This window comes from Eleutherodactylus coqui, chromosome 3, assembly GCF_035609145.1.
Source record: "Eleutherodactylus coqui strain aEleCoq1 chromosome 3, aEleCoq1.hap1, whole genome shotgun sequence".
Classification (NCBI taxonomy): Eukaryota; Metazoa; Chordata; class Amphibia; order Anura; family Eleutherodactylidae; genus Eleutherodactylus; species Eleutherodactylus coqui.
This window is the reverse complement of record NC_089839.1, coordinates 190,084,593-190,296,708: the sequence shown is the minus strand read 5'-3', so window position 1 is coordinate 190,296,708 and position 212,116 is coordinate 190,084,593. Positions and strand designations below refer to the sequence as shown.

At 44.3% G+C, this 212,116-nt stretch overlaps 1 protein-coding gene across 1 annotated transcript; it reads left to right on the top strand.

Annotated features, from left to right (window-relative positions):
- The first annotated feature begins 72,353 nt into the window (after positions 1–72,353).
- On the top strand, positions 72,354–200,650 carry TAFA4 (TAFA chemokine like family member 4). The gene is made up of 6 exons (XM_066594924.1): positions 72,354–72,536; positions 74,083–74,219; positions 79,096–79,211; positions 171,710–171,865; positions 190,435–190,559; positions 200,579–200,650. Exons 1-6 carry the CDS (start codon positions 72,354–72,356, stop codon positions 200,588–200,590), a joined length of 729 nt encoding a protein of 242 aa, XP_066451021.1. The 3' UTR covers positions 200,591–200,650.
- The last annotated feature ends 11,466 nt before the right edge of the window (positions 200,651–212,116 follow it).

Below are 212,116 nucleotides of genomic sequence, written 5' to 3'. Positions count from 1 at the left end.
CTCAGGATTATGAGTTCGATGTAGTTCAAGGTCCTTGAACCGAAATCACACTCGCCTGTGTAAATATACCCTAAGGCCTTATTCACACATTATTTACGCTGGTCTAGCCGCTTTAAAAAATCACTCAAAAATTGCGATCATCCGGAGAATTGGATTCTAATGCATTCATTCAGATGAACGATTTTTGAGCGCGTATAAAAATCGCGCCGGAAAAAAATAGCACATCGGAGACCGTTTCCCGTCACTGATTTAATACACTCTGTCAAAAAATAGCTCTTGCCCTATCTTTTGTTGAAATACACAGAAAGCTCCCATAGACTTCAATGGAAGGGGGAAAAAAGGGAGGGGGAGGGGGTTTACCTGCGTACAAAGCGGGAAAAAAACACAGTTTGCCTGATTTAATCATTATTAGTCATTCCTGGCATTTTACAGCGATCAATGGTTGTCCGTGCTTCTGCGCATTTGTTTTGCTGATACACAGCAGGGGCCCAAGTGAATGGTAGAAAATACATGGCTAAAGTTCAGGACTCGATCGCGGTAATTATTCATTAATGCAATTTTACGACGCGTACAGGTGAACGTAAAAACGCATACAGTCGTGTGAAAGAGCCCTAAGCTGGGCAATCTGGTAAGGAAAGCATTAAAGGGGTTGTCCAGTTGTAAATGATTGATAGCCCATTCCTAGGACAGGCCATTTACAGTAGATTGGTGGCAGTGTAGTGGCCCAGCACATCATCCTGGTCCCCTCCATAAATGTCATACATGTTTGTCCTATGTAGATGCACTGTGCAAAGCCTGTCATGTCATTTTCACTGTGTGTGTTGCACAGCTGCGGCACTTGAGAGGTTAACCTTAATAAAATCCAAGTCTGCATGTAAATGTATAGAGTCTGTCATGTCATGTGGTATGAGAGAGGGTGTAAATAGGAGTGCTTGAGAACAGGAAAGGGTCTGAGTTCCATCTTCTGGAGTAGAAGGTCTTCCATCTTGACTGCCACCTAACACAGAGCCACATGGAAGCACCTTTAGCTTCCTGGTGTCGAAGATGGAAGCGGAGGAGAGATTTCCCATAGTGTCTGAATTCTGGATGTGAGTGGAGTGAGTCCCAAATAGTGAGAGAGCATTTGTAAGTTATTCTCCAGACAAGGCTAGTGCAGAGGTACTAATCAGTTCTTTGACTGTCTAATTTTCCTACTCGGCCGTCCAGAACCAGGATCACCGTGTAGAGGTACACCCTTTAACTGTCACACCCACGCATCTCTGAGTTGGGGTGGAGGTACTGCAAGAAAATAGTCCTTATTATGTTTAAAAGTCATTTGCCTGCACTGTAAAAATCTCTGATTGAACTGCCTTGTGTAATCTGTTCAGGTTTATCAAGTAAAAGTTTATACTAGGCCCTAACCGTTCCTAGGGAACTGTGGTACACAAATACTGTTTCTGTCTGTGGTGTGTAGGAATGGTGGCGTCACCCGTGACAACTACAACCCCTGTTATCCTGTTAGAGGGCACTCCCTATCTTAGGGGTGTTCCTGTGGCCTGCAGTGATACTCTGGCCTTGGCTGAGTGTCTCACTTTGGTAAGTGCTGACGTGACAAGCCATCCCTTTACCCTACCAGCTCCCCATGTATTTCAGGTGTCCAGGGTCTCCCTATGGGACGCTGCAGCAGTCCGCTGCCCAGAACCCCCATTAATAAGCTGTTCTCTGGGCTGATGTGCTCATGCACTGAACACAGCTCTGTTCCCACTGCACTGGCCAAGCCTGGTATTGCAGTCAAAGTTCTCATTGAAGTGTGTGAAGACATGGCCTGCAATACCAAGTCTGACCACTGCAGTAAGAACGGAGCTATCTGTTTCATATATAAATCAGCTTAGTGAATGAACACAAAAGTCCAACAATCAGCTCATCAGTGGGGGTTCTGAGCAGCAGACTGCCACCAATCTAGAGGAGATGAGGGAGGGGGGGAAGTCAGCCACTGGTTTCCACTGCAGGGAATATGTAGTATTACACGACGGCAATTCACATGAAAGGTCATCCTGTAAGACAAGGATGGCTCAAAGGGGTGCCTGGATGGGAGCTGCTGTTACAGAGTGTCTCTCCTAAGCAGGGGCTGCATTCTATGATGTTCACATGCACTAATAGCACACATGAACAGGGCTTGTTAGGGAATATTTACTTATAACATCACTTCTTACATGGATCTAAGTAAAAATACAAAGGTATTAATAGGGGCAAGCTAGGAGCTGGCATAGATTCTAGTAAATATGAAAGGCTGCGTGCAGACATGTCCGCTAACACTAGGCCCTGCCCACCTTTTTAAAAAGTATTGGGGCCCGGGGCAAAACTTTTGTATGCCCCAAATCTGGCTTATAAAACATAAAGGGCTATTCCAGGACTTAAAGGGGTTCTACCAAGATTACAAGTTATTCCTCATCCACAGGACAGGAGATAATTTACTGATCGTTGGGGACCTTACAGCTGAGACCCCCACCGCTCCTGAGAATGTGGCTCCCGTGTTTGTCACTGGGGAATCGCTTCTCTCTCTGCAGTTACCCCATTGTGGATAGGATGCTGGTCGAGCCGCATGGTCAGCGCTACATACATATTAATGGGGTTGATGGAAATAGCCAAGTGGCACCCGCGTATGTATCCATTAAAAGTGAATGCTGCTCGAGGGCACTTGACCAACCAGCACTTTATTTAGTCTCCTCCTCACTGCGGGGGTGCAATAACCCCGCAGTGAGGAGGACGGGGACATGATATCCCCATTTTCAAGATTGGTGGGGGTCTTCTCTGCCAACGTGGTTCCAATTTACAAAAAAGGGAGCAAAAGTGAGCCTGGTAACTACAGGCCAGTAAGTCTCACTTCAGTAACGGGAAAAATTTTCGAGGGGATTCTGAGAGACGCCATCGATGAGTACCTCAAGGAGATTAAGGGAATAACTCCTCACCAGCATGGATTCATGAAGGGTCGCTCATGTCAGACAAATCTGATCAGTTTCTACGATGAAGTAAGCTCTAAGCTGGACCAGGGAGAATCTATTGATCTTGTATATCTGGACTTCTCTAAAGCCTTTGACACCGTGCCACATAATAGGCTAATATACAAAATGAGGCAGCTCGGACTGGGCGAAAATGTGTGTAAGTGGGTAAAAAATTGGCTCAACGATAGAAAGCAGAGGGTGGTAATAAATGGTTCGTACTCTGATTGGACCACAGTCGCTAGCGGGGTGCCACAGGGTTCAGTATTAGGCCCCACTCTGTTCAACATATTTATTAATGACCTGATAGAGGGGCTGCACAGCAAAATATCAATATTTGCAGATGACACAAAATTATACAATATAATTAATGCAACGGAGGACAATGTGCGGCTACAAACGGACCTGGATAAGCTGGGGGCTTGGGCAGAAAAATGGCAAATGAAGTTCAATGTTGAAAAATGTAAGACTATGCACATGGGCAAGAGGAACGGATGTCACAAATATTCACTTAATGGGGTACCACTAGGGAAAAGTGATATGGAAAAGGATCTGGGGGTATTAGTGGATAATAGACTAAACTGGAGTAACCAATGCCAGTCAGCCGCTGCAAAGGCAAATAAAGTCTTGGGGTGCATCAAAAGAGGTATAGGGGCGAAGGACGAGAACATTATCCTTCCATTATATAAGGCACTTGTCAGGCCTCACATGGAATACTGCGTACAATTCTGGACACCGGTGCTCAGGAAAGATGTCACAGTGCTTGAGGGGGTTCAAAGAAGAGCGACTAAACTAATACATGGAATGACGGGACTGGAATACGCAGAGAGGCTATCCAAATTGGGATTATTTACTCTAGAAAAAAGAAGGTTAAGAGGCGACCAAATAACCATGTATAAGTACATGAGGGGACAACACATGGATCTCTCCCGCGATCTGTTTACACCCAGGACCACGACGGTAACAAGAGGACATCCGCTACGATTAGAGGAAAGTAGGTTTCATCACCAACACAGAAAGGGGTTCTTTACTGTAAGAGCAGTTAGACTGTGGAACTCTCTACCGGAGGAAGTGGTGATGGCAAAATCCATAGAGGAGTTTAAAAGGGGACTTGATGTCTTTCTGGAGAAGGATATTACAGGATATAAATTTTAGGTTAAGTGTCAATCCTGGTATATAGGCAGGTAGGAACTATTAGGGGTTGATCCAGGGAACAGTCTGATTGCCATTAGGGAGTCGGGAAGGAATTTTTTCCCCAAAAGGGCTAATTGACTTCTGGCCTTGTGGTTTTTTGCCTTCCTCTGGATCAACACAGTAGGATAGACAGGCTGGACTAGATGGACAATGTCTTCATTCGGCCTTACATACTATGTTACTATGTTACTATGTTACTATGTTCTCAATTTGCAGTGGATGACGAAAGCTATGGAGTGGACCCGGGTTGTCTTCAGGTTTAGTTTGGGCGCTGACAACGACCATGTTCATGTCTGGAGACCTCGGGGTGAGCGCCTCAATCCTGGCATTGCATTGTGGAGCAAGACAATGCCCCCAGTGCTGGTGTGGTGATCTGCGGGGCATCACATAAGCCAATCAGTCCCCCTAGTAGTGGTACAAGAGACAATTACAGCTCAGCGATACATTCAGGACATCCTGCAGCCACATGTGTTCCTCTCATGGCGGCTTCCAAGAGGTATTTACCAGCATGATAATGCTCGGCCGCACACACAAGGGGGTCACGGGAATGTCCCCATCACATTGTCACACTTCCATCACCAACAGATCATGTATGGGACCATCTGGGATGCCAACTTCAACAGCCTACAAGTTTACACAATCTAGAGGTTCAGCTACAGCAAATGTGGAGCGATATACTGCAGGATACCATACAGAACCAGCATGCCCGCTCATATCACATCCTCTATCCAAGCTAGAGGCGGTACAACAGGGTACTAGAGCTTCCATGCCCGCTGGTATCACATCCTGTATCCAAGCTAGAGGCAGTACAACAGGGTACTAAAGCCTTCATGCGTATCACATCTTATCCAAGCTAGAGACGGTACAGAGGCAACAGGGTACTAGAGCCTCCATGCCCGCCCGTATCACATCTTATATTGAAGCTAGAGGTGGTAAAACAGTGGTACATCAAAATTTAGAGTGACCGCCCTTTATCTTAGCAACAGCATCAATTCTTCTAGGTACACTTGCACACAGTTTTTGAAGGAACTCAGAGAGAGTTTATTCCAAACATCTTGGAGAACTAAGGTTAGAGTCACACGGGCGTGTTTGTGCACACAATACGCAGAGGATAGAAGCCATTGATTTCAGTTGATTCATAGTCATCACTCATTTTCACATGCGCAAAAAAATTGCATGCTATTTTAGTGTGAATTTGAGCACCAAAGGCCTCATAGAAGTCGGTTCAATACCCAGACGATTGCACAATATGCTTCAATCATTGGACAAAGAACACGTCTGGAACTAATTAATAACCCTGTGTAAGTCCACCCTAAGCACAGATCTTCTGTAGAGTTCGGCTCGCTCCAATCCTTCTGTCTCTTCATGTAATCCCAGACAGACTGGATGATGATGAGATTAGGGTCTGTGGGGGCTATATCATCGCCTCCAGGACTTCTTGTTCTTCATTACACTGTATATAGTACTTAATGACATTGGCTGTATGTTTGGGGTCATTGTCCTGCTGCAATATAAATTAGGAGCCAATCAGATGCCTTTTAGTTTTGAAAGTATTCTTACTTTGCAGCATTTTTTCTACACCTGCCTAAAACTTTTGCGCACTACTGTATATCCTATTCTCCCTCTTGATATCCAGCACATGTGAGCTTGGCGACAGGACCTGGGCATTTATTTTCTGACTCACCTTCCGGCAAATTCATATTTGTCCTATTAAAATACAGTCCCTTGTTCAAACAGACTGACAAGTATGAAATCAGGCCGGGCCATTGGGGCTCTAGAGAGGCGGCCACAGAACCTGAGAGCTGTACAGCTGTCACTGCTGTAATTTCAGAGACACCCTTTGAAATCACCTTAGGCAATTCTTCAGCCTGTGGCTTTATTGATCCATGCTGGTGCATCACAAGCAAACACATATGCTATAAACTGCTGTTCCTAAATTGTCCACCAGAGGGAGCAAAGAGAAAAAAATATTTTTCTCCTATATTGTATTGATGATATATAGTAGGGACTTTAATTTACTGTATTTTTATATATTATAAATCACATATTAATTATTTTAGGGTAGAACTATGATCAGATTCTATAGTGATTTATACCGAGAATTAATTTGATATCACAAAGGCACATTTTGCATTAACCAGTTCATAAAAGCGGTTGTCCGATACTTTTTGGACTTTTTATATTGATGACCTATCTTCAGGAATGATCATCAGGAGATCTTCAGAGGGGGTCCATCGCATGAGGTCCCTGCTGATTGGCTTGATTACTGGTGCCGCCTTCAATAAAGTCAGCATGAAAAGCAGATAACGCTGTCAGCATTGCAGCCGTGCGGTTTAGTACTGCAGCCACGGATCCCATTGAATTCAATGTGAATGAGCCACTGCACTACGACTAGGACAATCTGCTTCCTTCACTGTCTGTAGTGACAGCGGGCCCAGGAATCAGATGATCGAAGGGATCTGGAATGGCAGACCCCACCAATTCTTTTGATAATTTAGCCTGAGGTCATCAATAAAAGAATTCAAAAAGTCCCAGAGCACGCCTTTAACCCCTTTGTATCCCAGGATGTATATGTATGTCCTGGGTGCGTGGGGATTGTGTGGGTTGGGATCAGAAGCATAGCCCACTCCTTACATGGCTGATGTAGGCTGTGCCTTTGACAGCTAACACCTGGCCGCAACAGCCGCTATCAAATCTGATCCTTAAGAGCCAGACACTTTTAAGGCTGGGTTTCCATTTCGCCACAGGTTTTGGAGCGGTTCGGCTGCCAGCATTCCAATGCGGCTTTCTCTCCCCATAGAGAGGAGTGAAGCCGCAACGGAAAAAAAAAACCCTGTGGCTGTCAATTCCGCGCCGCATCGCCAGTTCTGTCTGGCTTTGCGGCGATGCCACCCACCCCCCATGGACGAGATTTTTGCGAAATCTCGTCCACATGGCTGGATAATGGATTAGGAGCCGTAGGTGGGTTTGCCACGCAGAAATTCTGCACGGAATTTCCACGGCATATCCATCCCGTTCGAACCCAGCCTTAGGGATTTTACCCATGTAGCGGTTTTACTATCCTATTTTTTTTCCTTCAGCTACCAAAATTATTTTTGCTGCATTTTTTTTCCGTGACATATAGGTCTTTTATTTTATATTTTTTTCACAGATTCCCCCCCCCCCCGTGTTTTTTAGTTTTATTGAGGGTAAAAACCTAAAAAAAATAAAAATTATTAACATCTATAGTTGCATGTTTTAAATTAGTAAATTTACGGTAAAATAAAGTACGGGAATGCGTTCCTCATTTTGTTTCGGACGGTTTGGGTTGGCCTCGGCGGTGGGTCATTTTCTTTTTTATGTATATATTTTTATTTTATTTCGTAATTTTGTTTTACTTATTTCTGCCACTATTTTTTTACCATCTATGTCCCCCATGACATCATATAAGACCTCTAGGGGTCATTCACATGGTCTTTTCTACTGTAGCTGGGACATCCATTGGAGCAGCATCCATAGAAGCCCCAGTTAACAGGAGAAAACATCCCCCTGTAATGACATCAGTCACTAACTGAGCTGATCAGGGTCTGATAGGACCCTGCAGCTCTGCTGTGACAGGGAACTCCCAGTGGTCATGTGATCGCCAAGTCGCATAGTGGAAGAAACATTTCCACTTTCACTTCTTAGTACATAGCGCTCATTGAGCGGTTAAAAAACGATTCTCCTTCCGGTTCTCAGCTGAGACCCCGACCTGCTGCTGTTTGATTGCCAGAGCAGAGACTTTAATCCCGCGCTGTATTTTTGCTATTGGTGGAGATTAAAGCCCAGGACCAAGCGCCGTATATTTACAGCATCAACAAGCTGTACACAAGCGGAAGAAGAGGTCACTACAAAAACGGAGCCTCTGAGAGCCTTTTTATAGGCCAGGGGGGCAACCACTTTTAGGTCCTCAGATGGCAAGAGCATTCATCTAATCACACCACAACTCTAATCATTTGCATATCTGCCTGAGATGGAACTGCATGCCGAGTTCTTTACAAAGAGTGTAGATTCCTCAAGAACCTTCACCACTTTTTCTTATACTTCCATTTTATCTCTATCTCTTCCCACTCCAGTGACTTGTTACCTGACCAGATATTGACTAAAGTTATCATTTTTATTCCTAGCTATGGCCTCAGTTTGGATTTAGTAGCAAGTTAAAGTCGGGCCGACCATTATGCGCTCTTGTAAGATCTGTCTCAATGGTAAACTATATAAGCCGAAAACAAATTGACCTCTTAATATTGTATTTGTCTCTCCCAAGACTCACATGCTTGTGAAATATGTCTCTTGTATGCTGGACAATGATTTGGAGGCTTGACAGCTGTCAAACATATGTGACTACTTTAAGGCTAAAATGTTATAATTTTTTCCCCCAAAGGTATACACAGAAATCATGGGGCCAGATAGCATTATCTGCTACTGCTTTTAATAATCTCACATGTACCTGGGCTCCGTTGAGCTTTAAATCTTCGTCTTCTCTTCACACAATCATAGTAAAATCTTAGAATTCTGACTACCTGCAGCTACAACTAGGGGGAGCTCACTGCATATAGAGTTCTACAATTAGTAAAAGTCAATGAAAGCTATGAAAATCTCTATGCAAAGCACTCCCTCTAGTGGTGGCTAAAGGTAAAAGCTATAACCGTGTGACAAGAAGCAGAGGACAGCATAGTAGGCGCATGGTCTGCCTCTATAGTGGAATGCCACCTTTTACTCTAGTTTTATAAGATTAATTGTGTAACTTACTCAGTTCATGGGCATCTGATTTTCATACATTATACACTTAATGGTCACTTTATTAGAGACCCCCATCTCCAAGCACGTAGGACTTCCTTTGGCAGAAAACTGCAGGAATTTGTCATAGCATTAATCCAGAGGTATTAGAAGATCCGAGGGGTGTGCCAATAAAACCTTAATCTCACCATTACTCCACCTCCACCAGTGTTAAATGTTGATATTTGACAGGAAGCATTCATTGATTCATGTGTCTGTCCCTCCAATCAGCACGGTGCAACAGAAATCCGGATTCATCTGACCGAGTGATGTTTTTCCACTGCTCAGTGAACCCATTTTTGCACTATATTGCCCAATAGTGTCTCTCCTTTCTGTTTCTCTCTATTGTTATCGCCTAGTCCTGGTAAGGGATAATGAGTTATTTTCTTGGACATATTAGTTGGAGCACCATCGTTGTATTTAGCTACAGTTTGCCTGACTCTGTAGCACCTGTTCATCAAAATGATTTCTAACATCCTCCTCTGACCCCTTTTTGGCCATGATTTCTTTCCATCCACAGGATCCCCTTTCGCTGGATGTTTTCCTCCACCCCGCCATTCTCTATATACTTTCCACACTGCTGCACAAGCAAACCTCATGCAGTTGGCAGTGACATCCCGGCCCGGCTAGTCCAGCACTGATGACCAGACCTCGTTGGAAGTCACTCAGATTGCTGGATTTTCCCATCTGATCCACAGAAAACTTGTCATGTACTTTTATGCCGCACTCCGGGGTCACGGGTCTGCTTTCCATACAGGAAAGCTCCAATCATGAAAGGCACGGGGGCTCTAATAAAGGGGCCATTCAGTGTATATTTCATAGTTTATCTATAAGCTACCTTATAGACCAGCATGGACAGGAGCTCCTAAGGCATCTGTTATCCGCAGGATCATTCCCAAAAGCCTTCCCTGGCTTGTCTCTGCTGCCCGCACTGTATCTTTAAGCATCCTTATATTTCCTTAGACCTTTCTCAGCAGCTTCTTGGCACATGACGCAGGACCGTGCACTGTTCTAAGTGTGGGCTAGAGAACTATTTATGCAATGGAGAGAGTGTGCTAATCGAAGACCATCCTAACAGAGTGCTCTGTAGATACATTAATTTTAATGGCCTGTTTTAAGTCAAGGAGAATGAGGAAAAGATTTTACTAACTGGCTGAAGAATAGGATGTACTGATACAATCATCTTATTAGAATCAATTGCATCAATGCCAAGGGATTGTGAGAAAATGCGGTATTGATATTGTAAAATGAAAGACAATTACATTATGCTCTTACCAAGTAGCACTTAAAGGGGTACTAACTTTTCAGATAACTTCTGCTCACCTACTAGCTTGTGTTAGTCTCATCATTTCTGTAATATGCTTGCATTAACAATTTTGTTGCTTTACCACTGTAAATAACATTTCAAGTGGATGCCACTAGGAGTGTCCCTTGCAATTCTCTGCAATTCACTCCCTTTCGTTGGGTACAGAGCTTCCTTAGTAACAAAATCACAGGAATGTTTCAGTAACGATAAGGGGAAGATTTATCTTCATAGGTGTCTCCTTTGTACTCAGAGGCTGCAAGTTGACAGATCTGCAAACACTGTGTTAGGGATCTCCACAGTCTCTGTCTCTCCTGCTGTTACAGTGTGGACATATTATTTTGAGTTTACTAACCATTTGGCCAGAATGTCTCTGAATGCCTGAATAGTCCTGGGAAAGCAGAGGGGTGGGCATTCAGATACTGCCTACCCGCTGAGTGGATCAAAAACAGTGCAATGCAGCATGGAAAGTCAGGGCAAGGAAGTGCAGGGCAGTGAACTATTGGCAGAATGCTAGGCTTCCTACATGTCTCTCCCTGATAGTAAATTGTAAACAGCAGAAAAATGGGAAAGAGCACCAAAAATCAGAACTTACAGAAATGACAGAGGATGCAAACAACAGCAAATGAGTGGGTAAGGATAACCAGGTGTATTGTAGAAAAGTTGTTGAAAACTGAGGTACACATAGACTAACAGAATAAAAATGATACTATCTATCGTTCTCTCTATCTCTCTCATTTCTATCTATCTCATATCTATCTATCTATCTATCTATCTATCTATCTCATATCTATCTATCTATCTATCTATCTATCTATCTATCTATCTCTCATATCTATCTATCTATCTATCTCTCATATCTATCTATCTATCTATCTATCTCTCTCATATCTATCTATTAATCTCTCTCATATCTATCTATCTAGTATCTATTTTCATAAAAGTTTTCACATCCCATATTCTTTTAAATACAGAATCAATATTAAGTTAATTAATTGATACAAATCCTTCTATTCATCCCATCATTTTTTAAAAGTTCATGTAGTATATTGGACTAAGAAAGATTACACGGTTTAATATCAGGCCCATGAATTCTCTGCCAGTTAAGACGTACCATAGACTTAAGTTAGAATTACGCCATTTTGTGGCATATAGTAAATCTGTTAGGCCGTAGGAAGTACCGCCTCTCTCACTGAGCCACAGTGGGCTTATATAGTGACATCCGTCAGAGGCAGCTATTGGGGGTATATATCTGCAAGTCCTCCCAATGTATACCTGTGATAGTCACTGCAGAAACGCATCGTGAAAACACCGTCAGGACCCTTTTACACGGGCTGATCGCAGGAAGCTGAACAATTATCATTTAGTCTAAATGCATGCAATGACTGAACGATAATAATAATAATCTTTATTTGCATAGCGCCAACTTATTCCGCAGCGCTTTCAGGCATGGCTAAATGCAAAACAATACAACAATTACAATGTGAGGTACATTGGGTTAGACACAAATGGATTGGGGGTGGTACAGGAGGTGCAAGGGGTGGGGATGAAGAGTAATTCATTTGCTTATTGTTCGTCTTCAGTGTTTGCATGTATAAAAGAAAAACAATGTATCGTCTCGTGTAAAGAGGCAGTGCTTCATCTACGAACGACTGCCTGTTTACTATGAATATAGGTGGGTGGCCAGAACGATCCCAGTCAATTCACTGAATCACGATTGTTCCTGTATAAAAGCATAGAAACGATTATTGCTGAGACAACCAGGTGCGCATCTGCGCCTGATAGGTCGCCCCACGTAAAAGCACCCTAAGGCTCTGTTCACACAGTGGAATGTGCTGCAGATCTGATGTGGGATCTTTTAGGATTCTGTGGCAAATATGTATCAAATAAGCATCTCATTCATTCGAATGGGAATCTGCATTATATAGACCACTTGGAGTTGACAATCACATTGAAGAAGCAAAAAAAAGTGAGATGTCACTTTTTTGTATGCAAATTAGCTCCAATAGATGAGTGTAATCCACGTGTAGATCGGACGGCTGCTTGGATGCAAATCGGTGGAATTGTGCAGAATTCTGCTGCACCCTCCACCTACCATGTGCCATAAATACTTATTGGGCATTTTGGCACATAGGAGGATGATACTGATTTTCTAAGCTTTATATATATATATTAATTAATATTTTTGGTGTCTTCTTCTTTTGTTATACTGTATCAATCAGTGTCTTATAGCTAAAACCATTTGTCTTCTACAGCAGATCAGCTCTGTGGCCATGTGAAACATTAAGGACTTAGTATAATCTAGAGCAGTCAGATCTTTCCAGCGCCCTGCAGGCTGCCAGTGACAAGGTTACCCAAAAATCGTTGTCCGTCCTGCTGCTTTCACATGACAGCCGCGCTTATTGTGACTGGCACCTGATATGTCACGTCTCACACTCGGCATCCGTCTGGTCTCCTACAAGCTTCAATTATCATTGCCTTTTTCATCTACTTAAAAGTAATAAAGGAAATTGAGTTGTAAGTTTTTCTGAATATTTAGAACTTTTTATCTCTTATTAGTATGACTATGGGAATTATATATAGTAGTAGTAGAATTACGCGCCTGCGCATGGGTTTATTCTGCGTAACTGTGTGTGTGTTTAAAAATTGCGTTTGCTACTGATATGGGCCCAACGTAATAAACATAATAAAGTACAGTCCAGTCATAGCAAGTGCACAAAAGTTTAACGCTTTTGCCAGTGGTGTCCCAAATAGTTTTTAATCCTAGTGGCATTGCCTTTTTACGTCCTGGTTCTGTGGGTTTTAATCCTCAGGGACCTAAAAACACGCTCACCCTGAGGATTAAAACCATGGGGTCTGTGGACGGGACAGCTCCATGCTATCGGCTGCCAGAGTTAGCTGACACCCTGGAGCTGTCATGGGGCAGCCAATGGATAACGGCGATTGCATAAAAGCGTAAAAAAAGATAAATATATTTACAGATTCAGCTTCCCTCATGGATCGGATCCATGAGGGGAGCTGAAACTACTCACTTCTATCCTCCGCGATGTACCATGACGTTCTGGTCCTTCCAGGACCTTACGCCGCCTTTTGTGCAAGTGAGCCAGACGTAAACGGGAGCATGCACAGAAGGGCTCGCGGCCCAGGAGATTTAAACTTTCTCTGCTCCCCCCGATCACATGATCACCGTTATCTATTGGATAATGGTGATCATGTACAGTAAAAAAAAGTGTAAAAAAAAAAGTTTAAGTTTAATCTCCCCTCATGGATCATATCCGCGAAGGGAGATGAAATTACGAATCTAAGGCTGCTGGATTTATCCATGGACCTTACCCCGGCTTCTGCGCATGTGCCTATCGCCAAAATGGCGGACGCATGTGCAAAAGCAGTGGATTGCCAGGGTAATTAAAAATCTCCCTGCTCCTGACTACCAAGCATAGCCGAGAACCTGGAGATTTCATTGGGTGCTGCGGTACGCGGTCCCTGTTCACGTGATTGCCGCTATCCAATGGATATTGGCGATCACGTAAAAGTAAAGAAAAGATAAAATTTCCCCTGAGGGAAGTTGAAATGACTTACCTAAGGCCTCTGGTGATGTCTCCTGATGGGATCTTTATCCGAGGACCTATCCCCATCTTCAGTGCATGCGCCCGTCAGCAAAATGGCAGACGTAAGCGCAGAAGCTTGGGAGGGCCTGGGAAATTTAAAATCCCCTTGATCCTGGCTGCTAAAGGTAGCCAAGAGCCTGGAGCAGTGACCGAGGGCCGCGGTGAGCGGTCTTTGGTCACGTGATCTCCATTATCCAACGGATAAAGGCGATCACATAAAAATTTTTAAAAAGTTGAAGTTTAATGCTCCTTTCGGTTTGGGTCCCGTTGTGCATACGGACATAAGATTAGGGCCACAATGGGTATGTTTCTGAACACTGAACAAACAGGGGTATCCATTTTGGGGTGAAAATCTTCATTTGGATGTGTGCTGTACAAAAAAAACTGTTTTTAAAATGACATAATGGCCAAAAAAATGAAAATCATAATTTTTTCCTTCTGCTTTGCTTAGATTCATTCAAAAACTGTGGGGCTAAAATACGCAGTACACCCCTAGATGAATTTGTTAAGGGGTCTAGTTTTCAAAATGGGGTAATTTGTGGGAGTTCTCTAACGTTTTGGCCGGTCAAGAGCTCTACAAGTGGGAAATGGGGCCTAAAATGCCTTCAAGCAAAATGTCTGTTCTGAAAGCCACCGGCTGCCCCTTTCAGTTCGGGCCCCATTGTGCATACAGACATAAGATTAAGACAATCAGAGGTATCCATTTTGGGTTGCAAATGCTCATTTTCATGTGTACTATAGAAAAAAAACTGCCTTTAAAATTACATATTTGCAAAAATATGAAATTGTATTTTTTCTCCTCTAAATTGCATTAACTCCTGAAAACAAACTGTGGGGTCAAAATACTCGTGACCCCCCTCAGTGAATACATTAAGGGGTGTAGTTTTTGAAATAGGGTCATTTGTGGGGGTATCAATCATTCTGACACCTATGAGCCTTTGCAATCTTGGCTTGGTGTAGGAAAACAAAATGTTCCTCAAAATGTTATCAATGTTAAATTTGTACATCTCCTAAATGGTTTAAAAAACTAAAGTTTTTCAAATGTGCTTCCTGAATAAAGTAAGCCGATTGAAATATATATCTTATCAAAAATTTGCACAGTATGTTTGCACATACAGTATTTGACATATTGCAGTTGAAAATGTGAAAAAATGACAATTTTTTCAAAATGTTCCCAATTTTGGTGCTTTTAATAAATATACACAAATTCTAATGGTCTATTTTTGTTTTAAATTCTGTTTTTATTAAATTTACAGTAATATAACATAGATCAATGCATGTTAAAAACATTACCCTTAACTTTTTGCATATTATTAAATAAATGCTTGATTGCTCTTAGTGGAATAAATCACCAGAATGGCTTTATGCTTACAAATTAGCTGATTTGCAAATTTATGCTGGTGATGCAGCAGTCAAAAAGGTACTTTAATACATATTTGGTGGCACTGTCCAATCATAAAGCCCATTCTTGGAACAGATCGAAAAAAACATAATTAACATCAAATGACACCTTCAGATTCTCCCCAGAATATGTGATATTATTTAAACACTCTACAAATTATATACCCTCAAAATCTAACCACGTAACCCACTTAATCTCTGTTGTAAAATTCTTGATCCCTACCATGTGGAAGCAGACAGAAACACCTACATATAACCAATGGGTGGCTAAAGTAAATGCAATTAGGAGACTTGAAGAACTAACAAGTTGGGCTAATGGAACAGAATAGTGAGGGTGATCAATGAGTGGAACAGGTTACCACGGGAGGTGGTGAGTTCTCCTTCAATGGAAGTGTTCATCCCAGACCCATATCTGTCCAGCCTTTGTTTGATTTAGTGAATCCTGCACTGAGCAGGGAGTTGGACCCGATGACCCTGGATGTCCCTTCAAACTGTACCATTCTATGATTCTGTGATTCTAACGCATGAAAAATTACCTGGGACCCATGGTCTAAACTGATCTAATTCTGTATAATCTTTTAGAAGTAATAGAAAAATGCTTTCTTAGACTTTGTTAAACAATCTCTAAGTTTGTATATGTGCAGTCCTGCGTAAATTACACGTATTGATTTATCAAGGTGTGCCCCGTAGTAGGATTGCTTCCTATAGGTCTATTTTTACAGCCTAAAAGAAGTACAATCTGTGGCAAAAAAAACCAACTTCAGAATCACTTGGATATGCAAAACCTTTACGGAGTTATTCTATGTTAAAGTGACACATGACAGATTTCCAAAATTTGGCTTTGTCAGTAAGGCACAAACAGGCTTTATCATTAGGGGGTTAAGGGGTTGCCTGATTATTGGATAACCTCACTTCAATAAGTCCTCCTGTTTAAAATAATAAAGTGAACTACACTTACCCCTCAATGAATAGAGCAGGAAAGCTGAATCCCCTGTGTAAGTATGAAACCACCATTACATCAGCATTTTGCTGTCCATTTTTAACAAGTCCATTATTGTTTCATGAAACTAACAGCAAAACGGAATTAAAATGGAAGCAAACAAAACCCTAGTTTCTGCTTTTTTAATGGATCCAGTAGACAGAAATGTTGAAAAAAAAATGGACCATTTCTATCAGTTTGTTTCAGTTTCATTCCATTTACATCTATTTTAATGGATCCATTTTGCCTTTCTTCCCTTCTACCCATGCTCACCTAAAAATGGATGTGAAAGGAAACCTTTCCATTCACTTCTGTCACCCATTGACTATAATGTAAAAAAATGGAAAGGGTCCTTTCTGTTTGCTTTCTGCTTTCTTAGCAAAAACAACTGGAAACCTGGATTGACCCTTTAGAGGTCCCAGGACTATGTTATAGCTTATCTTCTACCTAACCACCCAAACAGAAGCTAACCCTCGACATTTAGTATACAAACATTAGAGAATTGATATGGATCCTTGACGACCCCTTCTTATATTCCCTTTGTTACCCCTTCCCAGTATTATATTTTTATGAATACAATGCTATATTAAAATTTATAGTACTTCTATCAGTAATAATTGAATGAAGAATGTTGTACTCCAGTATTATTTTTGTGGAAATTTTCAATAAAAAACGTTGAAACTAAAAAGAAGTGCAAAACAGATGGAAGGGAGCCAAACTGGGCATAATTTGAGCTCAGAAAATCCCACTGAAGACAAATGGGAAGCAAAATAGAGCCACTTTTTCCATATTGTTGCTCCTCTGACGTTACAGCAGAACGGGAAACAAAAACGCTGATGTCAACGAGCCATAAATGTTTTTGCTTTATCACTGTATACACTTCAGTTCTTTGCCAGTTTCAATATATCCATTTGCTGTCAGTGAAGGAAAACATTCTTGTTTGCAATCAGAGGCAGTATCTCTGTATACAATATGTTGAAAAAAGCATTGGCCCCCCACCGGTCCTGTGCAGTCAGGTTATGTGTGGGCATTAGGAATAGGGGCTCATTCAGACAGACATAGTTTTTGCGCTGCTAGCAGCATACAGAATGCACTTCTATAAATAACCAACAGGTTCAATTAATACCAGCCTCGCTTATAAGAGGGTGCCGGTCGATTACCCCTTTCCCACGCAGTACTTGGTGTCATGCATACTGCTAATTTGAGTTGCTTTTTCCCACCTTCCTCATCTCCCTTCCATTTTATCAGGTGCGCCCCAGACATCTGATATCCTGTATGTTGTCAGGTAGGTGATATGTGACATGTTCTTTTTACGTTAGGTTGGTGTCTGACTCTGTTTCCCCTTTCTCGGTGTTAGGACACTTGAACTGGCCCCTGTTTATCTATGCATGCATGAGATTCTGGGTGGGGTTTCCTTCTGTCTGTGAGGTGAGCAGACGTACAATGACTTGTTCAGTGTATGTCTGTAGGTGTGGACCACACTAAGTGTGGACTATGTCTTGTTCTGTATGGTGTTCCCTTTATGTTTCAGTCACTTGGTGTAAACAGGGTTGTGTTCACTGTGGATGTTGACTAGGTGAGGTGTGAACCGTCCTGTTCAGAGTGTATGTTGTATTTTCCTTATCTGGTGTTCCTGCCTGTTACTATCTAGGGCAAGCCAGGCCCTTAAGTTATAACGTGGGGCCATCCCTATTGGAGAACTGGCCCACTTGTATTAAGGGTTTCTTTTTTGTGGTTTTGATTGCCTTGTTCGAGGAGGACTCACAAGACAAAGAGGACCATTTGCAGCAAGCAGAACTCAGCGGGAGTAGCCCGAGTGGGTGTGCTGACTCTGACCTTGTCACCAGCCACCAGCCTAAAATGGTGGCTAATTAAATAGGTGGGATTGCAATAGGGTCCTTAGTGATAACTATTAGTAATTGGTGTAATGTTTGATGTGACGCCAGTGCCTTTGAATGAAGGTGTTGCGGTGATGAAATAAAGAGACGAGTCCATGAAAGCATCAGTAAAACCGAAGGCACACAGTTTACTGAAATTCAGAATACATCCAATAGTCACAACTCTTCAGAATTAAATACGATGTCCACACTCTTGTTGCAACAGGCAATAACTACATCAACAACTTTGTAGGCATAAAGAACAAAATGCATGGACTTTCTTAATCCCTTCATGGACGAGCAAGGTGGCAAAGCTAAATTAAGTGGAGCTGAACTAGGAGGTTGTTTGTGGAGAAATGGAGGGAGTAGAGCAGACTCTCCTGTGTAGATGCTGACTTCTTCTATTGAAGGGATAAGTTTAACTCACGGTTGCAGTGCCCGATCCTTTCCTCTGGATGACCTCCGGGACTAAACCTCCTCAGCTTTAGTCACATCGTTTTTCTGGACCTCTTCTCTGCACAACCTCCAGAACCAGGATTTCCCAGCCAAGCCTTGACTAGACTAGGCTGGGCTTGACTTAGCCTAGGCTTCCCTGCCCTAGGCTAGCCATGAATTGTCTCCTCCCTACATTCTATTTCACTCTCCCTAACTCCACCCACGCCCTGTCCTTTATACCTCATCTACCAACCAATACTGGGCTATGGGGAGCTTTCCTACCCAATCGCAGTCCTAGTCAGGGGTGATTGACAGTGGACAGAGCAGGTTAGGGTACATTCCGCACAGTCATGCAGGGTTAGTTTAAGGAGACACCAGACATGACTTCACAGTGACCCAGACAAGGCCAACACACATAACAAGACACCAATACACATGCAAACACATAAACACTCCACAGGAGGCAGCCATCAAAGTGCTGTGGGTACTACTCTGGGGTACTACACCTTGACGTGGGCTTGTGAGCTTATGTATTCTGGCCACGATACAAAGCAATACCTTGTACTTCTTATTCATATTTTGATCTGCCTGAGTTGTAATACATTTGATAAGTATTTTCGCGTCTGTTGTCTTTGTGGCTGTCTGTATGCATATTTGATTTATGTTTCTGTGTCCATTGCATATTCCTTTCATTTTCCCCACCAGCCCTTATTTTTGGGTTATATTCGTGTAGGTCATTGTTTCCGCAACCTGCAAGGGATGTAACAGGCGCAAGCCAGATAATACATACAGTATCTCCATTGCTAGTAGAAAGCTGTAGAACATTTTATTCATAGACCAATTAACCCCTTAACGCTACAGGATGTTTGTTAACTTCCTGGCTGGGGTGTACTTAACGCAAAACTTACTGAGAGCTGGCGTCCCACTGCAACAGCAGGGATTGATAAGAATAGCGATCCCCACTGTTAACCCCCTACATGCCGTGATCAATGTAATTACGGAGGGCTGATGGGTTGCCATAGCAAGCGGATGCCAGACACTGGTGTCTCGGCCGGCAATGGCCTATGATCGCTATTTTAAGTGATTGTAGGCCATGGTATTCAGTACAGAAATACTGCAATGCATTATCAAAGTGATCATAGTTTTTATGGTTCAAGTCCTCTACAGGGACATAAAAAATGAAAAAAAAAATAAAAATAATGTTAAAAAAAATAGTAAAAGATAACAAAAAAGCCCTTTTTTGCACCCTTATCCGTTTGTATAAAAAAATCCCACACATTTGGTATCATCGAATTCGTAATGACCTGTATAATAAATTGAACATACTATTAATGCTGCATTGCGAAAACCGTAAAACCCACAATCCCCTAAAAAATGGAGGCAAAATGCTTAATTTTGTGCATTTTGACTACCAAAAAAACGCAATGAAAGTGATCAAAAAAGCCCTATGTTAAAAATGGTACCAAAGAAACCTACAGCTCGTCACGCAAAAAGCAAGCCCTTACAGAGCTTCGTCCATGGAAAAATAAAAAAGGTGTGGGATTTTATTGTGCAAAAGTGGAAAAACCTAAAAAAAAAATAAATTTTGGTATCATTCAAATCGTACCGACCTGCAGAAAAAATGTATCATGTCATTTATACTGCACGATTAACGCTGTAAAGAAAAAAAAAACAATGGCAGAATTGATGTGTTTTTTTTATCCCTACCCTCCAAGAAAAATTAATAAAATTTTTACAATACTTTGTACCGAAAAATTGTACTAATAAAGCTACAATTTGACACGCAAAAACCAAGCCCTTATACAGCTCTGTCAACAGAAAAATATAAAAACATTAATAATAATTGTTGTGTCCTTTGGGCCAAAATAGGGGTTGTCTCAAAATAGGAGATAAGATGGGGTCAAACTATTGGGACCCCCTCTGATCATGAAAGGGGGTTCCATGCTCCCCCCACTGGTGCTTCATTCATTTCTATAGGACAGCTGGTTAGAAGCCAAGTGCAGCGCTCAGCAATCTTCGTTTGCCACATAGAGGTGAATTAAATGGCTGCACACAGACTCGACCGCTACTCTATTCACACTTTGGGGCATGGGCCCATTCTTTCGATCAATAGAGGTTCCAGCTGTGGATAGGAATGTGTAAAAACTGTGGGGCAACCACGTTAAGATTTAACTACATAAAGACTGTAAAACCCTTAAACCCCTTAGTGACCAGCCTAATTTGCACCTTAATGACCTGGCAATTTTTTTCATTTTTACATCATTACGTTCCAAGAGCCATAACCTTTTTATGTTTTTGTTGACCTAGCCATATAAGACCTAGTTTTTCGTGGTAAGAGTTGTATCTTCTAATGCTACCACTTTGGGGTCCTTTTAATGTATTGTTTAACTTTTATTATTTTTTTTTTGGAGACGATGGAAAATACCCCAGAAATTTTTAGTTTTTTTTTTTATTGCACACGTGTCAAACACAAGGTCCTCGGGCCGAATGCGATCCACTGCCTCATTTCATGTGGCTTGCTGGCCATGCAGCATTCTACACACCCAGCCTGCAGGTCCCGTCCAGCAGCAGCAGTGCAGTCTGACCGCTGACCTTCCCTACCCCCCACGGCGTTTGTATGCGCCGACCTGTTTACAATGCAGATGCCGAGGGGAGAGGTCAGCGATCACAGACTGCATTGCTGATGCCAGACCTGCAGGCTGGATGAGTGCAATGCCTGTAGGGATGCTGCCCAGCCCGAAGCCAATAGGGAAGTTGCTATTATCACTGACAATACTATTGTATAAGGCCGCCTGCACATGATCGGACTTGCATTGCCGAATCCGGGGCCAGCGTTCGCCCCCGGATTCCGCAGCAAATACTATTTTCATGCTATGCAAAAGCACTTTTTCCTGCCCACGAGCGGAAATCAATTGCGATTTTCCGCCCATGTAGGGGAATCACAACATGTTCTATTTTTGTGCGGGCTACACACAGGCAACTTCCATTGAAGTCAACGATAGATGCCTGTCTTGCGACCCATCCGCAATGAGCATTGCAAAATGGTTGCGGGATTCACGTCATTACCTAGTGATGGTGCAGGAGAATCTGTACTGCACATGTCCGACGGCTCGCCTTGCGGAACAACCGCAGTATAGAAGGCCGTCTGCACTGACAGGTATGCAGGGATTCCCGAAAGGGCACAGGGTTGGATCCCGCAGCCCGCCTTAGTGTATACAATACTTTACACTGCCTGCACTTGTAAGCATTACAAGTGTTGCAGGCAGAGTAAATATGCTAGATGAGTCTGACTACCACAAATTAAATATATGGCAATTAATATAAAAAAATTAACATAAAAAATTTATATAAAAATATCGGTGAAGTTATTCAAGACATACTGGGATAATAAAGCAGGAAGAAAACTATTTGTAATGCATGATTCAATTATATTTACTCTGCCTGCAACACTTGATTCATGTATTTCTTTATGAGTATTTGTTTTTATGACATTTTGAGGCATTTACACTGCGCCCGGCAGGTTTTTCAACTATTACTATTTAAACACAAATCATGTTTTACTATTTTTAATAATGGCCTTTTATATAATATTGATTCGCATCTATATATAACATTTTTTTCTTTTTTTTCCTTTCCTATTTTTTACTATTACATCATATCTTATCTATTTAATAACAAATATATTTTTATAGTGCGGGTTATTACAAACACAGCAATATGTAGTATCTTTATTTTTTCTATGATAAAGTGGGTTTGTAGGGGAAAAGTGTTTTTTCTTCTTTTTTTTGTAAACAAACTGTATTTTACTTTATTGGCCATTTTTTAAACACATTTTTTGACCCTCCACGGGTCTTAAAGATGTGATTGTTTGACCGCTGGTACGCTACACTACTTATATAGTAAAGTAGAGTGCATTTTTCACATATCAGCAAGCAAACCCAGCTGGAGGCCTGTATTGTGCAAAAAGCAGAATATCCACACTAGAACATCTCAGTGAATAAATACTGTACCAGAACCAAGTTGATACAATAAATACAGCACCAGAACTAAGCTCAGTATATAAATACAGCACCAGAATCAAGCTCATAGAAAATTCTGTTCCAGAACCAATATTAATACGGTAACAGAACTAAGCAATTGTGTTGTAGGGGTGTCGATGGGCTAACAGCGACACCTTATAACATTAGAGGGTAGGAGACAGAACCAGGAGGAGGAGAATTCATGTAGCTCCACAAGACACTCTCACACAGGGGAAGATCATCATCTGGCCTGGCGGACCTAAGCCGGGTGATCGCCTCCAGCCTAGATCCACCTGATGCTTCTCCTACAACCTGGTAGCTGGAGACAGACATCTTTTCTGCTCTCTTGTCAATCATGCTCTGTGTCCCGGAGTCTGCAGCCACAGTTAGCTCCTCCCACTTCGGGCACCAGCAAGTTCCTGAAGTAAGAGTAGGCCCTCTACTTTGTGCTACTTGAGTTACTTTGAGTTACTTGGTGGGAGTAAGTCAGAGAGAAGAGCATATAATGGGCGCCATCTTGGGTGGCCCCATTGGGATTAAAGTGGCAGTCCATTGATTTAATTAGGCGCAGCAGATTAGATCCCTGTGCCAAGTGACACCAGTAAAAACTAAATGGCTGCAACACCCCAGAGGGGTGACCCTGGGCACCTGCCTATTGTGAAGAGCTGGGAGGGTTAAATGCTGAGGTGTCACGGTGGCACTTACCATGCTCTGGTCCCGGAGGGATGATACTCAGCCAAGGCCAGTGTAGATTGCAAGCCAGGCTTTGACACTCCTTTGGCTAGGAGTGCCGATAAAGGGGATGAGGGGGGTTGTAGTAGATATCACTCATGATGCCACTGTTCCCACACACCGTTATTCTGTGCGGCGGAGTAATAATCACAGGGGAACGGTTAGGGCCCGGTATAATTTTTACTTGAAATAAACTTGAAGAATAGGTAATACAGGTACAATTCACTTTCAGTGGAAACCAGGCTACAACTCAGAGGTAGGGAGGATACACAGGATTAATACGGGCCGATAGTCCACATTATCTATATGTCACCGATCTTGGATTGGGAGCACTCTGGAGGAGGAAAGGGGGTAGGAGTCACTCCGCATTCACTCTGACAAGAACACTTATTCAAGAAGGCTTAGCCAATGAAGTACCTCTGTGCGGTGATCCTACTGACGGACGGCCGCACAGAAAAACGCCTGTATTGTGAATAGGTACCTGTTTTAGTAAACTGGGGTAGTGCGTTCTCTCTGTTTCTGGGACTCACTCCTCTCACATCCACTCTCCAGATGCTCCTCCATCTTCACCTACACGGAAGCTAAAGGTGCTTCCATGTGGCTCTGTGTTAGCTCTCTCTCTCCTGAAGATAGACCTTTTCCCACTCTCAATCTCTCTCATTTATACCTTCACTTGTACCACATGACACAGTAGAAAAGATAGATTTAGCAGACAGAGCTGACAGGCAATGATTTTATCACAGTTAACCCTTCAGACGCTGCAGCTGCGCAACACACATGCAGAAAATGACAAGACAGCTTTGCACAATGCATCCACATGAGACAATACATGTATGACATTTATAAAGGGGACCAGGATGGTGTTCTGGGCCACTACACCTATGGCTGGGCATTAAGAGGTTGCTATCAGTCACTGATAGGACTGTTGACTGGACTCCCAAGGTTAGAGTGAACAGAAATGTAAATGAATGAAAAACACAAGTTCTACTGAACCTTTCCCCATAAAATTATATATGAATCAGCTCAACTTCTCCTGTTCTGTAACATAATGTCTACAGTTTGGTCAGCATGACAGTTCCTCGTTGTTTGGGCTGCCAGAAGCCCTTCTATGCAATGCTAAAGCAGTTGTAGCTGGTGGCCGGGAGCTATTGGACATATGCTTCAGTGATCCCAACCACCCAACTGATCGTCTCACTCGGAGTTAGAAGTGCACAAGTGCCGGCCAAAGTGAAGGTGAGTGCTTTAGTTTTCTATTTGCAGTATATTGGAATGGGCTTTGAGAGATGGGAATACCCTTTAACTCTATGTCCATGCAGAGTTCAGTATCAGACAGTATATCGACATTATTCTGCTCTATGTACAGGAAATCCAGCTGCGCTATCACAACAAATGTACAAAACCCCTTTCCTGTGGTTCCTCCAAATACAGTAATTACACGGCTTCAGATCAGAGCTGGGAGTATTTATTTCAATGAGAATTTTTTTTCATTTTATTTCCTTTAGCAAAATTCTCAGCTATTTGATCATCTTCAAAGTAGAAATACGATACAACCCATATGTTAACGTTCTAAACCAAATACATCGGCGCCGCAGAAGAGACTCCAGGAAGAATTTATCTGGGTTCACACCGGCCCATCTGCTTAATTCCTCATGTTTATCACCACAGATAAATAGATTTAGGCCTCGCTGCTGCTTTTGTTTTCTATGTTTTTATAGTTTGTCTCATCCGACACATTGAGGCTTCATCTTGGTTTTGAAGACCTGGAGAGCATGGTACGACAATGGAGAGTAAAAGAGCCTCCCCTTCTGAAGGAAATATTTACAGCATCAGCACGTTAAAATCTACATAAAATGTTAAAGGGGTTGTCCCGCGAAAGCAAGTGGGGTTATACACTTCTGTATGGCCATATTAATGCACTTTGTAATATACATCGTGCATTAAATATGAGCCATACAGAAGTTATTCACTTACCTGCTCCGTTGCTAGCGTCCTCGTCTCCATGGTGCCGTCTAATTTCAGCGTCTAATCGCCTGATTAGACGCGCTTGCGCAGTCCGGTCTTCTCCCTGGTGAATGGGGCCGCTCGTGCCGGAGAGCTGGTCCTCGTAGCTCCGCCCCGACACGTGTGCCGATTCCAGCCAATCAGGAGGCTGGAATCGGCAATGGACCACACAGAGCCCACGGTGCACCATGGGAGAAGACCTGCGGTGCATCGTGGGTGAAGATCCCGGCGGCCATCTTGCTAAGGTAAGGAAGAAGTCGCTGCAGCGCGGGGATTCGGGTAAGTACTAAACGGTTTTTTTTTTTAACACATGCATTGGGTTTGTCTCGCGCCGAACGGGTGGCCTATTGAATAAAAAAAAAAACCCGTTTCGGCGCGGGACAACCCCTTTAAGTATTTTTGAAAAATACCTTGCTTTACTACGGTAGTCTTGCATTTTTTTTAAGTACTATTCTCCATTTGAATAAGTTCACATCTGACCTAAAGCAACATCTCAATGTAGTTTTCATGTCCTCTTTGTGTTTATTCGTGTTGTTGCTCATCTCGTCCAGAGCAGAATGGACAGGTCTGGTGCCTCAGTTGTTAGTGCTGTGTATTTGCAGTGCTGGAGTTGTAGGCTCAAATCTGACCAAGGGCAACATCTGGATGGAGTTTTTCAAAGTCCATATAGATGTTTTCCTCGATGGGATTTGAACCTAGGACCCCCGCACTGAAAGGTAAGAGTGTTAACAACTGAACAATTTTTGTAGTTTTTTTGTGCTAAAAATCAAGTCATGATGACCTCATCCAATTTTGCAAAAATCAGGTTGATTTTTATTGCCTGGCCAATCACGATGAGCTACACTATTTGTCATGGGAAGTAACAGCACTACTTCTCATTGTTTTATTACACTACTAGGACTACCTCTGTGTGCTGGGGCTGTGTATGAGGGCTAATTACCGCGCCCTGGTCATGTCTCGCCATCATCTTGGCCCATAGGAGTAGTGGCATGTTGCTTGAGTGAAGAGTGGGACTGGCAGCAAAGTCTGGACATAGAGAATGCAGATGTGAGAGGAATTGTGACATTGTATGTAGCCCAGCAGAGACTTGAACCGTGGGGCTGGTTATTGATTACAGTGCAACCCAAGCAGCACTGTCCCCAAGCTGTGGGGCACCACTGGCATCAGCATAAAGACCCCAAAGACCGAGGATGAGGGACTTAAAGTGCTCTGAGGACCAGATACTGAGCAGCTGCATTATGGCCCAAATGTAAAGGGAGTGGTTAGATCAAAGTGACATGGGCCAGTGAGGAACGTTTCACTCACCTGGAGGACATGGCTCAGCCTCAGTTCAGTGTGCACACCATGTGTCTTTAAGTTATGCGTAGGCCTGCGATAGGTGGGTCATGTTTATTAGCAAGAGTGTTTATTTAACATGTATGTATATGATACTGCATTACTTACTCAACTGCATTACTGAGAAAAAACAGGACTTAGTCGTGGATAGTCCTGTGTAGTGTTGTGATAGTTAATGTCTCCGATGTCTGTGTGTCTCGGTAGGAGAGACGCTGCCCCTACAGTGTGTTAAGGTCTAAGTTACATGTAAAGGAGTTAATTACAGCCCATGGCCACTGAAGGGAGCAGATGAATTGCTGCGGAGTGGTTCAAGTCAGAGTTGATGTACCAAGCACATTTAATGTTGATAAGTCGGTTATGCCGTATTATGGTTCCAGCAAAGATTTCTAATGCAGTTACACCAATCTCTGTTAATCAAAGTTCAAGAATTGCATACCCTCTAACGGAGTGAAAAACCAAGTGTTCTGGTTTTCTCAGCTCCCCCTCTGCTTTCTTGACAACGGGGTGGTGCTCAGCACATTAGACCTGCTGGCTTGTGTAAGAGAGGAAAGAGCAGGATAGTGCTTCCCTATTACAAAAGGGTTTTCCAAGACTCAGATAATAATGTGCTATACTTAGGATAAGCCATCAATATAAGATCAATGGGGTTTGGCTCATACCAGCAGTGCATATTAACTATTTGAATCCAATTTATCCATAGATGAATTGGACTCAACGCCTTGAATGCCCATTCAGTAACCCACGGCGCTCCTTAGATGGTGAGCATTGGAGAATCCCTTCTCACAGCTCTGAGGCCACAACAAAGTTTTTAAAGTGAGGACTTCTACAAACTGGACAGCTCTATAAATCATAGTATCTTGCGGAATTGCATCCCTGGGCAAATCAGACTTAGGCCTCCCTCACACAGGGCGTTTTTGTACAGCGTTTAGCGCTGCCTTTTCAGCACAGCGCTAAATGCTGTACAATGCTGCCATTCCTTTTAATGGGGCTGCTCACACAAGTGTCAAAATGCAGCGTCTTCAACGCTGTGCTTTGACAGCAACGCATAATCTATCTTTGGTCGTTTCTGGCCCTGTGTCGCCCATTGAAATGAATGGGCAGAGGTTTCAGCACAATATAAGCCCTAGCTACACTAGATGGAGAAAAAAAAGCCATACTCACCTAGCAGGTACTGTCAGGGTCTCTGCTGCTGATCTCTGGCGCAGCTCCAGGCTTCCTGTGCACAGACAGATCATCTGTTGCTGGTAGCGAGGTTAGAGAAACCTGCCTCCAGCAAGAGTTTTCTGTGATTGGTTCTTGGCGCTGGCTTGATGCACCAATCACAGCTATTCATTGACTGACTCAGCCAATCAGAGCTCACGGACTGATTAGCCCGAGATCAGCGGCATGGACATGGATCGCTCAATATTTTTCTCCAGCTTCCTTGGCTGCGTTTTCAGTTGTGCTGAAAACACAGCCAAATTTCAGGCATGACATATGCCAGCACTGCTGAAACCGGGCTGAAACCACAGTAAACATGGGGTTGAAAAACGCTCTCTTTCTGCAAACGTCTGTGTGAGGGAGGTCTGAGGCCTCATTGTCACAGGCAATGCGCTTTTACGCCAGCTGCATCGCAGCCAGAAATGGCAAAATGAAGAATAGCTGCGATCGAGGCCTGGATTAATTAGCATTTTCTCCTTCATTCACACGGGCGTATCGCGTGCAAAATACGCTGCAGCACAGAATCCCATCGTTCAGCAGAAATCCTTGGAATGACTTCTATACTTAAATAGAGCCAGCTGTCTTCTTTTCCAAGTGCCTGACGCAGCTAAACTCCCTCCCACACCCTTTTTTTCAGCTCCTTTAGGCCTAATGCCCATGGCCATGACGGGCTCCGCAAGCGGAACACTGCAGCGGAGCCCATCACGACCCCCCCCCCCCAGAGACCCCATACTTACCTCCGGATCTGCCGCCCGACATCCGGCATGACGCTCTGGCGTGCATGCGCAGTAGAGAGCATGACGCGCCGGCTGCGTCACATTACACAACCACCATGTCATATGACGCGGCCGGCGGGGAAGCGTTTTCACGCTATCAACCGCTGTGCTACACAGCAGAAGATAGCGTGACGGACGGCATCCATTAAGTGTTATGGAAGCCGTCCACGCGCACATCCGCGGCAAATAGAACATGCTGCGGGTGAGTACGGCAGAGCATTGTGCTATTAGGTTCAATAGAATCTAATAGCTGCGGGGTAACGCCGCGGATTTACGCCCAGTGATACACGGCGGAAATCTGCCCGTGGGAATTAGCCCTTAGGGTGACTACCCACTAGCGTTTTTTTTCTGCTGCGAGTTCGCTGCGTTTTTTTTCCAATTGTCAATGGGACTGTCTAATGTTAAAAACGCAACGCAACTTGCGTTTTTGGTGCATTGCATTTTTAACATTAGAAACTCCCATTGACAATTGTAAAAAAAAAATGCAGCGAATTCGCAACAGAAAAAAAAATGCTAGTGGGTAGTCACCCTTAGGAGTCTATGTGAGCCTGCAGCGTTTTTCATCAAAAGATTGGTCAAGACTCAAGACCTATGTTTTGATGCAGTGTGAAAAATCAGCGACCGAAAATGATTTGACTGTGCAATTTTTTTCACACACCTGAAAACCGCCCATGTGAATGAATGCATTGGAATCTGATGCTTCACATGGCTGCGATTTTCGGCCGATAAAAACGCTCATGTGAATATGGCCTAAGGCTGGATTCGCACGAACGTATATCGGCTCGGTTTTCACGCCGAGCCGATATACGTCGCCCTCATCTGCAGGGGGGGGGGGGGATGGAAGAGCCAGGAGCAGGAACTGAGCTCCTGCCCCCTCTCTGCCTCCTCTCCACCCCTCTGCACTATTTGCAATGAAAGGAGGCGGGACAGGGGCTAAATTAGCCCCGCCCCTCTCCCGCCTCTCCTCATTGCAAATAGTCCAGAGGGGTGGAGAGGAGGCAGAGAGGGGGCGGGAGCTCAGTTCCTGCTCCTTGCTCTTCCATCCCCCCCCCCCTGCAGATGAGGATGATGTATATCGGCTCGGCATGAAAACCGAGCCGATAAAATGTATGTGAAGCCCATGGTGTTCTATGGGTTCTTTCACATGAGCGAAGTTTTGTAGCCTGAAAGAACCCATTGGACACCATGGGCTTCACATACATGCGTTTTGTTGCGATGAATTCCCTGAAATAACCTGCTCATGTGCTATATCTTTCGCTCCGATATTTTTGCGTGACAAAAAATCGTTCATCTGAATGAATACATAGAAAAAAATTAGTTCAGTTGGTCGCCATTATATTGCACAGCTAAATTAGCCGCGTTATATCATTTGTGTGAATAAAGCCGTATTTAGACAGCCGAGTGCAAGTTGCGGTCAAAATTCTCGGGCGCACACCACATTGGACAGCACATGGACACAAGTCTGTCAGCTATTCGTTCCCTGTGGGCAATGAACATGGAATGTCCAACTCTTGTACATGAATCAGACAAGAATAGGTCTGTGTGGGAAAAATGCTCAGAGCCCAGTTGGCTATAATGGGTCCGAGTGCTGTGCGTAAAATATACGAACAGCACTCAGAATGGAAAATTGGCCATTTGAATAACAGTGTTGGTATTATTGGTTTCAAAAGTTTAATTTATCTGAAACACAGGCGCCCCTACCATGAGCCAATTTGAGCCTGCCACCTCAGGCAGCAGTCTACAGAACCTCAGAGCGGCAGCGCTAGGATTAATGGCCGATAAAAAACTGCCAGCTGATAGCTGACCAGGCAGCAACCCTACAAGCATTGCACTTACTGTCCGCAGCTTCAGTCATGCAGCCGGCATGTTGTAATCAGAGTGTGACCTCTGGCATCTGAGCTCCTACATACAGACAGCGGCCTGTACATGGTGCAGATGCCGGTGCCAGTCAGGGATTACAGCACGGTGGCTGCACAACCAGAGCTGCGGACAGAGGGAGCGCAATACTTGTGGGCTTGCTGCCCACAAGTATTACTACTGGGGCCACTATTAACCCTTTCCAATCCACTGTCTGACCTCTGAAGACATTATGATTTAAGGCTGTACAGCTCCAATGTTGGAAGACATCCGTCGGGGTTCTAATACTGCATATTGCCAGCCTCTCTGCTGTTGGAGCCTATCCAACGTGTCACCTCATGCAGTACTGGCTTAAGCCAGCAGATAGCACCGTTGTATAACAGCAGAAAAAGAGTAAGCCCCCTAGGAAAACCAGGATACAAATTGGATTGGAAAGGGTTAATACTGAGGCCACTAATGGGGTGACAATTACTACTGAGACCACTAAACGGGTCACTGTGGTGGACACTATTACTACTTGGAGCCACTAGCGGGGTCACTTACTACTGGGATGACTATGGTGGTCACTAATAATACTGGGGCCCCTAATGGGGCCTCTATTACTACTGCAGCTTCTAATGGTGTCACAATTACTACTTGGTTCACTTTAGGGGTCACTATTACTTGTGGGGCCATTAAAAGGGTCACTATCACTACTGGGGCCACTAAATCGGGCACTTAATATTGGGGTCATTGCTGGGGGACCTATTGCTATGTCACTTCAGGCAAGTCTCAATGCTACTAATTGCGCATTGGTGCTTTCAATGCCTGTAAAATGAATGTTTTTTGGGGGGGAGGGGGGGGGGATTGCACCATTTCACACTTCGCCTCAGGCAGCATAAAGGCTTGGCACACCCCTGATTCTAGAGATTAACTTGCCAAATGTGAAGGCTGAGCTGGCCATGACTATGAAGTCCGTATGGGAAATACTACAACAATGAACTCCAACTACCAGTGAATCAATTTGCCCCAATTTGAAGGATAGGCCGGGGTTTGAGCGGAGTGATGTTTTTTTTAATAGACATTTATGACATGCAATTAAGGGCTAATTCACACAGCCGTGATTTCGGCGTGGCATGCGCTGTGTGAAGTCAATGAAAGTACGTGGACTTTCATTGATTCATTCACATTAGTGTGTAAACACTGCGAGTAGATACGCTCATCAAAAAGATCGCAGCATTTTCTATTTCAAGCAACAAGAGCCCTATGCCTTTCTATAGGCAGTGTATGCAACGCTGTCCATATGCACTAAATTGTGTATAGGCGACGATACATACGCTATAGGGAATAAAAAAAAGACAAAAGTCTCACTGTGCATAACAGCATGCATGAGTTACTCTGTCATGTACAGTGCACTTGCTGCCATTCGCAGCGATAGACAGCTCACACAGACCGCTAAAATGTTGCGTGACCCATGCAGTGCTTTACACACACTTGCTCACATGACCGTGGTGAATGGCGTCAAGGAAAGTACATTGACACTGATCCATTCACACTTGCGTATATTATGCGCGTAAAAAAGAACGCAGCATATTCTATTCTGCGTATTACGTGTGTACAGCACTATTGTTCGTCTATGAGTGCGTTCGAAAAGCAGTGCATAAGCAATCACGTTGCGTATGTATGTCGTTTTTATGCATGTTGCTAGGAGACATGAGAAAAAAGTTTTAAAAATCAGTGCATGACAGCATGCGGAAAATACGCTGTACATGTATAAGTGAGCAAAAATGCGACATTACGTGGGAATACACGATTCCCTATACAAGTAAAATTACACAATTTTGCTCAGTGTTTTACAATTCGGTTGAGTGAGCCCGGCCTGAAAAGTCGCAAAATTTGTCACAATCTCACTCCAGCAGCTGGGTGGTGTACAAACTGACTCCACATCTTTAGGCCGGTCTTACACACTGATTTAAATTGTGGATTCTGAGATCGCTGTCCGCACGTATGATACACAGTAATACCCAGGCATTTAAATGCATTGACTTTCGGCTGTTTGCTCACACTTGCGGGTAGGAACTGCGGATTCCGTGATCGCAAGACAAATTGTAGCATGCTCTATTTTACCTCATTTTCCGCGCATATAGGCTCCATTGATCTCTATGGATGCTTCGATTTGCAGTGCATACGCAATTCAATTGCATTTTGGATGCAGATTTGTACACAAGTTGCTAGGAGATCAGATACAAATGGAATAAAGAAAGCAGGAATTTGTGGGCAGACAATGCAGGACAGAGTCTGGGGAGCAACACCGCATCCAGACTGCTGTCTGCAAGCTCTGCTTATTCTTCTGGGCTTTTCCTCCACAGGAAGTTTTTTTCTGAAAGTGGTTTATACTACTTCCAAAAAAGGTAGTATAAACCAGCCAAGCCTAGAGAGCAGCACCCCATCCTGAAGGTTGTCATAGCAGCTCTCACCAAGACAGCACAAGAGAATGTTGCCTGGGCAGTCGCTCGAGTAATAAAAAAGGTGTTTCCAAAGTGTTGGGCAACTTTTTGAGGTCATTCCATGCTTGCGTTCGTTCTTTTACGCGGATGATACACTGTCCCTAAATGTACATCTGCGTGGAAAACTGCGCATAACCATACACAAATTACTTGCATGATCATTCGCAGGTCTTCCGCTGAAGATATCTGCAAGCGGAATCTGACCCACTTGTGTGAACCTGGCCTTAGATGCAACTAATTTATCAACATTGTGCAATATTTGATAAATATGTTGCATCTTTAAATTGGAGATGGGCAGAAAAGCAGCCAGAAAAATGTTGTTAAAAATTCCCCTGATGATAAAAACCCAACAGTATGGTCACCAATGTAGGAAACCATAAAAGGGGTTGTCTGGGCATTTACTATTGATAACCTGTCATCAGGACAGGTCATCAATAGTTGATTCTCATGAGTCCACCTCTTGGGATCTCCCCCAATCAGCAGGTCCTCGATCTCGCTGTCAGTGCAGAGGGCTAGAAGTCCACTTTGGTGAACAGGACCAGAAATATAATAAAAGGTGTCACTCCATTTTAAATCAATAGGAGCAATGCCTTTTCTTATGCTGCCGAAAATGAGGAGACGGAAGTGTAATAGAAGGCATTGTTTCCTTTGATTTCAATGAGAGTGAAGCCCTCTATTACAGTTCCGGCCCTGACCACCGATGCAGACGTTTGGCCCTGCTGCGCGAAGATCAGGCTGGAGATTGGCGGGGATTCTGAGCGGTGGATCCTTGCTAACCAAATATTTATGATCTACCCTGAGGTTTGGTCATCAAGAGTGAATGCCTGGAATACTGCTTTAACCCTTTGCAATCCAATTTTGGATTCTGGGTTTACTAGGGGGGCTTTCTCTTACTCCCATTATACTATGGCGCCATCTGCTTGCTAGAGCTAGTACTGCAGTATGTGACATGCCGGAGAGGCCCCCGACAATAGAGTGGCCAGTAATCTACAGTAAGAATACTGTGCCGGACATCTTCTGACATCGGAGCTGTACAGCCTTCAATCAGAATGTCTTTACACGTCAGACAGTGGATTGGAAAGGGTTAAAGGAGTTGTGTCTTAAGAGACAACACCTCTTACTTTGGAACCCCTGCAGTGATTATTTTGCTGCGACCAGCCATGCATTTAAACGGCAGAAAATTACATTGCTTTGTGTTACTGCCATTGAAATGACTGGCTGTTCATGTGATACATGGGTGGCTACTGTCTTACAGAACAGCTCTCTCTTCTGGCTCATAGAAGAGGGTCCTGACAGAGGGACCACCCTTTATGATGTGCATATGCTCTTATATGGAACTGTGCAAATAGTCCTAACTAAAATTTTCCTCCTGGTTTGTGTATACAGCCTCTATGCAGATTTATATATCTCCATGGTAAGAGACTACCAACAAACAGAATCAGTGTAGTGTGATTCTACACTTATATGTTACCTTCTTCCATCTGTTCTCTTCTTGTTGTGCACTAGGTTCCCAGCGGACCTTCACAGAATATGCTTGTTAATTTGACAGTTCATTTGGTAGTAACTTTGCTTTAAACGTATTGTGCTCAGTGTGGATGGAGCAAGGAAAAAAAGTTACGATGAGTATATAAGTGTGCGTTAGGTTGAGCCAGGGGTGTGATGCTGAGAGATAAGAGATGTTGAATCAACAAAAGTGTGCAAGGAAAGTTTCCCTCTCAAGGCCCTCCCGAAAACATTGGCCCTCAGTAGGGTAACCAGGAGGCATTTCGACCAGCTTAGTAGTACAGTTGATGAAGTTAAGGTCTCATTGCATTTCTATGCCTGAAGCTCTACATTTAGAAGACAGCAAGTACTGAGTATATAGTGACCCAGTACATCATCCTGGTCCCCTCCATAAATGTCATACATGTATGTCTTATGTTGATGCACTGTACAAAGCTGTCTTATTTCCAGTATGTGTGTTGCACAGCTTCAGTGCTTGAGAGGCTAATGTCTGTAAAATCCAAAGACTACATGTAAATGAATCAATACTGTCATGTCATGTGGTATGAGAGAAGGTCATAAAAGTGAGTGCTTGAGAGCGGGAAAGAGTTTTTCATCTTGTCTGCTACTTGAGTTCCACCTAATACAGAGCCACATGGAGGCACCTGCAGACTTCCTATGGTGAAGATGGAAGAGAAGGAGAGATATCCCATGCCATGTATGATTGGATGTTAATGGAGTGAGCCCCCAGAGAGAGAGAAAGAGAGAGAGAGAGCATTTGTAAGTAACTACTTCTTATTAAGGCCAGTGCAGAGGTACTACCTCATTGTCTAATTTTCCTACGCGGCCATCTGGAGCCTGAATCACCGCGTAGAGGTACACCCTTTAATCCCTTGAGTGGCACGCCCGGAAAATTTCCGGGGACGAGCTCCACTGCTCATAGCAACATAGCCCGGAAGATTTCCGGGCTATGTATCACTATGGGAGCTGCAGAGCACAATGCCACAAGCTGTGACAGTGTGCTCTGCCTGCACAGACCCACATAGAGCAGTGCAAGGGCTTTGAAAAACCAGCAGAAGATATTGCAGATATGTCGGCAATCTCCTGCATTGGTTTGTTTACAGGTTGCCATAGAGACCATCGGCTTGTCAGAAGCAAGCCGATGGTCTCTGTGGCAGGGAGAGCTGGTTGTTAGCTGTCAGAGGACAGCTAGGTACTAGCTCTTACAGCAGAGATCAGAGAAAACCTCCGATCTCTGCTGTGTTAACCCTTTACATGCTGCAGTCTATGTGACTGCAGCATGTAAAGGGCTGTCACTGCAGCATGGAAAGGGCTGTCACCATCGGACCCCCGGAATGTGATCAGGGGTCCTGATGGGTCCCTGTGGAAGTCCCCTAAAGGGACAAAAAAAATAAAAATTAAAAAAAAATTTTTTAAAAAAAGGAAAAAAATTATTTAAAAAATTAAAAAAACACTTGTCTCCCTTTAATTTGTAAAAAATCAAAAATACAATCACACGTGGTATCCGTGCGTCGTAATGACCCAGAGAAGGAAGTTAATACATTATTTAACCCCTTAATGACATGGCCCCTTTTTTTATTTTTTCCCCATTTCTTTTTTTCCTCCCCCCTGTTTAAAAAATCACAACTTGTCCCGCAAAAAACAAGCCCTCATATGGCCATGTCAATGGAAAAATGAAAAAGTTATGGCTCTTGAGACGCAACTGCAAAACTAGTTGAAATTCAATGATTAGACCATTTTAAAAAACCTGCCCTGGTGGGCACGACAGGGTGGTAGGAAACCTGCCACTCAAGGGGTTAATTGTCTCACCCACGCATCTGCAAGACCAGGTAGAGGTACTGCAGGATAATAATTTCTGTTCACACACGTGCGTCTTTAAACTTGTGAGAGCCGTGTGGATGTTCTACGTTCTGAAGACTAGCCTTTTAGCTGCACTGTAAAGTCTGTAAGTGAACTGCCTTGTAATTATTGTTTCAAGTTTCCAAGTAAAGTTTGCCGGGCTCTAACCATTCCTAGGGACCCTTGGTACTAAAAACTAACTGTAGCTGCATTTATTCTCTGCTGAGGGTCATACCGGTGTATATAGAAACGGTGGCGGCACCCGTGACAACTATAACCCCTGTTATCCTGTTTAATGGGCATTTCCTATCCTAGGGCTGTCCCAGGTGGACTGCAGCGATACTCTGACCTTGGCTGCGTGTGACCCATCGGGAAGGAGCCTGGTAAGTGCCACCGTGACACATCAGCACTATACCCTTCCAGCTCCCCACGTATTTCCAGTTCTTCTTGAGAGAATTTTGCGGTAAGTTGATGGGTGAGTCTGTATGAGGCCTCTCCCGCTAGGGAAGCCCCTAAACTTGCATAGCTGGAGGCCACCCTCTTACTGTAGACAACTAGATAGGACAACCCTTTAAACCTTAGTGATTCTGTTCATGACTTTATAAAGAGCTCATAGTAATGTGATTCAGAGGCTGAATGGCTTCCAAAACGCTTATGCAGAATGCAGTTGAACGCCCGTCTGTGACAATTTTGTACACTGACAAAAATTGGAACAATTACAATAGTAACGCAGTAAGTGCACAGGTATAGCTGTCATTATACAGATCTAACAACTCCATCCCCGGCTCTGATCTCCTCATCTACACCACACAAGCTCTACTATACGGCGGACGCTATTGTACGGTATCATATTAAAACAATATCAGCCGGGAAATTGCAATTGGTATTAAAATTGGAATTTACCCAGTACATAATTGCTGTGCTCCAGGCGAACCAGGATGATGCTACTAATGAGCGTGTGTATTTTAAATGTCAGGACACTGTTCCCTTCAGGAACGTGATACAGAAAATAATGATATTTGTAATGACAAACAGAATACATAGATTATTTTGTGGGGTAGGGATGTGCATCAGGATGCGGTTTAACTAGTTCTATTAGTGCTGCATGGGTTAATATGACAGCCAACAACATGTTATCTACAATTGATCCCTTAGACACAAATCACTAGAAAGTGGAGACAATGAAAAGTGATGGCATTATTCATTTTAGAAGCTTTATATTGTGCTGTCCTCCATAATATGTATGTTTGATAGCAGCAATATTATGGCCGGATTAAGCGGTGTGTGACCCATGCAGTTACAGAGGGCATTAGCCATTAGTCTGTAGGGGCACCACCAGGTGAATGTAGGTTGGGTAATCAATGCCCTTAGGTCTGCCCAAGCAAATTATCTTCTTCCATGCAGCGGCGTCTTGTTGAGCTACATGAATCATCATCCTCCGAATCAAATTGATTAGTTCTGCTACTGTATTTATATCATCATGAGCTTGGTTCTGGTGCTGTATTTATATAATGACCATGGTCATGAGGCTGTTTTAATGGTATGAGCTTTATTCTGGTATTGAATCTGTGTAGTGAGGTTGGTTTGTGCTGTATGTATGTATGTATTCAGCTTGGTTCTGGTGCTATATTTATGTACTGTGATTAGTTCTGGTGCTGCATCTATAGTATTGTGGAGCTTGGTTCTGGTGCTCTTTATGTTAATAGCTTCATTCTGATATTGCATCTATGTACTGAGGTTGATTTTTGCAGTATTTGGATATGGAGATTGGCTCAAGTACTGTATTTGTTATGATTTGGTTCCGATACCGTATTTATGCAATAGCTTGGTGTTGGCATTGTATGTATGTACTGAGCTTGGTTCTGGTGCAATATTTATGTTATGAGCTTGGTTTAAGTGCTGTATTTATGTTATGAGCTTGATTCTGTTATTATATCTGTGTATTGAGGTAGGTTTGTGCTGCATTTATATTTTGAGGTTGGTTCTGATGCTGTATTTATGTACTGAGGTTGGTTCTGGGGCTGTATTTAAGTTATGGGCTTGGTTCTGGTACTGTATTTATCTTATGATTTCGTTTCTGGTACAGTATTTACTGATTAAGCTGTCCTAGTGAGGATATGCTGCTATCGTGCTGCTTTCTGTACGAGCAGAATACAGGCAGACAGTCTATTAATGCTCTATATATAGTAGTTTTATTTTTATGATATGACACTTAAAACAAATTCTACACAGGGTACCGTCTAACCTAGGCCCAGCACTGAGCAATACACCCATCAGTAGGGAAAAATGTCTAGCATGAATTTAGAATTGTGTATTATGGGACGTGTATGAATCTGTGTGCAGTGAGCTCCCCCTAGTGGTGGCTGCAGGTAGCTGGAATTTATGGTAGTGTGAAGAGAATCAGGGGGTTTGGAGCTCTGTGACAGAACAAAGCATATAAGAAGACTGTAATGATTGTATTATACCAAGTTATGTAACTTTCTACTGTGCTTAAGTTTCTCAATTTTTAGGATTGAAGCTTGCTGTTGGTGAAAGGAAGCATTGTTTACATTCAAAGACCTAAAACCTGTCCTGATCTAGCACCATTTACATAACTGAGAGTCTGTTGCAGGGTATCAGTATAGGTTAGGCTCTATGCAGACCACTTCCATGGTGCACAGTTGTTGTACAGTAAATGGCACCCAGAGACTTTAATAGAAAAACATATACAAAACTACGTAGTCAATTACAGATGTAGCGATTATTAAAAGAACGCTCATTACACCAAAAGTATCTGGAGCAACGACAATTCGTACACAATTTGTGGAGCACGGCCATGAATAGCCGGCCATGCTATGCATATGGCGTAAGTGCGATAGGAATGTTTGTGTGGTGTCTGCTACATCTGTTTCACTTATTACGCTTTTAAATTAATTTTTCCTCTTGGTAGATGTACGTAGCTTTAGAGCTTTTTACTGCGGCGTTTTGAATGTCACGTTATCCGTGCTAGAATGCCCCCATTGATTTCAATAGGGCCTCGCTGACCTGCGTTAGATAGCAGCATTTTCTAACAGCGCGTTTTTCGAGTGCTGTCTGCTCTATTTTGCCGCGTTTTTGCAATTTTCCACGCATCTCATCGCCCATCACAATGATCGTGTGCGTTAAAAAACGCTGTCGGAAATATTAACTTGCATTTGAAAACGGCGGTAAAATCGCTGCGTTTTGTCGACGCTGTGTGTGAGAGTGGCCTTATAGTTACACCTGTCTGGGCAGGTGTTCAGCGAGATTGTTTGAAACCAAATATGGTGAGCACCTCCTGTAGAGTACGAGCCTTTTTTTTTCTTGTGTCAGTCTGGAGCCCAGGACACAAGACAAATTTGAGCTGTTGACGTCTGTAGCTCCCAGATGATGACTGCCATCAGTGCTACTTCATAACACATCCTCATCTGTGTAAGCACAATTACGTTTTAACTCACTGCTAGAAAGAAGAGGTCTTAACAATGCTAAGGAATTGAAACACAAAGTACAGTGGTGCCTTGACATACGAGTTTAATCCGTTCTAAGACGGAGCACGTAAGTCAAAAAAATTGTATGTCAAAGCACTTTTCCCCATTGAAATGCATTGAAACGCCATAGTACGTTCCAATACATTTCAATAGGGAAACTAACTGCAAGAAAAAAAAAAATCAATACTCACCTACCACCAGTGTCCGACGGTGATCTGCGGCGTTGCTGCAGGCTGTCGCTCCCTCCTCCACGCCGACACAGAGCATCGCTTTCTGGAAGCGGGGCTTGAATGCCCCGCCTCCAGCAAGCTAATGCTCTGATTGGTTAACTCAGCGCCGTATCAGACAATGAAAGCCGGCGCTGGGTTAACCAATCACAGCCATTCAATGGCATCAAGCTCTGTGTCGGTGTGGAGGAGGGAGCGACAGCCTGCAACAGCGCCACAGACCATCGCAAGGACGAAACACCTACGACAGGTGAGTATAGATCAGAGCAAAAATTCAGAGGAGAGCCTGCTCGCAAGTCAAAAAACTCGCAAGCTGAGGCACTTACATCCCGAGGTACCACTGCATATTAGAAATCTGAAGAGCTTCTCATTATAAAGTGATACCTGTTAATTTACCTAAAATTAGACAACAGAATGTTTGTTATTTAAAGGGGTATTATGATTTGAGCAAACATATGTGTGCCTTCTTCCCTAGCTACAGCATGTGTGATCTGCCTTCCTTGATAATATGGATGTTTTCTCCTGCTCTCTATACTCAGATCTCCCCTGTACATCTTCTTATCTCTATTTGCTGCTATCTTTTATATAAGATGAAGGGAGGTGAATGAGCAGAGAGAGAGAGAGAGAGAACATAGCCAGGAGCAGGAGCCTTATTTTTAAAGGGGTTGTCTCGCGGCAGCAAGTGGGGTTATACACTTCTGTATGGCCATATTAATGCACTTTGTAATGTACATCGTGCATTAATTATGAGCCATACAGAAGTTATTCACTTACCTGCTCCGTGCTAGCGTCCCCGTCTCCATGGATCCGTCTAAATTCGCTGTCTTCTGGCGTTTTTAGACGCGCTTGCGCAGTCCGGTCTTCTGCCTGGTGAATGGGGCCGCTCGTGCCGGAGAGCTGGTCCCGCGTCGTCATCGTAGCTCTGCCCCGTCACGTGTGCCGATTCCAGCCAATCAGGAGGCTGGAATCGGCAATGGACCACACAGAGCCCACGGTGCACCATGGGAGAAGACCCGCGGTGCATCGTGGGTGAAGATGCCGGTGGCCATCTTGGAGAAGGAAGAAAGAAGTCGTCGCAGAGCGGGGATTCGGGTAAGTAATATATATTTTTTTTTTTTAACCCATCCCTTGGGTTTGTCTCGCGCCGAACGGGGGGCCTATTGAAAAAAACAAACCCGTTTCGGCGCGAGACAACCCCTTTAAGGAAGACTATATAGAAAATTGCTTAATTTTTCATTTAAAACACAAATTGAAGAGATTCCTACTTTGAACCTCAAAAGGGCTGTCTGGGACTTTGGACACTTTTTGATGACCTCTAAATAGGTCATCAATAGATGATCAGCAAGGGTCCACTGTTTAGGATTCACATGGATCAGCTGATTGCTGTTGCTGCTGTCAATGTGGTCAGCACAGGAAGCACATAGTGCAAACAACATTGTAGAAGTCTTATTTGGTACTACAGGCACAGCTCCCATTGAATTCAATGGGAGGTGTTCCTGCAATACCAACCTGGACTACTACATTACGGACGGCACAGTCTGCTTCCCTTTAAGGAGTTCTAAAATTCATATTTGTTTATTTATGACAACCTTCATTCTGGAAAATCTACATTGCTTTGAGCAATGTTCTTACGGGAATCTAGCTCTGGGTTAGAGGTATAGAGGTATAGTTATACTATAGAACGGTATATATTAAAAAATACAGCTAAAGTAAGTATTAACAGTCCCCTCCTCTTCAGCATCCTTTAAGCTGATTCAGCTATTGATAGTAAATCCACGTCTTCATTCCAAACCGGAATTAACAATTGATCAGCATTGTTAAAGCGGAGCGTGCCATGCTTATTCATTAAGGTGATTACATCTCACATCAAGTCAGCGATACCTCCTATAACGCCGCTGACAATCAAGGCGGCTAACTTATTCAAATGTTTAATTTGTCTATTACACAGATAAAATAATCTCCTCTGTTTAATACGCGCAATCTCTTTATCCATAAATAAATATCAATTCGAGGGAGGGGAGACAATTTGCAAACTCATTTCTCCATCTTTTTCATAATCTTTCAGCCTTTGCAGATTAACGAGGGAGGGGTTTCCATTCAATTGTAATCTAGCTAATTATGTTTGTTCCAGCACTAACCAAATGCATTCGCTCAACTCGGTTATCTGCCGTCAGGATTTTGTTTAATAATAGAAACCTTTTCTGTTGGGTTTAACCCATTAGATATCTGGGGGACTTAAAATCAAAAACTAATACAGCTGTGCAGCTAGATTGACTCGGTATAACGGGTTAAATGGTTGTAGGAAATGGCTTTTCGTAAGAAATGATGGACTACGTTTTAAGATTTATGCACTTAGTTGTACTACAGAGCCAAAATTCGGCAGCCATAGTCTATTGGGACCATACTAGATCTATGTATGTCTCTGATTTATTCAGACGTAATTCAACATGTATCTCACTGCGTTACCAGGAATACAAGCCCCTTACGGGAAAAATATACCAAATATACAAGGGTTCACAGAAAGGTGTGCTGTAACATAAATGAATATATAACTTCTACTGATCATATTAAAAAAAATCTAATTTCACTCTAAACTGTCCCTAACACTAGTCTATAGATGGAAAAATGGAGTAACCGCCCTGAAAAAGGTGACCATACACAGAAACCTAACCCTACCTCATCTTACGTTTCCCTTTTGAAATTTTGCATGCACAAATACACATACAAATACGCCTGTGAATGAGGGCCTTAAATAATTTAGTAGTTTTTTATTCTTTTTTTGTGTAAAGTCTGTTCCCCATGCAGTAAAATAGCTAACAGTTGTATACTCATCTCTCTCCGCTGTGTCACGCACCACCGTTTCGGGTCTACCCTCTGACATCATGTTTATAGGCTACCCAGCCTGTTTACAAGACGTCATCGGTGCTGCAACTGATGACAGAGCTCAGAAATCGATCGGTGAGCTCTGTTCTTGGCTGCAGCAGCCTGTGAAGTTCCATAAACAGGCGGGACTGCAGGGTGTATGCAAACACCAGAGAGGGTGAGCAAGTACTGGCACAGGACACAGTGGGGAGCAGTGAGTATATGACTGTTAGTTATTTTATTGCATATGAAACAAGTTTTTAAGAAGAAAAAAAACTACTTAAAACTCTTTTAAGAATGGTTTGTTGGGACTATAACTTTAAGAGGCAGTGGACACAGATGAGTTGAGCAAGGCAGGAAATGACCAGAAGTAGTGTGTGCAAGCGATGTGCTGGATGGGTATGGCAAGAGGAGTTTTTCCTGAACGGACGTTGGGTGAAAGCAATATTTGGACAGTGGTCCTACTGGAACAGCCCTGTAAGTCTAGACCAGTAATGACGATCCTTTTAGAGACCGAGTGCCCAAACTGCAACCCAAAACCCACTTATTCACTGCAAAGTGCCAACACGTCAGGGGTCAGGGCTTATCATGACGTATGATTTTACCCCGTCGTTATAAAAAGGACAGGGCTGTTTTAGAATAGACAGAGTGCAGATTTTGATTGCTTTTTGGATGCGGAATTTGCCAAGGAAATTTCCACTGAGGACATTTTGCTGCATTTCCGATATGTGTAAACATGCCCCAGTAGAAATAGTGACCCCCCCAGAGTGCCCCCAGCAGTAATAGTGACCAGCCAGAGCGGCCCCAGCAGTAATAGTGACCCCCCAGAGTGGTCCCAGTGGTAATAGTGACCCCCGAGAGTGGCACCAGCGGTAATAGTGATTGCCCAGAGTGGCCCCAGCAGTAATAATGACCCACCAGAGTGGCCCCAGCAATAATAGTGACCCCCACAGCAACTCCAGTAATAATAGTGACCCCCCACAGCGGCCCCAATGGTAATAGTGACTCTCTAGAGTGGCCCTAGTGGTAATACTGCCCCCCCCCCCCAGAGCATCCCCAGTGGTAATAGTGACCTCCAGAGTGGCCCCAGTAATAAAAGTGACTCCTCCCAGCAGCCCCAGTAATAATGGTGACCCCCCCAGAGCAGCCCGAATAATAATAGTAACCCCCACAGAGCGGCCCCAGTAACAATAGTGACCCCCCACAGCGGCCCCAGTAATAATAGTGATCCCCACAGCAGCCCCTGTAATAATAGTGACCCCCCCCCCCACAGCAGCCCCAGTAATAAGTGACCCCCAGACCGGCCCCTAGTGATAATAATGACCCCCAAAGGATCCCCACTGGAAATAGTGACCTCCCAGAGAGTGTCTCCAGTGGTAATAGTGACACCTCACAGCGGCCCCAGTAGTAATAGTGATACCGCACAGTGGCCCCAGTAGTAATAGTGACTCCCGACAGCGGCCCCAGTAGTAATAATGACACCCCTCGGTAGCCCCAGTAGTAATTATGCCCCCCTCAGCAGTCCCAGTGGTAATAGGTATAAGTTTGACAACGACCCCTAACGGGTCGAAACGACGCAGTAATGGAGGAATAAAGAAGGATTATATATATGCATCTGATATGCTGTCACTCTTTCCAGATATAGCAGTTTATGCGTATGAGTCACAGGCTCAGACTCTTTAGTGACGTGCATTTAGGATCTAAATGATCTAACGGTTGAAGTATATGCCAAAGGAGTGCTGCAGGCTAACCATGTTTGAATAACTCCCAGTGGTAATAGTGACACCCCATAGCAGCCCCAATAGTAATGCTATTACTACTGGGGCCAATATAGGGGACACTATTACTAATAGTATGCCCTATATTAGCCCCAGTAGTAATAGTGCCCCCCTGAGACCCATATACTTACACCCTCCTCCTTGTCGAAGCTCCACTGCTCCTCTGCTCGGCGCTGATTCCAGGTGCACACTGTGACGTCAGTGTGCTGCTGGAGTCTCCTCCCCCTTGCTCTCGCGGAACCAAGTAGGAGACGTCAGGGGAGGGGGGAGGAGGATCCTGGGTGCACACTGATGTCACAGTGTGGGCCTGAGATCAGCGGCCTAGCAGCGCTGCTGAGTGAATACCCGCAGGGATGCCATGGCACGCCTGGCAGTATTCACTACCGTGGTGAGCAGCCACTGGTGCGCGTGCCAGCAGGGAGGGCTCTGCATGCCACTTCTGGCACACATGCTATAGGTTCGCCATCACTGGTCTAGACTGTATAAATGGTGACTTTGGGCACTAAGTCGTTTCCTTCGCAGTGTAGCGGTTCCTCTGTGTCGAACCTCTGTGTAATTTCCCATGGGCCCATGGAACAAGCTATCCCGGATACCGGGTTAAGGACTCAGCTATATTATAGAGCTGTTTTTGATTTCCTGCGTCCCCTCCAAAAATGTTTTTTTAATTTTGTCTGTGATTCCATACATTCACCTTATGGGTAGAACGTTTCATGGGTGGTCTCCACCTTTCTTAGAAAATAAGTCGTCTCCATTCTATCCCTGCTACCAAATACCAGGTTCCTCACTTTTCCACTTCATCCTTTTTTCAATTTTTATATTCCATGTCTACCATGTAACTCAGCCTATTAGGCCCTGCGTCCTGCAGAGTCTAACAGGCTGCTGTCATAGGCTTAGTAGAATGCACTACATAAGTAATGCAGTGTACTATCCTAGAGATCGAACTATCACATCTTCAAGTCCCCTTGAGGGACTAAACAATAGTGTTAAAAAAGTTCAAGAAAGTTTAATTTAAGGAAAGAAAAAAATCCAGTTTAAAAAAATAAGAATTTTTCCCCCACAAAACCCTTCGTAATAACACGGACAATGAAAATATTTTCACATAGCTCTGATGCCAGAAAAACAAATATGCTACCGATCTTAGAATGTGGCGATGTAGATTCAATTGTTTTCCTTTAAAAATGTGATTCTATTATGTAAAAGTAGTAAGAAATAAAAAAATATATATCTCTAAACTTGCTATCGCAGTAATTGCGCTGATCCAGATTGTCATGTTATTTTTAGCTAATGGTGAACGTTGTGTAAACAAAACCCAGAAACATTAGTGGAATTCTAGAGGGGTTTTTCCATCTCTTGCCAAAAAAAAATAAATTAATAAGTTCTACAACACATTATATGAACCGCAGAGTGGTGCCATTTAAAAATACAACTTGTCCCCGCCCCCTAAAAATAATAATTTGGGCTATTTTTGCATACGTGAACAGCATAGTAACCAGGAATGGAACACAGATGTAAAAAGCACACACAGGCACCAAATACACACATTGAAAATGGTGCATTTTTCACAGGCCAAAACTGCATGTACCTGTGTGAATAAGCCTTAAAAGGGGGCTGTATTGCAGCACAGGCACAGCCTAACAGCAAGAGTAGCAGTGCTTCTGGCAGAAGTCAGCCATGTTTTTCTAACGTCATGCAACTCTTTCTATTTGTATCCCTTTAAATTTGCCCCTATTAGTACAATTTGCCCCCAACTATTACAAGAGATCATGCCTCCCAACTGTCCCGGATGCAACAGGACAATCCAAGATTTTGGGCGCTATAAGGGAAAGCCTGACGCATGTCTCAGTTTCAACTGCATGTGTATCCGTAGGGCTCATTCACATGAGCGACCTAATCGTGCAAAAAAATCGAGTGAATAGATGACTTTTCTGCGCTGAAGTACCAAGCTGTATCAGTGTTGAAACAACGCTGATGAGCGACGGAACAAATGTGCTGCTGTGTGGGAGTTCGGGGGCGAGAGAGAGATCGCAGCAGCAGCACCAAAATTCCTCTGAATGGCAAGTTTTCACTCTTTAAATGTCCCCTCATCTCCCCAGGGCTTCCTTACATCTGTCTGGGGGCTCCCTTCATCACAGGCATGAAGGGAACCCCTGGGGCTTCCCTTCATCTTCCTGTGGGGTCCCTTCATTGCGGGCATGAAGGGAACACCTGGGGTTTCACTTCCTCTCCCCGGAGGTTCCCTTCATCGTGGGAATGAAGGGAACCCCTGGGGCTTCCCTTCATCCCCATTGGGACACAGTGCTTCTTGGTTTAGGTTAATGCTGCTTATCTCCCTCGCCCCTCCTTTTTTTTCCAGCTCCCATAGCACCAAAGACAGGTCAAGACCTATATTTTCATGTAGCAGGGAATTTCAGTTGCTGATATCCTTTTTTTTTAGGTGCAATTTTTTTATTTGCGCACCTAAAATTCCTTTATCTGAACTTTTCCATAGGAAACTATTGGTTCTAAGAGTCGTGTTTTTTTGTGCGTGTATGTTAGCTGCCCAAATTCCTTCACGTAAACGAGCCCTCGGGACATAGATACAGTTTAATACAATGGCAGTGCTTGGAACCGCCAATTCCCTGTTCCACCGTTCATCTTATGACCCCCTATTTGCGGATTGCCCACAATGATGTCAGGGGCTGTGTTTGTCCCAGAGCCGTCAGAGATGGATAGAGAGGCGGCACCCAGCCCAGCATGCCTCTTGCCTCAGCTGCCCCCATACACCGCCATTCTAAATGTCCAGGGCCCTGAGCAGCACAGAGCAGAAAGGTGGACATGATGCAAGAGGAGGGGCAATTCTATAGGTTTTTCATCAGCGAGGGCGTCATGGTGCTTTTATCTTCAACAGCAGGAAGCAAAGTCAGTAACCCTTCATGCCTGGGATCTGGCCATGATAGGGCAGTAGGTTAGTAGGTATGCCATCTCTCTGTAATGGCTTGTTGGCAGGGTCAGCCACTGTAGATGTAGAGAGAAACCCGGACTTCGTGATGGTTGTCTACTTTATTAAACTCAGTAAACAGTAAGCAAACAGCGCCAAATAAGGCTGGCAAATGTACTTCAATGACCCCGTATATCATGAAGAAAGAGTTCAAAGCACGTCCCATCACAGTTAACAGAATAAGATGTAAGGCCTAACTGAGGCATTAACATTTCAAGAGGCCAACCAGTTCGGGTCACAATTGCTCTCTGAGTCGGAACGGTCAGGGTACATAGCCAACTCCAAATGTGCAGCAGAGAAATAAGTGAAGGTTTCACCTGTAGAATAAACTGGAAGAGTCATTTTCTTCTTTATGCCCATATCAACTTGGTATTAAACAGACTTTTTCAGAAGCATCTCCATACACACGCTATCCACCTCCCCTCTCTGCTCTGACTACTATTCTCCCGGAGGTCATGTGACTGCTTCCCAAACCTTCCTACCCAGCGGCACCCAAATAATGTAAACTAAAATGCCTATGCATTACGGTCATAACTTATTCAAACAATGAAATAAACAACGGTTCCCCTTTACATGTAGGACGCAAATAGGAGATTTTTACTGTGTGGGGCACTAAGTGGGCATCACTACTGTGACAGGAGACATGACTGCTGTGAAGAAGCACTAAGGAGACATTATCACATTATCCGTGTGGGGACAATATTACTGTGTGTTATAAAGAGGGCACTATGAAAGTGTGTGGGACACTATTACTATGTGGGGGCACTAAGGGGTGCCATCACTAAGGTGTCACACAAAAGGAGGGCACTATTACTGTGTAGGTGAATATAAAGGGCACTGGGTTTGGGCATGTATGGACAGGGATTGGGCAGAGGTAGGCATGTACCTGGATAAAGATTTGCGGAGGCACGCTCCATGTGACGCAGGTGTTGTCCTTCTTTCTATTCTTTGAAGGTTGGGTTTGTGCTGCCCTTGTTGAGCACTTTCTAACCACCCACCAAGGTCAAGGATCGATAAACAATCTATGTAACAAGACAAAAGTGAAGTTTTAGTTCATTATAAATGAGTTAATACTTTTTGGCAAAATAAATGAATTTAAAACTCCTTTCTCAGCACATTATGACAGCCATAAAGAAAAATCATGACATTTCCCAGTAAACAGCCATGGTAATCGGACTTGTCGCTTGGCCGGTCTGCTCATATTTTAATGAGGCCTCAGAGACAAGACGCATCCCTCAAGGTTTCCATCTGCGAGTTCTCGGCCCTGGTCTTAGTCTATGCTTGGCTATTTGTGTATGTACATCTCAATGTGTGCACTTCAAACAGAACCCTGTTGGGGGTTCACAAGCATTTATAAGACTGATCTCCTGCAAGTGACTGGATGATTTCATATCCGATCAGGAAGGATTAATAAATATCTTGTCTGCAATAATGTCAGAATTTTCCAATGTTATTGTACTACAAATTACAGTGCAAGCGGATTTAAAGGGTAAGCAGCAAATTCCACACAGATTTCATAAAAGCTGCCTTTGATTTGCAGGTCTGGTATTATAGCTAAGCCTCTTTCACGTTGTAAGCTGCAATACCAGACACAACCCATGTGCAAGAGTGGCACTGTTTCTCAAAAAAGTTAACTTTTGATCTTGAATCACCCCTTTAATAAGATATTTTACTAGTGGAGTTGCTTGACTGCAAGTATGATTTTACAGTATCTGTAGAAATCCTCCACAGATGTAAGGAGAACATACAGAGTCCATGCAGATGTTGCCATTGGTTGGATTTAAACCAAGGACTTTAGAGCTGCGATTGCACCATGCTACCCATGGTTATTAATGAGCTTGCATCATGACTGAAAGCTTTTCCTTATCCAAAGGATAAGGGATTACTTTCTAAACACCGGAGGGATCCGACTGCTAGGATCCCCACCATTCCTGAGAATGGGGTTCCTGAAGGTCCTCACATGAATGGAGCATTGGTCAAGCATGCTCACTTCGCTGCAGGGTCCCCAGGTCATTACTCACTGGAGTACTATCAATTATGCGGTTGCTGCACGAGACCAAGGCACAATACTTCAGGGTGTGAACAGAGGCATAAACAGGAGACTTAAGGCAGGAAGCATGACCTTCAGAATAGGAGTCTAGCAAGAGGTCAGGGCTGGTAGAACAGCTGCAATGCAATAAATAGTCCAAGTTGGGGCAGGCAGCTGGCAGAACAGTACATGCCATGGCAGGCAGCTGGCATAGAGAGTAGTCCAATAAACATAACTGAGGTCAGGGATAGAAAAGTCAGCAACAAGCAGGAGTCAGAAAGCCTGGAGAGGACACAAACTACTTCCTTAGACATCCATTTCGGGGGGTGGATAGGGTTGCCACCTTTGTCACAAAAAATACCAGCCATGGTAAAAAAGGGGCATGGCTTATCACAGCATTTTTTTCCTCCTTTATCTCCTGGATCCCATCCAGCGGCTGTGCGCATGCGTGGGATCCAGGCCAGCATGTTCTCGCGAGTAGATGATGTTTAGTGTGAATTGGACTAAACGTCATCTTTTCGCAAGAACATGCTACAGTCGCTTGCATCGCATACAATCTACACACAGGCGCGTGTGACATCCCCCAGAGTGACCTCAGCGTTTATAGTGACATCCCGCAGAGCAGCCCCAGTGGTGATAGTGACATCCCACAGAGCAGCTCCAGTGGTGATAGTGACATCCCACAGAGCAGCCCCAGTGGTAATAGTGACATTCCACAGAGTGGCCCCTGTAGTAATGGTGACATCCCACAGTGACCCCCGCGGGGATGAAGAACACATCTGCCACATGCGGCAGATGTTTTCTTCATCCCTACGGGGAATAAAGAATTCCCTACCGCAGCTGTCACAGATGACAGCTGCACTAGAAGATCCAGCTGCCGGCACCCTTTAATTATTTTTCAGGGAAGGGCTTTAAATATAAGCCCTTCCCAGAAAAACAACCCAAACTGGTGTAAAAAATAGAAAAAAAATCATGCTGTCCTTTCTTCAGCTGCCGGGGCTCAGCCGCATCCTTTCTCCACTGTCCCTGACTCTGCAATGAAGTTCTGCACTGAAATTCCTGCCTGCTGAAAGAGCTCTTGCCTGTCATTCATTGAATGGCCGAGAGCTGCCTGTGGTTGGCTGAGCTCCTCAGCCAATCAGAAGCAGCTCTTTCAGGAGGTGGGGATTTTAATTCCCCGCCTGCTGAAAGAACTTCAGTGCAGAGTCGTTGACAGTGGAGAAAGAATGCGTCTGAGCACCGGCAGCTGAAGAAAGGGGAGTATGATTTTTTTTACACCAGTTTGGGTTGTCATTCAGGAAAGGGCTTATATTTAAAGCCTTTCCCTGAAAAACAATTAAGGGGTGACAGCAGCTGGATCCCCTACTGCAGCTGTCATCTGTGACAGCTGTGGTAGGGAATTCTTTATTCCCCACAGGGATGAAGGAAACATCTGCCACATGTGGTAGATGTGTTCTTCATCCCCGTGGGAGACACGGCAGCCTGACCAAAATACCGGCCTGTAAAACGGGCCATTAAAAAAAAAAAATACCGGCACCGGTCAGGCCTGAAAAATACTGTCCAGCCTGTGAATTACCGGCCGGGTTGCAACCCTAGGGTTGGATGCCTAATATTGCCAGGGCTGACAGAGGATGGGCTGGTAAAAGATTAGCAGGATATATGTTGGTCCTTTAAGTATAGGGGTGGGCACAGTGACCAACTGCGGCAACAGGAGCAGGTGAGCCAGGATAGAGGCTTTGATAGTATGCCGTACGAAATTCTCAAGAGGTTTATGAGTTTCCCAGTTAATATCGCCTATGTTATCTGTAACTAGATATATTACAAAAGAACTGAAAGATCCAGTTAGTAGAACTCCTAGCAATTCCAAGAACGTGGCAGCTATGTGCTTGATGCGGATTCCTTATCTCCATAAACTATTCATGTGCCGTCACTTCTTTTTTGGTATGATACGTGATATATTGGCGCGTACATTGCTTTATACATTAATGAGAGTAAAGTGGAGTTCGCACTCCTGTTGCTAATTCTCTTAATAAGACTTGAATTGCAAAAGCGTCTGTCAGGTTCTGTCTGGCTTCCATCGCTCTGACTAAAAGAATAGCGCTGTATTCAGAAGTATTCGTTCCGTTAAATATGCCAAGACTTCTGACAGAGGCTCCGAACAGGACTGCGATAGCTTGGAACACAGCCTTAGAAATCCCCCCTTTTGACTTTTGGGTCACATAAGAACAAAAGACCATGAATATTTAGTCAGCTCCCAAGTACATCAGAGCAAAGTGGACCCCGAAACAGATGAAAGTGTTTGGCTGGCTGAACCCTTCCAAGATAGATTTTCTGGAATCTGAATCTCTTCACTCCTGACATTCTCCAACAGACAACACAGAGCTTCTGATTCCTGACACTGTCACATACTGTATGTCTGCTACTGGGGAAAGCAATAATAATCATGTCATAAGCAACAGCATCAACCGCTTCAAGAGATTTCATCACAAAGTGACACAAAGTGGCAGATAATGCCCTTTACAGGACTTGAGAGTGAGACTTCAGAGGAGAGAAGAACAAACACGTCTTTGGTCAAACAGTTTTCACCAACTGAATAAGCAGAATGTAAAAAGTCATCAATATGAAAAAGGAAGAAAACTAATTATCTATTTATCTCATCTATGTATCTATCTCATATCTATCTATCTATCTATCTATCTATCTATCTATCTATCTATCTATCTATCTATCTCATATCTATCTATCTATCTCATATCTATCTATCTATCTATCTCATATCTATCTATCTATCTATCTCCTATCTATCTATCTATCTATCTCATATCTATCTATCTATCTATCTCATATCTATCTATCTATCTATCTATCTATCTCATATCTATCTATCTATCTATCTATCTATCTATCTATCTATCTATCTATCTATCTATCTATCTATCTATCTCATATCTATCTCATATCTATCCATCTATCCATCTCCTCCATTAACTCTTCTGCTTTGCTTTGGGGTGCATATCCTGAGATTTGAAAGAACAGTTCCCAAGTGACCAGCACAGACAGTACACCGCTGCTATTATGGGTACTTTTAGACAAAACGATTATCATTAAAAAAAAATCGTTCCAATGCGCGAAAGTAATCATTCACTTTTTGCTCGTCATTAAAATCCTCGTTGGCTCGTTCACTTGTTTTGCTTAAACAGCGCTCGTTTAATCGTTCTCAGTCACTTATACAGCGAATGTGAATGACTGAGCGATTCTTGTTTGAATGAGCCAACGATGTGTCTGACTGTCTAAACAGGCTGCCCGAGAGCGAACAATGACATCATTTGCTTGTTCAAACAATAAATCAGCTCATCTTGAGGGGTCCTTATTCAAAGAAGGAGGACTCGGCCCCTGATGTTAATATCAATCATGGCTAGAATAGCTCTTTAACGCAGCTTCTGCTTGCAGATAGACAATGTGACTCCATTCTAGAACTCCCCAAGTAACTTGCTGTTAGGAGCGGAGCCGGAGGACCCTACTACAGAGAACAGCATGTGCGGAGCTTATAGGGGAAGAGCGGAATGGGGAGTGTGTATCACAAATAATAATTTGTAAACGCTTAAATTAATAATGATGTTGCAGCCATCAACATGACCGCCAGGGTGTTACATTAATAATGTAGCATCTACGTAGTTCAGCTCTGCTCATCACCTCACCATGGTGGTCATGTTGGCAGCTGCTATATGTGTAATTCCCCATCTGTCGGTCAGGGACCATGGGGCACATTCTAAAACCCCTGCACTGGGCACGTAGAGAGCACATCACATATCTGCAGTGGCAATGACCCCAGAGGTTTCAGGAGATACAGCAGGGCCAAATAAGTCCCAGTAGACGTATCTGAGCCATGTGTCCCTCAGGTTGGGGTCTGACAGACTTCACGGAAATCAGATTTTATGCAAATCCTGCAAAATTGGGACTTTCCACTGATACCCACTTACTGACTATGGCTAGGTCGTCACCTTGTAAGGTGGTAATGTTATTTTATGGAGAATGTTCCTTTAAATGTTATTTATTGTGATGCGGAGGTGGGTGAGTGTGTAGGACCCGGAACAGCAAGTGCCCAGCAACCGGCTCTGGAGGAAACCGGACAGCAAAACATATCGCCATCCTCTACCCCCTTCTTTGGCACTCCTATCTATGCTTGTAGCCCAAGACAGCGATGCCTGGGATTTCCCACGGCCTGCTACCCGGGGGCTTGAGCTGCCACAGGCGCGTGCAAATGTGATTTTGACTTCCCTACACCAAGATGGCGCTGATGTTATATACATCCACTTCCGCCGAGCCACTTGTGGTCACCTGACCTCTTGAAGAAACAAACATAACATAGATTAATAACAATAAATATAAATCAGGGGTATCACCCCTCTACATTGCAATTCTATAGCTATGTGGTTTAAGAAGGTGTAGCGGTCTGGCAGTACCGACTACAGCACCGGTAGGGTTGCCACCTGCCTGGTAACGTATGTAATCAAGTCCAAAGGCCGGTGCCAGTATTTATTTTTTACCAGCCATATTAATTTACTGCTCCTGTACACAGCGCAGACACCCAGAGGAGAGGTCAGGGTCACAGCTTTTGGTTATAACAGCTGAGACCGGACGGGAGCTGGACAGAATGACTGACATACTGGATGGTGCGGGTTGCTTCCTGGTCACAGATTCAGGGTGGGTAGGGCACAAGGAGGGGGCCATTACTCGGAACACTATTACTATTGGGAACACTGTTACCACTGGGGCACTGTCACTACTGGAAGCCTGCGTTACTCTTGGGGCCACTTCTGAGGGCAATATTACCACTATAGGGGGCTTCTGTAAGATTAATAGCATCACACAGATGCGGTTCAAAAGCTTTAAAGTGATTCTCTTAGATGAATGGCAAGCATTAACCTAACAAGGTCTGCAAGTGGTACTGGAACCACTACTGGGGCACTATTTCTATTAGAGCCACTACAGGGGGCACTACTACTATTGGAGCTGCTACTGGGGGCACTGTTACTATTAGAGCCCCAACTCGGGGCACTGTTACTATTGGGGTTGCTACTGGGGGCACCAATACTATTAGGGCCACTACTGGGGGCACCGATACTATTAGGGCCACTACTGGGGGCACTATTACTACCAGGGCACTGTTACTATTGTGCACACTGAGGGGTACACTATTACTTGCAATTTTGCAGCCACTAAAATAATGAAGGCAAAACCATACATCATGATAAGCCATGCCCTTAACTACACCCCCTCTTTTATTGTGCCCCGTATTTGTTCAGGGGCAACCTTAAGCACCAGTAAAGGCCAAGCCTCTACTAGGGATGGAAAATGCAGCCAGAGATGAGCCAGCTGCTAGTCTGTACCGAGAGTGCATGCAACCTGACCCACCAGTAAGTGGAATAAGTGAAACCCCTCCTGTGCCTATTCCTGCCCCGAGCGAAGGCACTATTGCCAACGGCTCTGCTTCAGCACTCATATCTATATGTGGTTAACCTCTCCAGATGACCCTTGATGCCTTTAGGTTATATGTGTTTGGTTCACCATTTCATATTACTCCTGAGCTGAGATAGTTGTTGGAGAGGTCTGGCCACTCGGAGTGCCCACCATCAGCTTTATCTATGGGGAATGGCCGTGTCAGCGCTTGTTTTTCTTCCACTGCCAGTATAGAGAAATGATTTCCGCATAGAGCAACCATTGGGATCCTGCTTAGTTTTAATGGCCACTCTGGGCAATAAAAGGGGTGGATCGGAGCAGGAGGTTGCCTCAACTGGCTGAGCATGTCTACAACTGTCTAAATGAGACAGCTCCTGTAAATTATGTCTACGTACAGCATGAAAGTATGATTTTGAGTGTATGTCATCCATCCAAATGCGTTGAGTGTTAATATTTGCAGAAGGAAGGATTTGGCTTATGCAGAAAGATGCCCCCTCAAAAGCTGGCAAAGCAGGGGATAGTGTCAGGTGCCAGACTGTGCATACTATGTCCCAGACAGCGCTCCTAGAAAATGTCACAGCTTCTGGGGTTATCCATCTTTGAATTTGCCAATGAGCTTTTGCTTGTGGAGACTTATTTAAACTAGGCGAGGATACAGAGCGCATACCTATAAGAGGTCCCTGCTGTTTTACAATGAATACTTAATGCCATCCTTGCAGATCTGGCATACATCTGAAGGAAGACGATCAAGTCAGAGATTACAGCAATGCCCTGTGAGTGTTCTTTACTACTCATAGGAAATTGTCCAATAGGGGTCACTGTTCTACTGTAGTTTGTTTGATTGGACCCCAGCTGACTCATTAAAGGGAGTGTCCAGTTATAAATTATTGATGTCCTATCCTTAGAATGGAATATTAATAACAGAATGGCAAGATCCACTGGCCAGGACGCCCACTAATCATCTGTTCGCTGGGTAAATTTGTTCACTGAGCGGATTTCTACAGGAAGCAGACAGCTTCATTCTCACTGTAGTGGCTAGACTTGGCATTACAGACAAAGTTCCCATTCATATCAATGCATGCAATGCCAAGCCTGGCCACTGCAGTGAGAACAGAGCTGTTTGCTTCTTGCAGAAATGAGCTCGGTGCACAGCACACTGGCTCAGTCAGCAGAGTACTATTGATAGGTCATCAATTGTATACAAATGGACAACCCCTTTAATCATATATATAGAAAACAGATGTACACTAAATTGCCACTTTATTAGAGCCTCCAGCCCTCTCACAATTACAGCTTTCCTGTGTGGAAATTAGAGCCGTGACCCCGGACTGCAGCATAAAATCACGTGACAAGTTTTTAATGGGGCAGTTTTAGTGTGAATCCACATTGGATAGGAAAATCCAGCAATTTGAGTGACTTCCAATGAGACCTGGTCATCGGTGCTAGACTAGCAAGGACCAGGAATTCAGTGCCAACCTCAAGGGGTATTCTCATGCAGCGGTTTGGAGAGTATATCAAAAATAGTATGATCCAGAAAACATATCTGGCGAAAGGGTATCCTGTGGACAGAAACAATTCAACGCTGAAAGGGGTCAGAGGAGGATGTCAAGAATCATTGTGATGAACAGGTGCAGCACATTCAAGAAAATTAAAGCTGAATACAACGCTGGTGCTCCAACTAACATGTCCGAACACACAACTCATTGATCCTTAGCACGGATGGGCAATAACAGCAGGCAACCAGTTCAGGAGCCATTATAAGAGGAACCGAAAAGTGAGACTCCAGGGGAAGAAGAGTGCAAAATTTGGATCACTGAAACATCGCCTGTCAGATTAATTCAGATTCCTGTTGCACCGTGCTCATGAGAGGTCAGAATTTGGAGTAAGAAGCATGAATCAATGACCCCTTCCTGTAAGGCTGGTGGAGTGCTAGTGCGGTGAAAATATATTCTTGGCACGCCGAGTCCTTTGATACCTGGAGATGGATGCCACAATGAATTACTGCAGTCCTGAAGGCCAAAGGAGGTCCAACGCACCACTAGATGGGGATCTCTAATAAAGTGGCCATTTTCACTGTAGTCTACTAAGACTATTGTTCTGTAATTTCTGCAGTTTACATGGAAGGATGCTGCAGTGCCATCTAGTGTTCAGAAGCAGTATAACAGTTTTCAATTTTCTTCAATTTCACCTTAATTTGTTACATCTTTAATCATACTGAGAAAAACTAATATTCAATGCTTCCATGTCTGCAATACAAGGACCCCAATGTGGACCTCTCTACCGAACTTGCTATAGAAACCCAGGAACCAAGTAAGGCGGGGTGTTGCCCTGATCTCCATATGTGCAATGAATATTTGATATATGTGGGTATAGATTTACTCAATACATCCTATATACACGCCATGAGCCACCCTTGACCTGGTTCTTCTCACCTGTTCCAATAAAGCTTGAAATGCATGTATTTCATCAACTTTAAAATTTCCTCTTGGCTGTGGCGAATATTTTCTTAGCTGGAAATTGTCTTTTTGTGCATTTGAAGTGGAAAGATATAGATGACATTTTTTTTGCATGGCAAAGTGTTAAGGTCACCCTGAGTAAATGAGGAATAATGAAAAGGATCCTGCAGAAATCTTGGTTTGCCGAAGGAAATGCAAAGTTTACTCTACTCAGTGTGTTGCTAGAACAAAGATATGAAGCTCCCCAGTGTAAACTCCCATCCGGTTCTGAAGTGCAAATATTTTAAAACTATATAAGATTTCACAGTCGACAAACCAATATAGTATTCAACTGCATCACACATGAGTGACTTGCAGATGGGGTTGGCAAGCTTTAAGGAGATTCTGTTAGATGAATGGAGAGCATTAACCCAACGAGGTCTGCAGGTGGCAGATGTCATTATTATAGACGCTCCTCAACCTACTTATTAGCACTGGAGTGTTACATGTTCCAGACAGGATCATTGGAGGATCTTATGTGTATGAAGTCTGGTAGATCCTTCGTTGGGGGTTGTCATCAGAAGGAACAAGGATGCATAGAGTCCTGGGTTTTGGCACTGGAGATAAATTGCACTAGAGGTGTCACTAATCTCTTCGTATATGTTTAGGTCTGTTCACATCTGTATTTGGGTTCTGAATCCTTCCAGAGAATGAATCCATCCTATGATCGAACAGAATGGCGTCGGATTGACCCCATTGATTATAAAGGGGTTCATCCGTCTTCCATCATGCCCTTCCCCGGCATTTTGCCATGACCTTCAGTCAAATCCATGCCGAAGCCCAAATGGAGTCTCCGATGTAGATGTGAAAAAGGGTTGCACCAAAATTTAGTTTAAACACCTATAAAAGTCTGCTCATAGGAGGTCTCATTGCTGAGGACCCCCACCAATCATGAGAGTCTCATGTCGCCCCCTCTCATCACTGCGGGCTCATGCCCACTGCACCCACTCCAGTGTCGTGGAGATTGAATGAAACAGTGGTTGCACATGTATGGCGCCGCTCCATTAATTTCAATATGGCTGACAGAAATAGCAAAGTACAAGCACTTGGCTATCTCAATCAGTCCCATTGAAGATGAATGGAGTTGAACAATGCATGCTTGATCACTGCTGCATTCAAGCATAGCCCATAGTAAAGAGCAGAGGGGACATGGAACCCTCATTCTTGGGATCAGTAGGGTCTCAGCGGTGAGACCCCCCATTGATCAGAGTTATGGATAGGTGATAAAACGCAATCTTGGTACAACCCCTTTGACCGTGGAACCAAGGCTGTCCATAAATGATCCAGTGACCAACAGTAATCTTATGTCTATGACCATTGGCCAGCTTAAAGGGAAGTACAATCAAAATGATCAGATAGTTTATAAATACATGTGGAAAGACTTGGAAATCAGTTGCATTCTGAGATTTCAGATTTCTGCAAACTTCCAGCTTTTATGGCTGTCAGAAGTTCATTTTGGCTGTATTTCCCCTTTTGGAGAGAGATGGAATATTCGTTATCATGTGAGTTTCACAGAAGTGTAACTGAAGGGTTCCAAATTATGGCTGCAGCCAAAGATTTTATGGTGATCTTACTTTTGTTCAGTAGACCTGCAGAGGGTCGAGTGTTGCCCCATACTATAGACCCAAAAATGTGAGCTTTTCTGACCTTCTTCTCAATCATTCCATTGAAAAAGACTGCAGTGAGCTATTCTCTAGCCTGAAATGGCTGACAACAGTGAACAAAAGAGTATTAATTGACAAGGCGGATGAACTCGTTGATATAAAATATTAAATTTAGACTACAGGCATATGAGCTGTGACTGCAAGTTGCATCGGGAAGGATTGGGCGCAACTCATATCAGACGGCACATAGCCACCAGTTCGTGTGCTGTCTGATTTACAAACACAGCACATTGACATGCATTGACATGTCCTATTTCTCGCCTGTGATACGATCAGGAATAGGACATGTGATGAGTCCATGTGAAGAAACATTAGTGTGTATATCTTCCTAGCCCTATAATGGGATTGTGTGCTGTCCATGGTTTAATACAAACAGCAAACAACCCCAAATATGCTAATATGCAGGGAACCTTACCATCAGTTTTATGGAAATTCATGGTGTAACACCAGAAGATTCCACTAGGTGGCACACTTGATACATTTACCAGACGCCAGGTTGGCAGGTAGAGCCTGCAGACTGCAAATTTATCTTCTGTCTACAAAATAGCAAACAATGGCTATAAATTCAAATAAAGATTCACAGAACAAAAACTATATTCTGCAGTTTTGCTTAGAATTTCTTTTACTATTTTTAGATGTTCTGTTCCAAAAAGAGAAATGCTGCAGTTATGTCTCCCCCGCCGCCCGCTCTGTCCTTTTTTGTTTTTTGCTTATCCATGAGGCACTAATTACATGTAACCGGTGGTGACACCTAAAGCCAGGCTGGGGACAATGGCTCTAATCCCAGTGTGAACTCCTCCTGCCCTTCAACTCATTAGCTTCACCAGAAATGGGATTTTAGCCGGACAATTCTGCATTGTAGAAGAAAACATAAAACTGCTGCCTATAGTGTATGTAGAGGATAGGGGTAGAAAGTTGATATAAAGTCATAAAGATATAACAATTCATATTCTTGTCCTTGGGGGGCGGTACTATGATGGTTGGTACAGAAAAGACACTGTATATTTTCTATCTATCTAATATCTATCTATATATCTAATATATCTATCTCATATCTATCTATATATCTAATATATATCTATCTCATATCTATCTATCTATCTATCTATGACTACAGCATGCAATTGTGTTGGTTGCTGTCCATTGGAGATAGAGAGATAGTACATGGTTAAAATCTATCTATCTATCTATCTATCTATCTATCTCTAATGAGATAGAAACCAACACAATTGCATGCTGTACTCATAGATAGATAGATAGATAGATAGATAGATAGATAGATAGATAGATAGATAGATAGATAGATAGATAGATAGATAGATAGGAGCTAGATAGATAAATACAGATATGAGATAGATAGATAGATAGATAGATAGATGGATGGATGGATAGATAGATAGATAGATAGATATGAGATAGATAGATAGATAGATATGAGATAGATAGGTACAGATATGAGATAGATAGATAGATAGATAAATAGATAGTATTTAGCCATAATTAATCTATCTATCTCATGTCTATCTATCTATCTTATATCTATCTATCTATCTCATATATATCTCTCTATCTATCTATCTATCTATCTATCTCAATGATGAGGTATGCTAAATTCTACTGTTGGCTGTGGCTGAAAGTGATTATAAAATCCCAGCAAAGCGCCACAATTGAAACTGTGAAGCTTTGCCGAACGCCCGTGTGAGGGAGGCCTTAGTCTACGAAGGAGGACTCAGTCTCTGATGTTAATATTAATCAGGGCTAGAATAGCTCTTTAACGTAGTTTCTGCTTGCAGATAGACAATGTGACTCCATTCTTGAACTCCCCAAGTAAAATGCTATTTACACGCAACGATTGTTGTTTGAACGAATGACTCAACAACGTTTGTGCTTTCAAATGCTGAGCGTTTACACGTAAAGAAAATCATTTGAAATCCTCGCCATTTCCCTCGTTAAACTAAGTTAACACTATATATATTGTTTGCTCAGGCGGGCGTGTGTTTATATGAACAATCTCTCGGCAGGAGGCTTTAAATTAGTGCAAAGAAAAAGACATTGTCTACTGGGGCATGAGTCATTGTGTTTAGCTGGGCAACCAATCACTCCTCCCCTCAAGTCCTTTGAAAGACTGAACAACTGAATGACTGCTGTTTCAACCTAACGACAAGTGAACGATCTAATGACTATTTTTATGCAGGCTGAAACCCGGCAATAAACGACAAGTGAACGAATAGTGCACAATGGCTTCGTGTCTACACGTAACGATTATAATTATCACTCACTTTCACTTGTTTGAACGACTTTTGGACAATAATTGTTGCGTGTAAATGGGCCTTTACTTGCTGTTAACCAAAACTTCTGTATTGATTTGTGAGGTTTGATCTGACACGTGACCTTTTTATTCATATGATACTGATTGGATTGTAATCTACAATTTTTATCTAGAACTATGCTTATCGACCAACATACAATATGCATTATACCTATTATATAGTATAGGACAAGCGGTGACAACCACTACCCTGTGAGTGATAGCCCCATCATATACTGGATGCTACAAGTCTTACACTATACACATGGGCTCTAATTACACCATGCCCATCCCTTATATGGGCGTCCGCAGAGGAGTAACATTAAGGGCTTACCCCATACATAGAGATGGAGGGCAATTACTTTGTTTGTACAATGGTAAACAAACATTTTCTTATCTTAATGTCACAGCGTGATGTCATTATCATTGGTTTGACTACTACAACAAAAAAATTGAAAGCTGGAGTCCAATTAAAATGTGGCCTAATTAACACTAAACGCTCCAGTGATGGTAATTGGTCCTTTAGAGATTTCTAGCTAAATAGCCATTAACTTGTTTTTTTGTTTAATAATGGCATAGGTCGGCCTACAAAGACTGCGAGTAGATAATTACGGAGGTTTCGGACGTCCAATTCAGTAGACCTAATTTTTTCTAAAAAAGCAATTGATTATTGAAATGTTCATATAAGGCTTAATTCCCATGAGTGCATATATGCCGTGCTTTCATGCCCGGGTGTATATACGCTACCCATGTGAAGCATTGGTTCGCAATGCATTTATTCACATGGGAGATTATAAGGCGCGGAAATACGACAGCACGGTGAAAGATGGAACATAAGCGTCCGAAATACGTCTGGCGTATATACGGTGGCCAAAAAGATAGTTCTGGAACTATGCTTTGGCCAGTATACGCCAGCGGGTCCCATAGACTCCTATGGGAGCAGGGAAAGAGAAGGGAGGGGGAGGCTTTTTTGCAGCATCCAATGCTGTGAAAAGCTTACGGGTGCCTTTATATAGGCATTGGAATGCATCTCTTGGTTTTTGGCAGAGCAAGGGGTTTTTGAGGTGCGGCGTATTTTTTTCGCTAAACAACATCACTCGTGGTCGTGTGAATGGTCAAGAAAACGCTGTCCGTGATCGTGGAAAAAAGCCCATTATGGCGCTTAAACGGATTAGGCGGGAAGAACATAAAAACACCGTCGCCGTATATTCGCTTAGAGAAAGAGCCCTAAAGCAGATGCTATCATGACGAGCACTGGAGATGGTCATCAATCAAACAGTAAAGACAATCAGGTGTTATCATGCATTTCAGTAGAGCACAAAATCATATCCTTAAAGGCGGTGTCTGGTTTGGGACACCGAATTTTAAATACCCAAACAGGGCATTGTAAGTTATTAGGAGGGTGCACCACACTCAGGACTTCCATCAATTAGCCAGAGTGAAGGCCAACTACAAACAGTGTTTGGAGGACCCAGAACATGCAATTCTTCATTTGTCCTGTGGTGGCACTGCAGGGAATTTGAACACATTATAATTTGGATGCAGATTATAGCTGATTGCTGGTGGTTCCAACAGTGGGACTAGTTGTGATCAGCTTATTGTCAGGGGTCACTTTTAAACAAAAAAAAAGAGTTTTCTAAATAAACAACTCCTTTAATGTTAAAGAGGTTATGTCAAAGTCTAAAGTTATCCCCAGTTCACAGGAATAAGGATAACCTTATAATCAGTGGAGTTTCACCGTTGAGACCTCTATCGATCCTGTATCCCCCTCTTCTTGTCAATGTAAGGATGGGGAGGGGTAAGTCTACAGTGTGGGGGAGGTGGAACACAGGACTCCCATTCTTAGGATACGTGGGCTTCTCAGTGGCGAGACCCCCATGATCATAAAGTTATTGTTACCATGCAGGGCGGCGCTGGGTCCCGCGGCCGGCGCGCGCCGCTTCGAGCTCGGCTTCGGCGTCCCGGAGCTGTGCTGTCAGGGATCTCCCGGCGGCGTGGAGCAGCCAGCGTGCAGCAGCGTGGAGCAGCCAGCGTGCTGCGGCGTGGGCATGTCCGCCCGTAGGGTGCCGCCCGCTCTCATCCACCTCCCTTATGCAACAGTGGGAGAGTCGGCTCCTCCCACTCTCCGCCCCGGGGCGGAGGCTTTTAGTTAAAAGACTGGCAGTGACCTGAACTCACTGCCAGTTATTGGTTCTGCTAGCCTCTAGTCAGGTCTATTCTAGTCTGTCCTAGTTGCTTGTCAGTATCCTTCGTTTGCCTGTGAGCTTCACCTCCAGCCTTGATTCACCTAGTAGTTTTGTTGGTCTGTTACACCTGCCTCTTCTGTCGGCACTCTGTCCCCTGTTAGTAGTTCCATCCAGGTAGTCGCCAGGTCCCTAGCCAGCGCAGGGACTGCCGCCCAGTTGTCCGCCTGGGATTAGCCAGGGCCGAGGCAAGTAGGCAGGGACAGTGGGGTGCAGGAGATCAGGGCACCCCAACTGGCGCTCGGGGGGCAGAGTGCCGTAACATAATAACTGGCCCTTTAAAACCGTTTTTGTCATGGAGGCGATCAGTTCCCTCGCGAACCAGCTGCAGGCCCTGGTGCCTGTGATCCAGGATTTATCCGCCCGCATGGTGGCCCAGGAGCAGCGGGGGGTGTCGCAGGGGTCGGACGCCTCAACCAGCCCCGAACCCAAGTGCCCTCTTCCCGAGGTGTTTTCTGGGGAGAGGAACAAGTTTTTTGTTTTCCGACAGGCGTGTCGCCTGTTTTTTCGCATGCGTCCCCGTTCTTCCGGGTCGGAGGCTCAGAGGGTCGGGCTGATAATGTCCCTGCTGCGGGGCTCGGCACAGACATGGGCTTTCTCCATCCCCGAGGGTTCCTCCTGCCTGCAGTCCGTGGACTCCTTTTTTCAGGAACTCGGGGGTATCTTCGACGAACCGGACCGAGCGGGGTTGGCGGTTTCACGGTTGTTGGCGCTGCGGCAGGGGTTGTCGTGTGTGGAGGATTATTGCTCCAACTTCAGACGCTATGCGGGGGATACGACATGGAACGATAGCGCGCTGAAGGACGTTTTTCTGCAGAGCCTCTCGGACGCAGTTAAAGACCTGTTAATTTCCCATCCCGTTCCCGGGTCCTTAAGGGAGGCTATGGAGCTAGCGGTGAGAGCAGATAGGAGGCTCAGGTCTAGGAAGCAGGACAGGCAGACCCGTAGAGTCAGGGAGGTCAGTGGCCCTGGTCCCTCCTCCTCCTTACCAGTCTCTGCGCCCGAGCCGATGGAGGTGGACCCGCTGGACCCCAAAGAGCGACGCCGGATCCGTTTGTTGCATCGTCTCTGCCTCTACTGCGGGAAAGCTGGACATCGGGTGATAACCTGCCCACTGAGGTCTCAACGCCCGCAGCCGGAACCGGCGGAAAACTCCGAGTCCTAGGCGATTGCAGGGAGGATCGCCTAGGACTTCAGGTACTTCCTAAACTTTTGGTACCGTGTCATGTTAGATTCTGGGATTTTTCCCGATCAGGGCGGGCGTTTATTGATTCCGGAGCAGCCGCTAACTTGATAAGTCTGGGTTTTGTCCATTCTCTGATGGCGGAATTTGTGGCGTTGAAGACGCCAATTCATTTTACCAGCATTGATGCCACCCCTCTCTCTACAGGCTTGGTACGATGGAGGACCCCAAGATTACAGTTCACGGTGGGGGTCCTCCACTCGGAAGAACTGTCTTTCTTGGTTATGGAAAAAATGTCGGTTGATGTGGTGCTTGGTATGCCCTGGTTGGCACTGCACAACCCCCAATTTGATTGGTCCACCCGGGAATTGACTCATTGGGGGTCATCGTGTCACAATCACCTGTCTACCATAGCTGTGTGCTCCGCAGATACGGTGCTCATTCCGGAGTATTTGTCAGACTTTCAGGATGTGTTCTCCAAACGACTGTCTAAGGCTCTGCCCCCTCATAGGGAGTGGGACTGTGGTATCGACCTGATTCCCGACGGTCCCATCCCTAAGGGAGCCATTTTCAATCTGTCCGGTCGTGAGCACGAAGCCCTCAAGTCCTATGTCTCGGAAGCTCTGGCCAACCGACATATCCGGCCGTCCAGGTCCCCTGCCGGGGCAGGTCTCTTCTTTGTAGAGAAGAAGGACGGGACACTAAGGCCTTGTGTGGATTATCGGGCCTTGAATAAAATCACTGTGAAGAACCAGTGCTCCTTGCCCCTAATTCCTGACTTGTTGAATCAGGTGGTAGGGGCTCACTGGTTCTCCAAACTGGACTTAAGGGGGGCTTACAATTTAATTCGCATCAGAGAGGGAGATGAATGGAAGACAGCGTTCAATACCCCGTTAGGACATTTTGAATGTCTGGTCATGCCTTTTGGACTCTGTAATGCCCCCGCTGTGTTTCAGGGTTTTATGAACGCAGTCTTCCACGACTTCCTGGGGGTATTTCTGGTCATTTATCTGGACGACATCCTGGTGTACTCACCTGACTGGGATTCACATGTGCGGCACCTGAGGTTAGTCCTGACCCGTTTGCGCGAGTATCAACTTTTTGTCAAATTAGAGAAATGTACATTTGGCTCTAAACAAGTATCCTTCCTTGGTTATGTAATTTCCCCCACAGAGGTTCAGATGGAGTCTGATAAAGTAGCAGCAATCTCCCAATGGGTCAGACCCGACAACCTCAAGGCTCTCCAGCGGTTCTTAGGTTTTGCAAATTTCTACCGCAAATTCATTAGAAATTACTCAGTTATTGCTCAACCTCTGACCGACTTGACTAAGAAGGGGGCTGACTTGGGTAAGTGGTCGCCTGCAGCCCTTGAGGCCTTTAGCCGTCTAAAAAAGGCATTCACGACTGCCCCGGTGCTAATACAGCCGGACGCACTACTACCCTTTTTTATTGAGGTAGACGCGTCGGAAGTGGGGACAGGAGCAGTATTGTCGCAGGAAGTCAGTGGGAGGTCTGGCTATAGCCCATGTGCGTTCTTTTCGCGAAAGTTCAATTCAGCAGAGCGCAACTACGACGTGGGTAACCGTGAATTGTTGGCTATCAAATGGGCTCTGGAAGAGTGGCGACACCATCTTGAGGGTGCTAGACACCCAATTACCGTATATACTGATCACAAGAATCTGGTATATCTCGCCAATGCGAAAAGACTCACTGCTCGTCAAGCCAGGTGGGCGTTGTTCTTCGCCAGGTTTAACTTCGTCGTGACATATATCCCCGGAGAGAAGAACGTGAAGGCGGACGCCCTGTCACGGAGTTTCGGGGTACCAGACAGTGGGACCATGACTCCAGAGAATATCTTAGCCCCCGGCGTGGTGGTGGCAGTGTTAGAGTCTAACTTCGTCCCTCAACTACAGGATGCTCAGCAGGACGCTCCGTCAGGAGTGCCGGAGGGCAGATGGTTTGTGCCAGAGACCCTACGCCCTAGAGTCATGGATGAGTCCCACTCGTCGGCTCTCGCCGGGCATCCAGGGTTCCAGGGGACCCTGGAGCTTTGCTCCCGATACTTCTGGTGGCCAGGCATGTCTCAGGAGATCCGCAACTTTGTGAGGGGTTGCTCGGTCTGTGCTCGCAATAAGAGTCGGCGGCGTCCTCCGGAGGGTCCCCTGAGACCACTACCGCTTCCTTCCAGTCCCTGGTCTCACCTATCAGTAGATTTCATCACTGACCTACCAGAATCCCAGAAGTGCACCACTATCTTAGTGGTGGTCGACCGGTTCTCAAAGATGGCACATTTTGTGGCGTTAAAAAAGCTACCCTCGGCAAAAGAATTTGCCACGATTTTCGTAAAGGAAATAATTCGCCTACATGGGGTTCCCCAAAATATTGTATCTGATCGTGGGGTTCAGTTTGTGTCGCAGTTTTGGCGTGCCTTCTGCAGAAACCTGGGAACGTCGCTTTCCTTCTCGTCAGCGTTCCACCCGCAGACTAATGGTCAGACTGAGCGGAAGAACCAAGACTTAGTGCAATATTTACGGTTGTTTGCCAGCGAAAAGGCTTACCAGTGGGCAGAGTTCCTGCCGTTGGCAGAGTTTGCACTAAACAACCGCCTTTGTTCTTCTACTGGGGTGTCTCCATTTTTTAGTGTATACGGTCAGCATCCTCGCTTCCTTACAGCAATCCCTACTCCGTCGCTCTGTCCGGCAGCGGATGACGCCACAGATACGCTTCGGGGAGTATGGAAAGAGGTGCAGAGAAACTTGGAGGCAGCGGGGGCCCGTATGCAGTTGCGCAGTGGGAAGAGTCTGTCTGTGTCTGAACCTTACAGGGTGGGACAGAAGGTATACCTGTCTTCTAAAAATCTCAAATTGCGGGTCCCGTCCTTGAAGCTGGCGCCACGTTACGTGGGGCCGTTTGCCATCACACGTGTGGTGAACCCACTCGCCTACGAGCTGGGGTTGCCAGCCACATGGAGGGTTCACAGGGTATTCCATAAGTCGCTGCTGAAACCTTTTGTCCCTTCGGTGATACCCACCTCCGGTCCCCCTCCGCCCACCCTGGTCCGGGATGAAGTCGAATACGAGGTTCAGGAGATACTGGACTCTCGTCGGTGTCGAGGAATCCTACAATACTTGGTGGCCTGGAAGGGTTTTCCACCAGAAGATCATTCCTGGGTGGCCGCATGTGATGTTCATGCTCCCGTGTTGGTACGGCGGTTCCACCGTCGTTTTCCAGATAAGCCTGGTCGAGTTTCCGGGGGCCCGGAGGTCCCCCGTCAGAGGGGGGGTAATGTTACCATGCAGGGCGGCGCTGGGTCCCGCGGCCGGCGCGCGCCGCTTCGAGCTCGGCTTCGGCGTCCCGGAGCTGTGCTGTCAGGGATCTCCCGGCGGCGTGGAGCAGCCAGCGTGCAGCAGCGTGGAGCAGCCAGCGTGCTGCGGCGTGGGCGTGTCCGCCCGTAGGGTGCCGCCCGCTCTCATCCACCTCCCTTATGCAACAGTGGGAGAGTCGGCTCCTCCCACTCTCCGCCCCGGGGCGGAGGCTTTTAGTTAAAAGACTGGCAGTGACCTGAGCTCACTGCCAGTTATTGGTTCTGCTAGCCTCTAGTCAGGTCTGTCTCAGTCTGCTCTAGTTGCTCGTCAGTATCCTGTCAGTTTGCCTGTGAGCTCCATCTCCAGCCTTACTCTGCTTTGTAAGTTTTGTTGGTCTGTTCCACCTGCCTCTTCTGTCGGCACTCTGTCCCCTGTTAGTAGTTCCATCCAGGTAGTCGCCAGGTCCCTAGCCAGCGCAGGGACTGCCGCCCAGTTGTCCGCCTGGGGTTAGCCAGGGCCGAGGCAAGTAGGCAGGGACAGTGGGGTGCAGGAGATCAGGGCACCCCAACTGGCGCTCGGGGGGCAGAGTGCCGTAACAGTTATCTCCATTTCTGTGTATAGGGATAACTTCTTTAATGGTTGTAACTTCTGTAACACTTGCTAATGACTTTCTTTACTTCATGTAGCCATAAAAGTGAAACATCCGAACCACACCATCTCATGATGTTCTATTTTTAAAAAAATGTAAAAAGTATGTCAGCATTTCTAAATTTGGTGCTAGTCACAATTTAACCCCAATTTTACAGCATGTGGGTTGTAAAGGTTTTGTAGCATTCTATTACCTATTGCACCAGAAAATTTTCTTACACATTTTGTGCCACATTTATTGTGTGTTTTATACCATTTCAGACATTCTCCACAATTTATCTGACAAAGGGGTGTGGCCTTGTGAATGTAGGTGTGACTTGAATGTGACACTACCATAAACAAGCCCAACTATTAGGTGATACAAAGTTAGACTAGCAGTCTAATGATACTCCAGCTTTATTATTCAACAATGTCAGCTAAGATAAGTTTGGTGCACTTAGTGCCCATTCACACTGGCATATTTTCTGTCTGTATTCAGTCCGTGTTTTTTACAGACTGAATGCAGACTGCACATGGACCCATAGGATTAAATTGATGTACCCAGATCTGTGTTTTGTACAGGGATTTATGATTCATGTAAAACAAATTGCAACACATCCAATTTAGGACTGTATTCTTGGATGCAAGATGTGATACAGGCAGGCATGGAGGCTCCAGTACCCTGTTGTATGACCTCTAGGTTGGATACAAGATGTGATACAAGTGGGCATGGAGGCTCTAGTACCCTGTTATATTGCCTCTAGCTTGGATACGAGATGTTATACAGTAGGGCATGGAGGCTCTAGTACCCTGTTGTACCACCTCTAGCTTGGATACAAGTTATGATACGGGTGGACATAGAGGCTCTAGTACCCCGTTGTACCACCGCTAGCTTGGATGCAGGATGTGATATGGGCAAGCGGGTACGGAGGCTCTAGTACCCTGTTGGACCATCTCTAGCTTGGATACAAGATGTAACAAAGTATGTTAGGCTGAAAGGAGGCAATGTCCATCTAGTTCAGCCTGTTTCCACCCACCTTGTTGATCCAAAAAGGCAACCCCCCCCCCTAATTTAGCCCATTTTGGGGGGAAAATTCCTTTCTGACTCCACTGGCAGGCATGGAGGCTCTAGTACCCTGTTGTAATGCACTAGCTTGGATACGAGATGTGATACAGTTGGGCATGGATGCTCTAGTACCCTATTGTAGCACCTCTAGCTTGGATACAAGATGTGATATGGGCGGGCATGGAGGCTCTAGTAGCCTATTGTACCACCTCTAGCTTGGATACAAGTTGTGATATGGGCAGACATGGATGCTCTACTACCCTGTTTTACCACCTCTAACTAGCATGTAAGTTGTGATACAGGCGGACATGGAGGCTCTACTACCCTGTTGAGTCTCCTCTAGATTGGATACTAGATGTGATACAAGTGAGCATGAAGACTCTAGTACCCTGTTGTACCAACTCTAGCTTGGTTACAAGATGTGATACTGGTGGGAATGGAGACTCTAGTACCCTGTTGGGTCACTTTTAGCTTGGATACAAGATGTGATACGGGAAGACATGGAGGCTCTAGGACCCTGTTATACCAACTTGAGCTTGGATGCAAGATGTGATATGGGCAGGAATGGAGGCTCTAGTACCCTGTTATACCAACTTGAGCTTGGATGCAAGATGTGATACGGCAGGCATGGAAGCCTGTTGTACCACCACTAGCTTGGATACAAGATGTGATATGGGGAGGCGGGTACGGAGGCTCTAGTACCCTGTTGGGCCTCCTCTAAATTGGATACAAGATGTGATACAAGTGGACATGGAGGCTCTAGTACCCTGTTGGGCCACCTCTGGCTTGGATACAAGATGTGATACAGGTGGGTATGGAGGCTCTAGTACCCTGTTGTACCACCTCTAGCTTGGATACAAGATGTGATACAAGTGGGCATGGAGGCTCTAGTACTCTGTTGTACTGCTTCTAGCTTATATACAAGATGTGATACCGGTGGGCATGGAGGCTATAGTACCCTGTTGTACTGCCTCTAGCAGGGATACAAGATGTGATACAGTTGGGCATGGAGGCTCTAGTTCCCCGCTATACCGCCTCTAGCTTAGATACAAGTTATGATACAGGCAGAAATGAAGGCTCTAGTACCTTGTTGGGCTTCCTCTAGCTTGGATAGAAGATGTGATACAGGTGGGCATAGAGGCTCTTGTATTCTGTTGGGCCTCCTCTAGCTTGGATACAAGATGTGATGTGGGTGGGCATGGAGGTGCAAATCTCTGAATACATCTGCCTCATCTGGTGGCACCTTTATGCTCCAGATAGAAACGTATACCAGCTATGAACTTGAGTAGGTTTCAAGTATAAAGTATGCCACTTTCTGTCATAATGTATACTGAATATGAGAGTGGCGGAACCTGGTGTAAATGACTGAGAAGTTGCAATTTTGATCATGCCAAATTGCAACCATTGTAGCCAGAAAACTTCCATACAGGGTATAATAGATATACCTCACCATTGCCAAAGAGGTATGAGCCACAGGGGAAATGTAGTATTACATGGTGGCTATTCAAATGAATGTAGAACATGGATGGCTCAACAGGACATGCTCCTGCGGAGTGTCTCTGGTCTGACTGGGGAAACCCCCTCTACGGCATCAGTATGCTCCAGTAGGGCATATAATAGGTGCTATCTTCATGAAGCAATATCTTTAAAGGGGTTGTCCCATGAAATGTCTCCCATTCCATTCATTCAGGAGTACACTCGGGATCTCCATTCTATTGATTGTTGGTCACCCCCTTGTTTGCATTCCCAGCAATCAGATACACTATCCTACCAAAAGTAATTGGACACCTGAGCAAGAATGAAGAGTAGTATTTACTTGCGTGTATCAATACTTAGTTGAGCCTCTAGTGGGCCTAATGACATTGGATACTCTCCGTGGCATACATTCTACCAACGTCTGATACACTTCAGCAGGTATTTCCCTACATTCATCCTGCAAATGTCTGGTGAGCTCTCTTACAGAAGATGCATTGGTCATTCTACAGTGGTACAGAGGGCTTTTTCATTGAATAGGTGAGCAATTGAAGAATGCTCTATGGAGTGATGAATCAGCTTCACATCTGATGGACATGAAGAGGAGGTGGAGGATGTGCCAACAGTTAAGTATAGCTAAGGTTCCGTTATGGTCTGGGGATGGTTTACGTGGCATGGTTTTGGTCTGTTGGTTGTAGAGACAAGAACCATGAACACGGAGGTGTACCCTCACTTTCTAGACATTAATGTGCTGCTGACAATGTGGCAATACTCTAGGAAATGGTCAGCCTTACTTCCAAAAAGACAATGCCTTTTGTCACAAATCCAATACTGTTTTATGTTGGTTTGATGATATGGCTGCACAGAGTCCCGACCTGAACACTACTGAACATCTTTCTGATGAAGTGAAACGTGAGGTCAGTAAATATGAACAGCATCCATCTTCTTTGAGAGAACTTGCCAGACGTTTGCAGGATGATTGGAGGGAAATACCAAGTGAAGAGTATCGTATGTTAGTAGAATGTATGCCACGAAAAGTATCCAATGTCATTAGGGCCAAAGGAGCCCCACTAAGTATTAACATATTGAAATCAAACTACTTTTCATTTGTGCTCAGGGATCCAATTGCTTTTGGTAGGATAGCGTACTGCTCTGATATTCGGCATATAGGGAATAAGTTCATTTCATGGGACAACCGCTTTAATTATACGTATGAGCTGTAGGTCATTGTCGCTGTCAGACACTTAATAACAGATGGTTTGTGTGACAACATATTCAAGTAGTTTGGATGGCTGTGCATTATCCATTATTAACTGCGTGGTCCGATCAATGACCGAGTTCATTTACATTCCCCATTTTCATAAGCAGTGATCACAACAGCGAAACTCTTAAAACCCACTTATCATGCTCTTATGCAGCAGTCTAATTGCAAAGAGTCTCTGGATCAGAAGGTCAGACTAGATGCAAATTATTATTAACCACATCTGACTGCTGAATGCACTTGTGTACTCCCTCTGTGGCCGGAGTGCATATGGGTACGTTTATCAGCCGCTTGGTTTAGAAATACGGAAGTCATAAGACGTTGGAGAGCGAGTTGTGAATTATTTAAAGTGACAAAACACTTTAAAGAAGCTCTAGATCTAAGACCCCATTCAAAAAGTGTATTTTTTTTTCCGGTCCGTGTGCTGTCCATACTTGTTATATGGTCTCAAATCACCTATGAAAGACTATGGCAGGATTAAAAAATGCAGTAAATACGAATGTTACATGCATGTGCCCTGCGTTTATTACATATGTCGCCAGCAAAAAAGTGACATTATTTGGGCCTTTTTGCCACGATGGTTGCCACAGTAGCCCTGGGCCTAGTGAGGGCTCCCAGGGCTGCCATATATTTAACCATATTAAGTCTTGCCACTGGCAGGGCTTAATATGTGATGCTTATGTTTGCTTTTTTTTCCATTTCACCCCACTTAAATTTTTTTTAAAGTTTTCAAAAATATTGGATGGTGAATTAAATGGTACCCCTAAAAAGTACAACTAGTTCTGTAAACAGAAGCCCTTCTACAGCTATGTCAATCAAAAAAGTATAAAAGTTATAGCTTTTGGAACTATACAAAAAAACTGAAAAAATGGCTGGTAGTTAAAGGGTCAATGGCTAATATAGCACTGTAAATGGTTTAAAAGGATAAAACCTGTATTCCTCTTCCCTTTATATTCACTATATAGTGGTTATCATGTTTCTTTGTAAAAGCATAACCCACCAGTTTACTTTAAGGAACAAATCTCTAAGATAGTCTATTGATCCCAATGGGCACCATGCAATACTTCTTCTTCCCTGCGGAGGTGCTACAGGAAAATTCCACTTGCTGTCCGATTTCCCTACAGATTGCAGCTAATTGGTGGGGGTCTGAAATAAAACTTCCAGGCCTAAATATAAGAGGGGGTGTTGAGTATGACGTGAGGCTGATCTACCGGCTTTAAACAAATCTAGAGAGTAAATCTAAACAATTATATTGAAAAGAACGCTTAGCAAACATCAGAATATAATCCTCTAATTGCCGTCTGTTCTGTTTTCTCCTGCAGGTCTCTTATGGGGGAAGACATTTTATGAAATGCAGAACTTGTTACCTGTGGTTGCAAATGGGATTTTGGAGCAAGTTTGAAGCAGATACAGAAATAATTGTGTTTGACTGGAATAAAATTCTTGCAAAGTCCCTAAGGTAAGATCATTCTGCCGCTGCAGATATGTTAAGGAAGGAGGAGGCCACGGTGGATACTCCTGAGTGACAGTGGGAGTGCCACAAATCTGATGTGATTTTAAGAAATTTCTTTATATTCACTGTAGGGTAACATTTGATATTACTGCGCTGCCGACTGTAAACCTCATAGCTGGTGAAATGTCTCCATAAAAATGGTTGTCAATCAAATCTATGTAAATGTCCTAAAAACCTCTTAAATGTACTGTAACTTCTAAAGGGCCCACAAAGGACATACAAACTCAGAGTCAATTATCTGAGTGCTATGCTGCATATTATAGCTGTAACGGGGGCAGAGTCCTCTGCCCAATGATGGGGTGACGGGTGTTGTAGTCTCTGGGGATGGACAGGAGCCTACCTGGATCTTGGGTTACAGAGTCCTCCAAGGGTGACCTGGTGTCCACGTCATCCGCCCAGCTCACAAACAGTTTCTCAGCCACCGTCTTGTCTTGCGCTCTAGGTAACCTGTTCTCTTTCCGGTTCTCATCACCGCGAGTAGAACCAGAGCTCACATCTATACTTCCTTTTATCAGAATTTATTGAGGTACTTGGTTTCTCTCTGGGTGCTTGGGTGGAATACAGTAGATAGCCCTCATCTCATTTACCCACTCGGCCTTAGTCTTGGCACACTCTGTAGACTCACTACTTCAGAAATGGCTCACCCTCTCTTTCTGTCAGAGGGTTGGAACCACCGTACAATTTATACCACCTTCTGGTTACCAGGGTAATGGTGAACTTTTGGCGTGTTGCGTCAGACATGGGTTACCCCACCCAGTGCCTAGAATGTACAGTCTTAAAGCAAAATGTTACTAACAAACAGCATTTAAAGTGACAGTACAAGCCATACACACATAAAATCCAAGGAATATGTTCCACCCTCTTACAGTTACGGCCAAATATATACCGGCTTTGGGTAGAACAATTGTTCCTCGAACATTAAGCGGACATTGCAGGTCTCTTAAAGTGGGAACTGACCTACTGCATTCTTGTCTTGACTGGGGAAGATTTAAGACTCTGTCAGTTGGGCCAACCACCACCTGTACCCATTCTTCACCCAACTAAATACATACTGACACGTTAACCTTTGGTTGAAAAGGCCGCAGCAGTAACTGTTTATTGGGGTGGGCGCATACATTGCTGATTTGCTGTAGATTTTGTCTTTTCAGTTGAGTTCAAATTAAGGGAGTGTGGTCTGTTGTAGATTTGCACCAAAATCTACAGCAAAACAGCAGCAATATTTGAACATGCCCTTAATATAGTGTCAAATAGCATGGCCAAACATTAATACCATATTAAAAAAAACAATTACACCCTTTAGTAAGAATCCTAAAATCCTATCTCCCCTGCTTACCCCCCCATATTCCACAGTGCTCCAACGACCACCTGACCCAACAACACCCATGTTAACAATGGCACTCCTGAGGCCCATAACTACCACCAGGAGACCCATGTCAGCTGTCCTCATGAACAGCTATTTTTAATCATTAGATACAGTGTAGCCATAATGCAGAATAAATTGCCCCCAAAATCTGTTACCTCGAAGGACCCTCTCCTGCCAGCAATACTCCCTTGATATCAATCAGAACACCCGTAAATCATAATATCCCAGTATTCTACCTGTAGCACGCCGGAGCGGGAGAAGCTAGTGCCATGGTGGCTACAGTCCATGATCCTGCTTCTGGTTGCACTGCAGTAAATGAAGGGGGGCTTAATGAATTGTGCTGGTCTCTGCTCCTGGGATGGTGTTGTGGGGGAGCATGGTGCAGGTCTCCGAGTGGAAAGGAGCTTCAGGAGTCACACTGGTTTCATACAGGCGATAAAATCGTGTGAGTTTTGCACGTTGTGAGAGTGAGTAAAAATGCAGAATTAGGAATGATTTTTATAGAGCTTCTTTAGAGTCTCTTTAAATGTTTCCACTGATGCGATGTTGCGAGCAAGAAAAATCACGGCATGCCCTATTCTCCTGAGATTTGCAATTTTTATTTTTTTATCTCCCATGTTGCCCTATGGAGCCTCCTTTTTATCGCATTGCAACGCACAAACATTTTCTTGCAATGCGTTTTTAACATTAGAAAGTCCTATTGACTTTCGTGCTAGAAAATTGTGTGAGAAAATCGCAAGCAGCATCGATGTTCTTGCGGGACAAAGCATTGCTGACGCTCAAAAACGGCAGGAACAAAGACACGATTTTACCACAATTTTCTTGCGGTGATATTGCGATCGCCCATGTGAAACTACTTTCAGGAAGGGATTAACAGCAAAACTTACATTTATTATAACATCTAGGGCAGGAGATGGTGACTGGAGATACCGTTGTTTGTAACAAAATTCCTGTACTGCTTACCCAGGTTTTTTACTGGGGCCCTGGGAAGAATCCTGCAATGTCATTTCCTTCTTCACACTCATGAATGGGGCTCGTCCGATAAATTATAGAACAGAAATCGCAGATCGCACCTATCTGCGATCTGCGATTCCTGTTCTCTTCTCTATATGCGCTCAATGGGGCCGGCGGCAGCAGCGCCGACCCCATTGAGAACATATAGAAGACAAATCCTTCTTCTCTGCCACAGCTGTAACAGCTGTGGCAGAGAAGAACGATGTTTGCCCATTGAATTCAATGGAGCCGGCAATACAGCCGCCTCCATTGAAAGCAATGGGCTGCCGGCGTGCGCGGGATGAATTGTCAGGAAGGGCTTAAATATATAAGCCCTTCCCTGCAATTCATCCAGAAATGTGTTAAAATAAAAAATATATATATACTCACCTGCTCCCGGCAGCCGGAGTTCCGTGCGGCCGGCCTGCAGTGGGTGTGAAGGGGGTGTGAGTCAGACCTGCCCCCTGATTGGCTCAGCGCTGAGCCAATCAGGGGGCAGGTCTGACTCACACCCCCTTCACACCCACTGCAGGCCAGCCGTGCGGAACTCCGGCTGCCGGGAGCAGGTAAGTATATATATATTTTTTATTTTAACACTTTTCTGGATGAATTGCAGGGAAGGGCTTATATATTTAAGCCCTTCCCGACAATTCATCCCACACTCGCCCGCAGCGCATTGCTTTCAATGGAGCGGGCTGTATTGCCGGCTCCATTGAATGCAATGCACTGGACAGCTCTGGCCCGTTTCTAATGAAACGCGGCTAGGAGCAGATTTTCGGGCGATTTTCGGGCACCTGTCACGCGATTTGCGGATGCGCATCCGTCATGCGATCCGCAAATCGCGCGAAAAAACGCCCGTCTGACTAAGGCCTAATACTGAATTACAGGCTGTTCTATCCTGCTGATCTAGCCTCTTTTGGCCTCCAGTCACCAACTCCAATGTAGACATCAATTCAGCCCACACAAAGACGATATTAAAAGATGTAAAATCATCACAACACATAAAACACTTAAAACCTGTATTTATCCTTTACTATTTACCTAGAAATGTATTTAACTTAGTAGTGACAAGTCAGGGTCACTACATACCCACAACACCAAATAAGGACGGACCGAGCTGCTCTTCTTGGACCCTAAAGCTACTAGTTCTCCTCCCCCCAGCTCCTAAAAACCCCCAAATCCCTCCTCACTAACATCACTATCACACCAACCCAGAAACCCTTTGCTCCGAATCTCTTGAAGGGAGGGGCAACTTGCTATTTGTATAGCGCCAACTTATTCCGCAGAGCTTTTATGTAAGCTGGGTACTCATTTAACCAACCTCGGAAGGATGGAAGGCTGAGTCAACCTTGAGCCGGCTACCTGAACCACTCGGGGATTGAACCTGCAACCTTCAGGTTGTGAGCGAGAGCTCAGGACTGCATACTGCTGCCTAAACACTCTGCACCACATATAATGCTTTATTCATAGTACTGGGATCCCTGTATGGAGAAGAGAGGCCTAATGGGCCCCTAAGGCTCCTGGGCCCGGGTGCAACCGCATCTACCTTTCTATTTCTCCTAGTCAGTAGTATGCTAGAATCGGTCATCTGCTGTCACAGTCCATCCATGCTAAGGAATGATGAGTTGTGTGTTCAGATACATTAGTTGGAGCACCAGCGTTGTATTCAACTGTAATTTGCTTGATTGTGTACCGAATAATTCCTGACATCCTCTTCTGACCCCTTCCATCGATGAGTTGTTTCCATTCACAGGATCTCATTTCACTGTTTTTCCTCCATTCTTGGTATACTCTCCACACTGCTGAATGAGAAGACTCTACAGGGTTGGCAATGAAATCCTAGTCTAGTGAAAAAGGTGGAGGGTGCATGATAGCACGGTGATGGCAGATCAAGACGGAGGTGGTACATTTTTATCAAAAAATATCTTTTACTTAACCAGAACCTGTGTGAAGGCAGCTCCTGAATGGTGACGTTGCTGCCAATATTATAGGAGATGGGGCCTCCTAGTGTTACACAGCGCTCAGCCTTCCTCTCCCCCTGCCCTGCGGGTCTCAGTGTAGTTGTAGCGGCTGCTCATCCAAACTTCTGGGAGCCGCTATAGTGTAGAAGGGAGAGCAGAGCAGCGCTCCCCCTCTACACTATGACCAGATCGGTGGATTTTCCCATCTAATGTGGATTCACACTGAAACTGATCCACGGAAAACTTGCCACCTGATTTTATGCTGCAGTCCGGGTTTTAATTTCCATATAGAGAAGCCACATGTGTGTATTTTTTATCAGTATGTATCTCATTATATTCCATGCATCTGCTATAGCATAGTTATGTACATACCGCCCCTTGATTACGGGTAACACCCCCTGCTCCAGTCTATAAGTGACCCTCTTGATAGTTATATGCCCCCATCATTTGCAGCTCTCATTGACTGTAACATAATCTTCTTTTTTCCCTCTCTTTCTACCTCTAGGATGAGATTCAATGCCAACTCAATGCTTCTGACTCACTGGCTCATCTTGGCCTACGTCTTAATGGTGTGCTGTAAAATGTTGTCAGCCTCAAGCCTTAATTCCCGAGGGCAAACAGGTACGAAACAATCCCTTCATTACTCGCTTCTGAGGCCAATTAATAACGCGTCCGGTCTTTAGCTGACGCTAATTCATGGTCTTGTTGACAATAATAACCCACATTTATAATCCGCCCTCCTGATACCTGGCCCCAAATGGAACGTTCCCTTAACTTCCCATAAATCCTGGATTTTTTTTTCTGGTCTGTGTGGGATCAACACTTTCCCGTTCATCATTTTGTTTTATGTATTTCATTTCTTTCTTTTTTTTTAACCCTGCTTTAGAGATGCAGAACCCACATTGTATTACCTTGTCAACCTTTACCAGTTTATATAGCTTTATTCTGAAGCAGCGACTCCACCGCTGTAGTAAAATGGAGCCCGGAGCTGAATTATTTAGTATAATTTTGTACACTGTAATGATCTCAGCTACATACTGTACTAGACTCTGCTCCCAGATGGGAAATGACTTAGCATAATGCATGTGAATCAGTGAGGACGATGGCAGTATTAAATTTAGCCCATTTCCCTCGCTAGGTTTTGCACAGCACAATGAGATGATGCAATGAAGACTCGCCTGCAAACCGCTGCGGAAAATAAGCTCAGCTAATCGTATCATTTACCATATAGTTTTATTACTGGGTTGTTTTCACACTAACTTTGTATATTGTTACTTGGGATCAGTCTCGGAGTCATTATAAATCCGTCTCCACCTTGACTAGACCCTAAAGTAGTCAACATGGAGTGCAAATACTGTGGATTTTCCGCAGTGGCGTTGTAATAAGGAAGAGCGATATCTCGCTCCCCTCTTACTACTGATGTGGCTCCCAGATGCTCTGATGAGCAGTCACATTGGCCACACTAGGCTCCGCTCCCTCTCCCCCCACCACCCGGTCAGGCAGAGAAGAGCTGAGACCGATTGAGGCACCACAAAGCTGTAGTGCTTGTCAGGGCTAAAGAATGAACCCCGCTCCGCGAGCTTTGACCATTGTTGTTGCAATAGGCACCTATGGAAAAGGATTTACTGCTGCGCCATAAGGGAGGAGAAAACCGGGACTGTGATATCAAGCAGAGGTGTGCTGGGGATAGGGTTGTGCAACAAGCTGCAGAAGAGACTGTAGAGAGGAGAGAAAGCAGAGGGAGTTGCATAGGGGATACTAAGAGCCACAGAGTTGAATGCCAGAGCCTATTTGGAGACATGACAGTTACATCAACAACCCAGTGGGATATCTTGACAGCGACAAGGATTCCTGGGAACCATGGTAGAGAAGAGCTCTTGGCCATGGACTCGCCTGAGTCAGTTGAAGTGAGTACTGTAAGTGAGGTCGGCCTCGGTAAAACCACTACCACTAGTGACCAAATAGATAGCCAACATGTCTGCTGAAACCCGGGACAAAGACAATTGTAAACAATAGAATCATTGCTACTGATTCTGTGTGGCACATTCAGGACTGGACTGTGACAGCTGCATTAGGTAGAGTTTTGCCTCGGCCTTTATTGACATATTTATTGGAGTTTTCTCAACCTGCATTCTTGAATTGCTATTTTATGGGAAGTGAAGCATTAACCCCTCTTCAGGACAAAATGTGTATCATGTTGCGTGAATTGCATCTTTGTTCTACGTGACTACTTCTTGGACAGTATAATTGATAATGTTTGATGATGATATTATATATGCATTGTGCATAATGTGTTAATAATCCTAGGATTTAGTGCAGCCAGCTATAAAATTCTGCTATAAACTGCTTGCTTGTTGTTATAACATTAATCATTTTCATTTCTTTGTTCCTAAATAAGTATTATATATTTTTGTAACTCCCTCTGCTGAATCGTATCTTGAATCTGCATCATGATACCATCCACCCACGACCGAATTGCATTTGGTAAATCAGCAGCATTTATAGTAGCAGCATGGTGAATGAGATTTTACTAAATATCATCTACACTGTGCTTAAAAAAATCCGAAGTGTAAATTGATCTGCGTTGTGACATTCAAAATTGCAGCATGTCAGTTTATACTGTGGATTAGCGTCACTGATTTCACCCTTTGCAATGCATAGAGTAAATCCACAGCTAAATCTGTGGCAATTCTGCATGCAACACATCCAGATTTTCCCACAGATTCACTATGAATCTTGCTGTGGAAAAGCTGAAAAATCCGTGGTGGATTTGCTGCAGCGAAAAATCCATCCATGTTCACACAAGGATGGAAACTCTACAGTATTTCAGCAGGTAAAACAATCTGTGGCTACTGTTGCGTATTTTCCTACAATATTATATGCATATTTTTTGTATGGAAAATCTGCTTTCCAAATCCACAACTACTGTTGTGGGTTTGCTGTGGATTTTGGCTTCTCTATTGAAGTTTATGGCATAAATCTGCAAGTTTTCTTTCCAGAATCTGCTACTAAAATTGCGGATATGTTCTGTGACTTGTGCAGGGAGGGGGAGGAGGTAAGTTGTGATCATCTCCTGTTATAAATGGAGGATCCTGTATTATCTATGTATAGGTGTTACCATCCCTTGTAATTCTCCCTGTGATGACAGTGAGATGATGGCTGAAACGTTTTCTCTACAGAACAGGAAGTGTAAGACCACTATTAGGCCTAGTGGTCAGAGTTTAAGATTAAAAAAAAAAAGATTGGGACATTGACAATTAAAAAAAAGTCTTAAAGAATGTTTAATATAAAATCTTTATTCATACAAAAGGTCATTTTCTGATGACACATTGCCTTTAAAAGGAAACAACCATAAAAATGGACACCTTTCTATAGGAACCTCTGCCAGATGCCACAATAAAAAGGGTTTTCCAGGCAATCCTCATAATCAGTCATCAATAGCTGATATGCTGGGGTCTGACACTCAGGGCCCTGACCAATCAGACGTTCGGGTGCTCGTTGTCATTTGCAAAACACATGAGGGAATGGTGCAGAAGCAGGTAGCTCTGACCCTTGTGTAGTGGCCAGTGCTGGTAACTGCAGGTACAGCTTTACCAGTGCCTGCCACTACAGAGGTTTTGGAGTGATCAGCTTCCACTCCATACCCTATGTGTTTTGCCGATCACAACATACGCCCAAACAGCTGATGAGTCAGGGACCCAGCAGCAGACCCCAGCCAATCAGCTATTGATGACATATCCTGATGTGAACATTCGCGTCAAGACGTGGCATGTCACTTCTTGATACGGAAATGTGATTTTCTGCATCAGAATTCCACATGCGGATTTTGTGCATTGACAGGGCTAAGCTCGCATGTCGATCTGTGGCAGAAAGACGTAGATTTTACCATGGTTTCTAGAAGCAGAACTCTAGCGTAAAATTCTGCGTCGAATTGCGCTGTCTGAGCATACCCTTACCGTAAGTGCAAGCTGTGACCGAGAGGCTGGGGGCAGTTGGCTTCGGACAACACACCTGTCCGTGTGCTGTCTGATCCGCACAGACACAGAAAAGAGACATGCATTAGCATGTCCTATTTCTCATCCATGATACAGACAGAAGTAGGGCATATGATTAGTTTTTTCGCACGAACCACCAATTCACATGAAAAAACGTTAATCTGCATAGTCCCATAGTCTATAATGGGGCCGCGTGCTGCCTGTGAATTAACATGGACTGCACACGGTCCAAATACGGTAGTATGCCAGAGGTCTAAGGCTGTATCCATTGCCTCCTTCCTTGCTACGGTGGGGTGGATGAGTTTATGTAGTTCCCCGTGGCTGATGCATCATTATCATATAGGTCACAGTCTGTTGATGCCACCCAAGTGAGAATTTAAGGGACAGCTGAGTGGGTAGTGCTTGCTGGTTTGTCTTAATAAACACATTTAATTAACAGCTTTCCTAATTTAAAGGTATCAGTCTCTGCTAGACTCCATGTAATGAAGTCTCTGTATTCCTGCACTATTCAGAATGTCCACTAGAGGGCTCTGCAAGGCCAAAAATAACATTTAAATGCCACTTTTTTTCCTGTTGTCATAATTCTGTTGTCCCTAATTAGAATCGTGAGTCATTTGTAATTTTATTAAGTACAGTCCTGTATATCTTATCACCGGGTGCTTTTACTTTCTTCTACATTCCTGTCATATATTATTTAAATCGTACTGACCGCACACTTTTAATGAGCGCGGCTACGTTGTGTCTAAGATGCTGTAAATAAGGAGGTAATCCACCTTGAGATGGCAGAATGTTTGGAGCACGCCTGTTCTAGCCCGAGTAAGAAACGGAGTCAAATGATGATGTTCTAAAACTGTAACGTAAAATAAATATTTACCGTATATTCGGCGTCCTGCCATTTATACACAGATGGCAGCACAATGAGACATAATCCTATCATAAGACAATGAGAGTGGACTGATACAAAGTAATGTCTTCCTATCTTTCATAGTGATTCATTTTGACTTCTAGGGCTCATTTACATGTGTTCTCTCAATAGGATATCCTGAAAACATGACCTGTTGGTGAATGTTGAGGGTTTGGGAAATACCAGTGCAACCCTTTGATATGTCAATGAGGAGCCAGAACCACAGAACTCTGCCCCAAGTACTTAAAACGAGAGACCCCTCAAGTATTCAGATAAGCCAAGACGGCCCTCTGATGCAGTTCTGCTCGGCGGGTGACAGAAGTCGCATTTCTAAAGCAGCTGTTTTGGCCTCAGACTCTGATGAGGCCCATAGTGAAAAGTGGTCGGATTCTGGACTGCTTCCCCTGCAGCCACCACTGGGGAGAGCTAACTGCATATAAAGTGATACTGCTCTTATTGAATACTAGGTTTAGAAATCGGTGAGCTCCCCCTAGTGGTGGCTGCATGCAGACAAAATTATATCATTTATCAAATCAGAAAAACAGATCTTCACTTTACAGATGTGTTATATTTAACATCAGATCATTTTGGAACTATTAACAGAATTGGGGCATTAACTTTAATAAAGTGGGGCTTCTGAGTTTTTTCCTATGAGGCTGTATGATTTCTCAGGGTGTTCCTGTGCACAAATTCCTCAATGCCAACACAACCTGTTCCCTACTCAGTTTTTCACTTTTGCTGTATTTGTGAATGAGTATGACTGAATGAGCGCTGTGTAAACTGAATGAGCCAACAATGATTTTTATACCTGCATAAAATGAATGACGATCAAAAAGCGAACAAATATTGTTTATCATTCGGTCACTGGAACGCGGTTATACTGAATGATTATTATTCACTTTCACGCATTTGAACTATCTTAGCCTTAATACAGTCCCCAGGATGTGATAAATTTCAGCTTCTTCTTGGGACACTAGGGAGTGTCAATAGTGTTAAAATCCTGTCTTTTCTAGGCATCTAGCTGTGCAACAGAGCTGTCAATAAATCCTGTCTTGTAATGATAATGAGATGACTCTTCTGATTATGTCTCAGTCTACACAGTCAGGGCTCTTTCACACGGCTGCATTCATTCTTAAGTTTTCTCGACTGCACCGTAAAATTGCATGTACGGCTGTTTTTCCACGCTCACGGCCAGCGTTTTCTCGCACATTCACATTTAGCGAAAAGATTGGATGCTGCTAAAATGCTTCCACCTCCCTTTTTTTTTCCAGCTCCCATAGGAGTCTATGGGAGCCACCGCTGTGTATCTGGCAAAAGATAGTTCCAAAACTATCTTTTTGCCAGTCGTATATGCGTCGGCGTGAATTTCAGTTGCGTATGTATCATTTTTCACGATGCAACGATTTTATGCGCCGTATATTTGCCCATGAGAACGAATGTATTGGAAACCAATGCCTCAGATGGGCGCATATATCGGCCGTAAAAACGTCGCCGTGTGAATGAAGCCTCAAGCTGAAATCAGCTGCAAAAACAGGAAAGATAACTCATTTTATGTGCTCTAGTGTCCAATATGAAAAGTGGAATATTTCAGGAGTTTTTTTTAATATATAGTCACATGTCATTGTGACGAGAATTGCTTCATCACTTTTATGAGACCATGATGATATGTATTTCTCCTCTAAAGAAATCTTTCATTGTGAATGAGTTGCCGCAACCTACACGAATGCCTCCCATACACCAATTGTGTAATCTGATTGTCATTAATTCCCATTTTGTAATGATAATGAGATGACTCTGCTGATTCTATCCCAGTCTACACAGCGAAGCTGAAAAGTGGGCTGCAGAAAAGAGGAAATGTTAGCTCACTGCGTGTCTTCTCGTGTTCAGTCTGAAAACTGGAATATTTCAGCACTGTTTAATACAAAGATATTTTTTTGACAAGGATCACTTTCATGTGACTATGATGATGTGTATTTCTCCTTTAATGAAATCGTTCATTGTGAATAATGAACCGCATCCTTGACAAATACCTCCCATAAATCCGTTGCATAATCTGATTGACTTTTAAAACATGGTAATAAATGAAGACATCATTCCGGATCCATCGCGGTGTCCCTTCATCTTGTATAAATAGTTGCCAAGGCCTTATTAATCTCCGTAGCATAATACTGAAAGCCACACACTCCAAAATAGCAAGGTGACCTCATGCCGAGACTGGAAGGAGTGAGTTGGAGTTAATACCATTTGGCTTTATTCATTCTAAATAGACATCATCGTTTGTTACCCAGAAGACATTTGCAGCATGAACACATTTGCTATTTTTCCTTTCTCCTTTTTCAATTCCCATTTGGACTTTTTTTATTTCAGCACTTTTACCGTCACCGGCATTGTATGCCTGACCTCTGCAATGCCACTGCGACCCTCGGGGACCTTGGGCATAGAGAAGGTCAGCTGCATGGTGTAAAATACAGGCTACTGTGGGGAATAGATATTGCAACCTTGCCTGCTCATTTTATACAGAGTAACATAAAGTAAATCCGGATCTTCACTATTCATTGCTGAAATCATTTATTATATGTACCTGCTAAACGTAAACCCAAGAAATGAGTTAATTTGGTATTTCATGAGGCTTTTTATTGACAAAAATAAGCTAGACCCCCAACGATCAGCTGTAATTTGCATAGGAATTCAATAGTAAGTGTGTAATTCCTCTACAGCACCATCACTGGGCAAATAAAGTATTACATGGTCTCCATGGTGGACTGGAGCAATCCATGTCCACGGTCATTAATTTTTAATATGGACGGTCATTAATTTTAAATGGACATCAAGTAATGCTACAAATCAAACATTTGTCAGTGGCGGGTAAGCTATTACATCGCTGACACTCTGTGTGCCAAAGAGGTAAACCTATGCCGACCATAAGCTGGTGTGGATTTGGTCTATAATTTACACCAGAGGTCATAGTTTAAAGTGAATTTTCTGGGCTGTGGTCAGCCCCTTTTTCTTAAACTTGCCCACATTTTAGAAAAGTGATGCGGATGGGTGAGAAAGGCCGAATATTAGCAATTTTTTTTTGTAAGTACAACTTCCGCCAGAATTTGAGCGGCTGGGGTCCACTTCTTGGTATCATGGCTGATCAGCTTCCGCTGTCAGTGCCACTACATATAGGGGTACAGAGTGGTTGCAGTTAGCTCCAACCCCTGTGTAGTGCAGCTGCAAGCATAGCTCTAATTAATATTAGTTGGTACTGTACTTGTAGTTACAAGCATTGGCCACTACACAGGGGTCAGAGCAGCAGCTTCCGTTCCAGTTCGTGTATTACAATGCCTGATCAGCTGATCGACAGGGGATCCCAAGCAGTGAACCCCAGCCAGTCAACTATTGATGACCTGTCCTGGACCAGGACTGTGTGCAGCTCCTTATGCCTCATACAAACACAGCGGGTGGGCTGCAGAGAGAAATGCCCTTACTCCCCCCAGGCTATTTCATTCATATCTGTGCTCATCTGCGCCTGTGCAGTGCAAACTTTGCAGGAAGTTAGAAAAATCACAGACGGTATTTTGTCCTGCTACTGATGGCGGCAAAAAAAAACATTTGTCGTTTACGGAGTATCTGTGAATTAAAGGATGGTTGTCAACCCTACTGACAGCTTATCCATCGGACAGGACATCAAAAGTGCATTGGTAGGAGTCCATTGCTCGAGAACCCATCAATCAATTGTTCACTGAGCCAGTGAGCTTGTATATTAAGCTGATTTCTGCAGAAAGCAGACAGCTCCATTTTCACTGCAGTGGCCAGGCTTGGTATTACAGGCCATTCACTTCAATGGGAACTTTGCCTGTAATACAAAAACTGGCCATTGCAGGGAGAACAGAGCTGTCTGCTTCCTGCCGAAATCAGCTCAGTGCATGAGTCTAATGGCCCAGAGAGTGGATCCCAGGCTACAGACTATTGACGGACCATGAATAGTTTATAGCTGGACAACCTCTTTAACAAGCCACTAACAAGGTGGGCTTTAATGCGAGGGAGTGTGGCTAACAAAGTTCTGCCAGATTTATTAATTCTGAAGCCAGAAAATGGCGAATTTTGGTCTATTTTAAAATCAAAAAGAGACTCGTGGATTTTAATAAGTTTGGCACATGTTACACCATTCTTAATTAATCTCCCCAGAATATATTAGATAGTTATGTGACTTTTCATTATACCATGGATATAACTCATACACTGGGGGAAATTTATAAAACATTTAATGCCAAAACATTGGTGACGTTTTGCCGGGTACACTGGCTCACACTATTTTCCTGAAATAGGGGTGTGGCTGGTGGGGAGGGGGCGTGGCTACCCGATCCTGCCACGTTTATGTGTAATTTATACCAAAAATCTATGCTAGATCATACATTTCTTCATATATTAGGAAGATCATGCGCCAATGAGGTAATATTAAAGGAGTCGTAACAGGATTATCCAGTCCACAGGATTGGTGCTCACCACGGAGATCCATGTCGATACTGAAAACGGGGTTCCCGTGTCAGTTGTGAAACCCCGAACGAGAGGTGATAAAAGTGAATCTTGGTACAGCCCCTTAAGACTGGCTTTTGAAGGGTCAGTCCTAATTTCCCCAACTGTGGAGGGGGGGGGGGGGGGGGCAGAGCATGACACAGTGAATCTCCCTCTGTTGTCATGCTCCACCCCCTTGACCACATACCAGGCATAATACAGTGCGCAGAACTGACTAGAACCAATTTGGCCCAGTGACATCATAGGACCCATTATACCCTGTCCTTCTTATAAGCTATCCCTGCATGTAGCCTTCACGGATGAGCCAACGCTACAGAGTAAAACGAGCCGGTGACACTGCGATCCGTCATTCTTCCTAATGGATTGTCTCTGACACTTGTCCCTTCCTGGAAGAAAAGACTCAAGTTTAATTCCTTTAGTAATGTGATAGCTGCTAATTAATATCTCCCGTCTAATTGATTACTCCTACGTAAGAGCAAATACAGTATTGATCAGGTATTAAGTGACCGGCAGAGAGATGTAACAGATGACAGCGCTGGCGAGGTCCCTGCAACGACATGATGAATCGCAGGACATTATTCTTGTTTGAAGTCTCACATTTACGATGATAAAGTTTGTTCTGAGACATTCATTCTGTAATAAAGTATGAAGAAGCGACGCAGAGAAAATACAAGATGGGCCACGGAAACGTAGGCCGTCACCACACTCTTACAAAATCTTTGTTGCTCTTAGCAATCAATCACAGCACAGCTTTCATTTTACCTCAGCAGTATAAGAAATGAAAGCTGCGCTGTGATTGGTTGTTATTGCTTAAAATGAAAATTGTGCTGTGATTGGGCAACAAAGTCAGATTTTCTTTCAGGCAGCTTTCATAAGAGTGTGATGGTGGCCTATTATTCCGTGCCCTCCCTGTTTATACAGTAGAAAAAAAATGCAAAATGCTCCATGGAGGAACATTTTTAGGGTCATAATAAAAGCAGCATTTTACAGTACAAGCAATGTGGATAGGATTGCCACCTTTGTCACAAAAAATACTGGCTAAGGTAAAAGGTGGTGTGGCTTATTACAACATATGTTTTTACGTCTGTTATTCTAGTGCCCCCAATAGTAACAGTGCCCCCAGTCATAGCCACAATAGTAATAGTGCCCACAGTCATGGCCACAATAGTAATAGTGCCCCCAGTAGTGGCCCCAATAGTAACAGTGCCCCCAGTCATAGCCACAATAGTAATAGTGCCCACAGTCATGGCCACAATAGTAATAGTGCCCCAGTAGTAATAGTGGCCCTAATAGTAACAGTGGCCCCAGTCATGGCCACAATAGTAATAATGCTCCAGTAGTAATAGTGCCCCAAGAAGTTGTCCCAGTAGTAATAATGCCCTCAGTCATGGCCACAATAGTAACAGTGCCCCCAGTCATTGCCACAATAGTAATAGCGCCCCAGTAGTAATAGTGCCCCCAGTATTGGCCCCAATAGTAACAGTGCCCCCAGTCATGGCCACAATAGTAATAGCGCCCCCAGTAGTGGCTCCAATAGTAATAGTGCCCTAGCAGTGGGTCCAGTAATAGGGTCCCCTCTTTGTGTCCACCTCATCCTTAACGTGAGGCAAGTATGTCACTCTCTAGCTCCCATCTGGCTGCACTGCTGGAATCAGAGGCTTTGAACCTTGACCTCTCCTCCTGGCATGAACGATGTGTACAGGACATTCAGAATGCAGTTGCTGGGCGAAGAGGTCAGGGGTCTCAGCCTCTGGTTCCAGCGGCGCGGCCAGATGGGAGCTAGTGAGTGACATACTTGATGCTCTGCGCTTGCTGCCTGCATTAATATGGCTGATGAAAAACAAATACCGGCACCGTCCTCTCCACTTAATCACCGGCTGGGTGGTAGCCTTACCTCTTCAAATGAAGGGGGTGAAATCCATGGTGAATCCACACCAAAATCCTTGTGGATCTGTTGTGGATTTTATCAGGACCCACTGCAGACAATATGCTCCATGTGGACGAATGCTAAAGGTATTCAAAAAGCCGGCAGATGTCAGCAGATCCAGATGTTCTTTTTATTGCCCAAAACAGAGTATAAAGAATAAAGAGCATGCTTGAAAATGGCAGCGGGTGGACCTCATTAATTCTAACCATGTGCAAACACCACTAGGGGCAGCTATCTATGGATGTAAAAAGGATTGAACTCAATAGGAGCTGTGCTCCCCTAAGTGGAGGCTGCAGGTAGCTGGAAGGAGATAAGCAGTTCATTGCCAGGATTCTTCCCTCCACAAGCCCCTACAGCATGTAGGGTCTATAGGGTGGATATTAGAGATGAGCGAGCATACTTGCTAAGGGAAATTGCTCGAGCAAGCATTGCCCTTAGCGAGTACCTGCCCGCTCGAGAGAAAAAGTTCGGGTGTCGGCGCGGGGGAGCGGTGAGTTGCGGCAGTCAGCAGGGGAGAGCGGGGGGAAAGAGGGAGAGAGAGATCTCCCCTCCGTTCCTTCCCGCTCTCCCCCACAGCTCCCTGCCCGCCGCCGGCACCCGAACCTTTTCTCTCGAGCGGGCAGGTACTCGCTAAGGGCAATGCTCGCTCGAGCAATTGCCCTCAGGGAGTATGCTCGCTCATCACTAGTGGATATGCCATAGAGGTTTTGCCTTAAGCAACCAGTCAGAAAGGTGATTTTAGTTGAAATCTGAACTCTGTCCCTACATTTTAAGTGAGTTTTATATAATTTCCTATGACCTCCAATAATCCAGATGAGAACGTCTGATAATTCCATTTCCTAGCGAGGCAGGATTAGAGGCATTTTATGATATAGTTAATGATTTTTCGTTATTTTCCTGTGCCGCAGTTCTCAGGTCCCCGCTCTCTTCTCTATCACTATACTTTCAGCAGTGATTTGATTTATTTCCCTTGTTGTATTGAAATTTGATTCTCCCATAAATACAGTAAATTTCGTTCGTCTGTAAGATTGAATTTTTCATACAATTTTCTAAACATGATCAATGACTGAGAAGTGCGGGACTATAAACAGCTTCTCGCACAACCTACTGCGGGTAGAAAATGAAATCCAACCCCAAAACAGAAAAACTCACCGCTAAATGTGTTTCCTACTAAGGCTGGTTTCACACGGGCATATACGTTTTGCGAGAGACTCAGTGCAACGTATTTGCACTATGAACTAGTCATTTTGTACGCATATCAACGCATTTTACTGTATGTTTTGCGCACACAGGGCATGTTCATTTATGAGCGGCAGACGAACACGGCCCAATTTAAATGGCTATTTATCCTATTGAGTTCTAGATGTCTTTTTTTCATGAGTCGCACAGTGCTTCACGTAACCCCTTATGTATTACGTGCGTATTTGCGCACCTCCCATAGACTTCTATGGAGACCGTTTCTGTGCAAATGTGCACAAAAATAAAGCAGGTTCTATTTTTTTTTTGCACATGTGAGAAATGTGCACACACACAAAAAATCTTCTTACTGCATCTTCTCCTTGCTGATCTTCTCCTGGCTCCTGCAGTCCCCCCAGCCACCTCACCTCAGCCGACTGGATCCTCTTCTTCCTGTTATGCAGCGTGGATTCTCTGCATTCTCCTTCCTGCAGGTCAGTGTAGGTTACGTCACTAGTTATGTAGCGTTCACTGCCTAGCAGGGAATACCGGGCTATTGCCATGACTGCGCATGCACTCTGTCTTGCAACAATAGTATATGAACACTCGCTGTGAGACAGTGCGCGTGTGCAGTTTCTGCAGTAGCTCAGCATTACCTGCTAGGCAGTGAATGTTACATCGCTAGTGACATAACCTACAATGACCTGCCGGAGGGAGACTGCTGAGAATGGATGCTACATAACAGGAAGAAGGACAGCTTGCAGTGAGGTGACCCGGGGAACTGCAGGAGCCAGGAGAAGATAGGTGAGTAGAATGTGTGGTAAGAAGACTGCCTGGGGAGGAATAGGTAAGTATTGATTTTTATTTTTAATAATGACAAACCCCTTTAAGAAATTATTGGTTTCTATGTGCACCAAATAGTTTCTTTACACAGTTTCAATAAATAAGACCTATTGTATAATCTATAGTAAAATAAGATGCTTTGTGATTTAGCGTGGTGAATAATTTAAATGTATGTTGCATATGGAGTGCCTCCGAAAAAAAATTAAATCTATTAGACAAGTCCAGGCGAAAGCAAAATTACTGCAAGCAAGTGACAAGTGAACAACTTGACCAACAACTAAAGAAGGAACAGGAAAGAGCCAGGACATCAAGGGCTGCAGAGACCTCAGAGCAGTATGAGGTGTGAATCCACAAAGAGAGCGAAAGAGCGAAGACATCAAGGGCTGCAGAGACCCCAAACAGCATCAAGAGTCTCAGAAACCATGAAACAGTGTATGGCCTGACTTTAAGTATTGTGGGAAAGAGGCACTACATAAAGGGCTGCAGAGACCCTGGAACAGCGCAAGGCCAGAATTAAAAAGACAGGGAAACGGTCAATACCTCAAGGGTTCTTTTACATGGCTTTATTTGAGCCATGTTTAGCCTTCATACAGGCCGTTTCAAAATGCATGATTGATGGACAATCATTCATGCCATTGTTCATCCTCCATACTGTTTCATTGCTGTTGGCACAGGGAGATGTGCTGCTGATAACAATGAGTTTTGGTGCCACATGAAAGATGAGCATTTGCTCATGCGTCAGGTGATAGGGCCATATGAAGGTGCCACCAATGTTTCTTTGAACCTTCTTGCGCCATCACTGGGCCTTATAAAAGAGTCCTTAGGAACACACTCTTGTGATAAGGGGACTGGTAACACCCAGCTGTCACTTTATTCATAGATTTCCAGGAGGAGTCATTAGTAACACTGAGTAAGGAAAGATGTTCCAGTCTTTTTATTTGAAGAATACAAGTATTTGTACAAGTACCATCAGAAATGTGGTGCTCGGATGCTCCTAGACGCTATCCCATACGTGGATTCCAAGGTTTCCAGACCGTTTACTTTGATTCCGGGCTCACAGGGATTGTAGGTGTGACGGCTGCTGGCTGTTCAGGTACAGTCATTCACACCAGGTGAGTTCCCTCACTCCTTCTCCCATCTTTTCACCTATTTGTTACCCATTTACCCTGAAGCGTTGTCCTATTTACTTTGTTCTTTCTCCAATGCCATAGATGAACTTTGTAGCTGTTTTGCACTCTGCTTAATAACTGAGGGTCCTGAATGGCAGAGCCCCCTCTCTAGTAGCTCAGAATTCCACTATTGGTTACTTCATTCTAGATTTTCTAACCCCTTTAAATCTCCCTTAATACAGGGCCTGTAAATTAAAGCTGCTTTTCCTATAAACTTGTGGTCATTTTAGAATATATCAGTTGTGGCGCCTCCTACATAAATCTGTAGTATGTGAGCAATTAATACGCGATCGCTATTGCTTATCTGAAATGTCGCTTCTGTCGTCATTTACGGCTTCCATCTAATAGCCTTTAGAAGAAAAAAAGTGACAGTGAGCGTCGGGCTTTGAATTGTAAACGGTGAGATTAAAGATGCCTTGTAAGTTCTCAGCCAGGCAATCTCTTCTCATCAGCCCAGCGATGATATATCAGTACAGCCATGTAAGCAACAATTCTCAATTTTTCCCATTTATGGCTGCAATCTTTACGAAAACTGACAGGTGGAAGAGAATTATTAGCCGGAAACTTCGGAATGTGGACTTTTTTATTGTTAAATATCTGAGATACTGCGGGGGTGTAAAGGATTGCTCACTATTCTGGGGCAAGATGGTTTCCCATTTATTAATATTGGTGCTACAGTGCGCAACAAATCGTTGCCAGTGAAATGGGAAGCATGGAAGTAGCAGAGCAGAGCATGTGAGATGACGCAGAGTTGAGTTTGTCAGATGTAATAAAGTCAAGTTAGTTGTATGGCTTTAACACCAATAAAGGTACCTTACAATGCAGGATCCTGTAGATCCGTTAGCTCTAAAGATCCTGAGAGGTACAGTATGGCCCAAGATGAAGAATGCAAAAATATTAGGTCCGATGGATTCCTCTAGTAAAGGTTAGCGATCAGCCATTCATTTATATAGGCTCCCATGGTTAAAAAAAAAACTTTAAGGGCTCATTTACACAGGTTTATGCAAGTTGCACTATAGATTCTTGAGTCCAATTTGCATCGGACATCACAGAGAGGCAGTTCCCTGTGTTATCTGAGCCTCATGGGCATTGAACATTACAGTAATATGTAACACAGACAAAATTAGGACATGCTGTGATTTATTATTGCATGGACCGTGCTGAAAAGCCCCCTTTACCCCCTAGTAATTGTCATCGTCGCATTGCAGGAGTCAACTTGTCATAGCCATATGAGGACTTGTTTTATTGCGACAAGTTGTATCTTTTAATGGCAGCACTCTGGGGTACATGGAATGTGCTGTAGAACTTTTATATATTTTTTTTCTTGGGGGGAGGATATAGAAAACCCCTCAGAAATTCCACCATTGTTTTGCGGTTCTGTTTTTACAGCGTTCACTATTTGGTAATAGGCAATGGAGCCAGTCATATGTTCTTTCTTCCGGCGGTGAGGAGAGTCATCCGCACCCGCAGTGCGGCCGTCTTATCGTGCAGTAACGCGGGCACCGATGCACCCGTGTGACTGAGCCCTAAAACTGGATTTTCTTCTTTAAATTAAAGTTTATTGAATTTTTTTGATGCAATTTTTTAGTCCCTCAAGGGGATCACTAGGATAGTACACTGCATTACTTATGTAGTGTATTCTTCTATGCCTATGACAGCAGCCTATTTGACTCTCTTGGAGCTAGGGTTTAGTAGGCTGAGCCACATGGCAGACACGGAGGCCTTTGTCAGACTTCTGGCTGCTATAGGAACCCATTAGTAGCTTGCAATTCCCCATATCTTGTAATCTGCTTAAATGCTGCCATTGCTATTAAATGTGGCATTTAAGGGGTTACACTGCCAGGATGTGAGGTTTCTCCGCTACTAGTGTCACATTTAACCAGGGCGTGCTGGATCTGTAACTTGAAATACTCATGCAAAGGCACACCAAACAGTGGTAAACAATACAGATAAGTGCAACAAGGAAAACACTGTCCCTAAATAACCTAACCCAGGAAAGGGACCTGAGAAGGGCGAACCTGACCACGTACCTAGGCCACTAGCTGACCCTATGTGGGATAGGAGAAAGCCACAACAAACAAGATAAAAAAGATAATAACTGTTATACTTAGCTTGAGGAGACTCAGGCAAACAGGACATTTGACTCCAAGTTCTGACTTCTACCAAAGCCAGAGAAAGACTGCAATTAAACAGCAATGAGCTAAGCGCAAGGCCAGGTTAAATAGTCCTGACAAATTACCCACAGGTGAGGCCAAGCATGTCTCACCTAATACCACTCCCACCAGAGCCAGAAGACAGAGAAACACACACAAAACCTGTACCAGATTACTTAGAAAGGAATCGATCTAAGAACCATCACAACAACTGGCAGTTAGAGCAGCAGCCTGGCTGTCAGTAGTCAACTAAGCCACTGCCTTAAAAAGATGTTTGTGCAGGTTAAAAGCCCATTAGTAAGGTCAGTAAACAGGCGTATTGGCCATAACTGGGGGATTAAAGTCAATGGGTCTGTTTACTGTTCTTGTGAAGCCCTTTGTACATGGACAAAATACATGGATGTGTGAGTAAGCCCAAAAATCTATAATTTTTTACTGAATGGTACGAGATTGCATCAATTTGGCATCCTAAGAAATTTGAGTTCTTAATCCCTTTCTGCTCAAGATGCATGTTATGGAAGGGAAGTAGTTAGTGCAAAATGTTGTACAAGTTGAGCATATAGTTTAAAAAAAATTGCTGGATGGTTCGCTTTTGAATGAATCGTTCCGCGTAAACACAACCAACAATCGAACAATGAACGAAAATTTGTTTGCTTGTTGCTCATCATTAATTTCATGCAAGCGTGAAAATCATTGTTGGCTTGTTCGCTAATTGTTTGGTTTAATTACCGGTCGTTCAGTCATTTTCATTCACTTGTACAATGAATGTGAATGACTGAGCGATTTATCGAGCAAATGATTTCACTGCCTGTGTAAGCAGGCTGCATAAGCGAATGAGTGCACTCTAATATCGTTTGCTCGTTCGAATGATAAATTGTCCTGCCTAAAGAGGTCTTTAGTTTACTCTGTGATATCATCGGCCCTCCACCATCTGAAGGCTCTTTTACACAGGACGATTAAAGCATCTAGAAACTGAATGACTGGACAAGAATCATCCAGTCGTTCAAGTTTAAGCATGCTTAAAATCCAAATGATCATCACTCGGTGTAAACAGCAGTCGTTTATTACTGAACGGCCGCTGTTTACAGTGAATGGAGAGGGGCAGGTGAGAGCGGGGAGAGAACTATCCTCCAGCCACCCACCTCCCTGCTGGGCGCTTTGAGAGCGAACCAGCGATACTCGCTCCTGTGTAACAGCACGGGAGTGAGCATACACGGGGACAAGTGTTGGGCACTGCTTGCCTGACACTCATTGCGTGTAAAATGGCCCCAATCCTGGAGGGCCAATAGGTAACTGGACACATAGCAAGGCCCCTGAGTCTTCCATGACTTGTAATCAAAAATATAAGAGATAATGCACATAAGATAAGAGATAATATAACAGTTAAGAGATAATGAGTGTTGATACATAGAATAACAAGGATGCAGGCTCGGGAGGTGAAAGGGAAGGGGGCGGGGACCGGAAAATACTGACAATGATAAAATAAATTCAACTTGTCTTTCGATGGGGAGCTTTATCCGGGAGTAAAAAACTACTGAACTGTAGGAAGGCACAGTTCCATCAGCTTAGAGATGCCCTTAACCTTATTGACTGGAACAATGTCCTCAAAAATAAGAGTACAGACAATAAATTGGAAATTTTTAAAACCATCTTAAATACTTACTGTGAGTTGTTCATACCTTACAGGAATGAGAGGATTAGGAATAGGAGAAAACCAATGTGGCTCAATAAAGATGTAAAGGAAGCATAACAGCAAGTAGAAAGCGCTTAAACTACTAAAACAAGAAGGCAGCGAAGAAGCACTAAAAACCTATAAAGGAAAAAATAAACTATGTAAACCACAAATAAAGGCAGCAAAGGTGGAGACAGAGACTTATTGCCAAGAAGAGTAAAACAAACCTTAAACTGTTTATTAACTATAAATATAGTAAAAAGACTAAAACAGAAAGTATTGGCCCTTTAAAAAGTAATAGGGGAAAAATAGTAGACGATGACGAGGAGAGGGAAATCTGTTCGATTTTTTTGCTAGTGTATTCATTCAGGAAAATTTAACGTCAGGTGAAATGCAGAGTTATAAAGTAAACTCTCTATTAAATGTCACTAGTGTAACCTTAGAAGAAGTACGGAGATGCCTTAAAGATTAAAATAAACAAATCACCAGATCTTGATGGCATGCACCCTGGGTTTTAGGTGAATTAAATAATGTAATTCAGAGACCGTTGTTTCTTATATTTAAGGACTCTATAGTGACAGGGTCTGTTCCACTGGATTGGTACTTAGCAAATGTGGTGTCGATATTCAGACAGGGATCAAAAGTGAACCTGGAAACTACAGGCCAGTAAATGTAAAATGAGCTGAGAGCTGCCCCTGATTGGTCCCTGCGCTGAGCCAATCAGAGGCAGCACTCAATCACCCATTCATGAATTCATGAATGGGTGAGTGAGAGCTGCCTCTGATGGGTGAGACTGTGACCAATCAGAGGTGGCTCATTTAGCAGGCGGGGATATTAAATCCCCGGCTGCTGAATACTACTCACAGCAGTTCAGGAGAACTGCCGGCCGGCCGCGGCTGAACTCTGTCTGCCGGGACAAGGTGAGTATATTTTTTTTTTTTAATTTTTACACAGTTTTGGATGATTTTCAGGGAAGGGCTTATATTTTTAAGCCTTTCCCGAAAATTCATCCTGAGATCGCTGGCAGCTGTATTGCCGGCTCCATTGAATTCAATGGTCAGTGCTCGTTTAATCGAGACGAGTACCGCATGGTGCTCATCTCGAGTAACGAGCATCTCGAGCACCCTAATACTCGAACGAGCATCAAGCTCGGACGAGTATGCTCGCTCATCTCTAGTTTTCACCCAATCCGAGCTGTCTCATTTTGTATATTAGCCTATTATGAGGCATGGTGTCAAATGCTTTAGAGAAGTCCAGATATACGAGATCAATAGATTCTCCCAGGTCCAGCCTAGAGCTTACTTCATTGTAGAAACTGATTAGATTTGTCTGGCATGAGCGACCCTTCATGAACCCATGCAGGTGAGGAGTTATTACCTTGTTCTTCTTGAGGTACTCATCGATGGCGTCTCTCAGAATCCCCTCGAAAATTGTTCCCGTTACTGAAGTGAGACTTAGTGGCCTGTAGTTACCAGGCTCACTTTTGGCCCCCTTTTTTTAAATTGGAACCATGTTGGCAATGCGCCAATCCAATGGTACAACTCCGGTCTTGATAGTTTCTAGAAATATTAGATATAGCGGCCTAGCTATCTCATTACTTAGTTCCCTTAGTATCCTTGGGTGTATTCCATTCTGACCCGGTTTGCTCTGACCTATTTGTCTGCCTCTGGATTCCTTGATAGTTCTTTGGTGGTTAATTGACTCTCTTAGTTCTGACTTGGATTTTTGTTAGTTTCTGTCTTCTAGTTAGTTGGTCTCTCCTGTCCCTGTCCTCGGGGTTCCTTCAGTGCAGAGTAGGGACCACCGCCCAGTTGTCGCCCTGGGGGTTAGCCTAGGGGGGCAAGTAGGTAGGGACAGGGGAGAGGGTTGGTTGTAGGGACTTCCAGTAATTGGTTCCTAACCAGCCCTGACAGGACTGTTCAGTCAAGGATCACTTGCACGTATTTATGTGTTTTAGGGAAACAGTGAGCGTTAAGTAGGAAGGCAAAATGTTGATAAAAATGTGGCAGCCAACCAGCATGCAGGGAGGTGTCTGCTTTCCACCGAAAAGTTGTTGGCTAGTCATTAAAAGACAATGTTTACCTGTTTATTCCAGATGATAATTAATCATCCAGCAACTATTTTTAAGTGAGCTGAAACAGAGTGATTAGTGAATGTAATCTCGCTCATCACCAGGTAGGTGCCCGTGTTTACACAGAACAACGTTTGCTTAGAGCCCTTTTACACAGGGCAACCTATCTGGCACAGAGTGCCCAACAGTCATCCCAGTGATAGTCATCGCTCAGAGAATGGAGGTAAAGTGGGATAGAAGAATGACTTCCTGTTTACACAGGGCGACCATCGTTCAGTTTTTATGCATGCATAAACTAAATTATGAACAATAAGCTAACAAATTATTATTCGTTATTCAGATTGGGCATTCATTTATACTGAGCAGTAATTATTCACAGTCTTGCTGGATTGTGGGAATCTGAATGATTGGCTTTTGTAAAAGGGCCTTTACATTTGCTCTATTGAGCGACTATTCGTACAATAGTTATCCCATGTAAAGACACTCTTAAGTCCCATCTTATGGCTAGCAGTTGCCTTACGTGTATGGTAAACTCGAGTAGAGATACGCCAAAAATACAATTATTAGTATATTTAGAGAGGGGCTACAATTACCTAAAACCAAAAAGTTCGCCCAAAGCATATGCTGACTAGAGATGAGCGAGCACCAAAATGCTCGGGTGCTCGTTACTCGGGACGAAATTTTCGCGATGCTCGAGGGTTCGTTTCGAGTAACGAACCCCATTGAAGTCAATGGGCGACCCGAGCATTTTTGTATTTCGCCGATGCTCGCTAAAGTTTTCATGTGTGAAAATCTGGGCAATTCAAGAAAGTGATGGGAACGACACAGCAACGGATAGGGCAGGCGAGGGGCTACATGTTGGGCTGCATCTCAAGTTCACAGGTCCCACTATTAAGCCACAATAGCGGCAAGAGTGGGCCCCCCCCCTCCCAACAACTTTTACTTCTGAAAAGCCCTCATTAGCAATGCATACCTTAGCTAAGCACCACACTACCTCCAACAAAGCACAATCACTGCCTGCATGACACTCCGCTGCCACTTCTCCTGGGTTACATGCTGCCCAACCCCCCCCCCCACAGCGCACACCAAAGTGTCCCTGCGCAGCCTTCAGCTGCCCTCATGCCACACCACCCTCATGTCTATTTATAAGTGCGTCTGCCATGAGGAGGAACCGCAGGCACACACTGCAGAGGGTTGGCACAGCTGGGCAGCGACCCTCTTTAAAAGGGGCGGGGCGATAGCCCACAATGCTGTACAGAAGCAATGAGAAATAGAATCCTGTGCCACCGCCATCAGGAGCTGCACACGTGGGCATAGCAATGGGGAACCTATGTGCCACACACTATTCATTCTGTCAAGGTGTCTGCATGCCCCAGTCAGACCGCGGTTTTTTATAAATAGTCACAGGCAGGTACAACTCCCTATTGTGAAGTCCCTGTGGACCCACAGCATGGGTGGCTCCCTGCAACCCACCGGCGGTACATAAAAATATCCCATTGCATTGCCCAACACAGCTGAGGTAGTAATGTCGTGCTTAATACAGGTGGGCTTCGGCCCACACTGCATGCCCCAGTCAGACTGGGGTTCTTTAGAAGTGGAAACAGATGCATTTATAATTCCCTGTGGACCCACAGCATGGGTGGGTGCCAGGAAGCCACCGGCGGTACATATAAATATCCCATTGCATTGCCCAACACAGCTGAGGTAGTAATGTCGTGCTTAATGCAGGTGGGCTTCGGCCCACACTGCATGCCCCAGTCAGACTGGGGTTCTTTAGAAGTGGAAACAGATGCATTTATAATTCCCTGTGGACCCACAGCATGGGTGGCTCCCTGGAACCCACCGGCGGTACATAAAAATATCCCATTGCATTGCCCAACACTGCTGAGGTAGTAATGTCGTGCTTAATGCAGGTGGGCTTCGGCCCACACTGCATGCCCCAGTCTGACTGGGGTTCTTTAGAAGTGGAAACAGATGCATTTATAATTCCCTGTGGACCCACAGCATGAGTGGCTCCCTGGAACCCATCGGCGGTACATAAAAATATCCCATTGCATTGCCCAACACAGCTGAGGTAGTAATGTCGTGCTTAATACAGGTGGGCTTCGGCCCACACTGCATGCCCCAGTCTGACTGGTAATATGTACCTTAACAGTAACCTCGTTGGTGGTAATGTGGTGGTGACTGCGGACCTGGTAGTGCGGTTTTATGTAGTTGGTTTTCGGAATGTGGCCAGGATTAAGTGGGCCGTGGCGGGGGGATGGTGGTGGTGCTCTCTTGTTGTGTCGTTAAAGGTGAAATTCTTGGACTGCCACCAGACGGACCAATGCAAAGGTATTTGCCAAGAATGTTTTCATTGTTGGAGGAGGAGGTGGATGTTTTGGAGGCACTATGTGTCCTCTACACGTGTCCGTGGTTATATGCACCTTAACAGTAACAGCGTTGGTGGGAAATGGCCTCGCCGCCATCATGTCTTTGTGAAGCCTCTGTTTCCACACCCCAGTGACATACCATTAGCAGCGGTATAGGCAGAGCCCACAATTATTAACATTTCAGCGGTAGTATTAGGGACAGGCCCCACTAACATATCACTAGCAGCAGTATAGGGGGAGCGCAGTCTTAGTTCCATTTCAGTAATAGTAGCACTCAAGACAGGCCCCAGTAACATTCCCATTACAGCAGTTTAGGGAGATAACAGTCTCTTTCACATTTCAGTAGTTGCAGTATAGACAAGGCCCCAGTTACATTTATGTAGCTAAAGTGTAGGCCAACCCCACACACCTTTCTGTACCATGAGTGCAGGCGAAGAACATAGAAATTACTATGATTACACTGTAGGTGAGGGCCCAAAAAAATTGGTGTACCAACAGTACTAATGTACCTCAGAAAAAATTGGCCATGCCCAACCAAGATGGCAGGTGAAACCCATTAATCGCTTTGGTTAATGTGGCTTAAGTGGTAACTAGGCCTGGAGGCAGCCCAGTTGAACGAAAAATTGGTTCAAGTTAAAGTTTCAACGCTTTTAAGAGCATTGAAACGTATAAAAATTGTTTAGAAAAATTATATGAGTGAGCCTTGTGGCCCTAAGAAAAATTGCCCGTTCGGCGTGATTACGTCAGGTTTCAGGAGGAGGAGCAGGAGGAGGAGGAGGAATATTATACACAGATTGATGAAGCAGAAATGTCCCCGTTTTGGATGGTGAGAGAGAACGATGCTTCCATCCGCGGGTGCAGCCTACGTATTGTTTAGGTATCGCTGCTGTCCGCTGGTGGAGAAGAAAAGTCTGGGGAAATCCAGGCTTTGTTCATCTTTATGAGTGTAAGCCTGTCGGCACTGTCGGTTGACAGGCGGGTACGCTTATCTGTGATGATTCCCCCAGCCGCACTAAACACCCTCTCTGACAAGACGCTAGCCGCAGGACAAGCAAGCACCTCCAGGGCATACAGCGCGAGTTCAGGCCACGTGTCCAGCTTCGACACTCAGTAGTTGTAGGTGGCAGAGGCATCAGGGAGGACGGTCGTGCGATCGGCTACGTACTCCCTCACCATCCTTTTACAGTGCTCCCGCCGACTCAGCCTTGACTGGGGAGCGGTGACACAGTCTTGCTGGGGAGCCATAAAGCTGTCCAGGGCCTTAAAGACTGTTGCACTGCCTGTGCTGTACATGCTGCTCGATCTCCGCACCTCCCCTGCTACCTGGCCCTCGGAACTGCGCCTTCTACCACTAGCGCTGTCGGATGGGAATTTTACCATCAGCTTGTCCGCCAGGGTCCTGTGGTATAGCAACACTCTCGAACCCCTTTCCTCTTCGGGTATGAGAGTGGAAAGGTTCTCCTTATACCGTGGGTCGAGCAGTGTGTACACCCAGTAATCCGTAGTGGCCAGAATGCGTGTAACGCGAGGGTCACGAGAAAGGAATCCTAACATGAAGTCAGCCATGTGTGCCAGGGTACCTGTACGCAACACATGGCTGTCTTCACTAGGAAGATCACTTTCAGGATCCTCCTCCTCCTCCTCCTCCTCCTCAGGCCATACACGCTGAAAGGATGACAGGCAAGCAGCATGGGTACCGTCAGCAGTGGGCCAAGGTGTCTCTTCCCCCTCCTCCTCATCCTCCTCATGCTCCTCCTCCTCCTGAACGCGCTGAGATATAGACAGGAGGGTGCTCTGACTATCCAGCGACATACTGTCTTCCCCCGGCTCTGTTTCCGAGCGCAAAGCGTCTGCCTTTATGCTTTGCAGGGAACTTCTCAAGATGCATAGCAGAGGAATGGTGACGCTAATGATTGCAGCATCACCGCTCACCACCTGGGTAGACTGCTCAAAGTTTCGAAGGACCTGGCAGATGTCTGCCAACCAGGCCCACTCTTCTGAAAATAATTGAGGAGGCTGACTCCCACTGCGCCGCCCATGTTGGAGTTGGTATTCCACAATAGCTCTACGCTGCTCATAGAGCCTGGCCAACATGTGGAGCGTAGAGTTCCACCGTGTGGGCACGTCGCACAGTAGTCGGTGCACTGGCAGAGTAAACCGATGTTGCAGGGTCCGCAGGGTGGCAGCGTCCGTGTGGGACTTGCGGAAATGTGCGCAGAGCCGGCGCACCTTTACGAGCAGGTCTGACAAGCGTGGGTAGCTTTTCAGAAAGCGCTGAACCACCAAATTAAAGACGTGGGCCAGGCATGGCACGTGCATTAGGCTGCCGAGCTGCAGAGCTGCCACCAGGTTACGGCCGTTGTCACACACGACCATGCCCGGTTGGAGGCTCAGCGGCGCAAGCCAGCGGTCGGTCTACTCTGTCAGACCCTGCAGCAGTTCGTGGGCCGTGTGCCTCTTATCTCCTAAGCTGAGTAGTTTCAGCACGGCCTGCTGACGCTTGCCCACCGCTGTGCTGCCACGACGCGCGACACCGACTGCTGGCGACGCGCTGCTGCTGCTGACACATCTTGATTGCGAGACAGAGGTTGCGTTGGAGGAGGAGGAGGAGGAGGGTGCTTTAGTGGAGGAAGCATACACCGCCGCAGATACCACCACCGAGCTGTGGCCCGCAATTCTGGGGGTGGATAGGACGTGAGCGGTCCCAGGCTCTGACTCTGTCCCAGCCTCCACTAAATTCACCCAATGTGCCGTCAGGGAGATGTAGTGGCCCTGCCCGCCTGTGCTTGTCCACGTGTCCGTTGTTAAGTGGACCTTGGCAGTAACCGCGTTGGTGAGGGCGCGTACAATGTTGCGGGAGACATGGTCGTGCAGGGCTGGGACGGCACATCGGGAAAAGTAGTGGCGACTGGGAACTAAGTAGCGCGGGGCCGCCGCCGCCATCATACTTTTGAAGGACTCCGTTTCCACAACCCTATACGGCAGCATCTCAAGGCTGATAAATTTGGCTATGTGGACGGTTAACGCTTGAGCGTGCGGGTGCGTGGCGGCGTACTTGCGCTTGTGCTCAAACACTTGCGCTAGCGACGGCTGGACGGTGCGGTGCGAGACATTGCTGGATTGGGCCGAGGACAGCGGAGGTGAGGGTGTGGGTGCAGGCCAGGAGACGGTAGTGCCTGTGTCCTCAGAGCGGGGTTGGATCTCAGTGGCAGGTTGGGGCACAGGGGGAGAGGCAGCGGTGCAAACCGGAGGCGGTGAACGGCCTTCGTCCCACCTTGTGGGGTGCTTGGCCAACATATGTCTGCGCATGCTGGTGGTGGTGAGGCTGTTGGTGGTGGCTCCCCGGCTGATCTTGGTGCGACAAAGGTTGCACACCACTGTTCGTCGGTCGTCAGGCGTCTCTGTGAAAAACTGCCAGACCTTAGAGCACCTTGGCCTCTGCAAGGTGGCATGGCGCGAGGGTGCGCTTTGGGAAACAGTTGGTGGATTATTCGGTCTGGCCCTGCCTCTACCCCTGGCCACCGCACTGCCTCTTGCAACCTGCCCTGCTGCTGCCCTTGCCTCCCCCTCTGAAGACCTGTCCTGAGTAGGCGTTGCAAACCAGGTGGGGTCAGTCACCTCATCGTCCTCCTGCTGCTCTTCCTCAGAATCCTCTGTGCGCTCCTCCCTCGGACTTACTGCCCTTACTACTACCTCACCGATAGACAACTGTGTCTCATCGTCATCGTCCTCCTCACCCACTGAAAGGTCTTGAGACAGTTGCCGGAAGTCCCCAGCCTCATCCCCCGGACCCCGGGAACTTTCCAATGGTTGGGCATCAGTGACGATAAACTCCTCTGGTGGGAGAGGAACCACTGCTGCCCAATCTGAGCAGGGGCCCGAGAACAGTTCCTGGGAGTCTTCCCGCTCCTGAGCATGTGTCATTTTCGTGGAGTGAGGAGGCTGGGAGGAAGGAGGAGCAGCAGACAGAGGATTCGGATTTGCAGCAGTGGACGGCGCAGAACTGTGGGTGGACGATAGGTTGCTCGAAGCACTTTCTGCCATCCACGACAGGACCTGCTCACACTGCTCATTTTCTAATAAAGGTCTCCCGCGTGGACCCATTAATTGTGCGATGAATGTGGGGACGCCGGAAACGTGCCTCTCTCGTAATCGTGCAGCAGTCGGCTGCGATACACCTGGATCAGGAGTTCGGCCTGTGCCCACACCCTCACTTGGCCCTCCGCGTCCTCGGCCGCGTCCACGTCCTCTAGGCCTACCCCTACCCCTCTGCATGCTGTATTACCAGTGATTTGATTTCCCAGGCAGGAAATAAATTGGCGCAAGCCTGCTGTTAAACGTAGCTGGCTGCGTATGATTTCTTTACGTTCTCCACCCACCACACACGTACCCAGAACGCTGAGGACTGTCTGAGGCAGGCCAAATAGAATGTTTCCCTTTTTTTTTTAAAGAAAAGGCCCACTGACTATATTCAATCAGATAAGAAATGTGTTCCACAGAACTGCAGTGTTATATGAAGTGCAGCAGAGCGGTGATTTTTCCCAGGCAGGAAATAAATTGGCGCAAGCCTGCTGTTAAACATAGCTGGCTGCGTATGATTTCTTTACGTTCTCCACCCACCACACACGTACCCAGAACGCTGAGGACTGTCAGAGGCAGGCCAAATAGAATGTTTCCCTTTTTTTTTTTTAAAGGGAAGGCCCACTGACTATATTCAATCAGATAAGATTAGAAATGTGTTCCACAGAACTGCAGTGTTATATGAAGTGCAGCAGAGCGGTGATTTTTCCCAGGCAGGAAATAAATTGGCGCAAGCCTGCTGTTAAACGTAGCTGGCTGCGTATGATTTCTTTACGTTCTCCACCCACCACACACGTACCCAGAACGCTGAGGACTGTCAGAGGCAGGCCAAATAGAATGTTTCCCTTTTTTTTTTAAAGGGAAGGCCCACTGACTATATTCAATCAGATAAGATTAGAAATGTGTTCCACAGAACTGCAGTGTTATATGAAGTGCAGCAGAGCGGTGATTTTTCCCAGGCAGGAAATAAATTGGCGCAAGCCTGCTGTTAAACGTAGCTGGCTGCGTATGATTTTTTTACGTTCTCCACCCACCACACACGTACCCAGAACGCTGAGGACTGTCTGAGGCAGGCCAAATAGAATGTTTCCCTTTTTTTTTAAAGAAAAGGCCCACTGACTATATTCAATCAGATAAGAAATGTGTTCCACAGAACTGCAGTTTTATATGAAGTGCAGCAGAGCGGTGATTTTTCCCAGGCAGGAAATAAATTGGCGCAAGCCTGCTGTTAAACGTAGCTGGCTGCGTATGATTTCTTTACGTTCTCCACCCACCACACATGTACCCAGAACGCTGAGGACTGTCAGAGGCAGGCCAAATAGAATGTTTCCCTTTTTTTTTAAAGAAAAGGCCCACTGACTATATTCAATCAATAATATATGTCTTCTGTCCCTGCCTACACAATTCTTTCCCTGTAGTATTACTGCAGGGCGCAATGCTCTGCACAGCCGATTTTGAAAAAAAAAAAAAAATGCAACACTGCTAACAGCAGCCTGCACAGTACTGCACACGGTTAAATGTGGCCCTAAGAAGGACCGTTGGGGTTCTTGAAGCCTACACTAACTCCTAACACTCTCCCTGCCTAACCACCACTTCTGTCCCTGTAGTATTACTGCAGGGCGCAATGCTCTGCACAGCCGATTTTGAAAAAAAAAAAAAAAAGGTGCAACACTCCTAACAGCACCCTCCACACTACTGCACATGGATAGATGTGGCCCTAAGAAGGACCGTTGGGGATCTTGAAGCCTACACTCACTACTAACACTCTCCCTACAGCAGCTCCAACACAACAGCACTTTCCCTCAGCTAACTCACAACGCATCTGAGGCGAGCCGCGGGAGGGGCCGATTTTTATACTCGGGTGACATCTGATCTCGCCAGCCACTCACAGCAGGGGGGTGGTATAGGGCTTGAACGTCACAGGGGGAAGTTGTAATGCCTTCCCTGTCTTTCAATTGGCCAGAAAAGCGCGCTAACGTCTCAGAGATGAAAGTGAAAGTAACCCGAACATCGCGTGGTGCTCGTTAAGAGTAACGAGCATCCCGAACACCCTAATATTCGCCCGAGCATCAAGCTCGGACGAGTACGTTCGCTCATCTCTAATGCTGACCAAATTAATTGTGATGCTGATATATACTAATAGGGATATTGACAAGCAACCAACTTCATGAACAGAAAGGATACTGATGTGTAACGAATAGGGAATGAGTAACTGAATCATCAATAGGAACATTAATATATTGTTAATAGAGATATTGAGAAGTCATCGATTCTGTGGTGTGAATACAGATAAGTAATGACAAGTCAGGTCAATACACGACCATATTGGAATTAAGTAGCTCATCAATATTAATAGCCACATGTTAGTGATAAGCAAGACAGTGTTTTTTCTCTACATGGGATGGACATTGAAAACACCTGTAATTAAAGTCAGAACTCTGGAGATCTAGGATTCCCTCTGATTCGTAGAACAAGCTGGTGCCAAGGTTGCCAGTTTTATAGGACGTACTACTTTGTCCACCACAGAATAGGAGATAACTTGCTGATTAGTAGGGACCCTCCTTGACCAAGGGAACTGAAGTCTGAAGCATCCCTGAAAGAACGAAGCAGTGGTTGCACATGTACGCCGCCGCTCGATTCATTTCAATGGGACTACCGGAGACAGCCAAGTGCTCGAACTGAAATTAAGGAGCTTTGGAGTGCAACTGCCCCACCATTTATTCAGCGATGCTCCAGACCCCAGTTCTAGGGATCTATGGGGGTCTCAGCGGTGGAACCCACAACAATCAGCAAGTTATCCCCTATGCTGTGCTTAGAGGATAACTTGTTTTTGTGGGACAACTCCTTTAAACCCTTAAGGATGAAAACTAGTTTGGTACTTAAGGGCACAATAATTTGGGGGATTTTCATCTCTACTTTTTAAGAGCCATACATTTTAAAATTTTTAATTGACCTAGTCACATGAGGACTTGTTCGTTGTAGGGCGAGCTGCAGTGTTTATTGGGTCCATTTTGGGGTACATATCATGTATTGTATAACTTTTATTAATTTTTAGGTGGGGACAGGGTGAAAAAAAACATCAGTTCTGCTATTTGTTTTCTGTGGTGTTCACTATGTGGTATAAATGACGCAATAACTTTTTTAAGGCAGGTTGATATGAGTACCGCAATACCAAAATTCTCAATTTCTTTAGGTTTTTGCTCTTTTGCATAGTAAAACACTCCTTTTTTTAATAGTGTGTTTTTGGCATTTCTGCATTGAAATACCTAGAACTTTTTTTGATTTTTCCATGGACGGAGTTCTATAAGAGCTTGTTTTTGTGTGATGAGCTGTAGTTTTTATTGATATTATTTTGGGGTTTATATGTCTTTTTTGATCACTGTCATTCTGTTTTTTTAGGAGACACAATGAACAAAAATATTTTGGCTCTGTTTTTTTTTTTCTTTTCTTTCAAAGTGTTTGTCATGCAGGAAAAAAGTGTGTTCAATCGATTGTACCTGTCATTGCAGATGCAGCAATACCAAACATGTATATATATTTTTTTTTTCTAAAGGAAAAATGGAAAAGTGCGCTAGGAAATGTTTTCTTTATTATTTTGACTATTTTTATTTTATTAACCTATTTGTATGTCCCTGTTAGGGACTTGAATCTGCAGTCCTATGATAGTTCAGATAATACACTGAAGTACTTCTATACTACATAGTATTGTAATATTGTGATAAAGGCTGAAAAAAAGACATACGTCCATCTAGTTGAACCTACCAGCCCCCAATGTTGATGCAGAGGAAGGCAAAAAACTCCAATGGAGTAGAAGACAATTTTCATATTTTAGAGAAAAAAATCCTTCCCAACTCCAATCTAGCAATCAGAATAATCCCTGGATCACTAACCCTTCTAAAGTAATCAGTGACTATAACATGTAATATTGTTACACTCAAGAAAGGCATCAAGGCCCCTCTTGTACTCTTTTAGTGAGTTCGCCATCACCAAGTCCTCCGACAGAGAGTTACAGACTCTCACTGCTCTTACAGTAAAGAACCCCCTTCTATGTTTGTGAAAAAAACTTTCTTTCCTCTAGATGTAGAGGATGCCCTCTTGTTACAGTCACAGTCCTAGGTATAAACAGATCATGGAAGAGATCTCCTTATTATCCCTGATATATTTGTAAATAGTTATTAGGACGCCCCTCAGCCATCTTTTTTCTAAAATAAATAATCCCAATTTTGATAACCTCTCTGGGTATTGTAGTCCGCCTATTCCATTTATTACTTTAGTTGCCCGCCTTTGTACCCGCTTAAGCTCTGATATATCCTTCTTGAGTACCGGTGCCCAAAACTGTCCACAATATTCCATGTTTAGTCTGACCAGTGACTTGTGAAGAGGAAGAACAATGTTCTCATCATGTGCCCCTAGACCTCTTTTGATGCACCCTAAGATCCTATTCACCTTGGCAGCAGCTGCCTGACACTGGTTGCTCCAGTTAAGTTTACCGTTAACTAAAATCCCCGTCCTTTTCCATGTCAGTGCTACTCAGTGGTTTCCCATTTAGTGTGTAATGGTGACATGTATCTCCCTCCCCATGTGCAGAACCTTACATTTATCATTGTTAAACCTCATCTGCTACTTTTCTGCCCAAGTTATCCAGATAGTCTTGCAGACGCCTTGCATCGTTTTTTGCGTTAAAGGGGTTATCCCGCGAAACAAAGTTGGGGTATACACTTCTGTATGGCCATATTAATGCACTTTGTAATGTACATTGTGCATTAATTATGAGCCATACAGAAGTTATTCACTTACCTGTTCCGTTGCTAGCGTCCTCGTCTCCATGGTGCCGTCTAATCTTCAGTGTCTAATCGCCCGATTAGACGCGCTTGCGCAGTCCGGTCTTCTCCCTTCTGAATGGGACCGCTCATGCCAGAGAGCTGCTCCTCGTAGCTCCGCCCCGTCACGTGTGCCGATTCCAGCCAATCAGGAGGCTGGAATCGGCAATGGACCGCACAGAAGACCTGCGGTCCACCGAGGGTGAAGATCCCGGCGGCTATCTTCGCAAGGTAAGTAAGAAGTCACCGGAGCGCGGGGATTTGGGTAAGTACTATCCGTTTTGTTTTTTTAAACCCCTGCATCGGGTTTGTCTCGCGCCGAACGGGGGGGCTATTGAAAAAAAAAAAACCCGTTTCGGTGCAGGACAACCCCTTTAATTACTTTACATAGTTTTGTATCATTTGCAAATATTGATATTTTACTGCACAATCATTCTACCAGGTCATTAATGAATATATTAAAAAGAATAGGGCACCAAACCAACCCCTGTGGTACCCCATTAGTGACCAAATCAGAGTGTGTACCATGTATAACCATCCTCTGCTTTCTATCACTCAGTCAGTTACTTACTAACTTACACACATTTTCACTCGGACCAAGCATTTGAAATTTGTATATATATATCCTTTTATGCGCCACAGTATCAAACACTTTGAAAAATTGAGATATACAAGATCCAATGACTCTCCCCGGTCTAGTGTAGAACTCACCTCCTCATAAAAGCTGATCAGATTGGTTTGACAGGAGCAATCTTTCATAAACGCATGCTGATACGGAGTTATACAGCTATAGTCCTTGAGGTCCTTCAGGATCACATCTCTTAAAAACCCTTTAAGCATTTTACCTAGAATGGAAGTTAGACTTTTTACTTTCACTTTCAATCAATTCCATGATGCATCAGCACAGCATTAGCCAAGGCTATGCCATGTTTGCCTGCTGGGGGCAGCTTAATTATCATTACATTGTAAATTTTCATGAATAAGCAACATCGTAAACGTATACAGGAGGATAAGCTGCGATCTCCTCTTTTATAACTGTGTGACAGAAGCTGTGTGATCATCATCAGTAGCTGTGACAGGAGTGTGCCCTTCTAAGCAGTTTCTGTGGTAGGGATAATGAAATGGCATCACAGAAACTGAGAATTTGACTACAAAATGAATATATAACCCCAAGTAGGTCTGAGCTGGTCAGAACTGAGATCGTATGACCATCTGAAGAAAAAGAGGCCAGGGATTTCAGATAGAAAAGAAAATACCTAACCAAGGTAACACTAGCTAACATATATACTAGAGGGATAGTTACATAATGATTTTTTTTTAAATTCAGAGTGATCCTTCAACTCATGTTTATTCAGCATTAGAGCGATGAAGACAAAAGTCCTTTACAATCAAAGTTTCCTAAATCCTATCCTGAAGGTGGTGACTGTAAGTGCTGCTGCCTGTCTATTTGCTCCATATTGCTGATGTGGATATTTTACCACGGCACCAGAAATCTTCAGCCTGCATTATGCAGCTTTTTTCCTCCAGAAGTTAGTTCCATAAATGGCTGTTAGGAACCGTGAGGATCTGACTCCCAAAGCAATTGTCTTAGACTACACTTTGCACTACACCTCTATCTGCTCTCTTCTAAATCTGTACTCTACTCTGATCTGAAACTTCTGGAACATTACAATAACTTATATAACTTTTGCTCCTCCCACTTGCCCAGTGCTGATTGGTGGGAGGATGTGTTACTGTTTTTTTTAATCTAAACTCTATTCTAGCCACCACTTTCAAGATAAGACCATTCACAAAATATTAAAAGCACATTTAAAGTCACATTTATAGAATTTCCCAGAACTATCAGTGCAATTATATAGTGACACTTCTGGGTCACTACAATTGTACCATAGGATCAGTCAAGCTTATATTGGCTCATAAATAAGGTTTGCTTGTCATACCCAGTGTTCTTATAGAATATATCTTCTATAGATGCCCTCAGAATATCATATAGATATCAATGCTAAATAGCAGATAAGTCTGTAATTTACATGTAGGCTGTATATGAAATATATGGGTATTTCTCTCCTGTGGACACTTCATTGAGCATATATCGTGCAGTTTTTATTTCCCTTTCAGTTTTAGTGGAAAGCCTAGACGGAGCGTAGTACACCAGGGTATAGAATGACAAATCAAGAGTGTCACAGCTGCCTTCACACTTTGTGGCCTTTTCAGCCCATAACAATAATGCTGTGAAATACTTAATAGAACCATAAAGCCAGCAAGTCCCTGTCCAATCTATTCTCCTCGTAACCCGCGGGATATAACGATAAAGTTACATGTCCAAAGTCAACTGGAGATCTTGAAATTAGATCTGCAGATTGTAAAGCTGGAACAGTAGAATGGGATTGACAGCAGTCCTTCTTAGGACACTAGAAGAAAATGATAACGGAATTCATGAACACAGTGGGAGTATTTTTCCTTATAGTCTAAAGTTTAAGGAAAAGTATAAGAATGCACTATGGAAAAGAAATGACACTTAAGAACACAAAAATAGGTGGAAATAACTTTTTTCTCTTAATGTGGTATGCTGAAGTCATAGAGCCATGACTCTACTGCTTGGATACCCAACAATCTGCTGTAATCTGTATGGGAACCTTGTAGCAAGAGTTCATTTCCCCTGCAGTGCCTCCACAGGGAAAATGTAGCATTACATAGAATATGGAGAACCCATAGAAGTCAATGAGCTCTCCATATAATGCACAGCATTGGGTCCTTCATAGTAGGATGTTCTTTGTAGCCATTCTATCTCTTTGGCTAATAGATAAGGGACCTGAATGGGGCAACCCCCATCTATATTAATGCAATATTCCTTGCCTAGGTATTTGGAAATTGTTTTTCTATACTAGACAATCTCTTTAAAAGAAGTCTGTGGGCAGACTTAATATAATAATACATCCGTAAACTGGTCAGATAGCCTGGAATGACAATTGCTAGCATACCATACCCCTCTTTTTCCTGATAATGCCTACATCCCAAACAAAGTGCTGTTTTTCTATAGCATGTTCCATATGCCAATTAGCATTAAGCCATCTGATGGGCATTTTTCTCGCTCAGACTGGGTTTCTGTACTAAGTCCTCTCCAACCGCTCCCCTGCCTGATGGTTGATGGCTACAGTTCTCTTCAGCTTCTTATGTTGCAAAAAATCAGTGAAGCTGATGCCCACAGCTGGAGAAGTCACTGCACATGCACCGAGTCTAACATGCACGGCGTATGTACAGGTGTGAACAGAGAGATGTACAGCCAGTCTATCTGGACAACCAATCGTAATTACAAGGGTTCGTTCCCATAAGACAATTCTCTGCCATTGTGAACTTCATTATTAGATAAATTGTTGGTTTTCTTTTTCTTAATGCCAAGAAAAAATAAAAAGTTCCAAGTGGGCAAATCAAAATTATTCAATTCTAAATGATTTCCATTAAATTCTGCAGCCCCAGTTTATTAGAATTGGTCAAAAGGCCACATAAAAAAATAACATTTTTCCATAGAGTACTTTCCATTTACAGACGATTAGACTCCACTAAAGTTATTTTATTATACCGTGTGACACAAGGCTGTTAGATGAAAGCTCCAATAGTAATGAATAGCATTTCAAGGTAATTTTCGCTGTAACCAAGAGGGTAAAAAAAAAATTTCCATTAAAAAACAAAACAAAAAACGTAAGTTCTAGAAATTCCAAATCATATCAATTTTCAGCATTTTCCTTAAAAGGGTTTTACGCAAAAAAGACGCCTAATCATTTGTGTTCAAAACTGATTTTGTGGTACAGAATGTATTTTTGTGTAATAGAATTAGGTTTAAAAGCTAGTGCACACTATTATTGATGAAAGGTTCAGAAATAAATGAGCTTCATGTATAAAAACCTTGTTGTGTGTAGTAATCGGAGTACAACTGTGAGCTTGGATTGGTTGTTGTGGGTAAAATGGCCTCTAACATGGTCAAAAAAGGGACTTCAGTGAGAGTAACGTAAAGCTTGTTCTGCTTTATTAAACATCTGAAGCAGAACTTTAGGGTAAGGTGTAGTCCCAATGTGTTTGGTTGTGCCATTGCTTTGCTTGATGACTGATGGCTACAATCCTCTTCCGCTTCTTATGTGACAAAGAGAGCAGTGCATTTGCAGAACGTCAATAAGGCTGATGTCCACAGCAGAATAAGCAACTGAGTCCATCTTGCATGGCATATACATAGGTATTGGAAACATGGTGAAAGAAGGTAAAAAAAAACTGTTGTCATTAATCATCAGGCAAGGGAAGAGGTTTAGGAAGACTTCACCGCCGATCTCTCCTTTACCCCCTACATCCAATCTCTGGCCCGAACATGTCAGCTGCACCTCAAAGAACACCGCAATAATCCGCTCTTTTCTCACTGTGGACACGCTAAAAACGCTCACTGTTGCCCTCATCCACTCTCGGCTCGATTATTGCAACTCGTTGCTGATCAGCTTCCCCCCCCCCCCCCGCGCCAGACTCTACCCTCTCCAATTCATCCTGAATGCAGCAGCTAAGCTCATCTTCCTGTCCAGCCGCTACTCGGACGCCTCTGTCCTGTGCCGGTCACTGCACTTGCTGCCCGTTAAATACAGAATTCAATTCAAACTCGCTACCTTCATCCACAAAGCCCTCCACAGTGCAGCGCCACCCTATATCGCCTCCCTTATCTCAATCCATCACCCAACCCGGGCTCTCTGCTCTGCTAACAAAACCAGACTGAGCACCCCTTTAATTTGAACCTCTCCAAGACTTCTCCAGAGCAGCACCAGTCCTCTGGAATGCACTACCAAAGGCTATGCGGGCAATCCATAACTCACAAAACTTCAGGCACGCTTTAAAAACGTACCTCTTCAGGGAGGCATACCATATCCCCTAAACCAAACCCCTCTATGCTCTGACTGATAACATGCTCCCTGACCTATTGACTGCAATCCCTGCTAGCCACCATCAACTGCCCCCTGCAGTCATACTGATTCTGCCTTCACAGAGCATAATGTCTGACCATTGTTTATGTGCATAGCATCCCTCACTATCCACCTCGCCATACCGTGCACATCTCCAGCCCCTTTACCTTCTGTTTCACCCCATGATGGGTATGTGTTGCTCAAATGCCTAGAGGTGATTATGGACTTGTCTACTACAGGGTTGTAGCAGGTGGAGTGGAACTGTTTGGTTCTCTTGCCCAGAGGGGTCTAGAGGACACCATTGAGAAGCTAAAGGTACTAGAAGAGAGACAGTTCTGGAGTGGTTTGAACAGAATTTTTTGCCCTGAGTGAAAGAACATCTAGTGGCATCTCTGGTCTTATGGTTCTTTTACATGGGCTTGAACATTCCTCCGAATGCATGTTCATCCAACAATCTGGCGATGTAAAAGGACCATCGATCAGCTGATGAACAAGTGAATGCTTGTTTATTGTTCAAATTCAGTAAACATAAAAATGCTTGCTGATTGGTCGTACATCTCCTGCTGTGAACAGGAAGATGTAAAGCTAGCCTATAGGAAGGACTGATCGCAATTACAATGGTTCGTCCCCAGAAGTTCGATTCTCTGCCCTTGTGAATTGTAGAAGAGTAGTGGGGACAGCGCCTTGGGTCAAAGAAAACATGCACAATAGACTGAGACAAATGATAAGAATGGTTCCGAGAGGGTCTTTCCAATCCACACGTGATCCACTCAGTGGAGAGCTGCAATAGTGGACAAAAATAAACCTCCCATCAAAAATTGATGGGGTCACACAATCAGAATATGAATAAGCCAAACTGCACTCCAAACATGTATAAAAAGGAGTGTACTCACTCGGGAGAGGGGAGAAAGACCCAGTGAATACTGGGTAATTATCTCCTCCCTCTGGGTCCAAGACAGCTTTGTTTGAATGTGGTATGGATCCTACGTCCTATCCCAGGTCCATCCGGATCCACAAATTTGAGCTCCAATTGACAAGCTTTTCAATCAGCACTCATAAGATTGGACCGAGAATTCTGCCAGAGGACCATTATTCTTTTTAAAAAAAACACCTCAGGTTGATAACTTTATCATAACTTTATTATTAGATTAATTGTTGGTTTTCTTTTTCTTAATGCCAAGAAGAAAGAAAGTTCTAAGTAGACAAATTGGAAAGATTCAATTCTAAATGATTTCCATTAAATTCTGCAGCCCCAGTTCATTAGAATTGGTCAAAAGGCGACATAAAAAAAATAACATTCTTGAAATATTATTACTGTCTTTCCAGAGAGTACTAAGTACTTTCCATTTACAGATGATTAGACCTCACTAACGGTATTTTATTATACCGTGTGACACAAGGCTCTTAGATGAAAGCTCCGCTAGTAATGAATAGCATTACAAGGTAATTTTCTTTGTAACCAAGGGGAAGAAAGTCTTCCATTATTAAAAAAAAAGAAAAAAAAAAGAAAGATAAATTCTAGAAATTTCAAATCATATCAATTTTTAGCATTTTCCTAAAAAGGGTTTTCCGGTTTTATGTAAATGACTCTTAATCACTTGTGTTTAAAATTGATTTTGTGGTACAGAATATACTTTTGTGTAATAGAATTAGGTTTAATAGCTAGTGTACACTGTAATTCATGAGAGGTTAAGAAATAAATGAGCTTCATGTATAAAAGTCGTATTACAGAAATGGTGTCCTTGTTGTCTATACCAAACCAGAGTTTGCTTGGATCGGTTGTTATGGGTAAAAACGGCCTTGGTCCAAAAAAGTAACTTCAATGAGAAAAACATAAGGCTTGTTCCTCTTTATTGAACATTTCAGGTAAAACTTCGGGGTGGGATGGTCTGTATCTGATGATAGGTCCATCAATCTGCACAGAAGTCCCAATATATTTGGTTGTGCCAGGTGGGCTGTAGACGCATGGGGCCAAACGTCACTTAGTACCAAACTTCTACCTCATGTCCTGTCCTAGATTATGATACAACCCAAGTTACCAGAATACACCAGAACCTCCATGGAGGATGCCACTGTACGCCTCATGCATGCCTATAGGTCCAAAATTGTAACAAGGTTGACAGCACTCTGTCCTCTGAGTGCTTGAGTAGGGTCCAACCCAATAGATATGTAGAGAACTCTACACATCGAGGCTTAGGTACTTCAAAGCTTTATTTTGTAGACAATTCAAATCAATATATGTGACATTTCAGTCCTAAAAAGGACCTTTCTAAAAACATAATTGCTGCTACACATAAGGAAAAAAAATCAAACTCAACGCTAGCAATATTGGCCTCAGCCATCTACAACTGTCCGTGAATCCTAGAGATTGCACCAATACTTTTTGTATCCAGACAGCACTTGGCTATAAGTTGGTAGCGTACTGCTCAATTTACTTGCCAACCAGGAGACAGTATAAGTGTATAGAAAGTTTACAGTCTGCACATAAATGTACACTCTATTCAAAAAGGGTATACCTCTGTAGGAGTGCCATGTATAATAATGTTCTGGTAGACAATTTCAACAGGATACAGATGTGGTTTCCTAGGAAATGGGACTGTTGCTCCTGGGAGGCCAGAGCACTGTGAGGGTTCTGTACGGCCACCAAAAGGACTGCAAAAACTAAACACAACAAAGGATTCAAAGAACACACAGGGGAACATGCCAAGGGAACAGAGGACACACCAGGTGAATATAACAGGACAACAGAGGACACACCAGGTGAACATAACAGAACAACAGAGGACACACCAGGTGAACATACCAAGGGAACAGAGGACACACCAGGTGAACATAACAGGACAACAGAGAACACACCAGATGAACATAACAGAACAACAGAGGACACACCAGGTGAACATACCAAGGGAACAGAGGACACACCAGGTGGACGTACCAAAGGGAACAGAGGACACACCAGGTGAACGTACCAAAGGGAACAGAGGACACACCAGGTGAACGTACCAAAGGGAACAGAGGACACACCAGGTGAACGTACCAAAGGGAACAGAGGACACACCAGGTGAACATAACAGGACAACAGAGGACAACATCAGGGAACATAACAGGGAAAGAGAGGCTACATTGGGTAAACATAACTAGAAAACAGAGGACATACCGAGAGAGCATAATGGGTAAACAGAGGACACATCAGGGAACACACCAAGGAAACAGATGACTCACCTGGTGAACATAATTGGAAAACAGAAGACACACCAGGGGAACATACAAAGGGAACAGAGGACACCCCAAGTTAACATAACTGGAAAACAGAAGACACACCAAGATAACATAATGGGAAAACAAAGGACACACCAAGGGAACATACCAGGGAAACAGAGAAATGGGGGAAAGGAGCGGAACATAACGAGAAAACAGAGGACACATGGGGGAAAATAAAACAGGTAAACAGAGGACACACAGGGGGAACATAACGGGGAAACATAATGGGGAAATAGAGGACACACATGGAAAAAAGAGGACAAACCAAGGGAATATAACAGGGTAATAGATGACACACCAGCGGAACATATCGAGAGAACAGAGGAGACAATGGGGGAACATACTGAAGGAGTACTACACGGATTAGACTGATGCATTAGGAAGTGACCAGGGAGCACAACACATGACATTTTTTGCTGGGCCTGTTTTGAGTTTTTGAGCTCTTATTGTAATTATAAGATGCAGCACTACTCAGGGATGCTAATTCTCCTGACTGTGCAGGTTCATAATCTTATCCATAGAGGGCAGTGTACATAGAGCATTATCCCTCAGGGGTGAGAATCTTTCACCCTAAGGAAAGTAAATATTAAACACATGACCAAAGTGACATTCACAATACAAAAAATTCTCTAAGTTAAAGCTGTTTTAAATATTACATTTACGATGTTTTACTGTACTATTGATGTAATATCAACAGTGAGAGGAGTATCCCTTGAAAAAGATTGCATGGGATAGGAAAAAAGGGTCTGCTTAATTCCCAGAAACAATGCCACTGTAGGTCAACTCTAGTACTGCAGCTCAGCCTTATTCCCTGCAATACCAGGCACAGTCCATGACAAGAGTGGCGCTGTTTCTGTGGAAAAAAAATTACACCCTTTATTCCAATCCCATACAACTTTGTGTATTTGCATATTGGCATTATATTACCCCATTTTGAGTAGAATAGTAATACTGCTAATAAATAACGTCAGTAAAAAAATACTCCCATCCTCAAACATATACTTGATAAATGGACTTTGATTTCCGACTTGTCACTGTTATATATATATAAAGAAATAACTTTAGCTCTTTGTATCTATAGATAATGTTTATGTATGAATAGCAGCGGTTGATGAATTGTCCCGGCTGATTCAGCGGCGCTTATAAATCAGGCTAATGACAAAGCATAACAGCCCGCTCTTACTTTTCACTGTGACGTTGTGAACATTTTAATTGGGCTCGTGTATGTGTGCAAGGTACGGAAAGCCAATAAAATTATGAAATGTGATACCGCTGCCCTCAGTGTGACAATTTTTCATGCGTTCACCTTTGTATAAAACGTACTTGAGACACATATTTTAAACATCTGTTTAATTAAAGATTGTGAACCTTTCTGGTGGAGGAGAAGAAAAAAATGGCCTGCGATTATAGATTGGGCTGTATTTTATAAGCAACTTTATATTTATTTTAGTACAAGGCAATTAACAAATTCAATATGACATGCAAGATGGGGCATAGCTAGAGATACGGTAGTGCAGAGGTAGCAGTTGGCACTGATCTCTAAGGGCAGCGGAAGACAAGAGAAACGGTGGGTGTTAGGTGCGCTGCAGCACAACTAAGAGACTGGAAGAGTCAGCGGCAACGCATTTCAGTACCGGACGGACACCATCATCTTGCCTTTACCTTTGAATCCAAAATATTGTCAACTTTATAGTCTTCTGTGTCACCCGTGGAGCACTCAGAATCATTGGAAAAAGTTAAATTTCACATTGCAGTATTACTTTATGGAGCGCCTTTTTGCTGGTATCTAAGGGGGTTTCAGGGATCTTCTCCTATAGAGGGGGCACCAATATTATAAATCGTAATATTATATATGGTAGGTGGGGGCTCTTTTGTGGCTTTTGCATTGAGGTCAAAGAGCTTCGAGTTCCTATTACAACTAGATTCAAATAGTAATTTTTTGAATGTATGTATTTTACGGACACAGCAGCTCCTGCCCGCTTTGTGTTGGACTCCGTCAAGAAAGGCAGCTGATTTAGAGTCAAGATCCGCAGACAACTGTGCTGCGGAATTTGCCGTGGAATATTCAGTTTCAAAAATTTAACATTCCCTTAAAGTAAATGGAGCTGCAATTCCAACCTGTGGACAGCTGTGGCGCTGCTTCAGGAAGTAAAGCAGCCATGTTTTTCTAAAACTGAACACCTTTAAATTTTCTCACTCAGAACAAGAATTTCTTGAAAGCCTTAATACGCACTATTTTACCTGGCTTATTGCAATATATCTTCCATGCTTACTCTGCACCACAGATCGTTATGTCCTCTCACTGACCGTTTTGACCTTGCAGTCTACAACTTTTTCCTGCTTCACACAATGATACATTTTTCCAAGGTGACTTTGGTTGACATAACAAGAATCTCAAGATTTCCAGCCTCTGTACTGACTCCGCAAGCACCTATTAATAATTACTGTCAGGAAACCTTGAAGCAAACTTCATATTTTATTTCTTCTGTGTTTGACTAGTATGTCCCTGTTAAAGAAACCCAGTTAATTTACAGCTGCAATGTGCCTCTGAACCGGCTGCTTCTGTGTCAAGAGACAGAACTGAATGTTTTAAGTAGTGAGCAACAGGAAGGGTCAAACTACTTTGAGGAAATATTCTCTTTCATCTACTCTGCCAACTTTTTTCTTCTTCTTAAATCGAATTAAGCCTGTGGTGGTGGTGTGTTAAAGAGGCATCAAAGAGGGCTGTCCATTGTTGGTCCACTGGGTACACAGATGCCTATGACACTGGGTAGAGTGCAATGTCAATAATTCAGCATGCTTGGTGCATTTCATTACAACACCAACCCAAGGAACACAACTTTCAAGATATTTTGAATATTCACTGCTACTGTTTGAACTCCGTCGTCTTCACTTGGTCTTTAAACTTCCATCCATAATTCAACATTGGGCACCTTCACAGCAACTATGGCTAGAGGCGTAGCTAAAGGCCCATGAGCTCTGGTGCAAAGTTTCAGCTCCCTCTTCCCACTGACTATCTGGCATGGGCTTCCTGGAACTTAGCACGTTATCTCTGGGTCTCTTAAGTGACCCATTGAAGCAGTGCTAGCAGCAAGGCACGTTTATGGGGTCTTAAAAGATTACGAGCACAAACTTTAAAACACATGCATTACCTCCCAAATAAAAATGAAATAAAATAAAATATATATAAAAAATCTTATAAACAACATATATAACATGTCTATAAGATAACTATTAAAAACACTGTAGGCTTAGATACAATAGTTGAGCTCTAGTGTACCCCTAAATAATGCAATCACTGTATAATAGTCAGATACCAGATCTACACAATGATAGTGATTACAGTGCAGTTACCTTCAGTCATCACAGCGGACATTTTCTCTGATTGGTAACACATGTTTTCGTTTCTCTCCTCCATCTGGGCCCAGACCACCATGATAAATTCTTCATGAACTTTCTCCCCGCCCTACCACTACCCCCTTTTCTCAGTGCTCCCTACACAGTAATGCAATACTCACATAGGTATAGTGGCCTTTCTGTTGACCTATACACAAGTATAGTGGCTCCTTTCTAAAGCAGCACACAGGTACAGTGGACCCTTCTGGAACCCTCATGAAGTGTAGTGGCCTCCTTTATTACCACCATCCAAGTATAGTGGCCCATTCTGTGACCCCCATGGATGTAAAGTGGCCCTCGCACAATTACTGTATAGTTGCCCCTCTGCAATTGTTAAATTGCCCGATTTGAAATGGTAGACCAGCCACATTAAAGGATGACACCATAATACTCAGGCAGGTCTAGTAGATACATATTGGCCAAGTCTGGTATAAGAATTGAATGGCTCTGTGTAAAGATTTTATATGATCTCTTCCTGAAAAGCCGCTGGCTGAGAACCGAAGTACATAATGGAAGATACTTTGCATTTAGCAAAGAGATAGCCAAAGTCAATGCTTGTGTGGGGTTCTTGGACCCACCTTCAACTGCTCCATCTATGATCAGGCATACAAGACCTGTCAAATCAAAACCCGAAGTTAGATGGTGGTGGTGGTGGTGGTGGTGGTGGTGGTGGTGGTGGGGTGATATTATCTGGTGCCCTGCATTTGTGTTGTTCTGCAGCAGATCTGTTGATTTCCAGGACCCTCTTTTGACTTCTAAAATGGCCACAGCAATTCTGACTTCCCAATGAACATTCAGTATCAGAGAAACTTCACGCTGCTTTCGGATTGTTCAGCAGTGCGAAGTGTCTCGTTACCAATGTACAGAGTGTATTGGGTAGTCAAAGAATGCTACTGCCATCTTAGAGGCTAGAAGAGGGTGCAAAATAGTACAAACCAGGTAACGCCTGATAGTCTGACTTCTAATTTTATCCTGGGATTGGAGGTTCCTTTTAACTTTTTGCTTGAGACCCAAGCTAAAATCGGATCCCTCAAAGATATTTCATATGAACCCAGCCCACTGGAGGGCTCCATGATGTGATGGTTTCCTCTCAGTATTCAAAAACCAATACCGAATATTTTATAGATTCAGATGCACAGGCAGATAAAAACGTGTAAAACTTAGGCATTTTTAATGTTTATGAAGAAGTGCTTGCATTTGGCTTTGTAAATGACTCTCGCTCCATGCTGCCTGGAACGACTACCAATTCGGTAAAGGGTATTCATATACTTCCTGTACAACAGAACCTTCAAAGAGAGTCTTTTTGTTTGAGGCATCCTGGCTCCGTCTCCTGTGTGCTTTCCAAAAGATTACTAAGAAATGTAAAAATGTCAAAAAATCACAAGACTTCCTTGGCTTTTGGGAGTTAGATGAATCCGCTCTCTTGCACTGAAGTCAGCTCGTATTTTTCATTCGACTGTGTCATTTTCTGCTCGCCTAATTAAAGCAAGGAACACACTGAGGTTCAGCAATGTGCACTTAAGGGACTTTAAAATACTGATTTAGAGCAAAAATTGGAAATTACATCAGTTGATTCAATAGACATTTTTTCTTAGTCATATGGGGAAAAAAGTTGCATATTTCAGAATTGATATATAACGTAGAAACACTGAGCGGAGAATATGGATAAAGTATAGTGGTAGACTGTGGAAAAAGTCGTTACCCAGATAGATAGATTCTAAAATCTATCCATCTATCTATCTCATATCTATCTATCTATCTATCTATCTATCTATCTATCTATCTATCTATCTATCTATCTATCTATCTATCTATCTATCTATCTATCTATCTATCTATCTATCTCATCTATCTCTCTCTCATCTATCTATCTATCTATCTATCTATCTCATATCTATCTCTCTCTCATATCTATCTCATATTTATCTATTTCTCTTATCTATCTATCTATCTATCTATCTATCTATCTATCTATCTATCTATCTGCTATGGCCACCAACCACGGCTAGCAGTTCCTCTCCTCAACTTTCACCCCCTTAAGTTGCAGCTGTCAGCATCCTCTGACTCTTTAGTGCAGCAGATTCCGCACGGCTCCCCAAGCTATCAGTTTTGCCTATAGGGGGCAAGAGCTTAGCCCGCCTTAAATGTTCAGCGCAAGAACCCAGTGTTGTCATCTCCAGCAAATTTTGATGCTTACAGGGTTATTTAAGCTTCCTCACACAATGGAAGGTGTGTCATCAATTAGGTTGCAAGTGAAGGTGTACCTATATCTGCCTGTCACTCTGTTTCACCCTCTGACTGTTTACCAAGCTGTCCCTATCTCTGTCTGTCCCAACCTAGGCCTGATTTGCTTAACCTTCTACCTGATCCTTCATGTTGCATGAACTCTGCATGTTCTGACCCTGGCCAAGTACTTGTCTGTACCTTTGGTACCAATAGTACCAGTGTGCCTGGTGGCGCAATGCGCCACTTACTAATATATAATGAAAGGGATTGCACTTGGTTACAGGTCCTAAACCAGCAGAGCCAGACAGCAGCTGTGTGCTTACAGGATCTGTGACGATGTCACTGTCATGTGATCAGTCACTGGGGGCTCTGAGCTCCATCCATGATCATATGATGGTAACATCATCACAGGTCCTGTAAGCACACGGTTGCTGTCAGGCTATGCATGTTTTAGGACCTGTGATGATGTCACCATCATGTGATCAGAGGCAGGGATCAGAGCCCTGGTGACTGATCACATGATGGTGACATCATCACATGTAACCCACACAGTTGCTCACTAGTGTGGGTTACATGTGATGATGTCACATGTATTAGTTGGTGGTCATTAGTATTAGATACTTCCTTGCCTTTTGGCCCATCTGAGTCTGCTGCCACTAAATTGAAACTATTCCCAGGGAAAGGGTGTTGGGATAAAGGGTGAAGGCTGGGGACCTGTTAGAGTTGCCCTCAGGAGTCCAAAGTCAAATCAGTCAGTAGCACAATTAGTCCATAAATTATCTCATATCTATCTTTTTATCTATCTATTTTATATCTTTCTATCTAATATCTATCTATCTATCTACCTCATATCCATCTATCTATCTATCTATCTATCTATCTACCTATCTATCTCATATCTATCTATCTATCTATTTATCTATGTATCTATCTATCTATCTATCTATCTATCTATCTATCTATCTATCTACCTCATATCTATCTATCTATCTACCTACCTATCTATTATCTATCTATCTATCTATCTATCTATCTATCTATCTCATATCTATCCTTTTATCTATCTATTTTATATCTTTCTATCTAATATCTATCGATCTACCTCATATCTATCTATCTATCTATCTATCTATCTATCTCATATCTATCTATCTATCTATCTACCTCATATCTATCTATCTATCTATCTATTATCTATCTATCTCATATCTATCTTTTTATCTATCTATTTTATATCTTTCTATCTAATATCTATCTATCTATCTATCTCATATCTATCTATCTATCTATCTATCTATCTATCTATCTATCTACCTTATATCTATCTTATATCTTTCTATCTCATATCTATCTATCTTACATCTTTCTATCTATCTACCTTATATCTATCTACCTTATATCTATCTATCTTATATCTTTCTATCTATCTATCTTACATCTATGTATCTATCTATCTATCTATCTATCTATCTACCTTATATCTATCTATCTTACATCTTTCTTTCTATCTATCTATCTACATCATATCTATCTATCTTATATCTTTCTATCTAATATCTATCTTACATCTGTATCTCATATTTTTCTTTCTTTCTATTTATCTATCTATTTATCATCAACTCTATAATTTCGTACAAGTGCCTAAAGTTTGCCAATAGTTAGTTTGCATACATAAGGTTTACAGCCCTTTAAAAAGTGACTCTGTCTGACACAATTATTATATTACAACCAGTCCCCACTAATTAGCCTCATCTTATCCTTATTCCAGCTGAAGGGAAAGTCTTAACTTCAAATCACGTACAACTTGTGACCTTGCTTGTGTTTACAGCAATAAAGCCAGTTTTCTAAAAGCCGTTAGTACATTAGTTACTTAAGGACGCCAAGTCAAAAAATAAGATCTTGACTTTTCTCCACCGCTTCACGCATTTGCCCCCAGTCACCCAATTATGTCACTTGCAAAGCTTGCGACTTTATACTTAATCACTGTAGCCAAAAGGCCTGTGTGCTTTGTGTAGAATTTCCACTTAAATTGGATTGTATCAGTCTCTTTACCGTGATTTGCTGACTGCACCAGTTTACCCAAGGCTCTTCAAAGGGCAAAGACACACCACTAACACTCATTCACGGGTTAAGGTTTGACTTTGTATGGTAAATGTGTATGGTAAATGTCCATTTTCATAATTTGCAGCGCATTATGTTACTATGTGCATGTGTAGTGTGACTCTTAAAGGGCAAGTATTATCTGTTATGTACTATATAAGTATGCATCAAGTCTTTTATTCTGTAAAATTGCGTGTCCACCATTTTACACTTAATATAAGAAATTAATCTGCAGTACGTCAAAAGTTAATCCTGAGGTTCAGATCACTGTATTAGGCTAACTGCACACGGGCGAGCACAATATCGGCCCATGAAACTCAGGTTGATATTGCACTCGTCAACGTGTGTTTTACCCGCGGATGCGAGGCAATTTGCAGGTAAAAAACTCCTTGCATCACACTAGCATGCACATCAAAAAGCATGCAAGAGCCACGCAATGTATTTAAGGTTCCATTGAAATGAATGGGCGATGCTTTCTGAGAAACGCAAAAAACAGAACACGGCATGATCTTTTTCCTCGCAGCATTGCTGTGAGTAAAAAAAACAAACTTTGCTCATGTGTATGACTCCATTCAACAGAATGGGGTTATTAGTCACACGACTTTGTGAGTCTCGCATCCATATCCTCAAACCAATGTAATACAGTATTAGATGTGTGACAAGGTGTGTTACCTTGTTGGAAGTATGGCTGACCATTCCCAGAGTATTGTCACATTGTCGGCAGCACATTATTGTCTAGAATGTCAGGGTACACCTCCGAGTTCATGGTGCTTGGCATTACAACCAACGGACCGAGACCATGCCACGTAAAACATCCCCAGACCATAACGGAACCTCCGCTGTACTTACCAGTTGGCACAGCACACTCAGGCTGAAGACATTCCCCAGCATCCTCCACACCCAGGTACCTCCATCTGATGTGAAGATGGAGCAATGTGATTCATCACTACATAGAACGTTTTTCCATTGCTCAACAGTCTAGTAACAACGCTCCTTGAATCACTGTAGGTAGGCTGATGCATCTTCTTTGAGAGAACTTGACAGACATTTGCAGGATGAATGGAGGGAAATTCCGCTGGAAGTTTATCAGATGTTGGTAGAAAGTATGCCATGGAGAGTATCCATTGTCAGTAAGGCCAAAGGAGCCCCACTAAGTATTAGCATATGTAAAAAAAAATACCTTTCTTTCAAGATAATGTTCTGGAATAAAAATTGTGTTCGTGGTGTGAAGGTATGTCTCGATCCCCGACGTTTGTGCCTGTGGCTGAAGATGCTGTGTTGGTTGATAGAACACCAACCAATAAACTCTATAACAGCCGCACAGAATGGTATTGTGGGCCACATGTAACCCTCCGGCTTTGGACTGTGCACCCCTGATCCAGGGAAACACAGTAGATAGAATCGTAGAGGAGGGAAGTGGGGAGATGCAGCTGCAGTATCTATTTCTTGGCTTGTGTGTAAGAATGTATGCTGTGAGAGGGGAGGGGGAAAATCAGGAGAGAGACATCCAAAAAGGTACATTTAGAGAAACCATCAGACGGAAGGCAAAAGAGACAAAACACGCAGGTTAGTCACATTTGGAGCACTAATAGACATCTAGTTACCTAAGGAGTGATTGTGATTTGTTTTTCGTAAGGCGATTTTCTTTATTTTTAATGTAGTAATGCCATATAAAAAATAGCAGGCATTCTCACAGAGCAGGGCGGGCAGATGTCTCTACATTTTCAAGTAATTGTACAGTGACCAGACCGCTGTGCCATCAGCTATGTCAGATTATACCCATCCAGCGTAATTGAGGACGGCATTGTAACGAGGCGGCATGGAGCTCGCTGGTGTGTCTGATGACACTATTTATGTCATTAAGTCTAGAAAACAGAATGTAGCAAAATGTTTATGTGGCTTTTGGGTCTAATGATACCAATTATGTTACTATGTTAAAGAGACCGTATAAGATCACTGTAAACAACCAGAGCACTACGGTATTTCGTGCTAATGTGATCATTTAACAGACTAACCCTGGATGTGCGCAAATTGCAAAGATTATGTGCTTTATCATTTCTCAATTTGCAAATATACAGCATACACTTGTATTTTTCCACAGAAGGACCTCAGTCAGACTCCCCTATTCTCTCTCCTAACATTGTCATAAGGAATTCTGTACATTTAAAGGGATTATCTACTTAGAAAAATGTCAATGTCTCTATAGTGTGTTGTCTGTAAAAATATTAGTAGCATTTTTCACATTGAAGTATGTATACATATTTTATGACACCCTGTATATTGGACTGATAGGCAGACTGCCTGTATTCTGTTTGTACAGAAAGCAGCAAGATATCAGTATACCCAAACCAGAACAGCTCATTGAATAAATACTGTAGCAGAACCAAACGGTTAAAATAAATAACCAAGCACAGTACATAAATACAGCACCAAAACCAAGCTCAGTACATCAATACGGCACCAAAACCAAGCTCAATACATCGATACAGAACCAGAACCAAGCTCAGTACATCAATACAGCACCAGAGCCAATCTCATAACATAAATACAGCAACAGAATCAATCTTAGAACATCAATACAACACCAGGACCAAACTCAGAACATAAATACAGCCAGAGAATCAAGTTCATGATCTAAATCCATTAGCAGAACTGATTGTGTTGCAGGGGTGGCGATGGGCTGACAGAGCTGCCTCAGAAGATCAGAGGGGAAGAAACAGAGGCAGGAGAACAGTGATTCATGTACTCAACAAGACATTACCAAATGAAAGAAGATTATCTGATTGGGCGGACTTAAGGGGGATGATTGCCCCCAGCCTACATCAGCCTGGTGCCTCCTTGCAAGTTGGTGGCCAGCGTCTTGTACGACTCCGCAGGTTGCATGTAACTAAAGCCGGCCATGCTGGAAGGCCCCCTCCCTTCTAGATGCACCACTGTACTTAAAGCATATGTAGAGCCTAATAGGTAAGAGATATATTCATAGTAGGCAGTCATTAGTAGTAGCTCAAGGTATAACAGATTCCTTGAAGCCAAGGAGCTTCAAATGCTGTAATCTATAGTGTTTCAGTGGTGCATTTTGCTTCCATGATAAAACAGCCTTACTGCTTATCCTCTACAGATAGATCCAAATGACCTGGAGTGGTCTCAGACCACCTGGACTCGGAGCAGTGATGCTTCTGAGCTGCAGCAATGACTTCCTCTAAAGGGAAAATGCAATAGAAAAAAGAATAGAGATGAGCGAGCACCAAAATGCTCGGGTGCTCGTTACTCGGGACGAAATTTTCGCAATGCTCGAGGGTTCGTTTCGAGTAACGAACCCCATTGAAGTCAATGGGCGACCCGAGCATTTTTGTATATCGCCGATGCTCGCTAAGGTTTTCATTTGTGAAAATCGGGGCAATTCAAGAAAGTGATGGGAACGACACAGCAACGGATAGGGCAGGCGAGGGGCTACATGTTGGGCTGCATCTCAAGTTCCCAGGTCCCACTATTAAGCCACAATAGCGGCAAGAGTGGCACCCCCCCCCCCCCGCACTGTCAGCGTAAAGATCGTTCTCCTCTGCCATAGCTGTAACAGCTGTGGCAGAGAAGAACGATGTTAGCCCATTGAATTCAATGGAGCCAGCAATACATCAGGTTCCACTGAAAGCAATGGGCTGCCGGCGATCGCAGGATGAATTGTCGGGAAGGGGTTAAATATATAAGCCCTTCCCTGCAATTCATCCAGAAATGTGTTACAATAAAAATATATACCGGCGTATAAGGCGACGGGGCGTATAAGACAACCCCCCAACTGTCACCTTATACGCCGGCAATACAGTGGAGCAAAGAATAAAAATCATTACTCACTTCTTCTGACGTTCTGTGGTGCTCCTGCAGGCTGTCGCTCCCTTCTGGTCCCCGGCAGAGCATTGCTTTCTGGACGCAGGGCTTGAAATCCCCGCCTCCAGAAACACACGTGCCTTCAGCCAATCACAGCCATTCAATAACATCATTGTCATTGGCTGTGATTGGCTGAAGGCACGTGTGTTTCTGGAGGCGGGGATTTAAAGCCCTTCATAGAGAAAGCAATGCTCTTCTGGGAACCAGGAGGGAGAGACAGCCTGCAGCAGCACCACAGAACGTCAGAAGAAGTGAGTAATGATTTTTATTCTTTGCTCCGCTGTATTCCCGGCGTATAAGGTGACAGTTGGGGGGTCGTCTTATACGCCCCGTCGCCTTATACGCCGGTATGTATTTTTATTGTAACACATTTCTGGATGAATTGCAGGGAAGGGCTTATATATTTAAGCCCTTCCCGACAATTCATCCTGCGATCGCCGGCAGCCCATTGCTTTCAATGGAGGCGGCTGTATTGCTGGCTCCATTGAATTCAATGGGCAAACATCGTTCTTCTCTGCCACAGCTGTTACAGCTATGGCAGAGAAGAATGATTTGTCTTCTATATGTTCTCAATGGGGTCGGCGCTGCTGCCGCCGGCCCCATTGAGCGCATATAGAGAAGAGAACAGAAATCGCAGATCGCACATAGGTGCGATCTGCGATTTCTATGGCCTTAAGAAGGACCGTTGGGGTTCTTGAAACCTAAAATACTCCTAACACTCTCCCTATAGCAGCTCCACCAAGATACCACTTTCCCTGAACTAATGTCAGAATGCATCTGTGGCGAGCCGCAGGAGGGGCAGATTTTAATACTCGGGTGACACCTAATCTCGCCAGCCACTCACTGCAGGGGGGGTGGTATAGGGCTTGAAGGTCGCAGGGGGAAGTTGTAATGCCTTCCCTGTCTTTCTATTGGCCAGAAAAGCGCGCTAACGTCTCAGAGATGAAAGTGAAAGTAACTCGAACATCACGTGGTACTCGTTACGAGTAACGAGCATCTCGAACACCCTAATACTCGAACGAGTATCAAGCTCGGACGAGTATGCTCGCTCATCTCTAAAAAAGAACTTCCCATAATAAGTAATTATTCCGGAGTCTTTAGGAATGAAATAGACCAGGAAATTCTGAACTTATCCAAATAGATGTTAAAAACACTTGTTATTCCATGTAGTTTAAAGATATATAAAAAGTGCAAACATCCCGGAGTATGCATGATACATGTTTCGAACCTCTTAGCTGGGCTTCTTAGTAATTTTTTTTCTATATATATGGACTACCTTCTGCATACCACTAATATACACTATCTGGACCAGAACTGCAATCAAGTTGAGCTGAATGTTACAACTTTTCCTGCATTGGTCCTTAGGAATACCATCCTCAAGTGTTACGTAGGTGGCGTTGACGATGGTGGTCCTGCATGGATCTTTTGAAGCAGCAGCATTTCTGTAGACTCATGTGATTGTCTCTTCACCTATTCAGTTACTTCAGATCCAAGATCCCCTTCCTTTCCCAAAGATTGAGGGAAAACTTTCTGGACAGAAGCTGATTCACCCTGCTTCCTGCATCAGCACTCCACAGCCCTTAATAAATTACCCCGTTAGCGGGTCATTTACAGATCACTACTGAGTTACAGATGTGAGCTGTATTCATCTGCTAAATGGGGCTGAAAATTGGCCGCTAATGATCATTTGCAAATATTGATAACCTTGTCAGGCGAGAGGTTTCTCATTTGGGAACTGCATAAAATCTTACACTCTGCAAAATTACATATGTGCATATTTCAGTATTAGCCAAACGTCTACTGCAGCCGTGCACAGGCCAACTGTCAGTAAAGCAACTGGTAGTCAGTAAGACCATAGTGCCACTTATTGACGTACAGTATGCTGCTGCTTTATTTCTATCCATGTTTTACATAGTTAGTTAGTATCAGAAAAAATGTACCCCTATGGACAACTCCTTTCTATATGCCCTATTACGTAGGACCCCGCTGAATATGGATGCGATGGAGCAGGTCCTATGCTAGGGGCCAACCTCTATTAGCTAGAATAGAGAGCTGCTGCAAATAATGACTTTTGCACTTGAAAACTTGGTGCAACCATGTATTACTGGTCACCCAGTCATTTGAATACGACGCACACGCATGCGTGGTGACGTCAGTGCTGCCGAGAAGCAGCCACTGCGTATGCGCCTGATGGCTCAGGATGGCGCACACACATTACGGTGGAAACATGCCGTCTCCAGCAGGTAGAGCTGGAAACGTCACTAAGGATAGAAAGGGGTGGTTTTTCGGACAATGGGTAGGGAGCTAGCCTAGATCAGACAGAGGTGGACGAATGAACCATCGACTGGTCTGCGATTAATTTGCATATGGCATGCAAATTAATCCCTGTCTGGGATGATTTAGCGAATCCTGCATTGAGCAGGGGGTTGGACCCGATGATTCTAAAAGTGCCTTCTTACTGTCCTCACAGTTGTGCCCTCTTAACCCCTCCACACATACTCCCTAATAGAGTGTATTTTGCAAGAAGTTGTCATAGTAAGACTAAGTCTTTAAGTTATTTTTCTTGTGTAGTAGAAACCAATATGGCTACCAGTTCCTACCCAGTTTTCCTCAGACCTCATCCTCTTAAAGGGGCTTTCCACGTTGTATGACCTCTCTCCTTGTAGCTGCGAATGGCAAATTATGGTTAGCCTTCTAGTGATAATTGAGCAAGATGGGTAAGTTTGCTTTCTATGAGTCTAAGAGAGAAGGGTGATGAGAGCCTATGCGAGCTGTAGTGGCAGCTACTCTACATTTTTTTGTTGCCTCCTTTAAAACAAAGAAAAAAATAGCAATTTCTGTATTCTTTGTTACATGGGAGAATCGCTCCTTAAATGCATATAGCTATGTATTTCCTGTGGTTTCCATCTTCGCTGAGTTCCATCACGATCTATTTGGACTTGGCGGTATAATCTTGAGGCAGTTGTATCTCATGCATTAGAGTCAAGTCCATAGTCTCATGTTTTATACATGTCAGGACGTAAGAAAATAGCTCTATTTTCTACAATATTTTACAGGAGAGCTCAATCCTCTATTCAGTTCTACTGCCATTCCTGATCAAAATGCATTACTGCTAAATTTCACCGTCCCAAACATTCTCTGAACATTCATCTCAATGTTTGGTGCTAGTTATAGCATTTCTAAAAATGTATTATTTACTACTAGTACATATATTCATGTTCTTATCAGAAATGTGCATTTGTTGTGCTTTGTATAGTGTACACTGTACATATCCTATTTATTGGATCCCCTCCGGCATACCTCACAACTTTTGAATATTTAAAAGAGGGTCAATTGCACGTAGCACATGTGCCAATTTTATTTTGAGGTTAGGCCACACTGCTTGTACACTGTTGGTGACAGTAAGGATACTCCTTACAGCAGGTACCCTTGCTCTGTTAAACCCATGTTGTCTTTTATCACTGATGGAACCTATGGTGTAAGGTGAGATCTTCTCTTGTGGTGTTGCTCTGTTTTGCTGCTATCCCTGCCTCTGTGTTATTATTCTGGTAGGTGGCCAGATTCCTCTTCTTGTCAGAACTCTGGTACTACTCCTAGAATACTGCAAGCGATGGTTGATAGCTGGATTACTCTTACCACACATGGGAAGCTCTTGCAGCAACTGCACTTGTCATCTCTGGAATCTCTCTTACTATACACCCTTTTCTGGCAAAACTGAAACTCCTGTCTTAGCTGTCTTGACTAGGACTCTGGTGCCCTCATTGTGGGAAACAGGGACCCGTGGGGCTGGAACTAGGCCATGAACCCCTTGTAGTATAGCTGTGGGTATATGTTTATAAAAGGACTATGACCACTCTAGTCATGGTCAGCCTAGCTCTACCCACTACAGAGACAAGTCAGCCCAGTGTTCTTAGGGCTGCTATTGAACTGGGTGAACTGATGACACTGAACTCCCTGTATGTGACCCCGCTTTTCTCCAGTGCCCTTTATAGAATTCTACCGTTATGGCCTCTTTACTCTATCGTATTTGTGCGTGTTTTTGCGCATGCAAAATATACGCGTGCAAAACACAGAGAATATAATCCATTGATTTCAATGGGTTCGTTCTCATGAATGCGTTTTGTGTCCGCAAAAAAAATAGAACCTGCTTTATCTCTCTGCGAATTACCCAGCAAAGGCCCTCATAGAAGTCAATGGGAGGTCCGCAAATACGCAAGGGGTTGCTTGAACCACTGCACAAAAAGAACACATCTCGCGTTGCACACAAATGTGAACTGGCTCTGTGTGCGCAAAAAGCACAGCACTATATAGCAAATCAACCTCATCACCTTGTTCATGCGCAAATAAATTGTGTTAAGCTGCCCCTTCTTTTCAATGGGGTCATACACATAAGTTGTTTTTTTTCCCCGCATCACACTGCAATGCATGAAACAAATCACAGCACGTCCTATCTTTGGGTGTACCCTCACATTGCCCATTGTTTTTAATGGGGCTGGCGTTAGCATCGCACCACATGCTAGGTGCACATGGTGTGATGCAAGGTTTCCCCATTGAAAACAATGGGAGAAACTGCGTGATCCTCCACCACAGCTGACCGCTACTTTCGCAACGTGATGTGAGGTGGTTTTGAGATAAAAACGCCTCGCATCCACAAGGAAATCAAATGTTGCCAGCGCGATATCTGGATGTATAAAGTTAGCCTTATTTACCATTGATTTGCATTGGAGTATTCAGACATGGGGCCTTAGGGCTCCTTCACAAAGGTGTATTTGTGCGCGTCTCCGACGCGTAAAATATACGCACGCAAAATGCAGACAATAGCACCCATCAATATCAGTGGGTTCATACACATGTTCCATTTTAGGATCTGATCTAGTTTGCATGCATTTGCACACCAAAGGTCCCCATAGAAGTCTATGGGAAGTGTGCAGCCGGTCCTTCTGCATTTGGACCTTGCAGGTCACATAAAATGACATGGCAGGCAAGATTTGACCCGTGGGCCTTGAGTTTGACATGTGTGTCCTACAGACTCCTTGTGAGGTGGATCTCCACAAGGAAAACCCTCTGAGTGGACCATTCTGATAACCCTTCTCTGTGTCAATGCTAAACATGGCTGGTTAGACAGTGATATACCCCCTGCATTCAGCAGCAAATGGTAGCCATATTGGAATTCTCTCTACCAGAACCCATAAATCTTTACAATGGACCTTATGTTGGATATTTTTCCTGCTCCACTAACATTTCTTCAAAACTTAGTCTGAACTTTTTTTTTCTTCTTGGCTATGCTTGTTGATCTTTCCCGCTTAGTCCAATATTACTGTGTTCGCCAACTGTACTGCAGAACTCACCCCAGATCAAATGAAAGGTGACAAGTGCTTTGAAATGGTATTAATTTCACCACCTTGATTCAGTGTAGTCAATTTCTTTTCAAAGATGGAAAAAAAATAAAATCTTGCATTTCTGAAACCAGGAAAAAATAATGTGAAGCGCTCGAGCTGGCAAAATGTTAAGGGACAATCAGCGCATTTGACATTTTATCATTTCTATGCTATTTGCCTTTAGATTCCTTTCATAACAGAGCATCAAATGTGATGCACACAAATCAGGAGGTGAAATAAAAAGCCCTATTTACTGCGATATAAAATGACTCGGATGTCAGGCTGTTATGGTCGGATACAAGTCTAGTGTACAGTATGTAAGATTACTCTCAGTGCACTCTATACATTACAAGGCTGGGCCTGGGTGGTCTTGTGCGTATGGTAGTTTTTAGAAAGGCCGTCTACTGTATTGACTTAAAGGGGTTATACTTTGGAACACCAAACACATACAATATAGCATTTGGACACTTGCTAATATGTGTAGCTACACTGGCACTCATGGGTGTACTGAGAAGCGATCTGTATCAAAATCAATATGTGCGCTACCCTCCTGGTTCTGGTTCACACACCCTTGCTTGCCGCAGTGATTACAAATATTTCTTTATACTTACTCCTACTGATATGTATGTTCCAATAAGATGATTGGTTGCTAGTTAGTCTATTCCCAGATCTTTCAAATCAACAACATGCCATAAATTGCCCTTATTATATGTGTCCCACTGCTTTTCTGCAGGTTCCTATGACCTTTTCCTCTCCAGTTGTCAATCACCTGCTGCATTTCCTGTATCGGGGGATCATGTTTCCAATTCATTAAATAGCCACCAGTATAGTCAACAGTAATTAATCACAGGCGACCTGTCCATGAAAAATAGGAAATTAGTGCCTGGTTATTGAATATGCAAGGAGAGGTTAGTCATTAAGCAGGGGATGGATTAATGATTAAGCAGGGGAGGGGACAAAATAGGGAGAAGAAGATCATGTAAGAATATAGCATGGTGTTAGAAGTTTTGCATAAATGGGCAAAGATTGCAACATTAACCCCTTTCATTCCCCAAGTGCCATTGTTCATCGGAGAGGACAGTGGCAAGGGTGGGAGCGGCGGCAGCCACCGCAGCCACAGGAGCAGAGGCGCCGTTGGCACCACAAGAAGAGGCGGCAGCAGCAGCGGCGGTGGGGGCAGGAGGAGAGGCAATGGCGGCTGTGGCGAGTGGATGAGAGCAGGCAGCAGGAGGAGACGTGGCGGCAGAGGCAGCACCTGGAGAATAGTAAGCAGCAGGAGAAAAGGCAACGCCAGGAGAAAGGCAGCGGCGGTAGCACACAGGCAGCAGCGGCAGCAAGAGACCCGGCACCAGGACACCCAGCAGTAGCAGGAGGCAGAAGGGTAACTTGAAGCTCCTGGGCCCCAATGCAAAAGCTGTAACAGGGCCCCCAACTATAATGCTTTATTCATAGTACTAGGCTCCCTATATGGAGAAGAGAGGCCTTATGGGCCCCCTTAAGCACCTAGGCCCGGGTGCAACCGCATCCCCTGCATCCTCTATAGTTACGCCCCTGGCAGGGGGAGACCCAGCGGCAGCGACGGACCAGGAGACCCGGAGGCAGCAGGAAAGCCCCAGGTCGTAGCAGCAGCATCAGTATGGATTTTTGCCTGGGCTGCAGGATTACGGTTAGGCTTACTTTTCCTGTTAGGTTTACATATAATGTAAGAACAGGAAAAATGACCCTAACCCTTTTGCCCAGACAAAAATCCATAAAGATTTCAGCCAATCGAGAGTTAGGGGCGTGACAGGGGCGTTCCTCTATGCAACCCCTGTCAAAACCCTAGCTTCCGGTGGCGTCAAGGTACACCAGTAGTCATGATACCTTTATTCCACATGTCAGTAAGATTATGACTATACCAAATTTATTTAGTTTTTTTTTTTTTTGCTATACTATCTTTAAAAAATAAAATATATTACAAAAAAAAACATATTTTCTGTCACTATTTTCTGACCACTATAATTTTTTTTATCCTTTTGTTGATGGTGTTGTGACAGGACTCTGCCTAATAGGCAGAAATACACAGCAGTCTTAGGGGCCTTCAGAAGGCCCTGGACTGCCATGGCAACTCAATGGCACCTCTCAATTTCATTGCGGGATGGCAGTTTGAGACCCCCGAACACAGATCAGGAGTCAGGAAGTTTAAGAATAATATAATCTATGAATTATATAATACTGGGAAAACTATGAGTGGGAATAAATGAGGTTTCCAATACATTTCTAAATATAATTGTAAGGTGGGTGTGGTGGTTGCTGTGCAAGTAGCGCCCGTTTTCTGTTTGTTTGCACATTTTCATATATAACAGAGTATTTTCTTAAGAACTTGTACCATAGGGTACAGCCCCCTTAAGAGCATCGCAAGATGTGCATTGGTGACACCAGATGACCACGTTAATATTGTCAGAGGTGCAGTTGGTACATATGGGAGAGTTTGTGGGCTTTGGCAGAGAGAAGGAAGTAGTGAGAGTGTGGTGCAGGCAGAAATGATTCTAAAGGAACTCTGTGGGTGTCCAGAAAATTTGCAGCTATACCATGTGTTGATAATTGCAGGAAGAAAACGCTGATACCCTGTCAGTTCAGCTACGCTGAGGAACAGTAGGTCTCTGAAACTTCTACATCAAGTGGTCATTGAGTGCTCATCTCTCCGCTCCTACCAACACACCAAAGCCTTGCTAAAGATCATTGTCCAATAAAAGTTCATTTGTTCTGGACCATTCAAACTGAAGTTATGTGGTCATGCCCTGTGTGTCCTATTACCACACCGCTATACTTCCCCTACATTAGAAAAGCTTCTGGTTGGATGTACCCACGGGCCACGAGAGCAGCCCTGGTTGTATCCCTGTCATGTGAACATCTAACCTCACTACCACCCTGTAAGGTCTGCTGCTCCTGTATGCCGCCCTATTGCGGTTTCGGGCAGCTGCAAGCATCGCTCTGCTCTCCTTGTATGTATTGATCCTATATGTCTGTTTTCTTCCACCACTGAGAGGGTAAACCAGTAATACCTATTAGCCCTACTCTCAGCTCACCTGTGGGGTTAATAGGTTTTACTCCTCTATTTAAGCTGGGTGGTGGCACTTCCTCTTTGCCTTAGAATTGATGTGTGTAAGGGCTTACGGCGGGCACATATAAAAACGCTTGCACTCATGGGAAAGAGCCCTTAGGTTCAGACACTCAGCTTTCTTAGGTGTTACTTCTGCATACTTAGTCTGCTCTGTGTCTTGTAGGTCTCCATCAGCCTCCCTGTGTAGGCTTCTTGTATATCTTTCCTTGTGTATGTTTGTTTTCTGTCAATTCCCATTCCTGTTTTATGGTTTGCTCCTGTCCTTTCCTGCATCTGCATGGACGTCTGTCTGCTGCCAGTCCCTGTGTTCGGTACCCCATCAGGGATAGTCAGACCCGAGGTTCATAATTATGGCGATCACCTTGCTTATAGGTGGGGGTCTTCCCATTCCCTTTGCAGCCAAGGGTCAGACTCTGATCTCTCATTCCCTGGTACCAGTCCCTCTTACTATAGGAGTCAGCTGCCCATTACATCAGGACTGGTCTTAGCGAGGCTGGCTGGTTGGTTCAGTGGGTCCACACTCCTAATCCGTAACTCACCCGCATCCAACAAGCCCATGCACTACTTAACATACTGATTCAGCAAGTGAAATCTGACTGCGATTACTTTCTTTGACAAGCTATTATATCTTAAACCATTAAAAAGCTATTGTTATCTCAGATCAACAAAAACCAATGAAAAAGCTATTGAAATGGTAAACAATTGAAGACACAGAAAGTTATCTTAATGCATTAAGTCTCAAATTAAACTTTCCTTTTGTAGTGGCCTGGAGGGTCCTACAGAATGGTCACTCTAACTTTGGTCCTCTCACACCTGTCTATGCGCTTCCCTTAAGCGTAGAAGGTGCCGTGCGTCAGATATACCCTGTTTCTCCCCTTCCTAAGCTGAGAGCTTATTGCTGGCAATAACTGGTTCCCTATTGGCTATATGTCCCACCTCCACTGATTGGTGGGTGGGTCCAGAGCGGGAAAACGCTAGCATGAGTTCCTATGCAGATTGGGTTGAGAGGAGAAAAAGAGAGAGGAGTCTGCAGTAAGTCATGGTTGGAAAAGGAGGTCTGTTAGCAGCTTAGCCGTGTGCGCAGTTTTCACTAAGCCAGCAAGGGTAGTGAGGTCCCTTTTCCTTCCTGCAGTGAGGAGATATAAGTTGGATGCCAGCGTTCAACAAAACAGTGAGTTAAACTACCCGGTGAATTCAAAGCCAGGATTAGGTCAGCGGCCATTTTCAACTTTCATCCAACACCTGCATCATACCCTTCCAGTAAGCCCACCAACTATCCAATACTGAGGGGAAATCATTACTGAGTAACCTCTAGGAGAGTAGAGAGAGAACGTTGAAGAAAAGTGTTGTTTAAAGTGTAAATCTACTACTTACAATGTGTTCAATTACTGCTTCATTTCCGGCTCTGCTACATCCTTAACGCTGCAAAGTCTAAGTGTGTTTCATTTGTGTTTACAAAAAGCTTCAGTAAATCTGCAGGCTCCCAGTTTACTAATACAAGCTACTGGACTCATCTCAAGTTATTTCGCCATCACTACACTTGGGAGTTCAAGTTGGAGTAGTGGCGTCACCCATGACAAAACAATTGTTTACTTCAAGCGTATCTTCACATGTTATTCTTGCCACTGTGCGACAGCTGAGCTTATTGCTACTGTAGGGAGGGATTACAGAGCCACCTGTGACCCCATCTTGCAATCCTCATGGTCTCACCCACTTTGGCGCGCTCAGCTCAGCCATTACACTACATCTTTACCTACCCTTTGTCAATTACAAAAGCGAAATTTGCCAGCAGCACTCACCAGAAAACCCACATAAGGCTGCGTGACATCCAATGCACACCAAATTTAAGGATCTGACCTGGATCCAGAAAACAGTCATAGTAAAACAAGTGTAGGCCACATTAATGGTGCAAAATTATCCCAAAGGACAAATCTTTATTCCTCAAAGGTCAATGATCAGCGACTTTTTGATTCCTACATGGAGTCTTTATCATGCTGTACTTACCCTTTAGTTAGCAATAATAGGACCTAATAGGAAACAAGGTTTATTATTACCCAATTCTTCCCTTTTTTTCTTTTGGTTGTTGTTGCCTATGTTACGACCTTCTTATTTAATTATGTATGCACAAATGTTGAAACAAATTTTGCAAGTCTTCTTGAATGGCCACTATGTAACACAACATGTGTGATTCACCCCTTGTAAAATAGGGTGTTTGCCGAGGAATGTTGTGAGCAGGACTAGTGGAAATCAGCTGATTGCTATAGTGGTTCCCATATGGAATGGTTTATCTGATGGTGAGACAACTCCTATAAGATTACTGTATATTGTCCACCCTGTAGCTTTTGTCTTACACATCCATAAAGGGCACTTATATATTTTGACCTTGGGTTACACAGATTCTAAAGTCACCTTAAGGCTAGGTGCACATTAGCCGTAAGTGTGACTTGTGCCTGAGAGACTTGGGTGCAACTCGCATCGGACCGCTCGCTCGAGCAATTGCCTTTAGCGAGTATACTCGCTCATCTATAGACACAACCCATTAACATGCGCTGGCATGTCCTTTTTCTTGTCCAGAAAGTGGACATGCCATAATTCTTTTTCATGCAGACCATTGGTCCTTTTGAAAAAACATCCATGTGTATAGCCTCACAGGCTATAATAGGTATAGTGTGCTGCCCATGAAATTGCATAGACAGGACATGGACCCAAAATATACTGGTGTGTCTAAAGGAGCTAAAATATTCTTGGGCTATCCTTAGAACAGGCAATCAATATAACCTTTTGTGGCGGTCCACTTACTGGCTCCCAATTGGCAAACTGAAGGGGTTGCAGTACTCCAGCAAATGCGGCCTCCTTTTTATTGTTCACCTGGGACATTGACGTATAATTGTTAGTGGCTTGCCTGTTACTGCAACTTAGTCCCATACATGTAGATTCTACCAAAGTTGGCATACATGCTACCAAATATACAATGCTGCGTATAATAGACCACCGAGATACCAGGTGTTGGCCCTAAGGATCATCAAAATTATGGTCCCAGAAAAGTCCTTGAATGTTCTAGGCTATCCAAAAGTATTTTTGTTTAATTACAGGTCTGTTAAGAATTAAAATTGGAGTCGACCATAGCCAGAAAGCTAATTATAAATTTATTTAAGCTTTGGCATTTCATTTTCTCTAAGATCTGGTCTGTATGGACACACATATGCCAGGTTTCTAGGGTAACACATAATTATGTTGATTGGCCTAATTAGAATGTTAATACCAAAGCTACTTACATGCAAATGATTTGCAGGACAGCACTGATCACTGCCTGTGGATGCACATTCCTGACTCCTCCATCCGGCAGTGGTGTGTGAAGGGTTTAACTCTCTGATAGCCTATGTATCTCAAACATCATGGTGTGTATTGACGGCCCCACTTATAAAAGCTAATAAAAATGGGCAATGCCAGATTTGTCTCTGATAAAGACTTCCTGGCTTCATTTCAACTACTGTCTCTTTCAGGTCTTACATATTCATGACCACTGCAGGCAATCTGTTGATCTGATACTGATCTGAGGAACAAGGAGAAAGTGAATCTCAAAAAGATTTTTGCTTATCATGCTTGGCCGTGTTTAGCCCTTGTCATGTCTCCAAAGTACTGACAGGGATTAGTTACACAGCATCCCACCCTTCTGCCTTACCAGCTGCACGTTTGTGGAAAGTTTTAATTGCATTTTGACAGATCAGATTTGAGGTATTAAGATAGGGATGTCCCCAAGCGGTGGAACTCATACTGTACGAAAGCTGTAAAAGTAGTGATTTGGTCTGTGGTGTAGCTAAGTGCTCATGAGCCCTGGTGTAAAAGTCGAGGTTGTGCTTACACACAAATTTGCTGTCCTTCTGCCCAAATGCACCTCTCAGTGCTGCCCCAGACAGCACTTTTTTACACTTTTGTGTCCCCAGACTCTAATAGTGCCTCCTTTTGCCCCCACACACTGTAATAGTGCCTGCCTGCGCCCTCACATTCTCTAACAGTGCCACTTGTGCACCCACAGTTGCAAGTGTCCCTTGTGCTCCCACATTTAGTAATAGTGCACCTTGTGCCCCCTTTCGCCCCCACACACTGTAATAGTGCCTGTCTGTGTCCTCATACTTTCTAACAATGCCACTTGTGCACCCACAGTTGTAAGTGTCCCTTGTGCAGCCACATTTTGTAATAGTGCCCCTTGTGCCCCACACACTGTAATAGTGCCTCCCTTCGATCCCCCTACATACAATCCCCAAACCTCCATGATGTAACTGTACGTCATGGAGAATTAAGGTCTTAAAGTAGCATCATTACACTATAGAACACAATTAAAGGTACACATTTTAAAGACACATACCCAAGCTATATTATCGTTATTAGAGATGAACGAGTATACTCGCTAAGGGCAATTGCTCGAGCGAGCATTGCCCTTAGCGAGTACCTGCCCGCTCGAGACAGAAGGTTCGGGTGCCGGCGCGGGGGAGTGGTGAGTAGCGGCAGTCAGCAGGGGGGAGCGGGGGGGGAGAGAGGGAGAGAGAGATCTCCCCTCCGTTCCTCCCTGCTCTGCCCCGCAGCTCCCTGCCAGCAGCTGGCACCCGAACCTTTTGTCTCGAGCGGGCAGGTATTCGCTAAAGGCAATGCTCGCTCGAGCAATTGCCCTTAGCAAGTATACTAGCTCATCTCTAATCATTATGTATGATTCATTCCCCTGCCAATCTAGCACCGCAGATCCCGTGATCTTCCCAGTCTTTGTTCACCAATTAGAGCCCGCAGTGGTCATGTGCTGTTTTCTGGAATCATGGCTCCCAGCATCTGAACGGTGATGTCAGAAGATCGGCACATGACCACTGAGGACTGAGAGGGTGTGGGAGCTGCGGTGCTGGATCGCTTTTATTGTTGCAGCTCATTTGAAGCCATTTTTAAAAAAACATCCAGACTGGGACAGCCCCTTTAAGTAAAACACAACATATGCTGCTGATTTTAGCATCATCAGGGTTAACAGTATAACAGCATAAGCTGCACCATAAATGGATTTGTCCAAACAGTATGAAATCGCTCTGGTGCCGACAAGAACGTAAATGGTGTGTATAGGGCAGGGAGAGCAATAATTCCAAGACGTTGCTGAGACTACCGCCAGGAGCAGAACTGATGTGCACAGTGTGTCATAAACCAATCAAATAATGTTTCATGATGTTTCAAGTATGTGCTCAGCGGTGAACGACATGGTGGTGATGGGGCTTCTAAGTACCGGCGTGAACCATAGTGGGAGAAAATAAATACAACATTCCATTTTTCACCCCATCTTCAGTGTGCAGATTGAATGAACTCCGTTATTTCCCGCTAAAGATTTCATTAGAGATATTAAGAACCCATTGTAGATGTTATAATAACATTTGGGCATATCACAGTCGTAAAGCTAATCCGCCAGCGTCATTTTTTCTGTATCCAAATGACATGTAAGTGAGTAATTTTCACCTGCCGTTGAGCTGACAGCGTGAAGGTTAAATGTGTCCCAGACTGTCTTCTCTCATTCAGAATTAGTCAGCTTGTGCTTAAATGACGACTTAGAGCCGTCGGAATATAATGTGGAAGCGTCAGGGAAGGTAAAAGGCACTTAAGGAGGATGATCGCTACATATAAGCAATATTCTCTGCCTTTATCGTAAGGGATAATGATCTTCTACAGTGAATGTCTATTAATCCAGCATCTGATAGTCCAGAAACTCTGCTAATTCTGTATTTGATTTGGGAATCTTCCAGAAACTAAAGTAATTGAATACAGTATTTTATGTCAATGTTCTATAGTGTAAGTTTACATTTTATATACTGTATTTTTTTAATGATAATCCGGATTTAACCCTTTCCAATCCAATTTATATCCTGGTTTTCCTAGGGGGATTACTCTTTTTCTGTCGTTATACAACAGCATTATATGCTGGCTAAAGCCAGTACTGCATGAGGTGACACGTTGGATAGGCTCTGATAGCAGAGAGGCTGGCAATATACAGCAAGAGAACCCCTACGGATGTCTTCCAAAATCAAAGCTGTACAGCCTTAAATCATAATGTCTTCAGAAGTCAGACAGTGGATTGGAAAGGGTTAAAGATGTAGGTCCACCTACAGAAGTTTGGGTAAAAGTGAAATGTACCCTTCATTCTTGGGATTAGTGGATTTATAAATGAGCTGATCAGCAGTGCAGGAGAGGAGAGAGCAGAGGGAAACTAAGTTTTGCCCCCACCCCTGAGGTGTCCATAACCCTTAAAGGGGTATTCTGGGCATTTAATACTGATGATCTATACTCAGGATAGCAATATTTGATTGGCGGGGATTTGCTGCTCGGGACACCGCATTAATTAGCTAATCCTCAGTACAATTGGGCTGGACATCATCATTGGTAGTCAGGGTTGAAAGTGTAATAAACGGCTTCACTCCTATTGAAATGAGTGGGAGTGATATCTTCTGTTACACTTCCGGCTTCTCATTGCAGTCAGAGCTGGAAGTTTAATAAAAGGCATCACTGCCACTGATTTCAAAAGAAGTGAAGCTTTCTATTACACTTCTGGCCCGAAGCTCAGCAGAATGGCAAGGATCCAGGGCAGGATAGGTCAGGAATATCCCTTTAAAGGAATATTCTGGGTATTTTTAACTGATGATCTATCCTCTGGATACTTTATCAGTAGTTAATTGATGGGGAGCCGCCGCTCAGGATCTCCATCCATCAGCTGATCAGCAAGCCTGCTGTCAGTATAGCGGGACAGATATCCTTATCAGTAGTCAGGGCAGGAACTGGAAGTGTCGACTTCACTTCCATTGAAGTGAATGTGAGTGCCGCACTTCTGTTTCACTTCCTGCTTCTCTTATGATCATGACTGGACGTCCTACCCTGATCATAAAGAGGGACAGGAAGTGTAATAGAAGCACAGCTCTCCCACACTTTATACCATGACCACTGATGAAGTCCGGCCCCACTGCACCGACAGCAGACTGGACGGGATTTCTGAGCGGCCGGCCTCCATCGATCAATTACTGATGACCTATCCTGAGCATAGGTCATCAGTAGAGTTGAGCGAACGTACTCTGCCGAGCTTGATGTTTGTTCGAGTTTTAGCGTACTCAATGGTGCTCGTTACTCGAACGAGCATCATGCTGTGTTTGCCCCGCCTCAGTTTTTGGCTCCTCACCGCTAAGACGTGCCTTTTCTGGCCCCTCCCTGCCGCGATGCATCAATGGCAAATTTTTTGTCAGGCAGGCGGAGGTGGGGTGGGGCAGAGAGAGAGACAGAGATCGATCGGGACCCGGCGTCCCACATACAAAAAGGCTCAAGTCTCCCATTGTAGTCAATGGGGTTCGTTACTCGAGTAGAGCTCCCGAATTTTACGAAAAGCTTGACTCGAATAAGGCGGACCCGAGCTTTTGGGTGCTCGCTCATCTCTAGTCATCAGTTGAAACAGCCCAGAATACCCCTTTAATTGATAAGTCTGCTGCCACTGGAGGGAGCAGCTCACTGCATATGAATTTATTATAGAGTTCAATGTGAGCTTTATATGTTACTATGCACTGAGCTCCCCCTAGTGGTGGCTGCAAACTGAATTTTATCATGTAACTGTGTATGGGAAACAGGGAAATTAGAGCTCACTTGTTGGAAATGCAACAGTTATGGAAAAGTGCATTAGCATACCCTAGGTATTCCATTATCTGCTGTACAATCCAGAATTTTTTGTATGTCTATATGGAAACCTTTAAATGCAAACAAATGTCTTAGAAACAAAGTTTTCTCATCACATTTGTAAAACTGTAGCGCTTCATTGTGATTTTGATCTGCTGGTGGCTTTTATTCACAGACCAATAACCTCAGGAGGCATCTCCAGCTCTGGAGAACAAAGGTCCACCTGAGTAAGCGATTGTTTTTTGCTGCAGAGGTTGATTGAGTGATCCCCCTGTGCCCGGGAACGCACCATTCTCTCACCTTCCTTTAATCTTAAGTGTATGCTTTCTTTTTCTCATTTGCAGGAACATTTTGCTGTCATTGTGTTTTGATTTATTGACCATCCATGTTTAATGCTTTATTCCACGATGAAGTCTTCCAGGTCTGGCCTGATCCTGGGTCACCTACACTACTTATTTCAGGAGAGTCTAATCTCCATATGGATGTGACCTCTGACTTGTACCAAAGGATATAGTGTATTACATGATTCCCTTCTGCAGAGCCAGCTCTCTTGTTCCACTGAGCATTGAAGGTCATAGATCTCTTTTATTTTGCTCTTTGAAATTCTCATTAATAGGCACCAACTGCTATTTCCCATCTAGTATGTCACCACGCGGAAAAGTCTTATCATTGGAATGCGTAGAGATAATTCCATCATGGAAATCACTCATTCCTAATTTCTAAATTAAAGGGCAAGTAAAAATATTGTTAATAATTAGCAGTGTCAGACTGGAGTTAAATGGCACTCTAAGAAAAAAATGAAGCATATTGCTATTTGCCTGTATTCTGCTTGTGCAGAAAGCAGCAAGATAACAACAGTTCAGTGAATAAATACTGTACCAGAACCAAGCTCATAATATAAATACAGCACCAGAGCCAAGTTTCTAACATAAATGCAGCACCATAACCAAGCTCATAACATAAATGCAGCACCAGAACCCAAGCTCACAACAAAAATATAGCCCCAGAACCAAGTTCAGTACATAAATTCATAACCAGAATCTAGCTCATAACAAATACAGTACCAGAACCAAGCTCAGTACATAAGTTTAGTACCAGAACTAAGATCAGTACATAAATACAACCCCAACATAAATTAACAGAACTAAGTAATTGTGGGCACTAATGGGCTGGCAGGTGCTTTGAAACATCAGAGGGGAGGAGACAGAGGCAGTAAAAAATATTTTTTGTGTGCACTTTCAGAAGATGCTGATGCACAGAGAAATAAGATCCTCTGGTCAGAGGAATCTAAGGGGGATGATTGTTTCCAGCCTGCATACGCTGGTGACCGACACCCTGTGCAATTGCACGAGTTACATGTAGCTAAGGCTGGCTATGATAGATATTAAACAAAATACAAAAATGTTGCTCTTTAGGAAAAAAAATGCCTTAAGAAGGATGTACAGGATTAGCTTGGTGTTTTTTGAATCCCTGTCATTCATTGTCCACCTCTGTCCAGCTCTAAGCATAACACAGTGAGGTTTTGCTTGGAGTGTTCCTTTAATATTGGCTCAATTGAAAAAAATAGCGACTACTACAGGATGTGCCAGATGCATATGAAGAGTTTGTCAAGGATTAGAAAAACTTGTCTGCCCTCTTCCAAAAAACAGTACCACAGCTGTCTGTGGGTTGTGTCTGCCTGCTATTGCAACTCAATTCTATTAAAGTGAAAGGGTCTGAGCTGTAACACCACACATATCCTATGGGCAGGTGTGGCGCTGCTTGAGGAAGAAAGCAGCCATATTTACTTAAAGGGGTTGTCTCATAACAGGTTTTACCTGTCAATCAGGCATCCCAGCAGCGACTAATCCTGAAGTGAGTGGTATCAGGGTGGCCACGTAGGCACACCATCGCTTCATACACTTCAGTAGGACTGCCGGGGACAGCGAACTTGGCTATCTCCAGTGGACCCATTGAAGTGTATGGAGCAGTGGTGAGCATGCATGGCCACCCTGATACCATTCACTTCAGGCTAAGCCATGGCTAGGCTGTCAGGATCACAGGTAAAGCCTGCTATGAAACAACCTCTTTAATCCTGTACAACCCCTTTAAATTTGAAAAGGACTTCTTAAATCTTGAGTCATGAGTCAAGCACAAATCTATTCATCCAATTATGAATAACAGCTACATCGGTTACAAATATACTATACTTCCCAATTTTCTCAGAAGCACTATTTTCTGCGGACCACACTGCACTACCACATCCCCAAGATGCATGTCATGCTGTCTCCACTGTGGATCTAATGTGTTTGGGAGCCACCCCTAAATAAATCATGCTTTTGTTCTTGATGGGGGTTTAAGACGTAACCGTCATCTGATAGAGCATCTTAAAGGTACACTACAGGAAAAACTAATGTTATGTCTAGTGCAGGGACTGAGGGGCTTTGCACTAAACTGAGATTTGAACAATCTTAAAGACAATTGCCTTCTGTAGGAGAGTAGTGTGTGCAGGCTTTCTCAAATGAGCATTAGTCTATGTACAGAGAGAGAAGGGAGGAGGAGCTGAATTGTCCTGAGAAGGAGGGAGGAGGAGCTGAGTTGTCCATTTATTGCAATGGCGTGAGTCAATGTTTGTGAACTTTCGTTGTAATTCTGCCCTCTGCCCCCACTGTACACAGCAAAAACTAAAAAGTGATAGTTGGTGTCAGCCAATTGTGAGAGCTTAGTTACCATTGTGCAAACTGCAAAGATGTAAAGGGGTTGTCCCCTGCATCCCTTTGTTCAATTGGTGGCTTGTGAAGTAACAAACCGGGTTTGGTGTTATGTATGAGGATGGTCTGACCTCTGCAGGCTAAATTATGTTACTACATTATAGGTTCCTGTAGGTATTTTGTGATTGGCTTCAGCTGGACACTTGGAGCGTGCAGACGGCTGGACCATGCACACTTGATAAAAGGTATGTCCGTGACGTCTGATGAGGAGAAGGAAGTGTATTTAGTGCCAGAAAGCTTGGGTGCCGGTTGGGTTGCTGTCTCAATACAGTGATACCTTGGGTTAAGAGAGCCTCAGATTACAAGCTTTTTGACTTGCCATCACAGATATAGAATTTAAAATTTCACTTTTATTTGGAATTAATATATAAAAAGGGTCAGGGCCTACTAACAAAACAAAACAAAAAACATATAACACAGGACAGACAGATCCACGCCAGTGGGGTCCCGGGAAATATAGGGGAAGGAGAGAGGATATCAACAACTCCCGTATATTATTTCCCAGAGAAGCACCAAGAGTCTTTATTTAAAAGACTATTATGTGTAAGAAGTTTAGATCAATGTCTTATGATGTATTACACTTTATTGAATGGTGCGTTACTTGTACTTTTTTTCACCATTTCTCTCATGAAAACTCTCCAAAACAATAAAATGAGAGTTTTATTGGTATAGCTCGTGTACAAGAAATTTCTGTTATTACATAAATATAGTTGTTGCTCGAAGGATGAGAGCTTTTATTTTATTGCTCAAATTCTCTCCCAAATTTTTGCTCTGATTTTGCCGCTGCTGCCGGTGGCCCCATTGAAAGCAATGGCCTGACGGCAAACCCTGCAAGTGATTTTCAAGAAAGGGCTTTAACTATAAGCCTTTCATTGAAAATCATCCCTAGCTGTAGTAAAAAATATACACTCACCTGACCGCTGGGGCTTAGGCGTGTCTAGCTGCTGCTTGTTCTCCCTGGATATTTAACCCTTTCCAATCCACTCTCTGACCTCTGAAGACATTATGATTTAAGGCTGTACAGCTCCGATGTTGGAAGACATCTGTCGGGGTTCTCTTACTGAATATTGCCAGCCTCTCTGCTGTCGCAGCCTATCCAATGTGTCACCTCATGCAGTACTGGCTTTAGCCAGCATATAGCGCTGTTGTATAACGGCAGAAAAAGAGCAAGCCCCCTAGGAAAACCAGGATACAAATTGGATTGGAAAAGGTTAATCCCCGCCTGTTGAAAAACTTTAGAGCAGTGCAGGAAGAACAAGTGGCGGCTAGACGCATCTGAGCCCCGGCAGACAGCTGAGTATATATATTTTTTATTTTTTACTACACCTAGGGATGATTTTCAGGGAAGGGCTTATATTTAAAGTCCTTCCCCCGAAAATCACTGCAGGGATGCCAGTGTCCTATTGCTTTCAATGGGGCAACGCCATCCCCATTGAAATAAGTGGAAGAGCTTCGTGATCCGGAACGGATTAATGGCTTTTCCATTCATTTCAATGAGGAAAATTGATTTGACTTACGAGTGTTTTGGGTTAAGAGCTCCATGACAGAACGAATTAAACTTAACCCAAGGCACCAGTGTATTTCAAAATGAACACCAAAATAAAAAAAAAGTTTTTAACAAAAACTTTACATAAACAATAGGCCATTTTCTGATGAAAGTTTCTTGTCTCAGTAAAATTGCAGAAAACAGGGGCTCTTCCAAAGGCTGGGGTTGGGAAATATTTGAAGGAACCTAAGTGTGTAGGGTCATTGTTTCCCATTGTGGAGAACACCACTGGAGTGGACACCATAGGTGTATAGGGAATCTTACATAGGCCATGCAATGCTTCCTGGGAAAAGCCATGCAAGTGAGTGATAGCATAATCCTTCACAGAGCCACCTATTGGAATGGTAGCCACCCTATCAATGTCTGACATTTTAACAGACCTTGACTAGGGATATAAGCCAAGCGAGAATATCCACATATTGACAGCTGTTTCAGGGTTATTGCCCCTCATCCGTAGCCATATTCCAAGGAAAAGTCAGATATTGACTCATATGGCAGCTGCCACTCCAATAGGTGGCGTAGTGGAGGATTATTCCATCACTCATTTGCTATGAGCCTAAGCAGATATGTTGCAGCATGACGCGTTTCGGTGCACTTCCTGAGTTTTTGTTTCCGATATTCAGTGCACACTTTGGTACCTGATCTCAGTTGACTTTCTATGATGCTCAGCATTCTGATCAATTCTCCTACCCAAGTAGGAAGTACAACATGACATGAGCTGAAACATCACATAAGAGGCTGCAGGTTCTCCAAATTTCACTTATGGGGATTTCTGTGCATTACGTTCAGACCTCTGTTTCTCACAGTGTTAATCCGCTTAGCTCGGAGGTAGTGATAATTCTAACAAACTCGCCAGTAACTCTCCCACATCATGCCTGGCTGCGTCTTGCTTAGTTTTGTCAAGCGTGATGTCAGGATCTCAGGCTACGCTTTTGAGTCTTCGCTGCACCAGAAATTTTTCTGCAGCTGCAAGGAAAGGCAGTTTAGTCTGTAGCAGCTGGATGAGGACAGCAATCTGTTAACATGTGCGGCAAAAGTCTTGGCATGTTTGTATTGATTTAGCATAAAAGCCGGATCGATGCAATGGTAAAGATCTATGTATTGTAAGTATACTAAAACTGGAGGAACTTATAAACTTTTGAATGGGGCTGAACTGCAATACCAGGCACACCCAATGAACAAGAGTGGTGCTATTTTTGGAAAGAAAGCCAATTTAATCTCATATAATATAATAAGAGGTTGTTTAAGCATGACAGTCCTTGTTCATATGTCCTACTTGGGACTCCACTCTACCATATTGGCTCCCACTCTGGCAGACTTGAGCCATCTATTTCTTCCATTATCATTTATCCATGGTCATGTAATACTACATTTACTCTTCAGGGAACCCGGTCTGGCTAGAGGTTGGGGTGTCCTACAAAATCATCTGCATTCTTGGTTCTAGACTCCATGTTGAATCTCCTTTGGCCTTCAGAACCACAGCATTTCATCTTGGCATCCATCCACAGGTGTCAGAGGACCCACAGTGTGCCAAGGAGACATTCCCCATACCATTACTCCACCTTCACCAGCCTGAACAGGAAGGGTTCATTGATTCATCATGCGCGCACCAAATTTTGACCTCCCATCAGTATGGTGCAACAAAAATCTGGGTTCATCTGACTAGGCGATGTTTTTCCACTGCTCATTGCAATTCCTGACATCCTCTACTCACCTTTTTTTATCAACTAGTTCTTTACATCCACAGGATCTCCTTTTACTGGATGTTTTTTCTTAATCTCACCATTCTATGCATATTCTCCACACTGTTGCATGAGAAAACCCCACACGGTCGGCAGTGGAATCCTGGCCCCTGCTAGTCTAGCACCGATGACTAGGCCTTGTTGGAAGTCGCTCCAATCGTTAGATTCTCCCATGTAATGTGGAATCACACTGAAAATGATCCACGGAAAACCTGTTACGTGATTTTATTCTGCACTCTGGTGTCACAAGAATAATTTCCATACAAGTAAGCTCCAATCATGAGAGGGCTTGGTGGTCTCATAAAGAGGCCATTCACTGTAGGTCTAGTCACTAGGAGAAGAGATTGCCGGAAATTCCAGAAGACCGGTTGAAGAAGTTTTGTGCCCAGTACTTCCAAGCAGGAGCGTAACTATAGAGGATGCAGGGGATGCAGTTGCACCCAGGCCCAGGAGCCTTAGGGGGCCCATAGGGTCTCTCTTCTCCATATAGGGAGCCCAGTACTATGAGTAAAGCATTTTAGTTGGGGGCCCCGTTACAGGTTTTGCATTGGGGCCCGGGAGCTTCAAGTTACGCCTCTGCTTCCAAGATATACCAAATCCCTTTGTAAGTGCAACATTAGTAGACAATGTCCTCAATCCTGATACTTCGTTTCATTCTATTTTATCACGTCCGATTGTATCTGCTCCAAGTTTTCAGTATTCAAAAATAATTAAGAAGAAGCTCACTTCAAAAACTCTCCCGATATACAATTTAGAGCTTAAATTACAGACAGGATCTATGTTCTTTGCTGCATTAATGCAGTTTTCGTCAGACACAGACCCCCTTGTGCTGCTTTATTCAAATCCATTGTGGGTTTTTTTTCCCTCAAAATAATTCATTTTCTTTCGTGTGCGAACACCAGGTCTGCGCTGATAATAATTCCCGCTGTTATTACAATGAGGAGCACATAGATAAACTTTCCGCTGCACTGAGTAATGTAACATAATTCTGCATTCTCATAACTAGAAGTGATTGCTTCTATATTGAGCTGGGTATTGGATACATTTTGCGAAATGACTTGGAGATGGCGTAAAAGGTGATTTTCTGTGTGTCTTAGTTCTCATTAAATTTTTTTTTTTATAACCGGGAGAGCAAAAAATAAAAACAAAATGAAAATGACAGATTTTATTTACGCATGAAAAGGCAAAAGCTGAAAATGACAATCTCTGCCGCAATGAAGCCGGGTTTTTGCTGCCGGATTGTCTGGGCCTTATGTTACTATATTAGGTTTAAACTTTTATTAAGGATAGAGTTTATACTGCGGTATTAAAGGGCAAGACGGAAGCAATATTTTTTATGTCATTCGGCATAAAATGACGAAAACGAAGCGCAACCTACAAAATGTTCCCCCCCAATCTGTTAAAAATACATACACTCGTCTGTGAATCTTTCTTGTTTGCTATGTAAGTAGGGTAACAACTAATAATGGAGACCATTGCCATGCCTGGGTGTACCCCTTCTGCAGACCCTCGATAACATGGAATGTGCTGAAATGGATACATGGAATTGTGGAAGGATTACATAGTATGGTTCTATTTGTTGTGATTCTCTTTTGCAGCATCCATGGTGAATACAACAGATCTGTTATGATATTTAGGATCCATTGCTCCAGCCCTTTCACAGCAGCATATGTAGATCTGCTGTTCTGTAAAGAGGGGCCCCTGGGTGATGCTCAAGCCCTCTATGAGGTGCGAGCATGGGGTTTTTCTCAAACTGCGCCTTTCCTGACTGTTGATGAGCACTGCCAATGATGCAAAGGGGCTCCAGGCATCAGGATCACACAAAGAATCTTGCCAAAAAGCCACTATAAATGATAACATAAATAACACTGCAAATATCAACATGGGGAGTACTATGGGTCTGTTGCTTCACAAACCCAGCTTTCTAACCATTCCCCTTAAACCCCCCCCCCCTTACTTTTAGATCGGTTGTCCTCAACAGCACATCACAATAACTAACAAGCTGCTTTGATTCCCGTTGCTGGTGTTGAGCCGTCACCAGTCAAATTCTTGTGAAGTGGTGGGCCTCATTAGCTGCTACTCTCCATAATCCTTCAGGGAAAGATACACATATACTTCCAGGGAGTCTGACCACTCTGGCAGCCCCCTCTGATTCAAACCTGTGTTAGTTGGAGCAGGGGCTCCTATCTTGATGACTAGACCACTTGAAAGGAGAGGCCCTTGTTCACGCCCTCCATGAGGTTTCAGGATAGGATCCTTTCTCCAACTTCCACCTTTTCCTGATTGCTGATGGGTACCACCAGCAGTGCAGAAGGGCTCCTCTCCTCCCAGGGGTCAGGATTATACAAAAAACTTGCTACAACAACAATTAATTCTGATGACATAAACAACACTGCAAATATCAACAAGGGGAGTACTTTGGGTTGTTGTTTCACGAACCCAGCTTTCTAATTATCCCCCTTACAGTACCTCAGAATCGATTTGACTTGGGGCTAGATCCAGAGACAGCACCTGGAGTTCCCCGGGTTTTTATGCTTTCACCCCATCAATCGGAATCTGATCTTTGTTGAGGGGACCTTAGACTGTTATCCTAGGCCAATGGTGGTGAACCTATGGCACGCAGAACCCTCCCTGCTTGCACGTGCTGCCATCGGCCGCTCACGACTAGTTAATACCGGAAGGGGCTGCAGCTCCCCTGCCGGTATTCACTCACAGAGCTGCTAGCCGCGCTGAACCTGGCACACACTGTGATGTCAGTGTGCAGCTGGGATTCTCCTCCGCGACATCTCCTCTTAGGTTCCGCGAGAGCAGGGGGATGAGGCGTCTGGCAGCACAGTGGCGTCACAGTGTGTGTCGGGATCATCACCGAGCAGAAGAGAAGCTGAAGGAGGAGGGGGTAAGTATGTTGGTCTTGGGGGAGGGGACCGCTGTGGGGTGTCACTACTGCACTGGGGGCCACTGTGGGGTGTCACTAATGCACTAGAGGCCACTGTGGGGTGTCACTACTGCACTGGGGGCCGCTGTGGGGTGTCACTACTGCACTGGGGGCCGCTGTGGGGTGTCACTAATGCACTGGGGGCCGCTGTGGGGTGTCACTAATGCACTGGGGGCCTCTGTGCGGTGTCACTACTGCACTGGGGGCCACTGTGGGGTGTCACTATTATACTGGGGGTTGTCACTATTATCGCTGGGCCACTGGGGGGATTCACTATTATTGGTGGGGGTTCACTATTACCACTGTGCTGCTGTGGGGGTCACTATTATCGCTGGGGACGCTGGGGGGGGGTCACTATTATCGCTGGGGGCGTGTGGGGGGGGTTGTCCTTATTATCGCTGGGGAGGGGTCACTATTACCGCTGGGGTATGTTTACATGTGGCGGAAATGGGCAGGGCTGTTTTAAAATAGACAGGGTGCAGATTTTGACAGCTTTTTGGATACGGAAATGCTGTACAATTTTCCACAGAAATTTCCACTGAGGACATCCTGCAGCATTTCCGCATCCAAAAACCAGTCAAAATCTGCACCCTGTCTATTTCGAAGCGGCTCTGTCCTTTTTAGCTGGGGGCATGCACTGACACTTTAAGAGGCAGACTGGGAGCATGATCACACTCTGTGGGAAGCAGAAAACAGAGGAGATGTTGCATCTGCCACAGACAACATGGGGGACATGCTGCTGATTGTGATTACAGGGTACGCCGCCAGCCATGATCAGGGCTATAACACCCCATTGATAATACCATTATAAGGCTTTATTCACACTAGAATTATGGTTTCTTTTCATAGTGAAGCATGATGGATCTGTTTTTTATTAGATACCAACATTCCTACTAGATCAATGGTAATGGAAATAATTACTAATTGCTATTTCATGAGTCTACAGTGTTCAATAAGGGCCCAAAATAAAATTGAAATGGGTCCACTCTTACGGTACAGGCCATCAATAAATCCAAACACTAACTCTACCAGCCAGTCTTATGAGGTTGACCAGAGGCACAACTTGATTTTCCTGGGCTCCAATGCAATATCTGTAACAAGTCCGCACTTAGCATGTGCCATTTATAATGCTGGTGTCTTAGTATGCGGTAGAGGGACCTTTAGGCTTCAGTCTTCAGGGCCTGAGTGTGGCAGTTACCTCTTTAATAAGTAACCTTGCATCAAGGCATCTCCATAAATGCATAACATGCAGTAGTCGCAGTGGCATTGGGGCCAAAAGCAGGTGTGGCCGAACGTCGGGTGACTGTAAAGTATCCCAAATAAAGTAGAAGGTGGTTAAATTCTGACACTCTATGTCTTCGTGGTCTCCATGTTAGGGCAGCCCCTGTCTTTATGGTAGACACTCTACAGAGAGGAGACAAGACTATTAACTTTTTATTTCATTCACAATCCATGGAAAATAAGAAGTAGAATTTCACCTTCATCTGTTAGATTTCGAATTGTCACTTTCAGAGGTTAGTTGTCCATTAAATTGCTTTTCTTTTGATCCAATTTTGTGGCGGTATGATAACAAGGAGAGGTTTACCTTCAACTGTAATAGGCTTTCTGCTGTTTGTGATTATGTGAGACACAATTGACGCCAGCAGCCATTGTGCTATGCAGAAATCTAGAAAAAAAGATATTGTACTTCTGTCAATGGACTGAGCCATTCTCCCTGTACACCATGAAAGTAGAAAACACGCTTCATACATTCAAGTGGATTTCAAAAGTCACATTGACTGTGAAGGGTGCAAGTCCGATAAATCCCACCTTAGATAGTTTACAAATGCCTCAATAGACCCACTCGTATTGACTCCACAGTGGACTACAATAGCCAAGAACCTCAGATGGAAAAATTGTGATTGTGTTTGTAGTGTATATTTCAGAATACCATGTTCTTAACAAGGAGTTGTTTTGTGCTCAAGGTCATCTGGTCTCCAGGCTTTAACCTCCAAGGTCATTGTACGAGTGAATACAAGGTCCTTGTGTTAGACTATCATTTTACTTTTGTTTAAAAGGGTGACACATTTTTACAAAAATGGGTTCCCGGATTCAGTATTCTTCTTATCTTTACTGGGGTAGTCCGCTGCTCAGGATCCCTGCTGATCAGCCTATTGCCCAGCGAGCAGTCAGTGTGCACAGTGATGGAAGCAGACAGCAGTGTCTGTATTATAGCGGCCGAGTTTGGTTCTGCAGGCTCAACTCGTATTGAATTCAATAGGAACTGTGCCTGAAGTACCAAACCAGACAGCTGCCATACTGGCAGCGCTGTTTCCAGCATACAGTAGGATGTCACAAAGAAATATATGACGCATGTATCAATACTGTAACATTCAACATATATGGGGACTCAATGTTAGATGCCAGGAGAGAGGAGGGTGGTACTACCATAGATGAGGAAAATGGTGGTGATGAACATGATGACACTGGCCACAGACATTGGAGGAGATGATGGAACTAAAATAATAACCAAAAACAGACGCTGTCCCTATGCTATGTCTTCCTAATTCTGGTCACCATGCGTGACCTTAAAGGGGTTGTCTCGCGAAATCAAGTGGGGTTATACACTTCTGTATGGCCATATTAATGCACTTTGTAATATACATCGTGCATTAATTATGAGCTATACAGAAGTTATTCACTTACCTGCTCCGTTGCTAGCGTCCTCGTCTCCATGGTTCCGTCTAAATTCGCTGGCGGCTTGCTTTTTTAGACGCGCTTGCGCAGTCCGGTCTTCTGCTCTGAGCACGAGCCGCTTCAGTGTGCTCGCCGCTACAGCTCTTCTGCGCATGCGCAGACGAGCTGTATCTTCTCGGGAGCGCGCTGGAGCGGCCATTCTGCTACCATCCTCTCTTAGAGGAAGGTGCAGAGCCGCCCAGCCCAGCCGCCCAGCCCAGCCCAGCCCAGCCCAGCCAAGTGATGGGTGACGGACTGACGGGGGTGACGCGTGACTGTCTGCCGCTGTGGCCCCGGAGCCTACCGCTGTGGCCCCGGAGCCTACCGCTGTGGCCCCGGAGCCTACCGCTGGGCCCCGGGGCCTACCGCTGGGGAGCCGGAGCCTATCGCTGGGCCCCGGAGCCTACCGCTGGGCCCCGGAGCCTACCGCTGGGCCCCGGGGCCTACCGCTAGGGAGCCGGGGCGTAGCGCTGGGGAGCCGGGGCGTAGCGCTGGGGAGCCAGGGCTAGCGCGGGGAAGCCGGGGCTAGCGCGGGGGAGCCGGGGGCTAGCGCGGGGGAGCCGGGGCCTAGCGCCGGTTACCTGCTGCCTGGCGGTGGGTGACTGGTCGGCCGCGTTCAATCCCGGGGTTTGGTTGGCGGCTGCGGGGCGTCTGGTTGTCAGGGAGACACAGCTGGTAGCGTCTCAGGAGCGCGCACGTCGGGCTACAGCAAGCGACGGGAAAAGAGTCGGCGGCCATCTTGGGAAAACTTTTTATAAGTTGCTGAAACGCTGGAACTGTAAGTACAAACCAGCTAGAAAAGTCATTTACAGGGGGGCTTAGTAATGTATGCTTAATTAGGGGGACTGGGCAAAAAAAAATTTCACTGCTTCCTCGAGACAACCCCTTTAAGTACGCGTGACCATGCGGTCGCACATGACACCAGCTTGTAGTGGGGGGCACCAGGCGGATGTAGGCCTGATGTGGGTATGCGGGTATCTCGCTGCTTTTTTAGTGACTATCAATGCAATATACATAGTTACCCCCCCCCCCTAAAAAAAAGTGCAACAGGTGCCATCTAATCTAGGGCTCGCAGATAATGTAAAAAAAACAGGTATATAATACAAATCAGGAACACAGTCTAGGCCTGAAATGTACGGCAAGAGGTAAATCACACTGACAAGACAAACAGATGATACTAGACTCAGACCTAGATGAACCTATACAGCCATTTATACTACCAGAATGTCACCGTGGCTCGAACCGAATTTTAACAGAGATCAGCGACAGCCGTAGACTTCTCTGTACCTGCAGAGTTATCTGATTTCAGAAATAATCTGAATGGAAAAGAATAGAAGCGTGGGCAGGTGAAATGACAGTCTAAAACAACGTCGTCTAAGTGTTAAGTCTCTTCACATCTGCCCACTCTACAGTGGGAACCATATGCCATGACGAAAGATGGAACCCACCACAAATAGACGTGCAAAAATAAAACTAGATTTGCATACATTGAAGCACAATTATAAGGAAGCAGAAGGATGAGCACACAAATATCCTGGACTGTGGAAGCGTTATTATGTGATCCCTACTCTATGGCAGCTGCATGCATACTTTTCATCACTCTCATCTGGTCATGAGAGTGTCATGGCTTTCATTTAGAGTAAAAGCCATGACGTCAAGCGATGAGCCAGGGCAGGAGGGTATGATGTCACGGTGGCAAATATCCTTATATCTCTGCTCCTGGGGATAGTATAGCAATGTAGTGTGGTGAGGGTTCGTGAGTGCAAAAGAGCTCCAGCAGTCAGGAAGTGGTTAACAAAAAACAACAGTCCCTTTTATTGCACATCCAGTTGAATATAGGGTGATGTCCAATACAGTCCACTTACCGCTATCCAGATCCAGAGGTGGTGGCTGGAAGTACTGCTGCCGACAAATCCTCTACTGCTTATCCAGATTTTTCAGCAGAGCCCTGGGACATATCCTGCAGCATCACACTTCTTCAGATGCAAGAATAAGAACTCCAGCAAATGCGCATATACATAGATACACACTCGTGATAGCGTGACGTAATAGCGCTGTAAAGGGAGTGCTATCGCATGCTATTGCGCGTGAATCTGTGCATTCTGCTGTATTTTTTTATGTTGCCAGACCTGTGATTGAACCGGCTGGGCAGCTTTATTAGTCCTTGGTGTTATCGATTAACACTGCAAAATCATGTGCTCAATTTCGTGTGGACATTTGCTCACCCCCATAGACTCCTATGGTGCCTTGGGTGCAGAAGCAGCTCACAAAAATAGAGCATGTCACGTATATTTTCACATGCGTGAAAATTGAGCGCAAAAACATAGAATGTGAGGGAACCCATTGAAATCAAAACTCGCTGCGGTTTGGGCAAGCAATTTTGCGTGCGCAAAAACGCTTACAAAGTCACCCATGTGGAGAAGCTCTGAGGCTGTAGATGAGTGAGGTGGATTTCCCTAACCAGCTGTCTGCACTTGTTACTTCACCTAGTGTGCTCTCTTCTAAAGCCTCTAGAACTGAACAGTAACTTTTATGAACTTTTGGGTCCTCCCAGCAACATAGAGCTGATTGGCTAAGGGCTGGACAAATACTGAAAGTAATGCTGACTTACAGGGGCTACTCAATCCATCTGAATGGAGTTCTCTGATTCCTCCAGCCACCAACTCCAGCACATTCATTAATTCTGCCTATATAATAGGTAAGGTGACCAGACGTTCCGATTTAGGGGGGGGGGGGGGGCAGTCCTGCTTTCCGCCAAGACCACAGTGGGACAGCCATTTGTCCCACTTTTGTCACATCAGGTCACCATTCTAATGGTTACCAGCCCGGATGCCGCAGCTCCTCGGCTGGTAATCATTCTGCAGCGCCGCGGGCCAGATACACACACTGCTGGCAGTGTGTGCATCCGGGATCTTTGTCCCCTCCTCCCCTGACCTCTTCTATTTGATTCCACGGTAGGAGAGGAGAAGGGAGGGAGGAGGCGCTGCTGCGGGCGCACACACCTCCGCCCACCGGCAGCAGCACTGAGAAAAGAGTTGGTGCTGTAAAGACTAAGAAGAGTTAAGTATATGGCTCTTAGGGGGAGCGCTAATACTATGGGGCATCACTACTGTTGATGGGGCTACTGTGGGCTGTCACTATTATCGCTGGGGATACTGTGGGGAGTCACTATTATTGCTGGGGATACTGTGGGGTGTCACTATTATTGCTGGGGCTACTGTGGGATGTCACTATTATTGCTGGGGATACTATAGGGGTTGGTCACTATTATTGCTGCTGATACTGTGAGAGGTCACTATTATTGCTGTCAATACTGTGTGGAGTCACTATTATTGCTGGGAATAGTGTTGGGGTCACTACTGTTGCTGGGGACACTGTGGGGGTCACTACTATTGCTGGGGCTACTGTGGGGTGTTACTACTATTGCTGGGGATAATGTGGGGGTCACTACTATTGGTGGAGCTTCTATGGGGGAAACTACCATTACTGGGGCTACTGTGTTGTGTCACTATAATGGCTGCTGGATACTGTGGGGGAAACTACTATTGCTGGGGTTACTGTGGGGTATTACTATTATTGCTGCGGCTACTGTGGGGTATCACTTTTACTGCTGGGGATACTATTGTGGGTCACTACTATTGCTGGAGATACTGTGGGGCGTCACTACTATTGCTGGAGATACTGTGGGGCATCACTACTATTACTGGGGATACTGTGGGGGTCACTATTATTGCTGGGGATACTGTGGGGGGTCAGTATTATTGCTGGGAATATTGTGGGGTGTCACTATTACTGCTGGGGTGCCACTTGTATTGCTGGGGCTACTGTGGGGGGTCACTGTTATTGTTGGGGATACTGTGGGATGGTCACTATTATTGATGGGGCTGGTATACGGGAGTGCTAATAGTACTGGAGCCACTGTGGGGGTCACCATTATTGCTGCGGCTGGTATAGGGGACACAATTACTACTGAGGCCGCTCCGCATGTGGCAGTGTACCTCAATCTGACTTAGGGTGTGCTTACACATGTCGGAAATGCTGCAGAATATCCGCAGTATAAATTTCCACAGCTAAAAAAACAGTTAAAATCTGTACCATTGGTGCAGATTTTGACTAAAAATCAGCTACAGATACGTAGCGGTGCTCCCCCTCACCTCCTCTGAGGGCTTCCAACTGTCAGCGCACCTCAGCTTCAGGTTACCAGAGGCCTGGTCAGGTGTGAGGCCGCTGGTCAGGTGATGCCACTACAGGCCACTGGGAACCGGAAGCTGGGGACCGCTGACAGCAGGAAGCCTGCGGAGTAGGTGAGGAGGAGCGCCGCACAGCATGAAATCACCAGTCGTTACGCAGCTGATTTCCAGTCAAAATCCACACCAATGGTACAGATTTTGACTATTTGTTGGATGCAGAAATGCTGCGGAATTTGCTCCCTGCCTTTTTTTTTAAACGGCCCTGTACTTTTTATAATGATAGAGGTAAAATCATACCCTGTGATAAGCCCCCCCCCTGCACACACCCCTATGTCCCGCTTTGACCCTGGGAAAATCTGGTCACCTTATATTAGAAAAAACAGAACAGAATCATTACAGTATAAAACAGTTTCATGATTCACGTTCGTGTGGACAGGGTGCACATTTGCTTACCCCCATTGAATCCTATGGTGCCTTGGCTAGCACCGCGGAAACAGCACACAAAAATAGAGCATGTCATGTATATTTTCACATGCGTGAACTGGATTAACACTTTGTAGTGACCATTCTGGATCTCTACAAATCCATTTTACAACAGATCTATACTGGTATTGACACAACCCATTGATTTTAATGATCGGATTCCAGATTTATTTTTGTAGCAGTAATAATGCTGAAAAATGGTCTTTTTTCATGACAGACCGTTATGGCCAACAGCCGCAGCCGACAGTGTTTCTTTCCTCCCCCTGCTGCCTCATCAGCACCTTTGGCATCTTCTGTGCAGCAGAGAATGCTCTATTTTCCTACTGTATCTCCTCTGCAAATAGGTCTTCTGCACATGCTCGGCCTGCCTCTTAAATGGTCATTAAACACATACACCTTTTTGGTCCCCCGCCAATCAGGGTACTTCCTGGGTTGCTTAATGCCCCTTCACCTACTAAAAGGAGCCTGAGCAATAGGTGCCTAGTGGTTCTGTGAATCTGCACCCATATCCTGTTTAATTCTCAGTTTTGACTCTTACCTGTGTACACAGCTTTCCTAAACTCTGCCTGTCCTGACCTTGGCCTGTTTTATTGATGATGTCATTGCCTGCTTTTGGTACTATGCTTCAGTACCTTTGACCCATCTAGGTTAACTGTCGCTGCACTAAGACTACTCCTAGGGAAAGACCTGGTGGCTTCCTACAGCGAATATCAGATTCCTCAAAAAGGGGTTAAAAGGTAAAAACCAGAGGACCTCTTAGAATAGCCCTCAGGAGTAACCCAAAGCCAAATCAGTCAGCAACACAGTTGGTCCACATCCACTACGTATTACAAACATTGACATGTCATCACCAATATCTAATTGGCTTTGGTCCGAATGCTAGAACAAAGTTTCATAGCATAATCAAAAAAGCGCCTTAGCAGTAAGTCTCCTACCACAGGTATCACACTAGGTATCACACCAATTGGACAGTGCATGTGCCTCCAAGGTCTGTCGTTTAAAGGGGTTGTCTCACGCTGAAACGGGTTTTTTTTTTATTCAATAGGCCCCCCGTTCGGCGCGAGACAAACCCAAGGGATGGGTTAAAAAAAAAAAAAAAAGTTTATTACTTACCCGAATCCCCGCGCTGCGGCGACTTCTTTCTTCCTTTACCAAGATGGCCGCCGGGATCTTCACCCACGATGCACCGCGGGTCTTCTCCCATGGTGCACCGTGGGCTCTGTGCGGTCCATTGCCGATTCCAGCCTCCTGATTGGCTGGAATCGGCACACGTGACGGGGCGGAGCTACGAGGACCAGCTCTCCGTCACGAGCGGCCCCATTCACCAGGGAGAAGACCGGACTGCGCAAGCGCGTCTAAAAACGCCAGAAGACAGCGAATTTAGACGGATCCATGGCGACGGGGACGCTAGCAACGGAGCAGGTAAGTGAATAACTTCTGTATGGCTCATAATTAATGCACGATGTATATTACAAAGTGCATTAATATGGCCATACAGAAGTGCTGAACCCCACTTGATTTCACGAGACAACCCCTTTAAGTGGGTAATTACCCCTTTTACCTGGGTAATGTTGGTGTTGAATAACTTTGTACCTTGTCCTTGTTCATTACATTGTCTCCTGACTCTAGTCAGTTCTATCCACAAGCCACATGTTTGGCCTATTATAGTCATTGACCCACCATGGGGCCATCAGCAGATAAAGTGGCATGGCACTTTGAGAGCTGAATTGTGTTAGTGTTTGATAAATTTACAAAAATAATTAATGAGTTCCATAGTTGGCCTTATCTAAGTGCAACCCGTGTGGTCGCACATAGCGCCAGCCACCAACCTGTAGGGGGTACCAGGCCAATGTAGGCTAGGGATAATCACCTTGGTTAGCTGACCAGATGATCTCCTTTTTAAACATGTAGCAGCATCTTATGGAGCTACATGAACCATTCTCTTCCTGGCTCTGTCTCCCTTCATCTGATATTCCAACCCATGGAACCCCTCTAAAACAATTGCTTAGTTCTGCTAGTGTATTTATGTACTGGGCTTGGTTCTGGGGCTGTATTTGTTATGTGCATGGTTCTGGTGCTATATTTATGTTCTGATCTTGGTTCTGGAGCTGAATTTATATACAAAGCTTGGTCTGGGGCTCTATTTATGTTATCAGCTTGGTTCTGGGGCTGTATTGATCTTATAAGCTTGGTTTGGGGGCGGCATTTATGTTATGAGTTTGGTTCTGGTACAGCATTTATTCATAGAGCTGTTCTAGAGTGGGTATACTAATCTTGTTGGTTTATACTCAAGCAGAATACAGACGGACTGCCTATCAGTGCAATTTAGTTGGCTTTTTCCGTAAACCTCTTAGACTTCAATGAAATACTCTGCGAACAAACCCACAGTCTGCAAAGGTGTGACCTCCATCTATTTATAGCACATCTTGTGGAAATACCATGAACACTTATGATGGGAAGACCCCTTTAAAGAATAGAAGCCATTGATTGCACCAAGAAATAACAAGAACACCTAGAAGGGGGCAGATGCTTTTTTCAGAGCACTTGCATTGGACTCTGCAATCACCTTGTTGGTAATTGTAGTTCCATCACAGCTTGAGAATGACACGCTGCCTTATAACGTTTAGACCTAGTGATTCTTTTTTTTCTTAGCCTACAAAGGAACAAAACTCTTTAAAGTGTTCCGTGGAGTAAGCACGTGAATGGAGAGCGTTACCACGTCTCATCCCTTTCATCCGCCGATTCCAGACATCTGAGCTTTTCGACCCTTTTTTCTCGTATTGAGCTATTATAAAGAGTAAACAGCATAAAGGAGGCCTTGCCAGTGTCATTGATAAACTGTGAGAACAGCAGGAAGCTAGCAGTCTCTCAACTAGCGGATGATTATTTGGCAAAAGGAAGACATTAGCAAAGATAAATGAGTTGTTGCAAAGACCCAACAATAAGGCGACTAACGCCATCTATGGTAAATGCATCATGTTGAAGTGCAGGACGCCATATGGAACCACAAGGTTCATGTGTCATTAGACTAAGCTTACACTCCATTCTGAAGCCTTTTTCACCATCCACAATATACAATGTTGTTCTATGGTTACTCGAACCCATCAGAGGATTTAACTATGAGGACTTATCATTGTACATATAGGACACATCATTAGAGATGAGCGAGCGTACTCGGCCATGCCCCTTTTTCGCCCGAGTACCGCGATTTTCGAATACTTCCATACTCGGGCGAAAAGATTCGGGGGGCGCCGTGGGTGAGTGGGGGGTTGCAGCGGGGAGTGGGGGGGGAGAGGGAGAGAGAGAGGGCTCCCCCCTGTTCCCCGCTGCTACCCCCCACGCCGCCACGCCTCCCCCCGCTCCCCGGCGCCCCCCAAATCTTTTCACCCGAGTACTGAAGTACTCGAAAATCGCGGTGCTCAATCGAGTAATTACTCGAAACGAGTAGGTTCGCTCATCTCTACACATCATTAATAGGTTCTTGTATGTAATTTGTGAAGCATCCTTCAATAAATAGACCCTAGTGGTAAGTGAATGTCTCCAAAGTCATCTCTAAATGAAAGTGGTCTTCGGTTGGACCTTTGTAACACATCATTAGCCTGGGCCCAGCAGAGGGTTCTTCAGTACTCTGAATGACCATTTTCACCTTAAATATACATAGAAATCACCACACATTTTACGGCTAGCGCTGATCTCGGTCTCTTCAGCACTGCATCCATTACTCAATCTCTATCTGCACTCGAACCAATGACAGAGGAAGAAGTCTCCAGATTGCTCTCCTCTGCTAGCCCCACCACCTGCGCCAGCAACCCTCTCACCTCACACCTCCTCCGGTCCCTCTCCCCCGGTGTCATTATCTACCTCACCACAATCTTCAACCTCTCCCTAACCTCAGGCATATTCCCCTCCTCATTCAAACACTCCATCATATCCCCTATGCTAAATAAACTGACCCTTGACCCGACTAACGCTGCCAGCTACTGACCCATCTCAAATCTCTCCTTCATCTCTAAACTTTTAGAATGCCTGGTCTAGTTCCACCTTACATGCTTTTTTCTCTGAAAACTCTCTCCTCGACCCTCTACAGTCTGGCTTCTGCCCTCTAAACTAGACCAAAACTGCCCTCACAAAAGTCTTAAATGACCTCATAATGGCCACATCGAAGGGCGACTACTTCCTACTAATCCTTCTTGACCTTTCTGCAGCTTTTGACACTGTTGACCATGATCTCCTGCTCGCTATGCTTCGCTCCATCAGCCTAAAGGACACTGCTCTCTCCTGGTTCTCCTCCAACCTCTCTGACTGCTTTTCAGCATTTCTTTCACCGGCTCTACCTTCTCTCCACTTCCTCTCGCTTTCAGGGTCCCCCAGGGTTCGATCCTCAGCCATCTTCTCTTCTCTGTCTACACAGCCCTAACTGATCGAACTATCCACAGATTTGGCTTCCAATACCACCTCTACGCTGACGACACCCAGTTTTAAACCTCCTCCCGCGACATCTCAGCACCTTTCCTCCAAAACATCACCGACTGACTGCCTGTCCACTTTCTCAGATTTAACCTCTCAAAAACTGGCCTCCTTATCTTTCTGCCCTCTGCCAGCCGCCCTCCCCCAACATCTCTGCAGTGTCTGAGGAGCAGGCCCACAGCTGAGGAGACACCGGGGTAGAGAAAGACCTTGTCACGGGGCTCTATCATCTCCTCACCTAGGGGTAGCTTGGGACCCAACCACGGTACTGCTGGGGGAGATCACAGGGATAGTAACTGGAGGTTTCCTGTAGTCCAATTTTCACTTGTGACGACACCATTCCGTCTTCTGCAGCAGATCTCTCCCATGTAATAAAGTAGTCTGCACACAGGATATTTTCTGAACGAGAACAGGGAATGGTCAATTCTGTTCGTATATTCAAACTCTTGAAATTATATCCAAATAAAACAGTCTTTGTACAGAAGCAACTTGTAGTGGTAAAGCATGGAGAATTCTCTGGGCATTTGTATAATCCACAGTCTAAGTTATCTGTAAGATTTCTCTCCCGGCAAACTCTCTCTCCTGTCATACACTCATGTTTCTCTCGCTTAGTAGCAGCTTTCCATTCCTCCAGATGCATGAGGTACTATACACTCACATGTTTCCATCATGTCCGGGCTTTCACTCTCTCTACAACTGGAGTTCATAGGTATTCTCTTTGCAGCGCTAGGCCCTGGCAGGAATAGCAGACCACCTCTCTGACTCTTCCAGGTCTCTTACATTCTCCTCCTCTACTCTCTGACTGACCGACTAACCAACTGCACTGTGTCGGCAGACTATCCAGACTCTCGCTGACCGACTTGCATTGCATTCTCTAAACAAATATATCAAACAACATCACATTACACATACAAAACGATACATTTTTCAGACTAGACAGAACATACCAGACATTAACCCTTTCAGTCCTGCAGCCATCCAATACCCATGAATCAAATGCACTCCACAAACAAGACACTGACAAGACAGTGACGCGAGACAAACATAGAACATCCTGGAGGGGATCCCAATATCTCTGGGCCACTATATCTCCATCTCAGTATCCGGTACCATCATACCCCCCCACACAGCATGCCCGCTGTCTTGGGGTCTCACTGGATTCTGAGCTCTTCTCTACCCCCCACATCCAATCATTGGCCCGAACATGACACCTGCACCTCAGGAACATTGCAAAAATCTGTACATTTCTCACCACACTCTTAGTCGTCATTATCCATTCCTGGCTTAACTATTGCAACTCACTGCTAATCGGCCTTCTGCGCACCAGCCTCTACCCTCTGTAATCCATATTAAATGTGGCAGCTAGACTCATCTTTCTATCCAGCTTCTTAGACGCCTCTGCCCTGTACCAGTGACTGCACTGGCTGCCCATCCACTATAGAACTCAATTCAAACTCCTTACCCTCACACACAAAGCTCCACGCCACCATATATTGCCTCCCTCCTGTCCATACATCACCCACCTGCACACTCCGTTCCACTAACACACTCAGACTAAACGCCCCCCTAATATGAACCTCACATTCTTGCCTCCAGGACTTCTCTAGAGCAGCATCGGTTCTCTGGAACGTTCTAACCCAAAACATCCGAACAATCCCCGAAGCACAGACTTTTAGGCGTGCCCTGAAAACGTTCCTCTTCAAAGAAGCATACCAAATCCCCATCACCTCCTACGACAAGCCCCTCTTCATCCCACCCGCGTATGTAACTTGATCTATCTACAGTATCCACACTTCTCCACTTTGCCCACTGTGTACATCTCTCACCCTTGTTCCTCCTGTATCACCTTCTCCATATTGTAAGTAAGCTCGTTGGAGCAGCCCCCCTGCCACCCCCTTTTTATTCCTAATAACTGATTACTGTCTGTATTTGTTGTATCGTCTACGTCCCCCTGTGTTTTGAAAGCGCTGCGGAATAAGTTAGTGCTATACAAATAAAGTTTATTATTATCATAATGCTTTTATATTGGGAATTAGCATTATATAAGAAATGTCATTCGATTTCTATAACAGGATCCCTCAACTTCCATATGCTTTTATAATACAGTACAGTTGTCTTCTCGTGTGGAAAAGTCTAATGCACCAGAGCCCAAGTGGAACTCTACCCTCTGCTATGGTCATAGGCGCAATTACCAGGGTAGCTGGCATACCAACTGCTACCAGGTCCAACAAGACATAAGGTGTAGATAGTGATATCTATATATGATGGAAGGGGGCATTACTGTTTGCATTGTTTCTATGCTGTGACATTACTACTAGTTATCAGGAAACTTTGGCGAATTCGGTCAAAATTAGTTCGAACCAAACCAGAAGTTCATTGGAACCCCTAAAATTGGTGTATAATACTGTATAAGAGCTGTAAAAGACCATGTATAACAGTCTTAGGGCGAGCACCCACTGGCGTTTGCGTTCTCCGCGGGAAAAAAACGCAGCGTTTTCGCCGCGTTTCTCGCGTTTTTTCCGCGCGTTTTTCGCGGCGTTTTTCGCGGCGTTTTCGCGGCGTTTTCCGTTAATTTCCATTGACATTCATGGGTGCATTAGGAGAAAAATAGGGACACATATGCAACTGACAGTTCCTATGTTAAAAACGCAAACGCAACGCAAAAAAAACGCCAGTGGACAGGAACACATGTTATCTCTATGCCTGTGCAGGAAAAACGCAAAACGCAAAACGCAAAACGCAGGTAAAAAAACGCCAGTGGGTGCTCGCCCTTAGGGTATTACACAGGGCTGTTATGGCTCTTAGATAATATTATGCACCAGTTTTCAGGACTAGTGTTGAAGAACTAAACCAGTAGAGCCCTGTTGCGGGTAGAACTTTGCCAAAAGCTCGGTTTGGGTTCATCTCCAACCAAACTTTTAGCAACGTGTGACCCAAACAGGGCTCCACTGGTTTACTCGATACTAGTCACTGCCTTATCCCTGTACTGTGTCATTATGGTGACATCATTATGTATTTTTTCTTGTGCTATTTCAGTGTACATGGTGACCTTTATTTGCACATGTTATGCCTGTGCTATGATATGGTCAAGGGGTCATGATGTGCATTAACCCGGTCATCACTGTGTTTATTATCCCTGTACTGTGCCATCACTGTATGGATTATCTCTGTACTGTGACATCACTGTGTGCATTACCTGTGTACTGTGACATCACTGTGTGCATTATCTGTGTACTGTGACATCACTGTGTGCTTTATACCTGTACTGTGACATCACGGTGTGCTTTATACCTGTACTGTGACATCACTGTGTACATTATCCATGTACTGTGACATCACTATGTGCATTATCCATGTATTGTGACATCACTGTGTGCATTATCCCAGTACTGTGACATCACTGTGTGCTTTATCCCTGTACTGTGACCTCACTGTATTATCCGTGTACTGTGTCATGACTGTGTGCTTTATCCCTGTACCGTGACATCATTGTGTACATTATCCATGTACTGTGATATCACTGTGTTGATTATCCCTGTACTGTGACATCACTGTGTGCATTATCCCTGTACTGTGATATCACTATGTCCATTATCCATGTACTGTGACATCACTGTATTATCTATGTACTGTGACATCACTGTGCATATTAACCCTGTGCTGTAACTTAATTTTCTGCAATATCCCACAATTGTGACATCACTGTTTGCATTAACCCTTTATGCATTATCCATGTGCAGTGACATCATTAACTACATTCTCCCTGTGCTGTAATGTCACACTGTGCAATAACCATCTACTATGACATCACTCTGTGAATAATCCATGTACTGTGACATCATTGGGTGCATTATCTGTATACACAACATGTTCTGCCTTTAGAAATTTCCTTGCAGTGAATAGATTACTGAAATACCAACTCAGACCAGCAGATGGCTCTGGGGAGCTTCTACAGGTGTTGTCGGCATCATCCCCCTTATGTATCATCGGTGTTTTAGATGCTTTTCAGTAAATTAGCGCCACATCACTGCAGCAATGGACACAAAGCAACTTCTGAGTATGACGGCATCACTCACTCAGGTGTCATGCAAGATGCAGATGGATGATGACCTGATATCATTGTACTATGCAATTACTGTCAGGCCATAGTGAAAGCAGAATGCAAAATGGACATCTAGGCACCATGTGCACTAATAGTGTGCATCAGTAATTGAGAACTATGATTAGAGAGGTGACATTGACTTGGAAGCCTCATTGCTTGATGATTTTATGATTGCACTATAAGTGCAAGTAAAACCGTAATGTCCAGCACTGGGAACTAATGACCATCTTGCTTCCTTTCAGTCTCACCTTGCACAGGACTCCAGGGCTGCTAACTGCCATCATGTATTTATAAATTTTGAGTCAGGGGTTATATGAGATTACAAAACATGGCAGCTTTCTTCCAGAAACAGTGCCAATCTTGTGCATTGCAGAATGTAAGTAAATAGACTTGAGCTGCAATACCTCACGCAGCCTCTAGACATGATAGGCACTATTTCTGGAAGATAGCAGCCATGCTCAGAGACCATATAAGTTAACACATTGCAAAACCATACATTTCTCACTTATTGTTGGTTGTCCCTCTCGTGCAGGTCATCATCAAGTCAAGCAAGGGACATGTGAGGTTGTCGCAGTTCATCGATGCTGCAATAAAAACCGCATTGAGGAGAGATCACAGACGGTGAAGTGCTCTTGTTTCCCAGGGCAGGTAGCTGGCACAACCAGGGCACAACCATCTTGTGTGGAAGGTAAGAAATGAAGCAATAAAGGTTCTGTATGTTCTCTGTATGTACTGATCATCAGCTCTGTATCTATTAGGGTAGCAGGGGTGCAGAAGTAGCAGACGCAATTGAGGCTTCCCTGTATGGAAATTAGACCAGTGACCCCACAGTGCAGCGTAAAATCAAGTGACAAGTTTGATCATTGGTGTTAGACCAGCCAGGGACAGACTTTCATTGCCAGCGGTGTGGGGAGAGTATACCAAAAATAGTGCGATCGAGGAAAAACTTCCAGCAAAAGAGGATCCCATGGATAGAAACAACTCGTCATTGAAAAGGGTCAGCGGAGGATGTCAAGAACCGTTCTGATGAACAGGCGCTGCACAGTCAAGCAAATTGCAGCCCAGTACAATGTTGGTGCTCCAACTAACATGTCTGATTACACAATTCAGTGTTCCTTAGCACAGATGACCAGTCCCAGTGTAGTGGCCCAGTACATGCTTTCATGGCCCCCTCCATAAAGTCATACATGTAATGTCTTGTGTAGATGCTCTGTGCAAAACTGTCTTGTCATTCTAGTATATGTATTGCACAGTTGCAGCAAATGAGAGGTTAATGTCTGCAAAGTGTGAGCTGACTGTCTGTAAATGTAGCCATTTCTATCCTGTTATGTGGTATGAGTGAAGGTATAAATGTGAGTGCTTGAAAGCTGGAAAGGAGTTCCATGTCTTCTGGTTTCCTGTTAAAGAGTGCCAGCTACATGGGGGCACCTTCTGTCCTCATGTAGTGAAGAATGGAGGAGGAGAGATTTCCCTAGCGCAAGGATCAGCATGAGCAGTGAGTGAGCCACAGAGAGAGAGAGAGAGCGTGAACCAGTCATAAGTCTTCTTACTCAAGGCCCAGTGCAGAGGTACTCTTTCTGTCTTCAGTTGTTCACACCCAAGCGTCTTGAAGTCTGGGACTGCTGGGTGGAGGTATGCGTCTACAATTGTCACACACACACAGGTGTCCTGAAATCTGGGATTGCTGTGTGGAGGTACTCATCTTCAAGTCTGTCAGTATATATTCATGATTCTACCTGCACTTGGAATACTGTCTATTTGTGCCTTGTATCATTGGAGTGGTTATCCAGTAAAGTTATTCCTGGCGACCTGAGGTACTACACTACTGTCTGTGGTCAATTATTTCCCTGCCGATGTTCATGCCGGGGGATACTGAAACCATGGCGTCACCAGTGACAACCTCATCGCCTGTTCAAATGCTTATTGGGTAACCCCATGCCGGGGATGTCCAGAAGAGGCCCAGCACTTCCCTGGCCTTGGCTGCGTGCATCCCTCCGGGAGGGAGCGTGTTAAAGGGGTTGTCCCGAGGCAGCAAGTGGGTCTATACACTTCTGTATGGCCATAATAATGCACTTTGTAATATACATTGTGCATTAATTATGAGCCATACAGAAGTTATAAAAAGTTTTATACTTACCTGCTCCGTTGCTGGCGTCCTCGTCTCCATGGTGCCGACTAATTTTCGCCCTCCGATGGCCAAATTAGCCGCGCTTGCGCAGTCCGGGTCTTCTCCTCTTCTCTATGGGGCTCCGTGTAGCTCCGTGTAGCTCCGCCCCGTCACGTGCCGATTCCAGCCAATCAGGAGGCTGGAATCGGCAATGGACCGCACAGAAGCCCTGCGGTCCATGGAGACAGAGGATCCCGGCGGCCATCTTCAGCAGGTGAGTATGAAGACGCCGGACCGCCGGGATTCAGGTAAGCGCTGTGGGGGTTGTTTTTTTGACCCCTGCATCGGGGTTGTCTCGCGCCGAACGGGGGGGGGGGGGTTTAAAAAAAAAAAAACCCCGTTTCGGCGCGGGACAACCCCTTTAAGTGCCGCCATGACAAGCCAGCATCTTGCTCTCCCAGATCCTCAGCGTATGCCATGTGTCCGGGGTCACCCTGCACCAGCATCATTGTGTCTAAGAGAAACAGAAAGGTGAGACTCCAGTGGGCAAAAAGAGCGTGAAACGTGTATCACTGAGCAATGGAAAAACATCTCCTGGTCAGATGTATCCAGATTTCTGTTGCACCGTGCTGATGGGAGATCAGAAGTTGGCACAAGCAGCATGAATTGATGACCCTTTCCTATCAGGCTGCTGGAGGTGGAGTAATGGTGCGGGAAAGTTTCCATTGCTTATGCTGGGTCTTCTGATACTACTGACAAATGATTGAATGACTGCGGTTCTGAAGGCCAATGAAGGTCTAACGCGCTACTAGATAGGTGTCTCCTATAAAGTGGCCATTCAGTTTATATATATTGCAGATATATAAAGAAAGTTCCTGTGTTTTTTCCCCTAAAATCGAGGCTGAACTAGTGTACTAATAGAGGAGGAGATAGATCACATACAGGGCTGTGAACACATTCAGGCCATTTTGCAGGTATTATTACGAACAACTAGTATAAAGCGCATACATTAATGTGTCAGCATTGATCTGCCACTTTTCAGAGCATATTTTCTGTATTGCGTATTGATTTTGTTAATGTAGTGTATTTCCATCATGATGACTTTAGCATTAACCTGTGCAGAAAAAAAGGGGAGGCTGAAATCTGATTGATTCCTGTGGGTGATGTCTCCATTCTTCACTCTAGTTTTATAAGAAGTCCACTCTATCTTACATTCTGCCCTGAAAATGGGGATTCACTTGCCAATTTAGAGACGGAAAAGAATGCGTAGTCATTCCGGTGCTTTCAGAGGTTAGCTATACTCTTTACATGGCTTTTAAACCAATGCCCGTCATACCCCCAGGACGCAATTCATGGCAGCAGTATTCATAGTGCCAGCCTCAAAATAGTCCCTGTGGTTCTACCCATATAGTAGACCCCTATAGCCAGGCTTGCAGTGGTTCTCATAGTGCAAGCTTGATAATATTCCTGTAACTGCTGCATCATAGTGCTAACATTACAGCAGTCCCTATAGTGCCAGGCTTATAGTAGTACTTATGGTGCCAGCCTCAAGCTGTATTTACACACCCGATTTTCACACGCTAGCTCTGTCGAATTGCAAGAAGAAAAGAACCTGAATATGAAAACATCCTATTATTTTTATTGGGTTAAATTACATGAGTAATTTTTCATTTGTACCGATAGCGCAAATCGAAAAATCGCAGCATTTCCTATTTTTGGGGAATTCCACTGTCAGAGTCGTCCATTGTTTCCTATGGGAGAGTGAAAACATTTGCTGTGCACTCACTTGCTATATATTTGCATGCTTGTTCAATGCATTTTTTACCATTTCAGCTGTTGGAAGCACACGCTATTCTTTTCACACGCATGAAAAACGAATGTACAGCAATGCAAATCGTGAGTGTTTAATGCTGAAACGCATCGCAGATGCATGGAAACAGTAGACAAAATAAGTGTGATATAGGTCAGATTTTCTATATCGCACTTGCCCGTGTATAAATGTAGTTTCATAGCAGTATTCAATTTTTCTACCTCATAGTGGTCTCCATAGAGCCAACCTCATGCCAGTCCCTCATAGTGCCAACCTCATGCCAGTCCATCATAGTGCCAGCTTCAAAGTAGTCCTCACAGTGCCCACCTCACAACAGTTCCTGAAGTTCTACCCACATAATAGTGCAGCCACATGCTAGTCAACATAAGTTTAGGTACAGACCAATCATAACTGTAAGATTGTGCCGGAGCCAAGGGTACAACCTAATGGAGCCGTGTGCTGTCTGTGAAATTACACAGACAGCACACGGCCCCAAAATACGTTAGTGGCACCTAGCCTTATAGTAGTCCTCAGAGGCGTAACCTGAAGCTCCTGGGCCCCAATGCAAAACCTGTAACAGGGCCCCCAACTATAATGCTTTATTCATAGTACTGGGCTCTCTATATTGAGAAGAGAGGTCTTATGGGCCCCCTAAGGCTCCTGGGCCTGGGTGCAACCGCATCCCCTATAGTTACACCAGTAGTAGTCCTCATAGTGCTATCTTCATAGTAGTCCCCATTGTTTCTGCCTCAAAGCCGTACCAATTCAGCCGACCATTTCCAATAGTGCCATCTTCATAATAGTCAGAGTAATCAACCTCGGAGAGGCCTTCACAGCAGACAGGGGTAAAATGGACATGGCATTTCAAAGGGGTGTGGCTTCTAAAAATAAAAATAAAAAAAGGGAATGTATATATAATCAGACTTTATATATTAATATCAAACCCCAGATCACACCCCTACATTCATTTTTAGATTCCAGACTGCCTAAATGTATTCAGTCATTTTATATTAATATCAGACCCAAGAACAGACCCTGTAAGGCTGCATTCACACACGGCGTTTTGATTGCATTTTAATAATTAAGAATCGCACTATAATCCGCATGCATTTTTTTTTTACCGACGTTTATTGTTAAAAACCATATGCATTTTTTTAAATGCAGTTTTTAATTGCGGAAGAACTGCAATTAAAAACCTCAACAAAAACACCATGTATGAACGCAGCCTAAATATCCTCAGATCCCTTATATTCATATCAGGATCTAGACCAGGCCCCTAAATATAGTCAGACCCCAGACCAGAAAGAAAAAGTTCAGTACCCAGACTATACACACTCATTGTAAAAAACAATCCGGCCCCTAGAAGAAGTTGTCGTTTTGCTGCAAAACTCGGTGTTACAGATATGTAAATGATTAGAGTTGTGGTGTGATGCCACCTGCGGTGCTAAAAGTGGTTTGGCCTATAAAAAGGCTCTCAGAGGCTCCTTGTGTGTAGTGACCTCTTCTTCCGCTTGCGTGGAGCTTGTTGACTACTAGACGCCTCTACGACGCAGAGAAGAGATTTTAACCAGTTACCAGAGTCTGAGAGGGGCGCATTATTGGGATGTAAGAAGCCGGATGGTTGTATCAATAAATTGCTGCCACTTGGGCCGTATTGACCAGACTGTTAGGAGGTGTTGGGATCAGTGGATGTGTGAGGGCACACAAGGTGACCGGGCTCAAGACACCTTTGACAGACCACCAGTAGAGAGAATGGTCTGATTGTCCAACAAGCACAAGAATCTCCAACTGTTTCGTTGTCCCCCATCCAGAGACAGGTGGCACCATCGTTACAGACCCCTGTGTCTGTCAGAACCATTTCTAGGAGCTTGGCTGAAGGACATTTAGTCTCATGGCGCCCATTACATGTACTGCCTTTGACACCCACCCACCGTTGTCTCCACTTGCAGTGATGTCATGAACGAACTAATTGGACTGCTATGGAGTGGAACCAGGTGGTCTTCAGCGACAAATCCAGGTTTAGTTTGAGCACTCATGATGGCTGTGTTCATGTCTGGAGATCTCGGGGTGAGCGCCTCAATCCTGCCTTTGCTGTGGAGTGCCACACTGTCCCCACTGCTGGTGTGATGGTCTGGGGGGCATCGCATACCACAGTTGCTCACCCAGTATGAGGGACAATGACAGCTCAGTGATATGTTCAGGACATCCTGCAGCCACATGTGTTCCTCCCATGGTGGCTTCCAAGAGACATTTTCCAGCAGGATAATGCTCAGCCGCACACAGAAGGGGGTCACAGGAATGTCCCCACAACATTGTCACACTTCCGTCGCTGCCCAGTCGCCAGATGTATCACCAATAGAACATGTATGGGACCATCTGGGATGACAACTCTAACAGCTTACAAGTTTGCTCGATCTAGAGGCTCAGTTACAGCAAATGTGTCCTGATATGCCACAGGATACCATAGAGAATCTGTATGCCTCCATGCCCGCCCGTATCACATCTTATATCCAACCTAGAGGTGGTACAACAAAGTACTAGAGTCTCCATGCCCACCCATATCACATCTTGGTTCCAAGCTAGAGGCAGTACAACAGGGTACTAGAGCCTCCATGCTTACCTGTATCACATCTTGTAACCAAGCTAGAGGCAGCTAAACAGGGTACTAGAGCCTCCAAGCCTGGCTGTATCACATCTTGTATCCAACCTAGAGGTGGTACAACAGGGTACTAGAGCCTTCATGCCCACCTGTATCACATCTTGTTTCCAAGCTAGAGGCAGCCAACAGGGTACTAGAGCCTCCATGCCCGCCCGTATCACATCTTGTATCCAAGCTAGAGGCGGTACAACAGGGACTAGAGTGGAATTGGAAATAGCCTAAATCTGCCTGCAATTCCACATCGAACGCCACAGTTAGACCTGCGCATTTTGGTGTGGAATTCCAAAGGTGCAGATTTGGCAGTTCCCTGCAGCTTAATTCTATGAAAGGTTTCGACATCAAATGTGTCTCCAGGAGCCTCTGACACATTTGATGCAAAGAACAGCATGCATACAGCGCTATTTTTCCTGTGAACCTGAAAGACATGGTATGACAAGTGCTTAACAATTAAGGGGTTTTCCAGGCAGCGCCATCTGTCACTGGGGTCTGGGTGGAAGCTGCTGCTCCAACCCCTGTTTAGCGGCCAGCGCTCATAATTGGAAGCAGCTCTCATTGAAATCAATAGGACCCCAGCCGGCACTGACAACCGGTGCTGCCTGGAAAACCCCTTTAACTTAAACCAATACTGTATTAAAGACACAATAGCAAGTTGGATTAAAATGGCTACGATGCCACAATATTCTCACTTCTGACACCACACATAATTCTAAGTCAGTTGTGTCTCTCATGCACCAGATCCGGCGCTGCGTTGTGGCATACATTTATAACAAAGCTTTAGGAATCCAATGAGTCAGTCAGTCATTGCAAATAATGTTACCATGCAATCCCAGTAGCGACCAGCAGAGGGAGCTTGCTTTGCATCCAAATAAACCCTTGGACTATATATATTATGAGCGCTCGTTGCCTCGCTGTTATACGCTGTTTCCTGCAGAACTGAAGGTGGTGACAGAAATCATTGTGTAGTTATTTTGTCTCCTACATATTATTCCCCACCATAAGTCCTGCACCGCAATCTACAACAGTAAATGAATATTTTGTAACCGCGCTTCATCGCTCTCCGTGTTATGTTTGTATTAATGAAGTTTCCCGTTGCTCTTCAATCTGTTCCATTATAAAACAAGGCAGTATATCTCTCTTCCCCTCAGTTTCCATTCGCTTAGCCGTATTTTAAATAATTGACGAATTACGTTCTCGGATGTAGCTGCTGATTCCTGTCACCTTGTACATAGTCTCCAGAGATAACCACAGGGCTTGTCACCCAGCCTTCCCAGAGTCCCGAATGGCAAATCTACCTACTTAGACAAGAGAATATTATTTGGATGCCACATTTCATTTCACAGGAGGATAGGACTAAAACAACTTGTGGAGATGGCGCAGCACTCTAAATGTGAAAGAAATATTAAAGATGATGCAGTGCGACAATGATAATGTGTGTGGCTAGCATGCGGGCAAAACCCCTATATCAGTTCAGCTTGTTAAGATATACAGACTCCTATAATGGTCCTGATGAGGGAGACATGGCCGGAACATCCACCAGGGTGACCTGCAGCCTCCAGTAGCCGGCGCAGCTCAGGTGCTCAGTTGGCAGGAGAGTGAAGGAGGAAAAGCCGAGATCCAGGGTGATTCCGGTTCTTGTTGAAGGTGGGGATGGAGGCCGTGGTGCTGAGTGCCCGGGCCGATGACTGCTTCACTGCCGTTGTGGGTGAGACCACTGGGTTTTCAAAGATCGTTGCCATGGGTGGCTCTGTGACCCAGCTCGGTTGCGCGCAATGCAAAAAGAACAGGCAGATGTACATGATAGTATTTAGTCCTAACGGTGTTGTCACGTGACGCCAGTACCTCTTTTCCAGCAGCACGGTTGCTCAATGTTGAATCAAAGAGTCCACAAACAAAGTGATAATTTTCAAACTGGAGGTACATGGTTTCTTTACTTGCAGAATCCAGCTTTGATTTTCCAAGTATACAACAAGACGACTGTCTCAGACACAACACTTTTGACAGGCTTCCTCCTTCTTCCACTCCGTTACTCACACACACGTTCTTCTAGGAGTTATTTTTCTTCCCATAATCTAGGTGTTCTCAGTCCAAGTTATCTGTAAGATGATTGCCTTTTCTTGCTGGCTAGTTACTCACCCAACTTGTCATAGCAGGAAATGTTACTCCAAGCTTCAGTCCCCGGTGAGGGGAAACATCCCATGGTAAATGAGACAGCTCTGCGCAGGCAGACGCTAATGCAAGCTTCAGCCTCCCGCTGACATGTTCTCCACCGACTACATCTGTAGACTCCTCACTACTCACTCACTTCCAGGCTCCGCCCCCTAACTTCTCCTCAACTTCTACACTGCCACACACAACAAACAAATTAGGTAGGACAAACTTGCCACAGCAAAGCTTGTTAACACTTAAATAGCACACAAATACACACAAGACAATTTACACAAAACAGATGTACACCTTCTTTAAATACACCCCAACTCTACACTGTCTGGGAGCTATTGCACATGCGCTCCAGAGATCCTGTCCACCCAGCAGATCATTGTGCACTGAGTTAGAAGTGCGCAAGTGCTGGCCATCTACCCCACTGCTAAGGTGGTCGGTTCCCCAAGCAATGAGCAGTAAACAACGTTAATTAAGTATGAGGCTTTTAAAGATAAGGGGTCACGTATATGTAAATGGGGAGTATTTTATTTTCAGATTTGCAGCACATTGGAAGGGGGTTCCCGAGATGGGAATACTCTTTTAAGTCCTGTCAGTTGTGAGGTGTGGTCTCCATTGATAGGACTTGTTTTTCCAGTACATCTAAGTTTGCCACCTTTGTCATAAAAAAATACCAGTCAAGGGAAAAGGGCACGGTTTGGGTGTATAGTTTATCACGACGTATGTTTTAAACTCTATTACTCTAGTGGCCCCAACTAGTTATTGTGCTGCCTTCAATGGTCCCAAAAATAAGTGGCCCCCTTAATGTCCCCAATAGTAATAGTAACCCCCATGGTGGCACCAGTAGTAAAAATGAGCCCCTCAGTTGCCCAAATGGTAATAGTGACCTCCTACAGTGGCTCCAGTAGTAATAGTAACTCCCACAGTGGCCCTAGTAGTAATAGTGGCCCCAGTAGTAATAGTGACCCCCACAGTGGTCTCCCCTTAAATACAACCTTCCCCCATAAATCAGCCAAGTGGCAACCCTAAGCACATCCCATTGATACTCAATTGAATTGAGATCTGGGGAATTTGGAACCCAACTCATCACCTGGATCTCTGTCACGTTCATCATCCATTCCTAAACAATTTTTTGCAGTGTGGCAGTGCACATTGTTCTGCGGAAAAAGGGCACCACCATTAGTGAAAACTGATGCCATAAAGGTGGGTGCTGTCTGTACGATATTTAGTAGGTGGTATGTATCATATCCATTTAAATGCCAGGGCCCTGGTACCCAACAAAACATTTCCCGGAAGCATCACACTACTAGTGCTGGCTTGTCTTCCTCGCTTAGGGCATCCTGGTGCCATCTCTTCCCCAGGTAAGCACTGCACACACATCTGGCCATACATGTAATGTAAAAGAAAATGCGAATCATCAGACCAGACCATCTTTTTCTATTGTCTTATAGTCCACTTCTGATCCTCATGTGCCCATTATAGATACTTTTGGCGGTGGACAGAGGTCAGCATGGCCAGTCTGACTGATGGACAGAGGTCAGCATGGCCAGTCTGACTGATCTGCGGCTGCCCAAGTGGACATTAGGCGACATCAGTGTTTTGAGGGGGGAGCACAGGGGGACATCAGTGTTTTGGGAGGGGCTGGATTGTGAGAATCTGTACGCTAATTGTTCAGTGTAAAGGCCGGCAGTGACTGGCCGACAAATGATAATTTGTTCATTGTTTAGTTTCTGCAGGCATAGAAATCAAAGACTACTGGCTTATGAAAAGAGTAGGGCAGCCGGAAAGACATCTCCAGCTCACCTACCTCCATCCATTGGACTGTTGGGCACTAAAATGCCTGATGGTTGTGCAGTGTCCAAGGAGCGGGCCCACAGCCAAGGAGATAGCAGGGTAGATACGACCTTGTCACAGTACTCTACCATCTCCTTCCCTGGGAGTAACCTGGGACCCGACCACATTACTGACAGGGGGAGGTCACAGAGGATGTAACCAGAGGTTACCTGTAGTCTTCTGGTCACACGTGACGCCACCTTCCATCATCTGTGGTGAACTCCAACATCTTGAATAAAATAGTCCATGCACAGGGAAATCGTTCTGGACAACCCAGGAATGGTCTGTAATGTCTGTTTACTTCAACTTTAGTACAATCCATCTTGTGACAGCAAACTGTCTCAAATACAATATTTGGAGGGTGGTGGGACAGGAAGGTTTCTCGGGGTAAGCCAGACAATCGACAGTCCCAGTTATCTGTACGATCCTGCTCCCGGCGACTCTCTACCGGTCATCACTCATTCCTCTGGTGTACCTCTCCTTCTCTCTCACTCTCAGCGCAGATGGCGGTAATGGCACATCGTGGGTGAAGCACTCCCAGGCTAAGCTGGAGGGTACCTCTCAGTTTCTTCCATTCTGGACCACACAGACCCAACAGTGTCTGTGTAGCTCACTCGCTGACTTTCTCTTGCTAACCAACTTGCAGACTTTGAAGGTTTTCTTTCTAGCATCCTCACTAACATATATATCACAAGGTCACATGACATACAACATGATACATTTCTCAGACATAACCCAGACGTTAACCCATTCAGTTCTGCAGAGGTGCAATACACATCAAATGCATAAAACACAGAAGACACTGACAATACCATTGTACAAGACAAACATTTAAAATTAGGGAGGGGCCCAGTCAACTTTGGGCCACTACAGTTGTCCCATATAAAAGGACCCCAAGAGTGCGCAAAGATGAGTAGTGGCTGAAGGAGATCTTCATGGCCTAGATAATGCCCCTTTTACACAGGACGACAGTCGGCTAAACGTCTGCACGAGCCCTGACATCACCACTAAGGTCGTTAGTGCTCATGCTGAGCCTTTAGACAGACAGATTCCGCCGTGGGGTTTTTGCTGGCTTCTTGCTTAGTGTTTCACATTCTATGCGATCCAGCGATAGTTTTTAAGTCAGTGATATCAACTTGCAAACAAATAGCGATTTATTTTTTTGCATTTACACTGCAAAATTATCGTTGAAACTTGTTCATTTGAACGAATTTTAACCCTTTCCAATCCAATGTCGGGCCTGCCCCGACATCATCATTTCCCTCAACAGCTCCGATGTCGGGACAGGTCCGACACTGCAGTGCAGGAGTGCATCTGCACCCAATCATCAGACACATCGGGTGCAGATGCATCCCTGCACTGATCCTCATCAAGGACCCCCGAGAAGAAGGCAGAAAGGGTTTTTATAACCCTTTCTGCCTTCTCCTTTACACATTACATAGCGCTCAATTAGTGCTATGTAATGCATGAAGATTCTGGACGGCGATCATGTGACCGCCGGTTTTACCTGACCCCCAGCGGTCACATGAACGCTGAGACGGGAGCCTGCACCGTGGGGGGAATGCGGAAGTAATACTTTCGCATTCTCCCTTCTGCCTCCCGGCCTGGGGATTATGTGACCGCTGGGTGCCACCTGACCATAGCGGTCACATGATCGCCGAGCCGGGAGGCAGAAGGGAGAATGCGGGAGACGCTGGACAGGTGAACAGGTTCCCCCACGGTGCAGTCAGCACCTGCCCCCTCCTAAACTCTGTCAGTTCAGGAGGGTGCAGGGAAAATGTATTTTTTCTTATCCATTCTCCCCAGCTCCAATTTATTTGGAGCTAGGGAGAATGGATGAGAAAAAATAAATGGATTGGAAAGGGTTAAGCAATATCCTTAAGTGTAAATAGGCCATAAATTAGAAAAACCAACTTTACTAATCAGAGAAGACCTGTTATCACTTGCAATAACTACACTGTAATCTCTATCATTGTCTAGACTGGTACCTGACTATTAATTGGTGATTGTAATGTTTAGACGTATCCTTGAGTGGTGAACTGCTGTATCTAAACCCGCCACGTCATACTGTAGAAATGCTGGCTCTAATACTAAAATATATATATATATATATATTTTTTTTTTCTAGGGTGTCCAAGTTTTGCAACGGGGCCCTATGATTTCTATGTACGCCTCTGCATCTAGTCATAACAATCTGACACTTGTCAAAGTCGCTGCTTCCAACAGATCACTTCAAGAACTGACTGATCACTTGCACCCTAGAATACTGCACCCGGACAGTTTCCATTGTCACAGGATAATCTATATTATTAACGTCACTTTCAGTGGTTTTAATGCTATATCTAATGGCTGTACTGTACGTGGGCTGTATATTGCTGTATTTTCTTGGCACTATGTGGTGGTATTATGTGGCCCGTATATTGCAGTATATCTTGGCGCTGTATGTGGCTGAAATTGTGTGAACAATTGTGTAAAAGTGGCAAACAGAGGTCCCACTTTACATATTGCCCGGGGCCCCATGTTCTCTACACGCGGCCCCTCATCTCAGGTAATATAAGCATATGGTAAAACATTCCCAAAACTCTGTGCATGCTCTTAGCTTAGAGCACAGAAAACCCAGAGATTTACATAAAGCTGTCTACCCTTCTCTGCAGTGGATGGATGGGGCCAGGGTTATCCATTCTGATAAAGTCATTTATCTTCCTCTTCTTCATCCGCAGAGCATCTCTTCAGACATGCTCTTTCACATGACTGTCGTCATTCATCTAGCTTTTCTTTCATAGTTTTGTAATTCTCCTGGATCTTTCCTCACGTTGGACTCGTTCCCATTCAAAGATTGCTTTCAGTAGATAAAAAGTTCAAAGCCTGAAATGCACCTTTTTTCTTTTGGACTTGTTACAGCTTTTTCTTAACCCCTTAACAACACGGCCCTTTTTTTTTCATCTTTGGTTTTTCCTCCCCACTTTTAAAAAATCCTAACTCTATTTATCCATCAACATAGCTGTCTGAGGGCTTGTTTTTTGCAGGACGAGTTGTATTTTCCGGCTGTACCGTGTAATGTACAATATAATATACTGAAAAACTTATAAATAATTCTAAGTGTTGTGAAATAGAGAAAAAAGTGCAATTCTGCCATCTTGGTGGGGTCCTGTTTCTACGGTGTACATACTGCAGCAAAAATTACTTTAACTTTATTCTGCAGGACAGTACAGTTATGATGATACCAACTTTAGGGCTTATTTGGACGTGCGTAAATCGATCAGGTTTTCACGCCTGGCCGATATAGGGAGAGGAGGCGGGCCGGGAGCAGTGCAGTGAGTGCCCCCTCTCCGCTCCTCAACACAGCTCCGCCCCATTCTGCCCCCCCATTGCGAACAAAGTTCCACTCCCTCTCATTGCAAATAGTGGCGATGGGCAGAGAGGGGGCGGGAGCTCAATGCACTGCGCCTGGCCCGGCCCACCTCCACCCCCTGCAGAAAGGGACAGCGTATATCAGCCAGGCGTGAAAGTATAAGGCAGGGCCTTATTTTCAGGGGAAACACGGTAGCAGCTTTCAATTTGTTAAAAGGCATGTGTCCCTTAACAGATTTGCTGCATTTTACTCTTCCAGCATGCACACGTGCGAGAGCAAGTAACGCCCAATATTCTCGGACGCAACTCGCATCAACGCAATCCTGTGTGATTTTTCTGAAAAAGTTGCCCATGTAAATACAACCATTACAAATAATGGGTTAAATTTTCATACGAATTTTGGACATCTTGCAACGCACATAACGCGCACAATTTTTATCATCTGTGTGATAATATTGCAATCATTTGGTCACATGACCCCATTCATTTTTCACATGAGGGATAAAATTGTATACATCTGATGCCTGCGAATGTAGGTTCTACATCTTGCATATGTCATCTATTGACCAGAATTATAAAACATAAGTTTGACATCCATCTTTGCAAAATATTGAAAAGCGTAGTAGACCACACTTTTCTGAACTTTGGGGAAAAAAGAATGTAGGCAAAAGCACACATGGATGAACTCAAAAAGTACGCTATTTGTGCATCGCTTTCGTCCACAGAAAACAATATGCATGCCGCGGCACACGTCTGGACACTTTTCTATATATATAAAGCTGAAAGCCCTCACTGACTTACTGACTGACTCACTGACTCACTGACTGACTCACTGACTCACTGACTGACTCGCCAAAAGTTCTCCAACTTCCCAATGTCGTAGAAACATGAATTTTGGCACGAGCATAGATTATCTCCAAAGTAGGAAAAGAAATTGGGTCCCAACTCGATTATTCAATTCTATGCGCAAAAGAATTGGCGTCAAACTTTTACGTACATAATCTAAATCTCTCACTTCCCAATGTCATAGAAACGTGAAATTTGGCAGGAGCATTGATTATGTCATAAAAAGGAAAAGCTAATGGGTCCCAATTCGATTATTCAATTCTATGCGCAAAAGAATTAGTGTCCAAATTTTACGTGCGGAATGTAATTTTCTCACTTTCCGGTGTCATAGAAACGGGAAATTTGGCATGAGCATTGATTATGTCATAAATAGGAAAAGCTAATGGGTCCCAACTCGATTATTCAATTCTATGCGCAAAAGAATTAGCGTCCAAATTTTACGTACGGAATCTAATTTTCTCACTTTCTGGTGTCATAGAAACATGAAATTTGGCACAAGCATTGATTATGTCATAAATAGGAAAAGTTAATAGGTCCCAACTTGATTATTCAATTCTAGCGCAAAAGAATTGGCGTAGAAATTTTACGTGCGGAATGTAATTTCTTCACTTTCCACTGTCATAGAAACAGGAAATTTGGCACGAGCATTGATTATGTCATAAATAGTAAAAGCTAATGGGTCCCAACTCCATTATTCAATTCTATGCGCAAAAGAATTAGCGTCCAAATTTTACGTACGGAATCTAATTTTCTCACATTCCGGTGTCATAGAAACGGGAAATTTGGCATGAGCATTGACTATGTCATAAATAGGAAAAGCGAATGGGTCCCAACTCCATTATTCAATTCTAGCTCAAAAGAATTGGCGTCAAAATTTTACGTGCAGAATGTAATTTTCCCACTTTCCGGTGTCATAGAAACGGGAAATTTGGCACGAGCATTGATTATGTCAGAAATAGGAAAAGCTAATGGGTCCCAACTAGATTATTCAATTCTAGCGCAAAAGAATTGGCGTCGAAATTTTATGTGCGGAATGTAATTTTCTCACTTTCCGGTGTCATAGAAACAGGAAATTTGGCACGAGCATTGATTATGTCATAAATAGGGAAAGCTAATGGGTCCCAACTCCATTATTCAATTTTATGCGCAAAAGAATTAGTGTCCAAATTTTATGTACATAATCTAAATCTCTCACTTCCCAATGTCATAGAAACATGAAATTTGGCACAAGCATTGATTGTGTCATAAATATGAAAAGTTAATGGGTCCCAACTCGATTATTCAATTCTAAGCGCAAAAGAATTAGTGTCCAAATTTTATGTACGTAATCTAATTCTCTCACTTCCTGATGTCATTTTATATGAAGGAAACGTCGCATGGTTACCTCCACGTGGTGTTTCCTGGGTAACGCAGAGAACTATGCAAAATGGTGAACATATGTTTTTCTTAGTATCTCTAAAGTAACCACGACTTCATAAGATTTTCCGTGTGAACACCAGATAAACACCAGTACCAAATTAACTCGGGCGAAGCCGGGTATATCAGCTAGTATTTTATATAAAAAGGTCTATGTTGAGCGTACAATGAAAATAAGGTGTGAACCAAGCTTTAATAAATCTCCGCCAGTGAGCAGTATTTGGTTATTTCATGAAATTATTACATGTCCATCGTGAATGGGTACTAATAATGAGCGAGGGGGTCAGGTGACATAATATAAACACGTTAAAAAAAATAATAAAGACATAAAGTAAATTGTCTACCTGCAAAAGAGCAGTTTCCTAGAGAAACCAGAATTCTGTAGTATTTGGAAGATTAGTAAAATTACAGTATGCCATCTTTGCTGGTGGCAAGCCATCAATTTCAAACATCAGAGCGCGTCTCTAAACTAGTAATTATTTTGTGTAGCAACATGATGTGTGGTGTAATTTTCCGCTGATCGTAAGCAATGCATGAATACTCTCCCAATAGGTAGACCCGTTGCACCTATTTAAGTAACTTGGTAATTACTGTGTTATTTTTTACCTTTTCATTTGTGCCGACAGTTTAGTTCTAATGTGGTTTTTGTTATAACATGGACATGGTAAATTAGTCGCTTGAGAAAGTGCAAGAGAGCTGAAAGTAATATCCTCAATCCTTATTTACAGTGGACAGGATACAGATGGGGATTCTCCATCTAAAGTGGGGGTGTAACTGTACCTATTGCAATTTATTAGCCCAGCACACAAGAGGTCCTGTTCTTGGGAACAGGGGTATAGATGTGTAAGGGGCACCCCACAAGCCTTTTTGATGTCACAGAGCCAGAGTCAGACCCTTAGCATAGGGGATATGGGAGGACATTTGAGGCCACATGTCCACAGGTCTTACAGTCACTAGAGCTCAGTAGAAAGTGGTGTAAGGACTGGTGTGTGGTAGTTGGAGAGGGGTGCTTTTGTGGAGACAGTCTCAGAGTGCAGACCTGTAAAGATAAGGCACTGCCAGGACTTAAGGCCTCGTGAACGTATTTGCGCTATGCATGGCGTGCAATTGCAGGCTATTGCACCCAGATCGGCACATTTTACTGTACTTTATTGCGCTGCTGAGACGGCTCACATCAGCATGGACCCGATGCCATGTTGAAGTAGGCTGGTGTAATGGCCCGGGGGTCCTACAGGGTAGTCACCCAGTCGCCTGTCCTGTAACACCTAGCTATGTGCTCCCAGGAGGCATAGAAGGTGCCTTACATTGGAAAACCCCTGTTTTCCCCTTTCTTCTCAAGCTTCAGCTAAGTTGCTTGGCAACAGCTGGCTGTTTATTGGCTGCTTGTCATGCTATTACTGATTGGCAGAGGGGGATGGTGTGATAGTCCAGAGTGGAAAAGAACCAGGGTGAGGCAGGATGTTAGGGGGATGTGTAGACAGAAAGTGTGGGAAAGAGACAGGAAGTGAAAGAGGAGTTAGAGTTAGTAATGAGGAGTTCATGGTGAGCAGTTATTGGAGGAGGATGTGAGAGGAGGTGCAGTAGTATGGAATGGATTGAATGACAGCTGAGCACTGCCTGTGATTGGCTGAGCCCTCAGCCAATCAGACAGCTCTTTCAAGAGCCAGGGATTTTAAATCCCCGCCTGCTGAAAAAACTTCGGTACATTGCCAGTGAGCCAAGCAGCTGGACGTGCCGAACCCCGGCAGTGGCGAAGAGCTAAGTGTATATTTTTTTTATTTTTTTACACAAGCTATATATTTATATTTAAAGCCCTTCCCTGAAAATTACTGCAGAGATTGCAGGCATCCCATTGCTTTAAATAGGGCCACCGGCAGCAGCTGCGGCCCCACTGGAAAGCAATGGGCATGGACCTTCGTTCACATGCTTTTTATGCACACCCGTGCGGCGCTGTTTTCCTTGCACATATGTGCATGCAAAACAATGCTCGTGTGAACGAGGCCTTACACTCTGTTGGATGCTAAATATATGCTGCACATTTGCCAGTTGCATGCTGAACACATGCCACATACCAACCACTTATACACTGGACACATGATGATTATATGCCAGTCAAATGGTGAACTCATGCCACTCGCTCACCACTTGCATGCTGGTCATATGCAGCACATTTGCTACTCGAATGCTAGATGCATAACGCACACTTGCCACTCACTCAATACATGCTGCATATTTGCCACTCACACACTGGACGCATATCGCACATACCACTCACTGGTTGGACACATACTATACACCCGCCACTCACATGCTGAACTGGTCATGCACATGAACTCATTGTGAATCTTATGGCCCTTCCCTTGGAATAGTATTGCAAAGGTGACGGGTTTGCATATTAGATTACTGATGTAGCATGTGTACAGTTGTTATGCATTATCATCTGTTAGCCTTTGTCTTGGGCGCTGTTGGAATTTACTGTATTGGGGTCTATTGTGGATAATCCCTGTTTGATAGGAGACACCCTATATAATAAACAGAATGTAGGGTGTCCCTCTGGAAGAACATGGCAGCAAGTGTTCAATTTGTCTGCAACATCATCACGGAGGACACAATGGTCATTGACAAATAAATGCATGGATATGAAGGGATCTCCAGAGGGAGAGCTGCTTTCTGTAATCGCAGCAGATATGAACATAGGATAATGACAGTATGCCAGCATCACGGCAAGTTGCTGCTTGCTATGATGCTGGCATATTGGCAACATGCAGCCACTACTAGGGGAAGCTGGCTACACATAAATTTACATTTATTTCAATGTTACCAGTATAAATCATATTTAGCTCCCCCTAGTGGTGGCTGTGTGCACTGAGAATTATATCATTTATCAAATCAGAAAAGCAGAGCTCCACTATACAGATGTAATATGAATTAATAGAGTGTTAGCCCTAAAATAGCAGACACTTCATAAAGGTGTAGTACATTTGGCAGACTCTTCAGTATGCAGCGGGGCTCATTCTGAGTCGTGCTCTGTGGCCTTATGCTGTTTTGTTAATTATTACCTTTGTTTTTATTCCGTAGCATCCATTGTAATCCAGAAGTGGTGGTGTCACATGCAGCCGTGCATGGAGTGGGAGGACTGTAAAGTTTTGCCGGATCTTACAGGCTGGTCCTGCAGCAGCGGAAACAAAATCAAAACTACCAAGGTGAGTGATGAAGTGTGGATAATAAAAAGCAATGTTAGGATAGGGAGTAACTTGCTAATCGGTGGGGTTTACCACTGAGACTTTCACCGATCTGGAGAACAGGACTCCCGCATACCACTGCAGAGGTGTCTAGGAAAACCTCCAAATATTGGTTATTTCCCACACAGATTACAGCTAATTGGTTATTCTTAAAGAACCCTTGTAGCAACGAGGGATTTTCCAAAATAGACAACTCCTTTAAAGCGTAATTAATAGAGATGAGCGAACACCAAAATGTTCGGGTGTTCGTTATTCGGAACGAACTTCCCGCGATGTTCGAGGGTTCATTTCGAACAACGAACCCCATTGAAGTCAATGGGCGACCAGAGCATTTTTGTATTTCGCCGATGCTCGCTAAGGTTTTCATGTGTGAAAATCTGGGCAATTCAACAAAGTGATGGGAATGACACAGCAACGGATAGGGCAGGCGAGGGGCTACATGTTGGGCTGCATCTCAAGTTCACAGGTCCCACTATTAAGCCACAATACCGGCAAGAGTGGGCCCCCCCCCCCTCCCAACAACTTTTACTTCTGAAAAGCCCTCATTAGCATGGCATACCTTTGCTAAGCACCACACTACCTCCAACAAAGCACAATCACTGCCTGCATGACACTCCACTGACACTTCTCCTGGGTTACATGCTGCCCAACCGCCCCCCCTCCCCCCCCCACAGCGCACACCAAAGTGTCCCTGGGCAGCCTTCAGCTGCCCTCATGCCACACCACGCTCATGTCTATTTAGAATTGCGTCTGCCATGACGAGGGACCGCAGGCACACACTACAGAGGTTGGCACGGCTAGGCAGCGACCCTCTTTAAAAGTGGCGGAGCGATAGCCCACAATGCTGTACGGAAGCAATGAGAAATAGAATCCTGTGCCACCGCCATCAGGAGCTGCACACGTGGGCATAGCAATGGGGAACCTATGTGCCACACACTATTCATTCTGTCAAGGTGTCTGCATGCCCCAGTCAGACCGGGCTTTTTAATTCATAGACACAGGCAGGTACAACTCCCTATTGTGAAGTCCCTGTCGACCCACAGCATGGGTGGCTCCCTGGAACCCACCGGCGGTACACAGAAATATCCCATTGCATTGCCCAACACAGCTGAGGTAGTAATGTCGTGCTTAATGCAGGTGGGCTTCGACCCACACTGCATGCCCCAGTCTGACTGGGGTTCTTTATAAGTGTACAGATGTAGTAAAAACTCCGTGTGCACCTACAGCATGGGTGGGTGCCAGGAAGCCACCGGCGGTACATAGAAATATCCCATTGCATTGCCCAACACAGCTGAGGTAGTAATGTTGTGCTTAACCCTTTCCAATCCAATTTGTATATGGTTTTCCTAGGGGGCTTACTCTTTTTCTGCCGTTATACAACGGCGCTATATGCTGGCTAAAGCCAGTACTGCATGAGCTGACACGTAGGATAGGCTCCGACAGCAGAGAGGCTGGCAATATACAGTAAGAGAACCCCGACGGACGTCTACCAACAATGGAGCTGTACAGCCTTAAACCCTAATGTCTTCACAGGTCAGACAGTGGACTGGAAAGGGTTAATGCAGGTGGGTTTCGGCCCACACTGCATGCCCCAGTCAGACTGGGTTTCTTTATAAGTGGAAACAGATGCATTTATAATTCCCTGTGGACCCACAGCATGGGTGGGTGCCAGGAAGCCACCGGCGGTACATAGAAATATCCCATTGCATTGCCCAACACAGCTGAGGTAGTAATGTCGTGCGTAATACAGGTGGGCTTCGGCCCACACTGCATGCCCCAGTCAGACTGGGGTTCTTTAGAAGTGTACAGATGTATTAAAAACTCCGTGTGCACCTACAGCATGGGTGGCTCCCTGGAACCCACCGGCGGTACATAAAAATATCCCATTGCATTGCCCAACACAGCTGAGGTAACGTCAGCTGTAATGCAGGTGGGCTAAAAATTAATTTGATTACACTGTAGGCGAGGGCCCACAAAAATTGCTGTATCAACAGTACTAATGTACATCCCAAAAATTGGCCATGGCCAGCCAAGAGGGCAGGTGAAACCCATTAATCGCTTTGGTTAATGTGGCTTAAGTGGTAACTAGGCCTGGAGGCAGCCCAGTGTAACGAAAAATTGGTTCAAGTTAAAGTTCCAACGCTTTTAAGCGCATTGAAACTTATAAAAATTGTTCAGAAAAATTATTTGAGTGAGCCTTGTGGCCCTAAGAAAAATTGCCCGTTCAGCGTGATTACGTGAGGTTTCAGGAGGAGGAGCAGGAGGAGGAGGAGGAGGAATATTAGACACAGATTGATGAAGCAGAAATGTCCCCGTTTTGGATGGTGAGAGAGAACGTAGCTTCCATCCGCGGGTGCAGCCTACGTATTGCTTACGTATCGCTGCTGTCCGCTGGTGGAGAACAGAAGTCTGGGGAAATCCAGCCTTTGTTCATCTTGATGAGTGTTAGCCTGTCGGCACTGTCGGTTGACAAGCGGCTACGCTTATCTGTGATGATTCCCCCAGCCGCACTAAACACCCTTTCCGACAAGACGCTAGCCGCAGGACAAGCAAGCACCTCCAGGGCATACAGCGCTAGTTCAGGCCACGTGTCCAGCTTCGACACCCAGTAGTTGTAGGGGGCAGAGGCGTCACCAAGGATGGTCGTGCGATCCGCTACGTACTCCCTCACCATCCTTTTACAGTGCTCCCGCCGACTCAGCCGTGACTGGGGAGCGGTGACACAGTCTTGGTGGGGAGCCATAAAGCTGGCCAGGCCCTTAAAGACTGTTGCACTGCCTGGGATGTACATGCTGCTCGATCTACGCACATCCCCTGCTACCTTGCCCTCGGTACTGCGCCTTCTGCCACTAGCGCTGTCGGCTGGGAATTTTACCATCAGCTTGTCCGCAAGGGTCCTGTGGTATAGCAACACTCTCGAACCCCTTTCCTCTTCGGGAATCAGAGTGGGCAGGTTCTCCTTATACCGTGGATCGAGCAGTGTGTACACCCAGTAATGCGTCGTGGCCAGAATGCGTGCAACGCGAGGGTCACGAGAAAGGCATCCTAACATGAAGTCAGCCATGTGTGCCAGGGTACCTGTACGCAACACATGGCTGTCTTCACTAGGAAGATCACTTTCAGGATCCTCCTCCTCCTCCTCCTCCTCCTCAGGCCATACACGCTGAAAGGATGACAGGCAATCAGCCGGTGTACCGTCAGCAGTGGCCCAAGCTGTCTCTTCCCCCTCCTCCTCATCCTCCTCATGCTCCTCCTCCTCCTCCTGTACGCGCTGAGAAATAGACAGGAGGGTGCCCTGACTATCCAGCGGCATACTGTCTTCCCCCACCCCCGTTTCCGAGCGCAAAGCAGCTGCCTTTATGGTTTGCAGGGAATTTCTCAAGATGCATAGCAGAGGAATGGTGACGCTAATGATTGTAGCATCGCCGCTCACCACCTGGGTAGACTGCTCAAAATTACCAAGGACACGGCAGATGTCTGCCAACCAGGCCCACTCTTCTGAAAGGAATTGAGGAGGCTGACTCCCACTGCGCCGCCCATGTTGGAGTTGGTATTCGACTATAGCTCTACGTTGTTCATAGAGCCTGGCCAACATGTGGAGCGTAGAGTTCCACCGTGTGGGCACGTCGCACAGCAGTCGGTGCACTGGCAGCTTAAAGTGATGTTGCAGGGTGCGCAGGGTGGCAGCGTCCGTGTGGGACTTGCGAAAATGTGCGCAGAGCCGGCGCGCCTTTACGAGCAGGTCTGACAAGCGTGGGTAGCTTTTCAGAAAGCGCTGAACCACCAAATTAAAGACGTGGGCCAGGCATGGCACGTGCGTGAGGCTGCCGAGCTGCAGAGCCGCCACCAGGTTACGGCCGTTGTCACACACGACCATGCCCGGTTGGAGGCTCAGCGGCGCAAGCCAGCGGTCGGTCTGCTGTGTCAGACCCTGCAGCAGTTCGTGGGCCGTGTGCCTCTTATCGCCTAAGCTGAGTAGTTTCAGCACGGCCTGCTGACGCTTACCCACCGCTGTGCTGCCACACCGCGCGACACCGACTGCTGGCGACATGCTGCTGCTAACACATCTTGATTGCGAGACAGAGGAGGAGGAGGAGGAGGAGGAGGGTGCTTTAGTGGAGGAAGCATACACCTCCGCAGATACCACCACCGAGCTGGGGCCCGCAATTCTGGGGGTGGGTAGGACATGAGCGGTCCCAGGCTCTGACTCTGTCCCAGCCTCCACTAAATTCACCCAATGTGCCGTCAGGGAGATGTAGTGGCCCTGCCCGCCTGTGCTTGTCCACGTGTCCGTAGTTAAGTGGACCGTGGCAGTAACCGCGTTGGTGAGGGCGCGTACAATGTTGCGGGAGACGTGGTCGTGCAGGGCTGGGACGGCACATCGGGAAAAGTAGTGGCGACTGGGAACTGAGTAGCGCGGGGCCGCCGCCTCCATGATACTTTTGAAGGACTCCGTTTCCACAACCCTATACGGCAGCATCTCAAGGCTGATGAATTTTGCTATGCGGACGGTTAACGTTTGAGCGTGCGGGTGCGTGGCGGCGTACTTGCGCTTGCGCTCCAACAGTTGCGCAAGCGACGGCTGGACGGTGCGCTGAACTACACTGCTGGATGGGGCCGAGGACAGCGGAGGTGAGGGTGTGGGTGCAGGCCAGGAGACGGTAGTGCCTGTGTCCTGAGAGAGGGGTTGCATCTCAGTGGCAGGTTGGGGCACAGGGGGAGAGGCAGGGGTGCAAACCGGAGGCGCTGAACGGCCTTCATCCCACCTTGCGGGGTGCTTGGCCATCATATGTCTGCGCATGGTGGTGGTGGTGAGGCTGTTGATGTTGGCTCCCCGGCTGAGCTTTGCGCGACAAAGGTTGCACACCACTGTTCGTCGGTCGTCAGGCGTCTCTGTGAAAAACTGCCAGACCTTAGAGCACCTCGGCCTCTGCAGGGTGGCATGGCGTGAGGGGGCGCTTTGGGAAACACTTGGTGGATTATTCGGTCTGGCCCTGCCTCTACCCCTGGCCACCGCACTGCCTCTTGCAACCTGCCCTGCTGATGCCCTTGACTCCCCCTCTGAAGACATGTCCTCCTGAGTAAGCGTTGCACACCAGGTGGGGTCAGTCACCTCATCGTCCTGCTGCTCTTCCTCCGAATCCTCTGTGCGCTGCTCCCTCGGACTTACTGCCCTTACTACTACCTCACTGCAAGACAACTGTGTCTGATCGTCATCGTCCTCCTCACCCACAGAAAGTTGTTGAGACAGTTGGCGGAAGTCCCCAGCCTCTTCCCCCGGACCCCGGGAACTTTCAAATGGTTGGGCATCAGTGACGATAAACTCCTCTGGTGGGAGAGGAACCGCTGCTGCCCAATCTAAGCAGGGGCCCGAGAACAGTTCCTGGGAGTGTTCCCGCTCCTGAGCAGGTGTTATTGTGGTGGAGTGAGGAGGCTGGGAGGAAGGAGGAGCAGCAGACAGAGGATTCGGATTGGCAGCAGTGGACGGCGCAGAACTGCGGGTAGACGATAGGTTGCTCGAAGCACTTTCTGCCATCCAGGACAGGACCTGCTCACACTGCTCATTTTCTAATAACCGTCTCCCGCGTGGACCCATTAATTGGGCGATGAATGTGGGGACACCAGAAACGTGCCTCTCTCCTAATCGCGCAGCAGTCGGCTGCGACACACCTGGATCAGGAGCTTGGCCTGTGCCCACACCCTGACTTGGCCCTCCGCGTCCTCGGCCGCGTCCACGTCCTCTAGGCCTACCCCTACCCCTCAGCATGCTGTATTACCAGTGATTTGATTTCACAGGCAGCTAATAAATTGGCGCAAGACTGCAGGCCAAATATAATTTTTCCCCTTTTTTGAAAACGAAAGGCCCCACTGCCTCTAGTGAATGAATAATCTAAGTTTAATAACTGTGCTGTTTTCCTGCTAATGTGTCACAGAACGTGAGGGTAGCAGAGTTATTAACTGTGCCAGAGCAGGTATTTTTTTTCCCAATTAAGGAAAGCAAATGGCGAAGCCAGGAGTAAAACGTAGCTGGGTGCGTCTGATTTTTACAGGTTGCACACGCAGCCGACACGTGTCCACCGCCCTTGGGACGGACAGAGGCAGGACAAATAGAATTATTTTCCGTTTTTTTGCACCAAAAGGCAGCACTGCGTATATTCTATGAACATGAGAAGTTTAATAACTGTGCTGTTTTCCTGCTAACGTGTCACAGAACGTGAGGGTAGCAGAGTTATTAACTGTGGCAGAGCAGGTATTTTTTTTCCCAATTAAGGAAAGCAAATGGCGAAGCCAGGAGTAAAACGTAGCTGGGTGCGTCTGATTTTTACAGGTTGCACACGCAGCCGACACGTGTCCACCGCCCTTAGGACGGACAGAGGCAGGACAAATAGAATTATTTTCCGTTTTTTTGCACCAAAAGGCAGCACTGCGTATATTCTATGAACATGAGAAGTTTAATAACTGTGCTGTTTTCCTGCTAATGTGTCACAGAACGTGAGGGTAGCAGAGTTATTAACTGTGGCAGAGCAGGTATTTTTTTTCCCAATTAAGGAAAGCAAATGGCGAAGCCAGGAGTAAAACGTAGCTGGGTGCGTCTGATTTTTACAGGTTGCACACGCAGCCGACACGTGTCCACCGCCCTTAGGACGGACAGAGGCAGGACAAATAGAATTATTTTCCGTTTTTTTGCACCAAAAGGCAGCACTGCGTATATTCTATGAACATGAGAAGTTTAATAACTGTGCTGTTTTCCTGCTAATGTGTCACAGAACGTGAGGGTAGCAGAGTTATTAACTGTGGCAGAGCAGGTATTTTTTTTCCCAATTAAGGAAAGCAAATGGCGAAGCCAGGAGTAAAACGTAGCTGGGTGCGTCTGATTTTTACAGGTTGCACACGCAGCCGACACGTGTCCACCGCCCTTAGGACGGACAGAGACAGGACAAATAGAATTATTTTCACTTGTTTTACAAGCAAAAGGCAGCACTGCGTATATTCAATGAATAATAACTGTGTTGTGGCCCTGCCTATACAATTCTTTCCCTGCAGTATCAATGGAGGGTGGAATGCTCTGCAGAGGCGATTTTGAGAAGCAAAAAAAAATGCAGCACAGCTAACAGCAGCCTGGACAGTACTGCACACGGATAAATATGGCCCTAGAAAGGACCGTTGAGGTTCTTGAAGGCTACACTCACTCCTAACACTCTCCCTGCCTATGCAGCACTTCTGTCCCTAATGCCGGGTGCAACGCTCTGCAGAGCCGATTTTGAGAAAAAAAAAATTGCCACTGCTAACAGCAGCCAACACACAGCTATCAGTGGCCCTAATAAGGACCTTTGGGGGGTCTTGAAGCCTACACTAACTACCAATTCTTTCCCTACAGCAGCTTCGGTACAAACAGCACTGTCCCTCATCTAACTCACACGGCATCTGAGGCGAACCGCGGGAGGGGCCGACTTTTATGTTCGGGTGACACCTGATCTTCCCAGCCACTCACAGCAGGGGGGTGGTATAGGGCTTGAACGTCACAGGGGGAAGTTGTAATGCCTTCCCTGTCTTTCAATTGGCCAAAAAAAGCGCGCTAACGTCTCAGGGAAGGAAGTGAAAGTAACCAGAACACCGCATGGTGTTCGTTACGAATAACGAACATCCCGAACACCCTAATATTCGCACGAATATCAAGCTCGGAAGAACACGTTCGCTCATCTCTAGTAATTAAGTTTTCAAAAGGTTTTTTAAAATACACCAGGTTCTCATTACCTGCTCATTTGCTGCTTTTTACACCCTGTTTTATGCCTGTAAATTCTGATTTTCAGGTGGTCTTCACCATTTTTCTGCTTTTCTGCTGTTTGCAGTCCACTTCATGCAGGAGACATGTACCAAGCCTAGCATTCGGCCAGTAGTTCACTGTACTGCACTTCCTGACTTCCCATATTGCATAGCACAGTCTGTCATCCAATCAGCAGGGAGGCAGTATCTGAATGCTAGCTTCTCTGCTTTCCCAGGATGATTTGGCCATTCAGGGCGCCCACCCACTGGCGTTTTTTTTCCCTGCGAAATTCGCAGCATTTTTTTATCTGCAGGGGTCTATGGGACTTGTAATGTTAAAATCGCGATCGCGCAAAATCGCGATTTCGCTGTAAATTGCGATTTTGCGCGATCGCGATTTTAACATTACAAGTCCCATAGACCCCTGCAGAGAAAAAAATGCTGCGAATTTCGCAGGGGAAAAAAACGCCAGTGGGTGGGCACCCTCAGGGACATTGTGGCCAAATGGTTAGTAAGTCCAGTATAATATGTGTAGACAAACATGCTGCAAAAGGAGAGACAGAGATAGTGGAGATCGTTATCACAGTGTCTGCAGATCTGTCAGCCTGTAGCCTCTGAGTGAGTGGGAAGATAGCTCTTTCCCCTGTTGCTAAGAAAATATCTCTGTTTTCTTGTTACTACAGAAGCTCTGTACCTAATGACAGGCAGTGGATTGCAGAGAAGCTGGAAGGGAGACCCCTAGTGGCAGCCAATACAAATGTGATTTACAGTGGTAAAGCAGCAAAATTTGTAATGAAAGTATATTACAAAAATGATGAGACTAACATAAGCTAGTAGATAAGCATACGTTGTCTGAAAAGTTGATGCCCCTTTAACTAAAATGGGTTACAAATATTCCACTTTTTTTGCATAGCAACACTTTAATATGAACATGAAGAAGCTGTTTTCTTGCGGCAATGCGATTTTCTGAAGTCATGTGAATTTTTCCATATTCTATTTCACTCTGGATGCACACATTTTTACTTAGACATTCGCCTTGCGTGAAGAAAATACATTATATTTGATATGACAAGAAAAATATGCCTAAACTCTGCTGTCTCTTCCTTATTTTCTACTTGCACGCCTCATAGTTATGAGAAGGGACACGGGTGCATCTACATGAGCACAGTAAAGTAGTTTAATGAATAATAAGTGGGCAAATAGATATGCAGGAGAATACTACTTTTTATACAAAGTTTACGATCAACGCAGATGGCAAAATATTGGGAGTCTGTCGGCTAACGCATATTATCGCCGCTTTCGGGATCTTTCATGGGCTTAGCTGTAAAATAGGTCTCTAGAAGAAAAAAAGTTTTGCACAGTAAAAAGTTATTTTCATCATTAGGTGGTTACTGCAATGAAATTACTAGATGATACATCGGGATGAGACTATACCGGTCTCATGTTTTAAAATTGAAAAGCAGCCTTATTGCCCGCAGCAACCACTCAAAGCTCAGAGTTACTGGAACAATAAGCTATAATTCTAATTTGTTGCTATGGGCAACAAGACAACAGCAAATTTTTGGAATATTAGCCCAGCCCTTGTTTACCGCCCCTTAAAGGGCTTGCCCAGGACTTTTACTATTGAGGACTTATCCTCAGAATAGATTAGAGTAGTTGATTCGCTGCTTGAGATCCCCGTCAGTCAGCAGTTCCCTGGACCATTGTCAGTGCAGACAGAACTGGAAGCAAGTAGCACTATATGTATAGTAGCGGCCTAGGTTGGTACTGCATGTGAACTATACCACCTCAGTGGTGGGCGAGCCAAGGGATGGCACACTGGGGACATCCCGGATTGTGTGCCTTCCATAGGGCTGGAGTAGTGCAACAGGGAATGAGTCTGGACGAAGGCCCAATCACAGGCATTTTCCGCATACAAATAGTGTCCCCCACCCTTAACAATGCATTTAAAGGGCCTTTTGCTTGCATTGTTAAGGGTGGGGGACCCTATTTATGCCCACCTGAACATTTGTTTGTCCAATGATAGTGCTGTGTAAAAGGGCCAACAATCAAATAATGGATGAGAAAACACTCATTCCTTGGCAGATCAGTTCGTCTTTGCACATCTCCCCATGTAAACTGGGAGATATGCAGCCAACCAAAGATACCGGTAGCTGTATAGGGGTAAACGATCATTTGTATTTACATTTGTTATTATTTTCCATCTCTCTTTGCAGGTAACACGGTAGCAAACAGAAAACCAGACCACAGAGGAAAGCATTGTCGCACCTCCCTGACAATATGTGCACTCAATCTCCCTTTTGGACTGTGAGACTTATCTTTTTAGGAATTGTGCTAACGAATAGGAACATTTTCACCCTATTTTTCTGCTCATCCACAGGAGCTTTAAAAAAAAAAGACCAAAAACCTGATCAATGTAATATCTGCTGACAGCAGTGACTGAATTTTTAGTAATTATAAAGAACGATGTGGACTCAATCTCCGGATTTGATTTATCTCTTCAAATATTGAGATGCAAGAATGCTTCATTGAATTTTTGGAAGTTTGAAGATAAAAGTTTAAAATGAAACATTTCACTATTTTAACTGTTTCCACGTGTAAAACCATTATTGTAATATATCACATGAATGGACAAAGGACATTATTGGAAATTGCCCATGTTGCCTATGGACAGGTGAAGAGGTCATTTTATCGGCTTAATCCCTATCATGATGCAATTTTAGGTATTGTGGGCCCACAATGGTAAATTGATTATGTTCTCGACAACTGATCATACAGCCCACTTTGAATTAGTATAGGGGAAATCCACCTAAGAAATGATATTCAGACACATCATTGAGATATTAGAAGACCTTCACCAATTTCAATAATGTAGACACCAGAAACTTCCATCACAAAAATCCGACACAGCATTTATCACAAGGCCACTCAATCAATGGTCCTTTGGTTTGCTGTCTCATTAAATGTAATCTCTGAGAGGTGCCCAAGGAATCCCTCAGATGCTTTGAGAAACTAAAGACATTGAAGGACTACACCAATAAAAAATTCTACCCAGAACATGATAGAAGGCCATTTTTGTTTGGATTTGTACTTTGAAAACAGTAAATGTAGCCATGTATGACTATCAGCTCTAGCTTGATGCTGTAGTCAAGTTGCAGACCATAGTCTGATTTGGTCATGTAGTTTCTGACGTTCATTCTTGGTACTGAACATGAGGCCTTGCAGGCTCCTTGACCAAGTTCATATCCAATAGGACAAGCAGTGGTCTTCTTGTTTCAGATAGGACTTTGCTAAAAGGTTGGTTTGGGTTTGTGTCAAACCAAGATTTCAGCAAAGTTCTACCCTAAACAGGACTCTACTGCTTCAGTTTGCTCAACACTAGTCCTGGACACTGGTATATAGAACTGTCTAAGAGCCATGAAAGCTATGTGACAATGTTATATACCAGTTTTAGGGGTTTTGGTGAACTTCTGGGTCGGTTAAAACTAATTTGGACCAAACCAAACTTTTGCAAAAGTTCAGCGAACCAGTGAAACTGAACTTTTCAAAAGTTCACTTATCACTACAAATTACTCTCTTGAAAGTCATTAGGAGTCCATCACCTTTGCCAGAGTTCAGTTTCTATGGCCCATTAATGAAGATGCATCTACAATCAAAACCTGAAAGATCCTTCATATTCAGACCAAGATCTCCATAATAACATCAATCCAGGCATAGAGAAAGAACACAGGCTAATGGCCCCCAAATTACTATTTTACATGATGAGAATCTCCCATTGCTGTCTAGTGATGCCCATAAAGATGTTTGTTAAGCCTTATATACCCACTACTTTACTATCCAAGAACGTGTTCTTCTCTTTGATAGTGATCACAATATCACCTATCAAAGTCATGATTAGACTTGGGGGCATAGCTTACGAGGAGCGCAGAATTAGCAGTCACACACAGGCCCTGGAGCCTCAGGGACTCACTAGCCCCTCTGCCACGTAAGAAGACACCAGTAGTTTAAATGGCACATGTTACGTGGGGGTCCTGATACAGAGTTTGCGTTGGGGCCTAGGAGCTTTTAAGTGACGCCCTTGACTAGACTATCAAGAATCAATTGACATGTCTGAGATTTCCTTGGGGCACCTAGCCCTGGATCAGATTCCAACCAGAACCCACCAAGTTCCATAATTTTAGGATGCAACTTTTTAAAGGGGTATTCTTATGTTAGACAGAATTTGTCTGAAATGTCTGATGGATGCGGATCACACACATCTATCTCTAGAACGGGGGTCTTAGTTACGGAAACAGCATAGCACAGCCAGCTTTGGCTGTTTCTGTAATGTTGGCCAACTCTATTTTACTAGCAGTCACTTCAACAGGCTGCATAGGGGTTCGAGGCACCCTTGTTCTGAAAATAGATGTAGATCGCAGAGCTGAGACTCAGATCTATCAGACACTTATGTCATACCCTGTGGATAGGAAAACCCATTTAAAGAGACGCTACACCTAAAGTCTACCTTATTCATATTGCTTGTGCAGTTGAATGCTATCTTCTGGACAGTCTAGAAAGAACCCCTGCCTCATGATCATTACTTTATCCTACATATCTTCAAACACATTTACATTTATGGACTTTAGGTTTAATGTCTCTTTAATAAACTTGCTCTTAGGGTCACTACTGACATATAATACCTTATGGTATGAAACAGTGAACCGATAGGATTTAAGGAACACTTTGGTTAAATCGGAATTACCCTGTGGGTGCAGAGCATGACAAAGATATGATCAATGAAATTCTTTGAATCCCTATGTCATTCTCCACCCTCTTATGTCCAAGCATGACACACTAAGGGTTTTTCTGGAGTTTTTCTTTAAAATTGGTTCTGCTGAAAAAAAACAGGCAACAAGCAACTTCTACTGGATGCAAGTGGTAATTGCATATAAAGGTGTTGTCCACAATTAGAAAAACATGGATGCTTTCTTCCAAAAACATTGGTCCATAAACTTTGTCTGTTGTTGCAGCTTAGCTCCATTAAAGGGATTGTCTAGGAGTTTTGCTATTGATGACCTATGCTTACAATAAGTCATCAATAATTGATCAGCAAAGCTCTGCCACTCGGGATCCCTGATCCTTTAGTTCACTGTTAGTGCAGTGGAGCCAGATCTCCAGATCAGTGGTCAGGGGCAGAAGTGTAATAAAATAGGCAGTTTCACTCCCGTTGAAATAAATAGAAGCAGTGCCTTCTATTGCACTCCTCATTGCGATCATTGGGCCATGACCAAACCAGGTCACTACACTCCAAACCGCGCTATCTGTTTCTAATGCTGACAGTGTACTTGGCAATCAGCTGATTGGCAGGGATTCTAAGCAGCGGACCCTCACCGATCATGAGGGTAGGTCATCAATAGTAAAAGACCCAGATAACCCCTTTAAAGTTGATGGAGCAGAGCTGCAGTACCACACCCAAACTGGTGGAATGCTATTTTTGGAAGAAAGCCCTGGACAACCCCTTTAAGATCAACTTTTTTTGACTAATGTGAGACAGGTATGATGGGAAATAGTTAAAATTATTTTTTGATGGGCTCGTTATGTTTCCTTTGCATTGTTTTAAGATTATGGTCTTTCTTTCTATCCAATTAAACAGATTACTACATATCATTTTCTATCAATCACATTTAATGTTCTTCAAACAACGGCGCAGTGCATGCACTTGATGGTTGCCCTTAAGAAAACTGTTTAGAATGAAGATAAAATGTTAGTTAGATGAGGATATGACTGTTTTCCTGAGTATATGTAGCTAGAAGTTCATATTATTTGGCAACATTCTTACGATAAATCCACCAGAATAAAGTAAGCTTTATATATTTCACGGAGCGAAACATCCATTTTTTTAATAGTCTGATATTCAAGACAATGAAGACTAGAAAACCTAAATCTGTTACCTGAGACGCCTCAGGAATTGTAGCGCGCGTTCATTGGGTTTTATCACATTCGGTATGATACTTTGATCAGATCTTATTTGTACTGCATCTTCAAAAAGCAAAAGTTTGCCTTATTCCTCTTTTATCCTTTCAACAAAGGCAGAGTTAGGCTGACCCACCACAGTACCAAAGGATCCTCTGCCTCTGACACAGCAATGGTCCACAAGGGTCCTGCCGAAGACAACCCCATTTGGAGGTGACTTTGAAGCTAATCCCTTATCACTGGGGTCTAGTTATTATAGGTTGATTCAAAAATATGTCCCGTAACAGCATCATTTATAATGCAATTAACCTCTAAGTGACCATATATATAGGTTGTTAATGGAAGTTATTAAGGCACCTTAGGCTGGGCTACCATAAAAACACAGCGGCCTAGTCTAAGGCTTCTCTCACACAAGCGTTTTTGTATAGTGTGTAGCGCTGCTTTTGCAGCACAGTACTTAACGCTGAGCAACGCTTCTATTCATTTCAATGGGGCTGTTCACATGTTTCCAATGCTGCACTTTGACAGCGATGCATGTTCTATCTTTGGCTGTTTTCAGCTCTGCGTTTCACATTGAAATGAATGGGCAGCGGTTTCAGCGCTGCCAAAAATGTGACACAACTTGGGACCGTATTTTTGGCAGCGCTAAACGCCCTAGCTACATTACCTGAGAGGGAAAATAAATCAATATTCACCTAGCAGACGCCGTCGGGTTCCTGCTTTCCATAGTTCTGTGAAGGCTTCCCCTGCACTTCTCATCCCTGACAAAGCATCTCTTTCTTGTAATGGGGATCGAAGACCCCACCTCCGACAAGAGATTGCTCTGATTGGCAAAGGCACTCGGCCAATCACAGCCATTTATTGAAAAGCTCAGCCAATCAGAGCAATCTCATGCTGGAGGCGTGGCCTTCAACCCACGTTACCAGCAAAAGATGGTCTGCTGGGAAGCCTGCACAGAGCTATGGAAAGCAGCAGCAGGGACCCGACGGTGTCTATTAGATGAGTATTGTTTTTTTTTTTATTCAGCTTCCTTGGCTGCATTTTCAATTGTGTTGAAAACACAGTCAAATTGCTGGCAAAACATGTGCCAGCACTGCTGAAAACGAAGTAAATGTAGCATTGAAAAATGCTGCGTTTCTGCAAACGCCTGTGCGAGCGAGGCCTAAGGGTGACACAAAAGTCCCATGTTTGGAAGATCTGGGCTTCAGCTCTCCTGACAGTAGAGTTTTTGCTCTAATGGCTGGATGCAGAGAAGCCTCGGATCGTGGCCATTCAACCCTTGACGTACCACGATCAATGGAGATTGTGCCTTTTAAAGGTACCTTTGCACAGGGCAATTATCACCCAAATTATCTCTGGAAACATCGAATTTGGGCATAATTGTGCTGAGAATAAATGGCCGCCGACAGGGCACTGAGCAAGAATTCGCTCACTTGTCGGAGTTGCTTGGGTTTTAGCAGAACCAAAAACCAAGCAACTATTAGTTGGTAAACAGGCAGTCGTTCAACTATGGTAGAAAAATAAAAATGTTATGGGTCTTGGAATGCAGCGATGCAAATGCACAATGGAAGGAGGAGCCCATGCTCATGTTCATCCTCTTCTCAATAAGCGGAAGTGGACTTAGCCTAAAGACCATGCAGCTATTTTCTTCTAAGGCCAAGTAGAGAAAAGTATATTCTGTTATCTTCCTATCTTAAAGGGGATTTGTGCTTTGTACAATCCCTACTTGTTAGATGGGTCCCTTGAAAGTAAGTTAATTACAAAGTATCCGCCGGCCGGGACCCCCCACAATCTGCTGTTATCTCTGGGTAAACCTAGCAGTAAGTGTTTTGTTTCCCTGCAGCACCTCCGCAGGGAAAATTCAGCATTACACTGTGCTCATTCAAATTAGTGAGTTGCTGTGTAATGCAGTACAAAACAGATTCTCCAAAGTGAGAGACACTCTTTAACTGTTCTCCACTCTGGGCAAGGGAGGAAAATCCTAATTTAGAGACTGCCCTACCATTAATTCAGAACTCCCTACTAGTGTGTGCGTTAATGAGTTTTTAGCCAACCACTTTAAGCTGAAGGATGGTGGAATAAACCAAAATGCCACTAATGTTTGATATGGGACACCCTATTCTCTTTGTAGGTGTCTACTTAATGGAATATGTCTATAGTGAACCAAGGACATGTTGGAAGTTTTAGAAGCTCTCAAAAGAGATCTATGATGCCCACCAACTGCTAGAATGAAGAGGCATGAGTTTTCTTAAGAGCACCATGCTCCTTGTATATTGGTTATGTTCATAAATGTACATTACAGTCTCATTGAATTCTACAGTGCCCATGAAGATTAGCTTAGAGGTTCTTCAGAAGTCACATGGGCCTCTTAAATTATACCTACCAATTTCAAAAATTCTTAACATTTCAAAAGTTCTTTTTAAAATGATAGGAACCCTTTAGGAAAGTCCGTGACTCTTATTTCTAACAATTAGTAGAGTTCCCTTATCATTCTATGATATGTCTGCAGTTTAGTTGATGTTATATTTATTGGCCCTGAAACTTGAATTCTTGCTGCTTTGTCCCATACGTTATTCTATGTTCTCTATACACTACACTAGAGGGCACACATACATGTGTTTTCTACTGCAGACATGGTGTTTACATAAGATTCAACATTGCCCACTATTGATGGGGTTTTATTTTATTTTTTTCTATAAAAGTTTGGTTCAGAAGACACTTATGTTTTCTAAAAATATACCAGGTTCTCTTTACCCTCTTATTTGCTGTTGTTTGCACCCCGTTTCAAGTTTATAAGTTCTGATTTTCAGGTGGCCTTTCCAATTTTTTGCTGCCCTGCTGTTTGCAATCCATTTTCAGGCCTAGCATTTTGCCAATACTTCACTGCCCTGTGATTCCTTTCCCTCACTTCACATACAGCATTGCTCTGTCTCTAGCCCAATCAGCAGGGAGGCAGTATCTAAATGCCCGCTCCTCCGCTGTCCCAGGATGATACGGGCATTCAGAGATATTGTAGCTAAATGGTTAGTAAATCAAATATAATGTGCACACACACCAGGGTTACCAACTGTCCAGAAATTCCTCGACAGCCCGTAAATATAGTTTCCAGTGTCCATGAAAAATATAAGATGTGTCTGTGATTTTGTTTTTGAGGCTGGTGGTACTTGAGCAGACTGTAATTGTCATGATTTCAAAGTTCACAATAAACACTGGTAATGAGTTTAGATCACCATCTGACCTATAAACATGTACTACTTATAATCTTCATCATTTAGTATGGTTTTCCCATGTGTCTGTAAAGAATGCTGGCTGTCTGAGATTTTTGGATAAGTTGCCCTAAAAAATAAAAAATCTGGTTTGTAACCCTGACGCACATGCACGCGCACACACAGACACACACACACACACACGTTGTAACAGCAGGAGAGGCAGAGATTGTGGAGATTACAGACACTGTGTTTGCAAATCTGTCAGTCTATGAGTGCAGGGAAGCAGCCTGTGAACATAGCAGCTTCCCCACATACCAGCCTCCCTGACACTACAGAAGCGCAATACTTAACAACAGGCAGTGGATTTCAGAGGAACTGAAAGGGTGCCACTTCAAACTTGATTCACTGTGGTAAAACAACAAAATTTGTAATGGAAGTATTACATAAACATAAGTTGTCTGAAAAGTTAGTGCCTCTTAAAAGAAATAAATATGTTGTACTATTATCCTCGGATCTGGATTTCGAAACACAAACCAATCAATCAACCAACCAACCATGTGAATTATAATACATGCATAACAGATCAGTGATATAGATTTCAACAGATTATTAGCCTTGTAGACTATCATTACACACAATCCTGGATTCTACAAGTTACCACAGAGTGCAATAAAAATGAAATAATTCCACCAAAATAAAGAAAGTAATGTGGCAGCTTAGTGGTCAGTATTGTTGTGTTGTAAGAGTTGAGTGGACCAGGCAACCACAGGACCTATAAATTCCTCCAATGGACTCAATGGCACAATAATGAGACTTATCTACACCAAGGCCCTTGACGTTCAGCAGAGGAGGGGCAGTGAAAAAGGAAATGCATTGGATCAGCTTAACTGTAGGGTGGGTTTCATGTAACCTAATGCAACATGGTTGATACCACAGAAACTTCTCTAAGATTCTACATAGGATTGCAGACAGGACCGACCTTCCGATCAATGGTTCCCGGTGAAGTACCTTCTGTGAACTCAACCATCCTTGTGTTGTACCATATAGTGCCCAAATAATACAAATCACTATACCATTCAGTGCTCAATTAACATTACCAAAAGGTGCCCAAATACAGTTACATGGCCAGATAGTCGTCTAATTACCAATGCCAAATTGATAAACTATGGATTGTAGCTCTGTATCTGAATCCGAAGTAGCTGCCTTTCCATAGGTTCAGACACCAAGTATGGTTTGGGGTGTAAGCTCTGTGTTCTGAGGCTTCAAGGCATATGGTGCCCCTTTCAATAGCAACAATATATGTGCCTTGTGCCACCAACCAGACCCTACACACTTAAAGCGTCTCTCTGGTATTGGGATAAAATTCTGTCCCAAGACAAAAGGGATGGTACCGTATATTATCTGTGGTTGTTCTTCTCTGCTGCCCTTCTGATTTGCCACTTCCAGGCATTGTATTTGGCTGTTCAAGATGGCTGCAGCAATTTTTTAACTACCTAACACACACTGTGCACTGCTCTCTGATTGGCAAGTGCTGATCCTGTGAACAGCTCTGGCCAATCAGAGAGCAGGTACAGTGCACTGGTAGTCTAACACTACCAATCCACTATGGGGATTAGTCTGAAGATTGCATTGGCCATCTTGGATGATTGAAAATGGGACTTGGCAGATCAGAGGAAGGGCAAAGAAGAACAACTGCAGTTAATGTACCCCACTCCTCCTCCGGTCCTAGGACAGAATTTTGTCCTGAAACCAGAGGTCCACTTTAAGTCCAGTTCTAACGAGGTAAGAACTAGTGAGTGAAAAATTCAGCTTTGTTACATCCGACAATTTGATGAAGTGATATTTTACCAACAAAAGTTATTTTGTTGACTATGAAAATGTGTTTTTTTCTATACATTATCAAGAGTGCCCTCTACCTAATTGTCAAGAGGCAGATTAGGTCCTGGAGATTAAGCTAGGGTGCCCTATTTCCATTTGCTTAACAATAATAAGGCGACATTTTGTTAATGCTGCCCCCTATGGGGTTCGATAATGACTACAATCAATTGTGTTCTTCATATGCTATCTCTTGTTAAGTATCCAAAGTAGAAAATGATCAACTCACCGATTGTTTAGTATTAAATAGTCTGATGAGGATTTAAAGATCTGTTCTTTTTTAAGAGAATCTAAACCGGTAATTTCCCAACTTTTGTAATGGTCTTTAGACTATTGGTTTCACATAGGTTGTGATTTTCATAAGCTACTATGTTTTCCATTCTTTCTCCCATTCAATAAAGTTACTTATTTGTCCCCACCTTTATGTGCTGTCTTCCATTTCTTTTACAAACGGTGAATTTTGTGTTGGTCAGTTTTCTACTATGATACGATACGAGTCATAGCTAGGGGTTCAGCACAAACAGGAACATTTTGAGTGAGCTCCCCAGCCCAGATAACGTATGCTTACCCCTAAAAAGTATTAATGCTCCCGAGTGACTATTAAACTCTAACAATGCCTCTGAGTACCCGATGAAAAGTAAAAGTGTCTGTAAGTGCCCACTAAATACTAATGAAGTTCCCAAGTGACCCCTAACAATAAATATTGCTTGCAAGTAACCCTTAAAAACTAATGCCCCAAATGATACTTAAATAATAACAATGTCTGTAAGTGCCCCAACATTAATAATAGTACCCCAATTTCCCCTTTAAACATAATATTCCTGAGTGTCCCTTCATAAATAATAAGACTTCCAAGCGCCCCTTCATGAAGGATAATTTCCCTGAATAACCATTAATAAATAATAATGCTCCTAATTGCCCCTTCATAAATAATAATACCCCCAAGTGCACCTTCATAACAAATAATACCCCCAAGTGCCCCTTCATAAATAATAGTGTTCCTGAGTATGTCTTCTTAAATAATAATGCCCTGAGTGCCCATGAATAAATAATGCCCCCTATGTTCCTCTTCATAAATAATCGTGCGCCCAAGTGCCCAATAATAAATATTAATGCTGCCAAATGCCTCTTCTTAAAAAATAGTGCCCCTTCAAACATAACAATGCCAACAAACAGTATAGTAACTTGTGAAAGAAGAAAAAAACTATTCAATGAATTAAATGAATGGCTGAGTGCTACCTATGATTGGCTGAGCGGTGTGACCAATCACAGGCAGCTCAGCTGTCATTCAATGAATGGCTGAGTGCTGCCTGTGATCAGACACAGCCCTTTCAGCAGGCGGGGATTTTAAACCCCCACCTGATGAAAGAACTTCATTACAGTGATGGGACCCAAGTGGCTAGACGCGCCTGAGCCCCGGCAGCGGTGGAGAGGTGAGTATATATATTTTTCTATTTTTTACACCAGATAGGAATGATTTTCAGAGAAGGGCTTATATTTAAAGAAAATCACTGCAGGACTTGCCGGCAGCAGCCGCGACCCCATTGAAAACAATACTGCACAGACCTGCATTCACACGTGTTTGTGCACGTACGTGGGCGCACAGGTTTTGTGCGCACCTATGTACGCACCAGCACGCACACGTGTGAATGAACCCTTACATTCACTTTAAGAAATGCACTCCCCTTTTGGCCCAGTGCAGATGGCACAATGCAGTTATGTCATCACACCATCTATGTCAAGACGCTGGCATCCAGCTCTTGTTTCCAGAGTGCTTTAGGCTACAGGGCTACGGAGAACGGTCTGCTGCTGTACGTTTGAACATTTTCCTATAAGATATGAAAAACATGTCCTCTTACTTGCAAAAACAGCGCCCCATCTGTCCTCAGGTTGTGTGTGATATTACAGCTCCTTTAAATATCTGCTCAGGTATTTTTCTCTACTGTGATTACAAAGGACTGAGCCGTGAAATTAGATTTCGCGGCTATTTAAAACATATTAGCACTATGCCCATCAATCAATAGGTCTAGCAAGAACTCTAGATTATGTCACTGTCATCAATTTTCGACTGTGCACTGATCTGCTATTTTTATTTTTTCAGAGAATATAAAGCACCTCATGAAGACATGCTTAATTATGTGAACGCTGCACGCCGAAGCTGCCATCAATACACTGAAGTCTGTGATGACTTTTAGCTTTTTTTTTTAAACAATAGTGCAGAATGCAAGAAAATGTACAAATTACCTGAGAGCGGAATGCAGGCTCAGGCAGATGATTCCCATGTAGAGCGGAATAGGATGACTATTTATAGGAGACCTTTTATGAAAGTTGTATCTATCAGCTCAAGAGAAATACAAGGGCTATGGTATGGAACACGAGTGTATATCCCATAGAGACAAATAGGTGGCTGCAATGAGGTCCCAACATGACATTTTTCACACTCAAATGCATAGTTTAAATAAAAAAATTGAAATTTCAAAGTTGAAACATCCAACTGGAAAAAAAAAATGTGCGCCCCCATAGTGCAGGAATCACCGAGATCTAAGATAATAAAATTAAGTGGATTCACTCACCTGGTGCTACCCGTGTCGTCAGGTGCCTGCAGCCATAGCAGAGGGAGAGCATAGGGAACAACTGCAGCCCGCTACTCCATGGTCAGGCTCTTGCAGCCAGAGCAAAAGGAGAGCAAGGGGGACCGGTTGCAGCCCGGCTCTATGC

What these genes read in the sequence shown, in the direction of transcription:
- TAFA4 (XM_066594924.1), top strand. Translation starts at nt 72,354, where the DNA reads ATGGCTGCACAGAGTCCCGACCTGAACACTACTGAACATCTTTCTGAT. An exon ending in ATTCTTGCAAAGTCCCTAAG is followed by an intron (nt 74,220 to 79,095) that starts GTAAGATCATTC and finishes TTCTACCTCTAG; the next exon opens with GATGAGATTCAATGCCAACT. An exon ending in TAATTCCCGAGGGCAAACAG is followed by an intron (nt 79,212 to 171,709) that starts GTACGAAACAAT and finishes CCTCTCGTGCAG; the next exon opens with GTCATCATCAAGTCAAGCAA.